Source organism: Amphiura filiformis, chromosome 6 (genome assembly GCF_039555335.1).
Source record: "Amphiura filiformis chromosome 6, Afil_fr2py, whole genome shotgun sequence".
Classification (NCBI taxonomy): domain Eukaryota; kingdom Metazoa; phylum Echinodermata; class Ophiuroidea; order Amphilepidida; family Amphiuridae; genus Amphiura; species Amphiura filiformis.
Window position 1 is genome coordinate 4,798,541 of NC_092633.1, and position 254,050 is coordinate 5,052,590.

At 37.6% G+C, this 254,050-nt stretch overlaps 11 protein-coding genes and 2 long non-coding RNA genes across 14 annotated transcripts in view; 4 read left to right on the forward strand and 9 right to left on the reverse strand.

Moving 5' to 3' along the window:
* LOC140154855 (uncharacterized) overlaps nucleotides 1–6,098 on the reverse strand; it is a 16,845-nt gene extending 10,747 nt beyond the window's left edge. Inside the window, exons 1-4 of the mRNA XM_072177503.1 lie at nucleotides 5,989–6,098; nucleotides 5,199–5,498; nucleotides 1,710–1,951; nucleotides 158–368 (exon numbers count right to left, since the gene is read on the reverse strand). The gene's annotated coding sequence lies outside the window, so the exon portion shown is untranslated. The remainder of the gene's footprint in view (nucleotides 1–157; nucleotides 369–1,709; nucleotides 1,952–5,198; nucleotides 5,499–5,988) is intronic.
* A 3,574-nt stretch (nucleotides 6,099–9,672) lies between these two features.
* On the reverse strand, nucleotides 9,673–25,308 carry LOC140154189 (uncharacterized protein C56G2.4-like). Its single transcript, XM_072176797.1, has 9 exons — nucleotides 24,960–25,308; nucleotides 24,234–24,475; nucleotides 23,298–23,508; nucleotides 22,291–22,395; nucleotides 18,838–18,958; nucleotides 18,041–18,162; nucleotides 16,994–17,258; nucleotides 16,346–16,584; nucleotides 9,673–10,704 (listed from the first exon to the last, which is right to left on the reverse strand). Exons 1-9 carry the CDS (start codon nucleotides 25,162–25,164, stop codon nucleotides 10,631–10,633), a joined length of 1,584 nt encoding a protein of 527 aa, XP_072032898.1. The 5' UTR covers nucleotides 25,165–25,308; the 3' UTR covers nucleotides 9,673–10,630.
* Nucleotides 25,309–37,206: 11,898 nt separating this feature from the next.
* Nucleotides 37,207–50,463, reverse strand: LOC140154856 (uncharacterized). The gene is made up of 4 exons (XM_072177504.1): nucleotides 50,353–50,463; nucleotides 43,731–45,836; nucleotides 42,185–42,261; nucleotides 37,207–39,478 (listed from the first exon to the last, which is right to left on the reverse strand). Exons 2-4 carry the CDS (start codon nucleotides 45,755–45,757, stop codon nucleotides 39,291–39,293), a joined length of 2,292 nt encoding a protein of 763 aa, XP_072033605.1. The 5' UTR covers nucleotides 45,758–45,836; nucleotides 50,353–50,463; the 3' UTR covers nucleotides 37,207–39,290.
* Nucleotides 50,464–50,528: 65 nt separating this feature from the next.
* On the forward strand, nucleotides 50,529–95,052 carry LOC140154857 (kinesin-like protein KIF22-B). The gene is made up of 17 exons (XM_072177505.1): nucleotides 50,529–50,648; nucleotides 60,173–60,479; nucleotides 61,156–61,319; nucleotides 62,445–62,590; nucleotides 63,692–63,755; nucleotides 64,925–65,034; nucleotides 72,559–72,634; nucleotides 73,395–73,439; nucleotides 74,414–74,558; nucleotides 79,319–79,454; nucleotides 86,090–86,202; nucleotides 86,827–87,030; nucleotides 87,206–87,312; nucleotides 87,832–87,907; nucleotides 89,577–89,701; nucleotides 90,981–91,040; nucleotides 92,700–95,052. The coding sequence occupies exons 2-17, from the start codon at nucleotides 60,194–60,196 to the stop codon at nucleotides 92,724–92,726; spliced, it is 1,884 nt and encodes a 627-aa protein (XP_072033606.1). The 5' UTR covers nucleotides 50,529–50,648; nucleotides 60,173–60,193; the 3' UTR covers nucleotides 92,727–95,052.
* Nucleotides 95,053–109,107: 14,055 nt separating this feature from the next.
* Nucleotides 109,108–143,572, reverse strand: LOC140154859 (SCY1-like protein 2). 2 transcript variants are annotated; one of them, XM_072177506.1, is made up of 17 exons: nucleotides 143,527–143,572; nucleotides 136,693–136,885; nucleotides 135,225–135,382; nucleotides 133,187–133,331; nucleotides 132,457–132,606; nucleotides 129,863–130,078; nucleotides 129,186–129,302; nucleotides 127,324–127,449; nucleotides 125,029–125,205; nucleotides 123,917–124,039; nucleotides 122,626–122,739; nucleotides 120,702–120,834; nucleotides 119,568–119,686; nucleotides 118,278–118,378; nucleotides 117,074–117,197; nucleotides 116,599–116,748; nucleotides 109,108–111,075 (listed from the first exon to the last, which is right to left on the reverse strand). In XM_072177506.1, the coding sequence occupies exons 2-17, from the start codon at nucleotides 136,852–136,854 to the stop codon at nucleotides 110,248–110,250; spliced, it is 2,943 nt and encodes a 980-aa protein (XP_072033607.1). In that variant the 5' UTR covers nucleotides 136,855–136,885; nucleotides 143,527–143,572; the 3' UTR covers nucleotides 109,108–110,247. The 2 variants fall into 2 exon arrangements, with proteins under 2 accessions (XP_072033607.1, XP_072033608.1); XM_072177507.1 differs by lacking the exons at nucleotides 135,225–135,382; nucleotides 136,693–136,885; nucleotides 143,527–143,572 and adding an exon at nucleotides 134,808–134,834.
* On the reverse strand, nucleotides 141,614–142,348 carry LOC140154137 (uncharacterized). The gene has a single exon (XM_072176744.1). The coding sequence runs from the start codon at nucleotides 142,346–142,348 to the stop codon at nucleotides 141,614–141,616; it is 735 nt and encodes a 244-aa protein (XP_072032845.1).
* Nucleotides 143,573–144,034: 462 nt separating the features above from the next.
* On the forward strand, nucleotides 144,035–173,598 carry LOC140154138 (probable Bax inhibitor 1). Its single transcript, XM_072176745.1, has 11 exons — nucleotides 144,035–144,116; nucleotides 144,290–144,459; nucleotides 149,819–149,924; nucleotides 153,814–153,932; nucleotides 154,209–154,219; nucleotides 155,235–155,283; nucleotides 155,681–155,778; nucleotides 167,882–167,961; nucleotides 168,938–169,038; nucleotides 169,502–169,574; nucleotides 170,372–173,598. Exons 2-11 carry the CDS (start codon nucleotides 144,398–144,400, stop codon nucleotides 170,387–170,389), a joined length of 717 nt encoding a protein of 238 aa, XP_072032846.1. The 5' UTR covers nucleotides 144,035–144,116; nucleotides 144,290–144,397; the 3' UTR covers nucleotides 170,390–173,598.
* A 2,199-nt stretch (nucleotides 173,599–175,797) lies between these two features.
* On the reverse strand, nucleotides 175,798–180,335 carry LOC140154860 (stabilizer of axonemal microtubules 3-like). The gene is made up of 5 exons (XM_072177508.1): nucleotides 179,992–180,335; nucleotides 179,337–179,519; nucleotides 178,754–178,930; nucleotides 178,127–178,326; nucleotides 175,798–177,579 (listed from the first exon to the last, which is right to left on the reverse strand). Exons 1-5 carry the CDS (start codon nucleotides 180,085–180,087, stop codon nucleotides 177,270–177,272), a joined length of 966 nt encoding a protein of 321 aa, XP_072033609.1. The 5' UTR covers nucleotides 180,088–180,335; the 3' UTR covers nucleotides 175,798–177,269.
* A 6,414-nt stretch (nucleotides 180,336–186,749) lies between these two features.
* On the reverse strand, nucleotides 186,750–200,138 carry LOC140154190 (uncharacterized). Its single transcript, XR_011859258.1, has 3 exons — nucleotides 200,096–200,138; nucleotides 191,720–192,005; nucleotides 186,750–189,135 (listed from the first exon to the last, which is right to left on the reverse strand). It is a non-coding gene; the product is annotated as an uncharacterized lncRNA (long non-coding RNA).
* Nucleotides 200,139–211,965: 11,827 nt separating this feature from the next.
* LOC140154191 (uncharacterized) lies at nucleotides 211,966–216,631 on the reverse strand. Its single transcript, XM_072176798.1, has 8 exons — nucleotides 216,591–216,631; nucleotides 216,074–216,181; nucleotides 215,568–215,603; nucleotides 215,303–215,350; nucleotides 214,981–215,139; nucleotides 214,515–214,550; nucleotides 213,552–213,599; nucleotides 211,966–212,876 (listed from the first exon to the last, which is right to left on the reverse strand). Exons 1-8 carry the CDS (start codon nucleotides 216,597–216,599, stop codon nucleotides 212,748–212,750), a joined length of 573 nt encoding a protein of 190 aa, XP_072032899.1. The 5' UTR covers nucleotides 216,600–216,631; the 3' UTR covers nucleotides 211,966–212,747.
* Nucleotides 216,632–222,002: 5,371 nt separating this feature from the next.
* On the reverse strand, nucleotides 222,003–226,314 carry LOC140154139 (transmembrane protein 145-like). The gene is made up of 9 exons (XM_072176746.1): nucleotides 226,201–226,314; nucleotides 225,212–225,274; nucleotides 224,696–224,827; nucleotides 224,395–224,472; nucleotides 223,790–223,891; nucleotides 223,266–223,440; nucleotides 222,628–222,699; nucleotides 222,347–222,499; nucleotides 222,003–222,136 (listed from the first exon to the last, which is right to left on the reverse strand). The coding sequence occupies exons 1-9, from the start codon at nucleotides 226,312–226,314 to the stop codon at nucleotides 222,003–222,005; spliced, it is 1,023 nt and encodes a 340-aa protein (XP_072032847.1).
* A 2,446-nt stretch (nucleotides 226,315–228,760) lies between these two features.
* LOC140154141 (transmembrane protein 145-like) lies at nucleotides 228,761–236,935 on the forward strand. The gene is made up of 18 exons (XM_072176747.1): nucleotides 228,761–228,874; nucleotides 229,805–229,882; nucleotides 230,253–230,384; nucleotides 230,622–230,699; nucleotides 231,212–231,313; nucleotides 231,663–231,837; nucleotides 232,415–232,486; nucleotides 232,611–232,763; nucleotides 232,967–233,045; nucleotides 233,207–233,376; nucleotides 233,910–234,066; nucleotides 234,380–234,500; nucleotides 234,930–235,052; nucleotides 235,307–235,384; nucleotides 235,793–235,900; nucleotides 236,374–236,409; nucleotides 236,626–236,673; nucleotides 236,837–236,935. The coding sequence occupies exons 1-18, from the start codon at nucleotides 228,761–228,763 to the stop codon at nucleotides 236,933–236,935; spliced, it is 1,923 nt and encodes a 640-aa protein (XP_072032848.1).
* Nucleotides 236,936–237,421: 486 nt separating this feature from the next.
* Nucleotides 237,422–239,381, forward strand: LOC140154192 (uncharacterized). The gene is made up of 3 exons (XR_011859259.1): nucleotides 237,422–237,459; nucleotides 238,379–238,426; nucleotides 239,100–239,381. It is a non-coding gene; the product is annotated as an uncharacterized lncRNA (long non-coding RNA).
* The last annotated feature ends 14,669 nt before the right edge of the window (nucleotides 239,382–254,050 follow it).

Here is a 254,050-nt window from a genome sequence, read left to right on the forward strand (position 1 = left end):
TTTCCAATATTCTATTCATTTGTAACCATTTCTATAACATGCATGCCGAGAGTGATTTTGAGTATAATATGCACATGCGGTGTTACCTTTTGTTTAATTTATTTCATACCAAAATATATAAAAAGTATTTTCTATTCTGGGTTTTCTTTAGACTCACCTACTAACTTGAGATCGTTGGCAAAATCGAGAAGTTTGAAGAGATTTGCGATTTGAGGACCGTATTCCGATTGTTGTTGGAAGAACTGCACCCATATTCCTGGTAATTGGTCAAATTCCTCGAAGAAGGACTCTTGACGAAACAATAGGAACACGTATGGATTTGGAGGGTCCTTTTTGTAATATTTGGGTCCTTCATACTCAGAGATGGGCTGTAAAAGGAAAAATATATTAAGCCACTTTTGTTTAATATCCCCGTGTTCATAAATCATCGTCATTGGTAAATTAGTAAAATTACTCTATCATGACCTGTTATGCAATATTGATTTTAACGCGACAAACATACTTTTAAAGTGAGAAAAATTATCAGGAAGAAAACAACACACACAAATAGCTACAAATTAACCTCATATTTAGCCATTTTCGCCCCCACGTGCCATTTTTTTGCGCTTCGCGCGAATTTATTCCAGTTTAGCTTTATACCAGTTTAGCTTCTATATGGCAAAATTTTTCGCGCGCGATTGTACCGTTAACTTATTGTGGACCAAAAGGTGCTGGATTCATAATACTTCAAAAAAATCCGACTTCATCCCCCCCATTATCAAAAATAAATCACTACAGCTAGTGACAAATCTTCAAAAGTAAAGACTTTGTAGAAGATGAAAACATTTTTATATTTTAAAACATGAAGTTCATTGAAACATGAAATAAATTTGATCTGAGACACTGTAAGTTATTCGGTAGTAGGTCTATAGCTTTCAATACCAAAATTGATTAGCTCTGCACCATGCACACATAGTCCGATGAGTAAGACCTGTTTTTTCTTAGTTAGCAACTATATACTCCAGACTCTGATCGCTCAAGAAATATTAACTGCGAAAGACCACTAACCGCCCACCCGAAAAAAAATGGGCGGCGCGGTACGGTCACTTGACTTTCGCGATTCGTCTTTCTTGCGTCATGTGAGGTAGTGATCATAGTCTGATAACTTAAAGGAAATAGGTCCTACACCAGTGGCGTAGCGACGGCGTAGCGACGGGGAGGCAGAGGAGAACGTGCCATGGGCGCCACACTTGGGCGCGCCGAATTAACCAATTCAGCGTCGATTCTGCGCCCCATCCAGCGATGAAAGTCAAAATTTTCCGCGCGCTTCGCACTAATTTCAGCACAAGATCATTTTAAGTATCAATTTAAGACTGATATCCAACTTCATTATGACCAAAATTAATGCGTGATTGGCCCTATTTGTGCACATTTTAGCGCGCTGCTCGCGCATTTATTTCAAACATTGGGGAGGGGCGCAATTATGTATCCTTAGCCCTGGGCGCCACAACCGCTAGCTACGCCACTGTCCTACACGTCGGACTATGCACACCCTTGGTCAGGGGGGCACCTGATCTACTTTCGCCCCCGGGCACCCGTGGCCCAAAGTTACGCCACTGGTCATTTTCCTTTGTCCCCTCGCACTAAAAGTCTGGCTACGCTACTGGTTACATCTATTAATGTTATACCTCAAATAGACCTAATCCTAAATAGTCCTAATCTGTACATACCTTTCCAAATTTAATATCAAAATTATTTCCAGGAATATCTACATACACTCCGTGCAAAAAAGAAATGTCCAGCGTCTACTATAATTAAGGTGTACAAGGCATTAGGTTCTTCAATTCCCTGCACAGATGCTGTGAAGCCGTGAGATGTTTGCCAAGGTGTCAATGTTTCTGGGTTAATGGGGTCCAAGGTGTGGTCGGCTTCTCCTCCGATGTATAACTGTGACCGCAAGCTGCGTATGAACCTGAGGAAAACCAAAATCAAAATATGACGGTTATCTCTTTAGCCTATCGCTATACATATGCGGGTGTTCTCAACTTTCGAAGTGACGGGCAGTGGCGGCGCTACGGGGGCATTTCCCCTTCCAATTTTTTCTTGCCTGCTCCCTCCACTCATTGAGGCAAAAACCCCAAATTACGTAAATTTCCACTTTTGCGGCAAGTTTGCGTAAAATTGGTCGATTTACCCCCCTGAAATTCACTTTTCCCCTCCCAATGCCCCCCCCAGTGGCGGCACCAGGAGGCATGTACGGACAGGTTTTGGTGAGATATTTGACCCAAAAAAGGGGGTCATTGGGTGAGAATCACCTTGAAATGAAAAATGGGGTACATTGGGTGAAAAATGGGGCCATTTGGTAAGAGGACCCTACAAATGGGGTAATTTACAAAGAATTAATCCTGTGGGTAATTCAGTGAGACCTGGTTATTTTAGACAGAAAAGGGGATCATGAGCGCGTAATATAAAATCCGTTCAGACCTATTTAAATATGGGTTCATTAGGTGGCAGAAACAGGAGCCATTGGATAAATGGGAGTAAAAAAAAAGCACGGGGTTAATGTGGCCCCGCATCTCGTCACCCATTTTCAGTGAGTGCCCCCCTATATGATCATCAGTCTTTTAGATTTTGAATACTGAACTTTTAATGAAGAAAGAAGAATTGAATTAAAACATTTTTTCGAAAGCCAAAGAGCCATAAACACGCAACGTTTGGATACATCCGAGTCCAGAACTCGGACTCGAATCCTTTTGAAGTACTGTTTTGGACTATGTACAGGACCTGGACTCGGACTCGAACAGTTGGGACTTGGGACTCGGCTCCAGGAATCAGACTCGAGTCATCAAGTTCTGCAAATTGTGGCCTTTTTATCCTAATTTATTTGCCTTATTTAGAAATGCATAATTCTTTCTTTTTCTTTCTTTCTTTCTTTCTTTCTTTCTTTCTTTCTTTCTTTCTTTCTTTCTTTCTTTCTTTCTTTCTTTCTTTCTTTCTTTCTTTCTTTCTTTCTTTCTTTCTTTCTTTCTTTCTTTCTTTCTTTCTTTCTTTCTTTCTTTCTTTCTTTCTTTCTTTCTTTCTTTCTTTCTTTCTTTCTTTCTTTCTTTCTTTCTGTTGTTGACTTTGTATTTGTTATTTCTTTCCGTCCTTCCTTTCTTCCTTCTTTTTCTTGCTTTCTTTTCTTCATTTTTCACTGTGTCTTTTTCTTCCTCTGTGTCTAGTTTTTTCTTTCTTTTTTGTTGCTTTCTTTCTTCCTTTCTAGTTTTACTTTATTGTTATCTTTATCTTTCTCTAGTTTTGTTGCTTTCTTTCTTTCTTTTTGTTATTTGTTGCAAAACAGGTCTAAGGTTTCCTTGCGTGCCACCACTGAATTGAAGTCGTCCAGCCTTCAATTTTCATGCATCATTGCGTTTGGTAACTTGACAAGCTTTGACTACTCCATGCTTTGACTAAAGGGACAAACGCTGAAGGTATGCTTCGCCAAAGGGTGACCTGTGGTGACCTCGATCGATGAAACTAAGGAATAGATGGGTATCACTAAAAGCTAAAGTAGACCAGGAAAGTAGACCTATACGTGTGCATTTATAAACTTTTCTATTGATCTATTTTGTTATATAATTTCTATACTCTTGTTATTCGCAAGCTTCGACCTTAGAATTACACATGTTATCTTATCGAATACTGCACCACACTCATTTGTTAAAATGTCATTTTGGCTGGCCCGCAGCCCATCGCTCTATTGCGATTTTGACCATATAGTTTTAAGTAAATAAGCCTGAGACAAAAAAATACCATGGCTTTTTGGTTTAGACGAATAGACATTCCAATATCTGTGACTCCATCCACTTTATGAATAAATCATTACTGTATTTTGCCTTTGATCCCGGGCCTTTGATCCCATTTATGAAGTCTGACAAACTTTTGGTTGAGTAATTAAGTGGAACGTAAATAAAGCGTAGACACACAGTCAAAAATCGTTAGATCACGTGCTTCGCATTTGTTGAAAGTTTTTTTGAATCAATCTTCCTTTATTGTTCGCTTGTCCTTCAATTTGTTCCGTCTTTGTAGAAAACTTACACCAATATTGACTATCGTCACGTGCAAATGATTCAAGCCAACACAAATTGTCACAAGTAAGACTAAGTTTAAAATTCAATATCACAACACAATTTTTTTTTTTCTTACTATACGTATCGTATAATTGATATGTTGCATTTTAAGTGTAATTTTAATTGATCTCGTATGCTGTGATAGGGAAAGAAAATGTATTATGTTTGGAATCTAAATAATTGGATGCATAATACTCTTTCCAAATATGTATTTTGATTTCCCTCTTTGTGAAAGATATGCCGGTTCAAAATGGTATCGACTATCGAGACTTTTGGGATACCCTGTATGAGGTTAATTTGGGAGATACATAATATATACAGGCGTCAACATTGGGGATGCTTATGGACCATTCCCCTTTCCCCACCCCACTCCGGATCTACGCCAATCTATACAGAGGTCAGTAGTTCCCATACTATTTTCCTGATTGATATTTTGTTTTCTTTGTAGAAGCTTTGTAGAAAAATTATTAACCAGTATCGATATCGACACATGCAAATGATTCAAGCCAACACAAGACATTGTACTTGTCTTTATTGTAATTAGTAATTTAAAAACACTTAAGGTGGTACTACACCCCTTGATAAATTTGTGACTATTTTTGCATTTTCTCAAAAACTAATAACACACTGGTTACTTAAGTTATGTATATTATAGGGGCAAGGAATCCAGTTACTACACTGGAATTTCAGTGACTCAAGACAAGCGGTACGTTATTTATGATAAGAAAAGAGGTACCGCTAGAATGTACCTCATTTCTTAACATAGACAATGAACCACTTGTCTTGAATCACTGAAATTTCAGTGAAGTAATTGGATTCATTGTACCTATAACTTTTGTTACCAGTGTGTAGTTAGGGGTACACCTTAAAAGTAGTTTAAAGCTACATGTACATGTATAGCATGAATGATAGGGCAGATGTTGGTGATCTAAAATTGAGTATTATCCGCTTTTGCATCTTTTCAAGTATACAAGCATACAAAGTAAACGATTATGACAGCACCGCATCTCAAAAATATAATATAAACTGCTGATAATAACATAATGATAGGCCAATAATAATAATAAATAATCGTCATCATCGTCATAATAACGATTAAAAAATCCATACCTGGTTTTTCGTGAATGACAACATCAAGATAGCTCGTTATAGTTGTAGCATTGAAACTATCTGCAGGAAACAATCGATCTCCCAAAGAAAGTGACGTTGGGTCCAAATTAACACATTCTATGTTGTACTGAGGGAGTCCGTTTTCGTTTAATGGACATCTGGCGAAGTAACTGTAGCCAAACCAGAAGGCGTTGTTGTCTTCCATGGTAGATCTAATGGCTTCAATGCAACCATCAAATCCTGCCTGAGTTCCGCGGCTTTCTGGGGAGCAGATTCCCGGAATTTGAGCCTCCGTAGCACCTGCAATAGTTCAAACATTTGTAACAAATATTTTTAACTTATACAGGTAAAAGTGAAATAGAAGCTATCCATAGGTATGAGCTATTAGAGCATAGTTCTAAGGTCTATAATCAGAGAGAGAATTAATAATGAAAGGTTTAAAGAGAGACAGGGGCGGAGAGAGGGGGAGAGAGAGTGAGGGGAGAGAGAGAGAGAGAGAGAGTTACATGCAAACTGACAGTCTAAGAGCTCGAGGAGCCAAACACTGAAACTTAAATTTTATTTAACTTCAGTAATTGTAGCTATAGTTGTATAAAGCGACCATAAAAGAACTCTTAATGAAACTTGAACAGCCTTGGCTGCTCGACTGAGCTGAATGGAAGTTGCGCTAATGATGAAAAGTTTGGTCAGTTTACTTTGTTAAATAATTGCTCTAATCACCACAGCTCAAATCTGCTGAAAAAAAAGTTAAAAACTTAATAGTAAGCAAAAAGATGTATTTTGTACTTACCAAGACATGTTAGAAACACGAGCACTAAAATAGCGTGGCGATCCATTTTAAGGGTCATGTGTTTATGAGTTCGAGGTAAATCGAAGAAAGTGTTCGAAATAACACAGTGAACTGTACGGTCATGTGATTCTGATCAATACCAGGACTGCCTCTGTGTATATCCTACGTAAATATCACTTTTCTTTTCATTGCGTAATAACATCTTTAAATAAAGTTGCTCGGCATCTTGGCTGCATTTTAACTCCCTTTCAAACATTATTTTTGTGTGTTTTACTATATACACAAATGAGTCATTTGCATGAAATCATTAAGCTTCATTTTATATGCCAAAACAAAAAATGAACTATTTACACTGTATAACGTGACCACCACTTTTCTAACACATTCTTACCTTCGCTTTGAACAGGTTTATAGTTTTGTGGATAACAACATGATGATTTTTAGTCATGATGTTTAGGAATTTGATACTAAATGTTGCACTTTATAATAATGCGCGATTTCCATAAAGAATAGATTCTTATCTGTTTTCCACAAAATGTTAGCTTTCATTGATCACATTATGTCCCCTTTTAATTTTGAGCCAGCAAATGTGGTAAAACAAAGAGCATTTCATTTGCTCACCAACGAAATACTGTCTACATCTGTGGCGTAGCCAAGGGGAGGTGCCCGCTTATCTTGCCTTCGCTTTTGATATGTTTGAACGGGTTAGTTTTGGGATTACATGATCATTTTTAGCCATGATGTTTAGGAATTTGATACGCAATGTTGCACTTTATAATAATGCGCGATTTTCATAAAGAATAGATTCTTATTTGTTTTCCACAAAATGTTAGCTTTCATTGATCACATTACAATGCATGTCCCTTGAGGTAAAACAAAGAACATTGCTATTTCATTTGCTCACCAATTTATGTTCAAGAGTTTAAAGTTCAAGAAACAAAATAAATGAACAAATCAGATTATACGTAAACACTTTTTTTTTTTTATTCTTGCCTTGGAATTTGATACTAAATGTTGCACTTTATAATAATGCGCGATTTCCATAAGGAATAGATTCTTATTTGTTTTCCACAAAATGTTAGCTTTCATTGACCACAATAAGGCCCCTTTTAAATTTGGGCCAGCAAATGAGGTAAAATAAAGAACTATTTCATTTGCTCACCAATTTTTGTGGAAGAGTCAAAATGCTACAAACGAAATTCAGTCTACATGTCAGTGGCGCAGCCATAAAGAGTCCATAATGAATAGATTCTTATTTGTTTTTCCCCAAAATGTTAGTTTTCACTGATCACGTTATGTCCTTTTTAATTTTGAGCCAGCAAATGAGGTAAAACAAAGAACATTGCTATTTCATTTGGGATCATCCGGTTCAGAGGTCAGAGAAGTTTTAACTCTAGTAGCGTTTTAGATTTGAAATTAAACTCGGTACTTCTGAGGCCTCTGACGTCATGTCTGAGGAAACTTGCAATATGTCCATATATCGAAAAGGGGCCACAATGTTGATGATTTTATTATGAATGAGCTTACTCTGATAATGGACTTATGGTAACAAAGCTTTTGATTATGTGACATCGCTAATGCGCGGCTTTGTTGGATACCCGTTATTGACTACGGAGAAATGAGGTAAAATAAAGAACTATTTCATTTGCTCACCAATTTATGTTCAAGAGTCAAAATGCTAGAAACAAAATTCAGTCTACATGTCAGTGGCGTAGCCAGGAGAGGTGCCCCGCTTATCTCGCCTTCACTTTTGAACAGGTTAGTTTTGGATATAACATGATAATTTTTAGCCATGCATGATGTTTAGGAATTTGATACTAAATGTTGCACTTTATAATAATGCGCGATTTCCATAAAGAATAGATTCGTATTCCACAAAATGTTAGCTTTCATTGATCACATTGTGTCCCCTTTTAATTTTGAGCCAGCAAATGAGGTAAAACAAAGAACATTGCTATTTCATTTGCTCACCAATTTATGCTCAAGAGTCAAAAGTTCAAGAAACAAAATAAATGAACAAATCAGATTATACGTAAACACTTTTTTAAACACATTCTTGCCTTTACTTTTGAACAGGATAGTTTTGTGGCTAACATGATAATTTTTAGTCATGATGTTTAGGAATTTGATACGCAATGTTGCACTTTATAATAATGCGCGATTTTCATAAAGAATAGATTCTTATTTGTTTTCCACAAAATGTTAGCTTTCATTGATCACATTACAATGCATTATGTCCCTTGAGGTCAAACAAAGAACATTGCTATTTCATTTGCTCACCAATTTATGTTCAAGAGTTTAAAGTTCAAGAAACAAAATAAATGAACAAATCAGATTATACGTAAACACTTTTTTAATCACATTCTTGCCTTTACTTTTGAACAGGATAGTTTTGTGGCTAACATGATAATTTTTAGTCATGATGTTTAGGAATTTGATACGCAATGTTGCACTTTATAATAATGCGCGATTTTCTTAAAGAATAGATTCTTATTTGTTTTCCACAAAATGTTAGCTTTCATTGATCACATTACAATGCATTATGTCCCTTGAGGTAAAACAAAGAACATTGCTATTTCATTTGCTCCCGCATTTGCTCACCAATTTATGTTCAAGAGTTTAAAGTTCAAGAAACCAAATAAATGAACAAATCAGATTATACGTAAACACTTTTTTAAACACATTCTTGCCTTTACTTTTGAACAGGATAGTTTTGTGGCTAACATGATAATTTTTATCCATGATGTTTAGGAATTTGATACGTAATGTTGCACTTTATAATAATGCGCGATTTCCATAAAGAATAGATTCGTATTTGTTTTCCACAAAATGTTAGCTTTCATTGATCACATTATGTCCCCTTTTAATTTTGAGCCAGCAAATGAGGTAAAACAAAGAACATTGCTATTTCATTTGCTCACCAATTTATGCTCAAGAGTCAAAAGTTCAAGAAACAAAATAAATGAACAAATCAGATTATACGTAAACACTTTTTTAAACACATTCTTGCCTTTACTTTTGAACAGGATAGTATTGTGGATAACATGATAAGTTTTAGTCATGATGTTTAGGAATTTGATACGTAATGTTGCACTTTATAATAATGCGCGAATTCCATAAAGAATAGATTCTTATTTGTTTTCCACAAAATGTTAGTTTTCACTGTTCACATTATGTCCCCTTTTAATTTTGAGCCAGCAAATGAGGTAAAACAAAAATACCTGGATTGACTACGGGAAATGAACCATTGAAGAGTATCCCGTCCTTCGGATGGTAAGCCGTCGGTCCCATAGAGAGCCATACCTGACCTGTTGCCTACATGTACCTCACAGTAAGTTTCGAATAGAGTATGATGATGTTTGCCACAGTGGCGTAGCATGGGTCATCACATGGGGGGTTGGCACCGGATCTGATTGGCGGGAGGGGGCACAAGCCGTTTTTCGGCAATTTTCCTATGTTTTTTTTTTTACATTTCAGATCAGACCCCCCCCTGTGCCCATATGACGCTACGCCACTGGTTTGCCATGAACTCCGATAGAAATAAGCCACCCTTCAGTTGGAGGCTTTCTTGGGTTTTAAACATCAAGGGTTGTTGTCAAGTAATTCAATTAAAACGGGTAATACAATATTCAGAACATTTGAGCAGCATATTTTATTGTAAGAAGTACAAAATAACACTTGAATTAGCGATATGGTAAACACTTTATTTGCATGAGAAAGGTGTAATTAAATGCAATTCTGTTACAATTTAAAAGTCAATGAACAATGAAATAAAATGAATTATCTTATATTATATTCGCGGTAGAAGTGACGTATAAGGCTACCATAGCAATAGATGAATACAATTTTTGACTATATCATCCTGCACTATACAACGTTCACGTGGTATAGATGATCACTCGCACCTTTAAGATTAGTATCTTTGAAAAGAGCGGTATTGTATTCAGTCGAGTCTATGATTGCAGACATACACCGGTGATGAGTGCAACCTGCAGGGCGATCTATTCAAAATTGTACTCATCTATTACTATGGTAGTTATTCCGATTATTGCGTCACTTCTACAGCAAGTATATAGGCCCTAATATAAGGGGCTCTTATATTTAAGACAAGTATAAATCATGAATAATTTTTATTATAAGATTTTTAATCAATGGAATATTCTAGTTGAAATCCATACATACCCCCTTGTGGAAGACATGGGAATGTGAATTTCAAATGTGGTCACCTGAATGGGTGACTCCATTTGAAATATGGGATGGGAGATTAAGGTCATGACTTCAGCAGGGGGTGTCCAGCAAATACAAAACGTTTTACAGAAAATGTTTCATTTACAGAAAACGTTTCATTGTTACGGTTATAAAACGTTTTAATAACGTTCCAACACATTTTTGAGCTTGAATATGATGCCACATAATGCCAGTGGACCATATGTTGATACCAAGGACGTCCGATTTTGGATCGTGAGCATTGATGGCATTATCAGAATGATTTCGGAAATTTGCGGCTTCTCCAGACTGGTGGGTTTGGGCCTATAGGCCTACGTCTTCCTTTGCTCTCGACTGGTGGGTTAGGGCCTACGTCTTCCTTTGCTCTAGACTGGTGGGTTAGGGCCTACGTCTTCCTTTGCTCTAGACTGGTGGGTTAGGGCCTACGTCTTCCTTTGCCACTACCAGAGGAATGTCCGTCATCGAATTTCCTTGATTTATCACTATCCTCTGAAAAAAAAGAGATCAACAAAATTATTATGGTGATGTGCATGACTCAATTAATGTTATTGTGATTTCACATAATGCCTAAAAAAGATATTTGAATTATCTGTGTAAAGGAGCGGTTCTTTAATTTATTTAATCCTACAAATTACACAACCGGTGTCGGGCCTGGCCCTTCTTCAGGTGAAAAAAGCAATGCATGATTGTAGAGAAAAAATACGAACGAAATGTGATATCTTATCTTACTATAAATAGGGAAATGTTGTATCTATCTATCTATCTATGTATGTATCATGGAAAGGCTCCGTCAGTTTCGATCCAAATGTCGCCAAATTCATACGGGAGATCGATGAATATACGGGAACGTGTTTAAACTTTATTTGGTTGAAAACGGTCAAGAATTGGCCTCAAAATCAGTGAAAATGTGGTACGTTGCTATGCTGGGTAAACAAAAAAGGGAGTCAATTGTCAAGCTAGCCCGTGCGCGTCGTACGGGCGTATCTAATGCCAAGCCGCTCGCGTAGCTGCAGCGATAGCGCGCAGGTAACGCAGCACTACGCCATGTCGCGCGTAAACGACGCAGAGTCGCGCAATGAATGATAATACGGGTGAACGACCGACCGTAGGCGTAATAAATACGGGGAAAAGATGTGTGTTAAAAAGTACAAACAACATGAAGAGGTAGGCCTACTGTAATTAAAAAAAAACAAAATGAAGACAAACAGGTAGGCCTACGAGTATGTGGGTTAGCCTATAGTTAGTCACAGTAAGAAAATGAAAACGGGAATAAAATAGGCTAAAGAAGGAAAGAATAATAAAATCTAATAAAATTAGATGATTTAAATAAAAAAAGCTATTAAACTGAGGACATAACTAAATAAATAACATGAAAACGGGAAATCACAAGCTAAGCAGCAAATAAAAAATGAAGTCAACAGGGAAATGTAAGAAAGGACAGGTTTAGAAAATAATGGGAACGGGATTGAGTAAATAAAAAACATGGTGACGGAAATTTGCAAGCTTAGCAGCAAAATGTTTTTAAAAAATGGAACAAAATTGGCCCATGTAGAAGAAACTAAAAAGAAAGAAGCTAAAATGGAAACTTAGGCTTAACGAGGGTCAGACTCAGATAAATGAAATTTACCTTTTCAATGATTCTACCTGTTCAGTAATTCCTCCCGTTTTAGTGAACGCTCCCAGTGAACACTCACCTAGCGGGGACCCGCGCGTAGCGCGGGTGTCCCGCTAGTCTTACTATAAATAGGGAAATGTTGTATCTATCTATCTATCTATCTATCTATCTATCTATCTATGTATCTATGTATCATGGAAAGGCTCCGTCAGTTTCGATCCAAATGTCGCCAAATTCATACGGGAGATCGATGAATATACGGGAACGTGTTTAAACTTTATTTGGTTGAAAACGGTCAAGAATTGGCCTCAAAATCAGTGAAAATGTGGTACGTTGCTATGCTGGGTAAACAAAAAAGGGAGTCAGTTGTCAAGCTAGCCGGTGCGCGTCGTACGGGCGTATCTAATGCCAAGCCGCTCGCGTAGCACAGCGATAGCGCGCGGTAACGCAGCACTACGCCATGTCGCGCGTAAACGACGCAGAGTCGCGCAATGAATGATAATACGGGTGAACGACCGACCGTAGGCGTAATAAATACGGGGAAAAGATGTGTGTTAAAAGTACAAACAACATGAAGAGGTAGGCCTACTGTAATTAAAAAAGAAAACAAAATGAGGACAAACAGGTAGGCCTACGAGTATGTGGGTTAGCCTATAGTTAGTCACAGTAAGAAAATGAAAACAGGAACAAAATAGACTAAAGAAGGAAAGAATAATAAAATCTAATAAAATTAGATGATTTAAATAAAAAAAAAGCTATTAAACTGAGGACAGAACTAAATAAATAACATGAAAACGGGAAATCACAAGCTAAGCAGCAAATAAAAAATGAAGTCAACAGGGAAATGGACAGATTTAAAAAATAATGGGAACGGGATTGAGTAAATAAAAAACATGGTAACGGAAATTTGCAAGCTTAGCAGCAAAATGTTTTTAAAAATGGAACAAAATTGGCCCATGTAGAAGAAACTAAAAAGAAAGAAAGAAGCTAAAATGGAAACTTAGGCTTAACGAGGGTCAGACTCAGATAAATGAAATTTACCTTCTCAATGATTCTACCTGTTCAGTAATTCCTCCCGTTTTAGTGAACGCTCCCATTTACTCACGAGGGATTGAGTAAATAAAAAACATGGTAACGGAAATTTGCAAGCTTAGCAGCAAAATGTTTTTAAAAAATGGAACAAAATTGGCCCATGTAGAAGAAACTAAAAAGAAAGAAAGAAGCTAAAATGGAAACTTAGGCTTAACGAGGGTCAGACTCAGATAAATGAAATTTACCTTTTCAATGATTCTACCTGTTCAGTAATTCCTCCCGTTTTAGTGAACGCTCCCATTTACTCACCTAGCGGGGACCCGCGCGTAGCGCGGGTGCATCCCGCTAGTACTATTAAAGAGGAACTTGCCGATAATCGATACTTTGAAGAGGAACTGATCGATTCATCGGTATCATCTCGGAGATTATAGATAAATTATAAATTAATAAATAGATAAATAAATAAGTTCTAGCATTTCCAGATGAATGGTAAATGCATAGATAGATAGATAAATTAATAAATACAAATAATTATTTGGATTTATTCGGTAGATCAACCAATGGTGGCCCGCTTATTTACGGTCCGTTGCTGCGTTGCTATACGCGGATTACGCACAGGTCGTGGCAACTTCCCGACGCGCTAATGGTAACAAAACTTCCAGTTTCATCTACGGAAAATATCACATCTCTTAGACGGAACTAACAAATTAATGGCTGAGACAAAGGTGGTTTTAAGTTACGTATTTTGAAAATAAATGGTCCAAGTGATCTAATAATTTTGAAAGTGATATTAGTTTATCCGTTCGTGGTGACTTTCGACGGAGAGTGGGCATTATGCGGCATGGTAACCGCAACGGCTATAATAATAAATCAACTGCATTCGTTTATGCAAATTATGACTTTCGGAAACTTCTTTTGTGATGACTTTCCGAAGATTTTAAATTCAAGGTAGGCCTAGGCATATATACGGTATTGGAAAGTAATTTGAGTTTATTCGTTTGTCATGTTGTGATGAATTTCGATGGGGAGTGTGGGACATCATCCAGATTATAGCATGGTATAAAACCGCAATCGCTAAATATCCGTGGCGTAGATTTCTTTTTGACATTAGGGGAGGGATGAAAACATTTCTTGAAGTAGGCATATTAATAGTGAATCCGGCATCTTTGGGCAACATTAACAATGGCGTGGATTTCTCTTGACATGGCATGGGGGATGGGTCCGTTTAAATCAATTTCTTGCAATAGGCCTACAGTGAAGCCAGCATCTTGGCGACAGAATAATTTATGGCAACCTAATTAGGCCTACTGGTGAATTATATTGTGCAAAAGTGGAACAAATTCGCACGAAGGCCGCAAAATTGGCACTTTTAGTTTGGCCAAAAATGAGGTTAATTTTGTCAGAAACCCACATCTATTATACATGTGTGAACTTGGGGTGATTGTACGGACCATTGACCTTATCAAAACATTGGGGGTTATACCCACCCCAACACCGGAATTTACGCTATGTAACTCAACCTTCTTGAAACCCAATGTTGCTATAGGCCTACTTGATGAAACAGAAACACATATAAAAAAAAAGAACGAACGAAAGAAATAAAGGAACCCACATACATGCGTCAACATGGAGGTGATTCAGTATAGATCATGCCCCTTATCGGAATATAATGGAATTTATTACTCATCCCGGGATTTATGCCTATGTAAAGAAAGAAGAAGGAAGGAAGGAAAAAAGGAAGGAAAGAGGGAAGGAAAGAGGGAAAGAACGAGGGAAAGAACGAAAGAAAGAAAGAAAGAAAGAAAGAAAGAAAGAAAGAAAGAAAGAAAGAAAGAAAGAAAGAAAGAAAGAAAGAAAGAAAGAAAAAAAAAGAAGAAACAACGGGAAAGCAAGAAAGAGAAAGGGAGAGAGAAACGAAAACAAAGAAGAAATAGACAGAAAGAAAGAAAGAAAGAAAGAGAGAGAGAGAGAGAGAGAGAGAGAGAGAGAGAGAGAGAGAGAGAGAGAGAAAGAATGTGAAAAGCAAGAAACAGAAAGAGAAATGGAACGCAGGAAAGAGAGAAACTGAAAGAAAAAAGGGGAAGGAAAGAGGGAAAGAAAGAAAGAAATAAAGAAATAAAGAAAGAAAGAAAGAAAGAAAGAAAGAAAGAAAGAAAGAGGAAAGAAAAGAAAGAAAGAAAGAAAGAAAGAAAGAAAGAAAGGAAGGGAAGGAAGGAAGGAAGAAAGAAAGAAAGAAAGAAAGAAAGAAAGAAAGAAAGAAAGAAAGAAAGAAAGAAAGAAAGAAAGAAAGAAAGAAAGAAAGAAAGAAAGAAAGAAAGAAAGAAAGAAAGAAAGAAAGAAAGAAAGAAAGAAAGAAAGAAAGAAAGAAAGAAAGAAAGAAAGAAAGAAAGAAAGGAAAAAGGAAAGCAAGAAAGAAAGTGAGGGAAAGCAAGAAAGAAAGGGAGGGAAAGCAAGAAAGAAAGAACGGGAAAGCAAGAAAGAAAGAACAAGAAAGAAAGAACAGGAAAGGGAGGAGCAAGAAAGAAAGAACAGGAAAGCAAGAAAGAAAGAACGTCGTTTGCAAAGTAGAGGCAAAAAAAAGGGAGGGAAGCAAGAAAGAAAGAAAGGGAAGCAAGAAAGAAAGAACGGGAAAGCAAGAAAGAAAGAACGGGAAAGCAAGAAAGAAAGAACGGAAAGCAAGAAAGAAAGAACGGGAAAGCAAGAAAGAAAAGAACGGGAAAGTAAGAAAGAAAGAACGTCGTTTGCAAAGTAGAGGCAACAAATGGTAGGCCTACCACATCACTAACCGCGTAATAATTGAGCTGTTAAAAGCGATACCAATTGACATGATTACCATTTCCATCGTTTATACTAACCGATCCCGTTTACTAATCGCTCCCATTTACTCATCTAGCGGGGGCCCGCGCGAAGCGCGGGTACCCGCTAGTACCAACAAAACACGGACGTCTGAGAAATAAGCAACAAATTAAGCAACGGATAGTTGTTGCAAATAAAAAACACCGTACAAAATTCAATTTGGACGTCGGAGAAATTGCTTATATAATAAGTTGGATTTCGGTCTTAAAACGGTCTTTCAAATGACTATTATTATGTTGAAATGCTTGAAGCGTGCGAAAATCCTGACTAAACCGATTGGAGGGGGCGCGGAAATGGTCGATTCGGTGCCTCACTAAATGGCCTATCATTTTCTTCGGAAGGGGGTCCCAAATATACGGGGGGGGGGGGTCATACATTTTTGGAAAGGAAAATAGGGGATCATAAACTTTTTGATGACCAAAATGTAGGGAGTCACAAGATGACCGCAATTTTATTGATGCCGACTTTTTGTAAATTTGAGACCCCCTCCCCTCCTTCCGAAGAAAATGATAGCCCCTAAGACGACACAGGGCATGTGCCCTCCCTTGCCCCTATCTACGCCACTGATGATTGGATATCATTGCCGATCTAGGGATCTCCGGCTCATCACTCTATTAGTTTACATACCATCAACGGCTGCGGGTGTTGGTGCATCCGTTATTGGTGCAACCGTTATTGGTGCATCCGTTGCGCCGCAGGGGCCAGACACACCCACATACGCACAAGCATCTGCTTCAGAGAGCCCCAAAATATCCATCGCAACTAGTGCTATGCTAGCATCACCAGAAGCTGATGATGTAAACCAATTTGCACCTACGAGTTCAAGCTCGTTCTCCTCCACAAATCGGTCCATTTCAAATAAACATCTGTCGATAAAATAGCATAACAAAATTTGTTTTATAAGATTTAACTACATACAGATTTAACTTAGAAATTAAAGTTGTGTGCGGTAGCATACATTAGCCTACATTAGCTTACTTTCTTTCTTTCTTTCTTTCTTTCTTTCTTTCTTTCTTTCTTTCTTTTTCTTTCTTTCTTTCTTTCTTTCTTTCTTTCTTTCTTTCTTTCTTTCTTTCTTTCTTTCTTTCTTTCTTTCTTTCTTTCTTTTCTTTCTTCTTTCTTTCTTTCTTTCTATCTTTCATTCTTTCTTTCTTCCTTCCTTCCTTCCTTCCTTCTATCTTTCTTTCTTTCTTTCTTCCTTTTCTTCCTTTTTTCTGTCTTTCTTTCTTTCTTCCTTCCTTCATTCCTTTCTTCTTTCCTTCTTCTTATCCTCACCTGTCAAGAGCAGCAGCATCCGTACAATCCGGGGTATATTGGAATGGATTAATTCGCACACGCTTTGTTTGTTTGTAGAGCATAGTCTGTGGCCTGACGGTCAACGTTGTTAGTACAGGAGCAAAATACGGAAGAACGGTGTTCCCCATGTCCACTCTACCAAATGGAATATTGGTTACCATCCATTTCATGAATGGTCTCTCTGGTGATGAAATCTCCGCGAAATTGGGTGCCCAGATGAACTGCAATAGTGTGTAATATTCCCCTGAAAATGTGACAATTGACAAGATTGATCAAATCTTCAAATCTTTTGTATGATTTTTACTCTCCTTTGTTATTTAACTAAAATGTTTTATTCCCAGTTGCAGGTAAAAGTACAGTTATTTCCAATTACAAATTCAAAGTGACCTCTGATAAGACAACCGTTACTATTTAAAGGCATACCCTCACTTTATTTAATACGATCATTGGGTATACCGATCATTAGACGGATAATTTGTCATGATTTCAACTTAACAGAAATGTGTATACATGTATACACATTCTGTGGTGTCAAAAACATGACAAACCAAGCCAACCAGCACAGCCTCTGGTAGCTTCTGGTTGAGCACTCTCGACTACTTTTGGAGTTGCTGGTTGGCTTGGTTTGTCATGTTTTGACACCACAGAATACGTTTCTATTAAGTTGAAATCATGACAAATTATCCGTCTGATCGGTATGACCGTAAGTGAGGGTATACCGTGAAACTATTAGTAACGGTTGCCTTACCAGAGGTCTATACTTTGAATTTGTTTCTTAGCTCACCTGTAATGGGTTTGAGCACAATTAATTCAAAAGATAGTCACCTGTAAAGTAAAGTTGTTATTTCCAATTATGTCTTTCACTTTGCAATGGTGTAGACGTTTGTCTTTAAATCACCATGAATGTCCATGATTACTGCTCGGTATAAAAAAATCTCCAATCTAAATGCAAATATTTTGACGAATGTTCAACAGCACTGACCAAAACATTTTTAGAAAAAAAGTAAAAACTATTATGTCACATACCAATAAAATCTGTAGGCAGAGGGACGAGTTTCATCTTGACCAGTTTAATGGCAGGCGGATCTTTGAAGTCAAATGGAGCCAAGAATCCATCACCAATCGGATCAAGATAATAAGTTTGATCCCTAGAAAAGAATTTAAAAAATCGTTGTTTAAATAATAGTTATTCCGATTATAATGCAATATGCCAATATATCGTAAAACCTCGTCTACAAGCATATAGTGTGTTTTTGATGAAAGCTAAATTAAAACGAGACAGCCGTAAATATGCAAATACAATAGATTGGTCCTACAATAGTACTTGTTTGCATATGTTTGTATCGGTAATTAATTTGCTGAAACTCCATAATATTATAATTTTGTCGATGAACGGGGTTTGGATTAATTTAGCTTTCATCAAAAGCACTCTATATGCTTGTAGACGAGGTTTTACGGTACGCGATACATATAGGTGTAAGGTGTTACGTTACGGATTCAAAACAGAAATAGTTTTATAATTTTCAGCGTTATACCGCCCAGTTAGTTGTATGTAGATCTAGTAACAGTTGAGCTTTCTTGAACATTTTTTTGACATGATAGGCTTAAAATTAAATGTTTCTATCAAAATATAATTTTCAATGTTTTTTCACATGATGTTCGTTGTGAAAAATAGAAAAGCGTGACATTAAAATTTCTATAGCTATTGGTTTAAAACTAGCTAAAACTAATCGTCTACAATATGACAAAACATGTTTTTAAACTATCGCCTTGAAGTGAACGTTATCGTGATAATTGAGAGGTAGCACTGTATCATGACTTACTCGTATGCGTAATTATTGCAACAAACAGAGAAATTTCGACCGACAGATTCATGGGCCATGAAAACACTAACACTGAATTTAGCATCGTCAGGAATGCGAGCAAGGCCATACTCACGAGCAGCTGCAATGAAAGAAGAGAAATTATATAATAATTGATTATACATTTACATTATGTTCCATATTGAATTGCATGACAATCGGAACTTCAGACGAAGCAGCAAAAGCATAGCCTACGTAACACCACTTTCTACATAATGGACTTTTCCAGAAAAGTTTTTTGAAAAGTTGATCAAATATATTTTGGTATGTAAAAGGAACCTTTAATCGTTAGCTTTAATAAACAATTATTTCAATCAGCTCACAACTTTTGAAGATATGCCCTTTTAAAGAAATGTACCCGTTTTTCACTCTGTGCATGGGATGGGTCATACTGTGGAGTAGCCTGCAAGATCACCAGACCTCACATTGATTTCTTCCTTTGGGGCAAAATCCAAAGCGACTATGAGCGAGGACCACCAAGATCTTCGCAACCATATTACGCATGCATTCGCAAGTAGGCTCTCCTCTGGCGCAGCTAGGATGGCACGCAACAAAGCTGTGAGCCGATTTTTTTAAAATTATTTATTAAAGCTAACGATTAAAGGTTTCTTTACATACCAAAATACATTTGATAACTTTTCAGAAATAGGAGAAAAATGAGGGTTCTCTTGGGGGGGGCACCCAGTATGATTACACAGGTCTATACGCATGAAACAATTTACAACACATCAACAGTGATAGCAAAGTAGACTTTCCTGTTTATGGATGTCCTTTTAAGGGGGTACTACACCCCTGTGGTAAATTTGTGACTATTTTTGCATTTTTCTCAAAAATAATAACACACTGGTAATAAAGGTTATGTATATTATTGGGGCAAGGAATCCAATTACTACACTGAAATTTCAGTGACTCAAGACAAGCGGTTCAGTATATATGATAGGAAACGAGGTACATCCTAGCGGTACCTTATTTCTTATCATAAATAACAAACCGCTTGTCTTGGGTCACTGAAATTCCAATGTAGTAATTGGATTCCTTGCCCCTATAATAAAGTTTATTGTATTTATACAATAAACAAATTTACCTCCTGTGAAAGAGTCTAACCCTGGTTCATAGCTTGTGCTTGGACAAATCAATATGATTGATTTATTGATTGGTTGCCTAGTATTGGCTTTATATAAGGACCAATGAGGTTTAAGGTCTATTGTTGGAAGTAGCCAATGGGAAGTGGTTAATAACCTTCTGACACTGCCAGTGGTTCAGGGATTAGGCACATTTTATCTGTCATGGAAGGAGAAGGTTGTGTCTCCAATGTGAAGAAAATTTTCCCACCCACCACACCCAAAACTTTGGTCATATCCCAGTATTCAATACCTTTGTGGACAGTCAACAGGGAGCATTCAATTTGGCTGGGAAGGTATCCATATCGTACAGGGTATAGAGGTACATAGACCTAAAGGGTATTGCAGTCTGCGTTTTAATGGTAGCTTCTGGGCATGGGCAAATTACCAGGAAGAGGGCGGTTAAGCTGACCAAGGGAGAGGATTCAATAAGTGCACATTTTAACTTCTCTTGGAGAGGTTAGGCCACATTTGGGTATACAGATCTAGGTGTTCAGGAAATCCCTTTAAAAAGGGTTCTGTAGCTTGCCGGTTAATACATTGCTGTTAACTTCTTTAAAAAGTTGGGCCACACTTGGCGAGTGTGGAAAGGGCTTGAGAATAGCCTGGAGGGCCCCGTATCTTACATGAAATTAATTTGGGTTAACTTCTCTGCAAGAAGAGGAGTTGGGCCACACTTGTGTGTGGGCCAGGGAAATTCCCCGGAGGCCCCGTATCTTATGAGGAATTAATTTGGGTTAACTTATGCAAAAAGAGAAGTTGGGCCACACTTGCATGTGTGTAAAGGGGCTGAGGAAATTCCCTGGAGGGCCCCGTAGCTTACGGGGAATTTGGGTTAACTTCTTTGCGAGACAAGAAGTGGGGCCACACTTGCATGTGTGCAAAAGGGCTTGGGGTAATACCCTGGAGGGTCCCATATTCATTAATTCATTTTCATTCATTCATTTCTTTCATGCATTTAAAATGTATTGTACAAGGAATTAACTTGGGTTAACTTCTCAGACTTATCTCTGAGAAGTTGGCCCCTTATTAAATTCATTCATTTTCATTCATTCATTCATTCTTCATTGCATTTCATTTACAAGGAATTAATTTTGGTTAACCCCTCTATGATAAGATAAGATTGGACCACACTTTGTGTGTGTGCAAAAGGGCCCGGGAAAATTCCCTGGAGGGTCCGTATCTTATACAAGGGATTAAGTTGGGTTAACTTCTCTGTGAGAAGTTGGGCCACACTTTGTTCCGGAGAGGCTCCGTACCTTACGGGTAAGTAGTGTAGGCATGAGCTCGGGAAATTACCGAGAGGGCCCCGTATCTTACGGGCGAGTAATTTAGGAATTGGCTCGGGAAATTCCCGGGAGGGCCCCGTATCTTACGGGTGAGCCAACACTGTGCGTACATGTAGATGGGAGCAGACTCTGTATTTACGGGGAAAGTAAAGACTATCCAGGTCAAAATTGTGGCGGTAAAAAAGGGACAGGGCCACAAATTTAATCTTGAATCCAATTATATGAAAATAATTGGATCACCATAGGTAATTGTATAAGTGTTTACAAATAGTAATAATTCGTAACTAATAAATTTGAGAAATAGTGCATGAGAAGTTGAACGAAATATGTCAAATATCCAGATTACTTTCCTGAATGTTTACGGCTTCGGGAAAGTAGAATTAATGTATATGCACTTTTCTAAGGAATTTATATTAAAGGATTGACTCAATAAATGTATGTAAACTTCTCTGGAGAAATTTTCTCTTGAAAAGTTAAGCCAAGTTTGATGTAATATAACGGTACCCTTTGGGTCCGTATTTCATTGGATAAGCTGAAGTTAAATCCAATTCTGGTTTACAAATAAATGGAGATACTCCTGACAGATATGCCAGCAAAACTTTGAGTAAAATGTGCCTCATTTCATCTGGGGGTAATATACATAACTTTGGTTACCACTGTGTTATTAGTTTTTGAGAAAAATGCAAAAATAGACACAAATTTATCGAGGGGTGTGGTACCCCTTAAGGACAGAAAAACAGTAGCCTGTGCATCACAGGGGCGTATAGCAAGAGCCTTGGGCGCATGGAAAAGGAGTAGTGCAGTGCGGGGCTCTTTTAATATGATCTCCTTTATCAGCCCTTATTTCATTTCCTCTTTTGCTTTTCGCTTTTGCTCGGGGTCCCTGAACCATATGGGCCCCTGGACTTCGTCCACACTGTCCACCCTGAACACGTATGAATCAAATCACTCACTGCACTCAATTTTACCACACGAATACCCGTCAGGTTCATTTATAAGCCTACCCTGTTCGACAAACATAGGACATATGTTTGCAATACGGCTTTCTAAAAGAGACTGAGCTGCATATGGATCGGTACGAGACATCAACCAGTTTACAGCAACTGGACCTGGATTAGAAATTTAAAAAAACAGAGTAGGGTTAAATACGAGAAATCAACCAGTAACTATATACTGCCACATCCAGGTGATGGAGTTTCGCGCTGATACTTGTTTCTGCTATTCGATAATTTAGTTGAAAGACTCCTTAAAATATTTAGATTCTATTAGGCCAAAAAAAAAGGTTCGTCTCAAAGCTTGCGCGCGCGTTTGTAAAATCCCACGATTTGACAAAAAACAAATGCGGAAATTTTTTTTTATTTCAAAAAAATTTTTTTTATAGTTTTTCCAGAAAAAATCGGCGAAAATCAGACTTTTTTCTCAAAATACCATGAAAAAAGTCGGGAATAAAAAAATAAAAAAAAATCGCATTTCGCATTTGTTTTTAAATTTCTCGTGAGCTTTGAGACAGACCTTTTTTTGGCCTTACGTGACCCATCAGTATCGCGTGTCTGCATAACAAATTAAAGTCTCAGCAAGCTAGTGCTTTAGTCGGTTAGTTGAAAATACATCATTGAAATTGGTGACTGATGAGATAATTTCGATGCTGATTATCAGATCTGTTAACCAACAGACATTTCGTGGGTTTTTTTTTCACCTGCTACACTCTAAAAAATATTTTACTCAACACTGAGTAAAAGGTCACAGCTCAACAGTTGAGTAAAAAATTACTCAACATTGAGCTCATTGGGTCATAACTCAACAAATGAGTAAAAATTACTTGATGTTGAGTAATTTTTTACTCATTTGTTGAGTTGTGACCTTTTTACTCAATGTTGAGTTTTTTACTCATTTGTTGAGTTGTGACCTAAATGAGCTCAATGTTGAGTAATTTTTTACTCAACTGTTGAGCTGTGACCTTTTTACTCAGTGTTGAGTAAAATAGATTTTGCAGTGTACACCTAGTACTCACCTACTAACTTGAGATCGTTGGCAAAATCGAGAAGTTTGAAGAGACTTGCGATTTGAGGACCGTATTCTGTTTGTTGTTGGAAGAACCGCACCCATATTCCTGGTAATTGGTCAAATGCCTCGAAGAAGGACTCTTGACGAAACAATAGGAACACGTATGGATTTGGAGGGTCATCTTTGTTATATGAGGGTCCGCCATACTCAGAGATGGGCTGTATCGAGGTAAAAATATATATAAGAACATTATACTTTTAATAAACACAGCCAAATTAAAAAGTCACCATTAGTTCCATCCCCATTTAAAGGGGCATTTCGTGATCCACAGCCTCATCCCCCACTTTTTCCAAAAAAGTTGAGATTTTTATATCACTGGAAACCTCTGGCTACATAATGTTTATGTACCAAATATTTCTTGCAGATTAATTCGTTTAGCAAAAATATCGTTAAATTTGAATTTCGTTCTGGTATACCAGAACGAAATTACAACACATTGTCTATGGAACAGTGTAATACACATAATCATGCATAACTCGCAAACGCAAAATCAGAATCAACTGAAATTTTGGAAATAAGCTTTTTGCGTGGATATCTACTGACAAATGTCATAAAAAGAGGATGCTAGGATCACGAAATACTCCATTAATCAGAGTCTGATGAGTTTATGGCAAAATAATTTATATAATAATTTTCCATACACTTTCTTTCAAAGGTTGATACCAAATTTGATACCAAAAGTTTAATCATCGTGAGCATAGGAACCGTTGTTTGGAAATTCGTGCAATTTTTAAAGAAACTTTTCACTTGTTTTCTGCAGTTTGCACACTCTTCACTTTGCACCCGTGCATGTGGATATGGTTATAATATATGGTAAATTTCAGAACAACGTTAATTCAGACAGACCTCTATTAATATTATGACCCAAATAATCTGTACATACCTTTCCAAATTTAATATCAAAATTATTTCCAGGAATATCTACATACACTCCGTGCAAAAAGAAAAATCCACCGTCTACTATAATTAATGTGTACAAGGCATTAGGTTCTTCAATTCCCTGCACAGATGCTGTGAAGCCGTAAGATGCTTGCCAAGGTGTCAATACTTCTGGGTTAATTGGGTCCAAGGTGTGGTCGGCTTCTCCCTCCGATGTATAACTGTGACCGCAAGCTTCGTATGAACCTGAGGGAAATCAAAATCAAAATATGACGGTTATCTCTTTAGCTAAAATTTTTGTAAAGACCTAAAAATTTTAGGTATTTTTTGGGAACAAATACCGGTAGGCTATAGCTTCAATACGAAATGTCAACATTTTCAAATGAGGATCGACTTTTCCTCCCAGCTACATGCACTTCAAGTACATATCATTAGATTTATAAAGTTTACTTCGAGGACTGTTAAATATCAAAAATAAGAAAATATCAATTTTGAATAATTTGCCATAAAATTTGTATTATATCGCGAATTAAAAACAAAATCCAAATTATTTGATATCAAAAGAACAGTCCTCGTATTCAAAATGCATTTCAATATGTCTGATGTGCTCTCATGTCCCACAAAACATTACTGTGCAAACGTTGCTATCCGTTCCCTCAATAGTCCATTAACAATAATGATAATCACAATATCCTAAAAACAATTATTACTATTATTAAAAAATCTATACCTGGTTTTTCGTGAATGACAACATCAAGATAGCTCGTTATGGTTGTAGCGTTGAAACCACCTGCACGAAACAATCGATCTGCCAAAGAAAATGTGGTTGGGTCAAAATTGCCACATTCTATGTTGTACTGAGGGAGTCCGTATTGGTTTAGGGGACATCTGACGAGATAATTATAGCCAAACCAGAAGGCGTTTTTGTCTTCCATAGTAGATCTAATGGCTTCAATGCAACCATCAAATCCTGCCTGAGTTCCACGGCTTTCTGGGGAGCAGATTCCAGGAGTTTGAGCCTCAATGGCACCTGTAATAAGTCAAACAGAATAATATAATGCAATTTTTAATATGAAAGAGAGAGGGGTGCGTGACAGAGAAAGAAGGAAACTAAGAGCCAAACTGGCACAAAGAACCAGAGAAACAGTGGCGTAGCTAGGATTTTGGAACAGAGGGGGCACAACTTGTAAATGTACCGACAGAAATATTTTTTTACCGACGGAAGTTGTTATTTGTTGACCCAAATTTTTTTTGCATGGTTTGAAAAAGTGAAGAGCAAAAAAAAAAAAAAAAAAAAAAAAGGATAATAGGCACTACTAACATAAAAACACATAATTTTTATGTATAATTCACAATTTTTCATCATTTTTTCTTATTCTACCCTTTTTTCTGTCACCCTGGGTGAAAAATATCCCACTTTTTTTTCAACAACGCCTTCCGTCTACCGACGGCCATGACGAGCGGGGGGGGGGCACCGGCCCCTGCCCACCCCCACCCCCACTGGCTACGCCACTGCAGAGAAACCAAACACTAAAACTTAAAGGCCCATAGTGAGCCCAGCGTATTAAAGTGTAACAAAATTAAAATTGTTTATAAATTCCCTAAAAGTGAAGGATAAGTCATTCAAACTGTCATTAGGTATTTTTGAAACGACAAAATTTGGCAAAAAAAAACCCCAAACAAACGACGAAAACAGCAGTATTGACAAAGTTGAAGCCCCATTCAAATACATGTAGCCAAGTTCTCTACTATAGAGAAATTACAGATTTGTGTCAAATGTCTAGCCCAGGCCCGTAGCCAGGATTTATTTGGGGGTGCTGATTTTGAAAACGGGGACTTTTTTTTTCAAAATTTGGACCTTTTTGCACTAGGGCGGATTTGGACATTTTTGGACCAAAAAGGCATAAAAAACCTCTATTTTTTCGCTCGCTACGCTCGCAGGTGAGACTTTTTGGGTCAAAAGAGGAACCTTTTTGGGCCTTTGGCATTTGGGGTGGGGGCGGGTGCGTCGCACCCCCTGGCTACGGGCCTGGTCTAGGCTATATCTAGGCCTATATGTTATGTTAGCACATCTATGACAGTACCAACGGTGCCAAAACCTGAATTTTGATGATTTTTACGATCCTCCCGATGATCAAATCACTGAATGGGCCTTTAAATGCTCTGTGTCTATCTATAGGCATAGGCTGCAATATAAAAAGCCTATTAAGTTTTGAGGTATTTTCTTAAAATGTCATGAGCTATAACAACTGAACCAATACTAGAATCGTTTGTGCTAATTTTAATGCATTTTTCATGCTGGTTCCAAATGATGATCATGAAAATGAATTTGCACAATTCTGAAATTTTTGAATATTTTAAGAACATGTGAAATTTGTCGTCTGTAGTCGACACCCGCGTTAAAACATCAGCAGTGTTAATAAGAATGATCAGGGGTGATAAGAGAACTCTTACTAACTTCTTACTACATGATCATGATTATGCATAAGGCTACCGAGCCTAATCGCACCGGCTAAAATTTGATGAAGGAAAGTTTTTAAAAAATGTTATAGAGGAAAAAAAAACGCATTTAGTACTTACCAAGACATGTTAGAAACATAAGCACAAAAATAGCGTAGCGATGATCCATTTTGATCGTTATGTAGGGCCTAGACCTACTTGTGACACGCCTTATTATCGAAGAAGCTCGAAGAAAGTGTCCAGATAAATGCAGTGGCTCATATACTACCTGGTCGATACCAAGCACTGCCTATGTGTATCCTGTGCAAACATAACTTTTCTTCTCATTGCGTAACAACATCTTTGGATAAATTTGCTCAGTTTCCGGGCTGTATTCATAGTGTTGCATTTTGACCAAATTTCAATGGTTATTTTGGTGTACTTTCTATCTTGAATGTAATTATTATGCATGTGCATGCATGGTCAATGAAGTTGGGAAGTTTGAATGACCCATGGAATAACAATCCAACATGACTAAGCAAAAGCAATTAAAAGGAATAGGGCGGGCAAATGAAAAATTGTCAAGAGAAATGAAAGAATGAGTTAAGTCTTCACAATTAAAAACAGGGACAATATGACACAACATCGATTTCCAATGGGGGAATAACACAAAACGTGTAAACAAAGTTAAAAGAGTATTTAACTTTATATATATACGTTTATACGTTTGTTATTCCCCCATTGGAGGTTGTGTCATATTTTCCCTGATTTTAATCTTATCTATTGCTTATCCTTTATTCTCTGCTGGTCAGTTGGAACAGATTTTCCCCTGTTGTTTTATATTAACCCTTCACATCATAACAGAAGACGTTTTATGTTAACATTTTATATAAAACATTGTTATAAAACTTTTGTAAATAATTGTTATTTAAAACATTTTCGTAATCATACCTAGAGTTTTTTTTATCATCAGATAGAAAGACTTCTGCTTATCTTCTCTGGTGAGACAACAGGGCTGGGGTATCTTTCCATATCAAAGTTTAAAAATCTGTCATATCAATTTCCTCAATATGTTGTTTTGATACAACTTACGAGGGGAAAACTTTGATTTTACAATATTTCGATATTATTTTTAACTTTGTAACTTTATTATGATTAACATAACTGTATTTCAAAGCGTCAAACTATATCATTATTTTGTCCCAACAAAAATAATCCAGGGAATAAAATATTCATTCACGTGTTTATTTATTTTATTCAACCGGGGCCATTTCTACTGGTGCACATGCATTCTAATAATTTTTCTATAATACCTTATACAAGCATCAAGCACAATTTGTTACAAGATTTGAAAAGTAAATAGCCTATGTACACACTGAGCACAATGTACATACAAGCTGTATTTATTAAGTCCATACAGAAGCTGTCAGTATAAAATGATATATATGACCTTCACGATGCTGTTCATTTAGCCCAAAGATTAGGAAAACTAGCAAAACTGGTGAACTGGTACTGTTCAAATAAAAACATCTGCAAATCTTGCTGCAATTTCCAAATAGTATTTCTATTACTTAAATAATTATTTTTGTTATTTCTCTTAATACAAACACATTACTGCCTATGACGACTTTATCGTATTACTTACATATCAAAAGCAAGTAATAATTACAAAACTTGCCGTAAACTATCACCTCTGTGGGTGTTTGGGATATAACCGGCACGAATATTTTCTCAACACTGCGGCATGTGAAAAAGTAGGTCAATAGCCAGTGAATACAGGGCGGGTGCGGCACGCCGCACCCGCCCAAAAAGAGAGACTATATATAGCGCCAGTCTCAAGACTCCCAGAATGGGTATAGCCTCTTCAAGCTATCTATAGTCTCCAGAGAGGTATCAAATTTTCTGATTCCCTGCATCGGCCCACGTATCTTTTGGAATTTTTGATAAAAAAATAAAACAAAATGTGACTTGGTGACTTTCAAATGTCATTTCTCATAATAATTGTCGTATTATTTGTGCACTTGGTATTCTGGGAGGACTTTCACCGAATCTCCCCGGCGAATCTCCCGGCGAAAATGACTAGTCCGTTAGGGGTGTGTTTTTATAGCAAACAAAAATGTTTTTAAACAAATCTGGTCCCGCCAGGGTAGACCATTATGGCCATATATATCTACTTAAAACTAGTAGCTACTAGTCTCGGTAGGGGTTACCTCCAGGAACCCAGCCCCGCCGGGATCTATAGCATGGGTACCCAGAAGCCCAATACCCCCGGAGTTTTGACTTTTTCCCTTCTTTAAGGGGGTACACCCCTTGATAAATTTGTGTCTATTTTTGCATTTTTCTTAAAAACTAATAACACAGTGGTAACGAAAGTTATGTATATTATACGGGCAAGGAATCCAATTACTACACTGGAATTTCAGTGACCCAAGGCAAGCGGTTTGTTATTTATGATAAGAAATAAGGTACCGCTTATGATGTACCTCGTTTCCTATCATATATACTGAACCGCTTGTCTTGAGTCACTGATATTTCAGTGTAGTAATTGGATTCCTTGCCCCAATAATATACATAACTTTTGTTACCAGTGTGTTATTATTTTTGAGAAAAATGCAAAAATAGTCACAATGTACAACAGGGTGTAGTACCCCTTAAAAGAACATAATTAAATCACGACTGCTTGACATTAGTTTTGGTCTTCAGTATAGCAGTAAGCAGCTGTAAGCCGGGAATAAAACTGACATGTAAGGACGTACCGGGACCACCGAGTCGGGAGGGGGGGGGCAAAATTTCCAAATAACTGTGCCGATTTAACATGGTTAATTGTTGACCACCGGTGTTGACTCCATTTTTGTTCACGCCAGTGAACATTAAAACCATTTGAACCCACATCTCACATGCACAGTTTATCCCTTGCATACCATGTGTCTTGAATAGCTATTGTAATACACCAACCATGTGGTTATGAGTCTAGGAAATAATATCTTATATCTCATACCCTCGTTTGTATGCCTTTATCTAATCCTGCTCCCCATGACAAGGGCAATTTAGCACATTTAATCTTCAGAGAGACTGCTCAGTGTAGGGAATTTTTAGCCTTTTTATTAAACATGTTTGTAATTGGCTTATAGCAATCACATGCTGACAATACATATAACTGATTGGTTAAGCAGGTCACCATGGTCAGTATAATTAGCTATAATTTTATTTATTTAGTGATAAGGCATAGAAACCTATTCAGCCTATTTACTTCAGTATATAACTACAGCGCACAAAATTAAGTCCATTCTCTATAGTTAATTGAACACTGTTAGTTAATTGATTGTTTATTGACTCTTGTAATAACCAAGCAATGTGTGTATAAACATATCCAATGTTATACTTTCTGTTACAAAATAATAATTGGTTTTCATATATTAAGCTGGGATATCCTGACAAAAACTAGCAAGACCATGTAGTGTAATGTGTTTACTTTAGTGATAACTATTCAACAAAATAATTTGAAAGGTTACCAATTAAACATGCAGTGTTAGGCGATTTGCTTCCAAATAAAACTTCTTTTAAAAAGGTATGAGGTGTCGAATGGGAAATAGCATCTGCTGGGCTGATACAGTGGACATTTTGATGTAAGTTTGTTTCCTGTAGGTGGCTTAAAAACCTAATTTATGCAAAATAAGGTTTTTTGACAATTATTTTCCAGAGTCGAAATGCAAGTATCATTTATGCCGCAAATCACTTATTTATCATGTTTATTGTTAAATCAGTGCAGAGCAGGCTAGTATCTGTGGGTTAGTAATAGGCCTAGTATAACGATATTGAAAGTTAGACCAAGTAGAGTACTATACACCTGATCCGTGAACTTTGTCTTTTTAAAGACAAATTCTTGTTTGTTGTTGCAAGAACTGATCTATAAAGCGTGTGTAGGGGTGTGTGGGCGTGTGTGTGTGTGTGGGGGGGGGGGTTAAACATTTGTCTTTTTTTGTGTTATGTAGATATGTAGTGTATTACTTACATCTACAGTAGATATTTGTATTGATGAAGTATATTGCATTGCCCATATTGGGCCTAAAGTACGATATGCTTACATTTGCTGTAGATCTGGGTAGAGTGATGAAGTACCGGATAGCCTGGCCTATATTGCGCACACTTAAAACTAAAGACACTGAAATAAATTATTACAAAATAAACTTATCATATAGTTGGAGAATTTTGTGCTGCGTGCTTTGCTATGGCACGATGCGACTTTACACCCCAAAGTTGAAAACGGTAACAAATTTTGATATTTTCTCCTAGGGGGATAAAGGATTCCCTTTATCCCGTAATTGTTCGTAAAAGAGTGAAAAACTCACTCCCAAAAAGAGTGATTCACTTATAAGACAACTCAAAAAGGATTGAAATGTGTTTTTTAACTTTAGAACCACTCAAAAAAGAGTCAAAACCACTCTTTAAGAGTGAATTTTAACTCTTTCAAGTTAAATGAGTTAAATGAAGGACAACTCTAAAAATGTGTTTTCCTTCATTTAACTCCTTGAACGAGTTGAAATTCACTCATTTAGAGTGGTTTTCACCCTTTTTGTAGTGGTTGTGAAGTTTAAAAAACACATTTCACTCATTTTTGAGTGGTTTTATAAGTGAATCACTCTTTTGGGGAGTGAGTTTTTCACTCTTTTACATTTAGAGAGTATTGTTGTAAGTTGGGGAAATGCAGGCACCGATTGAGGTATCAAAATATACGCAGAACAAAAATTATACGGTATAGACCTACATATATTGCTTGTAGATCTGTGTATTGTTGAATTTGTGCATAACTTGCATAGGGCCTACATTCATTGTGAATTAATTGAAATCTAAACTTTTTAATTAACTATTTACATAAATATAAATAGTCACCTGAACAGCATGACTTTTAAGCTGTCTTTCTGATGATACCTTAACTACACTGTGTTCTGAAGATAGCATTCTGTTTACTGCTCTGAAGACGTTTACTGCTATCTTCTAGTGCTAGCATAACTGTTTACCTCTACCTCCTAAATACAGCATGACTTTTACTGCTATCTTCTTAAGATAGCATGACTTTACCTGCTAATATCGTCTAATGCTATCATAACTGTTTATTGCTATCTTCTGAAGACAGTATGACTCCCGGGGTATGACCTTTACTGCTATTTTTCAGCATGACTTTAACTGCTATCTTCTGAAGAAAACATAACTGTTTACTGCTATCGTCTGAAGACAGCGCGCACTGCTATCTTCTAAATACAGCATAACCTTTACAGCTATCTTCTGAAGATAGCATAACTGTTTATAGCTATCTTCTGAAGATAGATGAACTGTTTACTGATATCTCCTAAAAATAGCAGAACTGTTTACTGCTATCTTCTGAAGACAGTATGACTTTTACTGCTATCTTCTGAAGACAGCATAACTGTTTATTGCTATCTTCTGAAGATACCTTAACTATTTACTGAGAACTCACTTATTTAAGATAAATAACTGTTTATTGCTATCTTCTGAAGACAGCATGGCTTTTACTGCTATCACCTGAAGATAGCATAACGGTTTGCTGCTATCTTCTGAGGACAGCATGACTTTTACTGCTATCTTTCTGATGATAACTTAACTGCACTGTCTTCTGAAGATAGCATAAATGTTTACTGCACTGAAGACAGTATGACGTTTACTGCTATCTTCTAGTGCTAGCATAACTGTTTACCTCTACATTCTAAATACAGCATGACTTATACTGCTAATATCTTCAAATGCTATCATAACTGTTTATTGCTATCTCCTGAAGGCAGTATGACTTTTATTGCTATTTTTCAGCATAACTGTTTATAGCTATCTTCTGAATATAGCTGAACTGTTTACTGCTATCTCCTAAAATAGCATAACTGTTTACTGCTATCTTCTGAAGACAGTATGACTTTTACTGCTATCTTCTGAAGACAGCATAACTGTTTATTGCTATCTTCTGAAGATACCTTAACTATTTACTGAGAACTCACTTATTTAAGATAAATAACTGTTTATTGCTATCTTCTGAAGACAGCATGGCTTTTACTGCTATCACCTGAAGATAGCATAACGATTTGCTGCTATCTTCTGAGGACAGCATGACTTTTACTGCTATCTTTCTGATGATAACTTAACTGCACTGTCTTCTGAAGATAGCATAAATGTTTACTGCACTGAAGACAGTATGACGTTTACTGCTATCTTCTAGTGCTAGCATAACTGTTTACCTCTACCTTCTAAACACAGCATGACTTATACTGCTAATATCTTCAAATGCTATCACAACTGTTTATTGCTATCTCCTGAAGGCAGTATGAATAGTAAAAGTCATGCTGCCTTCAGAAGATAGCAGTAAACGTCATGCTGTCTTCCGAAGATAGCAGGAAACAGTTATGCTATCTTCAGAAGATAGCAGTAAATAGTTATGCTATCTTCAGAAGATAGCTGTAAAAGTCATGCTGTCTTCAGGTGATAGCAGTAAAAGCCATGCTGTCTTCAGAAGATAGCAATAAACAGTTATTTATCTTTCTATCTTCTGAGGACAGCATGACTTTTACTGCTATCTTTCTGATGCTAACTTAACTGCACTGTCTTCTGAAGATAGCATAAATGTTTACTGCACTGAAGACAGCATGACGTTTACTGCTATCTTCTAGTGCTAGCATAACTGTTTACCTCTACCTCCTAAATATAGCATGACTTTTACTGCTATCTTCTAAAGACAGCATGACTTTACCTGCTATCTTCCAATGCTATCGCAACTGTTTACTGGAATCTTCTGAAGACAGCATGACTTTTACTGCTATCTTCCGAAGACAGCATGAAATTTACTGATATCTTCTGTCGATAGCATAACTGTTATCTTCTGAAGATACTGTAACTGTGTACTGAGAACTCCTAAAGATAGTATAACTGCTTACTGCTATCTTCTGAAGATATCTTATGTTTACAGATATCTCCTAAAGGCAGCATGACCTTTACTACTATCTTCTGAAGACAGCATGACTATTTACTGCTATCTTCTGAAGATAGCATAACTGTTTCCTGCTATCTTCTGAAGACAGCATGACGTTTACGGAATTACTGCTATCTTCTGAAGGCAGCATGACTTTTACTACTATCTTCTGAAGACAGCATGACTTTTACTGCTATCTTCTGAAGACAGCATGACTTTTACAGCTATCTTCTGAAGATAGCATAACTATTTACTGCTATCTTCTGAAGATAGCATAACTGTTTCCTGCTATCTTCGGAAGACAGCATGACGTTTACTGCTATCTTCTGAAGGCAGCATGACTTTTACTATCTTCTGAAGGCAGCATGGCTTTTACTGCTATCTTCTGAAGACAGCATGACTTTTACTGTTATCTTCTGAAGATACTGTAACTGTGTACTGAGAACTCCTAAAGATAGTATAACTGCTTACTGCTATCTTCTGAAGATATCTTATGTTTACAGATATCTCCTAAAGGCAGCATGACCTTTACTACTATCTTCTGAAGACAGCATGACTATTTACTGCTATCTTCTGAAGATAGCATAACTGTTTCCTGCTATCTTCTGAAGACAGCATGACGTTTACGGAATTACTGCTATCTTCTGAAGGCAGCATGACTTTTACTACTATCTTCTGAAGACAGCATGACTTTTACTGCTATCTTCTGAAGACAGCATGACTTTTACAGCTATCTTCTGAAGATAGCATAACTATTTACTGCTATCTTCTGAAGATAGCATAACTGTTTCCTGCTATCTTCGGAAGACAGCATGACGTTTACTGCTATCTTCTGAAGGCAGCATGACTTTTACTATCTTCTGAAGGCAGCATGGCTTTTACTGCTATCTTCTGAAGACAGCATGACTTTTACTGTTATCTTCTGAAGATAGCATAACTGTTTACTACTATCTTCTGAAGATAGCTTATATTTACAGCTATCTCCTAAAGCTAGATACACGTTTACTGCTATCTTCTGAAAACAGCATGACTTTTACAGCTATCTTCTATAGATAGCATAACTATTTACTGTCTGCTATCATCTGAAGATAGCTTGTTTGCTGCCATCTTCTAAAGTTAGATAACTGTTTACTGCTATCTTCTGAAGACATCATGACTTTTACAGCTATCTTCTGAAGCTAGATACACGTTTACTGCTATCTTCTGAAAACAGCATGACTTTTACAGCTATCATCTATAGATAGCATAACTATTTACTGTCTGCTATCATCTGAAGATAGCTTGTTTGCTGCTATCTCCTAAAGTTAGATAACTGTTTACTGCTATCTTCTGAAGACATCATGACTTTTACAGCTATCTTCTGAAGATAGCATAGCTAAATGTTTACTGCTATCTTCTGAAGATAGCATGACTGTTACTACTATCTTCTGAAGATATATAACTGTTTACTACTAACTTCTGATGATATCATAACTGTTTAATCCCATCTTCTGAAGACATCATGACTTTACCTGCTTTCTGCTGATGATAGCACAGCTGTTTGCTGCTATCTCCTGAAGACAGCATGAATTTTACTATCTTCTGAAGATAGCATAACTATTTACTGCTCAGTAGACAGCATGAATTTTACTGCTATATTCTGAAGACAGCATAACTGTTTACTGCTATCTACTGATGATAGCATCACATTGCTGATCAGTCACCAAGATGCACGAAAATCCAAATGACTTATATCTATTGACCTCGGATGACCTGGTAGTGTTTAGCTTACATTCTGTTCATTTTGTGAAAATCCAACAATCTTTATTTAATCACAGATGGCCTAGTAGAATGTTGGCTTTTATTGACCATGACCATGTTTGATAAAAATCCAGTTATTTTACCTCAGATGACCTTGAGATGACCTTAAAAGTTTGTAAACTATATCGTCAATTTTACTCTCACCAAATTTCACAATAGGAAGGGGGAGTCAAACTTGTGGGAAAAAATCTTTACTAATTTGACCTCAGATCAACTCTTGAAATGACATTCAAATTGTGTGATATTGAATACACCTTCCACCTAGGTACACTGCAAGTCTACAATAGGATATGGAATATGCGAAAATATATGGAAAATAGAAAAAACCTAACCAAAACGGAACATACAACCACCACAACACAGGGAATACACTTGAATATATTTTAATTCCTTTTGTTGTGAAATTAAATTTTCAATTGACAAGTCGCCTTGTTAACTGGGGATTTGCTTCAAGCTTGGTAGCATTTTTGTGGAGCATAGAATAAGGCAGCTTTATGAGGCGAATACCAGACTTGAACCAAACCAATGTATCATCTTTGTGGACTTTTAATAAAATAATAGTAAAGACAAAAATGATTTGATAACTTAACATCGTTTTATTGAGTCTTTTGGCATCATGAGGGGACCTTTAGTAACGGTACATGAACATATTATTATAACACACTAGTACATGTGAAATGATATATGTTGCAATGGCAATGGTACATGTACAGGTCTTTTAAAATATGATTAAAATGGAGTTGGGCCCTTCTTCCACTCAGGTATTCAATTATAAGGGCACATATCTGTTTTTAAGTTATGTATATTATAGGGGCAAGGAATCCAGTTACTACACTGGAATTTCAGTGATTCAAGACAAGCGGTACGTTATTTATGATCAGAAAAGAGGTGCCGCTAGAATGTACCTCATTTCTTAACATATATAATAAACCACTTGTCTTGAATCACTGAAATTTCAGTGAATTGGATTCGTTGCCCCTATAATATACATAACTTTTGTTACCAGTGTGTTATTATTTTTTGAGAAAAATGCAAAAAATAATAACAAATTTATTTATCAAGAGGTGTAGTACCCCTTAACATGGGTCGATAGTTACGAAATATACATGTTTTGCAAGATCTGGCATGTGCTCTGTTCATGGAGGTACATTTGTCATTATCAACCCATGTTGCAATAGACAGCAAATCATTGAAGAAAATTGAAATGCATTGTGGGAAGTGTAGGATATGTCTTCTCTGTCTGCTCTTTTACCTCTAAAGCATGTGGATATGCAATACATCTAAAAGAGAAAACAATCTGTACCCAGTATGCTTGACGGGTATTATCAATTCTGTGAGAGTTGATAGATAATAGCTCTTTAAAATATATTTTAATGATGAGTGAAAGAGACCCATTGGCAGCATTTTTACCGGGGTACTCAAGTTTGGTTTTGGTAGGGACGTGCATGAGATTTTGGAAGTAGACCCATAAAATACCAATTTTTCAAGAAATTTGGACCCATTGATATACCAAAAGTCAAAATTTTCGGCCGAATTTACCCAAAATTGTCTTAGTTTTTACAAATTTTCCCAAAATTTTGGGAAAATTTTAGCTAGATTAAGGAAAAATTGGGCTGTTTTCCGAAAAAATTGAGAAAATTTTGAAAAAAGGACCCATTCATATACCAAAATAGGCTTTGAAAAAGGGGTCATTGATATACCAGAAGGCTGAAAATGCTACCCATGTTTGCGGCACGTCCCGTATGGTCATTTGTACTGAGTACCCCCCGGCATTTTTAGGAACCCAACTTTGAAAATAAAGTTTGGCCATACAAACCTGGACTGCTAAATGTATTACTCAATCACTAATACTGTATCCATTCTTTATGAACAATTATTTATACTTTATTATTGCATATGACTAATGCACATACATGACATACATAACATCTACCATCAATACAATTCCTCATGAACAAATAGTAACACAACGCCTGCCCTCCAAGTCCATATTCAAAGGTGTAACACTTGATCAGTCTGAAAACTCAAAATGGCCAAATTTCAAGAACATTTTAAGCAATTGTTACCCCTATTTTGCACTAAATCATGTATAATTAATGGAAATTTTGGTTGAAAAACCACCTCTATTTTCACAATTTCGAGAACACTTTTCAAGAAACTAACCATATTTGGGCATATCACGAACATTATTAAAAGATGACATTTTGCCGGCAGTTTAATGAAAACCCTATGAAACAAAACTATCTAAAAAATCCTCGCGGGAAAAAAACAAACCCACAGAAATTGTGAAAAAGGAGCCACGATAGTTACCCAATTTTTTATTTTGAGTATTTTCTTGCTGAAAAATACCTATTTTTATGATTTCACAAACATTAAATGTTCTCGGGTGCGATCTGCTCTAAAAAAATACCCCTTTTTTTCGCGAAATTTAGAACGATCATGCGTACACATGCTCAATGTTGACTTGGAGGACTAGGAACACAACATCCATGTCCATATGTACAAAAGATCATCTAACACATTCTCAACAAAATGTACTGAATGTTATCTCTGCAGCACCACATTGAATCAAAGAAGATTATCACCACAATGCATCATGCTTTTGCAAAAACACCCTAAAACTAGTTCCTGATGCATACAAGTTCCCAATGAACATGTGCATGCAGGAAGACTTTAAAGCACAAGATTTTGGAAACATCTTCCACAGGGGGAGTATGAATTTCAAATGGAACGAACATATTAGCAGCTCCATTTGAAACTCAGGGGAAGATTCAGGTTGAATCTTTAACAGAGGGTGTATGAAATTCAAATGGAGCTGCCTAATGTGCTCATTCCATCTGAAATTCATACTCCCCCTGTGAAAGATATTTCCAAAATCTTCCACAGGGGGAGTGTGGATTATAAATGGAATAGCCCAATATACCATCAACCTGTTAGGGTTTGGATGGTGCTTATGAGTAACTGGAGGATTCATATCGTCGGCAGAGTGCTACACTATCGTAAGTGCAGTAGAATGTAATAGCTGCCTTTTGTTAAGTGTTGATGTTCTGTTTTACTTGCCTGATGGCCACTAAGCTAACCCCAAGATATCACCTTTACATGTAGTTGGGTGTTTTTCTAGGTTATTGGTTAAAAATAAGTACATTTATTGAAATGTTGCAAATGGCAGCTATAACATTCTATTGCACTTTATACGATAGTGTAGGACTCTGCCGACGATATACTTGGTTCAAAAATTAAGAAAGTAAGACAAAATAAGGTTATGACATTTGAAATGAAAATGGGAACCAGCCATTTGTTGCCACTGAGATCAACCTAGCTTCTCTTTTGATGTTCACTGATGTAGACCACGACCGTCAGCACATGCACAAATCCATTTGAGTGTGAAATTGGTTATTTGCTCATAAAAGAAAATTTGAAGATCCTTTCCTGGCACATGTGTGTATAAAAGATATGTGACATGAACAAGGGGAATGAGTCACACTTCGGCAATTTTCCATTAGAAGTTTTTTATTTACACTATTTTCTGGCAGTTTACGAATGCTACCTTTTGATGGAAACCCCATCAAAATCGGACATCTGGTTACAGAGTTGTGAGCAATTTATCAATGGCAGAAAGCAATATAAACCAAAAGAATTTGAACACTGCTTTTCCCAATATCTGAAAAACAATATTAGCAACATCCGACTCATTCCCCTTGATCATGTCACATACCGGGGTCACATATGTCATGGTTTGGTCTGGTTGAAAAAGGTCACCTTTCACAAAAGTGTCATGTACAATGTATGTGTGAATTCTGGGATGCTGTGAGAATCTTCTTTGACTTGAACTTTACAAAGAGTTGCTAATCACTATGCATCCAAGTCTCTCCTGATATGGAATTTATTGAGCTTTCTTTGAGGTGTAGTATCGATTTCATTGTCATCGTCCCCAAATTCAAAGTCGTTGTCATCAATGTTCTTATGTCTAATGATATCATTTAGCACTTTGTCCATTCGTGCTACCCTCTTCTTTCCACTGCCTTGGGCTTTAGCTTTACCTGTAGTGTACAATGTAAACCAAAACAGTGTCAATAATTTGAAGATGGGCAAATCAACATTGGAAAGTGAGACATTTCGTTCACATTATCTATATTTCATGTATGTTGCCTGAAAAAGGCAAGTATCATTTAGGGATTCAATCATGTTTCACCATTGTTCATCACCATTTAACAATGATGCGACTGCATCGTCTGCATGGTTTACTTCACGAGGGCAGCTTAAGTTGCCTGAGAAAACCACATAGACGTGTGGGACATGAATTGTTAAACGGTGATGAGCAACGGTGAAACATGATTGAATCCCTTTCAACAACGAAAACAAGCTAAAGTTCATCAAATTCACATGATTATTTCATGAGGAATGTCAGTTACTCATTGCCACTCAACGTTACAAGATCGGTGATTTCTCTGTTGGTATCAGCAATAAAACTACAGAATAAAACAACAATGTTTAGCCGCTACTGCCAACTGAATTCAACATGTAAATAATACAAGTTCCAGGCATGACAAATTTTACACGCTCACACGTAATGCGTATGCACACTGGATTTTATACTGGAAAAGTGTTGATTCATCACCGATTAACAATGTTTGGTTCCTGTACAAAGGTACATGCATTAAGTTTTGTTAGGGCTCGTATTGAAATACCCTACCATGTTTTCACACAGAAAGAAGGCAGGATTCCCCTCGCTAAGCGCGCGCCTCAGGAAAGCTCGGTCATAAAACGGATGGATTATATGCATCACTGATACACCCTGCCCAGGATTTTAACAAAAGAAGGCTAGCACAGGAAAGCTGCAGGATGGCGCACACCTTCCTGTGTAAGGGAATTTGAATATGAGCCCTTACCTGGAGAGATTTGATCATGTCTCACCTCCTTTTTCAACCAAATCGACGGTAATAACTCTTGTAGTGAGGGATCAACATTTAAGGTGGTTTTAAATGCAAATTAAAGATCTATGGATCGTTTTTATCTTTGGCACAGAAGAAGATAATAATTTTTTAAAAATTTTCGGCAGTGTTTTCAGCACCCTATCTCTTCTGATTATTGCTCTCCAGGGACCGAGAAATTTCAGACCTGGATACTGCCCTCATACGGTTGAAATTGCACATGTCCAAATAAATAAAAAGTGTCAAATCGTTCAAGAACATCACAAATGACCTCTGCTGATTTTCCCGTAAAAAGCTGGTAAGTAATATGGAATCTGTGGCCAAAAAACGGAAAATTTCACTTTGACCCCCCCCCCCACCCCAGGGGGAATTCCACTGGGTTTTTTTTACGGGAAAATCAGTGGAGGTGTGCAGGAACATGACTGAGTATACTTTTACTGGGACAAATGAAGTGATTTGCGAAAAAACAGGAAAAAAACAACTTTCAATGTGATTGGTCAGAAGCCAATAGCGACTGCTTGGTTACCATGGCAACGGTTTTATTACCTTCATAACATGGCCAACATATCCCTACATAAGTACAAACTCACTTGAGATTGTATCATGAAAGGTTTTGGAGATATTTGCCAAAATGTTGGAATTCATGATTTAAACCTTGCCTTTGACACCACCTTAACCACAAGTTGCCTCAGGCAAAACTCACTTCCTGGGAACTAAATACCACACAAGGTCATTTTTATGTAACTCATTGACCCATTTGTGTTATATACTGGCTGTAGCTATTACATCCTTGTGATCTGGTCAACTCATTGATAGATACGAACCTCAGGATGGAATTCAATTTTTGATCAATTCTCTCCAGGCAGTGAAACATAATGTGTATTGGAAGAGTTGTTGAATCATGTTTCAATAACTCTTCCTATACCTTTGTACAGGAGTCAACCGTTGTTAATCTGTGATGAATCCACAGTCCAGTAGTAGATACGCGAACGCAAGGTTTTGAGTACGCATTACGCATGAGCGCGTAAAATTCATCATGCCTGGAACGTATGCGTAAACATGAACTCTCTTATGTTGGCGGTAGTTGCTAAATATTATCGCTTTATTCTTTAGTTTTATTGCCGATATCAACAGAAAATACTGTGATCTTCTTGTAAGGTTGAGAGGCAATGACAAATGGACATTCCGAATGAAATAATCATGTGAATTCGACATCTTTAGCTTGTTTCGTTGTTGAAAGGGATTCAATCATGGTTCACCGTTGTTCATCACCGATTAACAACTCGCGTCCGGCACATCTGCGCGGTTTACTTCCACTCAGCCGTCGCGGACGCATCGTTGTTAATCGGTGATGAACAACGGTGAAACATGATTGAATCCCTAAATGTTCTTCTTGAAATCACATACAAATTGTGTCAAAGTGATATAAAGTGATATGGAAGACAAGTAGAAATACTGAACTTAAAATTGACTTCACCTGCAAAGTACCCCCTTTTGATGTCCTGCATCATGTACATTTGTATGCCTCAAATTATGTATATTTTATTTCCAAATCAATGCAGTGCAGAGTAGGCTAGATATGAAAATTGATAGCTTACAAACATTTATGGACCAATTTTCACAGGATATTAGTGATTTCAAATTGTTTGTAAACAAACTGTATGAGAACAAATCTTATCATCATTTTTTGCTTTGAAATGCAATTTTTCAGGATTTTTCAAACAAATAAATTTAAAAAAAATGTGGTAAAATTGCTCACAAAACGAAATGTGCTCGGCCAACAGGAATAGGAACTTATTATTATTATTAACTTACTAGGAGTCCTTCTTGGAGTAACTTTTGCAACTGGATCTGGAACATCAAAATCAAATGCAGTAGGCTCCTCTTCCTCTCTGAAAATGAACAAAATAATTGAACATTTTAACCAAATGCACCATTTGCATTTATTCTTAATTTTAATTACCGTACTGACGCGAGTATAGTCCCACCTTCGAGTAAAGTCCCACCCCGAAATTAGGAGTGTCCCAGGACCTAGACCTAAATGCTAGGATCATTCATGGTTGACCTAAAAAAAAAAAAAAATGTTCAAATTCAATGCATTTTGAAATTATTTTACATGAATACAAATTATCAATTTTCATATTAAAAATACAAAACATCTTGAATTTTTTTTTAAGGTCAACCATGAATGATCCTAGCATTTAGGTCTAGGTCCAGAGACACTACAAAACCGAAAAAATAAAAATTCGAGTATAGTCCCACCCCCCAATTTTGAAAAATGTTCACCCAAAAACGGGGTGGGACTATACTCGTGTCAGTACGGTACATTATTTTACCAAGTTTAAGCTCAATCGACCAGCAACATGATAGCGATACTGTTTGACCCCACCCCATGTGACCTTTGTCCCCGGATGACATCAGTTTGAATACCTTCGACCTATTTTAGACATGTTCCCCTCATTACTAATTTCAACAAAATGTAGTTTTTATACTCATCCTATATCCCTCTATCTCAGATGTGAAATTTGCAAAATTTGGATCAAAAGTGAACATTTGCTTTGGTATTTATTTAATTCAAATTCATTACCATTATTTTACCAAGTTTAAGTCCATTCAGCCAGCACCACAATAGCGATATTGTTTGACCCTGTTAACCCAATGTGACCTTTGACCTTGATAACTTGACTACAGTCTATACATATCTACCTCCAGTCAGCAGCACTAGCTTTGAAGTTCAGTGTGTGCTGCATTGGCTTAGCATTGTTTCTTGCGTGTACATATGCGCCACTTTGATTGCACATGTATAAGTATGTACACGCACCAAGTAACACTAGGCTAACATAGAACACGCTGAACTTCAAAGCTAGTGCAGCTGACTGGAGGTAGATATTTAGACTATATAGAACCTTTAATTCACCCTGATTTGGCTACTTGCCACATTTGGATGTGCCCTACACCTGTTGACCACACTGGACTAAATATTGTCTCAAATTTAGAGATGTCATGTTCCAGCAATTGATAACAAAAAACTTGCATTTTAATGAAAACGGAAAAAGATTGGCAGATCCCGATCAGGGTTGTCACTCGACTGAATTTAGTGCCGGCTAAATTTTCATGTTATTTCAATTCGTCCAAAATACTCTCAATCTCATGAATTAATTGTCCAGTTATTTTGAAAGGTAAGTCCTCATATTCCCTTGAGTGCCGGTTGGTCAGCCCGAGTGCTGGTTACTACTGACCGGCACAGACCAGTGCAGTGAACAACCCTGATCCCGATGCAACTCAGGCCGGCCCGATTTCTCACTTGCCAATGTGGATCAGCCAACACTATCAAATATTTTCAAAATAATTGAAATCTTACTTTTGTTCTTCTTCCTCTGGTTTCTCCTCTGGTTGTGCCTCAACCTCTGTCTGTGTTTCTTCTTTCTCTACTTCAGGTTCCCTCCTTCCTGGACATTTCCATTCCAGTTCCAATACCCCTTGTTTGTCTAGTTTCTCAAATAGTTCAATAATAATGTTAGCAGGTGGCTCAAACACGCCACTCCTTGTGGAGCTTTCAGTTGTCTTGTTTTCTTCCTCATCACTTGCAAAGATCTCCCAATCATCAGGGTTCTCCTGAGTATGTTCTGAGTTGTTCTTGCATTTGTCCTCTACCATGTCTACAGCTGGCATTTCAATGTCTGTTGTGGGAAGCTTGGTGATGGGAGCTAGAGGGGCAGAAATAGGGCCAGGAGCAGCTGGCATTTCAATGTCTGTTGTGGGAAGCTTGGTGATGGGAGCTAGAGGGGCAGAAATAGGGCCAGGAGAAGAAATAGGGCCAGGAAAAGAAACAGGACCAGGAGCAGAAACAGGACCAGGAGCAGAAACAGGAGTAGGAACAGAAACAGACGTAGGAGCTGAAACAGATGTAAGAGCAGAAACATGTACAGGAGCAGAAACTGGTGTAGGAACAGAAACAGTTGTAGGTGTAGGAGCAGGTGTAGGAGCAGAAACAGGTGTATGTGTAGGAGCAGAAACAGGTGTATGTGTAGGAGCAGAAACAGGTGTATGTGTAGGAGCAGAAACAGGTGTATGTGTAGGAGCAGAAACAGGTGTATGTGTAGGAGCAGAAACAGGGCCAGGAGCAGAAACAGGTGCATGCGCAGAAACCAGTTTAGGGGTAGAAACATGTGGAGCAGAAACAGTGCCAGGAGCAGAAACAGGAGTAGGAGCAGAAACAGGAGTAGGAGCAGAAACTGGAGTAGGAGCAGAAACAGGAGTAGGAGCAGAAATGGGAGTAGGAGCAGAAACAGGAGTAAGAGCAGACAGAGTTACTGGTGGTGTGGGTATAGGTGCAGGTACAGGTGTAGTTACAGATGATGTTGAAGCAACAACCACAGGCGCAGAATCATTTACTTTTGTTTCTTGCACTACAGGAGGTTTGTGTTCATTTGCACCGCTTTCACTCGCTAGTTTACCATAACTCCCTAATGTCAGTTGTGCAGATTGTTCAACTTTATCACTGCTCACCGCCTTTTCTCCTGCCTGAGTTGACATTTCCGGATCATCTTCTGTTACGCCCTCCTTGGTGATAGTCTTTGCATCATCATCATTGTCTGTTGTGTCCATTGGTTCACAAGTTTCCTGAGATGGTTGCGATTCTGGTATGCATTTGATACTATCATCATCAACTTCTGCGTTAGTGTCAACATCCATCAAGGTTTCTTCCACAAACTGTGTGTTGTTGGTATCCATGCTTTCATCCTCTTTAGGAATCTCTTGTCCTTTTCCATCTGTGGTATTACCAACAGACACAGTAGGTCCTGAATCTTTTGCAACCTCTGGAGGTTTTTTTTCTGTGCTAATTACAGCAGCTGTACTTGAACTAACAGCAGTAGCTGTACTTGTGCTGACAAGAGCTGCTGTACTTGTGGTGACAGGAACTGCTGTACTTGTACTGACAGCAACTGCTGTACTTGTACTGACAGCAGCTGCTGTACTTGTACTGACAGCAGCTGCTGTACTTGTACTGACAGCAGCTGCTGTACTTGTACTGACAGCAGCTGCTGTACTTGTACTGACAGCAGCTGCTGTACTTGTACTGACAGCAACCGCTGTACTTGTACTGACAGCAACTGCTGTACTTGTACTGACAGCAGCTGTACTAACAGCAGCAGTTGCTGTACTTGTACTGACAGCAGCTGTTGTACTTGCACTGACAGCAGGAGTACTACACAAACTGACAGCACTGGGAGTCACAGTGACAACACTGTCACTTTCTGTTTTGCTAATCATCTTGTCTTCAGACTGCTTTTCTTCATTTTCTCTGCCAGAAATATCATCTTTTGTGTCCATCTTAGCAGCCTCATCTTGCTTGGCTTCCTCTTTCTTTTCCTCTTGCGCAGACATTGTACTCTTTTAATGATCGAGTGGTTAATCAATTTTACTTCACCAAGACATTTTACTGTTCAATATGATGCATCTGAATCTGAAAGAGAAGAGATAAGAGAGAGAGAGAGAGAGTAACGACTGTAATCAATTACAAAAGTAGTGTAGCCAGCTGGGGGGCAGATGATGTAGCTTTTGAATTTTTATATCGTACATCAAGTGCCTGTGCTACGAGAAAGTTTTGTAGTTTGCGTCACAGATTTTGCATTCAGCTCTTTTACATCAAAAATTGCGATAAAACTGTTCAATTAAATAAAAGTATGTTTCAGACCTGCCAACGTTTGAGATCACAAAACTGTATTCTGAAACCCCAAAAGTCACATTTTCCAAAAATATCAAGCGTTGACAAGCTTACATACAATGTTATACGATCCACTGTACGGATGAGCGATGCTGAAAATACACACTACAAATTGCACATCGTGCATGATTTTCTCCCTTCTGAGACGACTGCAGGGGCAGGGTTCAGTTTTTGCCCGCAAAGTGGCAAAAACTGTTTTTGCTTGGTTTAAGGGGGTACTACACCCCTGGCCAATTTTGTGCCTATTTTGCATTTTTCTCAAAACTTATAGCGCATTGGTGACAGGTAAGATATTATAGGGGCAAGGACTACAACTACACTGTACTGCACTGAAAATTCAGCAACTCAAGGCAAGTAGTTATTGATTTATTGCTCAAATATTGGTTTTCCCTCATTTTTGACTGTAACTCCACAACTGTTGTCTGTGCTGAAATAAAATTTCCAGTGCAGTAGTTGTAGTCCTTGCCCCTATAATATAAATATCTTACTTGTCACCAATGCTTTATAATTTTTGAGAAAAATGCAAAAATATGCACAAAATTAGGCAGGGGTGTAGTACCCCCTTAACCAAGTCATATGCAGTCAGTCAAATATCAAAAAGATACACAGAAAGCTCATAACTAACATACAATTTTTGATAAATCATTCAACATATTTTTTGTCTCGTCAAGTCCTTAAAATGAAAAAGTTTTGGAGTTGATATGCTACATTGCAGTTAAATGCACTAATGATCTGAGCAATGAAAACACATGCCTTTAATTTCTTTATGTTTTACTTAAAATGACAAAATCTGGCCTTGTTACATTTAGGAAATTATTTTTGTAACTTAATAATTTAATAATTAATAGATTTAAAAAAAAGTGAACTATTCATCACTTTTTTAATCAGTAGACCATGATCCAGAAAATACTGTTTCCCAACCAAGCTCCGCTATCATCTTGGTGACGCTTGCTTCCCTCTTGTAGTTCCTCATGCAGAAGCGAGCTGCTTTTCTCTGAACCCCTTCTATTTTCTTGATTTGTCCCGCTTTGTAGGGATCCCATGCACAGCTTGCATATTCAAGTTTGGGTCGAACTAAGGTGATATAAGCAGTTGTCTTTACCTCCTTTGGGCAGAACCACAGATTTCTTCTAATCATGCCCATAGTACGATTTGCCTTTTTCACTGTGTTGTCTACTTGTTCAGCCCAATTTAGCTTGTCATCAAGCTGTACTCCTAAGTATGGATGAGAGTTAGGAACCTGGAGTTTTTGGCCACAGAAGATGTAGTCCCTGTGTGGAGGTTGCTTTTTATGCGATATCTCCATAATGGAACACTTGGTGGGATTGAAACTCATCTTCCATGTTGACTGCCATTTCTCAAGCTGTTTAAGGTCATCTTGCAAGGAATCCATGTCTTCCTCTGAGGAGATATTTGAGTACACCAAACAGTCGTCAGCGAAGAGACGGACATTATTTTGTATATTATCTGGGAGATCATTTATGAACAGAAGAAAGAGCAGCGGGCTCAAAACTTTCCCCTGCGGTACCCCTGACAGGTCTGGTTTCGGAGTTGACAAATTTCCCTCGCATGCTACTCTCTGGGTGCGTGTGGTAAGAAAATTCTTCATCCAGTCCAGCAAATTTCCTCTTATGCCATAATGATTTAGTTTGCCCAGTAGTCGCTCATGCGGCACCTTGTCAAACGCCTTGGAGAAATCTAAGATAGCCATGTGGATAGTCTCACCTTTCTCCAAGGTTCTGGCAATGTCATCCACTGTCAATATCAGCTGAGTTTCAGTAGATCGTTTGCTTCTAAAACCATGTTGTGAATCCACAAGTATGTTGAATTTTTCCAAATGCTTCATAACATGGGAATGGATGATGTGTTCCATTATTTTACAAACAACACTGGTTAGGGAGACAGGACGGTAGTTTTCAGGAGCAGCTTTGTCCCTTTCTTAAATACACCGCAGATATTCGCTTCTCTCCACTGCCTTGGTAATACTCCCTGGTTTACAGAAGTTTGGAATAGGTCTGTGAGAATGGGTGCTAGTTCTGCTGCAAACATCTTAAGAAACCACGGTGGTATTTCATCGGGGCCTGGCGCTTTGTTTGGTAAAAGGTCTTGCAGTTGTTTAAGCACGCCCTTTTCAAAGATGACAAGCTCGGGTACATCGGGGATGTTTTCCCGCTCAGTGTTGGAATATCTGTGTCGTCCTCCGATGTGAACACACTCGAAAATTGGTTGTTTAATGCTTCAGCTTTCCCTCTCCATCGCTGATAATTTTATTATCGACTTTCAGGTCTGAAACACCTGTTTCATTGTTACCAAGTCACTTTAGATATGACCAGAATTGTTTAACATTTTCTTTCATGGCAGTAGTGAGATTGTTTGACACAAACTCCCGTTCGAAACTTCCAGGGCTTTCTTAAGCTCTTTCTGACTTACAACAAACTTGTTCCAGTCCTCTGTCTTCTGGGTCTCTTTAGCTTTATTGAAAGCTCGTTGTTTCTTACGCCGGAGTCTGTGGTGGGTTCTATTGAACCATGGTAAACTATTCTGTTTAGCTGCAGTCTTTTTTCGGGATATGTCTTTCCATAACCACTTTGATCTTGTTTTCCAGTGCATCCCATTTATCTTGCACAGAGGCATTACTTAGGCTGAAGTACTCGTCTTTGAAGGTCAGAAATTCTTTACTGATGGACTATGTGTCAGCTTTACGACGGACATAATATCTGCGCCTGGGTTGTCTTTTCCACTTAGCCCTCAGGTCGAAATGGACGAGAACAATATAGTGGTCGCTAATCCCTGGTACCACAGTAGTCTCCTTTATCAGACTTGCATTGTTTGTAAACACCAGATCCAGAATACTTTTCTTCCTAGTTGGTTCCTTGACATGTTGCTCCAGCCCAAATTCTGTTATGGTCTCTAGCAAAAGTTCAGCTGTTTCTTTGGAAGCAGGATGGTTTTTGATGACAGTACCCTCTTTCCAATCCATGTTTGGCTGATTGAAATCCCCAGTCAAAATTATGTTGTACCCTTTAGCCTTGCTATTTATCTTCCCAAGGGATTCACCTAAGTCAATAACTGTCTCTCTATCGTCGTGTCTTGGTTTGTAACATGTTCCCAGAAGAAGTGAGCGTCGGCCCTGTAGCTCGAGTTGATTCCACATTATTTCACTGTCCACCACGAATTCTGATTTCTGAGTCATGATCAGATCTTTTTTACAGGCAATAAGTATGCCTCCATGACCACGTCCCTTTCTGTCTCTTCTGAAGACATCATAGGAGTCTGGAAATATTTCAGAAGTGTTGATGTCAGCTGTTAGCCATGTTTCCGTACTTTGGATAATGTCAGGGTTATATTGTTCAATAAGGATTTTTGTTTCACAAGTCTTGTTTGTAATACTTTGAAAATTGATTAACATGATGCGCAAAGAGTCTCTGCTGTTTTTCTTCTTCTGCGTTTTGTTTTGTTTTCTGGATCGATCAACGTCCACCGGGTCTTGGGTCTCAAAACCTTGAGTTTCCTCTTCATTTCCATCTTGGTCTTCTAAAACTGAAAATTGGTTACTGGTATTACATCCAGATCCATTGAAGATTGTGTCTGAAAAGTTCATGACGTCACAAATCGGACAAACCCAAAGGCATGAATTGAAGTCAGCACGGTCCACGGAGTCCGTCTTAATAGGCATACTGACTTTGGTGACAAAATGTGATGGGCCCTACATATCGGTGGGCCTACATATCGGCGGGCCCGCCGTAATTTTCACATGCTTTTGGGCAGAGGACCCGCCTTCAAGCAAAATAATCACAGACAGGTAATATATTGACCCCACTGCGATAGGCATGGCCCTACCCCAGGGGCCTAGTACTATACGTGCAATTCAACCTTTTTTTTTCTCCTTTTTCCCTCTTTCTCTTCTCTCCTTTCCTCTTTTTTTTTTTTTTGGAGGAGGGCCGGGGGGGGGGCGGCCCCCTCTGAATCCGCGCCTGCCCTACTACGCATAAAAAATGCTTAAATCCAACACTGGCCATGTTAAACGAGAGGACCAATACCTAGAATTTAATTTGATTTTTATTATAATTTATCGGCATTCCTGATTTATAATGGTGTTTTTCTTTTTCAATGCCATCGGGATGGAAGCTTAAACATGCATGTATGTCGAATTCAACAACCCCACAAAGCAGGCAGATTAGGCAACATATTTATACACTGATAAGCTTATGCAACATGAAATTCCTCTGCACTATAAAAATACGAATATACTTACTATTTTTTATGATGCTTCAGAAGAACACAAACATTCTCTTTTACAGTAAAATGAGAGAAAATCAATGAGCACTAAAAAATTCGTCGGCTTCTCGCTGCCTCATTACTGGAGAATAGATGCAAAACAAACGAGCATGAAAATTGTAAACACGAAATTCTGCCCTCTGATTGGTTGATTACGTTAATGGTACCAAATTCGGAAAGAAAACAGCAAGGGAGATCAAGGGAGGATTTTACATTAATTTATTCTTCATCGTAAGCATTCACGGTTCTGTTACTTCGCAGCTAGATACAGAAGTAAGTGATCTTTCATACTGTACCTGTGACTTTGGCCACGAGTCCCACACATTGAAGATTAGCGCTAGTTAATCTTCATCATGTGTTTCAATTGCAATCAATCAAATGTAATTGTAAGCTTAAAGTTGTTTTCTTTAAACTTCCGTGGTCGTGCCTGTGCGTATCGCGTACACGAGCGTAAACACAAAAGCAATAAACAATCACGCTGATTGGCTGATCAATGCACTTGACAACAAGCCGGCTGACCCATTGGTCTTCGGCGCGGCGCGTAGTAGGCGACCTTGTCACTTCTACGCGATCGCAATTCACCAGCGCATACCCGGACCACGGAAGTTTAAAGAAAACAACTTTACCTGATTCGTTGCTCTTGCTGTTCAGAACACAATCATGTCAGAAATTAATATTTTGTTCTGGGTCTGATTATTCGGTTCACATGTTTCATGAATCATGCACTTATTAATAATCGTTTATTTCAGAAAACCAAGTATTTTACATGGTCAAATGGGATTAAAGGCTAAGCTAAATTTGTAATTTAACTAAGACTAAGTAGGTATGCCCGATGAATTCAAATTTGCCATCAAACTGCATCATTAAATATGTCAAATTAAAGCCAACACTGAAAACCTTTTTGTCATAGCACTTTCTGTAGCAAAGTTACATCTACATAGTCAAAGATTAATGCTGGTTTCATGGCCCTGCCGCTTGCCGCTGAACGGCGTGGCGCACGCATATTGCAGACAAACGGACACAATCAAGGGCCAAGGCTTGTCATTGGTTGAAGCGGCAGGCGGCAGGAAAGTATGCTGGAGGCTTGACTTTCATCAAAAAGATTCAGGTAGCAAAATTCCCAAAAAAAGCACTTCAGGGGTGTTTCTAGATCTTAGTCTCATGACGATAGCAGCTTTTTTTTTAATGGAACTGCTATCAAAATCCTCTGAAATTCCATGTGCGAGTCTCTCATCACCAAAAAAAATCATATATTTGGGTCAAGTGAAGTATAGACAACATGTAGGTTTCCTTGAGCAAGCGGTTCTTTTAAATTTCAATGTAAATTTGTATTGCCGGTTTAGGCCATTTTGGCTGACTAGCAAATGTGTTAACTGACGTTTCTCTCTCATACCTAATTTAAGGAGGCTGTGTACTCTCAGACATGCATGTACATGTAGTAAAAGTGTCATAACTTTGTAATTATTCGCGCAAGACATATAAAAGTAGGCCTACGGTATACATTTTTATAAAGGCAAGACATCAATAAATCTTAATATAAATACAGATTTGGGGTAAAAACAACAATTATGAAGAAAATCACAAAAAGTGAGTTTTAAATAACAATCATGCAGAACATTGAAATAATTATTATTGGCACCAATTTGTTAAAAATAGGTCTTTTATAGTATCTCCTATCTTAAATTATAAACATAAACAATGTCCACATGGCTAGGTTAAGTTCACTTCTACTACTAGTCTACCCTGGTATCCCAAAGGTATAGTTGAAATAATTGGAAAGAGCAAGGGTCAAAAATCTGTATATTTTTAATGCTCAAATATTTAGATGAATTCTTCCACTAGTTGTCAAGGTTTTCTAGATAGTTTTTGAAGGGGTTTAAAAATTTTGCACAACAAATTTTCTTTCTGGTTTAGTACTAGTAATTTGCACAATAATGAATTATTTTCAGATTTCACATCTCAAATGCGGCACAAAATTCATAACGCGGGCGGCGGACGCTAAACTCAGAATCAAGTTTCAAGTGCCTTATCAGCTAAAACGGAGCCATTTGACCACTAGGTTTTTGTGAAATCAGTGCTTCCGTGGTGTTTCCATTAAGGCTGGCATTTTCGGTCGGGTAAACGGGTACCCGCCCAAGATTACATTACCCGGGCAAGGGTAGCGCTAAGTTGCTTTTTGGGGTCCCGGACCCACCAAAATAGAGTTGGGACCCCCTGTTTTTAAATTTTCTGCAAGTTCAGGGGTCCCTACAGACCCCCAGTTTTTCAATCTAGCGCTATTGCAGACATACTATTTATACTGCATTTGTGCAACTGGGACTCCCAAACTCTACTCCGGACCCCCTACTTTTTAATTTTTTGCAAGTTATATAGAAATACCCTCCCCGGGTACCCGAAATTCCAAAAAAAAATTTTTTTAAGTTTTTTATTTTTTCGGTTTTGTAGTGTCCCTGGACCTAGACCTAAATGCTAGGATCATTCATGGTTGACCTAAAAAAAAAAAAAAAAAAAAAAAAAATCAAGATATTTTGTTATTTTTAATATGAAAATTGATAATTTGTATTCATGTCATAGTCTATCCACCAAAAAAACGTTGACAACGTAAAGAAAGTAGCAAGTTTAAAAAGCCCCCACCTCGGCTCACTTTTTGAAACTTGGTCCCATTTGTAAAAGATACTGATTTAATCTTTGTCATAATTATCAACTTAAAACATTTCCAGAAGTGTTATGAATCTTTAATGTGCCGATGCGATATTAAGTTGTTAGCATTCTGGAACGATCAGAAAGGTTATTATGTTGTTCTTGGCCAATATCCTTATGTTTTGTTTTATGATAATTATTAAGTTCATGACCAATGATTGAATTAAACGAATAACAAGTAGGCATGTTAATGACAATGATACTATTGTTTAAACGTTAAAAACACCGATTTGCTGTTGATATTCAAAATGGGACCAAGTTCCAAAAAGTGAGCCGAGGTGGGGGCTTTTTAAACTTGCTGCTTTCTTTACGTTGTCAACGTTTTTTTGGTGGATTTTCTTTCTTTTTATGAATGTAGCCAAGCAGCTCTAAGCTTGGAAAGTCATCAGGCTACGAAGTACTCCATAAAACGAATAAAACGAAAAATAGATGTTTGAAATTATGTTATCCTTGATTTATGACAGTACAAAATTTTATAAAACTTTATCAGCCGTTTATTTTTAAAACTTGCTGGTCACAGCTACCGCGTGACTGTAATGTTAATAGGGATACATACATTTTAATATACTTTAATTATTCAAGGCAACTAAGAAAATGTAAATATGGACAACACATACCCAATGTTGACGATGCCAGCGAGACACAGAGTCCGATTTACTTCAAATTGAAACTATGTAGCAAGGCTTATACTACGGAAGCGTCTAAGTGCCATGACTTAGCAAGATAATTATGTTTTAATGATTGTGGTTTTTGTAGCCCTGCGGGGCAATCTAGTTGGATATCCAAATTTCGTGGTTGATAGTTCTTTGTAGCCCTGCAGGGCAATCTAGTTGGATTTCCCTATTAAGCGGCGGTTGTTGGCGTTTTTTCGCGGTTTGTAGTTTTAATTTCCCTCATTCTTCATGCCCTACCCTCTATCGGGGGTTAATTTTTAGTTTAAGCTCGTCGGATAACTATACTTTTCGGTGTGTGGTTCTTTGTAGCCCTCTTGGCAATCTAGTTGGATATCCAAATTTCATGTTGATAGTTCTTTGTAGCCCTCTGGGCAATCTAGTTAGATTTACCTATTAAGCGGCGGTTGTTGGCGGTCTTTCGCGGTTTGTAGTTTTAATTTCGCTCATTCTTCATGCCCTACACTCTTTCCCTACACGTCTCTCTTCCGCTCTGTATGATAACTATACTTTTCGGTGTGTGGTTCTTTGTAGCCCTGCGGGGCAATCTAGTTGGATATCCAAATTTCGCGGTTGATAGTTCTTTGTAGCCCTGTGGGGCAATCTAGTTGGATTTACCTATTAAGCGGCGGTTGTTGGCGGTCTTTCGCGGTTTGTAGTTTTAATTTCTCTCATTCTTCATGCCCTACCTCAATCGGGGTTAATTTATAGTTTAAACTTGTTGGATAACTATACTTGGCGGTGCGTGGTTTTTGAAGCCCTGCTTGCGGCCAATCTAGCTGGATGTCTCTATTGAGCGGCGGTTGTTGGTTGTCTTTCACAGTTTGTGGTTTTAATTTGTTGGATATCCAAATTTCACAGGTTGTGGTTCTGTGTAGCCCTGTGGGCCAATCTAGTTGGATATCCCTAGTGAGCGGCGGTTTTTGGCGTTCTTTCGCATGGTTTGTGGTTTTAATTTCTCTACTTGTTCAGGCCCTGGACTCTATCGGTGGCTAAATTGTCTTTTAAACTGGTTGGGTATCCATATTTCGCGGTTTGTGGTTCTTTGTAGCCCTGCGGGGTAATCTACTTTGACATCCCTATTGAGCGGCGGTTGTTGGCGGTCTTTCGCGATTTGTGGTTTTTAATTTCCTTCATTCTTCAAGCCCTGTAGTCTCTAGGGGGGGGGGGGATAATTTATAGCTTAAGCTTGTTGGATAACCACACTTCTTTGTAGCATGGTGGGGCAATTTAGGTGGATATCCAAAATTCATGCGGTTTGTGGTTCTTTGTAACCATGTGGGGCAATCTAGTTTGACATCCCTATTGAGCGGCGGTTGTTGGTGATCTTTAGCGGTTTGTGGTTTTAATTTCCCTCATTCTTCAAGCCCTGCTCTCTATCGGGTTTCCGTGTGTATGTGGTCATGGTGGTGGGGACAGTCCCTCCTTGCAATTGGCATTTGGGTATTTTTGCCGCTTTGCTAATTTGTCTTTACGTATGACTTTAATGGCCTTACATATTTGGTTGTCTCTTTTTTGTTTCGTTTTTGTCCCTGTTGGCCTTCCATACTAGTGGAACAATACTTTTTCACACATATATAGACAAATCCAAATACACGCATTCCTACACCTGACTAGCAGCCTTTAGTTGGGTCCCCGTCGGCTACAATGCATCCAAAATGTGAAATGATTCGGAAATATCATGATCGTCAGGCATGGTGAAAGCATCTGCATGGTGAAAGTAGGCCCTAGGCCTAAATGTGAATAAAAAATCAAACATGTTTGTTTGATGAAAAAAATATAATATCACAATAGCAATGGATGTTCGAAATGGTGTTATTCTTGATTTATGACAATAAATTGGTTAATAAAACATTTAAAAAAAAGGTGATGGGAAGTTTCAACTTGAGCAAAACTTCTTAAGTGGATTAGAAGTCCATGTCCTTAACCACTTCGCCACGTGGACGCCTCGATAAAACAACGTGTGAAAGTGGAGTATTTATTAATATGAATGTATGCTGTGGTCCGGAAAGAATAAAAGAATTGTGAAAAACTTGATTTTTTTGGCGAATGGGATCCAGAATTTGTATGTAGGGTATCCAGGAAAATGCTAGGGTATATTTTGAAAGTGAATCTCAAAAAGTAGTGCGACAGTGACAGCCATGTATGGCTGTAGCAGTGACGAAAGATTCTGGATATCAGTATGATTAGCTATGATTTGCCACTAATTTTGGCTATGAAATACCGCGTGAAATAAACAAGAATGTTTGTTTATTATGAAATAATCGGATTGACTGTAAGATTGGTGTAACTTTTTTAATTAATGAGTTATTAAAATATTACACTTTGGACAGTAAATAAGATTTAGCATGGTTTTAGATATATTTTGTACTCAGCGAAAAATATCATAGAACAATAGCGTTTTGTTTCGTGTAAATATAGTCTTGCGGTGCATCTGCTTATTCTTCTTTATCAGTCGTTTTTTTTTAAAACTTGCTGGTCATGCTACCGCATGACTCTAATTAATGATTTCAAAATGCATTCCAATTCAATACATTTTGAAATCATTAATAGACTATGACATGAATACAAATTATCAATTTTCATATAAAAAATAACAAAATATCTTGAAATTTTTTTTTTTTTTTTTTTTTTTTAGGTCAACCATGAATGATCCTGGCATTTAGGTCTAGGTCCAGAGACACTACAAAACCGAAAAAATAAAAAACTTTAAAAAAAAATTAAAATTTTTTTTTTTTTTTTTTTTTTTTGTGCATTTGGTACCGGTTACCGCCCGAAAATTGCGGCGGGTACCCGGTACAAAATTACCCGAAAATGCCAGGCCTAGTTTCCATAAGATGCGCCGCGCATGCAGATAGGCGTCGTGTACATGCGTAGCATATCTGTGCATTAACAAATTGCGCGATATGCAACGCGATGCGTTGTTGCGCGCATGTACCCTGCTGGTACAACAAAGATTTTCTTTCCTTTTAAATTTCAAACACGAGTGGAATTAGTCGGGTATCTACCAGGCTTTAATGTGCATCCCCCCAGGACTCTACCAAACCAACTTTTTTAGCTTCCTTTTATGGTCCTATAACACATTCAAGATGTTAACAAAAAATAGTTCCCGGCACTCCGGCCATATTCAAGGTTATAGGTCAACACAGGGGTCAAATTTCAAAGTTGCTCAAATTTGATTAACAAGCACATCAAATTATTCCTCTCATTGCAAGGATTCAGAAAAAGTATAGTTTGACCTACCTGCGACATACCGTTCTTGAGTTATAAGCAAAAAGGTCAAATTTTGGGCGGTGGTCAGTGTTTTTGGCCACACAGGGGCCAAAAATTAAAAATGCTCCAATTTAAACGAAATTGGTCTCAAATTGCTTGTTATGTAACAATAAGTCAAATAAGGAATAGTTGTAACCATGTAGGATGTTTCGTTTCCTAGGAAACGTCACAACATATATAGGTTGTGGTCAATAGGCTGTAATGGGGGATTGACCTTTATGGCCAATTTTGTCAATAACAAAGCATTTTAGACAGTGCAAACAATTCCTTTTTTGACTTGCTTTTGCATGACGAGCAATATGAGACCATTTGCGTTGAAATCGGAGCATATTTAATTTTTGGCCCCTGTGTGGCCAAAAAAAACTGACCACCGCTCAAAATTTGACCTTTTTGCTTATAACTCAAGAACGGTAAATCGCAGGTAGGTCAAACTATACTTTTTCTGAATCCTTGCAATGAGAGGAATAATTCGGTGTGCTTGTTAACCAGATTTGAGCAACTTTGAAATTTGACCCCTGTGTTGACCTATAAGTATAACCTTGAATATGGCCGGAGTGCCGGGAAATATTTTTTGTTAACATCTTGAATGTGTTATAGGACCATAAAAGGAAGCTAAAAAAGTTGGTTTGGTAGAGTCCTGGGGGGGGGGGGTGCACATTAAAGCCTGGTAGATACCCGACTAAATAGTGAAATAAAATCGGTAAAATATTGCAGTTGGAGTTAACAAATCTGGATTTTCATTCCTTGTATTTACAATGTATAACAAACATAAGAAAGTACAAACATATCAAAAAAACTCAATTTCGCAAAAGAAACAACGTCTAGAGTACACAGCCACGTTAAAAGGGCATTTCGTGATCCACAGCATCATCCCCCCACTTTTCACAAAAAAAAGTTGAGATTTTTATATCACTGGAAACCTCTGGCTACATAATGTTTATATACAAAATATTTGTTGCAGATTAATTCGTTTAGCAAAGATATCGTGAAATTTCGTTCTGGACATACAAAATTACAATACAACACATTGTCTATGGAGCAGTGTAATACACATAATCGTGCATAACTCGTAAACACAAAATCGGAATCAACTGAAATTTTGGGAATAAGCTTTTTTCGTGGATATCTACTGAAAAATGTCATAAAAAGAGGATGCTAGGATCACAAAATACTCCTTTAAATTTAATATTCTTCATAAAAACAGCGAAAATTTTAATGTAAGTTCTTGTTTGTCTGATGATGTGTGGTGCACGTGGTATTGTACTGGTTGGCAGGGATAAAATTATGATCATCAAGATGAAACACTTTTTAACTTTAAGGACACAATTTTCTCAGTTTTCCCAGCCATTTTGTTTGTAAACTCATTGTTATCGATGTGAGTCATGTGACCCAAAGTACCGTAAACACCCGGGTATAAGACCACCTTCGGCTATAAGCCCACCCCCTAAAACTAGTTAAAATATTGTCAAAGTTGATCTTTCTGGTTGGAATTTTCAACATAAATTTGAAACTTATGTTTCAGGAAGGTAGGGATGTTAAAATTAAAGCACTTTCATTTATTATAGAACATCATCAAACTTACGATTTTTTTCCCTAATGGGCCAGAGCCAAAAATGGTCATCACTCAATCTAAAATTTAGAAATTGTCACAGGAGTGAATTTCTTCTCTGGTGTAATAGACTACTAACCAAAGATTATGAATCGGCAAAAAAAAAGTAAAATTTGCCTGTCAATTTCGGACTGCAAGCAGTAAAATAAAATGTACCGCCCTCTTGGTGTGGCGGGACGGAATTACTAAATTTGATGTTACTACATATTTAAAAAAGATAGGATTTTTTTGTTTATGGTATTATAAAGGTCTTCTGTATAGACAATTTCAGCACTCAAAAAAATTCAGTGGACTTCGTAAAAATAAAGAAATAAATTAAAATATGTGTAAAATTCAGTCCCGCCACATTTTGAGGTGATTTTTTTACGTTCCGGAAGGGACGAGAAAAAAATTTTTAGTCAAAACTTTCCAAAATATCAACTATTATGGTAATAAACATTCCTAAGTACACAAAAACTACTTCTTTTTCAGGCCTTTTGTGGTAGGATGCCAGCAATAATGCTATTTTCAGGGTCTGTGGTGTAAAACATGGCCCTGCCACATTTTGAAATGATTTTTGTAAGTTCAGGAAGGGATGAAAATTTTCTTTCTCAGTTAAAATTTTGCTATAATTTTTCATTGGAAGTGAAAGAAAAGACAATTCCGTCCCGCCAAATTGACATGATTTAAAAAAAATAAAATGAGCGTACTATAAAGAGGGGGGTGAATTTTATAATTCCTTCCATAACAAAACAAGGATAGTTGAAGTTAATACCAATGTTAGAAACAAATCTCGCAGGTTTTCTCCGGGATCTCCGGTTTCCTCCTGCTTTCAAAATCGGTGATTAGTTGTTTCGTTATCAAAACTTCCTTCACCCAATGGAATTTGGGGAGCTGCAGAAAATGTGTGGATGTTACAATCTAAGTGCGGATAGGTTTGCGCCAGGTTCGGCTGCAACTAGCCTAGTTGATGCGATCTGATTGTGATGATTCACCACGCAGCGAAATTACAGCACTTTGAATCCTCTGGAAAAAGCGCTATATAGATTCCGAAATTTATTTATTTATTTATTTTATAAAATAAACAGTCACAGAGCTACAATTTAAAAGGTCTATCACAATTCCGTCCCGCCACAAACGGGAATTTTGGCTCTGGCCCTAATGTGAAATCAGGGCTGTCAACTTTTTGGAATTGCTTGGCGTGAGACAGTGGCGAACCGGGATTTGCCGACTACAATGTTCATTTTGACCCATGATTATTTGAGCCGTGGCGCTGAGAATCTGAAAAGTGGGGGGGGTGACGATGCTTGAGATTTTAATCATTTTCCAGCTTTTTGCGTGAGATTTACTACCTAGGCGTGAGATTATACTACATTGGCGTGAGACCGTGAGAAAGTGACCCAATGCGTGAGACTCACGGCCAATGCGTGAGAGTTGACAGCCCTGGTGAAATTGTTGTGTTAATGTTATCAAACAATATAATAAGTCTTTATTTTGTCGCATGTGAACTGAAATTCACTAGTATAACATTTTTCTTTCCCACCCCATCAAATGTCTCAATCCAGCTAATCTAGCTACTGAATTCAATGGCGAATAAACAGAAATCCAGAGTGCAAGTGGGCGTGCGCCTGCGTCCAGCATTACGCCCAGAGGACAGAGACAAGAAGCCATGTGTGAATGGGCTGGGAGCTACATCTTTGGAGATTTGGAACTGGAGGGATAGTCAACAAACCATCAAGTATGATTTTGATGCGTTTTTTGACAAAGAGTCCACACAGAAACAGGTGTATGAAAGCTGTGTTAAGCCACTGCTGCTGCATACATTGAATGGTCAGAATGCTAGTGTGTTTGCTTATGGACCAACAGGGGCAGGTAAGGTTTATGAAAGCTGGATTTTGACCAACTTCACCAAAAAATATTTGAAATTTGGGTGAAAATCAGGCTTTTTATGGGTTTTTTTTTAAAATGAAGCATTTTTTGACCATTTTTGGTACAAATTTCTCAAAGTTGGTCAAAATTCAAAAAAATTAAAAAACGGTTCCTAGATATTTTTTATCTAGCTAGTTTTTAAAAATTAGTCAAGAATTTTTTAGTTACGTTTAACGAAAAAGAATTGGGCCAAAAAATTTTTTCTTGGGGGGGGGTAATTTTGGGCCCAAAATTAGCATTTTGGCCCAGATTTGACCACACAGATGAATTTATCAAGTCTTTACCATTCTAAATATGTATACTTTTATATACTTTAGACCAACAATTTAGCAGTTATGAAGCTCGAAAATTTCCATAATTCCAGGGTTAAGACCAACCTTAAGCCAGTGCTCGCAATTGCAATTACACCATGTCGGTGTCGAATAACATATAACATATTGCAAATACTTCTGGAATTTGCCAAAAAATGACTTACCATCAAAATGTATGTACATGCGGAATCACGTTTTATATTTTGACACATCACAAAATAAAATAACATTTATCCTCCTCTTAACTTTAATTTATCCATACAATTGCATTTCTTATTTTAATGCTCTAACTCACTGTTCTATGACAGGGAAAACTCACACCATGTTGGGAACCGACGTCAACCCTGGTATCATTCCACGCTCTGTAAACGGGATATTTCACTCAATTCGGTCAAATCGATGGAACAAACCAGATGGAAATCAATGGGAATTCAAAATCAGCTTCTCATACATGGAGATTTACCAAGAGAAGGTTTGTTGTACTTAACCCCCTGAACACTACTGTCTTTCTAACAACGACTGTGATTGGTTAATGACAAGAGATATTCAGTTGAATAGCCAATAAGAATACAGTTTTGAAAATATTTCACCCATTCATTTTAAATGATGACATTATTCTTACAAGATCACTGATTGGTTCAATAACTGAAACAACATCCATTCTGACCAATAGGCGCAGTGATGTGCGCAGAATCTTGGTCAAAAATCAAGTTACATCCACACGGAATAAAGCAATTCGTATCGTGGTAACTTGTTCGCTGACCAAGATTCTTCTTTCTGCCCAATCCGCAGGGGTTAATTACATGTAATTGTCAGAGGTTTTGTTGGTCTTCCCATGCAGTTCATTATTATAGCTAGTTCTGAAACTCATCAGGCAATAGTTGTTGTTTTTATTCACTATTAAAATATATTCCTAATAGTAAAATACAGTCCAACCTCTCTTATCCAGCCATGGTGGGACCAAGCATTGGCCAGATAAGTGAAAAATCTGGATGCGTGTCAAATTATGTAATTCTGCATTGAATGTCTGAGGCGAAAGGCTACTTAAAATGGGGGTAATTTAACATTTGGAATATGGTATTTGAGTGCTTTAAGCCACATAGGTATGGGCTTCTAATGCTTCAGTGCATGAAAGTAGGCTCTCAAAGCAAAAACATGTATACTCTGGTTGCTTTATATGAAAAAGGAATTACTATCAAAACCACTAATCTATCCAGTTACCCCCTGCTGATGCCCTATTATAGCGCTATCAACATGGTGTGAAAAGTGTGCCAACAGATTCCATAATACCATTATTACATAACAACTTTCTATCTTTTGGCCTGTCTACTGTGGTTTATCATTGGGGTGGGCTTGTCCAGCTGGGAGTGGATTTGGCCAAAAGGGGTAATTACTAGTAAGTGGTCCTGGATAAACATCCCTTTTTCATCGAGCAAGAGGACTATATATCTATGAAGATCACATGTCCAGATAATAGAGAGATCTGTATAAAAGAGGTCCAGATAAGGGATGTTGGACTGTAGTGATGTTTGTAATGGAAATATTAGCACTCTCAGAATAACATGTTGGTATGTTGTTGTTTTTTACTTGATTCTAGGTTTTTGATTTGTTGGAGCCTAAGCCACATGATCTACCCATAAGACAGGATAGAGACAACAATATATTCATCCCTAATCTGTCTGATAAACAAGTAACATCAGTGAAGGAATTCCAAACATACTTTGTTCCAGCAAGTAAAAACAGGTAGGGCTTGTACACTGCAAAAAATATTTTACTCTTGAAACATGAGTAAAAAGGTCACAACCAACTCAACAGTTGAGTAAAAAATTACTCAACACTGAGCTCATATAGGTCACAACTCAACAAATGAGTACAAATTTACTCAACATGAGCTCAATGTTGAGTAATTTTTACTCATTTGTTGAGTTGTGACCTATATGAGCCCAATGGTGAATTTTTACTCAACTCTTGAGTTGTGACCTTTTTACTCAATGTTGAGTAAAATATTTTTGCAGTGTATTATATTAACATGCGGGTGTCGACTGCAGATGGCAAGTTTTAAAAATAAAAACATTTTATTTTAATTCAAATATTTCAGAATTGTGACCTTCCACCACATAATGAGTGTGAAGTTACAGGTTATTGGTACTTTTGAAACGCTGTGATATTTTGGGGTGAGGAAAATCTGGAGCTAATACTTCAGAAACCTGCGCTAGCTTCTGAACTACTTCGGAAACCTGCGATAGCTTCTGAATTCCCCGTTCTGATTATGTAGATCTCAATCACTGCACCATTGGTTAACTTGGTGCAATGGTTAATGAGAAATATTATAAAAAAACATGCAGACATCAAGGCATACAGGATGGCATACTGCAGTAGCGATCATGTGATGAGAAATTGTGAAGAAATACTGTTGGCAGGAGATCTTGACAATACAAATGACATTGAAATAAGAAGTCAACTCTAATTTATTTAATAATCATGATTTTGGAGGTAAATTGTAGTGGTGGTCCTTCGGGAAAGTACATGACGTATCATGGTTGTCCATCATGAATTTTAGACAAAAGGATTAGTGCATGCTTATTTTGAACACTGCTTGTGTGCTGCGAGTGATTTACACTGATGTCTCTCAGATGCTGCGCTAACTTGTGCCATGGGGTAGCAGGCCCAATTTTTTAGCTTTTGGTGCACAAAATTACCATTTAGAGGTTGCTAAAGGGTCATTTGAACTCTTTATTTTGTTGTTTTGGATACATAGTTTCACAAAATTTCAAATTGTTGACCCCTTGTTTGAAAACCTAGCACTACCCCTGATGTGTCTATAATTATCTTTGCTTTTGTTAGAACCACAGCTGCAACCAAACTGAATAACAGGAGCAGTCGCAGCCATTCCATACTTTTGTTGAAGGTAAATATAAATAATCTTATATGAGAATAATTCAACTGCATACACAAACAAAACTAGATACAGCAACTTTGTGCATTGATGTCTAATTGAAGTGAGTAGTCCCATTTTAACCGTATACTCCAGGTTTTCTCTAAAGGGTAAAGCATTATCTATTTATTTATTTATTTATTTATTTATTTCTTATTTAACCTGGGGTGACCAATCAATGCACTGGCACTGTTCTCCCTTGGTTCCCAGGTGGCACAAGGCCATACATATAATACCAGGGCCTAGATTTCGCTCCTGTTTGCGAGAATCAAAAGCCATCAGAGTCGCTTCACTTACTGCATGATTCAATGAAAGAAATTGATTCTCGCAACAAATGTTAGGAGAATCATTACGAGAATCGATTCGGTGATTCTCGTCGAATCTGAGGCCCTGAATACACAATAAAAACGACATATAAAACATTATATCATACGATTGCACATATTACAACAAATTACATCAAGAGCAATACAATAAAAACATCATTTAAGGCATAGGTCATATGATTGCACATTACATCAAAAGCATCAAGGAAATATATATAACAGTAGAGAAAAAGTTTCTTTTTTTTTATGACAAAACACAATGGATTAAGATCTTTGAAGATGAAGATCTATGAAGATCGTTGTATAGTATGTTGTAACAAGTCAGGTCATTTCATGGGCGAGTCAAGTCATTTCTAGCAATAGCTCGAGTCGAGGCAAATGACTCAAGTCACTGTACAATCTCTATGGGGAAAATGTCAAGATCCGAGTCAAGTCATTCCATTTTTGAAAAGTTGAGTTTCAAGTCATGACTCGTTACAAGTCTGATGTGTATACAACATTGACTAAAACTTGGAGAGTGTGCAAAAAACATCGCAGGTGACCAATGCATAGAGCTTTTTCTTTTTCAGTCAATTATAATCAATCCACCCAAACTAATCCATCCTAGCTGCATAATAGATGGTGGGAAATAAACTAATGACATATTTTGGTAGCTTTTACAACATGATTTTTCCCTGCCAAAGATATTGGAAGCACACAACTATAATTGTGTAAAGTGTATTTTTAATTTCCCACACCATATATTCCCATGCATGATACATGTATCTGTTATTTCTATTCTATGGCATTGCCATGGCTAAATATTTTTTTGTATAGATCCAGAAAACTCAGACACAAGCCCCTTACCGCAAGCAGCTGGGCAAGATGTATCTAATAGACCTGGCTGGAAGTGAGAACAACAAGAGAACTGGTAATCAGGGTATTAGGTAGGTTCATAGATAACAGCAAGAGAACTGGTAACCAGGGTATTAGGTAGGTTCATAGATAACAGCAAGATAACTGGTAACCAGGGTATTAGGTAGGTTCATAGATAACAACAAGAGAACTGGTAACCAGGGTATTAGGTAGGTTCATAGATAACAACAAGAGAACTGGTAACCAGGGTATTAGGTAGGTTCATAGATAACAACAAGAGAACTGGTAACCAGGGTATTAGGTAGGTTCATAGATAACAACAAGAGAACTGGTAACCAGGGTATTAGGTAGGTTCACAGATAATAACAAGAGAACTGGTGATCAGGGTATTAGGTAGGTTCACAGATAACAAGAGAACTGGTAATCAGGGTATTAGGTAGGTACATAGATAATAACAAGAGAACTGGTGATCAGGGTATTAGGTAGGTTCATAGATAATAACAAGAGAACTGGTAATCAGGGTATTAGGTAGGTTCACAGATAATAACAAGAGAACTGGTGATCAGGGTATTAGGTAGGTTCACAGATAACAAGAGAACTGGTAATCAGGGTATTAGGTAGGTACATAGATAATAACAAGATAACTGGTGATCAGGGTATTAGGTAGGTTCATAGATAATAACAAGAGAACTGGTAATCAGGGTATTAGGTAGGTTCATAGATAATAACAAGAGAACTGGTGATCAGGGTATTAGGTAGGTTCACAGATAATAACAAGAGAACTGGTGATCAGGGTATTAGGTAGGTTCACAGATAACAAGAGAACTGGTAATCAGGGTATTAGGTAGGTACATAGATAATAACAAGAGAACTGGTGATCAGGGTATTAGGTAGGTACATAGATAATAACAAGAGAACTGGTAATCAGGGTATTAGGTAGGTACATAGATAATAACAAGAGAACTGGTGATCAGGGTATTAGGTAGGTTCATAGATAATAACAAGAGAACTGGTGATCAGGGTATTAGGTAGGTTCATAGATAATAACAAGAGAACTGGTAACCAGGGTATTAGGTAGGTTCATAGATAACAACAAGAGAACTGGTAACCAGGGTATTAGGTAGGTTCATAGATAATAACAAGAGAACTGGTGATCAGGGTATTAGGTAGGTTCATAGATAATAACAAGAGAACTGGTAATCAGGGTATTAGGTAGGTTCACAGATAATAACAAGAGAACTGGTGATCAGGGTATTAGGTAGGTTCACAGATAACAAGAGAACTGGTAATCAGGGTATTAGGTAGGTACATAGATAATAACAAGAGAACTGGTGATCAGGGTATTAGGTAGGTTCATAGATAATAACAAGAGAACTGGTAATCAGGGTATTAGGTAGGTTCATAGATAATAACAAGAGAACTGGTGATCAGGGTATTAGGTAGGTTCACAGATAATAACAAGAGAACTGGTGATCAGGGTATTAGGTAGGTTCACAGATAACAAGAGAACTGGTAATCAGGGTATTAGGTAGGTACATAGATAATAACAAGAGAACTGGTGATCAGGGTATCAGGTAGGTTCATAGATAACAACAAGAGAACTGGTAACCAGAGTATTAGGTAGGTTCATAGATAATAACAAGAGAACTGGTGATCAGGGTATTAGGTAGGTTCATAGATAACAACAAGAGAACTGGTGATCAGGGTATTAGGTAGGTACATAGATAATAACAAGAGAACTGGTAATCAGGGTATTAGGTAGGTACATAGATAATAACAAGAGAACTGGTGATCAGGGTATTAGGTAGGTTCATAGATAATAACAAGAGAACTGGTGATCAGGGTATTAGGTAGGTTCATAGATAATAACAAGAGAACTGGTAACCAGGGTATTAGGTAGGTTCATAGATAACAACAAGAGAACTGGTAACCAGGGTATTAGGTAGGTTCATAGATAACAACAAGAGAACTGGTAACCAGGGTATTAGGTAGGTTCATAGATAACAACAAGAGAACTGGTGATCAGGGTATTAGGTAGGTTCACAGATAACAAGAGAACTGGTAATCAGGGTATTAGGTAGGTTCATAGATAATAACAAGAGAACTGGTGATCAGGGTATTAGGTAGGTTCACAGATAACAAGAGAACTGGTAATCAGGGTATTAGGTAGGTACATAGATAATAACAAGAGAACTGGTAACCAGTGTATTAGGTAGGTTCATAGATAACAACAAGAGAACTGGTAACCAGGGTATTAGGTAGGTTCATAGATAACAACAAGAGAACTGGTAACCAGGGTATTAGGTAGGTACATAGGTAACATCAAGAGAACTGGCAACCAGGGTATTAGGTAGGTTCATAGATAATAACAAGAGAACTGGTAACCAGGGTATTGGGTAGGTTCATAGATAATAACAAGAGAACTGGTAACCAGGGTATTGGGTAGGTTCATAGATAACAACAAGAGAACTGGTAACCAGGGTATTGGGTAGGTACATAGATAATAACAAGAGAACTGGTAATCAGGGTATTAGGTAGGTTCATAGATAATAACAAGAGAACTGGTGATCAGGGTATTAGGTAGGTTCACAGATAACAAGAGAACTGGTAATCAGGGTATTAGGTAGGTACATAGATAATAACAAGAGAACTGGTGATCAGGGTATTAGGTAGGTTCACAGATAATAACAAGAGAACTGGTGATCAGGGTATTAGGTAGGTTCACAGATAACAAGAGAACTGGTAATCAGGGTATTAGGTAGGTTCATAGATAATAACAAGAGAACTGGTGATCAGGGTATTAGGTAGGTTCATAGATAATAACAAGAGAACTGGTAACCAGGGTATTGGGTAGGTTCATAGATAACAACAAGAGAACTGGTAACCAGGGTATTGGGTAGGTTCATAGATAATAACAAGAGAACTGGTGATCAGGGTATTAGGTAGGTTCACAGATAACAAGAGAACTGGTAATCAGGGTATTAGGTAGGTTCATAGATAATAACAAGAGAACTGGTAACCAGGGTATTAGGTAGGTTCATAGATAACAACAAGAGAACTGGTAACCAGGGTATTGGGTAGGTTCATAGATAATAACAAGAGAACTGGTGATCAGGGTATTAGGTAGGTTCACAGATAACAAGAGAACTGGTAATCAGGGTATTAGGTAGGTTCATAGATAATAACAAGAGAACTGGTAACCAGGGTATTAGGTAGGTTCATAGATAACAACAAGAGAACTGGTAACCAGGGTATTGGGTAGGTTCATAGATAATAACAAGAGAACTGGTGATCAGGGTATTAGGTAGGTTCACAGATAACAAGAGAACTGGTAATCAGGGTATTAGGTAGGTACATAGATAATAACAAGAGAATAGGTGATCAGGGTATTAGGTAGGTTCACAGATAATAACAAGAGAACTGGTAACCAGGGTATTAGGTAGGTTCATAGATAATAACAAGAGAACTGGTGATCAGGGTATTAGGTAGGTTCATAGATAACAACAAGAGAACTGGTAACCAGGGTATTAGGTAGGTTCATAGATAACAAGAGAACTGGTAATCAGGGTATTAGGTAGGTACATAGATAATAACAAGAGAACTGGTGATCAGGGTATTAGGTAGGTTCATAGATAATAACAAGAGAACTGGTAACCAGGGTATTAGGTAGGTTCATAGATAATAACAAGAGAACTGGTGATCAGGGTATTAGGTAGGTTCATAGATAACAACAAGAGAACTGGTAACCAGGGTATTAGGTAGGTTCATAGATAACAAGAGAACTGGTAATCAGGGTATTAGGTAGGTACATAGATAATAACAAGAGAACTGGTGATCAGGGTATTAGGTAGGTTCATAGATAACAACAAGAGAACTGGTAACCAGGGTATTAGGTAGGTTCATAGATAATAACAAGAGAACTGGTAACCAGGGTATTAGGTAGGTTCATAGATAATAACAAGAGAACTGGTGATCAGGGTATCAGGTAGGTTCATAGATAACAACAAGAGAACTGGTAATCAGGGTATTAGGTAGGTTCATCTATACTATTAAAGAGGAACTTGCCGATAATCGATACTTTGAGGAGGAACTGATCGATTCATCGGTATCATGTCAGAGATTATAGATGACAAAAAAATTAATAAATAGATAAATAAATAAGTTCTAGCATTTCCAGATAAATGGTAATTGCGTAGATAAATAGATAAATTAATAAATACAAATAATTATTTGGATTTATTTGGTGGATCAACCAATGGTGGCCCGTCATTTCGTTGCCATGCTATAGGCCTCACGCACATTAATACGCTTTTACGCATAGCAACCCAGCGAAGCGAGCACGCGCCACAACCTCAAGACGCAAAAAATGGCAGAGACGATGCGAAAATTGCGACAGTAAATGCTATTACCGTTAGAAGATTTTAAGCAGTTATGTCATCATATTGAGGGGGGTCATCGACCAGGGGGGGGGGGGCTTGATGGCCGCAGTTTTTCGGCAATTTTCCTGTGGAATTTTCTCAATTTTCAGATCGATCGGAGGCACATGCCTGTCCATATCACGCTACCCGCAACTGTTTTAAAGGTATGTAAATTTGTAATTTGAAAATAAATTTTGAGTTTTGATGCGTTTGACTATAACTTGAGTAGGCCTAGAGAGGAAGAAAGACAGAGTAGGAGAAAGGGAAAGAAAAACCTATCTAACGTAAGAGATAAAGATAGAAGGAAAAAGACACAGAGAGGGAAAATGAGAAAGAAGTAAAGAAATGATGTGAGCAAAAGTAAAGAGAGATAGAAGGACTGAGAACGAAGGAAAATAAAGAAAGAAAGAAATGAAAGGAAAGAAAGGTTCGACCAGGGGGGGGGGCTTGATGGCCGCAGTTTTTCGGCAATTTTCCTGTGGAATTTTCTCAATTTTCAGATCGATCGGAGGCACATGCCTGTCCATATCACGCTACACGCAACTGATTTAAAGGTATGTAAATTTGTAATTTGAAAATAAATTTTGAGTTTTGATGCGTTTGACTATAACTTGAGTAGGCCTAGAGAGGAAGAAAGACAGAGTAGGAGAAAGGGAAAGAAAAACCTATCTAACGTAAGAGATATAGATAGAAGGAAAAAAGACACAGAGAGGAAAATGAGAAAGAAGTAAAGAAATGATGTGAGCAAAAGTAAAGAGAGATAGAAGGACTGAGAACGAAGGAAAATAAAGAAAGAAAGAAATGAAAGGAAAGAAAGGTTTAATGACAAGGAGCCCTGGCGAAAAATAAATAAATAAATGGTGGGAAAGGGTAGGAATGAAAGAAAGTGAGGACGGAAGGATGTGTCGAAAAGAGATCAAAGAAAAAAAAGAACGAGCGAACGAAAGAAAGGAAGGAAGGGAAGTGACAAATGGAAAGAAAAAAGTTTAAAAAAGTATGGCCTACCAAAAATACGCAAAATGGATTTGTGTTTTGGTCAAATTCTAATATGCAAACACGCGTTATTGGGCTGGTAAAAGCGATACCAATTGCCATGATTACCATTTCCCCCACCCCACCACCTGAAGTTACGCCTATGTAACTCAACCTTATTGAAACCCAATGTTGCTATAGTATAGGCCAACTTGATGAAACAGAAACTAATTTAAAAGAAAGAACGAACGAACGAAAGAAAGAAAGAAACGGCCACATACATGCGTGCAAAAGTGGAACAAATTCGCACGAAGACCGCAAAAATGGGCACTTTTTAGTATGGCCAAATATGAGGTTAATCAGAAACCCACATGTACATATGTATACAGGAAAGAAAGAAAGAAAGAAAGACAAAGAAAGAAAGACAGACAGAAAGAAAGAAAGACAACGAAAGAAAGACAGAAAGACAGACAGAAAGAAAGAAAGACAAAGAAAGAAAGAAAGACAGACAGAAAGAAAGAAAGACAAAGAAAGAAAGAAAGACAACGACAGAAAGACAGACAGAAAGAAAGACAGAAAGACAAAGAAAGAAAGACAGACAGACAGAAAGAAAGAAAGAAAGAAAAAAAAAGAAAGTAAGAATGAAAGAAAGAATGAAAGAAAGCAAGAAAGAGAAAGGGTGAGAGAAAAGAAAAAAAAGAATAGGAAAAACAAAAAAAGACAGACAGACAGACAGAAAGAAAGAAAGAAAGAGCTAGAGAGAGAGACAGAGAGAAAGAAAGAAAGGGAACAAGCAAGAAAATAAAAAGGAGAGAAATGGAACGAAATAACGGGAAAGCTGTGGTGTGCGCAAAAAGGGGGGCAGGCGGGCAATTCCCCTCCCCCCCCCCACTTTTGTTGGTCATTCGGGGATTCGCGGGAAAAAAAATTTGCCCCTTCACACTCCTATTAAATCAGACTCCATGCGGGGAACTGAACTACGGGAAAGCAAGAAATGGAAAGAGATAGAGAGAGAAACTGAAAGAAAAAAGGAAAGACAAAGAAAAAATAAGTCAAAAGTGTGTTTGGTACAAAAATTACGCAAAAGATTATGCTAAAGGAAATCGTTTGCAAAATGGAGGCAACAAAAATTGTACCACATCACTGACCGAGTAGGCCCTAATAATTGAGCTGTTAAATCGATACCAATTGTCATGATTACCATTTTCCATCGTTTATGCTAACCGCTCCCGTTTACTAACCGCTCCCGTTTACTCATCTAGCGGGGGCCCGCGCGAAGCGCGGGTACCCGCTAGTAGATAATTACAAGAGAACTGGTAACCAGGGTATTAGGTAGGTTCATAGATAACAAGAGAACTGGTAACCAGAGTATTAGGTAGGTTCATAGATAATAAGTTAGTGTTTATTATCATTTTTTGTTGCTGCACTGGGCTTCCCAATTGTCATCCTCATATGCATGGCTAGTTCAATTTTATTTAAATACATTCAGGTCTTTGGCCCATATTATTACAAAATAGTTTGCATTTTAAGACATCACAAAATACACAAACAACACAAGTTATTTTAAGATATAATAGAAAACAGTCCTTGTAAAGTATTATACCATTAAGTTTCAACCACTCTATTTCATAAAATGAATGCATGAAAAACAAATGCAGCTAAGCCTGACAAAGTGTTTGAGTCGCCCGTATTTATTAAAGAATAAAACTTTTGACGAGTTGGACAAGTTAAAAACCCATACTGGCAGGTATCTTGAACTTAAAGCTGGTGAAATTTTTTTTCAGAAATTGTAAAATTATATTCGTCCTCGATATCCCCTGTTTCACAAAGAACACAAGTGCGACATTCTCTATCAATATTCTGAATTCTACCAGCCTCACTTTGTTTGCGGGGAGGAGATAAGTTTAAGTGACTGCTTATGGGTACGACTTTCCATCAGCCTAATCATGAAGCTCCCATGGCCCAGTGGTTAAGGCACAGGTCTCGTAAACCTGAGGTCCTGGGTTCGATTCCCAGGCAGGATCACTTTTTCTACTTGTCTCCTTTATTATTTGTGACAGCAAACCTGGTGAAAATTATGTTTATATAATTCCCGTTGATCATGCCACTGTTTTTCCATCTACCAGCCTCAATAAATAGTGAGTGACTCAAACAACTCAACCAGTTAAAGGCTTTTCTATATATTATTTTTATGTTTTCAATTAGGTTGAAGGAGAGTGGTGCTATCAACACATCTCTCTTTGTACTGGGGCAAGTAGTAGATGCACTCAACCAAGGATTGGTATGTATTATGTTACATTTCGTCACTTTTTGCCCTTGAACATGGATAAAGCAAACCATTCAATATAAAGTCTGCACCTACAAGGCTTTATCCATTTTCAAGGGCCAAAAGTAAATATGAGGTGTTTCCTGCATGTACTTTTGGCCCTTGAACATGGATGAAGCAACCTCTTCAATATAAAGTCTACAACTACAAGGCTTTATCCATGTTCAAAGGCCAAAAATATATATGAGGTTTTTTCCCGCCCAGTGACTATTTACTCTCGCTGTTCAAAACTTCAAAAGGCAAGTCTGACCTCTTGCTAGTTAAACAGATACAATGTATCAACTTAGCAAGCATTGATAAAAATTCAAACGTATCTACCTCAGTCATGTTTTTAGCTGTCCAGAGTTGGGCTTAGCCTTTGCAGATGATCAGTGCACCTGTTGTTATGTGGCAAATTAAATATGTTTTCACTTCAAGTTTCAAATTTCTATGTATCTAGTTTAATCATAATATGAGCTAATTTTAGGAATCAGATATGTTGGATAAGTTTTAGAAGAGTCAACTAATAGTAAGGATAGTGAGAATGCGCGATGCCCAAAACATTCCAAAATGTATGCTTTTGGGGTATAATCGCACATTATAGGTCCGACCACAAATTTTAAGGTTTTCCCAAAATAACCATTTTTTAAGTACTCATTTCCCAAAAACCTGAAGTCTTGTCCAGTAAACCTTGAATGCATTTCAACCACTAACAGTCGTTATTATATTATTTCAGCCTAGAATACCATACAGAGACAGCAAATTGACAAGATTGCTTCAGGTGAGTGAGTCTATTTAATCTCATTGGTAACATGGGTACACCCCGTCATTCCGAAACCCCGTCAGTCCGAACCACCGCTAGTCTGTATTTTAAGCTTACCGTTAGGTTGTAACCCTAATCCTAAACCTAAACCTAAACATAACCCTAACCCTAATCCTAACCCTAATCCTAAAATTTTGGACTAGCGGTGGTTGGACTGACGGTGATTCGGACTGACGGGGAGATCCCGGTTACATCATTCTGACAAAACAATACAATTATGTGGTGAACATACATACATCATCATTTTATTTACACATATATCTGCTGTCTTATTCTACAGTACATTTTAGTACTGTTTAACATGAACTATGTTGATTTTGAACTTTGTAATCATAGAATGAACTAATGACAGTGAGTAGATTCAGCTCACAGTAATAATAGTTACAGAAATTCACATAGCATGTGCATCACATTCTTGGCCTGTTCTTAACTCACTTTAATGACAACTTGTAAGTTTGCATTAACATCTTACTATAAAGGGGTGGTTACAACACCCTTTGGATTTTCCTGTGGGTGTTAATGCTAAATGAAGTGACTTTAGGCTAAGTGCAGTTAGTTCATACTTAATGGTATTTTCCACAACAGCAACTTCAACAGACATTGCTACTCTACTTAGGGGTAGATTATACTTTTATTATAGTCCAAAGCGTAGGGACAGGCCCGTACGCAGGATTTCATTGGGGGTGCTGATTTTGAAAAGGTGGACTTTTTTCGGTGGGGGGGGGGCGATTTTGTGAAAAGTGGACAAAATTTGGACCTTTTTTGTCCAAAAATGTATTAAAAACCTGGCGTACAGGCCTCGGTAGGGATGAGGTGGTTGCCACTAAAGCAGTCTTCTACTGTAAATTATTGTGATAGTAAGGGTTGAAACTATTCACTATTAATTATAGAAGTTTTAATAAATAATACCTTATTTTCTAATAATACAATAGGATTCTCTTGGTGGCAGCTCACATGCATACATGATTACTAACATTGCCCCTGAAGAAGTCAATTACATGGATACATATACTACACTAAACTTAGCAGCTAAGTCAAGGAAGATAGTCAACAGACCTTTCACAAGAGAAACAATAGGTAAGTAGAAGTCGTTGTTTAAAGCCATATTATAACATTTGCTGAGGAAGACGCCCTCACTGAATTTTTAAAATTCCTTTTTTTACACGATTAAATTGTACTTAAAAACCAATATACCCTGCAAAAATCAAGACTCTAGGTGCTGTAGTTTTGTCAAAATCCGAGATTTTGAATAAAAGCCGAACCGGCGCTTTATTATTACGATGGAATTATTAGTCGAACGCATACGATGTTCATAACACACAGTACGTTACACGGCGTGCGGGACGGTGATATACACAACAAAGGGTCGTACCACAACATGACCGAAGGAGTGGTACGTATTGGCGATATGTGCGCTGGTAGTAAATTCCCATTTTCTTTGCTTTGCCGTAGTTGTTTGGCTCAAAAATAATAGGGGATATATCTGACAGTAAAAGCTAACATTTTATGGCAAAGAAATGCTAATCTATTTTGTTTGAAAATGTTATAATATGGCTTTAAATGCCTTAAGGGTAGACAAGGTACTGTTGGTCGAAGCAGCCAAACAATATCGATTTTCATTATGTAAATCAATGTATTATTGAAAAATAACACTTTGATGTTTTGCAAAAGTTCATTCTACAAACCATATACTTTCAAACCTTGCTTGATTTGCTCCTACAACATAACTCAAGAACCACAGGATCTACAAAAGTTGATATTTGAATTCTTCTACACACTCGCTATGAAATGAGCAATGTGATTTTTGCCAAAGCTGACTACCATTCACAAGATGCTGTGAACTACCAAATCGCAATACTTTAAAATAGTGTCAAACCTTAAAATAGTTATTATAATAAAGTTTTGGAATAAGTAGTACTCTTGGTCTGACACATGATTCCCTGACCCTTGAAACAAGCACATCAAATATCATATATTTGATGTGATCAAGCAAAATGTGTTTTATGTCAGGAATATATTGATTTTGAGATATTCCCCGCAGGACCTTAAAAAAAAAAAATCTCCGCTCTCCCCGTGGTTCATCTGGTAATGGCGGGGCAAATGATCCATGATAAAAGACCTTGTTTACAGGCGGTTCCGATCAGGGTAACGTCCGATTGTCGGCTACACTTGCCTGTCCTGTAAAAATACCCGACCAGCTATCTCACGACGACCCCTTCGTTCACCAGGTCACTTGTATCTGGCAAGTTTCGTCAGCGTTATCTACTAGATTTCAGCTGTTAATGCCTAGATATGCCCGACATAAAAATTTTAAAAAAAGTATTCAACTTCCTTTGTATTTTATAGTTCTGAGCAACACAAAAGTGGCCATGTCTCTGGAACCGACTGTCTAATTATGCTAAAATATAAATTTTATGTCTCAAAGTCCCCGCGCATGTTCGTTTTCTTAGCGTGTCCATTTTAGCGTTTTGGGTTTTTTAAGGGTTTTTTGCTGTAAAATCATGAAACTCTTGAGATATTTTGAAGAACTTGATTTGATTATACATGTAGGTATAAAACAATTGATATTTGTACTTCAGTTGTATAAGCGAACCACAATTTTATGCTGTATACTATTTAACACTCTTAATGACATCTTAATTCAAAATTAAGATTAAAAAATCTTTAAAAAAATTTGACACTGCCATGGGCTTTGAGACATAACATTTATTATTTTTAGCCTGATGATAGGGTTTTAAGCAAAATAAAGTTCTGTGAGTGGCTGTAAAATCATGCAACGCTGAGAAATATTTTGAAGAACTTGATTCGATTATACATGTAGGTATAAAACAATTGATATTTTGTAATTCAATTGTGTAAATGAACCACAATTTTATGCTGGTTACTATTTAGGGACCGTTCATTATTTCCACGGAGGGGGGGGGCCGGAGAATACATGGGGGGTCAGATGGTTTTGTCAGGCAAAAAGGGGGGGTCAGATGTTTTTTTAGTTATTGAAAGGGGGGTCAGATGGTTTTGCATCTCAAAAATCCTGAGCTTCGGGGCTTCGCCCTGGACCCCCATCTGGAACATTGCCCCTGGACCCCTGACCATTAGATTTATTTGCATGTCGGCCGACACTTTGGTCCTAGTCCGGACTTAAGTCGGGCCTCACCTGTTTTTCACCTGCCACGGTGTGAATTGACATAAATTTGCACCAAAAGTAAGTAATTTATTATAACATTTTGAAAAAATGGGTCATTGGGTAAAACATTCCAAAAAATGGAGAAAAATTCTAGATTTTGCTTCTAATTTGCCAAATGTACAATACAAATTTGCTGAAATAAGAGAATTTGGAACCAATTTCATAAATATACATGTACACTGCCATTTTCGTAATAGAGAATTAAGAATAATCAAGCTGCTGCACAGTAATGCTGTGGTCAGACTCTTCTTTCATGTCTTTGTTCTTTTACAATGAAAAAAGATAACTACACCACCCCAAACCGCTCCCCCAATACACATCCACTATCAAACCCCACCCCACACAGGTGTCATTTCCATACCCTAGTTCAACTACAAAGACTCGCCCAAACCACCATGACAGTAAACTTGGGCAATGTATTCAAATACATTATAGAAAAATAACATCATCATCACCATCATCATCATGGCTCGAAAAAGTCATGAAAAAAACATGCTATAAATTGTGGGAAAGTTAGCTTGCTTCCCGGGAAATTAACATTTTTTCGAGCCCTGATCATCATCATCATCATCATCATCATCATCATCATCATCATCATCACTTCTGGGAAGTGACAGATAAATCTAAATAATTTTGTGGATATGTTGGATAAATATGACAACAAATTTTGAATCAAATTTGAGATCTATTTTGACATTTTTAGATAATCATTTCACATTTTACATGGATCTAATTGGACCTTCTGTGTCCAAGTTTGAGCCGAACCGAGTCTGTTTGTGTCCGAGTCCAGCAAAAAGTGAACTTGAGCCCGATCAATACATCACCATAGGAGTAGATCTCTAATATTGATGCTCCATACAATCATCCCCCCAATGTTGACGCCTGAATATAGGTTTCTGAACACATATTTGTCCATTTTGGCCTCATAAGTGCAATTTTCTGCGCGCTTCGTGCACATTTATTCCACTTTTGCACCATATTTCATCAGTTTAGCTTCAAAATATCAAAAAATTTCACGCGCTTGGCGCGCATTTGTAGAATAAACGTATTTTGTTGCCAAAAGGTGCTGGATTCACTATACTTTTTTTCAACCCCATCCCCCCAATGTCAAAAAAGAAATCTACACCACTGTACATCACTGATTTATGGTAAGATGTCGCAAACTACTTTTTATTCCTTTTTTACACTAAAAGGGGCTATGTACTGCACCCAGCATCAACATGTATGAGAAGTTGATGCATACTTACAATTTAAGAGATTGAAAATTAATAAATCAGCTGGATAGTTTATTAAACTCATTTGATTTTTTATATTCTGTATGATTGAATTAAATTACAACTTAAAAAATGAAATAAATTTGTTTTACAGCCATTTTAGCCTAATTACATAAAACTAATGAATTACAATAATTTTGACCCCAAGTTTCCAAACCTGCCACTTGAAAGATTGTTCTTGGTGCAAACAAAGTAGTCATATGGATAATATCACTGTGCGGTTTGTTCAGGGACCTGTGGTATTGAAGTACATGTACATGTACTAGCTGGAGCACAGAGTGGCAGTTTGAACCAAAAACTGTGTACATGCATGTGAAATAAATAATATTTTAGAAAAATAAATAAAACAAGTTAAAATACCCTGTGGGGTTCTACCTAGTTGAAGGTATATGAGGATGTGCCATGATTTTGGAGTCCTTTTCAGCGATTTTGGTATATTGATGGGTGGCTATTCAGTAAAGACCAATATTTGGAGAAAAGTGCCCAATTACTGCAATTATGGTAAATTTAGGTGCTTTTTGTGAAAAATTGGTATACTGATAGCCGGGTGGCAAAAACAGTAAAGGCATAATTTTCCAGCCTGATATGTGGCAGTGATCCATGTGCGCATCTATTGCGCGTCATTGCGAGTGTGCATATGTCAGCGCTTTAAGTGTCCACTAGCTACTTGAAGCTGTGCCTATAAATGAAATGCATACTGACATCACTGCTACATGGTGATGAAAAATGGTACAGATGCGAGAAAGTCAGCATTCAAAGGTCTGTGTGGCACATCCCTGTAACCAAAATTACAAAGACCCCACTCCTCCGCAGCAATACTTTCTATTTTGGTTGGTGGGGGGGGTCATATGATTTTCATGTAGCTCGGAGGGGGGGTCATATGGTTTTTATTATCGGAGAAGGGGGGGTCATATAGTTTTCGGCAGTGATTTTCTGTCTGCTCGGCCCCCCCCTCCGGTAGAAATAATGAACGGTCCCTTAACACTTACAAATGACATCTTAATTCAAACTTAAGGTTAAGAAAAATCTTTTAAAAAACTTGACACTGGCATTTTTGAAAATTGAGTTACTATAATTATTACCTTATACACGCAGTAGCTATCATACTGAAAACGCCAAAAGGTCTAGCATACCTGGTTCTAAAGTTCTGAGGTTTTGCGATGTGTTATTTTCTTATGTATTTACTCCATATTTTTGCCTTTATTTCAATTTCAAATTTGCTGTCGCCTTTAGCCCCCATGGACCAGATTTGTCACATATAGCAAACAAGCATGCACCTCACTATCTGGAGGTGCACTAGTTTACCACTCCACCAGTGAATTGCAAAATATGGCCATGTCTGTTTCTTTAAATAATTTCTTTTCCTTCTTTTTTGTAAGATAATCCCACTAGTGGTCCTTTAAAACGGACATTAAGTGGCAGCTCAATATCAGGAGTTCCAGCAGCCAAGAAAGCAAAGACATCACCAAACAGTCAACCAAGTCAACAGAAACAAACTGTGGCTCCTTTCCTTGGGTAGGTAGTTGCAAGTCTTTTCTTTAAATCTCCACTCGGGTGTCCACTGCAGACGACAAGTTTCAAAATATCTTTTTTTAATCAAAAAATTTCAGAATTTAACATTTTCATGACCATATTTAGAATCAGCATGAAAAACAAGTATTGATTCAGTGGTTCTTGAGATAGCTCTTGATATTTTGAGAAAATATCTCAAAACTTTTTATGTTGAAGCCTATGTGTAGAATGAGTTATGTACGTCATCCACCAGTGGAGCTCCTGCGCCCCTCCGCAGAACTTCCGGTAGTGGATGTTCTGCGCTCGGGCGCAGAACATCCACTATCGGAGTTGATGCGCCCGGGCGCAGTCCCTTATATGTTACGGTGGATCATTGCTGCGCTCGGGCGCAGAGAATCCACTGTCGGAGTTGCTGCTTCCGGAAGCAAAATAATAGATTTTCGTATTATAATAACGGTGGATCATTTCTGCGCTCGGGCGCAGAACATCCACTATCGGAGTTGATGCGCCCGGGCGCAGTCCCTTATATGTAACGGTGGATCATTGCTGCGCTCGGGCGCAGAGAATCCACTGTCGGAGTAGCTGCGCTCGGGAGTAAAATAATAGATTTTCGTATTATAATAACGGTGGATCATTTCTGCGCTCGGGCGCAGAACATCCACTGTGGGAGTTGCTGCGCCCGGGCGCAGTCCCTTATATGTAACGGTGGATCATTGCTGCGCTCGGGCGGAGAACATCCACTATCGGAGTTGATGCGCCCGGGCGCAGTCCCTTATATGTAACGGTGGATCATTGCTGCGCTCGGGCGCAGAACATCCACTGTCGGAGTTGATGCGCCGGAAGCAAAATAATACATTTTCTTATTAGGCCTATATTAATAAATATACATGCGTATAATAACTAGTATTAGGCCTATTATAATAACTATAACTCCAAATTGACAGCAAAATAATGCATTTTCTTATTGAAATTACGGCGGATCATTGCTGCGCTCGGACGCAGAAAATCCACTGTCGGAGCTTTTGCGCTCGGAAGTGAATTATTTTCTTATTTTATTAATAAAATACAATATGCATGCGTATAATAACTAATATTTTCTTATTATATTAATAAAAAATAATATGCATGCGTATAATAACTAAACTCCGAGAAGTTTATTGCTATTAGTATAACCGAATTGACAGCAAATAATATATTTTCTTATTATAATAATGGTGGATCATTTCTAGCTCGGGCGCAGAACATCCACTATCGGAGTTGCTGCGCTCGGGCGCAGTCCCTTATATGTAACGGTGGATCATTTCTCATGCGCTTCATGGCATAGCAGAACATCCACTGTCGGAGTAACTCAAGCGCTCGAAGTAAAATAATAGATTTTCTTATTAGGCCTATATTAATAAATATACATGCGTATAATAACTAGTATTAGGCCTATTATAATAACTATAACTCCAAATTGACAGCAAAATAATGCATTTTCTTATTGAAATTACGGCGGATCATTGCTGCGCTCGGGCGCAGAAAATCCACTGTCGGAGTCAAGTCGGAAGTCAAATAAATTATTTTCTTATTTTATTAATAAAATACAATATGCATGTGTATAATAACTAATATTTTCTTATTATATTAATAAAAAATAATCAAAATAATAGATTTTCTTATTATAATAACGGTGGATCATTGCTGCGCTTGGGCGCAGAACATCCACTATCGGAGTTGATGCGCCCGGGCGCAGTCCCTTATATGTAACGGTGGATCATTGCTGCGCTCGGGCGCAGAACATCCACTGTTGGAGTAACTGCGCTAGGAAAGTAAAAAAAAAAAAGAGTCTAGAGTCTAATATAATATAATATGTTTTTTTTTTCTCATTTTACATTTATTTTCTGTTTTCTTTCATCTTCATTCTTTTTTTCTTTCCCTTTTTTTTCGTTCACGTTTCCTTGTCGGTACTTTTCATGTAACCGCAATTGCTATCTCAGATAATTCCTATTCAAATATAATTCTGATTGACACATGACCACTTGCAATTCGGCCTTTGTTAGCCAACAGATAAGTAGATGTAATCCATTGGATTCCCAAACAAGCGGAGGGGGTCTAAAAATTAGCATAACCGAAGATCAATGTCAAATTTAAATCCAAGGCCTACGATATATACACGAATAAGGAAATCACAAACGCAAACACGGAATCAACTTAAATTTTGGCAATAACCTACTTTCGTGGATATGTATTGAAAATGTTCATAAAAAGAGGATGCTAGGATCACGAAATCCTCCTTTAATTGTTTTTGTGACATAATTGTGCATTCTACATTTAATTGTGTTTTATTCCTTTTTTGTATATAATTATGTATACATGTTGTTGTTTTGAACGCATCGCTCGTTAAATAAATAAATAATAAAATAAATACGAAGTAGATAAGGCTGACTTGCCAGTAATAAAATAAATACATATTTAATTAATTAATTAATATTAATTAAGTAATTAATATTAATTAATTAATTAATTAATTAATTAATTAATTAATTAATTAATTAATTAATTAATTAATGTTTACATGACGTTTGTCCGCTTGTTTCTTTTGCCATTTAGTTTAAATAACATGGATACGGCCAGAATAAGACTTCCGTATTGCAATAAACTTAGAACCTGGCGATATGCAATTCAAACAATTTATCGGCGTTATTAGCGTTTACTAATATATTAATATTTGTTCCTATAAAAATGATACAAATGAAATGTTATACACGGTATCACTATCAAGTTATTTAAAGGAATGTGGCCCGATATATTTGGAAAATGTTTTTGGTGATATATGTGGAAATACATTTTGAACGCATAATTTCAATAAAGAGTAAAATAGGATCTCTCGTTTGATCATGTTGATATCAAAATCTCATCAAGTTTGAGGTGAGTTGGGGGTATGACATATTGATCGGGTTACACACCTTAAACACAAAACAACAATGTCATTTATCATAATAACAATATTAATAAAAATGTATAGGTTACAAAAAAATAAAAAGTAGTATTTTAATATTAAGAAAATAATGATGTTATTTTACTTCCGAGCGCAGATGCTCCAACACTGGATTATCTGCGCTCGAGCGCTGAAATAATCCGCCACTATTTGCCCCAAAATAAATATTTTCTCAATCACACTCTGACAACAAACTTTTTTTTAAAGTGGCCTGGAATGTTCTTGACAATATATTAGGAATAAACATGACAAAAAAACTCGAATACACACCAATATATTTGGAACAAGAAAATCAATATATAATTATTGTAATGATAATGTCAATACATTTGGAGTTATAGTTATTATACGCATGCCTATATGTGACCCGTTACAGCAAAAGGTACCTTAAGTCGGGAGCTACATATGCCTTATTTTGCTAGTAACAAATGCATTCTAAACCAATCATTAATCCTATTGTTGTAGAGGATAATAAGCTTGTACCTGTCTATAGAACTGTTTGTTATACAGCTCTAGTCTTTATTTGATATGGCTAATCCCTGTTCAAGTGGCATGAGTGGTGGGTTACAAAAGCATTGTATTGTATTTGTAAAGGTATGTATTAGCCACCCACTAACAATGAGAGTAAATTCCTGAACCTCGTTGACTTGTAGATGATTTGAAATGACCGCCACTTCAGATTGTCATTATTGTTTGATATTTTCTGCCAACATTGGGGAAAAAGAGACACTTGTAGCAGCCGACATAAGGTACCTTTCGCTGTAACGGGTCACATATATTATTTTGTGTTATTATAATCTGAGCTTCCAAACGCAGCAACTCCGACAGTGGATGTTCTGCGCCCGAGCGCAGCAATGATCCACCGTTCATAAGGGACTGCGCCCAGGCGCAGCAACTCCGGCAGTGGATTCTCTAAAAAAAAAAAAAAAATGATCCACTGATATTATAATATTAAGAAAATATGTAATTTTGTTTCCGAGCGCAGTTATTTTGGTTATTTCCAAAAACAAACAAAAATGGCCGACCCTACTTGAAAGGTCCGTCCGCCAGTAGAACAGGGTTTCTTTTTTTAAATCAGCGGCCTTATCGGTTCCTTTTATCTATAATAACCACAAAATGACACCTACTTATCTGGTGACTAACAAAGGCCGAATTGCAAGTGGTCATGTGTCAATCAGAATTATATTTGAATAGGAATTATTTGCGGTTACATGAGAAGTACCGACAAGGAAACGTGAACGAAAAAAAAAGATGAAGAAAAAGAATGAAGGAGAAAGAAAACAGTAAAGAAATGAAACTTGTAAGACCTATAGACCTAATAGTAATGAAACTTCTCCGTAGCGCTAATATAATAAGTTTTATTATAATCTGAGCTTGCGAGCGCATTATATAGACCTAATAGTAAATATAAACTTCTCGGAGTTATAGTTATTATTATACGCATGCATAGGCCTAATAGTAATAAACTACTCCGTAGAGCTATTACAATAAAAAAATATATTATTAATATAATAAGAAAATAATTTATTTAGCTTCCGAGCGCATCAACTCCGACAGTGGATTCTTTGCGCTCGAACGCAGCAATGATCCACCGTTATTTTAATAAGAAAATCCATTATTTTGCTTCCGGCGCAGACCTAATAGTAAATATCAATAAACTTCTCGGAGTTATAGTTATTATTATACGCATGCATAGGCCTAATAGAAATAAACTTCTCCGTAGAGCTATTACAATAAAAAATATATTATTAATATAATAAGAAAACAATTTATTTTGCTTCCGAGCGCATCAACTCCGACAGTGGATTCTCTGCGCTCGAACGCAGAAATGATCCACCGTTATTTTAATAAGAAAATCCATTATTTTGCTTCCGGCGCAGTTACTCCAACAGTGGATGTTCTGCGCCCGAGCGCAGCAATGATCCACCGTTATTCAATAAGAAAATCTATTATTTTGCTGTCAATTCGGTTATAGGGGGCCTACTAATAGCAATAACCTTCTCGGAGTTTAGTTATTATACGCATGCATATTATTTTTTATTAATATAATAAGAAAATAGGCCTATTAGTTATTATACGCATGCATGTTGTATTTTATTAATGAAATAAGAAAATAATTTATTTGACTTCCGAGCGCATCAACTCCGACAGTGGATGTTCTGCGCCCCCCGAGCCACCAGTATTATAATAAGAAAATGTATTATATTGCTTCCGAGCGCAGTTACTCCAACAGTGGATGTTCTGCGCCCGAGCGCAGAAATGATCCACCGTTATTATAATAAGAAAATCTATTATTTTACTTCCGAGCGCAGTTACTCCAACAGTGGATGTTCTGCGCCCGTTATTATACGCATGTATAGGCCTAATAGTAATAAACTTCTACGTAGAGCTATTACAATGATATTATTAATATAATAAGAAAATGATTTATTTTGCTTCCGAGCGCATGAACTCCGACAGTGGATGTTCTGCGCCCGAGCGCAGAAATGATCCACCGTTAGGCCGTATAAAATTAATGTTTTGGTTCTCGTCCAGAGGATTTTCATGAATTGATGAGGAGGGAGGTTTTTTTTTTTGTTTGTTTTTTTTTTCAATGTAAAATTAGCATTGTCAGTAGTTTTCGGTCTTCTCCAACAGTGCTCGAGGAAGCGATGAGGCCCTTTTTTTTTTTTTTTTTTTCAAATGTGAGATTCTGAGGATAAACCCCTAGAGTACCACAAAAAGACTTGGAAGTGATGCTTGTTCTCTAATAAACTTATTTATATGTATGAAGATTTCATAAATCATTCCAAAGTCTAAAAAATTGAAAAATCTAAAAAAAAAAAAAAAAAATCTGACAAATCCCAGAAATTGAGGAGGGAGGGACGAGAACCAAAATATTAATTTTACACGGCCTTATTATAATAAGAAAATCTATTATTTTACTTCCGAACGCAGTTACTCCAACAGTGGATGTTCTGCGCCCGGCGCAGCAATGATCCACCGTTACATATAAGGGACTGCGCCGGGCGCATCAACTCCGACAGTGGATGTTCTGCGCCCGGCGCAGAAATGATCCACCGTTATTATAATACTAAAAATCTATTATTTTGCTTCCGAAGCGCAGCAACTCCGACAGTGGATGTTCTGCGCCCCCGAGCGCAGAACATCCACTACCGGAAGTTCTGCGGAGGGGCGCAGGAGCTCCACTGGTGGATGACGTACATACATGGTAGAATGCAGGGCATTAAGTAGTTTCAATTCATGAGAAATAAACTAAGTGATTGCAAGAAATAAGCAATTAAAATGCAAATGATGATATGAAAGTTAAAAATATTTCTTTGTTTACACAAATGCTAAGTCACAGGCTTTGATGTAATTAACTATCCTCGAACTATCAAACTTTGACAATGCATACTAAATGTACAAACTCTCAGTGCAAATGCAGTAATTCAGCTGAAATGTTGCATATTATATTGTGTCCAAATTTAAACAAATCAAGCAGAACTTGCGTGCACAATCTTATGCATTGATCTGTTGTTTTCTTATGTACATCCACAAGCATGAGTACTTAACTCTATACTCTTTATATCTCAAACAATTGACTATAAAACACAGTAGATTTCTGTGAATTTTAAATATCTTTCTATTTTGTTTCAACTTTTCAATGCTAAACCAGCCCTCTGTTAAAAAGACAAGCCAACTTTGAAGAAGCCATGAAGCAACGTCTACAGTCCTTAGAAACCGTCCTTACCCAGCTGCAGCCATCAGAATCAACGACAAGCACATCAGGTAGGCATGCTCTCATTGCTTAGTATAGAGGGCCTCCTTCAACTCAAAATTATGACCACAGTAAAATAGCTTAACTTTGTAATCCCCAGGGAAATACACAAACATTTTAAATTTGGACACCAGCTGTGCCAGAAAAAGTGTCAATGGTTTGTCCTTGATACAGAATTTACCATGCAGATAGAGATAGTTAGATTTTATTGAATATAGAGAGCTCCTTCTATTTTGTGTAAAATGGATCGCCATGGTGAATGCATTACTTGCTTTTTTGTGCAGTAAGGTATTGTCAATGATGGCCGCAGACATGGCTTGAAAAAGTGGGGGATTTGGGAAGCTCATTCCCAGGAAATGTTGGTGTTTGGAGGGAAATTCTGGTATTTGGAGGGAAATTGTGTCTTTTTTATGTATAAAAGCATGCTATAGATTGTGGGAAATTTAGCTTGCTTCCCGGGAAATTAACATTTTTTTGAGCCACAGAATTTGTAAAAAACACTTTTCCCCATAAATTCGCTAATCTTTGCCCTACAGACAGGTTCGACCCCTCTTTTTTAAAGTTTAATAGTCACCGTTTTAAACAAAACAATTTCCATGTGAAATATCCTACTTTTCTAATCATTTCCACCTCAGGGAATCCAGCTAAAGACAAACAGCTGCTGCAACAACTCAAACAGAGTCGTAAACATCTGGAAAATCTACAGCAAGAACATCGTGACCTAAAAGAGAACTTTGTTGTGTTCAAGGCCAAGTCTGGGTTCAAAAGTGTCTGTGCGAAGAAGAAAGATAGTGATAAGTCGTTTGTAGTGCCAAGAGCTGTGATTAAGCCAAGGACAGGTTAGTTTTCATTTGTTTGTTTGTTTGTTTGTTTGTTTGGTTTTTGTTTGTTCCTTTAACTCTAGTTTTGTCTAGTCTAGTCTAGTCTAGTCTACGATAACATAATTAAAAAGTTTGTTATTCCTTTATTGCTTTATTGCTTAGACTAATCCATTATTGTTATTTGCATCATCAGTTGAGAACCATTGCATCTCTCCACCAATCATGCCATGTGTAAAGAAATCCACAGCTATTGGAAACACTGATGTGCAGTTTATGAAGATTGTTAAACCTAATGCCAAGGTAGGAAATCTGAATTCTATCATTTGTTATTTCATGAGTGTATCAGCCTGTAGCCTATAATGTGCTATTCCAGTTGAAATCCATACACCCCCTGTGAAAGACATGACCTTAATCTCCCACACAGGGAGTGTAGATTTCAAATGGAGTCACCCACTCAGGTAACCCCATTTGAAATTCATACTCCCTGTGTGGAAGATTAAGGTCATGTCTTCCATAGGGGGTGTATGGATCCTGATGTGCACTGTTGTTATGCATTACCAGATTCTTAATGCTACTACCTCAAGGTACACTGCTGTGCAGCTACTTCATTGGTACTCCCCCGAGAGTACCTATGTGGGTGCTCTTGAGTACCCACACAGTAGAGTAGACAGTAGACACATCAAAATTGCACGTACAGTACACACACTGGTACTGGATTGGTGCTGCTGGGTAGCAGTTTAGGAATTTGGTAGTATTGTAGTGTAAAGCATATTTCATTTTTGGGTTATAATATTGTGTCTAATTTGTGCATCTGAACAGGCCTCCTCATCAGATCCAGACAGCAGTAGTCAAGCATGGTCTATGACACCCAATCCTGAACTACAAGCCAAGCACAGTAAGTGTATCTTTACTTACCACTCAGACTCTGAAGTAGGCCTGGCATTTTCGGGTAATTTTGTACTCGGGTACCCGCCGCAATTTTCGGCGGGTAACCGGCACCAAATTGCAAAAAAAAAAAAAAAAAAAAAAAAATTAATATTTTTTTAAAGTTTTTATTTTTTCGGTTTTAGTAGTTCTCTGGACCTAGACCTAAATGCCAGGATCATTCATGGTTGACCTAAAAAAAATTTAAAAAAAAAAAAAAATTCAAGATATTTTGTTATTTTTATATGAAAATTGATAATTTGTATTCATGTCATAGTCTATTAATGATTTCAAAATGTATTGAATTTGAATGCATTTTGAAATCATTAATAGACTATGACATGAATACAAATTATCAATTTTCATATTAAAATAACAAAATATCTTGAATTTTTTTTTTTTTTTTTTTTTTTTTTTTTTTTAGGTCAACCATGAATGATCCTAGCATTTAGGTCTAGGTCCAGGGACACTACAAAACCGAAAAATAAAAACTTAAAAAAAATTTTTTTTTTTTTTTTTTTGAATTCAGTACCCGGGGGGGTATTTCCTACCGGGTAATGTAATCTCGGCGGGTACCCGTTTACCCGACCGAAAATGCCAGCCTTACTCTGAAGTCATTGTAGTTATGTGAAAAGATATCAACCAAGACTTCAAAAAGTGGATGCCATATTGAGCATCTTTCCAGCTTAATAAAATGAGATAATTATAGCATTACCCTGTATTAAATGTGTGCTCAAGTAAAAATTTTGGGGTCTTTAATTGATTCTGGATAAATTTAGCTTGGGCTCACCTCCTGAAACTTCCGGGCATTCCGGGAAGGGATCAATCAAGGTCACAAGGGGGTCATATTTACAGAATGCTCCAATTATGTCAAGTAATATATCAAAATACTCGTATGGTCATGAGGATTCCAAAAATGTATAGTTTGTTATGCATCAGACCTTTCTAGAGGGTGTTTTGATGAAAAATTTCCAAAGGTGAACAACCTTTTTGAATTCTGACCGTAGTTAACAACATCTGATTTTGGTAATTTTGGTGTCTAATTATATGTTTTCTTGCATATTGGATGTGTACAGCCTTTTTGCCAACTGAAATTGTTGACCAAAACAATTTTTTGCCTGTGCCGAAAATCTGACAAGGGGGTGTTGGATACGTTTAAAATTTCTATGATGCATTGTAATTTTCTTACAAGCACATGAATTTTCTAACGAGAGCTATAATGATAATTACCAACTAAAACCATCAATGGAGTGTCACACCCCTCCCTCGACAGGAGCATGATTGTAGTAACCTATAACTGGAAGATGGCAAATTTGGTGGCAAATTTGAAACTGAGATAAAGGCAAAATTATGGAGTAAAAAACAATAAAATACATAAGAAAATACACATCACAAAACCTTATAACTTTAGAACCAAGTTATAGGTTACTACAATCATGCTCCTGTCGAGGGAGGGGTGTGACACTCCATTGATGGACCTTTGGTGTTTTTAGTATATGATAGCCTAATGTTACCACAAGGTAATAATTATAATAACTCAATTTTTAAAAAATGCCTCCTTTGGCCCCCATGGAGCAGATCATGTCACAATTATGGATTAATAATATACATGTATTTGCATTTGCCTTGGTTTATTTCAGCTGCAGAAATATTGCATGTACTCAACTCAGGAACTGTAAAAGACCTGAAATCATTACAAAGCATAGGAGAGAAGAGAGCCAAACTGATTCATAACTGGAGAGAAATGTGTGGCAAATTTGAAAAGGTAATGAATAGCTGGAAAATGCAATAAATCTGATAAATTCAACTTTCCAACCAGGCTTGCTGTTATTATTCTCTCAACAGATATGGAAATCAAGAAAACATTGGGCTATTCCATTTATTATCACACTCCCCCAGTGGAAGATTTTGGAATTATCTTCTCCGTGGGGAGTATGAATATCAAATGGAATTAACACATTAGGCAGCTCTATTTGAATTTCATACATCCTCTGAAAAAGATTCAACAAGTTTCAAATGAAGTTGCCTAATGTGTTCATTCCATTTGAAATTTATATTCCCTCTGCTGAATAATATTTCCAAAATCTTCCACGGGGGAGTGTGGATTTTAAATGGGAAAGAAAACATTACTTGTAGAAGTGTTAGAGTACTTGCCTTTAGTGCATGAGGTCCCGGGTTCGATTCCCGGCAGTGGCGATTTGCTGGGATATTGACTTGGAAAAAAAAGTCTGAAATTAATTGGCAACATCTGTAGATTAAATTCAGACTTCCACTCTCCCATGGTTCATTTAGAATTGGGTAAATGAATCATGAAAGTACTCCGTCCTTCGGAGGGGACGTTAAGCCGTCGGTCCTGTGTGCAGAGAGTCATACCTGTACATGTATCACGCAGCCAGTTTCAAAAAGAGTAGGGTGTTAACCCCTGACTGTTCCTAAGCCATCCCGGTGTTCAAATGGACCCCAATGGAAATAAGCTTCAATAGAGGCTTTCTTGGGTTATCCAGGGTTGTCAAAACCGAACAAATCAAATCCAAAAAAAAAAAGTGTTCTATATTTTTGATTTGGTGTAATAAGCCCAATCACCTTTGTAACTTCTGGTTTTTGAGAGCAGTTTTGGGACACTTTGACCTCTGACATATCGGGGAAATTGCTGAAATTATTATTAATTTATTTATTATTGTCATAATGTTATCATTAAAAATATTTAAATAATTAATTTATTCAATAACAATGTTTTTTGGGGTTTATTTTCATTCTTGTAAAACATTTTAAGATTATATTTTGTACGCACAAAAACCAATTTGTCTGAATTTTCCCCAATAGGTCAGAGGGCAAAGTGTCCCAAAACTGCAAAAACTGTCCCACAATACATTGCAAACTTCCAATGCTGATTTGGCTTTTTGAATAGTGTAAGAAGATAAAATATTGTAACTTCAGGTAAATCAAAGCATCAATCCTGCAAAGAGGAGTCCTGAAGAGTTAATTGAGCCATTTTCCCCACTGTATATATTATGCTATTATTTCTTGTTCTAATATCCTTACAGATTGAAGACTTATACAAAGTAAATGGTTTGCCAGCAAAGACAATAGATTCAATCATAAGAGTGAGTATAATATTCTTGACCCTTTGAACACACACACGTGCCTACAAGTCCAAATGTGCTCATAATGTTGTAAAATCGAACAAGGGTTAAACCGGTTAACACTGCGAGGATCTTACGTCCGGACGTAAGCTATAAATGGGACGTAGTTGGGTATAAGACCTCATTTTTCGCCGTTTAATTAGGTTGCCGTAGCAAGGTCCTCGTTATGCACAAGGTCCTCACTGTGTTGGTGTGTTATGTTGGAGTCCTCACAAATAATGCAAGGCAAACACACACCCCCACCTATGTGTAATCACCTCCAAACGTGGACGCTGTTTAGGACTATATAAACATGGAACATCGGAAATGTTCGCAAAATAATCACATGGACGCGAGCGTCTTTACAAGCCCGCGTAAATACACATAAACGCTCCTCAACTGCGTGCATTGACGAAACGCACAACTGGCGTAAGTGCGCGCCTAAGAACTGCGTATGATGACCCATTTTTAAAAACTGGGTCATCCCTTCGTAAAAACTTCGATATGAAAAGGTCCATTGGATGCCTTCCTTGCATAAATTGATGGAAACAAATCTGCTCAAGTCGATGTTATACTTGGAAATTTGCTTTTTGTGTATAATTTGCAATACATTACCTATGATGGAGTTGTCCCAGATTTGGAAAAATAATCACTGGCCAAAGTTGGCAAACCTCCCATGGTGTATTATGTAATCAGTTACTAACTTGACCAAGTCATTGTGGCTATAGGGGGAAGGAATTTGTTGTATTACATCATCACCTTGTATAAAGATAGCCATGAATACATTATTTGTATACAAAGTGTTTTGGTTCAAGCACCCCTGTTTACAATCTTCACTCAGTATGACCAATTGGATTTTTGGAAATCAACCAATACTTAAAAAGGACATGATAAATTCTGACAAAACTTCACATTTTAAAGACGTGAAAGCAGAATTTTATGATTTATTTTACTAATTACTATAACTGGACAAGTTTTTAGGTCTTAAAACTGTGTACTTGAACCAAAGAAGGCATGCAGGTTGTATTTAGGGAATTAGGGATTCAATCATGTTTCACCGTTGTTCATCACCGATTAACAACGATGCATCAGCGTCATCTGAGTGTTTTACTTCGCGAGGGTAGCAACAAAACCAAAATTAACAAGCTTAAGATGTCTTGCAGTGAAAACAAGCTAAAGATGTCTAATTCACATGATTCTTTCATACGGGATGTTCATTTGTCATTGCCACTCAAGAAGATTGCAGTGATTTCTCTGTTGATATCAGCAATAAAAGTAAAAAAAACTAAAGAATAAAGATGTAATATTTAGCTGCTACCTCCGACATAAGAGAATTCATGTTTACGCACACATTCCAGACATGACGAATTTTACTCGCTCATGCGTCACACGTATGCGTAACATTGGTTCACGTATACGCTACTGGACTATGGATCCATCACTGATTAACAACGCTTGGCTCCTGTACAAAATAGTACATTTAAATAGGATGACATCAGACAGCGAATAAGAGGGATGTGTATTTCAAAACACGAAAGGATTGTTTTGGGGTGTGTACTATCTTCTTATTGTTAACATCAGTCATGACTGCTACTCTCTATTTATTGATATTTGAGTCATTTTCTTCGTTTGAATCCACAGAATAATCTTCTATGCGGTCCTGCATAAATACTTTCAAGGAAGACAACAGATAGGAATGTACATAAATCAGCCTTAGGGTATCTCAGGTATTAAGGAAGGAATATCTTGCATGAGAAAAATGCATTGAATATATTATCCAAATGTTTGCAGCACTATATGTGACCGTCCACGACAAAACGCTCGTAACGTCGGCCCCTGGTCAATTTCGTTTTCTTCCGTGTTTAGAAAATATATATCATAAGCTTTACAATGGTATATAATTTGACTTCAAACGATATCCAGAAGCAGAGTTATGGTTTGCTAAACTTTGCTCCTTCATGAAAAGGGTACATTGTTTCGGTGCTACATTATTTCTCTTTTTCCACATTCCTGGTATTAAATATCAAATGGTCAAAATTGGCAGTCACTTCAAATCATCCCCAAGTCAACGAGGTTCAGGAATGTCCTCTCATTGTTAATTGTTGGTTAAACCACCACTTGAACAGGATTTAGCCAAAGCAAACAAAGACTAGAGCTATTTACGAACTCTGCAGAAGTATAGAAGCTTATTATCCTCTTCAACAATAGGATTAATGATTGGTTTAAAAAGTGTTTGACACGCACTAGCGAAATGAGAAACATGTAGCAGCAACTTGAGGTACATATGAATACAACCTTTATGCACATTTTCAGAATATAATTTGCAGACTTTACGAGCAGTTTGTGATGGACGGTCACATATTTGGAATATACTTGTGTAGCATTTTTTCCATGTAACTCAAAAGATCTTTAGGTTAAGATGGTGCTTAATTAATTTTTTAATTCACTGCAAGATCAATCTCATGGTCCACACGATAAAGGCAAACAAACTTTTCTTTTTCTCGGTTGAGTCGACAGGGCTTTTATAGTATCACATCAACTTATACTGGAACCTAGGATTGAGTACAGATATCAGAAACTGGGATGGACACCCTTCTCTTTTCGAATAGCTCTGACACTTAAAGTGCACAGGGATGACTCTTGTACTTTGGACCAACGGCTTTATGTGACTTCCTAACCACGAAATGCCGCACACAATAGCTATATAGTCCATCAACTGAGAAGTACAAAGCAAGTCTGTGGCATCGGGGGTCAATGCTTTGTGTCACACGCATTGCATGTTAAAAAATGTGATACATAAAGAGCGTGGTACGTTCAGCAAGTACAAATCAAGCAGTAGTTGGCGTCCTAAAGAAGCATTCACACACGCATTGCACTGAAATAATTATTCTCATACCTCCAGTTTCCAAGGTCTATTTACTTTGTACTTCTGAGTTGACGGACTATTATATGCACATGCTTATGGGGGTGAGAAGAAATTGTACAAATTATGATATCCTGTAAATGAACTGAGCACATTTGCTCAGGATTTCCGATCTTAGGACCATTTTGGGAGAGGAAGAGAATTATCACATAAGGCTAGCTCAAGGCTTATATTCTCGCCGATGGAATTTACCCCGCCGACAGCGGCCATCTCACCCTCATGATATTTTAGAATGAAAACAAAGAATCATCTTCAGCTTGTGTCATTCATTAAAAATAAAAGTTGCAATCAGAACTTTGTCCTCTTGCCACTGATCATTAGGCTATCCCATTTGAAATCCATACTTGGCATTAGGTCACCCAAAAAGGGGGTGTAGATTACAAATGGAGTCACCCATTCAGGTTACCCAATTGAAATTCACACTCCCTGTGTGGGCGATTAAGGTCATGCCTTCCATAGGGGGTGTATGGATTTCAACTTTAAATAGCTCATTGCGACTGCCACGATTAGCAGTGAAATAAGTTTGTTACACATGGGTTTGCTGGCTTGGTCAATAAGTTAATTTGTGATGTGATCAAGCAAAATGAGTCAGATGTCGGAAATACTGATTTTTAAGATATAGCCAATAATAAATAGTATGAAACTTCCTTGGTATTATTTCATTGTTGAGAGCAACACTATAGCCATATATCTGGAACCGTAAGTCTAATTAAAATGGGGTTTTCAGCAAAATAAAGCTCTGAGAATGGCTCATGGAATGAAATTGAAAACTGAATTTTGATTTTTATTGACATCAGATTCATTTAACTTGTTTGCATCACATATGGTGTTTGATTTTATTAGTGTGTCAGGACTCGGGCCATGTATGTATTTGCTCACACGCATTGTAATATAATAATGACAAAGAAATGAGAAGAAAGGTTTTTTTTGTGATCACAACTAAAAGTGTGGTATGGACAATTGCATGAATCATTTTGACTTGAAATGAAAACAATGAAACTGCATTTTAAGGGTTAAGGGATCTAGAATGAGCGTTTATGGCGTTTCGACAGTATTTTTGTGGGACATGAGAGCACCTCGGACGTGTCGAATTGCATTCTGAATACTGAATCATGTCTTTCTGATATCAAATCATTTTCATTTTTTGAAATTCACGATATAATACAAATTTTATGACAAATTATTAAAATTTGATATTTTTCTAATTTTTGATATATAACAGTCCTCGAAATAAATTTTATAAATCTAATGATATATTCTTAAAGTGTATGTAGCTGGGAGGAAAAGCCGATGATCAATTGAAAATTTTGACCTTTTATATTGAAGATATGGATTTTTTTCCCAAAAGACCTATTTTTTTGGTGTTTGGGAAAAAAAATCCATATCTTCAATACGAAAGGTCAAAATTTTCAATTGATCGTCGGCTTGTTTAGTTTCAAAACAACTTGAGCACGGAAAACTTGACCTTATATAAGCGCTCAATTTTGAGACTATCGCGGTAGGACATGAAAGTATGCTTTACACAAATTTGATTTCAGATTCTAACAAATTTACAAGGATATACAGTCAAATAAGTTAAGTTTTGCTTCGCAACATGCAATCCCACCATATGTATGTAAGTCGCCATGTTGAATTTGTCACTTCAGGGTCGCGCAATGCATTACTGGGAAATAATTTCAGTCTCCATATTGAATGCTATACATCGTAGGCACATCTTTGAAAGCGTAAAAAATATTGCATCGCAATTTTGACAATTGTATCCCGATATCATTGTATGGTGCGATATTGCCCATGGCTACGACACACAGGGGATGTGAATTTCAAATTGGATTACCTGAATGGGTGATTCCATATGAAATCTACACCCCCTGTGTGTGAGATTAAGGTCATGTCTTCCATAAGGGGTCTGTGGATTTCAAGTGGAATACCAAAATTTTACAAACTTGATTTGCATAGAGTGGAATAAGTGATGTTGTTGAATTCTAGTGCAGTATGAATGATATGAAATGTTTTAACATTTAAAAAATGCTTTTCCATTTTCAAACTAACATGCCATGTATTATAATATGTATATTTGTATATATATTTACTTCAAAAAATGTAAATAAGCTTCATTTTTTTATGTTTTTACAATGTTCAGTAGACACTAAGACACTAAACACAGGATTAGTACATACTGTACTGTCTGTAATAAAGCCAAGCGTTGTGCAATTTTTCAATTCACTTTCACTCCCAGCAGGAACAATGAATGGCAAATATTCTGAATTAACAATCTGGTATGACCAATTTTCAAAAGATATACTCTTTTCTGTTGGCAGTGGTGGTAAATTGCAGTTTGTCATGTGTAAAATACTAAGACTAACAGTTATATACAAGTAAACACAACACAAAATGAAAGTCCCCACTCCAATAACCCATCATAAATCTGAACCGGCTTATGTAGTGACGATTTGATTGACAGTCGTGTGCAGCGTCAATCAAATCGGGAGGGATGGAGGTGACCTTTTAAGTTTATACCATATTTGCTACCAAAACCGCTATATTGAAAGATTGATAACAGTATATGAAATTTGGTGTAGAGGTGAATTGCAGAGCATGACATAGTGAAGTCTGAAACAACCCCAAGGTCATATTGATCAGCTCATGCCCTAGTATTCATCAGTAAAACATTAATGTAACAATCCATGCGTTTTAAATTAACAATTGAATAAACCAGGTACTTGGGATAGCCAACAGATAAGCGAGCTTGGCCATGCATAGAATTCCAACTGTGTGATCATTTTGATTTGCAACTTTTGAAAATGCACCAAATTTCATATATTGGTATCAAATGTGGTATCAAATAAGCGCACACAACCGTATCAATCAAATTGTTAAAGTCATGATCGGGTTTAGATCTATGGTGGATCATTTGAATGAAGACTTTATTTTAGTGTTGTGTTTAGTTCCATAACTAAAAAAATAATAGTAATGGGTGATTACATTGGAAGATTTTGCTCTCCAAATCCATTCATGCAACTCTGTCATGAGCATTTATATAATGGAAATAAAATCATGACAGCTACACTAATCAATTGTTTTGTGATATTTATGTGTGAACTTGAAGTGTTCAAAGAACTTTAGGATAAAATTGGGAAAACTGAAAGTTTCAAAAGAGAAAGGCTGACAATTTGTATGTAGGAGTGCCATCTATTATGCTCCCCCTCCCCATTTATATACCTGGGTGGAAGGTGGCAAATTATACAGGTGAAGAGCATTGAACCTGTAACCTTTTAATTAGGCTTGAATCCCTGCACCATCCTATCCACTGATTAACAAATGAAGCAAATTGATCTGTATACTTCCTGCCATAAACCAGACACTCTGGTGACTGGAACCTGTATCTAGCGGATCTAGAGGTTGTGTATATGACGTATCATACCGTTAATATGGCGGACTACTCAAATGCATTCAACAAAAGCATGATTGCAATCAAACGTGACAGTTCGTCTCACACACATAACAAATGTACTACGATCAAATAGGTTGATGACAACATTTGATTGAATGGACTGCACTGCACCATGATTACGGTGTTGGACACTGGTTCAAATCCTTTGTTTGGAGCCAATCAATAATTTCATTCACAACTTCTATATACGGTACCCCCTGTCATAAACCAGACACTCTGGTCACTGGAGGTTAGTCAAAATTGTACATATTAATGTAATGGGACCCAATCACAGACCTGAATCTTTTTAGCTGATGTCCTCTTTTTTTTTATTCCTGAAAATATTGACATATTATTTGTTATTTTCAGCCCAATTTGAGCTTTTTAGCATGATTTTGCAGTATTTTTCTCTTTAATCATTTTCCTCTCTTTTTTTCACAAGTGGTCAGTTTCAGGTCTGCAATCATAATGTGACACCAGACAAGTACGTCAGCATTTCTTCAAGCATGAATATGTATAATAAAAGTACCGTAGTGTTCAATATGTTTAATAGGACGCCTATACTAAAAACTATACTGTATAATTTATGGACTTCTTTCTGTTATTTTTAATGTACCGAAATACTGCTTTCTCTGTGGCAAAGCCTAAACCCTTCTCTAACCTCCCATCCAATCCCCTTCCGCAACAATCAACTAGTCATGCATGAGCAGCATTGTAGGATTTAACATTGGTAAGGGGAAAAGCGCTCATTACATTTCCCAGGGATGCCAGTTTTCCGGATATTTCCGAAATCCGGACCGCACGCGTTTAAAAAAAAAAATTCGGTCGGCGGTCGCAAAAAAATCTCCGTTGGAAGGAAAAAATCTGAGGAAATGAACCTTTTAGCTGTATCCTTTGGCTTTGTGTAGTCTGCTGTGAACATGGGGGTGGGGGAGGTTGGGTGGGGTGGTTGAGTGTGTGTAGGACTATGTATTTCCTTTTTAGGCCTACTATTTTAGTCCCAATTTGTAGTGACATCACTCTGTCTCTGTATGTTTAACATACCGAATTGTACAAATTACTCTTATCATACAATGTCCGGGTACAATGTATTCTTCATGCACAATCATAAGTACCCCCCCCCCCCATGTGGGCCCCCTCCCACATACCCGAAGGGGGGTAAAAAATTTGATGAATCATTGTTTTTATATTATGCATTACATATATCAATTTCAATCATGTAGGCCATGTTATTAGGCCAAAAAAACACTTTGAAGAATGTCTCCCATGTACAAAAGTATAGGAAACGGAACATTTAAAACCACTTTTTTAGGATGAAGGAAGCATTTTTTCAAAAAAAGTCTAAAACAGGTTTTTTTAATCAAAAATGGTCTCTTTTGGGGTGCTAAATCTGCTAAAATGTTTGTCGTCCTGAAATTTTAACCAAAAGGTGGGGGTGGGTGGGGTGGGGAGGCAGTAGATGCCAAGCACAAATTGTTAATTATTGTTTTATTTTTCTGCTTCACATATATCAACATCAGCCATATTGGTCATGTAATAAAGCCAAAAAACATTTTTTAAGAGTCTTTGTCTCTTAAGCACTTTTTATTAAAAGTGTAGAACAAGCCAGGAGCTTTGAACTGTTCTTTTTACCCTCTGAAATGGCCTTTCCTGTGGTGCTAAATGTGCAGAAACCATCTGGCTTCGGTTGCCCCTGGACCCCGCCAGGGGCTCTTAAGCGGCCCCTGGACCCCACGCCATGAGGGACGAGAGCTCCGCTCGCTACGCTTCGCATTTAGTATTTTATGAAATATTTTTTTCCTTCTCAACTTCAGGAGGCCACTGGTATCCCTGATTTCCTTATTGAAAGGGTCCCAACACATTTGACAAGCATAATTTATAGGTACTGATATACATTGCAACATTTGACTTCCAACACACCATCTACAGCTCAGGACTCTTCTTTTATCTTTATTGCTCAATAAACTAACAAAAACAAACTGACTACAATTTAATTGATCTTCAGTTGTTTTGTGAACAGAATTTTATTTCAAAAGTAACGTTCAGTACATAGTAGTACCTTCATTGAGTTACAGGTACAAATATACATACATGGCAACATTTAATCTCCAATACACCCTGCCTAAGGCTTATTAAATATTTTCAGTATTATACAATAATATATATACATAGTCTATACATTGTTATACTATTTGTTTGTACATGATCTGTTTAGGGTGTTTCAATTTAACACCATAGTTCTTTATCAATAAATGACTTGTTACTTCGTAGAAATAAGGCAGGCCCACTGGCAAAAGGTCCATGAATAGCAGTGCAGGCCTTATCTGCAGGCACAAAGGCCTTGTGGAATGCTACCAAAGTCATCAAGACGACTCAATTCCAATTTCAATATCAATCTTTTCCTATCTGCAATTTCCAATGGCATTCTTTTTGACATTGGGGGATCCCGGATGGGGTTGAAAAACATTTATAGCAGGGTTGGCGCGATTTAAATCAAATGATTTTTTTTCTTAAATCACTGATTTAGATCAAATTTTTCAGTTTTTACCGTTTTTGATATTAAAATTTAAGTTAATTTCTATCTTGAATTGCCTGTTTTACTTCATTTGTAATGGTTCTCTACACCTTTTGGATACAATTAAATACCTCTATGATGTCATTTTATCTCTTGCTAAAAAATCATTTTCAAGGTGCAGAATTCAACAGGTTTTTTCCCATGATTTTACCAAATTTTTTCTTTGAAATTTTCACATAAACATGTTTTGATTTTTTGTAAATACCTGATAGGATTGTGATTTTTTTTTTTAATAAAAAAAAATCGCCAACCCTGATTTATAGTGAATCCTGCACCTTAATGGTGACAGTTTGTGGTACAAATGCACTTGAAGTGCTCAAAATATTTTGAACTAAAATGGTGAAATATGGTGTAAAAGGGGAACAAATTTGCATGATGAGCGCATTTTAAGGTTACAATGACCAAATATGAGGTTAATTTGGTTAGAAACCCACATTGAGGCATCAACATTGGGGGGGTGATTGTATGGACAACCCCTCCTCCCCTAATATTGGGAGGATTCGTCTCCCTCCCCAGATCTAAAATATTGGGAGGATTCATGTCACCCCCCCCCCCAGATCTACACCTATTGTTGATTTTGGAGTCTTAAGAAATGTCACAAAATCTGGACCAGAGTAACATTACAATCTGTTAAACATGTATTATGGTTAAATTTAGAGAAACATCAAAAATGAGTCCTAATTTTTCAACTGGAGGGGAGAGAGATTTGTTAATTTGCTTAAAATTTGATATCTTGTCATTAAAATGGGATATTACCAATTTCTTATTTTCGGACAGGCTTATGCTGATAAAAAATATTTCAACATTTCCAAAATAAAGCGAGTGGATCAGACCGAGTTACAAATTTCACAAAATAAAATTTTATACATGCTTGTTAAATTGTAACAACATCTTAAAAATTAAGTCATGGTTGTTATGTGTAGCCTGCCATTAATGACTTGGCTTCTGTATGACCGACCGACCGACCATCTGGACAGCTGACCAACCATCTAGACCATAACATTACATTAGCCCTACACAACACCTAATGTCTCTAGATTTTGTATCCACTCTTGTATCTAGGGTCTTTGATATTGATCAATAAGATTGAACGTGTATGGGCCGCAGACCACCATGGACACATATTGCATTTCTTACAGAGTCCTTGAGTGGTTAATAACATCATATAATCATCCAAGTAACTAATCAAAACAGACAAGACCTTTCAGATTTTAAGCATAACTCATAAAATCGTACAAAGCAAAACCACTACGTATGCATGCATCCCAAATGATGCAGTGACCCAATCACCCTAACTCATATTATGTGCATGTTTTTTGGCCGGGCCAGTGATACACCTGTGGCTACCGGTCCCCGATGGAGTCTCATATGGAAACGTAGTCTCTTTTGCTGTCAAGAGTGTTCACTGACTCGTACTACAGGAAAATCCCTATGTCGATATCAGTCGGAAGGCATCCCTTGTCATATTTTGAAATCTTAAAAAAAATCCAAAAAAGATATCAACCCGGGCCGTTCAGCATTCTATATGTTATAGTTTTCCCTAATTTAAGCTGTAAAAGTCATAAATGTAGGTTATTGTCGCACGGCGGACGGAAATTAAAAGCCCACCTTTCTAGTCTCAAAAATGCCTGATTTTCAGCGTCTGTACAGAGATTTCATGTATTTCGCCGGCTGAGTGATATTCCTGAAGGCCGTATTCCTGAACGTATTGGCCGATGATGGCGGGGTTTTCTATATTCACTTCATAATTTATTCCCCAAAAATATTATGTAAAGTTTTTCTGATTGGTTAAAAAATGTCGTCGGACGGTAGGCTCAACGTGAAGCCCCGTCCAATCACGCTAGTCGTGACCTGAGCGTAATATGCAAATTCTAAAGTGGCCGGATGTTGTGTTGCTACGTGTGCTGTGCACTGAGTGATGCATAATGCATTGCCCATGTTTGTTGATCACTGACCTGTGAAGATAACAAGCACACACACAGAGTATGCACAGAGCAAACTGTTCAACATTTAAAGAGACTTTTGGCCCAAAACGTTTCCATATGGGGGTCGAAACCCTGGGGAAAACTCCAACTCCTTTGTTCATCTTCTCTCCTCTTTTGTTCTTTCTTTCCTTTCCGATAGCCTAAAACCACTTTCACCGATTGGCTCAATACATAATATACTAGTAGTCCTTTTTTATTTCCCAATCAAGATAGTTCTTAGAGACTGACAATTCAGCTTATAGTGCCCTCAGGGTAACTTTTTAACCCCATGAGAACTACCTGCCGATTGGCCAAAAAGTTTTCATTATCAATTGGACCAATCAGCAACTTTGTTCGAATAATTTCACCATACAAAAAAATTGGGGTGAATTATTTGCAAAGCTCCATTCTGATTGGTGATTAAAATGAAGATATCATGTAATTTACCAATCAGAGGTAATGTTAGATCGGCAGGTAGTGCTCAGGGAATTAACATAACCAACTCTTTTTAAGGAGTCTCTGACATAGCAATAAAATATAGGAGCAAAATATGTAATTATACTAGTGAAATTTTACACAGCAATACAAATTTGTTTCGTGCAGATGGTTTAACCCATCCACAATCTTCAGATGAGGTGCATGCGAGAGGGAATTTAATATGAATGAGATTTTCTTTATAATTCAACAGTCATGTCTAATAATTCAAAAATATACATAAATATATGAACTTCCTATAAATATGTAAAAGAAACATTGGTTAGCTGGAATAATTATGATAAACAATTATGATTAGTAATAAATATATATGGTACTATTAGATTGCACATATGGTAAATACAAATAGGAATAATGTAACACACACAAACAAAAAATATGTAAACTCAACCTAACCTTTTTTCTCATTGGTCCAAATTATTGTGTAACTTAATTAACATGAACAAATATAAAATGTAAAACAACTGGCAACCTACCCAATACAACAGTCAATTAACAGCATGTATATTTTAAGAAACTGTCTTGTCAACATGTTATGACCTACATAATCCATTGGGCTATTCCATTTGAAATTAACACTACCCCTGTGGAAGATTTTGGAAATGTCTGCCACAGGGGGAGTATGAATTTCAAATGGAATGGGTGCATTAGGCAGCTCCATTTGAATTCCGTACACCCTCTGAGAAAGATACAACCTGAATCTTCTCATGAGGGAGAGTGAGTTTCAAATGGAACTGCTAATGTGTTAATTCCATTTGCAATTCTTACTCCCTTTGTTGAAGATACTGCCAAAATCTTCCACAGGGGTAGTGTGGATTTTAAATGGAATAGCCCATTTGGCTTCCTTGAGACAGTGATGATGGAGAAAGTTAAGTGATTACTCAAAGCATAATTTTGCTCACCTGAGAGCTTTCGTAATGTATCACTTTTCCTTGTTTACTCCGTTGATGGACTGGTGAATGATGCATGTTACTGGTCAGAGACCGCCAGATGTGATGCGTATCACATGTCTGGTGCTGACGCAGTAAGGATTTGTAAGCTGCGGAAAGTTCATGGCAGCCCTGGTTCCTGGTTTAAGTCACTTTTGTTAGTTACATCAGTACTTTGTTGTATTATACGAGCACATGAACAGATGCAACACCTTACATCGCACACCGACACCGCCTGGCTAATAATTATTTGGTGCAGCAGAGACATTAAAATGAATACACGGGATCGATACACATGAATTGCTATGCACGATTTTGATATCAGACGAAAATCTTCGGATACCGGGTTAGAAAATGATGAATATCTCCCGTAAATGAATTTTTCTCAAGAAACCAGATGTGGTCTCATACACTTGAAAATACGTGTTGAACAGATATGATGGTCGCTAGAATGCGCTTTGAAAATTGGCTGTGCGCTTTGAACTCAAAATCGGACCAAAACTCTAATTTTATATTGCGTTGGTCCTGTATGGACTACAACGTGTAGTACAGCTGCACTCACTACTAGGCAGTATAAAAGTCGATGACCATTGACCTCAATGGGGTATACAAGCTTATTCACGCACAACCAAGATCGATTACCCGGCTATTGTGAGTAGCCTAAGTCATGTCCCTCGACTAATTATTCGTCTCAAAGAGCTTCAAAGGTCTGAACCAAATGGCCAATCGTGGCTGTGGATTCAACCTACCATGGCGATTTCTGCCATGAAGATATAGGGTCGATGACACTGTGCATCGTGTGTGTTAACATGCCAGTTCTTTGAGTCAATGCACGTGATATAATACTGCACCCACTGGAGCACACACTGACATCACTGCCACGAGGAAGCCAAATGGACGGTATAGTACCTATATTCATGCAATAGCCTGGATCTACCACATTTAATGTACATTGTACCATATTCAGATTATTGCTACATTCTTTAAACACACAAGTGCATTATCATCACCATTATCATTCCAACTTGTATAGAGGGTTGGGGAAAAAGTTCCAACTAGGGGGTGACATTATGATCGGAAGCATCACATAAATCAATAACCTGTTTGATACACTTTTATATGTCTTTGTGTTATGCTCCACCTTATAAATAGTTCATCATACCTGTTCAGAACATGGTTTTACAAAGCATAATATGAAGAGACTATCTCTATCTCCTTCCACATTGCCCCAGTGATGTTAAGGTGAAGCTTCCAGAATTTACCATGGGATTATAATAAGAAATTTACCAACTTTTTACAAGTTACGGGGTGGGATTTTTATCGGACATGGGACTATAATGGGATGATTACGGTTCTTGACCTGTTTACTTGAGAGAAGTTCAGCTCTTTTATGCTAATGAAGTGCATAATGCAACGTAAACAAGGATGTGGGTCTCTGATCTGATTGAATCATGTCATCAAATCTGCACCATTGCTGAACAAGACGACTCTTATTAGCATCCTGTGACCCTATCATGACCCATTTTGCCTTTAGCCACCTGAGCAATTCCTGCCGATCTAACATTACCACTGATTGGTCAATTACATGATATGATATCTTCACTTTAATCACCAATCAGAATGGAGCTTTGCAAATAATTCACCCCAATTTTTTTGTGCGGTGAAATTATTCTAACAATGTTGCTGATTGGTCCAATTGATAATGAAAACTTCTTTTTGGCCAATCGGCAGGTAGTTCTCACGAGGTTAAACACATTAAACAAGGTGTACACATCAGCAAGTGCTAAACTTCTCCGGCAATCACACACCAATATTACAGCACATGTTCAATTTGAAACAACATAATTTTATGGCTGAAAAAGTATAGTACTAACAAATAATTAGTTACTAAAACAATAGCACTATCTAAATGTAGAAATTATTTCACAAATCAATACCCAGCTAAGACAAAAATGTTTTTAGAGCGTTAAACATGTTTTAGTGTTGGCCCAAATGTTTTAATAACATTTAATTGTTGGGTTATACAAAAGGTCATGAACACGCTTTTTAAAACGCTTTACATTAAAAAAAAACACTACAAAAACATTTTAAAAATATTGTCAAAATGTATAATACATTTCGAAAAAAGTTTTGCAAAATAAGTTGTCAATGCTTGAGACACATTTTGTTAGCAAGTTTTCAAAAATGTTTTTGAATGTTATAAAAACGTTTTATACCATTTCTATACCCTTCAATAACCTGACATTTAAATATTTTCTGTAGAAAGTTTTGTTTGTTGGGTAATCATAAAAAAAAGCATTTAGAAATCTTCTTAGTATACCATAGAATCCCATCTACAAGTATATATGTGACCATCCAGCACAACTGAGCCCTGAAGTCGCCAATCATCATTTTTGAGATATTCAACCAAAATATTCTGCTTGAAATTAGCTTTAAAATGATGTATATCATGTCTATAGTACTTGACATTTAAGTAGTGACAAATCAATAAAACAGTCAATAAATCCTTTATTTCCTATTGTTTATTGTTAAGTTCAATGGAGCATATCTCAATAGTGGCACTGGCGACATCCGGGCTCAGTTATGGGGGATGGTCACATATGTGATGATCAAGCAAAATCAGTCGAACTCAGAAATATTGATTTTGAGATATAGCCAAACGAAGGAAATATTTTCTTTTGTTTCCTGTTGTTTTGAAAACCCCTTAATTGCTCATATCTTTGTAACTGGTTGTTCAATATCAATGTGGTATTCTGCAAAATACAGCTTTGTAAATGTTTTTCACCATCTAATAAGAAAATTTCTGAGTTCCGAATGATTTTGCTTGATCGCATCACATATGCCTCTAAACAAGGGCTTTTGTTTTTTGCTAAAGAGACGATAGGCAAACACTCTGCATCTAACAGTACACATTTGTACAGCCGCCTGTATCAGCATTAAATATAGTTGCTCAAACTCCAAATGTTTTTGTGGAGGGTGCCTGCCTTTTGTCTCTTTCATCAAAAAAAATCATTTAGAGGCATATGCTTGTAGATGGAATTCTATGGTATGGTGTTGTGCAGTTACATTTGAATTAGCATTGTGTCTTGTTACATTAGTGGAACCAATGTTTTTTGGCATCCTATACCTCAAATGATAAAACTATAATTTTAGACCTATTATGACCTTCTACCGCTTGTGGGAAGTATAGGGGGCAAACAGAAAAATGGAACCAATCCTAATTTTATTATTTGAGGTATAAGGATTCTAAAAAACTTTGGTTGCACTAATGTAGCAAAGTAATACCCCAAATACACAGCGCCATGTACTATATCTTACTTTACTGTTTGGTAAAACAAATGGTGATTTAAAATAGAAAAATACTACTGCTGCATGCTGATCATATTATCTGGGATGACCTTTTTTAAGTATATGGCCAAAATAAACACACTTTGGAATGTATAGGCCCTTAGCATGATCATCTCAAAATGAGCATATGACCACAAGCCATTAAATGTATCAACGCTACATGCGATTAACACAAGTTGAACAACATGCTCTGCACGTTAGCCATAGGGTTCAACATAAAAAGTCTTAGTTTTGAGATATTTTCTCAAAATATCAAGAGCAATCTTGAGAACCGCTGAACCAACTCTAGGCTTGTTTGTACTCATTTTAATGCATTTTTCATGCTGATTCCAAACATGGTCATGAAAATTTACAATTCTGACATTTTTGCATTTTTTTAAAATATTGAAACTTGTTGTCTGCAGTCGACACCTGCATGGAGAGAGTTAAAAATGTAACAAGGCTACATGTGATTAACACAAATTAAACAATTTATTAAAGACCCATTCAGTAATTCCAGCACAATTGTACAAAAATTAAGTTGTTTATAAAGTGCTTAAAAATGAAGGATAAGTCACTCAAATTGTCATTTGGTATTTTTGAAATGAAAAATTTGGCAAAGTAACGAAGAAAACATCAGTATTGACGAAGCTGAAGTACCATTCAAATATGTGTAGCCAATTTATATACTGTCAGTATATAAATTACAGATTCATGTAAAATGTCTTATTTTGTCTTAAATACACAGCTTTCGGCTGAACCACTAGCAGGCTATGTTAGCACATCTATGTACCAAACTCTGAATTTTGATGATTTTTACGATCGTCTGGATGAGCAAATCACTGAATGGGCCTTTAAGTATTAAATTTGTGCATTGAAATAATAAACTTTACTGTCTTAGTTCAACATTGACCAGCCTCACAGGCATGAAATTCAGTATGTTTTGGGGGAAATAACAATTGTAATCAACAAATGTCATTTCTAACATACAGTTTTGGAAGACAGCACATTCTATATTACAAATTATTCTAAATAAAATGCTGGCTTTGTGATTAAAGTCAGATGAAGAGATTAGTTTTAAAGATAATTAAACATGTTTCCCCTGCTCTACTGGCCTGACAGACCCAAATTTTCCATTTTGGGATTTTTGCTGCATGTATGTCAAAATTTACAGCTGTTATTTTATGTTTTCTGCCAAAAAAAGGATAAGTTTGATGAAAATTGATGTATGCTTGTAAAATCAGTAATTTTGAGCAAAAGTATATTTATTTTGAGTGAAAAGAAAATGTGAGCAAAGCAAGGGAAAAAACTGCAATAAAAATGCAATTTATATACAGACTTTGGTGATTTTTTAAGTCATTTGCTAAATAAAAATTTTTTTATAAAAACACCAGACTGAACAACCCTACTTGAAAGGTCCAACCAGGGGGTTGTTTTTGTTGCTTTACAATGAAAAATATATCAAAGCTGCATTCAGCAGTTGTTGAGAGATGAACAAAAAATATAGAATGTCATTAAACAGGTTTTGTCTAAAAATAAAAATACAAAATTCAAGTAAATAATTAACTTGCTTCCATTTAACCCCATGAGAACTACCTGCCGATTGGCCAAAAAGAGGTTGTCATTATCAATTGGACCTATCAGCTACATTGTTCGAATAAATTTACCACACAAAAAAATTGGGGTGAATTATTTGCAAAGCTCCATTCTGATTGGTGATTAAAGTGAAGATATCATGTAATTGACCAATCAGTGGCAATGTTATATCGGCAGGTAGTGCTCAGGGGGTTAAAACTACAATGACCCATCAAAACTACAATGACCCATCAAACAAATTTGGTTTTACTATATAGCTGCCACATTCCAGCCAACTACATTGTACATTCTTAGTCAGTGGGAGTGGTCTAGTTCGTAGACACATTTTTGATTGGACAATCGCAAGATTTCGGTGCCGCTTATCAGGCCGTAGACGACCCCACGCCATCATGCGTCTTGATAATGCCTTACACGCTTGTAGAGGTGCGCGTATGTATTGCGCTGTAATGCGTAGACTAGCGCGGACTACACGACGCGCGAGCAGTACGCGCAGCAGAATACATGAAGTTGTAAACAAGTTTCGCTTCATTTTATAATGAGGGGAGTTTTATGACGGTAACTTAGTTTTTGCTTTTAAAATTGTTTACAGTTATTAAAATAATATTTAACTGACTAAGAATGAGAATAACGATAGGACTTTTTATTTTGCCTATCCTCTACCTATGATGGCGATAGGCAGGTCCAATATTTTTATCGTAGTGGATACCGCTGCGCCGCATCCACTACTCAAAATATTGGACCTGCCTGTCGCCTATCACACGGTAGAGGATAGGCAAAATAAAAAGTCATATCATTTATTCTCTAAATGTACACTTTGTGGGTTAGAGCCAGAAGGTTCAACATGCAATAGCTGCCCTATAGATATTTGACAATTTCTGCATTCCATATTGTACGTAATCTTAAAATATGGCACCTGGCAGCTACTGCAGATAGGGCATTCTTTCCTTACACCTTTATCATGTATCTTTAGCATTTTAGCCTCTAGCATAAAATATTATGTCTAGGAGATAAAGAAGACATTAGGGGTTTAGGGCAAGAAAGCCCTATCTGCAATAGCTGCCAGGTGTCATACTTTTAGATGTGTACAGTACAGAATGCAGAAATGACCCAAATGTTTATAGAGCAGCTATTGCTGATAGGGCTTTCTGGTCTTAAACCCTCAACTTGTAACATATGGAAATTACAATTGCACAAATGAATATTAAGTACTATAAATCTGACCACAGTGTGGTCAATACACACCAATTAAATAATATTAAAATACAGAAATACCTATTTCCTTTGTTGGTCAAACTGAACAGTGAGTTGCATTTATAGATCAAGGAGAATTGGGTCTCTGTGCCATCCATATTTTCTCTTTCATTTATTGTCAGAGGGGCACTTTTTTCTTTCATTTTTGTCAGAGGGGCACTCCCCCTACCCCCCCCCCCCATGCAGAAAAATCGCAGGTCTGCGCACATCACTAACAAACACGGTTGTCACTCGACAGAATTTAGAATGGAATTTAGAACTCCATTTAAAGTCGAAACACCCCTGTGTGGGAGATTATGGTCATGTCTTTCACAGGGGGTGTAATGGATTTCAACTGGCACAGCCAAATACACAGGGTGATATAGGCAGTTCTGATTCTCCTTTATCATTTCTATGCTTTTATACCCAATCTCAGAGTAAATATTACTCTTCCAAAAATCCTTTGCAACATGATGCATCACCTCATTACATCAAATGACACTCCTATTACTTTGTACAGATTCCCTTTGTTTTCACGTTGAGAACAGACTAGCTAAACATGGGTCAATAGTCAACAAAAACATCTTTTGCAAGATCTGGATGTGCTCTGTTCATTGTGGTGCTTTTTATCTGTATCTACCCATGTTGCACTAGATAGCAAATCAATACAGTAAACTGAAATGGGAGAAATGCATTATGGGAAGTGTAATATTTTCATACCTAAAAGTCCAGCAGACTGTCAGATTTCACCTGTGGTTTATTTTGTTGTATCGGTGCTAATGGATCAAAATCTCCCGACATCTGGCTGCCACTACCACCGCCACCCCGTCCACCTCCCATTTGACTAACTCCTTGTGTTTGCCAATTACCCACCATACCTTGTGTTCCCATCATACTGCCTGGATTTCCCATCATTCCTCCCATTCCCATGCTGCTTGAATACATTCCCATAGTACTTTGCTGCTGCATTCCCATAGGAGTCTGGTTCATTCCCATAGGAGCCTGATTCATTCCCATCATTCCCTGCTGCATTCCCATCATTCCTGGTTGTCCCATGCTGGATGTTTGCCCCATAGCTGACCTTTGACCTCCTTGTGACATCTGACTCAAAGAAGGCTTTGATTTGGATCCAAATTGAGGCCCCAATAAAGTATCAAAAGCAGAGGTATCAGAGTTTGATTTTGTAGTTGATTGATTTCCAGGTTGGGGTTTACTGGTAGGTCCCCCTACACCATACCCCATAGTACTTCCACCATACATTGCTTGGTTGTTCATTACAGGAGATGGGGCACTGTATGACATCCCTAGTGTGCTACTACTGCTTAAAGCTGATTTAGATGATACACCAGCTGACATGCCACTCAGGTCACTAGGTGGTGTTGAGTTTAGTAGTGTATTTGTCAGATCAGTTGGTTTGGATGAGGCGCCACCAGTGCTGTTTGATTTGGGGTTTGCTTGGCTGGCGTGTATCGGTTGCTGTTTCTTTAACCGCTCTTGGAATTCTTGCTCTTTTTGTAGTTTCTGCTTCTCGGCCAAACTCAGTGAAACCTGTGAGTGTAGATATTATTGGTAAGTATGGTAAATGTAAGAAATAATCTTGAATTTCTCGAAAACAATGTACACACAACAAAATACCAAAGAAACAAATTGAAAGGTGGATTTTCTCCAATCCAGTTTGTACAGCGCAAATAATATTCATGGCTCATGATTAGGATGCTTTGTTTTTCAGTTAACACTAATAAATAAAGAAATATTTTCATCTAAGAATGAGAGAATGTATGTTTTGTGTTTGAGACAAACAGTGGGATCCACTCAGGCCAATGTTGGTAATTTTGAAAATTGAGTTATTACCAGGGACAAATAATCTGTAGGGCAAAGAAAAAATAGCAAATAGCAAAAATAGCAAATGATTGATGACATGACTGTGACGCTTTAAAAGAGGCTGATATTTCAACAAAATGACAGTTTTTGTTTACATTTCATTGAGAATTGCACTCTAATTTCTCGGAGCCATTGATTAATAACACAGATTAAAATATTCCATGCCTGTGCCCTCTAAGTGTAGTTGAATTCAGTACAACGCTCAGACCTGGCGACATTGCTCATCATACGTGTGACGTTTCTTTTGTGTACGCTCACGCTATTTGCTCTATTTTTGAGTTTATCGTTGACCAACATGGTATGCACAAAGCAAATGAAATTGCACAGTGAAAGGAAAATTTGGTGGGCGCTATGAGAAATCAAGCTGCGGAAATCATGGACCCTGGTTATTCCCTTTACTATTATATCGCTCCACAACTGTTTGGAAACCTTTATTTTTGTACAGGTATTATTATCAATTGACATGCTCTCTGAACTCACATTATGCAGTTAGGAGATGTGTACTTCAATTTTATATAGGAAAGCAAAGAAAATTTGGTTGAAGCAAGATTCGAACCGGCGACCTCCGGTTTGCGAGACCAGTGCTCTACCATCATTGCTATCCAGCAGTTTGATGGACAGCGATCTCTATTACCAATATTTTTGCTTGGGCGCTGGTCAGATCCATGAAGCCATGCTGTCATGTAGCCGGTGATCACACCTAGCCTGAGTCCCTGGCCTCTCACTCGCAAAATGGCGGACAAACATGGCGGCGGCTCGCTCGAGGCCTGAGAACGACACGTGCATTTTTCATGGAGGACTTTTTCATGCGCGCCGACGCTTTTTTTGACGGGCGCGATAAATATCCATATATGGACTTATATAGTCCATATATGGAATACATAGTCCATATATGGACTTCTATAGTCTATATATGGAGATCAAACAACGAGCGCCATTTCGCCGAATTTTGAACACCGATGTCGAAATTCAATCACGGCGCCGTGTGGAAGACACATTTTGTACAGGAATTTAACAGGATATACCGATTTGTGGAATAATAAACAAGGTATAATGAACGGCAAGTGTTCAAACATCGCTTGGACCAAACTGGAAGTGAAGAAAGAGTTGAACATAATCCGATTTGGAAGAATTTATGTGGATAGTTACCGGGAGTGCCGCTGTGACAGTCAGTGTGTGCAGTATTATGTCATGTATGTGTACACATGCATGCTATACTTTTACCCCGGACTTTTACATGTCATGATGGTGATGATGGTTGTTTTTTACGTACTGTCTGCATGGTCTGAGCCCAGTTGAGTGACGACATATTTAATCAGCTCTATTCTAGTATAAAACAAGTTCATTCTTACGGCAGTGTGCTTTCTTATGGTCTGTCTGCATCTCAAGTTGCCGTGCAAAAATGGACATCTCCAATTCAATGTATCATGCATGCAAACCGTCATGACCGTGCGTAAATGTAGCCTGTTACTTCTGACTAGCATGCTAGGCCTCAGTGGCATACACGGCATCACATTGATTGTACTTGTAGACAGGCCTAGCATCTGACTTGGCAAGAGAATACTGCTACTTGACAATATCGTCGCACCAACCGACAGTGTCACTGCAATCATGCAATGATCAAAACCCTGAGACTTCCATGCAAGATTCTCCATCATTATGCCATGCATGCATGTCAATGTCATTATGTCATGAATGTTGTACCCTGGATAAATCAGTTGATTTGCTATTTACTGTGCCTGATGTCATGATTATTGCCCAGGATTGTTGCATGCCTACAACTTCCAACATGTCCAGGGTCATGAGGTATACTCATGGACATGGTACTGGCACTGACTGGAGTTTTACGCTGATGTTGACAGTGTTACCATGGCCATGTGATGTCATCATTATTATTGACTGTGTACTGACTGTGACATGGACATGGACATGAGTACTATTTGCCGAGATCTGACTGAACAAACACCAATGCCGCTAATGGCATGTACCGCATGCGATACAATGTGTCATCATGTTAGTAGCTGCAGGCCTCGAAAGAAAAAACGGTAAGCAAAAACATGACAACAATTCAATTGTAGCCTATAGTTGAACATGATGTCCTCTCCTCTCCCGTATGAGGTTTGGACTATAATTAGGCCCTAGCCCCTGTTGGCTTAAAATATACTACTAGCAAGTCATGACTGTAGTATACTAAAAGTCCTAGACCTAGCATATTCACCCCCCCCCCCCCCGAGCGTTAGTATGCTGGCATGAGCTGCATCCATGACATTTTTTCCATTATTTTCATGGAAAGAAAGTCAACTATTTATGGAAATTTAATATCAAAATTTAAATTTAACCTATCAAAATGCCAGACACGCCCTGCTGTTTAGCAGTGATAGCTAAACGTAATAAGGGGATGTCATTTTTCGCAGAGGGGGTCATGAATATGTAAAAATTTTATGACCCCCTATTATGGGCAAATTTTTTTATGACCCCCTAAAAGAATGCATGCGGAGCGCTAACATTTTAGTCACCAACCTTCAATAATTCTATAAAGCCCTATTTTGGGTGTTAACAAATTATAACCCCTATATTTGGTCTAAAATTGTATGACCCCTTCCAGTATATTCATGACCCCCTTAGGGGCTGTCATTTTCACGGAAGGGGGGGTGGGTCATGACTCATGAATTATGTCGGTGACCGGAGTAAATTTTTTCATGACCCCCCTATTGCGGGCTGAATTTTTACAACTCCCTATCTCAGGTCGAAAATATTTATGCCCGCCCCTTCCGCCTACACAGACTGACTACAAATTATTCATCACTGGAACTAAGGGGGCTGTCATTTTCTTCAGAAGGGGGTCATGAATATACTGGGGGGGGGGGGTCATAGAATTTTGAGACCAAAAATTTTTTAACAACCAAAATAGGGGGGTTATAGAATTATTAAGGGCTGGTGACTCAACATTTTTGCTTGGCGCTGCGCCGCAAGCATTCCTTAGCTTCAAAACCAAAATGTGTGCGCAATCTTTTGTTATACAATGCAAGATTTTGCGCTCCGCTGCTCCTTCTTTACACTTACGATCAAAATTTTTTAACGCTGTTTTGACTCCGCTCTAAAATTTGGGTACGCCCGCCTTTACTTCCGCCATGAATAATTTGTCTTCAGTCTGTATAGGCGGAAGGGGGGTCATAAAAAATTTTGACCCGCGATAGGGGTTGTAAAAAATTTAGCTCGCGATAGGGGGGTCGTAAAAAAATTGACTCCGGTCACCGACATATTCATGACCCCACCCCCTGCCGAAGAAAATGACATCCCCCCACAAGGCACAAAGCGCAAAAAACTTAAATGCGAAGAAAGTGTGTGGAGCGTGTTAAAATTTTGACTGTAAGTGTAAAAGGTGCGGGAGCCCAAAATTTTGAATCATATAACTATAGATTGTGCATACATTTTGATCGTAAGTTAAAAAGATTGCTCAGCATAACGCTGCTAAAATTTTGGGTCACCAGCCCTTAATAATTCTATAACCCGATTACCCCCTAATTTTGGTGTAAAAATTATAACCCCCCTATTTTTGGTCAAAATGCTATGACACCCTCCAGTATATTCATGACCCACCCCTTTCAAAGAAAAAATGACAGCCCCTAAATAACCCGAATTACGACCATGTACAAATGATGTAGGCCTACATGTACCTGGGAATACAAATATTTCTTTTCATTTTAATCAAAACAAACTCAAATGATTTTTTTTAAACTCTAAAATCTACTGTTAAAGAAGGCTAAGCATTTTTCTGATTTTGACATGGTCTTGACAGGTACCGGTATTAAATTTGTATGTATGAATGAAATACAATAAAATATTAGATCAAGTAACATCATCACGCAACAAAAATTATGCGACCGGAATTTAAAACATTTCATTTGACTTTCTATTTTACTGTGGGTGCACCGTAAAACTCGGCTGTACATTCTCTACGGCGCGGCATAAGCGTGGACTGTGTTATAAATATTGTTCACTGTAACTGCAAATATAAGAAACAAGCCTACCATCCATTTTGAAGTAATTAAAAAAACAACAAGTTCACAAAACAACAAAAACACAAAAATCAATGGAGCCTTCGGGCGACACACAAGCACTTTATTTGTTTTCATGTTCGACGGCTTCGGCAAGGCTAGTTTGGGCTGTTTATTTAGTATGAAATTTGTTACACACGATGATGAACCACAAAATTGAACGTGGGCCTAAGTTTAAAGAAAACAAAGCAAAAATATGCCCAATTAAAACCGGACCGACATAATGGCCGAGTGAAAATTGAAGAAGTCAGAGTATTAAACAGAATCAGAATGGTGAAAGGAAAATATAACAATAACTGAAGCAATAGGCTTATTTAAAACTAAACAGTATTTATACTATTATATAATACTGATAGGGAATATAAATCGCAGGAAAGAAAGCCATTATCATACAAAAAGAACAAGTTTAAAATTCATTAAAATTCCTTTAAAAACAGTTGTTTTATTCACGGGCGAGTCGGAAGATAATTTACCCGCGGAAATTTCCTTAAATGGCAATGCGCCATGCGACGCGAAGCACGCAAAGCGCACGCGCTTTATTAATGAGCTCAAAAGTCCTCCACGCTCAGAACACGTTTGGTGTTCAGTCCTCGTATACAGCACAGTGTAACGGCCGTGCGTATATTCGAGGCTGGAGGATTTAGTCTAGATCACACCCATGTTACGATACAAGGGAAGCAACAGTAGGGGGTATCAGTGAAGATGCAGCTTTTAAATTCTTATAGTAAACAATACAATATATACAGAGAAACTGCAGGCAATAATATTAACCCTGTGAGAACTACCTGCCTATTGGTCAAAAAGCAGTTTTCATTATCAATTGGACCAATCAGCAACATTGTTAGAATAATATCACCACGCAAAAAATTGAGGTGAATTATTTGCAAAACTCCATTCTAATTGGCGATTAAAATGAAGATATCATGTAACTGACCAATCAGAGGCAATGTTAGATCGTCAGGTAGTGCTCAGGGGGTTATAAAAAAAGGGGAGCAAAGAAAATTTGGCTGACATCTCTCAATTCTATGCATACAGCCACAAAGGCACACAGCATCATACATGAAGTACTTTTGTACATGAACTTGAGACAAAATTATTTTACCCTGAAGTGAAACTTTGCTAAACTTCTTACCTCATTTTGTGCAGGAATTTTTGTAGCTGGATTACTGTTACTGGTAGGCTTCTGTGGGGCTGGGCTGCTGGATTTGTTGATCGCTTCAATTTTTTCTGATCCAGATCCCAGATAGTTGCCCAGTCCAAAGCTTTTAAACATGCTCTCAATCTACATAAAATGAACAACAACATTTATAAGCCGTCAAAGTACTTTCCAAGAGCAACAAAAGAAAATGTCTAAATTTTACTTGAAAGAGAGTTCACCGAAATGGGCTCCACTAACAAAAATGTCCTATTTCATTTGCACAGAAGGCCGATTAACAAGCCTACATGTAGGTAATGAAACTTCTCATAAACATGATATTAGTATATGAAGAAGCAAATACGATCGGGAATATAGCTTTACACTCTGCTTTAAACAAGCTCTTGCTACAGATTGGTAAAGACTTTCCTTATTCGGATTTAGAAAAATGGGGCATTACATGCAAACTTACTGCAGAATCTCCTTGCTTATTACTATTAGCTTTGCTTCCTGTTCCGCTGCCCATCAAAGCAAATGGGTCCTCACTACTTAGCTGACTACCTCCGTTTGCTGTCTGATTGAAATCAACTGCACTCCTATATAATACAGAAAACACAAAATGTTATACACCCACTAGACACATCATATATAAGTCTAAATTTGGACAAGTACTCATATAGCAATATCACCTTTGTGTCAAGAAATTTAACATAAAAGATGGAATTGGATAAAATCCTAAAAATCCTGAGAAATTTACAAGTCCAATTACATGCACATGGCAACAACTCCCAGTTGCCAAACAAATGGTTGAGAGTCTGGAAACACCTTTGATGATATCGAGGTAAAGAAAGTAAGATGGATGAAAGACTTGAAATGAAGCTAGAGGATCTCATGAAATCAGAATATAATTAATGCCTGTGGAAGACATTACCTTATTCTTCCACACAGGGTGTATGAATTTAAAGTGGGGTTTACCTGAATGGGTGACTCCATTTGAAATCTACACTCCATGTGTGGAATATAAATGTTATGTCTTCCATACGGGGTGTACAAATTTCAACTGGAATAGTCCAATGAAGAGGATGCTGCAATAAGATTGCCACAATTATGTACACTGCATGGCAATTGTGGTCTGTTTTAATTGGTGTATTATATTTGGAAGAATGAACAAATGCAACTAAAGAAAATTAAAAAAAGAAAGAAAGCAAGCAAATGAGCATGTAAACTAAGGCGAAAGAGAGAGAATGGGTGAGAGGGATCTATAAGGAGTGTATGTATTTCATTCAATTGGAATAGCCCATTTTTATTGCCACCATCATATCTGGTAAGATTACAGTATTTACTCAAATAAACGCCCCCGGCGTTACATTTTCCAAACTGGGGGTGTTTATTAGAGGTCATTTTTAGAACGATAATTCCCGTTAAAATCATTAGGTAAACTTAAAACTCATGCTGAAACTAGTATAAACTAGAAACACTGACTTCTGTTTCACTTCTGGGTTTGCGAACAGATTTTCGCTGATTTATCAACGCTATTATCGACCATGGGAGCAACTTGGTAAGCTTACTACACAAGATAGCATGGAAATATCGGCATTTTGAAACATCTTGGTTGAAAAAAAGTGATGTGGGCGTTTATTTGAGGGGGCGACTATTCAAGGAAATACGGTATATACCTCTGTTCTTGCTGCATGGATGTTATCTGCTCCAGTTTGCCTCTGTGATCAGTCTCTACCTGCCGAAGCATCTCTTTCACAACAGACATAAAGGCATTGAACTGCAACACAAATGCATGACAATGCGTCAAATTTGCATGGAATATTAGTAGCAGTATTATAATAAAGACAATACAGTGGAGAAAAAAGCAAACATGGCAAATATTAAACCAGTCAGCAAATAAGTTCATCAGGATTGTCAATGAAATATTAAGTTCAGAATTCTTAAAGCAAATCCAATTTTGATGTTACATACCTCGATCAATGACAGTTTTGTGCTAACACTTAGCACTTTCTCAAATTGAATGACCAATCCCTGCACCTCGACGGCTGCTACCTGCTGGAGCTGACGTTGGTGGCGCTGTTGGTTTTAGGACTTGGTCATATATGTGCGGAAGAAAATATATGTCTCTGAGGAAAATCATGTTATTGGATGGGACAAATCAGAAATCAAAGACAGAGAACAGAACAGAAAGAAGAGATTTATCAAAGAAGCCATTTGGATAAGGAAGAGGGGGCCAAAACACTCAACAGAGACGAAGGAACTACTTTCTTCCGCACATATATGACCAAGTCCTAAAACCAACAGCGCCACCAACGCCAGCTCCAGCAGGTAGCAGCCGTCGAGGTGCAGGGATTGGTCATTCAATTTGAGAAAGTGCTTAGTGTTAGCACGAAACTGTCATTGATCGAGGTATGTAACATCAAAATTGGATTTGCTTTAAGAATTCTGAACTTAATATTAAACAAGTCAATTTAAATACAGAAGGGTAAATAATGGCAATTACATTTTATAAAATCTCAATATTGATACATACACAGGCAATGCCAAGATACTGACAACCACCCATTGTGATGTAGTGTCGTATGCAGATTTTCAAAATTTGGGGCCGCAGGTCTTGATAGCTCGCCGTAATTACACCATGTGATGCTAAGAAGTTGTAATTCTTCATTATTAACTACTTTTAACTGTGTTGCTTTTACCAACTGAGCCCCCTCCAGCAATGGCCCTGACCTTGATTGGTAGCCCCATACATTTTCCCCAGACTACGCGCATTCCCCCAGACTATTTGCAGTTCCACTGACTGACTGACAAATGTGAGGCCATGTAAGTTTTCCCCAAATAGGAGCATTGCCCCTGAATGGGTGCACTTTCCCCCAACTGAATGACAAAAGTGGAGGCCATGCCACCCCACCCCCCATTTGCGCATGCTACTGTTGTGATGCTTGTTGTCAACACTAATCACCTACCTGTGGTAAATTCAATCCATTCTCAATGCACAGTGGACACAGATAAGGCAGAAGCTTGGTGGCCATTACATCTTTAGTCAAACCAAGTTTCTTGTGAGTCATTGCAGTTTTAATGATACCTACAGGTCAAAAAACATGAGATACTTCACCCGATCAACCTCTAATATAATTTGTTGGGCAGTAAAAACCTCCTATGTGCTTTTGGCCCCTGAACATGTTTAAAACAAAACTGCCAACACATTTAATAGGTTTTGCTTTAAACATGTTCAGGGGCCAATGACACATACAAAGTTTTTCCTGCCCAACGACGTTATGCTCATGAACAATGATGTCAACATGTATTTTACCTGTGCCAGCAGGCCTCAAAACTCAAAATACCTACTTTTTCTGTGCCTACAGTCATTGTTTGTTCCCCCCTCTGCATACTCTTGTGTGTTTTTACTTGTTTCCACAAAGTTGGTGTACCTTGCTCTCCTTTCAGTTGTACTTAAACACTAAAAGCATTACTCATATATGCGAAAGTTACATGCTACTTCTGGCATAATTAGATTATACCCTACACAGCATACCCTGTGTGTACAATTTATATCTTAATTACAACGAGGCATCATATCCTTATATTTCTCAGTGTGGAGGGTATTCATTAATTGTACCCTACTTCCAATATCAATGGGCTATTCCAGTTGAAATCCATACACCCCATATGGAAGACATAACCTTAATCTTTCACACAGGGGGTGTGAATTTCAAATGAGGTTACCTAAATAAGTGACTCCATTGAAATCTACAGCCACTATGTGGGAGATTAGGGTCATGTCTTCCATAGGGGTGAATGGATTTCAACTGGAATAACACATTTTGGAGCAGACAACACAGAATGGGTGGCACCATTTAAAATTCACACCCCCTGTGTAGAAGATTAATGTCATGTCTTCCATAGGGGGTGTATGGATTTCAACTGGAATACCTCATTGCCCTTATTTCCTGCTTATCATCTCCCATGTGGTTCCAATTTCATTAATGGTAAAGTAATATTTCGGTGGAATATCCAGACCACAATAGTGTAATGTACCTCAAGGATCAATATTGGGACCTTTAATGTAATTATTACAATTTCCCAATTCAATGTCATACCTAGAATTCCCATTAGTACTGCTGGTTCTTTGGAGGGTATATCCATCAGCATTGGTATAACTTCATCAATAATAAACCATTTATCCATGTAGCTCATCATCTTTCCTGTGCACACCAAGCAGCCTACTCTTACCTGTAGACATGGTAAATAAAATCACACAAAAGCTCATCTTTCATTCTCATGTAACCTGTGAATGTATATAGGCCTACATACAAGATCAACATTTGGAAAATGTATGTTTCAATTCTCTTATTGTAGTTGCTTTTTTATTGCTGCTGTTGTTGCTAGTGCTGTACAGTGCAAAAACTGATCGAGGAGCCAATGGCTCCTAACTTTATCAATTTAGGTGGCCAAATGTTGCTCCCAAGTAAAAAAAACCGAGGTGCCAACTCATCGTATTCCAACTGCTTGAAGTCTTTCTGCCACAAGGGTTGAAATCTACGTTCAATTTTGAGTTTTTTAGGCTTGCTTCCATTTCAAGTTCCATGACCTTATATAACTCCACTAGTACTTCTAGCTTCATTATATCAATAGCTGTTGAATTCCCTGATTTTATTGTTTCATCCTCCTTCTCCTTGTTCCCAAAAAGTTCACCAATTCAAAGTTCTTTTCGACTTAGACGCCATAAAAACAATCAAAACTTTTGACCTTAAAAGCTTCAACAGTTGGTCGCCATTGGCGCCAGGGATTGGAGATTTAGTCGCATCAGAAAAAATCTAGTCACCAATGCGACTAAAATGGTCGCACCATACAGTACTGGTCGTTGCCTTCGTTTTATTGCTGCCATCTTCAAGTACCATGTGTGCAAAGGTTTGCCCATTTATATTGTATTACAAAACTTCAAATTAATCAGAGAGCACAGAAATATTATGTAACTTCAGACCCCTGCCATATTCAAGATTTCTGCCCTTTTTTCGCTAGTCTTCTTCCCTCTATTACTTTCACCTAGATCTCTCAACTGACTATAAATGCTGTGGTTATATGCCTATAATACTTGTAGATCAATGTTTTGTCTGGAGTATAAACATTGGGCATGTTGGGTTGGCTCAAGGACTCTGTGTCTGACCCAGGAGACACCTGCTGGCTGCTTACAATATCATGACACACTACATACAAGCAGTGACAAGAGTACTCTCACACTAAAGGCTATTCACATTTCACTTAAAAGCACAAGCTTGTAATTAGATTAAATCTACTCCCTATTGGTCAATGATATATGGACCATCCACCACAAAGCGCTTGTAAAGTCCACACCCTGTAAAATTTGTGTTCTTTCGTGTTTAGAAAAAACATATCATAAGGTTTAAAATGATATATCATTTGACTTCAAACGATATCCAGAAGCGGAGTTATGGTTTTGTTTAACTTTGCATAAAAGGGTACCTTATTTCGGTGAAAACATATGTCTCTTTTTCTACTTTGCTGGTAATAAATATCAAAAGGTCATAATTTGTGGTCACTTCAAATCATCCAAAGTCAACGAGGCTCAGGAATGTCAGCAAATTGCATTCAGAGTTACAGGTCAAAATGTGCATAAATGTTGTATTCATAGGTACCTCAAGTTCATGCTAAAAGTATCTCATTTTGCTAGTGGAAAATCCAATGATTTGTATCCACCACTTGAACAGGATCTAGCCAAAGCAAACAAAGACTAGCCACTAGAAAAATGAGATACTTGTAGCACAAACTTGAGGTACCTATGAATACAACATTTATGCACATTTTGACCTGTAACTGAATACAATTTGCTGACTTTACGACCGGTTTGTGGTAGATGGTCACTTATTTTGGAATTTTCGTCCATATTGGAGAAAGCCAAACAGGAAACATACCAGCAAAAGTTGCCCCCTACCTCCAAACACTTGCACACCTACTTCCCCATTCCTCTTTGCATTACTAACGCACGGCTGTACATGTACTTACTGCTAGTCTGTCCGTCTCTAGACATAACTTCTTGATTCTAGGCACAATGGAATGCTTCATGGCTGCATAATCTATCATACCAGCAAAGGTTGGTAGGATGGTTAGGCACATCTCCTACACGGAGAAAAAATTAAACAGAATTATTTCACACTTGCAAATAGAAAGACTAAAGTTAAAGCCATAATGAATGAGTTAATTTCCGTAATTTTTTAAAAATGTGTTATTCTTTTTCAAAAATGATGAAATAATATTAGTAATAACTGTCAGGGAGGATTTCTGTCCATTTTAAGCCAAAGTAATGAGGTAAAATGAAAGAAACTCACTGTTAATGTGGAACTCTATGGGGGGATTTAATGTGGTAATTACAACATTAATTCAATGTTCTATAGCTATTCATACACCCAAATGAAAGACATGACCTTAATCTTCCACACAGGGAGTGTGAATTTCAAATGGAATTACATGAATGGGTGATTCCATTTGAAATCTACACCCCCTGCGTGGGAGTCTTCCATAAGGAAATGTATTGATTTCAAAAGGAATAGTCCAATTGACCTTTTCGGTAAATCCCATAATCCTTTGCGAGTACACCTGAGATGTTGTCATTTGACGTCACATCGATATGCACCGATGCACACATCATTTATCAAACATTCTTAGTCAGTGGGAGTGGTCTAGTTCGTAGACACATTTTTGATTGGACAATCGCAAGGTTTCGGTGCCGCTTATCAGGCCGTAGACGCGATTCCCACGCCATCATGCGCGCTTGATAATGCCTTACACGCTTGTAGAGGTGCGCGTATGTATTGCGCTGTAATGCGTAGACTAGTGCGGAATACGTGACGCGCTAGCAGTACGCGCAACAGAATACGTGAAGTTGTAAACAAGCTTCGTTCATTTTATAATGCGGGGAGTTTTTATGACGGTAACTTAGTTTTTGCTTTAAAAAAATTGTTTACAGTTATTAAAATAATATTTAACTGATTAAGAATGAGAATAAAGATAGGAATTTTTATTTTGCCTATCCTCTACCTATGATAGGCAGGCAGGTCCAATATTTTTTATCGTAGTGGATACCGGCTGCGCCGGCATCCACTACTCAAAATATTGGACCTGCCTGTCGCTCTATCACACGGTAGAGGATAGGCAAAATAAAAATTCCTATCGCTTATTCTCTAATTACTAACATTGCAAGTCGGTGTGACATCAAATGACAACATCTCAGGTGTACTTGCAAAGGATTATGGGATTTACCAAAAGGTCAATTTCATATGCACTGATTAAAACTTACCTGTATCTGTGGTGAGGGTGCTTCCAAGGCTCTGTATACCATGGGTAATACATGATTCTTGACATCATCCTTAGGTGTCTTGGTTAGTAACAGATCCATCTTCTGCATAAATATCAGCAATATCTGATAATGAAGGAAACAAGAAAAAAATAATTATAATTGTATACATTACAAACCAAAAGCAACACTGAATGGCAAACACTTGTTGGAAGTGCACTTTGGTATCTTTATTATATAACACTGTTATAATGTTGGTCAGGCTACCAGCCAGTCGCCCATATAATTTTGCATTTTTACAACAAAAAACTTACAGGCATTGACTGTTGGGCTGGTGTTTACAGCATTTGAAATAAGCCCTATTACAGTGCAATTATGCACCCCAAAATTTACCTGTTGTGATACAACTTTTAACGTTGTGGTGCAATATTGTGATACACATTTCACTGAATTTATGTGTTTGACCGGCACTTCACACTGCCCAGATTAAAAATATAAAAAATAAACAAGACAGGAGTTGATAATTTGCATATAATCAGGTTGTCGGTTTCAGTTCTTTTTCATTTGATGTGCACACTATAGTTACCCCCTGTTTGTTCACAAAATACGGGAAAATATCTACGGTCTGGTGCCGTACTCCATGAGGCTGAAGGCTGAATGGAAAACGGCACCAGACCATAGATATTTTCCCGTATTTTCTGAAAACAAACACGGGGGTAAAGATTTTATCCTTTAGTGAACATGAATTGTATTATCTTCCGAATTGCTCACAAACTTTGCTGAACAAATTTAGTTTGATAATCTTAATGAAAAGTCGGCCAGTTTCTTTCTTGCTTTTTAACAACACAGCAACAATGCAACGAGTGAAGTATGTGGGCGAGGCTTAGGATATCGCGCGAGTCATGTTACCCAGACTTGCGCGTGTTAGGACTACGCATGTAATACGGAAAATATTACCTGCCTGTAAATTAATGAGTACGCAGGTAATACGGATTTTTATCTAAGTGGTGTTTGACCAATGAGATTACAGAATTCTTATCAACTAAAGGATAAAATCCAGTATCATATGGAGAAGGTTAAACATAAACTTTGCACATAAATCGCAATATTCCTACCTGCACTGGCTCTTGTACTTTGAAGACAGGCTTCAGATCCGGCAGAATAAGGTTGACATACTCCTGCTCTGTACACTCCTCGGCTATCGTTAATATGTTTGGCAGAACAAATGGAATCATATCTGGATTCATGAGTTCCTTGGAGAGAGACGGGAGAACTCGCTGATGAATCACTCTCTGGTATGGAAGAAAATTGTTTTCAAATCAATTATTATTTGGGCGACTACCAAATGTATATAAAAAAACATGTGTTATCCATCATTGGGCCTTAGTGGTGGACAGGGTTACTGGAATTTTAGCATGCAAAGTAGCTCTTTTCTATGGTATAAAATGTGCAAATATTGTGACACAAAATACAGCACCTTAACGCATTTTGCATTATCACCCTATCAGCCATTGTAACTCATTGTGTTTAGTGAATCATTTGTGTTCTGACCCATCCACCCACCCACTGATCAAATTGTTGCAGGTGACAACAGTTTATGGGAATATTAAAGTGCATTCTGAGGCTCCTCTTTCAAACATATCTTTACATTTTTTCCCATGCAGTCTACAAGAAAAAAAACCATTATCGCAACAGGTGATTTTTTACTTTTAACATTGACAATTCTATTCAATTAAACTTTTATTAAAAAATAATAATCCTAAGGCCACAAATCAAAGCAAATAAATCAAATTACAACAAGAATAGAAAAATACTTTTCAATAAAATGAAAAAATATTGCACCAGAATCAACCGCTATAATTGCCACAACAAAACTAACTTATTTAAAATTATTCAAGCCGCAAAAAAAACCCCAAATTAGAAATCCTCACTCGCTTACATAACTCGAGTACTTACTACCTACAGGCAAATAAGCAACATACATAATAATGCTGGCTTCATACTTTCCTGCCGCTTGCCGCTCTGAAGATGATTTTACTTCACTGCGCAGTCGCACCAAAAACGCTAGCGGTGACCAGCGGCAAGCCGATATATCGATCACTCCACCGCTTTGCCGCCGCGGCAGCACCGCTGGAATTTGGATTCAAATCAACTCGAGAGCAGTGCTGCTCTGACATATGAGAACAAAATACGATTTTGGAGCGGTGCTGAGTGGCAAGAGAGGCTTTCCGAGTCATGCCGCTGCCGCTCAGCGGTGTGCTGCTCCGCTTGCAGACAAGTGCAAGCAGCATGATAAAGTGTCACGCCGCTCAGCGGCAAGCGGCAGAAAGTATGAAACCAGCATAACACTCACAATCATACTCAATGCAGAAAGCAGTCACCTTAACAAAAAAAACTCACAGCTAAACTTACTCACAGCTAAACTCACATAAAAACATGCACAGATACATTCCACTCACTTCCCAGCCTCCCTGGTACAAGAATATATATTGCACCTTATAAAAACACATTAAATACAATACAAGCAAATATTTATATCTTGAAAATAAACTTTTAAAAGTAACATTTTATATACAACCAATATTATTACACAAATATTAACGACAAGTTTTGAACCAATGCAGTCTTCCAATCCCTCACCACTTATGTACCCCTACTACCACTACTATTAATGTTGGCTGATCTAGCCCAAGATCAGCACTGCCTATCTCCAATCACAAAATTGACAGATCAACCGATCCCGATTCAGATCTAATGATACATATTGGAAAATAGAGGGTCGGCAATACATTTTAGTAGCATCTCTGTTGCTAGTGGTGGCACTATTTTGCCCATCTCAAAAAAAAGAAGTTACCAATCTATTTTTAGTTACATGGTTATCTGGAAATTCTCGCAAATCGTGATTGACCTTTTCGGTAAATCCCATAATTCTTTGCGGTTATACCGGAGATGTCAATATAATGACATCACGCCGATGTGCACATTGTTTAGCGAACATTGTTACTACACAATTCAAAGTCCTGAAGTGCACAGTAATAAAGTATGCATCACTGTGATGAAATCCCAGGTCTATCCACAAAGAATTATGGGATTTCCCAAAAAAGTCAATTGGTAGAGCTGCTAGTACATACAATTTGATGAAGCTTATGGATGAAGAGTGCTTTTTGCTTATCATATAGATGCAAGTTCTTAACCTAAGCTTTTAACTAAGACAGAATGTATGCATTTCTGAATGTTCTGCTGCATCACGGTTTGCAGGTTTAACTGAGGGTTTCAGAGATCGGTAACTAAATTGGCAGCTGATAAAATATTCCCCCATCCCAATTCAAGGCCGATTCAAATCAGATAGGCCCGATTTCTAACTACAATTCACTACTTCCTACAGACAGCGCAGCAAATTGCACTCCTACCTTTGGCATGGTCTTCAGAGCTTTTGGTAATCCTTTAAAGAATTGTGACTTGTTAATATTGTCTCTTTGGAAGAGAGAATCAAGATACTGTAAAGTCATTGAGCCAACATCATCAAAGAATGGAATCTGAAATTTTCACAATAAAAGATTAAAAAAAGTCATAGAGCCAACATCATTTAGGGGAAATATCTTCCACAAGGGGAGTATGTTTTTCAAATGTAATTGGTCAAGGTTAATCATTTTGAAATCCATACTCCCTCTGTATTATGACTTTAGCTATATCTTACACAACTGGAGTGAGTATTTTAAAAGTTACACAAATGTCTATTCTATTCAAAACTCATACTCCCACTGTGGAATACTTAAGCTAAATCTTCCACAGGGGTAGTATGGATTCTAAATGGAATAGCCTAATGGAATCTGAAATTGTCACAATAAAAGATAGAAGGCATTTAGAATTGTTCTCATCTGTTCATATCATAGATGGTGCCATATATTATACAAATATTGAATGTTCATGAATACAATGATAAGAATATTTTCATACGGCGAAGTATGGACTTTTCCATTTACCGAGGCACTTATTGTTCTCGTGCCAAGAGCCTTGCTTCACAAATTGAAATTAAGTTTATGTGACACATTGAGATTTCATACTATAGTCTAAATTACAATTTCATGATATGATATTGTATTCAATTATCACACTTTATTTTTGATTCTATTACCCCCATGACCCATTATTCAAAATCGCGCACTGTGATTTGTTGAAACGCGTCACGTGACAGACCATTAATTAGCAATAAAGTGTCAAGGGCAACGAACTTTATGTTCTTCTATCATCACAGCGCACAGCAGAGCGCACAGCACACCTGCTTACGTAGGGGAGAATGGAATGTCAGGGGTGTGTTATTGTATGTGCATACCTGCTTATAGGGGAGAATGGAATGTTAGGTTGTGTTATTGGAATGTGCATACGCTTTGGCTACGCGTATGCGCTCTACCTTGAGGTAAACAACTTGAAATATTTGGGCAAAATTTTTTATATTTTCTCTTTAAATCACACTATTTTGTGGTAATACACCTATCCGACTTCGCCATTACTGCGGTGTCCCCGATGTAAAACTGCGGTGTCCCGAGGTCGGGGGTTCCATCCATTATTTATTGTGTGCTATACAGAATTGTACCGGGGAATTGTACACAACAGTGATATTCAATACACAATCATGAGTATTGAATTACTTAATTAAATCTCCGCTCTGGTACATCTGTGTTGCCGTCAATAGAGGGCCAAGTACAGGGAGCGCTTCTCGGATTGGTGTATAGAATAGAAATAAAGGGTGCAGCATTATCCTTTACACGCAAATAATGTGTCCTCGGCAGTAAAAACGTTTAAATAATGGACTGCCTTGGACACATTATTTTCGTGTAAAGGATCATGCATTACCCTTTATTTCTTAACTAATCTGAGGGATCAGAGCCAAAAAGGTCTACCTGCAATAGTTGCCTTATAGACATGCGACAATTTCTGCATTCTATATTGTACACAATCTGGAAATATGACCATAGACTCCTTAATTTGGATAATTGCTCAGCATCTGGTCTAACAGTAGGTGTAGAACTCAATAGCATCTTCACATACCGTAAAAATGCAATAGTTAATGTGCTTACTATCGAATGCTTTTGAAAACATGAAATTGTACCAAAGTCTGGTGCTTTACCAACTGAGCTAATGGGCTTGAGACACACATTTGTAGGTTTACCTGTTCGTATATAACTATGTGTATCGATGATTTGCGTGTTTTAAAAGCGCTTGATAGTAAGCACATATGCTAACTATTGAGTTTTTACGGTAGACTCCTTACCTTGGATAGTTGATCAGCATCTGGCCTAACAGTAGGTGTAGAACTCAACAGCATCTTCACATACTCCTTCATTCCATCTGGAAGACTGTTCAGGATGTTCATGCTTAGACAGCGCAGCTGTAACAATGATTCCGATATAAAAATATAATTACAAAAATTATTTATAATGTTATCAAATTAAAATACCACATGACACAAGACATTTCTGTTCAATTTGTTCATTTTTCACAAAGGTACTTATACACCATTACTATAATTGGCACCTTCATGCCGTTGATGTGGTGACCATCCATATCACATATTAAAGGATAGCAAAACCAAGGTCAAAAAGGTCACTTTTGTTGTTTTATAGTATGTGATATCAATATGAAATTGATTTTCACTACATCAACGGCCACTTATAAGAATGGTCTGTACATGTACTCCTATAAATTTCTAATAATAAGATTCCAAATAAGTTGCTACACATATATGCTCACAGTTTTTCCTGTACGTTCTCAAATTTTGAGATTTATCCTCAAAATATCAAGAGCTACAGCAAGAACCACTGAACCAATACCAGGCTTGTTTGTACTCATTTTAATGCATTTTTCATGTTGATTCCAAATATGGTCATGAAAATTTACAATTCAGATTTTTTTTTTTTTTTTAGATCAAATTGATAACTTGTCACTTACCTGTTCACAATTCTTCTTGTACGTTCTCAAGTTATCATTACACTCATACAAAACTTTGCCCCTATTCATCACTGCATACATCATCATGCCCAAGGAGAACATATCACTAGCTGTATCACAACTCATAGTCAGGATGTACTCTGGTGCCATGTAATCTAGCCTAGGTTGAGCTGCTGGTGGTAATTCTTCATTCCATTCTCTCATTGGGAAGCTTGCCTGAATAATATATAAATAAAAAAGAAGATGTATGTTGCTTCTAACAGGCGGTGTAAGAAATAGGGCATGTGACGTACAAGGATGACGAAACTACAAGGCTAACAGCTCGGTCAAAATAGACAGTTTGCAGTTACAAAATTGAAAAACAACATACTTACAGTGGGGCACTTTGTCATGCCCCAGCGGTTTTAGAATAACATAATTTTGCTCTGACACCACATAATAGTACATTTAGAATTGTTTGTGAAGATTTCATGATTATGTGTTAATCCAATGGCGACGTCAAAAAATGGTGATATCGCATCGGACCCACCTGGCTTATTATGTATGGATGTCATTGTAGCATCCGTAGCTATCAGTACATTTCAGTAACATTTAATTTCTATGTCTATCAAGGCCTGAAGCAATATCTGTTTTACCATCTATGGTAGCCCTAAGAATACACGATTTTGGAAGCCAAAATACACACCTCGATTTTCAAAAAAATGCAGAAATATGTGATTTCCCGTCAAAAACAAAAAAATTTAAAAACTTTTTTTTTCTTTCTTTTGCAATTTTTAATTTCTATTTTGTGGAATGATTGCATCACTTGGATCTAGGTCTAGGTCAAGGGTCTCCAAATCTGTGAAAAAAAAATTGGAAAAAACCCAAAAACAATACAAAAAAAAAAACCCTTTCAATTTTTTTTGGGGGTTGGATATTTTCCCCTTAAATGATATAAAACACATTTTGAGCAAAATATGCATTTTGCGCTGCAAATAATGCAAATTTTGAGTATTTTTAGTAACCTTAACATATGGTCTATGGTGCCCATTTGTGTTTACCGTGTTTGACTATTGCAACTTGTATTGTAATCATACACCATTACCACCTTGGCTTAAAATCGTAGTACATGGAGAAACTTTGTAGTAGCCTGCTTGGCAGCCGAATGAATGAACCATACAAGAAAGAGGCATTAATTGAACCATGATTCATTGCATGATTTTGGCAAGTTGAAAGGCTGGCAAGTAAGTTGTAAAAACAGCAACCAGTCCAATCAATGCTGAAACAGTGGACCAGTTGATAAAAGAGTTCAGCATAATAAGCCCTGCCACAGCATCACACAATCAACCTCTCGTATATACATGTCCCTGTCTGTCATAAAAAAATGTGCTAAATGCCCCTTTAAGAGAACTACTGAGCTATATTTTGTAACACAAACTACGAAGAGGGGGGTTGTTGTGACCCCCCCCCACTTAATTTTTAAATATAAACATCACATACCATTATATTTGGTACTAATGTATAGCTATGGGTCTCTTCTATCCAATGATACCAAAATAAGTACAAACATTCCCCACATAATGTCGCTATGACGTCATAATATGAGGGCGCCCATGCAAATTTGGGAAATTCTGGCTATGTACAAAAGTATAAGCAAAATTGATTTACGGCTAAAAATGTCTTCAAAAATGTGATTTTCACCGAGTTTTCTGCTAAATATAAAAGGAAATGACTATTTTCACCTAACTAACAAGTAAAAAGTCTATAGCTCTTGAAATAATTTCACAAGAGCAAAATGAAAAGCATTGGGGCCTCACCAACCCCCCCCCATGGTCATCTTTGATGGACGGTCCTAGCCCCTGGGTACGGGGGTGAGGTGAAAATGTTACCACCAAAATGAGCACAAAGGATGTTTCTACGATTAGCTAAGGTTGTTTGGGTGTAAACACATGCGTTTTTTTATGACAGATAAAAAATCTTGGGGGGGGGGGTTTCAAACTCCCTTGGGCATTACTAGAAACAATAGAATTTTAACATGTGACGACTACATGTAAGGGCTAAATGGGCTATTCCAGTTCAAATCAATACACCCCCTATGGAAGACATAACCTTAATCTCACACACACGTGGTGTAGATTTCCTATGGAGTCACCCATTCAGGTAACCTCATGGATTTCAACTGAAATAGCCTAATTAATCCTGTTACTATAATGGAAGACAGAGATAAAAAAGACTAGTTTGCGTCTGACGTCATCTATCAATCAAACTCGAGCACGGTTTGTTTACAAGTGTTGTGATGATATGAGTTGCTAAACGCGGTGGTATAACCAGGCACCTTATTGTTAGCTTTGCACCTTCAAACATACAAACCATCTCAAAAGTTAGGTCTTTATAGTAGGAAACTTTGTCAACAATGCCTAGAAAAGTTGCTTTTTGCCTTGTAAAAGTACGTAATCTTAGCCATTTTCTGCTATTCCTTTTCTCCGATCGACACCAGATAAATCGACCTTCCTTTTACACGCTATTAACCAATCAAGGATCATAGGGAATTTGATTGACAGTGACATCAGACGCAAACTAGTCTTTTTATCTCTGTCTTCAATTATAAAACTTACTGGTTGATCAGGAGGAGTACTGGATGCAATACAGAAATCAAATCCTGTTAACTTCCAAGCACCGTTGCTGTTCAATATTATGCTTTCTGGTGAGATGTTTCCATGTATTAAATGCACATCATTGTGTAAAAACTTCAAAGCATCAGTAACCTACAAAAATAAATGCCATTTCATTAAAACAATTTTCATTTCTCCCCCTCCAAAAAATATAATTTAATAAAGTTTAATACCTAAAAACTTTATCTTTCTCTTTGTTTGATTAATAATTCAACTTGGGATCTCAAACTACCTGTTCAAAACTCTTTTGGGCAAGTATGACTGTGTGACACTGGATTGAAGCAAAAAACTATACATTCCTTGCTCTAATGATCGCTGTTTAAATCGAAAGATTTCCACATTAGTGTCACATGCAGACGACAAATTTCAAATTTTTTTAAATTAAAAATGTCATAATTGTACATTGTCATGACCAAATTTGGAATCAGCATGAAAAATGCATTAAAATGAGTACAAACAAGCCTAGTATTGGTTCGGTGGTTCTTGAGATAGCTCATAATATCATGAGTAATATCTCAAAATCTGGACTTTTTATGTTGAAGGTCTTGTCCATGCAATTGACCTAATAAGCTCCCCCCTCCACCCTGTTTTGAAAAATGTAATGCCCCCGGGCATTTAATACAAACAATACTGTATTTTTTTAACAAATTGAAAATATGGAAAAAATAAATACCTGTAATAATCCATACTTAATCTCCACCTCATAGAGTTTATGTTCTCTGATTTCAGCTGGCACTGGAGAGGGCATATTGTCATGGCAACCTAGTACATTGGTTAAACTTGAAAATACTGGCTCTGTAGCAAAGGCTAAACTTTCCCTGGAAAAGAAACAAAATCTTCAAAATCCAGAACTAAGTTTTCATTGTATAATACGGACACTATTTTGGAAATTCCAGAAAAAATATTGGGTTTTTTTTCTTTCATAATTTTGACATCCTGATTTTTTTAATGGTTTTATTCAAACTTAAAAACTGTTGTAAAACAGTGATACAGTAGAGATACATTCCAATTCACATCAGTTTACAAAACACTTTAATACACTAAAGGTCTGTTCATACTACCACCACATTTGCGATGCATTGCTTTGCGATGCCGATATATCAAAAATGTATTTAACTTTATTGCGATATTGCAATGCAGTAGTTTGCAGTACGATGCAGTACGACAACGCACCGCAACGCATCGCAAATGCGGTGGTAGTATGAATGGACCTTATTAGTCTAGATACATATTTTAAATACATCATACATGTATATTCAAGAAATAAATTATGTGCAGAAATCCAACCAACTGACCCTGTTTTCCACAGAAAGGATTGAGACAAACAACAATTGTATTTTTTTACAATGTTTCCATAGCAGATTGTATGACCTCATGATAAACTCGAATTTCGCGGTTCTAGACCTGCACAGTTCTCGACACAAAGCGTCGGCCGCAATGCCTCAACCTTGACACCCATCATTTTAACCGGTGCAATTTCACTTGACCCCAAAATGACCTTAACATTATTTGCCTCACATAGGTGGCCATTCCCACCAAATTTCATGAACCTGCAGCAGTCTATGGCGATTTGGCCCCAGATGACCTTGAATGACCCCAAAATTACCTTGACATTTTTGCCTTGTTTCAGTGGTCATCCCCACAAAATTTCATGATCCTGCGACAATCTATGGCGATTTGACCTCGGATGACCTTGGATGACCCCAAAATGACCTTGACATTTTTTTCTTCCAACAGTAGTCGTTCCCACCAAATTTCATGAACCTGCAACAATATATGGCGATTTGACCCCGGATGAACCCAAATGACCTCACAATGACCTTGTGATTATGCAAATTTTGCGCTGAAAAGCAAATCAGGTCAAGAATCTCTGGCTGTGCTACTATCCGCCAAGTTAACTTGTACAGATATCCAGATAATCTGTGCACAAGGTTATTTTGCTTGATATGCATAAATTATGCAAGTTAGGTACTTAATTACCATATTTTGCGACAAAAACCTGCTAAAATTTGGAGACCACCAATTACCACCCCTCCACCAAATTGCATCACAATACGCCTTACCAGTTCCGAGAAATTGCATTCGCAAGCTCGGACGGCCAGACAGATGGACGGACGGACAACCAGGAAACATAATACCTCCGGTGGAGGCATAAAAAAAATGTAACCCTCATGCAGATTATTCTAGGTGTTGTACAGTGAGCCTCTTACCTAGATTCTTCCAGTGGGTGTTGTACAGCGAGCCACTTACCTAGATTCTTCCAGGCAGGGGGTGTTGTACATTGAGCCTCTTACCTAGATTCTTCCAGGGGGTGTTGTACATTGAGCCTCTTACCTTGATTCTTCCAGGGGGTGTTGTACAGTGAGCCCCTTACCTAGATTCTTTGAGGGGGTGTTGTACAGTGAGCCCCTTACCTAGATTCTTCAAGGGGGTGTTGTACAGTGAGCCTCTTACCTTGATTCTTCCAGGGGTGTTGTACAGTGAGCCCCTTACCTAGATTCTTCAAGGGGGTGTTGTACAGTGAGCCTCTTACCTAGATTCTTCCAGTGGGTGTTGTACAGCGAGCCACTTACCTAGATTCTTCCAGGCAGGGGGTGTTGTACATTGAGCCTCTTACCTAGATTCTTCCAGGGGGTGTTGTACAGTGGGGTGTTGTACAGTGAGCCCCTTACCTAGATTCTTCAAGGGGTGTTGTACAGTGAGCCTCTTACCTAGATTCTTCCAGGGAGTGTTGTACAGTTAGCAGACATGGATGCCTAAGTCTTGTGAGTTGGGTGGGTCCTCTCTTCATTGCTTCCAACACAGCATCACGATCTTTGCGTGGAAATCGATCCAGAAATTTCTTTTCAAACACAAATATTGCTGCTTCCTAAATGGTAAAAAAAAAAGAATTGACATATGACTTCAAAGGGAATCCTTATCACAACATTTTCAAGGTATTCCCTATCAGTGGCGTGCGCAGGTTTTCAAAAGTGGGAAGAACACATATCTGCGGCTGCGGGTCTCGATACCCCAACTGCTAAAAAAAAAAATTCTGACGGAAAAATTTCTTGCCGCCTAAGATTGTGATTGGAGATCAAAATTTGTATCCCACTTTTAACTGAATCATACGAGGGGGTATCCAAAAGTTTTTGACATCACACAGAAGTGAAAGTGCTATACCGATGAAATTTTGTCAGTGTAATCACTGGTCCTTATGTACATTATGGTCCAAAAATGGTCTCATAAGTACGTTTACTTTCTTCACAGGTGTCGCTAGATGGGAAGTAGGCGCGATAAGATCCTCCACTTTCTTGAGTTTTTTCACTGTGGCCGCATCATCCGTAAGTGATGGACGTCCACTTCTTGGCTCATCTGTGAGGGACATGTGGCCAGTTTGGGAATTCCTTTTTCAAAAAGCAATAGTGCCATATGATGGGCAATCATCACCGTAGATTGCTTTAATTTCATCATAGATTTTCTGAGCATCGTAGGCCTAACCCTTCAAATGCAGGAACTTAATCATGATGCGTGCCTCAATTTTCACCATATTGCAGGTTATGCGCCTACTGCCCATCTAGTGCCCCATGTAAAGAAAGTAAACATACTTATGAGACCATTTTTGGACCATAATGTACATAAGGACCAGTGATTACACTGACAAAATTTCATCAATATAGCTCTTTTCCTTCTGGGTGATGTCAAAAACTTTTGGATACCCCATATACCGCAAGGAACATTTGAAGGCCTTCACTATGGTGACTGAGTGATGATCTTCTTAAGGGTGTGAGATCCAGGTGCTTCCATTGAATGGTCTCATTTTTACAGTGAATGCATGTCTTATCACCTTTAGCCAAATATAGATGAGACTTGCGGTGGTTTGTAAGCTCTTGTGTTAAAAATTGAGTTGGCTTGAAATTTCCCTAGACAAGGATCGTACTGCTAATAGTCTCGTTATAATCCGTACATAACTAGAGGAGCTGATCCTGGCTGCGATGGTTAATTGTGGAATGACTAGGGTGTGCGCTTCTTAACCACAAGTCATTGTATTGTTGTTTCATGGATCATGGAATGATATGGGACCAAAGTGGTCAGCGACAATCTGTAAAAGTGTGCTGAGGCTTGCGGATTAATGTTTAGTCGTTGTGGCTGCACAGCACACTATAAATCACTGCGCTTATGTTTTTCTTTTTTACGAACCTGTTTGGTTGTTCTTTTTATTCCATGATATATCTTCCACAGACATGCAGGTCCTCCACTGCCAATATGTTTAGTCACTTCATATTCTCTCATCACTGGGTTGCCCATCACAGCACCTACTGCTGATCCAACAGTGCTCTTCAAACGATTCAGATAATCCATGATTGGTTAACTCTCTCTGCCCGGGTGTCGACTACAGAAGAAAATATTTCAGAATAATGTACATTTTCATGACAATATTTGGAATCAACATGAAAAATGCATTAAAATGAGTACAAACAAGCCTAGTATTATAGTTCAGTGGTTCTTGAGATAGCTCTTGATATTTTGAGAAAATCTCAAAATTTGAGACTTTTCATGTTGGAGGACCTCCACTGCCAATATGTTTAGTCACGTCAAAGGACTTCATATTCCAGGCCTTACCGTCTAGATTTTAAAGGCGAGTGGTCAATCGCTTGCTAGCATGATGCTAGGCGAGTGGTTGAAGCACTCGCTAGTAGTAGAATGTAGTGGTTAAATCACTCTCTAAGTCTGAAAGATTATTCATACCAATATTCTCTCATACATTGAAAGTGCTGAAACTTGAATGTAAATTGGGGATCATGGTGATTCGCAGCAAGCGATATTTAGTGTCTATGGGGAGTGAAAAATCGCTCACTAGAAATTGAGTTTGGACAAGCGGTGGCGAGCGAGAGCGATCGCTCGCCTCAAATGGCAAGGCCTGATATTCTCTCATTGTTGGGTTGCCCATGACAGCACCCATTGCTGATCCAACCGTGCTCTAAAAAACAATTCAGCATATCCATGATCAGGCCCAAAATCCTGCGTACGGGCCTGTCCATGACAGTTCAATGTTATTTCCATTCCAAAAGAGAAATTGATTGCTAAATTTGCTATATTTCCATGTCTAATATAAAACAAGCATGAAGCACTCTATTGAGAACACAGCGCTTTACAATGATAAACATAAACACATCACAAAAAGTAATTAGCCCTTTATTTGGAAGGATAATTCAAAATCTAGGAATCTCACACCCCTCCTCCATAAATGGTACAGTCTGTGCAGTGATAGTGAGTTTTTATTTTAATCTCAGTTTTTAATCCAAGTATTTTACTTTCTACTGTGTTTCCCTTTCATTAAATGCTATAAAAATAGCCATGCAGTATTTTTTTCATCATTTCAGTTTATTCTAAACTTTTTTTTTCAGTTACTGATCAAGTACTGATAAAATTCTTAAATTGCGGACAGGCCTGTACGCAGGATTTTTTTGGGTGCTGATTTTCAGTGTGGACCTATTTTACAAGGGGGCGATTTGTGAAAAGTGGACTTTCTTCCCAATATGTGGACTTTTTTTGACCAAAAAAGCATAAAATGCCTGATTTTGTGATTTTTTGCAATTTTTTTTTTTGGGGGCGGCAGCACCCCTCTCTGCGCGTCTGGGCCTGATTGCAGATGAATACCACAACCAATAAACAGATCAGTTAAGGTTATTAATCATTTTATACTGTTGTGATTTGGTAGTTCACAGCATCTTACTTAATGGTAGTGAGCTTTGGCAAAAACTGCATTGCTCAATTCATAGCGAACGTGTAGAAGAATTAAAATATCACAGATATACTTTTATAGGTGCTGCGGTTCTTGAGTTACGTTGTAAAGAGGGCTGAAACAACAACACTTTTGTAAAACGTATATAACTCATTAACAACAATAAATTAAGCAAGTTTGCAAAGTATACGATTTGTAGAATGAACTTTTGCAAAACATCAAGGTATTAATTTTCAATAATATATTGATCTAGATAATGAAAATCGATTTTTAGGTTGCTTCGACCAACAATACCTCGTCTACCCTTAAGAAAGCCCAAAACTTAAAGATGACAAAAAATTGAAATAGTACCGTAAGTGAGAGGGGGAGAAGAGAAGATGGGAAAGGAACATGAGATTGCAGAGGAGAGTGTGAAAATATTTTCCATGATTTTCAGGGGCACAGCCACTGCCTATGCACCTGATACACTGTGGGCCTGCAACATCATCCATAGCATTACGAGCATGGTGATTTGCAAATCTGCTGTCTTTTTTAAAGTGTCACATTAATATGGACCAGTGTAACATCAAAGTTGAAATTTGAGTTAGGATCTGTTGTAGGCCTATCCTACCTATATAGCATGAGACTATTTTTAATGATTCACCAAAAACATACTGACCAAGACAAGTCAAGTTTTCTTAATAGTCTAGTCTCCACTGCTTTAGCGAATCCGACGAGATGCAATGGTTTCTAGCCTCAAATGTGAAGCTCATCAGTGAGCAAATTTATTTATGGGCTATTTGCAGGGAGGAGATAAGTTTAAAGTGACCGCTTATGGGTTTGAATTTCAACCAGCTTAATCATGAAGTTCCTGTGTCCGAGTGGTTAAAGGAGTATTTCGTGATCCCAGCATCCTCTATTTATGTCATTTTTCATTAGATATCCACGAAAAAAACCTATTCCCAAAATTTCAGTTGCTTCCGATTTTGCGTTCGCGAGTTATGCATGATTATGTGTATTACACTGGTTCATAGACAATGCGTTGTAATTTCGTTCTGGTGCACCAGAACGAAATTCAAATTTCACGATATCTTTGCTAAACGAATTAATCTGCAAGAAATATTTTGTACATTAACATTATGTAGCCAGAGGTTTCCAGTGATATAAAAATCTCAACTTTTTTTGAGAAAAGTGGGGGGATGAGGCTGTGGATCACGAAATGCCCCTTTAAGGCACAGGTCTTGTAAACCTGAGGTCCTGGGTTCGATTCCCAGTCGGGATCACTTTTTCTACTTGTCTCCTTTATTATTTGCGATGGCGAACCTGGTGAAAAATTGTGTTTGCCACTGGTTTTTTTCCGTGTTCATTTATTTATTTATTTATTTATTTCATTCTTATTTAACCTGGGTTAACCTTTCAATGCACTTGTATTGTTCTCCCAAGGTGCCCAGGTGAAATTTGTGGCTAGATTTCTCGAGCAAGTTTTTTATATGTTGTAAGGCGCAGACATGAGGAATCAGATGGTTAAGGTTAATGAACCCCAATGGAAACAAGCTTAAAAAAAACAGAAATATATAGTCATCAAAGAGGCCGACATGGGCTCTGCTGTCGTCATACAAGACAGAGATCAGTAGGCCTACATTGAAGAATGCAATAGACAACTCAACAATGCTACAAACAACTTGAATACGACCCTACTGACTTTGACAAAACCACTTGTAAAGCTCTTGACAAGGCCCAAGACCCTCACTACTAGTACTAGAACTGCAGAACTAAGGACTTCTTGAAGGCCAGGCTATATCCTATTTGTATAGGCGTCATTGACGGACTGACAAGTTAACAGAGTCCTTACTCTACCCAGATATGAAGCTCTGAAGCCAAGAGGTGAGCGCGCTAGTGTATAGACCAAAAGAGGACTTCCCCGACAGGTCTATAACACTAACGCACTTATACCTCCGTGACAATGCTCCCCATCCTCGTAAGGCTCGTCCTCACGCCTTACTTCCTGGACTCGCTGCCAGCCGTTACATGAACGCCTAACCCATTCCGATGGATGGATCCGCCTGGTGTTAAGAAACACTAGGGACCACCGCTGCCACAATTTCTGTCACAAATGCTCACGGAAGTACATGTATCCTGCGCCATCTCGAACCACTTCCGGTCTAGTGCCGTACTATTACGCTGCCTTTCGTATTCGCAGAGGAGGACAATTTCGACCTCCTCGTTTGTTTACAAACAGAGAGGTAGACAAAGGGCCTGTCAAAACTGTTCCGCTTGTCCAAATACTCAAGTATCAAAAGGATGGTCCACAATAGAGTGATTCATGCAACATGAATAGGGGATTAAAAAACTGTGAAGTAGGACCATGTGCTTCTTTTGTCCAATTTGGCATCAAGTCATTCATTCATTCATTCATATTTATTTGGCAAAAAGCGACATAAAATTGTACAATGAAACATACAAAATATAAACACATTGAAAAGCTGCACACCAAAAAGACACCGAATTGCCAGGATGACCCATAAAGTCTAGCTTCCTGTGTAGACTTAATTCCAATGGGGTCCCACAAAAGAACAAAAAAGATGCCTGGGAGCGTCAAGAAACATAAGATAAAACAAAGGCGGGACCTAAAGGAGTAAGCTACACAAATTCAGCAGACTCATGGGTCATAGCAACTCTAGCCAGGTATTTTTTCATAGCATGTTTATAAGTACATTTGTCCAGAATGGATTTGATATGCTAAGGTAGGTTATTCCAATCAAGAGTTGCATGGTAGAAAAAGATTTTTGGTATTTGAACCAACTCTTGGGACATGGAAATTCCAAGAGCTTGACCTAGTGGCATGAGAATGAATATCAGAAATTTTGGTAAAAAACTGGGTAAGATAAGAAGGGCCCTGTGAATGGAAAATATTGTACATGTGGTTGAGTCTCAGCTGCCTAGCCCTGTTTTGGATATCCAGAAGTTTAACTAAGTCAAATTCAACCTGACCAACATGATCTCTGGGAGCTAGGTTCAAAATAAAACGAATCATCTTGTTTTGAATAACAAGATTTCGAATGGAAACAGTTCAGACCCAGAACACGATCATGTCAGAAATTAATATTTTGTTCTGGGTCCGATTATTCGGACTACTTCCGGTCCTGCCTGGACTTGAAGTTTGAACCCCCGACCCTTGGATTAAAAGGTGAGCGCGCTGGTGTATAGACCAAAAGAGGACTTCCTTCAATCTTCAATCTTCAAAGGTGAATCCTTTTGCAGCTTTAAAAGCTATACTAGGATGGTGCAGAAGTGACGTCAACAGGCAAAGTGCAGAAAAGTGTAGGTGAAGAAAAATAACACCATACCAAACGAAAAACTTAGGGTGCGGGATAAAAACATACTTGCTGTGGTGGTTTACAGGAGTCTTGAGCCAACAGGTACCTTCATCCCCCTCACAGCTGGTAGGGCGGCTTCCTTGAAAGTGGCTAAAGATGGTGCTAACACTGTCGCTGATGGTAGTTGGTTCCACAATCTTACGGCTCTAGGATAGTATGCATATTTGTAGCAGTCTATGGTGGCTTCTGGTATGGAATATTTCAATTGATGGTCGTGTCTACCTATGTATGTTGCTGGTAGGATAATGTGCGGCAGTTGTATGTTGACCAGGCCATGTTGGATCTTATAGAACATGGTCAGCTGTGATGCCAGGCGCCTGGTATGAAGTTGGTCCCAGCCCAAGGTGTTGATCAAGCTTGACACAGATGTAGTTCTTCTGAAGTCTCTGAAGACAAACCGTGCTGCAGCTCGCTGAACTTGCTCGATGCGATTAACTACAGTGATGGTATACGGGTTCCAGGCTTCAGCGGCGTAGTCAAGCTGAGGGCGCATAAGCGCCTGGTAGGCTCTGGCTTTGACGCCTTGATTACAGGGAGATAAGGTGCGGCGAGCAAACCCAAGGTGCGACTTCGCTTTCTTGGTGATTTTACTGCAGTGGTCGCTCCATTGGAGATCATGCGAGATGGTAACGCCGAGATACTCGTGCTGGTCTGCTCTCACAAGTGGCTGTCCAAGGATGTTATATTGGAAGTTGCTTGGTTGGCGTTTCTTGGTGATGGAGAGAATGGCACACTTGCTGATGTTAAACTGCATAAGCCAGGTGGACGACCAGTCAGCGAGGACTTGAGATCTCTCTGCAGGATGCGATGGTCTTCTTCGCTCTTAATCTCCCGATACACAATACTGTCATCTGCAAACAGGCGCATACTTGACTGGATCTTCTCTTGGATATCATTAATGTTAGCCAGGCTCACATCACACACTGTAGGTGGCGCTATTCGTCCATAGGGAAGTGGAATGTGCCTGTACTGTCCAAAAATGGCTTTACTGTGGGGCTCAATGGAAAAAATTACTAAAAATTAATTTTGACAACCAAAACCTAAGTGATGTTGACTTATGTTGGTACTAGCATAATAATGGATTCATAAGCTATCACATAGTGTAATCTATGTTCCACCAAGTGGACACTCGTTAAAGCGCAAAAGCAATTTGTGTGTAAATCAAGACCATCCAAAACAGCTCTCTTACAGTAAAGAATAGGAGGTCATCTGGGGTCACATACAGTAGTGTACATTGTACATGTGCCTGCTGTCACAATCTCATACACAAAATTTTGGGCAATTTGGTGACACTATTTTTGTCTGTAACTTCAAAAGTATATGCACTAGAAACATGATTGACCCCTTATTGTTTAGGTAATTTGATTCTCTTTCAAATGAAAGAACTTTCAGCTAAAAATATTGAACTTCAAAATTTTATGAGCATACCTATTAATGTACAACAGGAAGAGGGCTGGTCCAAGTACCGATCCTTGGGGCACACCTGATGTAACATTGCCCCAGCTGGAGTGAGAACCGTTTACTGACACAGCTTGTACTCTGTTGTGCAGAAAGGAGCTGACCCATTCCAAAGTCGGACCTCAGATTCCGTAGAAGTTTAGTCTGGCGTATAAACGAAAATGTGTAACTTTATCAAACGCCTTGCTAAAGTCTAGCAACACTACGCCAGCTTGGCAGCGATTTTGGAGAGTGTAAGACCAGTCATGGCAAGATGTAATTAGTTGTGTTACCGTTAACAGCCTCTCCCTAAACCCGTGTTGAGAGTCAAGCAAGATGTTATTTGCGTTGAGATGCTTGGAAACATGGCTGAGTACAATGTGTTCCATTATCCCCGGCCCCGTCAGGTCTATAACACTAACACGCTTATTATAACCGTAATAGTGTCACAGAGGTATAATAATAATACCTCTGTGACATTATTACGGTCCTTACCGAGTTTGTGACTATGAGAGTATGACTGGCAGTAGTGCACTGTCTAGTCTAGTGCCAGCACTGGTAGTAACTTGAAGCTGAATGAAGTGAAGCAAAAATTACAGATCAATAGGGACCAACACTAAATCGCCTACATGAAATGCATATTTAGAGTACAGAACGTCATATGAGTGTGGGTTAACTCCATTCTTGACATACACATGCAAACGTTGAACAGCTGTATGTAAGCTTACAGAAATTTCAATAAATGACCTGCCCACATCATCCATCCACCTGTTTATTTTGGTGTAGTCTTTTCAAACAGTCGTACAAGAAAATGCAACTATCGAAATTCGCATACCCTTTGAAAATTCAAGTTTATGAAGAAAACGAAGTGGATTCAACATTTCAAATAAATTAAGTTTTTATTTTCCATAAAAAATAAATCAAATTAAAAGAATTATGAACAAATAAAATAAAATAAAATTTAAGCGACTGGTATTTTTAGATTTGATTATATGAGTGCGGTGTAAAACTTGTTTTACACAGCGCACGACAACTCACATTGACGGAATCAGGGAAATTTTTTGGAAGACGAAATAAGGAAACTGGTATGTTTTGAAAAAGTAAACTATGTAAAAATGCTACAGAATTGGCTTTATTGCAGATAAAACATGCATATTTCGCTGGTGGTAAATCTTTAGATATCACTGGCTATTCTGAATGTAAAACAATTCCTATTCAGATTCTGATTAAGCGTCATATTGTGTTTTTGATTTTGCAGAATTTAGACGTCAACGACGACGCCCATTGGCGAAAATTTACATAAGCTTACGTGCCAGTAAGCACACGTTGCATAAAACAAGAAAAGTTTCAAAGACAAGGTTGCATCATGGATTCCATATTTGGAAATCGACCGATCAAATTATCAGCTTTGGGTGATTTTTCACAACTGTAAGTACTTTGTTTTGGCAATCCTGACTTTTCATTGTAGGCTAAATCATTCATGAAATATTTAAATTAATTATCGTCTACGATCATACATCATTTTACTTGTTGGGTATGCACTAATATTTGCGTTGAGCGGACTACGTCAGCGCACACGCTTACAGAGCAAACACATCTTTTGAGAATTGACCAGTTAATCACGGTCTGAGCCTGAGGTCGCACAATCGTGTTATATTCCACGAAAATATTTTTATTGGGATGTTGGCGATCCTGACTTTTAGACCACCCGAGCTATAAGGAACAAATTGCAAATTTATCATATTAAACTTTTGCAACAAGGTTAAACATGTTTTCAACTGTACAAACATACCTTTTATTCCATCGAACAAGCTTTATTTTGTTCCAAAATTCACATTTTTATAGCTATTGTGACGTAAAAGAGCTGGTTAGTAACAAAACCGGTGATGCCAGCTCCGAAGTGAAATCGTGTAGCACAAGCGCTTGATGTACGCTCGTTTTGACGGCAATTTACGCTAGCGTATGATGCATTTTCGAGCGCGTTTGACATCGTTTGACATCTGCATTTATTCAAGATGGCGAATTTCTCGAAAAACGTAATGTATTTTACCCAGTAATTTCCCTCATTACGACAAAACCCTGTCCTCTTTCACAATATTTCAGCTTCTTGGATATCATCGGAAACATAGATTAATAATATTAGGTAGGTCACTGAATTTTTAAAGATTTTTTAGATGCTTTTTACAATCAATGAAAAAATTAATGTTTTAAGTTTCTTTTCAAAAATTGGTTTTAGCTTGTTAAAAAATGGGTAAAAAATAGTTTTTAGCTTGTTGGATATTTTCGCTTAATAGTTTAAAGCTTGACTCCTTAGATGAAACTTTTAGTTTAAGCTTGTTAGCATATTAAACCTTGATGAAATAGTAATATTTGAGCCCTATATAGCACGGGTGGTCTAAAAGTCAGGATCGCCGGGATGTTTAATTTAACTAGTAATAAGCTATCACCACAGAATTAGAGAAGGAGAACCGGAACTCCCTATACCGCCACGTACAATCGCGCCGTCAGCTATGGGGAGAAAATTGGGGTATTCGGTCCTTGCCGACGGTGCGCGGAGACGAACGAAAACAATTCTGCGCCTCATCTGAAGCGTCTTGGTACTCGCGTGCAGGTCGCATCAAGTGCGTCTCTCAAATGCGCCCATCATCCATATCGCGATTGCATGACAACGAATGCCTCGAGCGCATTCCGAGGTAAACCGAATACCCCCAATTTTTGCTCCATGCCTGTATCAAGATGGCGGTCGAGTCCTGGTTCTCTGGTTTTAATTCTGTGGCTATCACACTATTGTGCCAGGTTTGACTCTCTGCAAATAAAAATGTGCGATAAGTTGTTTTCACTACAACCTGACCAACACCACTCCACTGGTTGCCAGAGTCAAGATTCATCAACTCAAATTTCTCGGCCATATACTGCGTCTTGAAGATGGCGAGCCTGTGAAAGAATATGCGCTTTTTGTGATGAAAGATTCTGAAAGAGATCTTCGAGGTCATGGTCTAAGGATTCAAAAACAGCATGCCCGCCTGAACATAAAGAAATACAGCTTCACACACAGAGTGGTGGACCAGTGGAATTCACTTCCTAAGTCAGCTGTAGAGGCACCCTCAGTCAACTGCTTCAAGAATGAAATAGACAAGTTCTTCGAAGCTAAGTACAACAAGTTTGTCTATTGTAAGTGGCTAAATATCCCATGCAGTGGAGTTTGAATGAACTAAGGTGGGCATTATAAGCATTTTGGTTTAATTGAGAGCCCGAGAAGACAGGTGAATACAGGTGAATATTCCACCACATGGGAAGAGGAAACCGGGACAGCCGCGCACACTGTACTTACAGTATGTCCAGCACCTCCTGGGAGATACTGAAGGGATGCTGCAGCCAAACAAAATTGTTTCGCTTGCCCAAGATCGCATTAGTTGGAGAAAGCTTGTAGTCGCCTGCTCCGCAGCCGACTGATGATGATGATGATGATGATGCATGAATGGGTGTGACGTGGCCCCAACCAAGAGAATACTGTTTCAGTTAGCTTTTTGGCAAAATAGTACACTTATTCAAACAGCATCAACTGAAGTGACAATTTTCTAAAGTTTCCAGAATGCTAAAATCTGACAATCTTGTTTTTGACTTGGGTTGGGATAAACCTGTACTTTTGTAAAGCATTTTTGTTAAACATAGTGGAATGGTTTGTTTGTCACCGACCTTGTACCGTACTATTAAAGTTGCTGTTCTACTTAGATTTACATAGTGTTGTTTATTCGAGAACTCCAGCTTCAAATTTGCACACGATAGTTACGCATTCGATGCTAGAGTGCGTTGTTGTTTTTTTGGGGGGGGGGGCGTACAGCGGTGCAATTTTTTGCACCAGAGGTTATTTATTCTGTTAATGTTGAAATTTGGATGAAAGTTATTTTGATGAGTCAACTGTATGATCTTTGGAGCAAGATTAGCCTAATTTGCACAGTCTAAAATTTTGCTGAAGTGTAATTTTAGCAAGATTTTTGATGCGATCGCCTGTTGTGATTGGTTGTGTTTACTTCTGAACTTCCAGTGCTTTACAGGGTGTCATGCTTCAGTGAATCCGACTAGATTTTGAATGCAATGGTCTCTAGCCTAGAAAGAATGTGAAGCTATCGGTGAGCAAATTCTTGGCTAGACTTCTCGAGCAAAGTGTTGTTATTGTGTGCTTTATTTTATTTGTGTCAAAACTTCATAAAATTTTTGAAAACAAAAGCAAGGTATACTTTATGAATGTGTTTTCATGAGATATACTGGGTTAAGGGCGTACTACACCCCTAGCCAATTTTGTGCCAATTTTTGCATTTTTCTCAAAAATTATAGCGCATTGGTGACAAGTAAGATATGTATATGGTCATTTTCACGGTAAAGGGTGTAACTTTAGATTTTTAACATTTTGATCCGTAGTGTTCTAATAAAGCCACAGAATTCCATGATTTTTGGCCACATAAGTCATCTAGTTAGCAGCTACCTTGGGTAGCATAATCATCTTTGGGAGTTACTGCGTTCAGTTTTAGCAGGCTTAAATGTACTTAATATTGCCATTTTGAAAAACTATAAAAAACAGTAACATTTTTGTAAAACCCTGTGTTTTTTTCAGCTAGTTCATGGATAATTATTCTTATCCTGAAAGTATGGACATATTTTCAGTAAACACTGCCACATTAGATTTAATTGTGAACAGCCCTGTATTTTTGAGAACCGGACTTCGATATTTGTCGTTTCGGAGGCTTCATTTTCCGTTAACAATTGTTAACAAACTTTGTGGGTATAGCTTTGGTTCATAATTCTTGGTTATTTCTTCACTTCTACTTGATTCATAACAGTTGATATCTTAACTTGAAATGGGTAACAAAAATTAGTCGATTTGCAAGCTTTTAAAATTTTTATAAAATCTTGACTTCAAAGAGCCGATTTTCCGTTAACTTTTTTGAAGCCTCCGAAACAAACTGTTCAGCAAGCTTGGGCAAATATAAATAAAAGAGCTCATCCAAGCTATTTATCAAAATGTAGCCACGTAGATCCTCAAGTGACTTGTTTTTAAAGCGTGAGATATATATCACCGCTTGAAAATGGGACCCAATACAAACTTTCCGTTAACAATTGAAGCCTCCGAAACAAATGAAGCCTCCGAAACAACAATAAGATTAATTATCATCTATGCATATCTAACTTGGTGTTTCATACTGATATCTGCATTGTAATTGTTACTTGATATGTGCAGAATGCCATAAATTAAAAAAAAATTTGATATTATGGTTAATGTTTGAAAAATATACTGATACCCAAAAGCCTGTTTCGGAGGCTTAACATGAAAACACCATACTAAACAAATGGGTGAAAAGTTAACATGCTATAAATCTACAATATCTGCCGCATAGAATCATTGATTCAATACACACAAGAAAATAACAGCTTAGATGATCCCAACAGTGTTGTTTTCAAAAAAACCACTTCTGCAGTGTTTAGCCATTGTTAACATGAAGCCTCCGAAACAAAAAAAATGACTTGCTGTGATAATTCAATTTTTGTCACAACTGAAATTCAATACTTAGAAGCAAAGCATGAAAATTGGTAATTGCGATATTTTTTACCTATTTTTTCATGTCAACTTGCAGTAGTTAGCCAAATATTTTACTTTTATGATCACCTGTGTTGTTAACTGAAGCCTCCGAAACACAAATCGCTTGAATTGCCAATTCTAAAAAATAACTCCAATTTCTGTGAAACTTGGCTGGGAGGTTCCTTTTATCAAGTAGTATTTGTACATGAAGTTAGACATTCAAATTATTTTAGGAACCCAATTAAAACTTAAAAAATATGTTGAAGGTTGGGAAATTTCCATTGTAAATGACACTTTATGTTAAAAATTTTCAAAACTGCAATTACAAACATAGCAAAACATGGTATAAAATGTAACTTATATCTGTTGACTTACTTTGGAATGGGATTTCACATGTATTCCAGCTTTCATGTCATAATTTTCTCAGCTTATGTAAAAATACATTTTTTCTTAGATTTTAACCAAAATGTAATGGAAATGTCAAATTTTTTATTAGAAATCAAAAGGTTTAAGCCTTGAAACATTATTTTACTGGAATTTAAGTTGCTCCTATGCATGATTTCAGTAAACAGAAACATATTTAAGTGGTTTGAAATTTTGACCCAAAAAAATCAAAAGTTACACCCTTTACTGTGAAAATGACCATATACTATAGGGGCAAAGACTACAACTACTGCACTGAAAATTCAGCAACTCAAGGCTAGTAATTATTGATTTATTGATCAAATATTGATTTTCCCTCATTTTTTGACTGTAACTCCACAACTGTTGTCTGTGTTGAAATACAATTTCAGTGCAGTAGTTGTAGTCCTTGCCCCTATGATATACATATCTTATTTGTTACCAATGTGCTATAATTTTTGAGAAAAATGCAAAAATAGGCAAAAAAATGGGCAGGGGTGTAGTACCCCCTTAATGAACTGGAATTTACACAAATCGATTAAAAAAACCCTGCAATTAGCGTTGGTGAAAAAGCCGAATAATGAAATCTTGAAAATAATGAATAATGAAATAGTTGCCTCATTATGCGTTGGAAAAAAAATGGGATGCTAAACTCAGATTCAAGTTTCAAGGGCCTTAGTTCGCATACGGTACGTACATGGAATCCTACAGGTGAAATGGGTCACTGAGGTTGAGCTTTAAAAAAAGATGTTTGATTGTCTGATATATGTCTCTTTATTCCCGTTACCGGTATCTATCTTTTATTTACAGAAACAAAGGTACACAGCAGCACTTAAAGAATGTCTATAGTTGCCTTGCCATTGCCATGTTTGCCGCAGCTGCTGGAAGCTATGCACATCTCTTCACATTTCTTCAGGTAAGATTGGGCTATTCATTCATTCATTCATTCATGGTTTATTAAAAGACACGGTAGCAGCTAAAAGCTGAATTGCTGTGAAATTTACAATCATTAAAAAACAACAAAAAGCATGACATAGATTTAAATATCAGAAAATATCACTTAGACGGGTACTACACCCCTCGATAAACCTAAGGCCCACTCTCGCATCCCTCCCAAAACCAACAACACAGTGGCAACAAGAGTCATGCACATCACAGGGGCAAGGAATCCAACCACCACACCGGAATCCCAGTGACCCAAGACAAGCGGTCCGTTATTCATGATAAGAAATAAGGTACCGATAGGATGAACCCCGCTTCCCATCATATACACTGAACCGCCCGTCCCGAGCCACCGTAACCCCAGTGCAGCAATTGGACCCCGCCCCAACAACATACACAACCCCGCCACCAGTGTGCTACTACTTTCTGAGACAAATGCAAAAATAGTCACAAATCAACCACAGGGGTGCAGTACCCCCTTAAAGTACACAAAATAAACCAAGGGGCGAAACCTCATCCTGTAACCAGAACCCACAGAAATAGAGGTCCGCAGCTAAAAGTGCGGTCAACTGGACCCGGGAAAATGGTGGAAAGGAGGTGGTTTCACCCCAAGGATAAACTTATTCAAATAGTAATGACCAATAAATATGATATTGCATGTGAAGAAATACATTATTCAAAATAAATAACAGTAAAAAGAAGGAGTCGTGTTGGGGCGAGTCATCATGATCCCAGAGGGGTGAGAGAGAAAGAGATGGAAAAAAGCACCAAACCCCTAATGAGGGCATGACCACTCGCTCCAAAGCAACTACACCAATAAAACATATCAAAGCATACAAGAAGATCAAAAGTTTAAATACTATTGCACGCATGGAATATATATAAAAGATGTAACACAGGCATTGTAAACAAAAGCGACACATGGTTAAATTGTTGAAATGCACATCAGGTATGAAAACATCACTATAAAAAAGGTTGGTACATATTGCAGTTAAGAGTTCAGCAGTCTGGTTAGGTAAGGTATTGCACTATCATAATATTGTTTGGTTTTCCAAGTTTGGGTTGTAAGTTTGTGAGCTCCACGCAAGTTTCTGCCATGGGCAGAACGCCTATCAGTAGGTAACCAGTCACGGAAGGTTGGGTCTTCAAGTAATTTTTGGCAAAGTCAAGACATATTTGATGCCTTCTTGTAGCCATCGAATCTAGGGAGCATACTTGGAGTGCATCATGATAAGATATGTATTGTTGACGCAACATGATTCTCAGTGCCCGCTTCTGGACTCTTTCTAAAGCAGCGGATTGAACATTTGTGAGACAGCTATGCCACACAGGGACCGAGTACTCTAGCAGTGGTCTGATGAAGCCAACGTAAATGGTGATCAGATCTTGCAGGGGCAAGTTAAACCGCTTAAGAGTAGTTAACATGAACAATCTACCTGCAGCACGCTTTATGACACTGTTGATATGAATGTCCCACTTTAAGTCACTGCTGATCTGAACACCCAATACCTTGACAACATCAACCTCTGCTAATTGCTGATTGCATAATAATAGCGGAGAAGGTGTGACTGGTGATTTAGAAAAACCAACCATCATCGACATGCACTTGGTTGCATTGAGTGACATATTATTGCTCTCAGACCATTGGTCAAAGTTATTAAGTTGCTCTTGGAGATGACTTCGCTGGTTCAGCCTACATTTCTCCACTAGTGTGATATCATCTACATATTTCAGTGCAGAAATTTGCTGAACATTGGAGATGGCAGCATCATTGTTTAACACTAAGAATGAACCTGGGCCAACCAAGGTACCTTGTGGAACACCCCCTTTCAGGGTTCTCCAACTAGAAGTGATAGACTGGTAACGCACACACTGAGACCTATTGCTAAGAAAATCGCACAACCATGGAATGATTTCAGGCCTGGTACCCATATCAAGGAGCTTGGGGATGATGATGTTGTGATCAACCCGATCAAATGCTTTACTAAAATCAGTTACCACTACTATTCCATTTAAAATCCACACTACCCCTGTGGAAGATATTGGAAATATCTTCCATAGGGGGAGTATGTTTTTAAATGTAATTGTTCAGGGTTAGTCATTTTGAAAACTATACTCCCTATGTAATATGGTTTTAACTATATCTTCCACAACTGGAGTGAGTATTGCAAATGGAAGCTACCCAATTTTCTATTCTTTTTGAAACTCATACTCCCACTGTGGGAGACTCTAGCTAAATCTTCCACAGGGGTAGTATGGATTTAAAATGGAATAGCCCATTCGGTGATTACCAAAGAGTTTATTGATCAGAGTTGCTTGATTTAAATCACACTAACTGATTTAAATCAACTTTTTCATTTTTTACCATTTTTGATAAATGTAAGTTAATATTTTTCTTAAATTGAATTGACTACTTTACTTCATTCCTAATGGTTATCTACAACTTTTGGATATATTTGAAATACCTTGTACATTTGAAATTTATTGCTAAAAATTCATCTTCAAAGGTGCAGAATTTAACAGGTCTCCCAAAAAAGTTTCAAATGCGAAAATTTCATGTAAAAACATGTTTTGTAAATACCTGATAGGATTGCGCATATTTCTAGCATTCCACTGGTCTCTTTTGAATTTATCATAGAGTATAGCAGTTCTTGGAATTAAAAAAAAATAACAAAAAGTTTGACAATGAATCCGCTTTAAATCAAATTAAACCCAGTAATATTGATTGTTTAATGTATGTGTTGCATCTATTAAAGTTGGGTAACCTGATTGGCAATCTCATCCCCCCACTTTACCTCAGCAAAATGCTGACTTTGGTATCAGATGAAAGCTCATATTTTTCTCATAAACATACTGAAATTTGGCATTCTAAATCGGTATATTTCCGAAGAAATCATCAAAAAACTGTCGAGTTAGTCAGTTTTTTGATGATATCTTCGGAAATACACTTTTGAGTTGGAACTTCTAATTTCAATATGTTTATGAGAAAAATAGGGCCTTTCACTTGAAATCAATATATTACATGATCATGATGATTATCATCAATAAAAACACTGTAAAAAAAAGTAAAGGAGACGATCCTGTATAAACAGTGATTGGAGTGCCCATCTCTCATTCATTGGCGATTGGGCCAGACTCCTCCATGTAATGTTGCTATAGGGGGGTCGCTACACCTCCTCTACCTTCCCAGCATTTAAGAATGCCGGTACCCATTTAAACACCTGGGTGGAGAGGAGTAATCGAGATAAAGTGCCTTACTCAAAGGCACAACACGATGGCGTCGCCGGGGCTCGAACCCGCAACCTTCCGATTATGAGTCAGTGCCCGTTCCGCTAGGCCACCGTGCTCTCGTGCAAAAAACACTGTAGACTACCAATATCACGCTGTATAAATGGTGGTAATTCCATTAGGAATTAGTCACATTTATAAAAAACATTTACATACATGTTCTTTATGCATGAGTGCTTGAAAAGGATGACATTTTATGTTATGCGTACGTTTTAAAGAATTTGATTTTCCAAATATATCAGGTCACCTTCCTTTAAAAGATAATGGTAGCTGTGCATCAGTTTCCTGATTTTTTGATAGTAAAATTTCTTATAACATTTCTTTTAGTTTAATAAATTAATATTGCACTTGCACTTTAAACCTTATAAAAAGTTGTGGGATGTGCAACAAAAATGTATGTTAAGAAAAAGTCTTTCAACTCTGTTCAAACACAACCCGGGAAACACAAGTCTACATGTGATATTTACTGTATTTAATGCACATTGCACCCGTTTATAATCCAACATTGAAGTATGGCTAATTTGAATAACCATGTTTTTCTCCAATCCAATATTTTTGCCTGTTGACTGTGGTAGGCTGGTCTAATGAGTGTGTTTGCCACCTTGGGTCTTCTCATTTGGCTTGGCTTGACACCAAACAATGGACAGAACCAAGGAAAGCGCCTTGGATTACTTACGGATTTGCCTTTTCTCAGGTAAATTATGATAATGTAAGCTCCGGAGGAAAACGTGATCGCGGTATTCATGGCCGCAATTGCGTTTTTAGGTGCAATTACGTTTTCAACAAAAAAAATTTGATAAAAAAAAAATGTTGAGTTTTTCCGGGAAATCATGATTTTTCGCGCTTTTTGGAAAACTGTGGTGCGATTTTTGGCTTCCCAAATTGTGTTTTTCTCCGGTGCTTATGATAATGTTAACTGCAGCACAAAGCAGTATGTGTCTGCCTTGTAATATAATTTTCATCATTGAAGGATACATTGTCGTTCTACTAGGGTACCGGCTACTGCAATAATTAGAATTAGAGACTAACATTTCGTGTTGAGATAATGTGCTTTAGCTAATAGTAGTTTCAAAATGTTAATGTACTGGTACATTATTTTCCATGAATAATCTGGTTATGGATCTTGGTGTCCCCCAGTGTCATCATTTCTAGGCACACACATGCACCTTCCCTGTACATGTAATATTCACTGGCAACCATGGATAGATTTTACACGTTCTACCGAGGACTGACATTTACATTGAAACCTTGAGCTTTTGTGTATAAATCTTGCGTCTGTTTTCATCTGCAACTGTGGACCTTTGTATGAAGTTAAGGTGGTACTACACCCCTTGATAAATTTGTGACTATTTTTGCATTTTTCTCAAAAACTAATAAAACACTGGTAACAAAAGTTATGTATATTATAGGGGCAAGGAATCCAGTTACAACACTGGAATTTCAGTGACTCAAGACAAATATTTACTGATTTATTGATCAAATATTGGTTTTCCCTCATTTTTGACTGTAACTCCACAACTGTTGTCTGTGCTGAAATAAAATTTCCAGTGCAGTAGTTGTAGTCCTTGCCCCTATAATATACATATGAGAAAAATGCAAAAATAGGCACAAAATTGGCCAGGGGTGTAGTATCACCTTAAGCTCAGAAACCGTGGATACACACACACAGTGGATAATCCATAGTTACAAAAGCAATTCCAGAGGGCGCTACTGCTACACCCCTTTTGAAAAGAATATAGCCTTTATTATAAGGACCCCCATTCGAGGTATAATTTCAGGTTCATGGTGTGGCAATTAATTGTAAGATTTATAAGCCTCGCATATACATTGTACACACCCCTCAGTCCCTCACACACACACCCCCACACCACCACCACCCCCCCCCCCACCCCCACACAGGAAATTATGTGAAAAGGTGAAGGTGAAAATCTTTGTATTCAACTAATGTATGCATATATACTATTGTAAATGTTTTTCATTTTATATTTGTTAATAGGAATGAACCTTGGGCCACTGATGATTCAGGTCACCAGAATTGATCCTACGTAAGTGCCGTTTTAAGGGGACCGTGTACTCTCAGAAATGCATTAATTAAAAGTGTCAAATTATTGACTAAAAATGATTGTACTCTAATTACTCTACGAAAAAAGGAATAACTATCAACACCACTAATCCTTCCCATTATCCCATTATATATCGGAAAATATGGCAAAATATGCTTAAAATCCCAGCTTTTAAATATGTTAGCAGGATATTTCTGCGGTTCAGTCTTTACTCTCTGTTGAATTTTGGTGTGCTAAAAGGAATGAAAGGATTTGTATATGATTATGTGTATGTGCGGTATCACCGGTATGTGATATTTTGTTTTTGAACAAACAGTTTAACTCAATCTCAGCCTGGCAATACAAAGAATTGTTGCCTTTCTCTGTCTTTCTATTCTAGCATTGTGCCCACAGCTTTCATGGCAACTACCGTCATCTTTGTTTGCTTTAGTTTGGTTGCATTATACTCACAACGCAGGTCATACCTCTTTCTTCTTGGTAAGTAACAAAAATACACTCCCCCCCCCCCAAAAAAAACACCCGCAAAGTGAAGTATGTCGGCCGCTCATTTTGAATGAGATTTTTGGTAGGAAGTGTGCCAATTTGCCATAATAATATGAGCCTTTGTGGGTAGACCTGTGTTGTCGTCATTTGACGTCACACCAATCGCAGTTTAAAATGTGTACTTAAGGATGTTACCATTCCTAGATTTATATTTGAAAGATAAGTCATAGAAAACATTGATGAAAAAGTACAGTAGTTTGGGACCAAAAACCTGAGACTCAGTACACCGGTCGATCTTACCGTTTCCGATGTTGATTAAGGTTATATGAGATCAAATATTGCTTTCCCTACTGGAAAAATATATTGTGACTTTACACGTAAGAAAACATCTGTACCTATCATGCTGAATAAAGAAATCAAGAAAAAATGTGTGAAAATGTGTTTTTTTGTCTATTTTGTAATGCTGTCAATGACCCGTATGTGACTTTGTTTACTCGTCCTCCACAACAGTCGCTAAGTAAAATTGATTGACAGGCAATTCTGTCACGTGGACAATTATTTCGATTGTCTAAAACACAGACGCTTAAAAGGATCACGATTTTGTTAGCAGTCAAGCCGATTGCAAAATTCTACGCCCGCTGCACTCGCATTTCACAAGCTCTATTTAGGCCACATGCATGACGCATCGGCGTGGCCATGTTGAGCTCGATTCCAATCATGCCAATACTGTCCCAAACCAAACTGGCCCTACCTATACATTCATTTTTATCTTGATTTATTTATTTGCTTATTCGGTTGTTTTTTATTATTATTTATTTATTTATTTATTTATTTATTTATTTATTTATTTATTTATTTATTTATTTATTTATTTATTTTTTTTTTTTATTTGTTTGTTTGTTTGTTTGTTTGTTTGTTTGTTTATTTCTTTGTTTATTTTTTTATTTATTTATTTATTTATTTATTTTTTGGTTATTTTTCTGTACTTACATATCATAATACTTTCCGTGTGTTTTTCTTTTTACTTTTGAATTTTATATTACTTGAGAGAGATGTCTAGTTGTCTATGGTTTAACATGTGTAATATTTATGCCCAAACACTCGCTTTGTACTTTCCCGTAGGTGGCCTGAAAAGCTAAATTTTGATTTTTAATCTTTTATTTTAGTCAGAGTTACATAATGCCCGAAATCAACTAGGCCAATGTGCGAGTGTCAAGCACATTTGCCACAGGGTTTCATTCAAATTCGAGTAACTTCCCATTTTACCCCAGATGACCTTTGAGAGAGGACCTCTGGTTTGCACAATTTCACATTTATTTCCAGGAAGTGTTTGCCCAATCACAGCTATTTTCTTTAATAATTAAAATGTTGCAAATGTTCTGAATCAAGTGACCTTTGAACTTGTTTTCCTTGACACTCTTGACCCTTCAGATAAGAAGTATTTCAACAAACCATAGCAGTAGTTTCAGGGTGACTGAAAATTTGATTATCTCAGTATTATAATAATCTGTCGGGGTGTGTTGCTTGGCGCGCTTAACAGGAAAATTTGCATCTATTGTGTTTACATACTGTTTTCCTAAGCCGCCTTAGAGCGTTTTATTTATGCCAAACATCGCTTTCTCCCCCATCTCGGCTTGCCAAAAATTCCCCCTTTTGGCTCGGCCGAAATTTCTTTCCTCCCCAATTTTACCCTCACCCAGGGCTCATAATTTATATTGCACACCCTGACCATGTTAGGTTTGTGAATTGGGTTACCAAATATTTGTCATGTGCAAAGGGCAGGATTTGTTGGCAAGCGGAGAGGGCGGGGACTGGGGAAAGGATTTTTATGGGCCCGGGTTATGGACATGCCGGGGAAGCAGTATTTTGTCAGGCCATTTTCACTAGGGACCGTTCACAAACACTTGTTAGGGAGCCTGATGCAAAATGGGAGGCCTTAAAAGTTTTGACCCTCGAGGCCCTCCTACTAAGGGGGGCCCTGAAAAAATTGACCACAAATTTTTCCGGGAAAATTGAGTTTATATGCTTTTCTGACGGGTTGACCCATAATTTTCATGTCAAAAAAGAAAAGGGGTGGGCCCTGAAATTTTTGAGACCTGAAAAGGGGGGGGCAAACAATTTTCGTGATAATTTTTTTTTTTGCATCAGGCCCCCACTAACAAGTGTTTGTGAACGGTAGGCCTATTATTTGAGGACTTTTTGTAATTCTATAATTTTCATTTATTCATTTTTATTATTTTGTTTTATTTATTTCATATATCCTAGGCCTAGGGCCTATATTTAGGAGAGAGGGAGAGAGAGAGTGAAAGAGAGAGATGAGAGAGAGAGAGTGGCAGGAGAAAGAAGTGGAGGAAGAAAACGGCACAGAAATTGGACACAGTTGTTTGTCATATAGCAGGGCAAATTGGAATTGGGCGAACTGGTTCTTGGCCATGCGGACATGAGCAGGCGGTGGTGGAAGCGATATCGCAATTTTGACGCGTCCGCCATTGGATTAACACATAATCATGAAATCTTCACAAACAATTCTAAATTTGTTATGTGGTGTCAAAGCAAAATTATCTTACTCTAAAACCGTTGTGGTACGACAATTTACCACACTACACGTATGTTATTTTTTCAATAAATGCTAACCGTGTATTTTGAATGGGGCTGTCAGCCTTGTATTTTCGCCAGCCTCGAACGTCACGTGTCGCGTGACCTATGCCGCCTGATGAGCGCGATACGTCATTGGATGCGAGCTGTCTGTATCATACGATACAACATGTGTGTGGTGTGCTGGCTTGAATTCTCGAGGAAATAATATAAAATGGTCCGTATTTCTACATTTTTGATGAAAAAGTAAGTATTTAATTTTTGATTAGAATGGCACGCTAATCATTAATAACCATGTCAATTGTGCTGTTAACAGATTGAAAGATAAAGCTAAAACAATTCATTTTGTTCATGTGTATTTCTGTCATGGCCCATAACTCGAGATATTGAAATCCGTGAAAATGACAGCATCAATGTGACAAAACGCACAGATATTTCATTTTTGGCGAATCCTAGTAAAATTAGCATACCACGTGTTGTTTAAGAAGGTATCATAGAAATAATGTGGCTGAGAATTCTGGCGATTATATCATACACAAAAACGATATTATTGATGCAAAATGACAATAAAGTGGTACCAGATTTCACTCAAAATTTTGTCAATGCATAAGCTTATAAAATAAAATCCACACAAGCTGTGTTTTCAATTGATAGCAACATTATTATGTTGACCTGTTTGTAGTCTGCAGCCAAATCGAGAGAGAAATCGGGACTTGTATAAATAAATTATGGCCTCTGTCACAAAAATCTTCATGCTCATTATACGTGAACAAAATTGAAACACTTTCAAAGTACATTTGTGCATGAGCTAGATTAATAAATAATAATTAATAATAATGCTTAGAATGTTAGCTTCGAGATGACCTATGATTTTTAGGCCTACGATGTTTACTTTCTGCAAAAAAAAAAATGGTTTAGGTGGCTACGTAACAGCCAATTTGAACCTGGAACCATCCAAATTCAGCGTAACCTTAAGATACTTCTTGCATCGATCCCGAGATGCGGAAAAACCAATAGTCATTTTGTCCCACATAAATGAATAAATAACAAAAAACCCGATCCCCGGTGGACTCACCCAAAAGGTGACGTCACACCATATGATCGTCCCTTATCCTCCTTGGTCTCCGACTGACACAGACGTGCCTATCGATTGTTCATAGCACTGTGTATCAATTTCTCGACCAAAGCGAGATATACGGTTGTAGTTTCACACCTTAGGTAAACCCAAACCGGTATTGTTCGGCTGAGGATAGTTTTGACGGCATTTTCTGGCGAAAAAGTGACAAAAAAGCGATCCAAAACTTAGCTACATATCGTGCCTCCGTTTGTATACGGGACACACGAGCAATTCAAAATGGCCGCGTTGACGCCATTCATTTTGTTTCCCACGTAAAACAACCATTGCAGCCTGTAAGTTACAATAGATGTTTGTACATACACATTGTATTTCATGTACGGTAGGTTATTGTTGCTATGTTAGGGTGATTACTCTATCGTTATGTCTTCATTACCGTCCAATAAAGACGAGTTAATCAGATATTCATACGGTGGGGATTGGTAGGGACCCGTCTGACATTTTAGTAATAAAGTTAGCCAGTCCTTACTTTACCACTAACGTTAGCGACCAGCCTCCGTGCTCAGGTTTGCTTACTGGGCTTGAGTCGCGTGTGGGGGGGGGGTAGTGCCCCCCCTCCCTTTTCTCCTCGCTTCGCCTCGGCCCTGTCGGGCTTGCCCTTCCCTGGTGACGGAGCGGGACCCACACCCGCTCTGTTTCACCCACAGGGAGTGCTCACGATCTTCTAGATGTCTTTCTTTTGCTTAGGACTCTCCGAGTTCCAGCTTGACGATTGGGATAGGCTCCGTCATCGCCATAAGGCGAAGAAGAAATCTACCAAGGGCACTGGTAAGGTCGACACGGTGGATTCTGCTGTGACAGCCCCTATGGGTCATGGCAGGTCTGCTTAAGGGGCTCCGGTCCCCGGACAAGCAGGCGGTTCCTTCGAGGACTGCTAAGCGCGTCCAAAGGCTCAGCAGCCAGCGAAAGCACTGACTATACGTCGGAGCAAAGTAGCAGGCAGCAGAGCGGTAACCACCAGCGAAAACCCTAGCGGGTTTTGCAGCAGGAGGATACCAGTCGATCGGTAGATTCTGCTGTGACAGCCCCTATGGGTCATGGCAGGTCTGCTTAAGGGGCTCCGGTCCCCGGACAAGCAGGCGGTTCCTTCGAGGACTGCTAAGCGCGTCAAAGGCTCAGCAGCCAGCGAAAGCACTGACTATACGTCCGGAGCAAAGTAGCAGGCAGCAGAGCGGTAACCACCAGCGAAAACCCTAGCGGGTTTTGTAGCAGGAGGATACCAGTCCTCTAGCGAAAATCCTCACGGGTTTTTAGCAGGAGGACACCCGTCTGTTGCAGGCATATCTACGGGCTCAAACAGCCACAGTAGTAGCCAGCGACGGGCAGCATGCAAGGGCACCCCGGGCTTGCCTGGGTTGAACCCTAGCATGCATGGGTTCAGCAGAGACGATACCGCGGGTAACGCTGTGGGTGTAGTCTTAGCAGAACCAACTGGGGTTGTCACACGGCAGCGTTCCATGGCGGGACCGCCGAGTGATACCCTGGGCCCTAGAATAGCTGCTGGCTGTCCACAGGGACTGGCTGGCGATTATTCAGGGGTTGGGCTCGCAGTCTCTCACGGGACAGCGACCCAGGTGCATTCGGTGGCAGCTACAAAGACGAGCTACGGCTTGACTTCAGTGGTAGCCGCTATGCACCCGCCCATAGCTGCCGTGAGTGGTCCGCCACACACAGCGACCTTGGGCGAAGCTCTAGAGGGTACAGTAAGTAGCTTGAACAGCCTAGCTGATCAACAACCCACTTATGTCCTCGAGAGCCAGCGGAGCGTGGGTGATCCATTACCGTCAATGGGTCAATTACCCTCTCTTGATCGATCACTGTCAAATCAACAGGGCATAGCTCCATTGATTGGCGCTGCCTATTCAGGTGGCGAGGTGATTGATCGGGGTATGCACGCTCAGCTACCCGTGGTACTAGGCAAGCTCCCTCTAGCCAAGGGACAGCCGGTATAGCGGGTACCCATACACACGGCTTGATCCCCTTGCGGGGAACGCAGTGAGGCATGGGTACAGTGGTACACAGCCGGAGCCCTCACGGGCACCTACGCTGGAACCACGCATACAGCGGTACACAACCGGAACCCTCACGGGTACCCATGCTAGTACCGGCGCCGGTACCACGCCAGCACACAGCTTGATCCCCAAACAGGGAACGCGGTGTGGCGAGGGTACAGCGGTCCACAGTTGGGAACCCTCACGGTACCCACGCTGATACCGCACCGGTACCGCAGCACCGCTTTAGTCGCCACAGTCTCTGTGGCAACAAGGGGGAGGCGGTGCTGGTACTGCAGTACCATGGGGTTACCCTGGTGGCGGATCCTTTCAGGGTCAACTGCCGGCTGGGTATGCCCCGTGGTACCCGCCGCAGGGTGTTTCTTCCACGGCCTAGCACCGTGGCAAGTGTCGCCTAGCGATGGCCACGCAGTACCAACATCAGCTGTTGACCAGGCCAGCCGGCATGGGGCTAACCCAGATCTTGATCAGGGTAGGCCCGTGCTGCTAGCGCTTAGGACGACGGCTGCGAGAGCATGCGGACCCAGTGGTGCCATGGCGGATACCTCAGGGTCTTGCGGAGTACTCCTCTTCTGCTGGCAGGTAGTCGGCGAGCCACACAGTGGTTATGCCTTCTTACCCGCTTTCAGATGCCCGTCCTCAGTTACCGTCATCATCGGAGCATGATACGGATACTGTGGGCGAGGGAAAGGAGTCGGAAGCTGAGTCCGGTAGTGACATCACTACAATCTCCTTCCCCGCTGCCCCGCGAGGGGAGCAACAGCACTGATCTTCCTCCGGACACCCCTAAGGGGGAGTCCATGGAGGAGGACCAGGGATCCTTTCAGTAGGATGCTCAGCTGCTGCTTCCTCACAGGGGACGCCTGCACTCTCATTCCCGGCAAACCTCACGGGTAGATATCGTGGGCTGTCGAGCTCAGTAGAGCTATGGCGCCGCGTGCTTGCACGCCTTCCTCTGCGATGTAACGCAGGGGAGGACCACGGACCTACCTGAGGGGATCCGAGAGGGACCCAGATGTCGTCAAGCGTATCACGCTCAGACAACATCTGAGCTCTTCCGAGAGGTGAGCCTATTAGCGGTGCTAACAGCTAGCCTCAACGAGAGCTCCATGGGCCTAGCCCATAGGGTGTCCACTCAGCGCCGGGGGGGGCCTGCCACTCCAATCGCTCAACGCGATGGAAAGGCAGGGTCCTTTTTCTCTTTGGATGCTTCTGCGCTACGGTGGAGGACCGTGCAAAGAAGCTACCAACGGGAGCACTCTGAAGAGGTCGGAAACTGCCCTTACCATGGGTAGGAGCTCCGACTTCAGCAGGCCGTGCACCACCAACAGTACCCGAGCCCACTACCTCTGCAGCACCCATTTCTGGGAGGCGCAAGGGTAGCACAGGAACAGCTGGCAAGCCCGAAGAAGAGCAAGCGCTCTTCCAAGGGAAGCTAGGCAGAGCATTCCTGGGGGGCTCAGCGGTTTTTCCACAGGGGATCTCCCAGTGGATGACCGCTTATGGCTTTCACCCAGAGGTGGGAAACCATCTCTTTGGCGCCTGGGTATGGTCAGTGGTGAGTGGGGGTTACAGACTGGCAACCCAGTCTCCCCACATTCGCCTGCACATTTCAGAGGTCCACAGTAGTGCCGTCAGACGGCCCCCAGCGTCGGGCACTACTGACAGGGATCACACAGCTTCTCACGAAGCGGGCGATTGTCCCGGTCTACCCCCGTTCTACGGGTGATCTTGGAGCCAAAAGACCGGCGACGGGAGCCCCATCCGGAACCGCAGGCTGTTGAACACGTTCTTCAGGCCCAAGAGGTTCAGAATGGGGACTCTCGCCTCGGTGCTAGCCTGCCCCATCAGGGGCATGGGAACAGCATCGCTAGATCTCTCGGACGCCTATCTGCATATGCCAATCGCCTCTCAAGATCGGAGGCATCTGCGCTTCTAGGTACAGGATCAAAATTACCAGTTTTGATACCGGCCATCCGGCCTGTCCATCTCTCCCAGGGTGTTTAACACTCTTGGGTCGTGTTCTCACTACAGACATGGGGTCTCGTACCTAGGTCCGAGTCCACATACAAGTGGACTCAGTCCACATTGATTTCGCGTTCTCACTAACACCAAAATGCTGATGTAGGATCGACTCCACTTATAATATCAAGCGCTTCAATGCATGACCATGACGTCACAAATTCTGTTCCAATGCATGTTTTGAGCCGAACTCACAGCACAAATCAAACTTTACTATAGACTATCAATTTGGAAAGATCATGTTTTATTTCCAGGCCCTCTGATATATTCCTTCAATCTATGGATATGTTATTTTGTGATATATGCATGTATTTGGAAAGATCTGAAATAAACACATCTAAAAACTGTCATTTTATATAGGCCTACACGTGTAAAATTAGAGAAATACATCGGGTTGTTATTTCTGATTTTGGTCAAGCACACCGATTCACACGCAACACAACCTCTAAATCACCATCAAAAATACTAATTTTGATTGGTAATTTTAACTCAGTCTAGCAAAATGTACACCTCAAAAACGAAAATTACACCTGAATATTCTTTTGTATTATACTGTAAAGCCCAATGTCGTTTTGTTTAATTCTGAAACTGGATAAAATCTGTATCTTGCCGCGATGCCGTTGTTTTCACACTGCACGAGAAGCATGCTGCTCATCAAACTACGGCAAGCATCTCGAACGAACGAACGTCCGTGTATGTCCACTTTCCCCTCGACTTTTTTCCGCATACAAAATAAATATTGTAAATTCATGAAATAAAGCATGCATGTATAAATTTGTTCTATAATACCAGCTACGATTTTTCAAGTTAAAAATGCATGTTTACATTTTATCATGGAAAATTATATAATGTAGACATGCAGGGCATGTATATTGTATAGGCCTAATAGTACAACGACGGCCATCAAGGTTGTGTATACAACATTTCCGGTATAAGTGGATCGAGTCCACTTGTAGACGCGTTCTCACTATGCTGTTTGATACCACGTCCTAGGTGCGAGACTACCTCAATGAGGTGGTCTCGATGCTACATCCTGGATGTAGGATCGAAACCACTTATTTCGCGTTCTCACTATGCTTGGAAGTGGACTCGATGTAGGATCGAGTCCACGTCCTGGTATCAAACAGGCATAGTGAGAACGCGCCCTTGGTCAGAGCGGTGGCAGCGTACCTGAAGCACAGGGGTGTCAACATCAGTTGCTACCTTGACGTTTGGCTCATATACGGACGCACTCCACTGAAGACTACGGGTCTCATGGGGTTGATAGTCCGTAGGGTGCGGGACCCTGGATTTTTTTTTGATTAGCTCAAAAAAGTCCAGCGTGGGCCCGACGCAGACACCACTATTTGTAGGGGCCCAGATCACCCTCACGGAGGGGTTCATGGTGCTCTCACCCGAGCGGGTGACGAACATGGTGCGGTGTGCCTGACTCTTGGCCGAGTCTCGGGCAAAACCCGCTGTGGCATGGATGAAGGTGGTAGGCCTAATGGCCAGTATGGTAGACCTCGTACTGTACTGCCGTTTCTACGTTAGGCTTACCCAACTACACCTTCTAGCCTGCTTGCAGGCCCAGTCGTCACCCAATATCCCTCGCGGTTCCGTTGTCGGAGATCGCGGGAGAGGAACTCTGGTGGTGGACCCATCAGCCCAATTTGACCCAGGGTGTCAGGTTTCCTGCACCCCCGGTATGTCACGTAGTGACGACCATAGCGTCAAAAGCGGGGCTGGGGGTCCACATCCACGGAGACTCCGCCTCGGGCCTATGGGGCCATAGAGACAGAGTTTCACATCAACCTCCTCGCTTACGAGGAGGTGATCGTGGAATCACATACCGTTGTCCTGACGGATAACACAACCGTGGTAGCCTACCCCAACAGACAAGGGGACTCCGGGCCACCACGATTGAGCCTGCATGCACGACACCTGATAGGGTGGTGCAAGTTCAGGCAGATTACGATGAGAGCGATACACATCGCGGGCGTCACCAGCATCCTCGCGCACAATCTGTCACGAGGAAGGGTGTCGGGACCAGCAGAATGGTCCCTTGCTCAGAGTCGCTCAGACGATCTTCAAGGGGATGTACCACCCTCGAAAGATCTGTTCGCATCTCATCGCAATCATCCACTGCCGGTGTACTGCTCAAGGGTCGCGGACCCCAAGCATTCACCGTGGGCGCTCTGTCCATAGACTGGGGAGGGATGACAGCTTATGCAGTCCCTCCGATCTCACTACTCATGAGGGTGGTGGCCAAGATCGGGTGGGAAGACTGCATTGTCATTCTGCTAGCGGCAAGGCCGCTGGCACTCCCAGGTACCAGATCTACTCCGGATGCCCGGAGCGGAGGTACCAGTCTATCACTAGAGCACCTGCAGTTAGCTGCATGGCCCTTACCAGGGAACACGCAGCGGAGGGATACTTTTCATCAGAAGCTGTTTTTCTCATCGCCGGGCTAGGCGGAAGTCTACCCTCCGTGCGTATAGCCAGAGTCTGGCTCCATACTACGCTTGGTGCAATGAGACAAATAGCTCTCCCGCTAGAGCCTCTGTGCTGCTAGTTCCGGAGTTTCTGACAGAAAAGTTCCAAGCAAGACTTCAGTGGGCCACTGGGGCCAGCTATAAGTCAGCTGTCCTCTCCATTCACCGAGGTTTCGAGACGGGTCGACTATCATAGCCGATGGTTACCTTATTAGTCTACGCCTCGACGGTATGTTCAACGAGTGTCTACCAAAAAGGAAAGTGATCCTCCTAAGGGATACCAACACAGTCTTAGATTACTTTAAGGGTCACCCTTTTGACCTTCCGTCCAAAAGCGGCGCTTAAATACGTAACTCTCAAGATGGCTTTCCGGTTTGGCGTTGGCTTCGGACGGCGGTGCTGAGTTGCACACGGTCTCGAGGTTAGCTTCCGTGTTCACAAACACTGGAGCGACACTGTTTCGGCGCTCTGTTCTCGTGACTACTGAACGGGCGCGGTGCATACCGACATTCGTCCCTCTCCAATCCCCAGGGTTGGGCAAGGTTCGGCTGAAGCCAAAGATAGGCTGGGGTGTCCGATAAGGCGCTGCAGCACTATTTCTTCCGAACACAAGCCTTGCGAGGACTCACGACCGCATTCATCACCCTTACAGAGCCTTTCGGTCCAGCCGCTGTCGCAATGGCTGGTCCAGGTGTTGGTGGGGTCCGGGGATCGCGAAGGTTTCGCGTCCCACGACCCACTCGACACGAGCTATCTCATCATCTTGGGTATACCGTTCGGTTGTCCCTTGAGGAGATCTAGCAGGCGATGTCCCGGAAGCCACCTTCGCCCTTCTCTACGATACTTCCGTTTCGTTAGTAATCAGAGACGGGCGGGAGGTTTACCGGGACATTGTTCGGCGATCATAATACGGTGGTGTCTGGGGTACCAGGTTTTCAGACTATACAGAATACTCAGCATGGTAAGAACCAGTGTCGCTATTCTTAACCACCAAACTTATTAAGTAAGGAGGTTTATGTCTGTGATCGCGTGGTCTTTTTTGTTTCCCGACCGTTGGGGAAAATATTTTCTGACCTCGCGAAAACCATCGTTACCGCTCCCGATCCCTGATCAGATGCTGACCAATCTTGTACCTCCATCCGTCGGTTACTTGCTAGATCGATCTTTCAGATGTTGATGCAAGAAGTATCTTAATCAACATCGGAAGCGGTAAGATCGACCGGTGTACTGAGTCTAGTCCCAAACAGAAATGTTTGGTAGACTCATAACCGTCGCGATCTTACCTTTCCGATGTTGATTATCCCGACCCCGCCACCCCCTACAAGTTTGGTCCGGTAGGGGATCCCAAGTCGGATAAGGGATTTATCATATGGTGTGACGTCACCTTTTGGGTGAGTCCACCGGGGATCGGGGTTTTTGTTATTTATTCATTTATGTGGGACAAAATGACTATTGGTTTTTCCGCATCTCGGGATCGATGCAAGAAGTATCTTAATCAACATCGGAAAGGTAAGATCGCACCGGTTATGAGTCTACCAAACATTTCTGTTTGGGACTAATTTTCATGTGTATGTCTTCTCAGAATTGATATATCGACGTCCCAATTTGGAGAATATCAGTGTGAGCAGCCTCGGACTAAGGTCGTGCGACCTACATGATCAAACCTTGACCTTGCCTAACGACGACCGTATTCGAAAACCATGATTGGTCAATTCTCAAAAGCTGTGTTTGCGCTGCAAGTGTGTGGGTGTTCTTTGCATAGTACACTCAACGCAAATCTGCGTACCAAAGTTGGCTCTCATGATCAAGAATTAGATACTTTGCCTATAGTACACATTGTGTTGTTTGTTTGATTACAGGCCCAATATTGTCTGGATTGTCTACCTTGCTGATGCTGTCACTCCTCAACCTTTTCATGAGATCTCAGATGCTTTTCCAGGTACGGTATGCATACAGATTCATCACATCACTGCAGGCTCTCTGGCTCTTTATAGGCAATCAGTCCTGCATTCAAACACATATACACACAGCTCACACATCCAACATGCCCGGGGCGCCAAATTGACCAATTCAGCATCGATTCTGCGCCCCTCCAAGCGATGAAAGTCAAAATTGTTGTGTGCGTATTTCAGCACAAAATCAATTGAAAGAATATTTTAAGACCGATATTCAACTTCTAGTAACAGTTCATTAGTGTAGGGGTGAGTTGACATGTGTTGGGGTGTGTTTACATTTGATACGCCTCTGTTGATCTGAGATCAAAACTGCCAGGCAAACACAATAGTTTACATGGAAGAAATTGATTTTTTTTCATTAACTTTAGTTTCAAAGCAAATACTACTAAAAATGTTATCAAACTTGTTTACAAATGCATCAAGCTATATACATAATATCACACAAAACTTTAAATGTTTTTAAAAGTTGGGTTTTGAAGAGATTTATGTGGTCTGCCATCGACACTCCTGCGTTATTTTGCCTGGCATGAAACAACAGAGGGCGGTCTGAATGTAAACATGTGACATCATAGGTCAACTCATCTATAGGTTTTATTTGTCCAAAATTGTTTCAAGCATTGGGGGGGGGGGGCATTATGTATCCTTAGCCCCTAGCTATGGCACCACCATCGTCTAAGATATTCTCGGGTGGGGGGTAGGGGCGCCAATTTTGTTTCTTGCCCCAGACACTACCAACCCTAGTTATACCACTGTATGCATTACCTTGATCAGGACTGTGTAGTCCTTATCGTTCACAGCACCTGCCCCATGACTCAAATGCAACAATGGAGAGAGCTGCTAATTTTTATTCTTTTTTAAATATATTTGCCTCCACCATGAATTGAACCAGAGTCAGTGACCTTCACCACTGGGCCATGCTGCTCTCACTTTGTAAAATATTGTTTTCTTGTGACTTTGTAGATCGAGTTATATTTGGGACTGTTCATCTTCTGTGGTTTTGTTTTGGTGGATACCCAGTTGATTGTAGAGAAATGCAACAATGGCGATAAGGATTATATTTGGTAAGTTTAGTAGTTGTGTGATTCATATTTTGGTGGGCCATATGTATGCCACTTAGGGCTAAACTTCAGAAATGTAGAAAAGCTGAATTGTTACCTTGATTGCAATATGTAATCTCTAATAAGTAAAGTCTTGCATACTGTGTTCATATCTTAGAAACCCACTGAATCCAGCATGCAAAGTTAAGATTTATAGTGATACATTTCCTTTACATACCAGTTTTCTATTACATGTGATTCAATCAAATGTTCATAACATGCTCAATCTGAGGTTATTGATGGACGTGTTGATACTACGCTTTATTCCGTACAGTACGCATATTGTCATAGAGGGCTGTACCAAAGTAGCCTGGGTTCAGAACAGTAGCCTCAGATCGTGGGCACTGCACTTTTCTGAGCCATGTCATGTTTGAGGTCTTAGTTTCCTTTTCTTGACTTTTTGTTTACCATTATATTTTCAATGCAGGCACTGTGTTGACCTATTCCTGGATTTCATTAACATTTTCCGACGCCTGATGATCATCCTTGGCCAGAAAGAGGTAAGAATAATTAGATTTTACAGAAAAGAAATTTGAGTGTTTTTAGAACTGAATTTTACAATTGTGGTTCAGACTCTGAAGCAAATCTCAATTTGCTTATTGGGGCCTGGAAAGAAAGGACAAACACAGGCATCAAGGCTATCATGGGGTTAAGACTGCTTTGGAAGTAAGAGTTTTGGGGCACCCAGGCCATGAAGGACAAGGGATGGCCTTGTGACTAACTACCATAATTTTAAGGCTGGTGCTTTTGGGAAGCTTAATACACACATGTATTTTAAGGGTACCAAGGCAAGGTAATAACACTTCTAATGGATTATTCCAGTTGAAATATGCACACCCCCTATGGAAGACATGACCTTAAACTCACACACTGGGAGTCTAAATTTCAAATGGGAGTCATCCATTCAGTTAACCCCATTTGAAATACACACTCCCTAGGTGTGAGATTAAGGTATAGGGGGTGTATGGATTACAAATGGAATAGCCTAAAAAATTGTGGACAATAGAGGCCCTGCATGCTTTTATCGATTGGCTCCAAACAAAAGATTTGAACCGGTGTCCTTCAGTGTAATCATGGCGCAGTGCAGTCCATTCAATCAAATGTTGTCATCACTATCGTAGTGCATTTGTTATGTGTTTGAAACGAACTGTCGTAGTAGATTGCAATCATGCTTTTGTTGAATGCATTTGAGAAGTCCGTCATATTTACAGTATGATACGTCATATGCACAACCTGTTGAAGTAAGAAATTTGACATGCAACTCACAAAAACTGTTTTCTCTTGATTCTTTCTGTAGGAGAAACGTCGCAAGTAGATGAAGAACACCTGCAAGACAGGAGTGGCTGTGAAAAGGACTACAAACCATGGTTTAAAACAAACTAAATTAATGTATATTTCATCTAATTCTATTGTTACCCAGGAATTCTTCATGCTACAACTCAATTATTGCAATCTATGCATTCTAGCATGAAGTAAGACCACCTTGGCTTTTTTCCCCTCCTTTTTTTTTAAATTGTAAAGCATTGTTTTACTTAAAATGATGCTGTATAAAATCTATTTTCAAAATCTAGGTGGAGCCACTCCTTTGAAATTTGCTTAAGTCATCAGTGCCACGGTAGAGGCCATGATAAATGTCCTTTCTTTTCTATTTTGTTAAATGTATCCCTAAATTGCCCTTTGTATGCATATTTTTGGAAATTCTAATTAAGTAAAGGACTATCTGTATTAAAGTATTATCTATGTTTAAAGTGAATAAGAAGTATTTGTTGAATTGTCATTTGTCCTAAACAGAAAAAAGTTGTTTTGATGCACTATTGCACTTCCCATATGTTATACATTTACCTGTACAAGAGCTTAACCCCTTGAGCACTACCTGCCGATCTAACATTGCCTCTGATTGGTCAATTACATGATATCTTCACTTTAATCACCAATCAGAATGGAGCTTTGCAAATAATTCACCCCAATTTTTTTGCATGGTGAAATTATTCTAACAATGTTGCTGATTGGGCCAATTGATAATGAAAAATTTTTGGCTAATCGGCAGGTAGTTCTCATGGGGTTAATGCAGTTAGATGCAATGCTCTTGGAGCTTGTTATAAAACAATATTACATGACTTAAATTCACTAAGGGCCCAGCAGTTAGCCCAAAACTCTTGGTCTTCGCTACAATTTCCACTGACATCTCCGAAAACAAAGTCTGAGCCATGAGCACTGAGCAGTAAAAGAAAAATTGCACACACACAAAAAAAATGTTATAAAATTCTCATTTGCTACCTTTCCTCAGGTGATGATAAGACTTAAATAATGTCTGGCACATAGGTGCTAATTTTGAGCACATTTGAAGGTGTAAAATTCTGACTGGAATGATCGCTGTTTAATTTTGTTAATCATTATGATCATGCAATTGTCAAACTGTAGATTCGTTACCAGACTGCATGTGGCTCAATCACGAACATTGAGTATCGGGAACGGGAGACACCTGTGTGGTTTGTAAAAATAATGCGTCAGTGCCCAGTTTTTTCTTATAGTACCCCGTTCATAGTCTTTGTTTGAGGATAGGAAAGAGAAGGCCATGAAATTTGAGGCTAATCTATGTTACACAGAGATTTCAGTATTCTAGGTTGTGGGTTCTGTCAAGGTATTTCTTGGGTTTATGCTCTTAGGTATATTTTGTACTTATTAGGGAAGGGTACTGAAGTTATGCTATACTCAAACCTACAGTTTTATTACTGCTATGTACCCTGTTTAATCAAATGGAGCTACTTGCATATTTACATCAATTGTATCTTTGCTGAAGTGGCAGTGCCACAAGACAAAATAATAACAGTTACCTTTTTGTGCTGCGGTATTATGCAATGCCGTGTTCAAAGTTGCTGGCGAGAACAAAATGGAGAAAATCAAAAACAATAGTTTTTCAGTTCAAAGTTCATTGCATTGTATTATCACTTATTATAAAAACAGTGAAAATGGGCATTTTGCTATGAGCGTAACCCAGTTGTTTATTCTATTTGAAACCCATTCTCCCTCTGTGAAAGACTTTATCTAAATCTCCCACAGAGGGAGTGTGGATTTCAGGACCACTTATTGCATTGTTGCCAGTCTTCAGGAAATTTCCAGATTTCAGGAAATTTTACTCTGATGATCCTGTACAAATGTATAGGCAAAGCACATTTTTCAAGAAATTTTTTGCCAGTTCAGGATTTTTTGACAACACTGACTGGCATATCTCTGTTATTGTTGTCACTGCATGTGTATGTATTGACCAGCTATCACCAGGTCGTTTAAAATCCGAACATTTTTGACTTCAACTGTCTTGTGCTTTTTCATCTTGCCTAGTTTTTAGGGTCTATGTGTATTTATAAAAATGTTTAATCATCCTAATCATAATGTTTATAATCAATAGGTCATTTTTTCTCACTTATTGTTGTAGTGGCATGTTACAAAATTCACATTAACACATAAGAATTGTAAAATATTGAAAGTGATTTAAATGTTAAATATGTTTGAAATGCATAAATTGATTGCGTCAAACTTGTGCAGCTGTCTGTCATTCAGAATTATAAAAGCAAGCTTCTAGACCTATTTAATAGTCAATGTTTCAGAATTACTTTACGATATTTGTTCAAAAAAATTATCCAAGAATAGTAAAAAATTTAAATAATCCATGGTCAAGTCAATTCATGGAAGTTATTATGAATATGAAGTAACAGGAAAATATCAATTTGAGCAGCGATAAAAGCTATGAATTAAATTATTTTGAATGGTATTCACAAGTTGAAGCAATTTGCATCGTTTTTCTTCAATAAATTATTACACAGAAGAAAGAGACATGGGCAAATTATGTAGTAAATAGTAATGAAATTATTTTGCATATTACATTTTTGTGAAATCTTTATTGAAGGTTTAACTGCTTCAGATGCAGCGAGCACTGCTTTCCAAGCAGGCCCTATTTTAGTCATACAATAAAATTTCATTAAAACTATTAAAAATTGGTATGGAGACTGGTTGAGAATCCAAGACAAATGTATTTATTGATAATTTATTTATTTTTTAAATTAACACCAAACCACCAAAACAATACAAATAGAAAGATACCAGTTTTACGCAACAGGGAAGCGATATTAGCAATGGTATATTAATATGTCGGTACTTCCTTGTTTTTTTACTACACTCAGAAGTGAAAGTACCAGTAATACTACACCATAGATGATATTTATTGAATTAATAATGTTTTCAGCTTGGTATACAGGCATATTGAGCTATTCCTGTGTAAACCATACACACCCTATGGAAGACATGAACTTCCATCTTCTATCTGAATCAGTGACTCCATTTGAAATCTACACTCCCTGTGTGGAAGATTAAGAATGTGTCTTCCATAGGAGCTGTATGGATTTCAACTGGAATAGCTTATTGTTATCAGTGGTTTTGTATTGTATTCTCAACTGTGTTGTGGTTGTATTAACATTGAAGGTGCATGATTAATAAATGCAAGAGTTCTGCGCTTTCAAACCAATGAAATTGTACTGTGTATTTCTTGTCAATGGTGTATACTAACCATTCCTTTAACTGGCGCCTTCCTACTATTGATAAGATGAACATGAATATTATAGATTATTATATACCTCATCTAAAGATTCCCGTAATCTGATTGGTTAAAAGCGCGGGCATAGTTTTGACTGTGTCCGCAAAAGTAACTATTGCCCGGGCATAGTTCTGCGTGTGCCTTGTTCCCTGCGTAAAATGATATTACACACACGTTTTAACGTAAACATAATTATAATTAAAATTATTATAAACTAGCGGGAGACCCGCGCTTCGCGCGGGTCCCCGCTAGTTGAGTAAACGGGAGCAGTTAGTACACGGGAGTGGTTAGTAAACATGGTAAACGGTGATGATGATAATCATGGTGTCTTGGTGTAGATTATTCATCCAGTAGGCCTAATAGTAATGACCATGTTAGCTTGATAATCATATGTTAGCTCCTGTCATATTAAAGAAGCTAAATAACTTTAAATGAATATCCAGACCTGTGATAATGTTGTTACTCACTCAATCCCTCAGATTTCTTTTGAAACAGCTCGTGACAAAATGGTTGATTTTAACTTTATCCCAACAAACATATTACATTAATGTTAGAAGAGGTTGCTAGAAAACGTTTCAATTTCGGGTTATAATGGTATAAAACATGTAAGCAACATGTTTAAAAGTGGCAGCAAAACATTTTAAGCGAGCCCGTGTTAATAGCTAGGCCTACATTATAGCCAGGATTTATTTGCGGGTGTCGCAGAATTTCCAAAATGTGGACTTTCAAGTTCCACTAAAGTGGGCTCACCCACCCCCTATCATTTAATCTTTTCGGGCTATACTGAACAGTTGAACGACTCTGTTGGCTATATTTTAACATTCCATCTGAAAAGTGGACTTTTTTTTGCAAATCTGTCACCAAATAACCCCCCCCCCTTTTCATCAGCTTACACCCAATGATCCCCGAAATGTCTTCAAGGCCTTTGCTTTGACCCAGTTTCCAATTCTGAGGGGACACAGCCGGCTGCATGGCGGGCGACACAATGGTGTTTTGTGGCCATTCAAAAAGGTGGCGGCAAAAAACTTCTGAGTGTGCCCCCCCTTCCCAAATCCCTTGATCCGCCACTGTCTCAGAAAAGCAGTCAGTCACGTACACACCCAGACAAACATACGTAGGCCTGCGCGCGGTAAGCCAACATTAAATGCGTCCATACCATGCGCCGCAATGCGCGTGAAACCATAGTGCCGTGTACCCGCAGGTGCGTGACTCGCCACTTACCGCGCGTGTTGGACACTGCTTGTATTTGACACGTTTGCTGTCATGACCTGACCCATAAGGTTATTGACCTCAACGGCCTAGCAACCGAACATTTTTTTTGTTATTTCCATAGTGACTGAATAGTTTTGCAAAAATGAACGTCAGATGGTTTAATGGCAATATGTACCTGATCAATGTACGAATAAATCAGAGCTGAAAGTGAAAGCATCTCGGAGACTGCTTCTGGACAAGATTTAGCGACTTCCTTTTATTTATATAATCCCATCGTTCACCTCTTCCAAGCCCTGTCCTGCTACCATATGAAGGACCCCAAAAATACCCCAAAATTGGTATCTGGATGTAGGCTGTTACTAAAGTAATGAAATGAATCGGGCCTTACCATAACTGGTTATTCTGGAGGACCATACAAATAGTCCTGGACGCTTAATTTCTTTCTGCAACCATAATGGGCTGCAATATATCACTAACCGCATAGTCCGAGGCAAGGTTCATTATTGTCAGGGTTAAGGTCTTAGGGTTAGGGTCTTATGGTTAGGGTTAGGGTTTAGGGTTACGGATTAGGGTTAGGATTATATTCGTATTTATTAGTACTAATATACTAGTAATAGTATATTGTGTGTATGCACTTTATTCCGTAATCAATAAGTATCATAAACAAACACCTTTCTGGCACAACGAATCATAGCACAGTCGTGTAGGCATTAGACTATGGATACATAGATTGTGGGTTCGAACCCCAGGTAAACCGTTGTAGAATTTTAATTCTATCGATTTCTTTTTATTTTATTAAGTAAGAGTAAATAACAATGGTAACAAACTCGTGTTATATCTAGCCTCATAGGCCTATAATTACATGTACAATGTATGTACTATGTGTTATCGCATTACGGCCCATTATGGTTGCAGAAAGAAATTACGCGTCCTGGACTAGGTCTATGCATGTGTTCCGTATTGAAATATGTGTTGAAAATGTGCGACTTAAATGACTGACAATAAACAAATTTAGTTATATAAAAGTGAAAATACATTTCACAACATAATATTTAATTCCATTACAATAAATATCAAAATCAACAATTTTTCTTTGTACAGATCACAAGAGACATTACAAAATGAAGCTTAGTTGTAACCCAAATACAGATAGATCCCCCATTAAAAAAAAAATATTTTATTTTTATTAATTGTTTTTTATAGCCAATCAAAACAACAACCATGATTTTAGGTATCAACCTTGTCAATAACATGCAATTTTCACACACTGATTCTTAATCTGCCTTACATCAAAACTTTTAAAATAACTTGGGTGAAAATTTACCTTAATAATAACTTTGGCTAAAACTTTACTTTAAAACAAATATTCTGATTTTTCTTCTGATAGTTTTTCATAATTGAAATTTTTTACTAGAGATATAAATTTAAATTATTGCACATATTGTTTTCTGTTATCAATTGGGCTATTCCAGTTGAAATCCATGCACCGCTTGGAAGATATGACTTAAATCTTCCACACAGGGAGTGTGAATTTCAAATGTGGTTACCTGAATGGGTGACTCCATTTGAAATCTACACCTGTGTAGGAGATTAAGGTCAGGTCTTCCATATGGGTTGGATTTCAATTGGAATGTCCCATTGTGAGAAAGAAGTAGTGCACAATAACACTGTTTTTCCTTAACTGCTTAAGAATTTCCCATTTTCATTATTTTAATTTACAAAAGATTTCCACAATTTGTTTGTCCTTGGATATTCAGTGATCAATGATGATCAAGATATTGAGGGTTTGGAGCAAGAAAGGTCTATCTGCAATTATGATAGCTGCCCCATTGACATTCTATTAATAGTGTACACGTATATGACAGCTGGCAGCTATTCCAGATAGGCCTTTCTTATGCTACACCCTTGAGTTGTTACAAGCCAGAATACATTTTCAGCCAAATTTACATTTCCACTTACAAGTTGTATCAAAATGATTGGTACCCATTATTTTCCATTAATAGTGGATGAGTCTGCACATAAAAAATTTAACACATGATCCACATAAAATAGATGATTGTGTAACAAGTCATAAACTATATATTCTGGACATTTCAAGAGTATCCAATTTTACATTTGGAAGAAGCAAGCTTTCAATAAACATCAAAATTGATGGGTACCAATCATTTTGATACAGCCTGTACATACATGTGGACCTATAGGCATACTTGCATGCTCTGATGGATCGAAAGCATAACAAAGAAATACAATGCAGCAAGAATTCTTTAATATGTCTTGTGCATGTTTATATCAATATCTAGATATCATGCAGTACCATCTCTCATACATTCATAAAGAATACATAATACGATAAAAGGCAAATAAGTTTGGCAAAACCATTACATCTAAATAGACACTATACTGAAATAGGCTTGCCACTGGCATACGTTTGGTATTCTGTACCATACATTTTTGGTACTGCAAAAGTCTGTTGTGGTCCAGATTTTGGTATTACCCACGGTGTATCAACAGGGCAAGAAAAAAGTTCACGGTTTTTGGGATCTGAAGGCGGGCCGTATGATGTCGACATCGTAGATTTGATTCCCTCGTGAGGGATACGGACAAACCTCTCTGGCCATCTGACTGGTTCTTTGATGGCTGTTTTGAAAACCATTTCATCTTGCATAGGTGGTCTTGGGCGTGGCACAGAATCTTTCGGAAGTGGACTGCAAGTAAAAAGAAAACATGTAACAGTAAGTATATTTATATAAGAAAAATATCATTTTATTCAGAAACATTTATAATTATTTAATCTAAAAAAGTACCAGAATTTGTCAATTGTCAAAAAATATCAAATCTGCTGATCATTCATGATGCCTGAAAGATTTTTAGATCATCATCATGAATGTTGACACCGCACTGAACAATGTACGCATCTCATTTTAAACATTCCACTTCGTACCTCTGGGTACGTAATGTGTATGTACCAAACATTTCTTACAGATTAATTTGTTTAGCAAAAATATCGTCAAATTTAAATTTCGTTCTGGTATACCAGAACCAAATTACAACACTGGCCAATAACTCGCAAACGCAAAATCGGAATCAACTGAAATTTTGGGAATAAGCCTTTTTCGTGGATATCTACTGAAAAATGTCATAAAAAGAGGATGCTAGGATCACAAAATCCTCCTTTAAGTGATTACGAGTTAGAATTGGCATTAGAACTCAATGCAAATCATTATCATCAAAAAGTATATCTTGCATACTTACTTGTGTTTTGTCCCATGTCCCCAAGCTTGAGAATAGTCCTCACATCTCCAATATGTTGCAGCATCTTTCTTTGGGTATCCATCAAGTTCATGTCTACTGAATCTCTTATGAACACGGTGAGATGTCGGTACATAAGGGTCGAGTCGTTGAAGCACGCCATTATCACGAACAAGAGAAGGTTTGTACTTTGGAAGGTTATTCTAGAAAAATGAAAATAAATTGAATAGCTGGTATTAGTGGAAAGATGGTCATCATGAGACATGGAAAGCAAACCAATTTTAAACGAAGTTAATTTGAATTTTCTATCCCATAATTCAGGCCTATAATACATCCATCGTATGTGTGAGTTACAGATTTTGACATCTGGACAAGCCTTATGGTTTATATATCGGCTCCATATATTCGAAATATGAAGGCCTATATTACTGAAGACTTGCATTTTGGGCTTTTCTAAAATACTTATTCCTTCAAACCTATAAATCTGGATAGCCTGTGTTGGTGGTATCTCTCCCAAAACTTTTTAAGATTTGGAAAAAGCTGGAAAGCGTTTACCCTGAGCCGTCAGTCCAATTTCTTTTAAATGTAAATTTCCCCAATGTTTCATTCATATGAAGAAAAGTAACTTACTGCAAGTGGTGAAGGCATGCTGCTATGGTGGTCTTGTAATGAGGTTGACTGTGGGTTAGGATTGAATGTGCTTGGGAAGTCAACACCAGGCTGCATATTAGCACCTTTGTATTGTGCTGCCATTTCACTTTCTTGGTTTTCCATGGTCAGAGGTTTTCTCCATGGCCGACCCTGAAGCTGAAAAAGTAAAATGTAAAGATATTGTTTAAAATGTATTCAATTTCATCAACAATTTAAATTGGAACCAAGTAAACTCCAAAAAATTTGTAAAATTTCAAAAAGGTTGCCAGAAAATGTTTAAATGTCAAATAAAATTAAAGTTACAAAACATTTGATAACAATTTCCTTTTTAAAAGATTCCACAAAACTTTATAACAAAATGTTTTTAATTTGTATAATATTGTTTGGAAAAAATAAGTAGGCCTACGTTACAACATTACATTCTGATAACTCTGATGATAATTATAGATTTGAAAATGTTATCCTAATTTTTAGCTATAATTAAAAGGCCTATATTGTATATTGTATTTCAGAAAAGAAGAAAAAAGTTTTAAAATACCATAAAAAAAATCATCATTCTTACCTTTTCTCTGAGATCTTTATTGTGATGTATTTTCCAATGTCCCGGCGCTTTCTTGTGTTGATCATTAGCCAATATTCCGCCATGGTATTTGTAGTCATGTGTCTGCCCTGTCGTTGTTGTATACGGCTTCATTACCTCATCTTGTTTAGCTAGATGTGGGGGCAGTGGATTGTTAACTGTTGTCTATTAAAGAGAAACAAAAAAAATTTTTAAATGTAAGCTTTACTTTTTGTCCTTCACTCAACAAATTTCATAATATTTGAAGTTTGATATCATCGAGAAATTTACATCTCCAGAAGCATGCATGGTCATGGACTGATAATATTTAGTAGCCCATGGTAAAAATTGTGTGTGCACTGCAACGTGGAAAGTTAATCATGGAGGTATTATTTAATGACATTTTACTGTACAGAAATTATAGTGCAAAATACACAAATCTTTTTAAACTCAAAAATAAATTGTATTGAAAATATAAATTATATTTATAATATAAATTATGTTTTAAACTATAGATCTAGAAAAGGTCTCCTGAGTGACACTCGCGTTTTATCTGCAAAGTCAGCAGTCACAGTGGGCTATCGGCTAAATAAAGGCTATCTAACTAAAAATATCAAACACATGAACAAAGTCTACTTTACTAAGTTTATAAGCTTACCTTGAAATCTGAAGCAGGGAAATAGTGAGGTGGCTTGTAGTCCAATCCTCTCCCTGAGCTGGTTTTGTGTAGATCAAATCGTCTTTCGTTCGCCATTTTTTACTAAAATAATTCCTTAATCTGTCAGCACAAATAAAATGATGTTCACTCTATGAGGTCGTGTTATCGAATCAACGCTATTCACTCGTCGGGCCGACCGGTGTGTTTGCTTTTGTTTATGTTTATGTGGCAGTGGCACCAAGGCGCGGGTGTTTTGGCGTCGTTGTCAAGGCGCCATAGTAACCATGCCTCTGCTACCAACAGCACTAATGAATGAGTCCCGCATGGGAACGACAAATAGCTGCGTTATTGAGTGTGAGGTAAAAGAGACGTATAAACTTTGCTCGGAGCAGGCATAAATAAAAATTCCTTTTAAAATGAATAGGGCGAGCAAATGAGGAACTGTCACGATAAAAAAGCAGTGGCGTAGTTTTTTCTTTTTGTCTTTTTTTTTTTTTTTTTTTTGTTTTTCCATTTTTATTCACCTGTACTTGGGCCTGGTGGAAGGGAAAAAGAACATACAGACATGGTCCACCAGACCCCATCTTAATTACGGTAACCAAGATATGTGCAAAGATACAATCAGATCATGACAATGAGATTTAAATAATACTGCCCCATCATGACAACAGGACCCAACCAATACCTCTGTTAAAAAATAATAAAAAAAGAGCAAATGCTACGCTACCAAGAGTGATGGAAAAGGCAAGCAGAAAAAGAAGTGGTAGCCCAGCAAAAGCATGAAAACACAAAGGCAACTGTTGGGTCCCCCTGCCATGGGTGGGCAGAATCAGCACCATACAACATGCATAATAAGATCAAACAAATGTTGGTTACGAGTGCATTAATAAACTAGACCAGGGATTTTCTAGACAAAAACACAAATCCCACCCAAACACCCCCTCAACAATCAACGCACCCACCCATCCCCCAAACACACAAACATGCAGGACAAATGACAAAACAAAACACTGAAAACTTTCCCATCTCACAGTGCAAATAACATGGTCCACCATGGCAAGAAAAAAAAAAAAAAAAGAAAAAAGGGGTAAAAATATATATAAACACACCACGATAAAAGAAAATTGCATCCCATTAAAAACCAAGATCAAAGGAAAATTTCTTAAAATGGTTACCCAGTTTTCCCTTGCTTTTTTGTCTTTTTTTTGACATTGGAGGGATGGGGTTGGAAAAAAAATCTTGAAGTGTAGTGAATCCAGCACCTTGTGGCGACAAAATAAGTTAATGGTACGCGCGAGAAAATGTGCAGTTTTGGGGCTAAAATGGCCAAATTTGAGGTTAATTTGGTCAGAAACACATATAGGCCTACTGTACAGGTGTCAACATTGGGGGATGATTGTATGGGCCGGACCATCCCCCCCCCCCCCCCGCCGAAAATATGGGGGATTTATTCGCCACAGAGAATTGCTTATGTCCGGTTTTTCTGAGCCTTTTCTGCATGTTATCATTGAAGACACTTGTCGAATCTTAATACTAATTACGGCGTGTCCGTCCGTCCGTCCTCTGTCCGCGCGCTATCGCGTTCGCGTCCCGCGAGTTTCGCGTTCACGCGGTGCACTATCGCGTGCTCGCGCTGCACTATCGCGTGCTCGCGGTGCGCTATCGCGAGGTATCAACGGGAGTGTGCGCGGACTAACAGGTGCATCTCATCGGACCAATAATTATAGGCCTTATTTTCAACACATATTTCAATATTAAGATACCGAACACGTGCACACACCAACGTGTATGGGTCACGAGTTTGGGTAATTAGAAATAGGCCTATCACGAGAAGCGCCCGACCCGAGAACCGCGAAATCTAGTTCATACTGATATTGAGTGACTTAGAGTGAACATGATGTCGGTAGATATGGTCGCTACAATCTCATAGCGACCCTGCTCGCGTGACCCCTTTTTAGGGGCGTCGGGCAGTATATAATCCAGATCCAGATATCATAGCTTATCATCAGATATTCACGCTGGACTATATTAGCCGAATTTCGTTGTTACATAAAAATGGGCGATCTTTTCCTTTAGACCACATATTTATAGGGACTAAATTATTACTTTTGCATCAAGGTTTACTTTTGCATCACAGTTGCCAAACACTTTGCATGTAGTCAAGGTTTGTTTAATGTATTTGGAAGGAGGGGCTTCGATAAATGAGGGAAATTAAAAACAAGGTCGAAACAACTTTTTGAAAACAAGTTAAAACGGCTATTCTGCTAGGAAGTTTTTGTCTCAAAAAACAATTTAAAAATTATCGGAAAATCAAGAAACATACCTTCATAAAAGCAGCATCACTTCCGTCACATAAAAAGATGATTAGATGAAAGTGGCAAAGAAGTTGTGAAATGGGGGGATTTTTTTTAAAAGAAATATAGGCCTACATCGTGTTTGTTGTGAAATTCGCCATCTTGAATAAATGCAGAATTGTGTCAAGCAGTAAAAAAAAACTGTTAAACGCTTTTCAAAATGTTTACGCGAAGATTTCATGTCTCTGCGACATTCCGTTCAAGAGAAATGATGTTTTAAAGTACCGAAACGCGGAAAATCGCTTATTTCACCTTTTCCTCCAGAGTTTGTACCCTATTCCAGAAAAATACAGAACTAATTATTTTGAATTCAAAAAAAATATTTAAAAAAAAATCCTAATCCTTTAGTTAGTCCTATTGAGACTGGTATAATAGCCTCAGGTCCTAACTAGCAATAAAAGTCAAATTTTAATATTCAGCCGATTTTTATAAATAAGGGCCAAAAACATACCGTACATTTTTAGGGTGTTTTTTGTATGCTGTGACAATCAAGCCCAAAGACTTGTACTAAGACTAATTTCAGTTTATGCATTCTAAATTTTTGAAAAGACATGTTTCATTCATAACCAACCATTTAATTAAAAGTAACACAAAAAAGTGTAAATTATAACAAAATTTCAGGATATACTCAAGATTTTGAATGGTTAGACTTGTTCCAAGTCTGTGATTTTTGTGCTATGATTGTCAGAAAACATGCCGAAATTGCATGTTTTTGGCTCTTTTTCAAGAAATTAATAAAATAGTGAACTTTTTCTTTTATCTCCAGTTAGGACTAAATGAATGATTAGGATTGAGCTATGTTTCATTTGGCAGAACTTGATATTTTTTTAATCCCCAAAAATTGGTGCTGTATTTTTTCTGGATTATCAGTGTTGCCATTTTGTTTTGGAAAGCATTTTATTGTTACTGAGTCTGAAGTACCCCCCTGCCCCTGTTTCATTGGTAACAATTATGATCTTTTTGCATAGGCCTGCTGAATATTCAGCACTCGGCTTCATGCAGATTAACAATGTCTATTAACCTTAAAACCCATTTTTGAGCTTTTTTGAGGATTTTGGACGCATTTCTAGACTTTGCAGGCGCATAGTGTCGACATAGCCTAAGTAAATATTTTTCCCTGCAATGAATCACGTCCTAAAAGTACTCCGCCGAGCGACGAGCGATTGGTATTTCACCAATAAGATACCTCGCCTTTCCGAACGCAAGAAAATGAGTCCTATCTGATAGAAGCCGATCGCTAGATCGCTCAGTGATATAGTACAAACTCAGATGTAGAGATATCCCCGCCAAGGCCACATCATTTCACATTTTAGGTGAGATAGGCCTAAGGGGGGGGGGGCAGCTATGGCTGGCATTGAGGCTGCAGTATTGAAATATGCGTGAAATTGGATTCGTCTAAAGACTTGTGATTTAATAGAGCCAGTGCTGACAGCAGCGTGGTCTGAGCTGAATGGGCTATCCTGTTTTTTACATAATGATAATATTCTCAAACAGTTGAATATATCACATTATAAACATTATTAATGTACGATTTAAAAACGTTACGGTGAAAATGCAGTTAAATAACCTATATGTGTTTAAAGAAAACAGCAATCGCAGCTGAGTTGAGTATTGAATTTCCAGTTAGTGTATTGAAAACAAAACCTGCGTTTTAAGCTGTTTTATCTGACAACAAAACGTATTTTCTTGTAATGGCAACGCCATATGGGGTACGGAGCATGCGCAGATCGTATCAATGTGTATTAATGGAAACGGTATCTCTCAATGTCAGAGCGGTATCTCATATCGTGTAAGTGATATGCTTAGCCTGAGTCGCTCGACCTATCGAACAAAATGGCCATGCATAGCTTTTGAAGAACGAGTAGATTCGCCATACTAACACGGTAATTTTTGACACGAAGATATAGGGATGAAGACGCTGTGAGGCACCTGCTCGGCCAATAAAGTGTTTTCCCAAAAATAATTCATCATGATATTTTATGATACGCATTTCTCATTTTGCGCTAAGAATATAAATAGAACGTGTTCATAACAACGGCCCTTACTGACGTCATTTCATAAATATTCAAATTACTGACATCATCTCATGAATGTTCAAATTAATGACGTCGTTTCATAAATATTCAAATTCGTCCTCTTATGAATATGCAAATTACTGACGTCATCCCATGAATATTCAAATTAATGACATCATCTCATGAATATCAGACGTCGTACGTCTCATGAATATACAAATTACTGACGTCATCTCATGAATATTCAAACTATCTTATGAATATGCAAATTACTGACGTCATCTCATGAATATGCAAATATCATGACGTCATCTCATGAATATGCAAATTGCTGATGTCATCTCATGAACATGTATTTACTGACGTCATCTCATGAATATTCAAATTAATGACGTCATCTCATGAACATGCAAATTACTGACCTCCTCTCATGAATATTCACATTAATGACGTCATCTCATGAATATGCAAATTATTGACATCATCTCATGAATATGCAAATCACTGACGTCATCTTATGAATTAATGACATCATGTCATGAATATGCATTACTGACGTCCTCTTATGAATATGCGAATTACTGACGTCATCTCATGAATATCCAAATTAATATCTCATGAATATTCGAAATATCGACGTAATCTCATGAATATGCAAATTAACAACGTCATTTCATGAATATGTAAATGAATGACGTCATCTCATGAATATGCAAATTACTGACGTCATCTCATGAATATTCAAATTAATGACGTCATCTCATGAATATTCAAATTAACGACGTCATCTCATGAATATGCAAATTAACGACGTCATCTCATGAATATGCGAATTAACGACGTCATCTCATGAATATGCCAATTAACGACAACATCTCATGAATATGCAAATTAACGTCAACTCATGAATATGCAAATTAATGACGTCATCTCATGAATATTCAAATTAACGACGTCATCTCATGAATATTCAAATTAACGACGTCATCTCATGAATATGCAAATTAACGACGTCATCTCATGAATATGCAAATTAACGACGTCATCTCATGAATATGCAAATTAATGACGTCATCTCATGAATATTCAAATTAATGATGTCATCTCATGAATATTCAAATTAATGACACCGTCTCATGAATATGCAAATTAACGCCGTCATCTCATGAATATGCAAATTAATGTCATCTCATGAATATTCAAATTAACGACGCCGTCTCATGAATATGCAAATTAATGACGTCAACTCATGAATATGCAAATGACGTCATCTCATGAATATTCAAATTAATGACGTCATCTCATGAATATGCAAATTAATGACACCGTCTCATGAATATGCAAATTAACGACGTCATCTCATGAATATGCAAATTAACGACGTCATCTCATGAATATTCAAATTAACAACGTCATCTCATGAATATTCAAATTAACAACGTCATCTCATGAATATTCAAATTAATGACACGTCTCATGAATATTCAAATTAACGACGTGTCTCATGAATATGCAAATTAACGACGTCATCTCATGAATATGCAAATTAACGACGTCATCTGATGAATATGCAAATTAATGACGTCATCTCATGAATATGCTAATTAATAACGTCATCACATGAATATGCATATTTTATTTCCGACGTCCCATGAAATAACGTTATTAATATTCAAATTGCTTACGTCATTTCATAAATATTCAAATTATATGAAAATTTAAATTATGTTAGCCCATAAATTTTTTTATGAAAATTATATTTTCATGATATGACATAATATTTTTGAAACATGAATATTTTTAATGTGCGAGAAACATTCATAAAACTTGAATATTCTAATTAGTTATCTTATATTTTCATACAATCTTTGAATATTCATCACGATGACATAAGCATTCCCATGACCTCACAAATTTGGACACAATAACCGATTCACTCGAGTCACTTTCAACCACGCAACCTCCATAAATATCTCTTCCTAGCTAGTTTTACATCATATCTTTTAATTGAATCTTTAGTTGCGTGGTTTAATGTATTTTTAATATTTTTAATAATAAAAGATTTCAAAACACAAACCTTAATCAAAACAAAATGCATATGATCTTATACTAGAATTCATTGACCTCATTAATCTAAATCAATGTATGAATATGCAGGACCTGATTTAATTTAATTTCTTGGGTCTTGGGCGGGGCCTTAGCCGTGAGAAGAAGCGCGTAGGAATGGGAGCCCTGGTGGGGTCCAGGGTGCGAAGCCCCCGAAAGCTGGTTACAGAAGCTGGGATGCAGAAATGGTGCCAAAATGGCGGGCCCATATTGTGATACGAATCAGTTAGCTACAAAATATTTTTGGAAAATATGATTTGTTTATATATAGGGCCTATAGTTCAATATTAACAATGAAAAAGAGAATATCTACATTTTAGGGGCCCAAACAATTTGGCGGTCATGGGTTCGGGCCCATCTGATCCAATGGTAAATCCGGCCCTGGATATTTCATGAATAAATTCACGTAACGCGCAAATCGCAGCAGAAAAAGCCCGTTTTTACGTCACTGCCCTTTAAACTTACGAACCACAATGCGCGATACGAGTAGCCAGCTAGCCTTTGTTGATTCAGAGAAAACATGCATTCAAAAGTTGTTCAACATTTCTGACTTGGAAGTTGCCCAAAAATACAACACGTGATAACTGCAAAACGTTCATGAACCCTTGGATAACGTGATCGTTCCGTGGTGTTACGTTATTTGGAAAAAGGTCCTAGTAGTTGATAATTATGCCCTTTAACCGTGCAAATTGTTTGTTACACAATAAATTTAAGATAAATCCCTAAAGGATTAGGGGCCAATCAAGTATTAGATTTAAAATTAAATCTTTAAAATTTAAAATTCAAATCTATGAGATTAAAATTGATTGGTCCCTAATTACAATCCTTACGGGTTTATTTTTAAATCCTTGAAATTTAGAGTGACGTTTTAAGGTTATAGGTTAGGGCAGAGAAGATTCTCATCTTCTCTGGTTAGGGTTATTAATAGTGTTAATGGTGGTTAGAGTTAATGGTTAGAGTTAATGGTTGGTTAGAGTTAATCTTGGTTAAGATTAAGGTTATAGTGTTAACTAGCCGGCTTTGCCAAAACAATACATGTTGCAGGTTAGTCCCGTGACCCCTGAGTTAGTGTTACTCCGCAAACACCAAACGTTTTATACAGAAAAAAAGTTTTTTATTGTCGGGTTGTATAAAGGGTATAAAACGTTTTAATAAAGATTCACAAATATTTTTGGAGACAACATGCTAAACATTAAAACAATGTTATAAAGGAGCTGACAAAATATTTTGCAAAAAATGTTTGCCTAAAAATATTTTACATTAATATTTTGACTTAACAACATTCTTGTATCCCTGTAAGATACATTTTAATAAACGTTTTCATATGACCGTGTATATAACCCGACATTTAAATGTTATTAATACGGTTTGAATAAAACCAAAACATTTATCAGTTTTAAGACTTTCGTGTGTGCGAAGAACAAATGAGATCCCAGAAAGGTTACCACAAAACGACCACGAAATCCGTTTTTCATAATTTTTTATAAAAACGCAAGTAGTAAATACACGCTTCTGTTTAAAAAAAAACCCAATCAATTGCGCTCTTCAAGCAAACACGTTTTTGTTGTATGAGCCCAAGGCTGTTCATATATTGGCATTGCCTCAGCAACAGGTCTGTTCGCAAGTTGTAGCTTTTATTTGGTAATTTTATATTCTACAATTTTGTTCATTTAATTATTGACAGAATATCATACACTTCAAAAATAATTGCTGCGTTGTCCACATCTAAATTGGGCGTTGAAATAATTCGCTGTCGTAGTGCACGTTAGAATATGACCGTTGCCAGGTCAACTGGATCACGCTTTCCTTGTTACGAACCACTGATCGAAATGATCACAACACAAAGCCTATGGCATATCAAAATTCGGAACAGGTGCTTGAGCCCAGGCTTGGAGCAGTAACCAATGGTTACTAACGTGCACTACGGCAGCGAATAATTCTCAAGGTGAGCTGAGATAGACATCTTTCTCCATAGAACATTTTACAAGCTACGTATATAAAAATGACTCATGTTGTAAACACAATTTTGACCATTTGTTGTTGTTTTTTTGTTGTTTTTTTTTGGTTTTTTGGGTGCCAAAATTAGAGTTTACAAGTTGTTGATCAGGATATTTATCAATTTAATTATTTTTTCTACATCCTGAAAAAAGATGCGTGAATGGTAACTAGGCATATTGCTGATCTTATTTGAAACAAAAACAGAAACGGATCCTAAAGAAATTGCTCACAAACGTTCACCAAAAATTGTACTATCCCCTGTAGGTGTCATTTGACGCAAGTTTTAAGTGAAATACAGATACCGTAAAACCCCGTCTACAAGCATATAGAGTGCTTCTGGTGAAAGCTACATTAATCCAGGCGACATTATGGAGTTTGAGCAAATAAATTACGAATACAAACAAGTATTATTTTAAGTACAATCTTATGGTATTGGCATATTTACGCTTGTTTCGAATTAAATTAGCTTTCATAAAAAACACTATTATATGCTTGTAGACGAGGTTTTATGGTATCAAATAGTTATTAGAAAAGTCTCAATATTCATATCTGGGCCCACAAGATGTATAGCAGTCGATCTAATCACAGATATATGGCCTTTGCAGGGGTGCATCGAGCCGTTGTATAGCCCCGGACCGTGGTCAGCAGTAAACTCGTTGGTATACCAGTTCCTTAAAACAGATAACACAAAGAACTAGAGTCAAGATTCATGTATCTAACTATACTAAGTAACAAAGTTTATTTGAATTAGGAAAGAAAACTATTTCCATATCCCCGAAACTTTTACGGGTTAGCCAGGGCCGGATTTACCTTTTTGGGACGCTGCCCCACCCCCATCTCACCGTTGGAGGAAGCGCATGTTTACTCAACTGGCCAAAAGAGTGAGAACAATAATGTTGTATCGATGACACCCCCCCAACCACCAGCACCCCACCCCCACGTGAAGCATAATGATAGATCGATCAATTGAAGGTTTACCAAGAGCATTCCTATCCAATGTGACATTAAATGTTGTTATTTCAGAACAACGTTAGAAATTGGAACTTATATAGGGCATAATATTTTTTTCGAAAAAGAGACGGGAATAAACAGATCCTGACTTTTCCTTGTTTGTCACTTTTACCAAAAAATCCAAAATCTGAAACTGAAATAAAACTTTTCCTGGTCACGCACCCACATGCACCACCCACACATTTCCCCCACACCATAAGACCATTATATCGTTATAATTCAATAAATTGGAGGAAACCGATTAATACCAATTGTTCTACTATATATATATATCTTCTGTATAGGTTTTTTTTCCAAGAGGTTGTATAAAAGGTATGAAAATACCAAAATAAACTTTCTCGATCACCCCTCCATTGGAGAAATAGACAGTTTTTTGATGTTTTTTTTCCAATTTTCAATGAGTAGATAGCAATTAGCTTCTTAAAATAGAACACCCCTTTGGGTTTTTCTTTTAACTTTTTTTTTTTTTTTATTCCTATATATATATATAAAAGTTTAATAAAAGGTATAAACACCAAAAATTTCCATTTCCCCTCACACCAAAAGACTATTAATTTTTACCGGTTCTAATTAATGCAAATTTTCACTCGACAGCATGCAGTTTTTGTTTGTTTGGTGTTTTTTTAAGTATCAGAATGCTAAAATAAACTTTCTTGAACATCCCCCATTTGAGAAATTGAAAAGGGTATGTAATGCCTTTTCAATTTTAATTTTTGCTATCTAAGATATGAAAGCCCTGAGATGTTTCCAAAAAGGTGGGATACAAGGTATGAAAACACTAAAATAAACTTTCTTTGGTCACACACCCACACACCGAAAGACAATTTTAACAGGTTTTCAAGAAATTGTTTATAATTTTGTATGCATGCTATCTTCAGTAGACAGCAAGGGGCTTTCGAAATGTTTGCCAAAAGATATGGAATTACCAAAATAAACCCTCCTTGTTTACCTATGCGAAATTAAAAAGACATCAGTGCCTGTGTCAGTGTCTTGTCCAAATTCGAGAAATCGAGAATGGACATTTCCCTTTTATAGGACTAACCTAGCAAACACACAACGTTTAGATGTCGGGTTTTATAAAGGGCATAAAAACGTTTTAATAATAATAACATTCAGAAAACATTTGTGAAAACGTGATGCAAAACAAAAATGTTATTTAACTATTGACAAAATATTTTGCAAAAATGATTGCCCAAAATATTTTACAAGCTTTGCAAAATCTTCCCCGTCGTTTGTCACGTGACCAATCAGATGCCTGATGAAGTTCGGAGTTACCGGACGCAACTGTCACATGTAAGTTGCAAATTTCATTTCCAGAATTCGATTTAACTTTACCTTATATTTTACAATAACGTTTTAAAAACGTATTCATGACCTTTATATAACCCGACATCGAAATGTTATTAAAACGTTGGAATAAACGTTTTAAACGTTTTAAGAACATTTGTGTGTTTGCTGGGGATTCATTTTAGAAATAGAAAATAAACCTTTTCCTTTTATTATAAGGGAACTCTATTCATTTCAGAACGGAACAAAGTTAAAAATATTTTATTCCATGGCGGATTAAAGTTAATTTCCGCAAAGGAATAAAGACAGTGTACCCATTTATTTTCCTACACCGTACCAGAATATAATTATTTCAACATGGAAGAAATGCAATTTTTGTATAAAAACAGCCTATGTCTGTACCTTTTATCCCACTCCCCAACAAGGACTATTCCCATATCCAAAAAGACTATTCCCTGATCTTTTAGCAGGTTCTGTTCATTCCCATCTCTTTTTCAACAACAACAAAAAATCGTCTAATTTTTGGGGCTCTGGGCCCGGTCCCATCTGGCCCAATGGTATATCCAGCCCTGTTCCTAGCATACTAATTCTTAATATGAATTCTATGGATACTAACATCTACACAATTTGGTCATTTTTCAGTCACCAGGTTTAAAATATGAAAAAATGAGAAGTCATGTTAGGACCAAAGATATAAAAAGTTTCTTTTGAGATATTTTAAGAGCAATACATTTTCCAACAAATGCAAATAAAAACTTGAATATGAACATGTTGAAGAAATACATATAGCCAATATGCTGTTTTGTATCAAATTGGATCGACCCGATTTAGTTGGTCACCGGTTGGTAATGTGACTATAATCTTGGTCAAACTTCAGCAAACCTAAAAAACATCAATATGCCAAATAAGTTACATTTAACTATACGCGCTGACACATGTTTTTTGCACAGAACTTACCTCAAATAAATGCAACATTCATTTGGCGCAGCTCGTCTAAGCATGCACGTTTCATCTGAGGTGCGAATCCTTCTTCAGTAATTCATCCATTCTTGCCTGTATTGTCCATCCCTTGTATGATTCTTGTCATCATTATTTGCTTCCTTTTCTCCGGTTTCCAGTTCTTGAAAGTTGATTGCCATTCAGTGATTTTATACCATTTCTTGTCACGTCCGTGGTCTTCGCAACTTAACTCCAGTTTACTTCGCGAAATGCCGTGCCTTTGATTTAGTCTCCTCACAGCAAACTTCGTCACCGGTAAATGTAATATAAAAAGATTTATTTTCATTGGTTAGTCAACTTCATTCATTAATGGAAAGTAGCAATTGGTGAGTCAGTAATACTAGTCCGTCTAGAAGGACTATGGTCCGTATGCACAAAAGAGTTAGACCAGGTCTAAAGTTAGACCTGGTCTAAGTGAAATTTTATCCCAGAGAAAGGACATTTTCCTTTACATTTGCTTCAGTTATTTTGTATTATTTTTGACCTTTGCATTTAAATCTTTAGATTTTGCTAGCTACTCTAGGAAGGAAATAAGAGTAAAGGATCATTCCTGATGGAAATAAATTCCACTTAGACCAGGTCTAACTTTAGACCCGGTCTAACTTTTTTGTGCATACGGACCTATGACAATAGGCCTACTCGCCTGGCGGCGAGGAGTCCCGGGGACTAAGTGGCACGCAAAAAGGTGAGTCAAAAATTTTGAACGGGCAAGCCTATAATATTGTGCCTGTTGAATTTCGAATTTTCCTGGTCTCGAGAGACCATTTTAGCTATTCCAAAATGGCTATAAAATATACAAAATGTACTCCAAAAAAGGCAATTACTCACTCCTGCACTCATTGGGGACACCCCTGGGAGGGAGGGGGCATAATGATCCCCCGGAATTTTGAGGTGGTGGACTGGTGGTCTTTGAGAGCTTGAAAAGAGCTTTTTTCTTTCTTTTTTTTTTTTAAAAGGGGGTCTCGGATTTGAGAAAGGTCAAAATCCTGGGTAATCCCTTCGCTTTTTGAGCCGAAATAATAAGCCCAATCGGCATTGGAAGTTTGCAATGCATTGTGGGACAGTTTTTGCAGTTTTAGGACACTTTGTCCTTTGACCTATCGGGAAAATTGCTGTAATTATTAATAATTTATTTATTATTGTCATAATGTTATCATTAAAAATATTTAAATAATTAATTCATTTAATAATAATGTTTTTTAAGTTTGTTTTATTCTAGTAACAAGTTTTAAATTATATTTTGTACGCACAAAACCCGAATTTTCCAGATAGGTCAAAGGGCAAAGTGTCCTAAAAAAACCGGAAGTTACAATAGCGATTTGGCTTATTATCTGTAAATGCCTGATTCGGCGTTAGAAATTGGCTGTTTTTACCCCGAAGTCCCATTATTGTTTTATTGGATTGTTTTATTGGATTCTGTCACCTTTTATACCTTTCACATGATGACATTTCATTTAGTATGTAAATGTACATTTATCGTGTGAAAATTAGAAAAGCTTGAAGAAAAAATGAGCCATCTTATTTTTATAGAACTGAGCTCTCATCTCATTACGTAGAAGACCAAGTGGATTTCGAACTCAAGTGGATTTCGAACTTAACGTTCATCACATTTAAGGCCCATTCGGTGATGTGGCTCATCCGGGTCGTAAAAATCATCAAAATGCAGATTTTGGTACATTTGTCATTGTCATACATGTGCAAACATAGCCTGCTAGTGGTTCAGCCGAAAGCCGTGTATGAAAGACAAAAGACATATACATGAATCTGTAATTTATATACTGACAATATCAATTATCTATACAATTGGGTTTCAACTTGATCAATAATACCGTTTCCTTGTTGTTTTTTACACACATTTTTCATTATACCTAATGACAATGTTCCTTCACTTTTAGGTGATTTATACACAATTTAATCTATTGAGAAATAAGTAGATTGAATGTCATTTCATGAGACTGAAGTTCTTTGTCGATTTGAAATATGTATCATGCAATTAACATCGAAAAGTTAGTTTGCCAATTGGCGCGGCTAATATTATATTGGTCTTCAGTCAAAAACATTTCTGGTACTGGGTTATGAAATCGACATACATAAAAATAGATTATAATTTAACCGAATTTTAGACAGCTAGCCTGTCTGTCCTTGTATCGCTGCCATTATTAATTCCCCCACACAAAAATGCAAGACAAAAAGCCTAAACCGATCCGAGGTGGAAACCCGGTATTCATTTGTTGAGTCGTTCGTGTACTCGATTACACGGGAGAAAGCATGACTAGACGAGAACGACAAGAGCATTACAATAACGCATGATTGTGGTTTTAGTTATATGTTTGGGTTTTTCATGTTTATCTTTTTACAATCGACGGTTTCCGGACGCTTAATTTTTTTCTGCAACCATAACGTGACGCAAAAATGTTATAACCCATAGGAACACATAGGAATGGGTTATAGGGTTAGGGTTATGGTAAGTGCAGTGTTAGGGTAAGGGTAAGTGTTAGAGTTAGGGTTAGAATAAAATTTTTGAGTCCCGTTATGGTTGCAGAAAAAATTACGCTTGCCGGACCTGTTGTGCAAAACGGGGTATACCGTATTTAGGCTATCCGCGCGGTGCTGGGTTATAGATTCAGGTGAGATTAGGCTAGCTTGTGTTATAACGGATAAGAATGTGTTGGTGAGATTAGGCTAGGTTGGATTAGGTTAGGCTAGCTTGTGTTATAATGGATAAGATTATGTTAGGTTGGATTAGGTTAGGTAAGGTTGCGTTATAACGGATAAGATTATGTTAGGTTTGTCATGTTAGATATAGGGTTATGTTAATAAGATTATAATGTTAGGTTAATGAAAGGTTGGGTTATAGGCAAGATCAGGTTATATTGAGTTAAATTGTGTCTTAGATGCCAAAAAAAGGTATGTCTCAAACCACAATGCTGCCCGCACTCATGCTTTAAATATCTCTGTAGAAATAAGTATTTGATGGAAGAACTGTGTAATCAACAGTTTAAGTTACTGACAAATTTTCTTAAGTGTATAAGATAAGTTTTTGACCTAGTTTGAGTGGGAAAAAACACATTGGATTATAAAGAATATCGCAAGCCGAGACCAGATACATACTTTTTTGACCTAAGGGACCGTTCACAAACACTTGTTAGGGGGGTTGATGCAAAAAAGGGGGGCCTTAAAATCCTTTACCCTCCTAAGGGGGGCGGGCTGAAAAATTGAGCACAAATTGAGAATTATGTTTTTTCTTATTTTTAAAAGGAGGGGAGGGGCCTGAAGATCTGAAACGGGGGGGGCGAAAAATTTCAGCGATGAAATTTGTTTGCATCATGCCCCCCCCCTAACAAGTGTTTATGAACGGTCCCTAATATTGGGTTAGTTACGGTTAGGATAACAATCATGCAGTACCTTGGAAGGTGCCTCTAATATCAAAGTTAATATTTGATGCTAAAATTATGGGCGATGAAGCATGTTTTTTGTTTTAAAATAAAACGGGTATACATTAAAATGAGTGCAAGACCAGGATAGGTCTCATTTTAGGCCTTAAGGGATCACACAATCAACCTCACAATTGACAACGAGACTCCCTTCCAAAGAAAATGGCAGTTCCCTTTGGTTAACTTTTTTAAATACAAAACGTGCTAAGTATTGGGTTTTTTTTTTTTGTTAAGTTCCCTGCTCTCTAAAAGTAAAGGAGTGTGAAATTAGTGAAAGAGTTTAAGGGGGTACTACACCCCTGTGGTAATGTTGTGACTATTTTTGCATTTTTCTCAAAAAATAATAACACACTGGTAACAAAATTTATGTATATTATTGGGGCAAGGAATCCAATTACTATACTGAAATTTCAGTGACTCAAGACAAGCGGTTCAGTATATATGATTGGAAATGAGGTACATCCTAGCGGTACCTTATTTCTTATCATAAATAACGAACCGCTGGTCGTGGGTCACTGAAATTCCAGTGTAGTAATTGAATTCCTTGCCCCTACACTCTTAGAAAAAAAGGTTCCAGAGGGGGTTCTTGAAATGACAAATGGTTCTTGTTGGAACATCACATCTCCAAAGAACCTTTTAAGGTTCTTTATGTTCTTGAAAAGGGTTCTAAATAGCAAAATGTGGGTTCTATATGGCTATAGGGTTCTTCCAAGAACCATAATTTTAAGGACAATGGGTTCCAGACTGTCAACAAACACCTATGTTGCAATAATATACCTACACATGATAAATGAGTTTTAAATTAAATGTTTTTGTACTTTATCCTTTTGAACAATACTGTCTATAAAAAGTGAGCTTACTAGTTAATTTATTTGATATACCTCTTTCAATGATACACTGGTGAGAATTTCAATTAATTATTCCTGCTGCGTAACGATATGTAGTGTGCAGTAAAGCGGCCATCTAGCAAGTTCACATGTTGACACCATAGAATATATATTCTGCTTTTTAAACTTTTACCCCATAATTTCCCCCATTCTTCAAGCCATGCCTTTATCGGATATCCAATAAATGTACCCAAGATTGCCATCAAAATTACACAATCACAAAGAACACAATCTCATCGTTACTCTTCCCCCAGAAGAAAATCCATAAGTTAACTTGGAATTCTCCCAATGGAAGGACAGTCAACCAAATTGACCTTAAGGTTCTTTCTAGAACCCATTAAAAAGGTTCCATCAAGAACCTGTAGGGTGCTCCCAGTGGGACAAACTGCAAGAACCATTAATGGTTCTTGAAAGAACCATTAAGGTGCTTAATAGAACCTGAATGGGTTCTAGATAGAACCCTGTTTCATGGTTCTTTATAGAACCTCCACAAAAGGGTTCTTAAGTAGAACCTTACATGGTGCTCCCCACGGGACAAGCTTTAGCACCTTTTATGGTTCTAAATGGAACCTTTTTTTCTAAGAGTGTATAGGCCTAATATAAGTAACTTTTGCTACCACTGTGTTATTAGTTTTTGAGAAAAATGCAAAAATAGACACAAAAATCATTATTGTTACCAATGAGGCCGCTGGCTATTGGACCCGAGCAAATTATGTAGGCCTACACCAAGTTCGGTTGACAATACAGATCCTAAACTGTTCGTAACATTTTAATGTTTCAAATTCAGTATTAAGACAACTAAACTTTTATGCGCTATCAATCCTTCATTTCATTTTACTCGTGTAACCGAGAACACGATAGAGCGAGTACGTAGACCCCTATGTCGGGTTTCCACCTCGGATCGAGGTAGGTGTTACGGTATGTCTTGTATGTTATGCGAGGTTAAATTTGATTTCAGCTCTCTATTATTCGGTATAATGATAATCTAACTATTAAAAAAAAGCGCGTTTTATGTCAATTCCATCATCCCGTACCAGAAATGTTACTTTTATAGGCCAAGACACGTACGGCATCTCAAGGATGTCTCCTAGATATACCGTAACATTTAGTTTCTATCGGCTACAACTTCGTAAACCATAATGTTAATGTTCAAAACCACTAAGACTAGAAGGCCTAAGGGGCTGTGCAATAATTATGAGCACTGGTGGAGGGTAAAATGGGGGGGGGGGTGGCGAGCCGAAAGGGGGGAAAGCGATTTTTGGCAAGCCGGGGGGGGCAAGTGATTTTGGCACACATTCATGGGCACCTTTTAAATAAAACGCTCTAAAAAGGCTTAGGAAAACAGTACACAAACGCTTAAATATGCAAATTTTCCTGCTCGCAACACGTATCTAGGCCATTTAAAGACCCATTCAGTGATCCCAAGTGTAAAAAAAATAAAATTGTTTATAAATTGCTTAAAAATGAAGGATAAGTTTGGTATTTTTGAAATGACAAATTTGGCAACAACAAAAAAAAGGAAAACAGTACTGACGAAGATGAAGCCCATATTCAAATACATGTAGCTAATTTAGATACTGTCGGTATCTAAATTACAGATTCGTGTAAAATGTCTTATTTTGTCTTTAATACACGGCTTTCGGCTGAACCACTCGTAGGCTATGTTAGCACATCTATGACAATGACAAAGGTGATGATATTCTAATCAAATAAAAGTGAACAATCTTGCACGATCTGGATCCAGTTTGAACTTTATCTATGGCGTTGTCTTTTTTAAAGACATTTCTTGTTTACGCTTTGCATAGGCTCAAAAAGCAAAGAAAATCTTTCAATTAACACGGTAAGATTTACAATTGTCAGTGTTCAAAATCAGCTTGTAGAACATTCATATTATATTGGTAATATCCAAAAGTTTGATTTCACCTTATATTAAACATCTTGGAATTGGATCAACGGTTGCACGGTAGGCCTATTTTTTGTGGGACATGAGAGCGCATCAGACCATGGAGGTATATCGAATTGCATTCTGAATACGAGGAATCACAGATTCCAAATATCTGGAGGACTAATATCAAAGCTTATCAAATAATTTGTTGAATTCACGTTTCAATACAAATTTGATGGCAAATTATTAAAAAATGATATTTTTGATATTTCTAAAATTTTAAGATCTTTTTTACATAATTATGATACATATCATTAGATTTATAAAGTTTACTTTGAGTACTGTTTTATATCAAAAATATAAATTTTTAATAACGTGCCATCAAATTATTCGATATCAGAAGGATATTCCACGTATTCAGAATGCAAAGTGTCTGATGTGTTCTCATGTCCCACAAAGTACTGAACAAACGTTGTTATCCGCTCCTTTAAACATTAAATCTGAACATTTAGACATAATGACTTCCATAGTTGGTTGAACTTGGTCAGCTTTAACATGATAACAAATTGAGACATTTGCTTTTGAAGATTATGTTATGCATTAATTCTCATCAACACAATAATACCAAAAATCCAATATCAATTTTTATGGTTAATATCTTTTCAGCTCTTTTCAGAGTTTACGCCGTGTCAATGATTGTTGCGCGCGGGTTTGGGCCCGGTTTGGGGAGACTGGCTACAAATAGCAAAAATATACCGTAAAACTTCGTCTACAAGCATATAGGCCTACAGTGCTTTTTATGAAAGCTAAATTAATCCAGTCGCCATCCATCGACAGAAGTATAACATTTTGGAGTTCGAGCAAATAAATAACCGATACAAGTTCATAGAAACAAGTATTATTGTAAGACCAATCTATTGTTTTGGCATATTTTCGGCTGCATGTGTCGTATTAATTTAATTTTTTTTTTTGCAAAACGCTCTATATGCTTGTAGACGAAATTTTACTGGGATGGCGGGCACTCAACTTGCATTTAGTAAGGGTGTGCGGCGGGCCATCAAATTTTGTGAACTGATTTTCACTTTCAGAAACTAACATTTCTGGATTAATTGATCCGGGAGAAATTCTAGCTAAAGAGCTATTTAGCCCGAGTTTTCCTGAACAACTGGAGCATGATCCTGAAAATTATGAGACCCTTGGCCGCCGCACATGATACCTGTGTATGCATGTCATGTCAGTCCCCTTTCTCATCTTCTCTAGTTCTACTTAACTTTGATCAGCATGATGGTGTAAAGTGCAGGCTGTAGCATGTGTACAGAAAGAGTTCAGTCTTCCGTTTCGTGAGTGTCTTCAATATAAAGCAGTTCCAAGGTTTGGTACAACACAAATGATGTTCTTTCTGGAACATAAAACAAAAGGCAACTTCATAATGGTCAAATAGTTCGTGGCAAATAGACCATGAACGTCACAATTTTTCACTTTGTCATGATGATGATGATAAAATGATGATGAAGATGATGGTGGTTGTGGTGATGATGATTTATGTTCATTTAACTATACATGTAAATACTTTTTCTTCTACTATCCTCTTTTCATGTCATTTATTTCGTGACCGATTTCCTAAGAGCAGGCCTGCAGCCAGGGGGATGCCAAAAATGCCAAATGCCCAAAAAGTCACTTTTTTGACCCAAAAAGTCCCATTTGCGAGCGTGGCGAGCGAAAAAAATTGAGGTTTTTTATTTATGCCTTTTTTGGTCCAAAAATGTCCAAATACGCCCCCAGTCCAAAAAGGTCCAAATTTTGAAGAAAAAAGGTCCACTTTTTCAAAATCAGCACCAGCCCCAAAAAATTAATCCTGGCTACGGGCCTGCCAAAGAGTTTATGATGATGAATGAAGATAATGATGGTGTTAAAAGGATAGAATAATCTCAGAAATGATAATCTTCACAATCGTATACTCTGAAACAACTATTAAGATATTCTATCACCCGAATTATCTACAACGATGAAGAAGAAGAAGATGATGATGACGATGATGATAAATGTGATGTTGGTAATGACGATGGTGATGATGAATGTGAATAAAATTGAAAGCAAATGGTGATAAATAAACCTGATCATTACTTACCAATCTGATACTGGAATTTCCGAATGAATCGAACGGAGCGACGACGCGACGGTACCCCAGCTTGATTTCTTTGTTAATGAATTTTCCCGCCAGTTGGCCTTAAGTGGGTGCTACCACATCACCCATAATACATTTCGAGTAATCTGTATTTTTGTACAGGTGATTATCAGTTGATGCGGAGGGGCTCATTAACTCATTACTATTGCACATATGAATAGACCAATATACTTGTTCCCTATATTTCGGACAATGTTCGAGTCCACTTCTCTTTTAAAAGCTTCAAGCTCCATCATAGCTCTCGGCAAGAATTGTGCCCTGCACTTGATTAATTACATTGGTTGACCAAAAGGAAAAAAATATATAGAAAAAAAAAGAAACAAACAGAAATAAAAATAGAAAAATTAAAAATTAAAAAAACTATAAATGAAAATGTAAATAAAATAAAACAATTAAATAAAGTCAGATGAAATCAAGTTAGAGTAGAATGTGTAGAAAGTAAAGTCAAATAAAATTACGTAAAAGTAAAAAAAGTAAAGTAAAATTAAGTACAAGTAAGAGATTTGTTGACATAAGGGCATTAATTAAATAGTTATACTACTGTCAGAGAACATGCTACTACTAGTAATAATAAGGGTATTGACGAGCTGTTCCACACCGTGCTGATTGGTGAAGTAGCTATTTAGGCCTACTGCTGATATTTATTTTTGAATAAAGTAGCTACTCCTGATTAATGTAGTTATCTACTGCTGATAAGGGCATCGATTAAGTAGCTATCTGATCCTGATAAGGATATTGAAAACTTTCCTACCTGTACTGCTGATATCAAAACTGATTAAGTAGTTCTTATCTACTGCTGTATTGATTAATCTACTGGTGATATCAGTACATGATGAAGTACTTATCTCACTCACTCACTCACTCACTCACTCACTCACTCACTCACTCACTCACTCACTCACTCAATCAATCAATCAATCAATCAATCAATCAATCAATCAATCAATCACTCACTCACCAGGCTGTGTTCGACCATTGTTGGACGTAGCCCTCTTCTTGATTCGTCCACTGTTCTCTGTCTCTTGCATTTCATGTCCAAGTAGGTCCCATGTAGGCAGTAATGTTATCACGCCACCTCCTCTTCTGTCTTCCTCTTGATCTTTTCCCTGTTCTTGGTTGCCATTCTGTAAGTCGTTAGTAGTTATCTACTGCTCATAAATGTATTAATAAAGATGTTACCTATACTGCGGATATTGGTAGGCCTATTGATGAAGTAGCTATCTACTGCTGATATTGATGAAGTAGCTATTTACTGCTGATATTGTATTTATGAAGTACTTATCTACCGCTGATATTGGTATTGATGAAGTAGCTATCCACTACTGATATTGTATTGATGAAGTAGCTATACCTAAGGGTATTGAAGAAGTACGTATCTACTGCTGATATTGGTATTGATGAAGTAGCTATCTACTGTTGATATTGGTATTGATGAAGTACTCATCAACCGCTGATATTGGTATTGATGAAGTAACTACCTACTGCTGATAAGGGCATTGATGAAGTACCTATCTACTGCTGATATTGGTATTGATGAAGTAGCTATCCACTACTGATATTGGATTGATGAATTAGCTATCTACTGCTAATAAGGGTATTGTAGAAGTACGTATCTACTGCTGATATTGGTATTGATGAAGTAGATATCTACTGCTGATATTGGTATTGATGAAGTAGCTATTGGAGTATCTACTGCTGATAAGGGCATTGATGAAGTACCTATCTACTGCTGATATTGGTATTGATGAAGTAATCCTCAACCGCTGATATTAGTATTGATGAAGTAACTACCTACTGCTGATAAGGGCATTGATGAAGTACCTATCTACTGCTGATATTGGTATTGATGAAGTAGCTATCCACTTCTGATATTGTATTGATGAATTAGCTATCTACTGGTAATAAGGGTATTGAAGAAGTACGTATCTACTGCTGATATTGGTATTGATGAAATACCTATCTACTGCTGATATTGGTATTGATGAAGTACTCATCAACCGCTGATATTGGTATTGATGAAGTAGCTATCCAATACTGATATTGTATTGATGAATTAGCTATCTACTGCTAATAAGGGTATTGAAGAAGTACGTATCTGGTATTGGTATTGATGAAGTAGCTATCTACTGCTGATATTGGTATTGATAAAGTAGCTACCTACTGCTGATAAGGGCATTGATGAAGTATCTATCTACTGCTGATATTGGTATTGATGAAGTACTCATCAACCGCTAATATTGGCATTGATGAAGTAACTACCTACTGCTGATAAGGGCATTGATGAAGTACCTATCTACTGCTGATATTGGTATTGATGACGTAGCTATCCACTACTGATATTGTATTGATGAATTAGCTATCTACTGCTAATAAGGGTATTGAAGAAGTACGTATCTACTGCTGATATTGGTATTGATGAAGTAGCTATCTACTGCTGATATTGGTATTGATGAAGTAGCTATCTACTGCTGATAAGGGCATTGATGAAGTACCTATCTACTGCTGATATTGGTATTGACGAAGTACTCATCAACCGCTAATAATAATATTGATGAAGTAGCTGTCCACTACTGATATTGTATTGATGAATTAGCTATCTACTGCTAATAAGGGTATTGAAGAAGTACGTATCTACTGCTGATATTGGTATTGATGAAGTAGCTATCTTCTGTTGATATTGGTATTGATGAAGTAGATATCTACTGCTGAAATTGGTATTGATGAAGTAGCTATCTACTGCTGATATTGGTATTGATGAAGTAGCTATCTACTGCTGATATTGGTATTGATGAAGTAGCTATCTACTGCTGATATTGGTATTGATGAAGTAGATATCTACTGCTGATATTGGTATTGATGAAGTAGATATCTACTGCTGATAAAGTGCAATTGATAATGTAGCTATCTACTGCTGATACGGGTATTGATGACGTAGCTATCTGATCCTGACAAGGAAGTTGAAAACTTATCTACATAATACTGCTGATATCAAAATCTTATCTACAGCTGTATTGATTAAGTAACTATTTACTGCTGATATCAGTACACGATGAAGTAGTTATCTACTGCTGATAAGTGTATTAACATGATTAATAAAGATGTTATATACTGCGGATATTGGTATTGATGAAGTACGGTAGCTATCTACTGCTGATATTGATGAGGTATAGCTATCTACTGCTGATAATGAATTAATGAAGTACTTATCTACTGCTGATGGTATTGATGAAGTAGATATCTAGGCCTACTGCTGATAAGGCTAGGGCATTGCTGAAGTACCTATCTACTGCTGATATTGGTATTGATTAAGTAACTATCTACTACTGATATTGTATTGATGAAGTAGCTATCTACTGCTGATAAGGGCATTGATGAAGTAGCTATCTACTGCTGATATTGGTATTGATGAAGTACTCATCAACCGCTGATATTGGTATTGATGAAGTAGCTATCCACTACTGATATTGTATTGATGAATTAGCTATCTACTGCTAATAAGGGTATTGAAGAAGTACGTATCTACTGCTGATATTGGTATTGATGAAGTAGCTATCTACTGCTCATATTGGTATTGATGACTGCTGATATCACTATTGATGAATTAATTTAGTAAAACCAACGTTAAATTACACATGGTTGGTCATTCAAGTTTAGTAAACACAACTTTAATAATAATAATAATAATGCCTTGTCCTTGTATAACATCAGTATCTTACAAATAGCGGGCCAAATACTAGACTTCTCCGTAGTCCACTTGCCAATTGTGCATACTCTGAGCTACTCTGGCTATTACATTTAAGCTTAAAACGCTGATTTAATTAATGTGTGCACAATTGATAGATTTTCACAACTGATCTTTTCAGTCACCGTACGCCCTCTGTTTGTTAGCTTCCCAAGTGGACTACTGACTTTGGATTACAGTTAACATTTTTAACACGGGACTCTATGGAGAGTTAGGCCAATTTCTGGCCTAACTAAAATTGGTCATGATGTAATGCATCTTTAAATGAATCTGGCTTGTGATTGGTCGCCCAGATCTCGTTATTGTTTAAATCCTCCCGACACGTACTGGTAACATTAACTATAGGCCTACATGGTACACAACTATCTAGGGAATGTGGCGCTTTTGTGCTGGCGGATGAACGTACGCATCTAGCGCGTATTGTATCACCATGCTTAGTCTTGTGGTTAGAATTTATTGATAAACAAGTATGATTGACAGTGTGTTTTAGAGAACGAAGTCCCGGGGTACACAGGGGGTAAAGTTCTGCTTAAAAGTGAAAGTCCATAGTCGGTTTTTCGGATAATAAACTGGCAGATTTTAAAATTAGAATTGTTCAGTATTGAAGTGTCATTATAATTATGCCATTATGATATGTTGCATTCAATAATATAAGCCTACGTAGGTACCTATACTTTATTTTTACTGTCACAAATATAATTATATAAACTTTTTCATAACCATTTTATACTAGTATTTTGATGTAATAAATATCAGTATAATTTCGAGTTCAACTGAATGCGTTCATCATGATTAATAACATTTTATTTATCAAAAATCGACTATGGCATAGTCTAGCCAAATACAAGATACAAAAATATTCAGTAAAAAGCACTAAACAAGAACGTTTAACATTTAGACCATGAAGATCATCTTAATTCTCTTCACGCGGGTGTCGACTGCAGACGACATGTTTCAAAAAAAATTTAAAAATTCAAAAATTTCAGAAATGTAAATTTTTATGACCATATTTGGAATCAGCATGAAAAATGCATTAAAATGAGTACAAACAAGCCTAGTATTGGTTCAGTAGTTCTTAAGATAGCTCTTGATATTTTGAGAAAATATTTCAAAACTTGAACTTTTTCCATTGAAGCGCATGGCTAGCACGCAGAGCATTAAGCATTGGCGGGACCCCATTTTTCCTTCATCTTATTCCTTTTATAATAATGTGAATTTCAACTCATTCGACCTATACAATTACATCATGAATTATCATTTTGCTCTACAGATTTCGATCATCATGATCATTGCCGGCCACCTATCCACGCATTTCTTCTTAGGTTATTCTTTTCCCTTAAAAAAAACTTCCGCTGTGCCGATTTTTATGAAATTCCAAGATGGAAACTTCCTAACCAGACTTGTTTGATGATGACATTCTTCTAGAAGACAAAGGTGATCTTAAAAGCGGTCAATCTTCTTCTCGTTTTCCTCGTTTTCAGCTCAACCGGTGTAATGCTTGACACGTGAAAACTTCCGTCTGATGCGATACCAATCTGATCGCGTCTGCCAAATTATGATCAACCGGGACAAGACAAAATCTTTTCTATTAGATTAAAAAATGGTAATCTAATTAAGATTAGATCAATTTTAATCTATTTAGATAAAGAAGTTTTAATCTAAGCTTGGATTTGTCCCTCATCGCAATCAAATATATTAGCCTAACTTTTTAACATGATCTGAGGAATTCGGAGAGTAGCCCCGGGCCTATCATTTTCGGAAGGGGAGGGGGAGGGACTGGGGTTCCAAATTTACAAAAAGTCTGCGTCAATAAAATTGCGACCCCCCCATTTCGGCAACAACATTTTATGACCCCCCCCCCCCCACCATCACCACCGATAGGCCTATTGTAACACCTTACCCCCCGGCTAAAATTATAAAATAAACACACTAGGCCTATCTGTAGTCATCTTTCAACTCCCTACATTTTGGTCATCAACAATTTTATGACCCCCCTATTTTTCTTTCCATAACATTATGACCACCACCTTAACTTTGGTCAGTGGAGCGAGTCTGGGGATTTCAAGTGGGTCATTATTGCAAGTGCAATTATTTGGGCATAAGAGCAGTCCACCATTCAATGTGGAGGATAGACTTTATCGATTGATTTTGCTGTAGGCCCTGTATAATAATTTCCTGTTAAGCGCGCTTCAGACTCCGTATTGTACGTACAATATTTTATGTACAATACTTTTCGTGACGTCAAAAAGTATTACACGTGCAATAAATAGTATGTACCGGGAAAATATATATTTTGCTACAATAATTGGTTGCTTAATTGATACGGAGTTGCCAAATTTCTAAGAGTTGTAAATATAGTGAGTGTTCGTGCACGGAATGATGAACATCTTTTAATGTCTTCTTGTATTCAGCTGTACTTGAATTATTATATAATCAATGGGCACCTTTTTAAAGTTAATAATATTAATACTAATATTAATAATATTAAAATTGTAATAATAATATAAATGGCACATTCAGTTCTTATTTGTTTATTTATAGAGTATCTATTTAGGCCTATTTATTTATTTATTTATTTATTTATTTATTTATTTATTTATTAATTGATCAATTGATTAATTGATTGATTGATTGATTACTGATTGATTATTTGATTTAGAGATTCAATTATACTGATATTTAGTCATATATTGATTTAGTCAGTTTAAAAGTATTATTTGTAGGCCTATGTATTTATTCTGGTTTTGATTTTATTGATACTGATATTTTTGTTATTTTTTAAAGTTTTGGCATAGCATTCGTTACATTATAACACGCTGTGTTATGAATTTGCAACACCTTTTCGCCAGCCCATTCGGGGCTGGTACCTGTTTCAGGTTTGGGGTCAGTTTACTCAAGAGATTATATTTTAGTGGTATTGGAATGATTTTTTTTTTTTACTTTTTGTGGTTAAATTTTTTTAAAAATATTTTAATTCGATTTGTTAGGAAAAGTAAGTATGTTTTGCCGTTTCAACGAACGAAAACGAGTGAGTATTACCAAAGTTATGTTTGAACTAATTAATTATGACTTTAAAAGTTTAAAGGCCTAAATGTAACAATAATAGTTAATATATATAGCATCATATGGTCAGCAGAAGAAAATCTGACATCACCTATGATGTCATATCAGTGTCCTTGACCGGGGGTCCTTACTCCTTGACCACTGAACAGCGTGATATCATGTTGATAACAGATCTATAGAATCAAAATCTTCATCATATCCCGGATCATATCACAGATTCTCAACAATCTGTGATCATATGGACCATATTGATGTGAAAGTAGTTATGTATCAGATCCTGTGTCGTTTTATCGATACAAATGACTCAAAATGTTATTGATGAAATGGTTGCTATCATAAACATCAGTTTTGTCTTTTCAACGGGAAAAATCCGATGCAAAATAAAGTTTTTAGGGCCTAGCTATAATATGGGCATAATTTATGCATATAGTATTGAACAATGTACCCCATTTGACATGCACTTATAGATAAATAAATTGTCTTACTTTATTAATTTAATAACTTCTTTATTATAAATAAAATGACACATAACTATTTGATTCATAAAATTACATTCAACAAAATGATTGAAGAGAAAACACACAAGGCACTAGGCAGACTGTTATAGAATGGAGTATGTAAGATGCCATGTCCATAGCTTCGCAGGAGTTTCCGACTAGCAATCAACATGATCAGCACATTCAGAAAAACACAGTTTAAGAGTGAAGATTGTAGTGAGTAACCAGTCCTTTATAAATGTGCTGGCCACTATCTATTATAATATAGTAGGCTTAAACTATACATTGCGAATTAATTAAGTTATTTTAAAATAAAATGTACATGTAAGTTAACTCAAACCGGCAGTGTATATATCGAAAGCAGTGAAATCGGACAAGCGAAGATATTGAGTTCGTAAGTTCTGGTATTACAAAATTGGAAATTGAGATATCGTGGGTAAAAAGCTGAAAAGACAAAAAAAACCAACGACAACAACAACAACAACAAAACAAACAAAACAAACAGACCAGAACAATTTGGAGTACATGTAATGAATTAAAAGAGTTGACATCAGCGCTCGAAATAAGGCGCGTCCTTGCGTCAAATACCCGTGAAAGTAGGTACGGACCCGCAAATTTCCGACGGTACGGGTCCGCGTGACCCGTAAAAATTGAACCAAGCAAAGAGCAAAAAATCCTAGTTTTGTTGTTCCACTGAAAAATCCGATTCACATAATACGTACAGCTCCCTGAGTATACTTTCATTTTAGTTTCCCATCAAGTTTTCAACCCGGATCGCCGTAGCTAATTCTCATTCTTGAAATTTCAAAGGCAAGGGTTCGGGGTCGGACCCTTGAAAATTTGTGAGGACCCTTCAAATTTCAAAGACAAGGGTCCGGAGGACCCTTGGATGTTTGTTCTTATTTCGAGGCCTGGTTGACATGAGATTAGGAATTAATGTTTTCTGCTGTTTCAGTGTGCATGTTCTCATCGTTGATGGTTTGGTGGACTGCCATGTAGATGTAAGCGTGATCCTAAAAATGCCTTTCACATTGACCAAAACTAATTACAAGACCTCTTCTACATTGAGGCTGGCTTTCCCTTTTAAAGGGGATTTTTATTACATATTGATATCGTTGAGGCATGTTATGATGGTGTATGTTATAGACCTACTTATGATCATCACAATACATCATAAACGTTTTAATACAGTAACTTATACCTAATATGAATCGAGCCATTTAACATGTGCTTGTAGGACAACGATTTTGAATTAAACATTGATGATTTATTGTGATTTGTGATATTTTAATTTCGCTAGAACACCACAGTTAAGCGTCCAAAATTGTAAGTGGGTTTTCTTTTATGTTACCTCATTATTTCGCTAAATTACTCGAAAACCCTCCTAAGAGTTGTTGTTACTAACAAACATTTCATAATCATGATTTCGGGCAAAGAATAGCCAAATAGTTGACCGAAATCGTATATTTGCACCAGTGAATATTTGACTGAAATCGTATATTAGCATTACCGCCCCTTCGTGGCTTTATTGCAAGCCAAAGTGCTGCTAAATGTGAAACGAGATTACTTGAAATATATATTTCAGAGTTGAAAGAGTTTCAACTATACGAATATATTTCTGAAATATGTCTCTCTGATTGGTTGATTGTCAAGAGGATTACGGCATCCTCAAAGCCTCTTGCTGTAATTCTCTAATCGATATTGAAATCCATACAACCGTGTCAAATGAAATAGTCTCGAATCACAATTTGTGCACGATACAACGTTGATACGTCAGATTTCGGAATTGTATTAAAAATAGGCATAAATCACATTGAACAGGTTGAATGCTGGCAAAAGTAGATGAAATAACTATGGGTCGAATTTACATTAATCAGTGTCCTGGGCCAGGATAACATCATAGGACTCCTTCGAATTCTAAAACAATACTTCACCAAATGTCCTTGCTTTCATTTTCTCATTTAATTTGTTTTAATTTTAATTAATTTTAATATCCACTGGCTCGGTGGTAAATCCTGTATTGTTATGCCAAATATTTCTCGTCCATTACCCGTGTTAATCTATTTATTTACTAAAATGCACCATCTATTAAATTCCTGTAATACAACATGTACAATGTATAGGCCTAGTGTATTTGATAACAAATTTGTTTTTATTTTTGATTGGAATTTTGGTTCCATTACACGATTTCATATATATAAAATATGTTTGGGCATGGCGGGATTAGTATATGATTAAAAATAGACATACTCTTAGGCCCCCTTTTTTTTAATGTTTGTACATTATTAATATTAATATCTATGTACAAAATGCAAACGAATGTATAAATATTTGATTGTTTTGTAAACATTAAATTTGATGTTTACTCATAATTATGTCTGGAAAGTCATGGAAAAACTACTAAGGAGTATCGGTATTTAGTTTCCTGGGAAAGTGGATCAGATGGGCAGTGGTGAGTAAAAACATTCGCCCCAAATCTTTATTTGATTTTTATTTTTTTATGAATTTATTAGGTCTACTGGTAAAGTGCAGAAAAAAACCTTCAAACGCACTCTATAGGAGTTTTCATCAGCAGCAGTAGAAATTTCTCTTGCATAGATTTTCTGGTGACCTCGCTTGGATTTAGCAAACAATGAACCGTCAGGATTATAGCGCGTTATTTAATCTGATTCAACTCGTCGTGGCACGTGTATTTATTGCACGTGTAATACTTTTTGACGTCACGAAAAGTATTGTACATACAATATTGTACGTACAATACGGAGTCTGAAGCCCGCTTTAACCAGGTTTAAGTATTGCAAAGGTCGAATCATGTTTGTTGTGCAGCATAACTGCACTACCGCACAGCAGTCGACAGTATACAAATACAACATGTTTTGAGGGGAAGTAGTCAAAACTACTGGTCCCGAGGTGTTGGATGATTTGACTACTTCCCGACGCGTCAGCGGAGGGAAGTAGTCAAATCATCCAACACCGAGGGACCAGTAGTTTTGACTACTTTCCCGAAATAAAACATGTTGTATTTGTTTTACTATACCTCATAAATATTTTCACTATCACGGTAAAATCGTAAACAAACGTCAACATACACCAGTCAACGTGCCGGCCAGCATGGTAAATAAGCTTAATATTTAGCTTACCTGATTTTATTGGAGGATTTCTGTTCAATCAATTTACATTTTGACTTAAATTATTCTAATTTTCTTTTTAACATTCCATAAAATAGCATTTTGTTTCATAAAATGTCAAATTCGCGTGTAATTATCCATCGGTAATCTCAGCAAAATAACTGCAGCAGACGCCATTTTCACGATAAACACGTAAGCAGAATTACCGTTGTGCAGCATAATGCTACGTCTGAAGGAACGGCGACGCGCGGGGTCGAGACACCGTGTGGTAGTAGGGTGCGGAAGTTTTTATTATATCCCTCATTAATAGGCCTATATTCTCGTTCATTAATTGGTTAAACGAGTGTATGTCATCAACACCCTCATCAGCAGTAAATAGCATTACCAAGTATGTCATCCACACCCTCATCAGCATTAGATAGCATTACCAAGTAGGCCTATGTCATCTACACCCTCATCAGCAGTAGATAGCATACCAAGTATGTCATCTACACCCTCATCAGCAGTAGATAGTATACCATGTGTGTAGTTATTTATACCTTCATCAGTAGATAACATACCAAGTATTTCATCTACACTCTCATCAGCAGTAGATAGCATACCAAGTATGTCATCTATACCCTCATCATCAGTAGATGGCATGATATACCAGGTATGTCATCTACACCATCGTCAGCAATAGCTTGCATTACAAGTAGGCTTATGCCATTCAAATCATCAGTAGATAGCATACCAAGTATGTTATTTACACCCTCATCAGCAGGTAGATACCAAGTATGTCTCCTACCCCCTTATCAGTAGTTGCTGGCAGGTATCTCATCAGTAGTAGATAGCATACCAAGGACGATGCTCATAACCCATTATTTACATTAGCCACACCCTAAGCAACAGTAAATGCTAATACAAATGAGCTAAATACGACCACAGCAAATAAATATTCAACAAAATCAACATCTTATGGAATTGTAATGTTTAGATATGATGAATATCCTTTTTAATCGACATGTAAATAATTATATGTATCATTCAGGGGGCACAACACTAAATCAATGCGCCATTTGTGTAAACCTAATGAGTTCAGGTAAAATACAGAAACTTTTAGAGGTCTTTAGACTTATTAATCAGAAAGAGTGGCGAATTATAGCTTAAATGAAAGTGTAAAGCTTATACATATTATTTGAGTCGCCTAAAGTCGCTTTTTTATAATTATTGAAAAAACAGGTCCGCGAATTAAAAATGGCAGAATCGGGTTTGCAGTCTTGAGAGCATGTCAAAAACAGTGAGGGCGCTGTTCTCAGCCTCGTAGCGGGAAAACGAGGTGGAAGGACCCCCATACATTGAAACATATGTTAAACTTGTATCGATTTGCAATCGACTGGTCATCATAAAATATTTTAAAAGTAGCCCAAAAGGTCTCAAAATGAGGTGTTTTTACACGTGTTTCAATGGGAAGATTATTTAGTGGTGTGCGCCCTTCACTATCTCCCCTCTCTGGAAGGGGCCTGGTATAATGATATATCTTCCAACCTTTGTATACTAAATTATCACGTAATATCTCCTTTTAAATTACCAAAGTATGAAAAGGTTTATCAATTATTGAAATTGTGAATTAAATGCTATATTTAAAAATGTAAAATCTAAATGCATGTTTTAAAATTACCAAACTATGATTTTTTATACTGGGAAAGCAGAAATTTAAAAAAATGGAAGTTTGCATCCGATATCCTCGTCAAATCAAACTCCCTGTGGCCAATGATTAGTCAGCAATGCATAAATAGGGTGACGCCTTCTTTAATTATGCTATGCTTAACCAATCACAGGCAGTGAGAGTTTGATTGACAGGGACATAAGATGCAAACTGGTTTTTTTAAATACTGTATTTGATTTGAGTATAATTTGAAATTTTTTTTCAGATTAATGAGAACCAAAATAAAAACGAAGTAGGTTTAAAAAATTATCCTGAAATCCTGGAAAAAACTTAAATATCTGAATTTGTTTTGTACTGGTGGGGAAGATAGAAAAAATCTTGAATTATATACCCTGAAAACTTATATTCTGGGAAATGATTAAGAAATAAAATAAAAGTATAAACTAATGACAAGGTTGGTACAAACATCATTATACCAGGCCCCGATCCCATTTTCCCACTTAAGATAAAAACAAAATTATTCAATTGTAATAGTAGTGAATGATGATGATTCTGAAGCTGGTTCATGAGACTGTTGAAGTCCCTGGGTTTTAGCATTGTCTTCTTTTGAATCTTGTCCTGAGTTGCTCTGTGCCTGAATGGATGCCTGTAAGGTGGGAAATCAATCAATATTGCGAAAATGTTTTTAAGTTATATGCTAATTTGCCATAAATCCAGTCTGTTCATCATTAATTTCTGAATCAAATTCTTGCATTTTCCGTCGGTGAAAAAACCCTCCATATGAGAACTTTAATTTCACCTATAACTGATTTCTTTTGCTCTTCTCTAGAAATATCACCTGATAATTATATAACTATTAACCTGCTATATCATGCACATTCGAATGTTTGTGCTCAACAACTGAATTCAAGAAATTAAAGGAGGATTTCATGATCCTAGCAACCTCTTTTTATGACATTTTTCAGTAGATATCCATGAAATAAGCGTATTCCCAAAATTCCAGTTGATTCTGATTTTGCGTTTGCGAGTTATGCATGATTATGTGCATTACACTGCTCCATAGGCCACTATTGTAATTTTGTTCTGGTATACCAGAACGAAATTCAAATTTGGCGATATTTTTGCTAAACGAATTAATTTGCAAAAAATATTTGGTACATAAACATTATGTAGCCAGAGGTTTCCAGTGGTATAAAAATCTCAACTTTTTTTTGAGAAAAGTGGGGGGATGAGGCTGTGGATCACGAAATGCCCTTTTAAGAGTATCTTTACTTTTAAGTAATATTGACAATTAAAATTGTTAAGATTATTAGTCTCTTACCATAATAGAAGATGCAACAAAAATGGAGAAATCCTTGCAAGCAGCAGGCTGGAAAGAACATAATAATGATGAAGATTATTGTGGGGGAACTGATGATGATGAATACGAGGATGATGATTCTGATGACGATGATAATAATACTGGTGATAATTGTGATTTATAAATAATAATCCTAGATCGCATATATCTACACATCACTGTTTATGTATGTACACTAAGCCAAAAAAAGAAACTTGTAATTTTTCACAGGTCATATCTTAAAATCTTGTCCATCAAAATTAACCAAAATTACATACAGGATTACTTCAATACTCTACTCTAAAAACATGTCAGTAACCAAGTAGTTGTCCACCTGACACAACAGCAAAAAGTTAAAAACATTAAACAGAGTCAAAACAAACTTACCAACATCATCATGTCACATTTCAGTGCACATTTCTCTTGTGTCATTGAAACAAACATCTGTTTAACGATTCTCACAGATATCTTTTGCTGGGTGCCAATTATTGGGCTGTGAATGTGGTCCAGCATGCGTGCAAGTGCATGGTGGACATAACCGTAACTAAAGGACTTCATTATTTGTTTGGACATGTGACATGATGATCCTGGTAAGTTTGTTTTTGACTCTCCTTAATGTTTTTAACTTAATGTTGTTAGAATTGTTTGCTGTGACCTGTGATTCAAGATGCTGTTCTCACAGATCTGTTTTTTGCTGGGTGCCAATTGGGCTGTGAATGTGGTCCAGGAAGCTGTACCATATCAGTGCATTTTGCTGTTGTGTCAGTTGGATAACTGCTTGGTTATTGACATGTGTTTAGAGTAGAGTATTGAGATTTAATGTATTTACATGATAGTTGCGGGTGTCTTGGCTATCACTCACAATCAAACAAAATGCATCCAAAATTGAACACAGACAATGTGCTAAATGGCATGGTAGCAACGAAATGTTTTGTTATGCATTACCTGTGTAATTTCTGCGGATGGTGCAACTGCTGCATTCTAAGATAAGAAAGAATATAAAGTGAATTTTACATCATTAATATTATTTTGCAGTCATGTCATCAGAAGGGTTAAACTAGAGAGTCAAGACCCCAAATAGCTGGTTAGGGAAATCCGTAAATGATGGGCGCAGTATCAAAATAATGTGTCCCAATTTAAAAAAAAAATGCAGCAATAATAATTTAATAATGCACTCTCGGGGTAAGCGTATGTTGATGAGCACCTCTGTAACAAGCATCCATAAATTTGCAATTTCCCTGTAAATTTCAACATTCTTAAGTTTTACTAATTATAGTAAACAAAAAGAAATATTTCCATTCTTATACATAGGTCTGTATTTATATCCGAAGAAATTGCCATCTCAAATGATAACCAAAAATAAAGATATCTCATTTATTTACAGGCCCTAGTATGTATTTTTCATTATTACCTGCACCAGTTGTGATTCATGTGCTATCCGTGCTTTTTTGATTATCTGTGGTTTTTTGGCTATCTCAGGTTTTTTGACTAGCTGTTGTTCATGGACCAGTTGCTGTGGTATAGGACCAGATGCCAGAACGATGTTTGAGTCAGTCCTTGGTACAGGGAGCTGTAGCAAGACAAATTCAATAGACAACATGATAACTGTTGAAATGTCACATGATAAACTGATAACCTGTTATAATTATGCATATTCTTACAATGTCAAGTTACCGGAATTGATTAAACTAAGATTTGTCCTTTCTTTGTTGATAATATTATTAGCCCCTTACCATAATAGATGAAGCCAGGAAAATGGAGAAATCCTTGCAAGCAGCAGGCTGGAATGAAGATAACAATTTGATGATGATTTTAATAATGATGAAGATGATTATAATGATACTAATGGTAAGGAGAGTGGTGATGATGACGATGATGATGAAAATAATATTTCTGATAAATTAAGATTTTTTAATAATTTTGATACCAATGATTTATTAATAATCTATAGAACGGTGAATTCAAAGTTATCTATGATAAATTAGGGAACTGCATTACCTGTGTAATTTTTGTTGACGGCGCAACTGGTGCATACTAAGATAAGGAAGAACAAAGTGAGTATTTCACATCATTAATTAAGCAGTCATAACATTAGAGAGATAAAACTTTCATTCACAGCCATTAAGAAAAGAAATTATTGAAAAAGCCTGAAATTGAACAATAACTGGTGTCTTTATGCTGAATATTGAGCAAGAATTGCACACTCAGCCCATAGGTGTTGTTATTGAACAATGCAAATAGCCTTCTGGAGATATATGACAGACACAAATAAGTATGGGGGAGCTGCATTAAGTGAGTATATAGTCGTCAATTTCCGCATTGTACACACTTTAAATACTCCTTTTGTGTGCACATAATTATTATTGAAAAGACTTAAGTATGCACTTGGAATTGAAGGATGGAATACGTGGATAGAAGAACCACTTTTTACAGGCATCGCCTAATGTCCAACAGTATTACATGTAATACTGTTAGAATTAAAATGTATTTATTATGATTGTTACCTGGACATTCTGTATTTTCTTGGCCACCTGGGCTGTCTGTTGTTCAGGGGCTGCCTGCTGTGGCTGTGGTACAGGGCCAGTTGCATAGAAGATCTTTGATACAGGGAGCTGTAGCAAGTCAACATTAGACAACTTGATAAATAAAATAGCCAAACAGTGTAATCTAACTTTTTTCCATACAATACCAGTGATTCTAAATTTAATATTGCTAAACAGCACATAAATCTTACATTTGTTTTCATAATAATATGGTACGCATTTTATCATGTTTATTCTCTGATATATAGAACAGGGATCAGCCGCCATCACACTGCTAACTAACCCTGTATGCAGGTATTTTCAGCTTACTTATGCCGAATCACCAGAATTCATGAGTAACTTGAATTTAACAAACGGACGAATCGGTATTCAGCGTTCTGCCAAGCTCATAACAGTATAAACATATCACCTGTGATTGTAAGTTTAATATTACAAGAATTATTCATGGAAGCATACATAAATAGAGCAAATAACTTACATCACACATGGGAACAGGTTTGCCAGGCTGGACTTTCTTGGTATCTGTGAAGAAATTGTTATATTTTGGACGAACAGGCTGTAATGATAAAAATGACACACAATATTATAGAAATTAAAAAACAAAATGTAGCTCATGCATTAAATGTGAAAAGAAGGAAGCAAAGCAAAACAAAGCAAAAAGAAGCAAATAGTATGTATTGATTTATATACATATACTGTTGCAACATGAAAACACATAAGATTGAAAATATTTTGTCCTGGGTTTCATACGTGTCTGTTCAAACTTTGTCAGAAAAAATGGGAAGGATTGTTTTAAAATGTCAGCTTACCTTTGCTGTAGCAGCTGTCTCACATTCATGAACGACTTTGTTCTCCACTTTTCCATCAACAATGACACTGTCGAAGTATTTGTCAGGCGTGTCCTCTACGTCACTTATCTGTAGGATGCCAACCTGTTATGGTACACACAAAAAACAGCAGATTCTAGTCAATCAAACCAAGTCTTTCACAATCTCTGTATAGTCCACATTTGGGGCTGTTTCATCATGCATTGCAAAATATTATCATCCAACAGTCCAATGAGAATGTTTAATGCAGCGTGTATACCATTTCAAAACTTTTTGGAAGAATTAAGTGGTATCATTACACTTTGAAGTCTAATGTCTAGTCTGTGACATATTGTTTTTAATCAAGTTAAGCAAACTTGTTGTGAGCATTCCAAGAATTTAATAAATAAAAGGCATGTTCTCGAAGACTACAATTTTCTTTTTACATGTTACCAAAGGATCTCTCTCCATGATCATAACATGCTGGGATAGCATGGCAGTATTGTAGAAAGTTTTGTTTTCAAAGAGAACTGCATGAAATCCTCAAACTCACCTGGTTGGCTTTCATGTGATAGGGGAACAGGGTGTTGTAGCTTTGAGGAAAGAACAAAACCAGCCAGAATACATGTCCAGAGAGAATCACGGTCAGGTGTGCACAGTGCACTATTTGGGCCCTGAAAACCAAATCAAAGACACACTGATATTCTGATGCTGAGAATGAAATGATCTGGCAAAACATTACAAGAGCTACATGTCACTTACATTATCATTGTTTATTGTATTTCTTAAATTTGCAATGGTTATTCCTAAACAACACCAAAAATTTTGCCGAGCACTTTTTCTCCCTTAGAGTTGGTCCACATGTAAGCAATAGTGTTGCCTTTGTGGTTTGGTAATATCAATTAAAACCATTTTTAAATGCGATAAGCTACTTTTTTTGCCGAATAGTAATTCAAATTATACCCGATAATGACTCACCTTGAATATGATGATACAGCGCTGTTGGTAATCCAAATCATTAATGGTTCGCTCAAAAACCAAACCAAAAAGAATAGGCCAAAGTAGCAGTAAAAGCGCCCTTTACCCGGGTAATGTTTTACAGAGATGGTGGAAGCGTAAAGCACCCAAGCAAGACCTGTAATCATGGAAATTGTGACAAGTTGTTTTACATCATGTTTTCAAAAATGTTCTCTGAATGTTATAAAAACGTTTTTATGCCCTTTATATAAGCTGACATTTAAACCTTTTTTTGTTTTGTAAAACGTTATGTGTTTGCTGTGTTGGTTTGTACATAACTTACAAATGTGTACCAAAAATACAAAATTTGTACATCCGTACACACTGAAAACACATACAATTGAATGGCAGAGCAACTTGATCAGATTTTCTAAATTTACAATCTCACTTGTTTCCTTACCAAAGATATTTGTTTTACGTCATGTTTTCACAATGTTATTAAAACGTTTTTACGCCCTTTATATAACCTGACATTTGAACCTTTTTTTTTTTTTTTTGCAAAACGTTGTGTGTATGCTGGGTTGGTTTGTACATAACTTACAAATGGGTCCCAAAAATACAAAATTGTACATACACACTGAAAACACATAAAAATGAATGGAAGAGCAACTTGATCAGATTTTCTAGATTTACAATGTCACTTGTTTCCTCACCAAAGATATTCAGTCCAATTCCAGCATATGCTGCAGGAGTCTGGTTCACATTGAAGTAGTCCCTGTCATCAGCTAATGCATGTTGGTAGAGGTATTGGACTGCAGAGGCGATGGTGAGCAACACCATGACAATGGTGATCTTGATGCATCCAGAGGTAGAGATCTTGCCCTACAGTGCCAAACAGATATAAATTATCTTTAAAAAATAAGTTTTCAAAGAATCATTTATTTCAACATGTAAAAGTTGCAAAGTGTCAGGATTGCATAACAAGTCACCAAGAAATTAAGGTCAAGTTAAAATTATTTAATTCCATTTGAATTTGGATTTGGAGGATACCTTCTCTTAAATAACAGTATTGCGAACCACCAGCATACATAACTCGATGTAGAGAGTCTTTCCTATTCAGAGGAAATATTGCAATTACACACCTTATTGCCTTTTAACAATAACCATTGACACTAGCACATATCAGAGAAGATGTAAGAAAAGGATGGAGAACAGAATTATATCCTTGAGATAATCCCGTAGGTAATCCTGTTGCACCTATCATAGTCCTTTATTCTCAAGTGGTGGGTTAACCAACAGTTAACAATGAGAGGAAATTCCTGAACCTAGTTCAGTTGGGGATGATTTGAAGTGACCGCCAATTATGACCATTTGATATTTAATACCAGCAATGTGAAAAAAAAAAAAGAAATAATGTAGTGCCAAAATAATGTACCCTTTTACGGAAGGAGCAAAGTTTAACAAGTTATAACTCCGCTTCTGAAGTACGAATGTCAGCGGCGAATGTCAGGTTATTATTTCCCAGTCTTTAAAAAAAATTGCAGGCAGAGGTGGGAATCGATCTCGGTACCTCCCGGTTAAACAGCACTGTACAAGACCACTAGACCAACTAAATATCTGTTGTGAGATGTGTGACATTAATCTTTGATATTGCTTAATGGAACAAATCGCGGAATTAAATCAGTAATAAAAGAAATAGATTCTTATATAGCGGTCAAATTAGATAAAAGGGGAAATATTTGTCCCTGCTCAAAAGAAAATATAGGTTAGAAAATTATCAAATAAATTTAAATTACAAATTGAGATTTTATATTTCTTTCTTTCACGAAGCGACATTATCACAGACAAACACTGTATAAGCTAAAAACTCGACTCTCATCACTAGATGCTGTCATTTAGCTCAATGGTAGAGCATCAGATTGCTGATATCAATATCGTTGGTTCGAGTCCTCCTGCCAGCAATGGTTATATTTATGATTTTAATGCTACGCTAAAATTTGTTCAATTTTTTCGTTTATTTATTTATTTATTTATTTATTTATTTATTTATTTATTTATTTATTTGTTTTTGTTTATTTATGTAAATAATTTGATATATTTGAAAGAGGTATTTGAGCAATTTTATAATATTATGGGGTCATTTTTAACCCCCACCCCTCCCAACTTGCCAAACGCACAACACCTATGAGTTTGCATCATACATGTCATCATTAGTCACGATTATGCACTTTCAGTTTCCCGCGCGTTTGAACGGGAATTGGATTGCGTACTTTTTCGATGTCTAGTGAGCAAATTTTTTCATTATTTTGAGAAAATGATGTCAAATTTTCTATTCTATATTGTTTGGTAATAATGTCTTTTGCCAATAGTATGTTTAAAGTTGTAATTTTGTGTTTTTGATCGCAAAGATCGGATATTTTCGTTCCCGATTCGAATTCTGAACCCTTCGCAAGGGTGCCGATTTCGGCAGAACTTTGACGATAATTTTGCCTTTTTAGCCATATTATAACATTTGCTGAGGAAGACGCCCTCACTGAATTTTTAAAATTCCTTTTTTACACGATTAAATTGTACTTTATTAAACCAATATACCCTGCAAAAATCAAGACTCTAAGTGCTGTAGTTTTGTCAAAATCCGTGATTTTGAATTAAAGGCTGATTCAGCGCTTTATTATTACGATGGAATTATTAGTCGAACGCATACACGATGTTCATAACACACAGTACGTCACGGCGTACGGGACGGTGATATACACAACAAAGGGTCGTACCACAACATGACCGAAGGAGTGGTACGTATTGGCGACATGTGCGCTGGTAGTAAATTCCAATTTTCTTTGCTTTGCCGTATTTGTTCGGCTCAAAAATAAAAGGGATATATATCTGAAAGCTAACATTTTATGGCAAGGAAATGCTAATCTATTTTGTTTGAAAATGTTATAATATTGCTTTAATTTTGTTTCAACCGAGTCTTAAATTATCAAGCACAATACAGTTGGTACCACATTTATATTGATGAAATTTTAAAGATTTTTTTTCAAGTTTCTAACCGGCGCAAATCGTTAAGTGTGTATTTCCCATTGACATCCAAAATGGCGTAAGCCAGTCCTCAATATACATAGGTACGGCGTATATAGGAGTGGCAAGCGAGTCTATGTCATCATCATAAAAAATTAAAATTCAGGTCCCACAAAAATACAGTAATTGTGCAAAAGAGGACATAAATAATTTCTTTCTGCAACCATAATGGGCCGCAATATATCACTAACCGCATAGTCCGAGGCAAGGTTCATTATTGTCAGGGTTAGGGTCTTAGGGTTAGGGTCTTATGGTTAGGGTTAGGGGTTAGGGGTTAGGGTTAGGGGTTAGGGTTAGGGTTAGGGTTAGGGTTAGGGTTAGGGTTAGGGGGGTTAGGGGTTAGGGTAAGGGTTAGGGTTAGGGATTAGGGTTAGGGTTAGGATTATATTCGTATTTATTATACTAGTAATAGTATATTGTGTGTATGCAGTTTATTCCGTAATCAATAAGTATCATAAACAAACACCTTTCTGGCACAACGAATCATAGCACAGTCGTGTAGGCATTAGACTATGGATACAAAGGTTGTGGGTTCGAACCCCAGGTAAACCGTTATAGAATTTTAATTCTATCGATTTCTTTTTATTTGATTAAGTAAGAGGAAATAATAATGGTAATAAACTCGTGTTATATCTAGCCTCATAGGCCTATTAATTACATGTATGTACTATGTGTTATCGCATTGTGGCCCATTATGGTTGCAGAAAGAAATAACGCACGCCGGCAACTAGACTAGCCTACTATACAAAAAAATAGTATCAAATCTTTCCTGCTCAATCAATATAATACTTGCAAATAGATCATAGTTTACTAATCTAATCCTGTAATATAGACCTGTTATATCACCTGTATTTGCATGTAGAGTCTATACATGGTTTGTTATGGTAGGGATTAGTGTCCGATCTCTGTAATGTAATGTAAATGAAGCATATTGATATGCAGGAAGAATCGATCAGGGCGCTATCTATTAGGGAAAGATAAACACTATTCAAAATATCAATAGACAAGAAGAAAGGGATGTAGAGATTTGTAATTGAGTCATGCATGATTTAACAGAAGGTTCTTTCCAATTCCCAAACGTAATGCATTTGGCCTAATTTGTACCTTGTCAATGTGAATCCTTTGGCGATAAGGATCGAATCCAGGATGAATGTCAGCTTGGAAATCGTAGACAAAACATGGCCTGTGGATGAAGAAAATATAGAAAGGCATTCTATAGGCATTGAATAGAAATACAAAATAATAATGCAAGGAACAAAATAAAAAAGTAATAGAATAAAAAATAAAGGGAAGGTACACGAATGATAAGCTATCAGCAAATGCTGGCGTACCGTATAACCTTTATTACAGTCAGTCTGCAACAACAAAGAAACTGAAGTCTCAATATTCTCACCAGTAGTTTCAAGCCACTCCAGTGACATGTATCCAGTCCTCGCAAAATTCATCTGTGATACCACCAAGCATACCATACCAATGAACTGCGCAACTACACTCCAGAAAAATAGCTGAAAAGTTGAATGCAGCATTCGGCGGCTCTTCAATGTGGCTATTAAAATATGAAGAGACAGAAATTATAGTTAATACTCCCATCCTTAGATGTGTGGGATAGTTGTAAATTGATGAAAGTTCACTATGCTTCATAAAGCATTGTGTTTTAGGTTTAAAGGTACTTACATCGGCAGATGAACAACACGATAATCACTCCGACGTAGAGGCTCAGATAGGCAATGTTAGTCTGCAATATGACTGATGAAAACAAACAAAACAATTAAAAAAAGAAAACAAAGATTTTTCATAATATTAATTAATTTATAATAGTATGCACTTGAGGTAGAGTGTGAGTTAATGTGCAATCTTCTTTCATTGACTGTCTCTCTTACGCCCTTCCCTCCACCTCTCTAATGAATTTGGTACAACTTTGCAATTAGTAAATATGCTGGGGAAGTTGTAGAGGCCCATGTGTCTAATTGTAAATTCACACATAAAGCAGTACACATGAACACTGTTGACTTGTTGTCACCGTTAACTGTTAACACTGCTAGCTGTTAACACTATTAACTGTTAACTAACTGTTAACACTGTTAACTGTTATTAACACTGTTAACTGTTAACACTGTTAACTGTTCTTAACACTGTTAACTGTTAACACTATCTATTAACTGTTAACACGGTTAACTGTTTACACGGTTAACTTTTAGCACTCTTAACACTGTTAACTGTTAATAGTGTAACACTGTTACTGTTAACTTTTAATGTGTGCAATGACATTTATCATTCAATTTTTAATCAAATATTTTTTTAACAAGACTTACTCTTCTCATCTGCCGAGAAATGTCTTGTCAAGAACGCATCCCCATTGGTCATATTAAACTGGTAGGAAAGTTCTATTCCTGGTTTGCTGTAACTGCCACAATTCTGGATGGTGATATACCACCATCTTGGCCATTCGTAGTCCTTCCAAGTTCGGTATCCTTTGCAGCTGATATACTGATATGAACATGAATATCAAGTGGTTAGACAAAATTGTTTTGCTAAATTATGTCCTTAATAATATGTGAGCCTGAGATTTTAGCCTGTTAATAATACATCTATACTTTATTCCTTCCACTGTATAAGAATCTACAGTAATTATACGGTACCCTGCCTAATGTTATTCTGTAAAACAATGATAAAGCCTTTTGCTGTGGCTTCTGAACTTCACTGTTTTCTCATCTGTTTCCTTTTGTTCAAAACCTTCAGTTCTAATCCTATTTAGGCCTACCTTTAATATCGATTGCCATTTTAATACATTAAATCAACTTACTTAAAAGTGAGCATAAAAGTTATTTCTACTTACCGGGATGCCATTTTCGATGGTTTCTGTACACCCGTTATCCGTTGACAGTGGAATCATGACCATGCCACCATCACTTGCAATTTGCTGTTTTTCAGCGCACGTCTAAATTGAAATAATTATGATAAAATTAATAGATTTATTCTTCTGATTAGTATAATTTCATTAGGGTCCTTTTTCAGCCAAATCCTTAGACGTTTAGGGTTAGTAATATTATTGTTTGAGTGAGTTTGCACTAATTTGATAACAATCACCACTATTTAATTGATTCTTGTTACTTTTGTGCATGTTTTCTTCAGTAGGCCTATCTATATGTCTGCAACATCAAAAAGACACCTTGGGTATCAAATTAGCTCATTTCCCTGTTTACGCCACTTAGGGTATCAATATAGATATTTCAAAGTTGACGCCATTTAGGGTATGGTTTTTGCATGTGCTACGCCATTTAGGGTAGGATTTTGCACGTGTTTCGCCATTAAGAGGGTGCAATTTGGTTATGTGAAAATTCGCCATTAAGGGTGCATTTCAGAGGTGTTCAGACGCGGGTGGGAGGCACCTTTATGTGAGAGTGACCCCCGGAATAATATGTAGGCATAAAGATAACTTACCAACTTGTCCTCGTTTTTCCGGATATATGGCCATTGGTCTGGGTTAGCGTTATAGATTACTATGCGATAGTAATCATTCTACAGATAAATAAACAAAAATGACTGTTCGCATTAAGGGCTCGGATAGCGACGTTTTCACGTATTTCTTGTGGAACCTGAGAGCACATCAGACATATCAAAATGCATATTGAAAACAAGGAATGTCCTTCTGATATCATTTATTTTTACTATTTATTTATTTTCTAATTAAATAACATTCAACATACAAACTGTTTAATAAACAGCTTAATTATAGGCCTACCTTATGAGATACGGTTTTATCACTTTCACCGGCATGCTGGCGATGGTCATTGACATCGATCATGGCATCACCCTGGTCTACAGATACGGTACTATGAGATGTAGCCGTTGGCTCACTGTTGTCATCTATGAACTGTGAAGTAGAGAGATAATGATAGTGGTGATGACGATGATGAAATGGAAGTCAATGTAATCATGACGGAATCAACGATAAAGAGCCGGTCAACTTCCCACACTCTGTTCAAAATGCCAGGACAAATATTGACCAAATAGGCCTAATCTACTTTTATTTTTTATTTTTTGGATGTATCTAGAAAGGATACAATTCAACATGAGAAATAATAGGCATGTCTTGTTCTACTACTAATAAAATACTAATAAACTGCATTCGCATCTGAAACAACTGCAAATAAAGTCTGTTAGAAAGAAGTGCCGCCATACACGATGGATCAGTCTTACAAGTGGATTGGTTTTCTCAAGTGAAAACAAAAAATATTACTTACTTTTTTTTTTTTACCTCGTAGGTGAATCTCGCTTCGAGGCTAGGTTCGAAGACGAAACGTGACACGAAAAAGGTGTCCTGTAAAAAGACAAAGGAAACATAAAAAAGTTTCAGGGGGTAGCACTCATAAATACGTAGGCCTATCCCCAAGGTAGGGGTACCATTGGGGTTATAGGTAAAGTGTTTGGATAGTTGAAAATAAAGGAGGGGAAGCATTTATAGACGATTAGGGCACACAATCCTATTAGGCATATTTGAAATATAATCATTATGCAATCAAATGGCTTAGAAAAATAAAGTCACAACAGATAATCTAGAGTTTGGGGAAGGGGATAACAATTTCGGGGCAAAGGCGAACAATATATTTCGGTTGTATCATTTTGTTAGAAACTGTGTTTAAAGTCGACGAGCTTAATAACAATGTGTACGTGTATACATGTAAAGGCCAAAAATCTGATGTTTTCCACAATTTTGGCCACATGACCGAGGTGAATTTGGTCAAAAACGGACACCGGGGGGGACTTTTGATGTGTCAGCGCAGCGGGCACTCCCCACCCCTCCACCACCACCACCGCTTGCTCATGTGCTACGCTACTGGGACCGAACAATCCTTGGACACCTCCGAATTGATGCAGATGTATCAGGATTTAGGCCGACTCGTGAAGATAGGATTGCCGGGAATTATTGTATTACTATAGGCTAAAAAAAACCCTTTTATTTTCTCAAATCTATTTTGTTTATTTGTTTGTAGGCCTATGTCTGTTTGTTTGTTTAAACAGTTGCCTCGTGCATGAATATATTGTTTTGGGTATGATTTAGGCATATGCCGATGCAATGAGGAATAAAAGTTGGTTAGGCCTATTCACATGTGCTGCCGTGCCCTCGCCAAAAATGCGAAAGTTTATCAAATAGGCCTAATTAACCGAATGATCAACATGATGACACCTTCCTAACTATATGACATCAACAAAAGTGGTTATTTAAGAAGTTACAGATTTACTCACCAACTTCGTGCCGATCTCACCGGTAACTGTGCGGGCTTCTACTCGCACAACTGCTGCACTCAGCAGGAAAACTGCTGGAGCAAATATCATCATCAAAAGTCGAAGATGGACCATTTTGTTGATCCAACTCTGCTCAAAGGCTCGATGTTGTAAGCCTACTATTCTTATTATAAAACGTTAAACGCAAATCGGTTAAAATCTGTCAAACAGAATCAAGAAAACTGATCCTTCGCAACAGATCAAAACTATCGCAACTCACTTCAACTCCTCCTCTACAACAAACAAACCGCACAAATCGTCGCCATGGACGTTGGCAAGACGCGTTACTGTAGCAGCGCGTATTATGATCGCGCCATCGCGCGCAAATAATGATCTCCAAGGAAAGTACGCCGTTTTTGACGCGAATTTTGACGCCCAAATTCCTGGACGCTTCTGTGCTGGCATTGAATGGCTGCAAGATGTTATAAATAGGCATACATGATAGGCGTACGTCTGCAAAATTATTGACTACTTATCGCTTCGTTTTCTTAGCAAATTTTATAGATCTGTAGTTCGACCAAGGCAGTATAGCGGAATGAACATTATTGTCAAAATGAACCACTTTTTGTGACATATTGGGATACACTGAATGGTTGACCTGATTGACAGCCGCACACCCTCCACTTTACCCCATCAAAATGCACATTTTAGCATCAGGTAAACGCTTGTGTTTTTTTCATTAAGATAGGCCTATTGAAATTAGGCATTCTAAATCGACATAGGCCTATTTGCGAAGAAATCATCAAAAATATGTTGAATTAGTCTCGAATGTGGAACAGGCCTTACGTTTGAGACGAATTCGACAGCTTGTTGATCGTATCTTCGGAAATGTACCGATTTGGAACTCCTAATATCATTCGATATCGAAATTTTACGTGACTATGGATTTAAAAATCTGTATATATAGGCTATACCAGTAACCCGCTGTATAAAATGTTAATAGTTCCATAAGGAATTAGTCACGTTTACAAGAAACAATGTGTTCTTTTTGCATGAATGCTTGAAAGGGACGACATAAAATATTAAGATGTACCGAACAAATATTGCTAAAAACTCACGTTTTTGGGATTTTCTTCATAACTGTTGTTTTTACACCAAATCTATATTTATATTAAGATTCATTGATGTCTTGCCTTTATAAAAATGTATACTTTTATATGTCTTGCGCGAATAATTACAAAGTTATTGTACTTTTACTACATGCATGTCTGAGAGTACACAGCTACCTTAATGAAGATAACATTCAGTGATAGAGGTGGTGTTATCTACTGAAGATAGCATTCAGTGATAGAGTCCGTGCTATCTACTGAAGATAGCATCCAGTGATAGAGTCTATGCTATCTACTGAAGATAGTAGGCCTATCCAGTGATAGAGTCCATGCTATCTACTGAAGATAGCATTCAGCGATAGCATCAAGTGATATAGTCCGAGCTATACTGAAGATAGCACCTTATCCCCGGACCTTATCATAATCTGCTGGGGCTGGTACCAGTTATTCTAAAAAATTAAAAGCAGGTGAGCCGATATTTGGAAAATAGAATTCTTTAAAATCTACGTGTAACGCAAAATGTCGTCCCTTTCAAGCATTCATGCAAAAAGAACACATTGTTTCTTGTAAACGTGACTAATTCCTTATGGAACTATTAACATTTTATACAGCGGGTTACTGGTATAGTCTATATAATACAGATTTTTTAAATCCATAGTCACGTAAAATTTCGATATCGAATGATATTAGGAGTTCCAAATCGGTACATTTCCGAAGATACGATCAACAAGCTGTCAAATTCGTCTCAAACGTAAGGCCTGTTCCACATTCGAGACTAATTCAACATATTTTTGATGATTTCTTCGCAAATAGGCCTATGTCGATTTAGAATGCCTAATTTCAATAGGCCTATCTTAATGAAAAAAACATGAGCGTTTACCTGATGCTAAAATGTGCATTTTGATGGGGTAAAGTGGAGGGTGTGCGGCTGTCAATCAGGTCAACCATTCAGTGTATCCCAATATGTCACAAAAAGTGGTTCATTTTGACAATAATGTTCATTCCGCTATACTGCCTTGGTCGAACTACAGATCTATAAAATTTGCTAAGAAAACGAAGCGATAAGTAGTCAATAATTTTGCAGACGTACGCCTATCATGTATGCCTATTTATAACTTCTTGCAGCCATTCAATGCCAGCACAGAAGCGTCCGATTTTGAACGGGAATTTGGGCGTCAAAATTCGCGTCAAAAACGGCGTACTTTCCTTGGAGATCATTATTTGCGCGCGATGGCGCGATCATAATACGCGCTGCTACAGTAACGCGTCTTGCCAACGTCCATGGCGACAATTTGTGCGGTTTGTTTGTTGTAGAGGAGGAGTTGAAGTGAGTTGCGATAGTTTTGATCTGTTGCGAAGGATCAGTTTTCTTGATTCTGTTTGACAGATTTTAACCGATTTGCGTTTAACGTTTTATACTAAGTATAGTAGGCTTACAACATCGAGCCTTTGAGCAGAGTTGGATCAACAAAATGGTCCATCTTCGACTTTTGATGATGATATTTGCTCCAGCAGTTTTCCTGCTGAGTGCAGCAGTTGTGCGAGTAGAAGCCCGCACAGTTACCGGTGAGATCGGCACGAAGTTGGTGAGTAAATCTGTAACTTCTTAAATAACCACTTTTGTTGATGTCATAGGCCTATAGTTAGGAAGGTGTCATCATGTTGATCATTCGGTTATTTGATAAACTTTCGCATTTTTGGCGAGGGCACGGCAGCACATGTGAATAGGCCTAACCAACTTTTATTCCTCATTGCATCGGCATATCCCTAAATCATACCCAAAACAATATATTCATGCACGGGGCAACTGTAACAGACATAGGCCTACAAACAAATAAACAAAATAGATTTGAGAAAATAAAAGGGTTTTTTTTAGCCTATAGTAATACAATAATTCCCGGCAATCCTATCTTCACGAGTCGGCCTAAATCCTGATACATCTGCATCAATTCGTAGGTGTCCAAGGATTGTTCGGTCCCAGTAGCGTAGCACATGAGCAAGCGGTGGTGGTGGTGGAGGGGGTGGGGAGTGCCCGCTGCGCTGACACATCAAAAGTTCCCCCCCCCCCCCCCCCCCAGGTGTCCGTTTTTTGACCAAATTCACCTCGGTCATGTGGCCAAAATTGTGGAAAACATCAGATTTTTGGCCTTTACATGTATACACGTACACATTGTTATTAAGCTCGTCGACTTTAAACACAGTTTCTAACAAAATGATACAACCGAAATATATTGTTCGCCTTTGCCCCCGAAATTGTTATCCCCCTTCCCCCAAACTCTAGATTATCTGTTGTGACTTTATTTTTCTAAGCCATTTGATTGCATAATGATTATATTTCAAATATGCCTAATAGGATTGTGCGCCCTAATCGTCTATAAATGCTTCCCCTCCTTTATTTTCAACTATCCAAACACTTTACCTATAACCCCAATGGTACCCCTACCTTGGGGATAGGCCTACGTATTTATGAGTGCTACCCCCTGAAACTTTTTTATGTTTCCTTTGTCTTTTTACAGGACACCTTTTTCGTGTCACGTTTCGTCTTCGAACCTAGCCTCGAAGCGAGATTCACCTACGAGGTAAAATTAAAAAAAGTAAGTAATATTTTTTGTTTTCACTTGAGAAAACCAATCCACTTGTAAGACTGCTCCATCGTGTATGGCGGCACTTCTTTCTAACAGACTTTATTTGCAGTTGTTTCAGATGCGAATGCAGTTTATTAGTATTTTATTAGTAGTAGAACAAGACATGCCTATTATTTCTCATGTTGAATTTTATCCTTTCTAGATACATCCAAAAAATAAAAAATAAAAGTAGATTAGGCCTATTTGGTCAATATTTGTCCCGGCATTTTGAACAGAGTGTGGGAAGTTGACCGGCTCTTTATCGTTGATTCCGTCATGATTACATTGACTTCCATTTCATCATCGTCATCACCACTATCATTATCTCTCTACTTCACAGTTCATAGATGACAACAGTGAGCCAACGGCTACATCTCATAGTACCGTATCTGTAGACCAGGGTGATGCCATGATCGATGTCAATGACCATCGCCAGCATGCCGGTGAAAGTGATAAAACCGTCTCTCGTAAGGTAGGCCTATAATTAAGCTGTTTATTAAACAGTTTGTATGTTGAATGTTATTTAATTAGAAAATAAATAGGCCCCTAAATAGTACAAATAAATGATATCAGAAGGACATTCCTTGTTTTCAATATGCATTTTGATATGTCTGATGTGCTCTCAGGTTCCACAAGAAATAGGCCTACGTGAAAACGTCGCTATCCGAGCCCTTAATGCGAACAGTCATTTTTGTTTATTTATCTGTAGAATGATTACTATCGCATAGTAATCTATAACGATAACCCAGACCAATGGCCATATATCCGGAAAAACGAGGACAAGTTGGTAAGTTATCTTTATGCCTACATATTATTCCGGGGGGGGGGGGGTCACTCTCACATAAAGGTGCCTCCCACCCGCGTCTCAACACCTCTGAAATGCACCCTTAATGGCGAATTTTCACATAACCAAATTGCACCCTCTTAATGGCGAAACACGTGCAAAATCCTACCCTAAATGGCGTAGCACATGTAAAAACCATACCCTAAATGGCGTCAACTTTGAAATATCTATATTGATACCCTAAGTGGCGTAAACAGGGAAATGAGCTAATTTGATACCCAAGGTGTCTTTTTGATGTTGCAGACATATAGATAGGCCTACTGAAGAAAACATGCACAAAAGTAACAAGAATCAATTAAATAGTGGTGATTGTTATCAAATTAGTGCAAACTCACTCAAACAATAATATTACTAACCCTAAACGTCTAAGGATTTGGCTGAAAAAGGACCCCTAATGAAATTATACTAATCAGAAGAATAAATCTATTAATTTTATCATAATTATTTCAATTTAGACGTGCGCTGAAAAACAGCAAATTGCAAGTGATGGTGGCATGGTCATGATTCCACTGTCAACGGATAACGGGTGTACAGAAACCATCGAAAATGGCATCCCGGTAAGTAAAAATAACTTTTATGCTCACTTTTAAGTAAGTTGATTTAATGTATTAAAATGGCAATCGATATTAAAGGTAGGCCTAAATAGGATTAGAACTGAAGGTTTTGAACAAAAGGAAACAGATGAGAAAACAGTGAAGTTCAGAAGCCACAGCAAAAGGCTTTATCATTGTTTTACAGAATAACATTAGGCAGGGTACCGTATAATTACTGTAGATTCTTATACAGTGGAAGGAATAAAGTATAGATGTATTATTAACAGGCTAAAATCTCAGGCTCACATATTATTAAGGACATAATTTAGCAAAACAATTTTGTCTAACCACTTGATATTCATGTTCATATCAGTATATCAGCTGCAAAGGATACCGAACTTGGAAGGACTACGAATGGCCAAGATGGTGGTATATCACCATCCAGAATTGTGGCAGTTACAGCAAACCAGGAATAGAACTTTCCTACCAGTTTAATATGACCAATGGGGATGCGTTCTTGACAAGACATTTCTCGGCAGATGAGAAGAGTAAGTCTTGTTGAAAAATATTTGATTAAAAATTGAATGAGAAATGTCATTGCACACATTAAAAGTTAACAGTAACAGTGTTACACTATTAACAGTTAACAGTGTTAAGAGTGCTAAAAGTTAACCGTGTAAACAGTTAACCGTGTTAACAGTTAATAGTGTTAACAGTTAACAGTGTTAAGAACAGTTAACAGTGTTAACAGTTAAACAGTGTTAATAACAGTTAACAGTGTTAACAGTTAGTTAACAGTTAATAGTGTTAACAGCTAGCAGTGTTAACAGTTAATATTGTTAACGAGTCAACAGTGTTCATGTGTACTGCTTTATGTGTGAATTTACAATTAGACACATGGGCCTCTACAACTTCCCCAGCATATTTACTAATCTCTATTGCAAAGTTGTACCAAATTCATTAGAGAGGTGGAGGGAAGGGCGTAAGAGAGACAGTCAATGAAAGAAGGTTGCACATTAACTCACACTCTACATCAAGTGCATACTACTATAAATTAATTAATATTATGAAAAATCTTTGTTTCTTTTTTAATTGTTTTGTGATTGTTTTGTTTGTTTTCATCAGTCATATTGCAGACTAACATTGCCTATCTGAGCCTCTACGTCGGAGTGATTATCGTGTTGTTCATCTGCCGATGTAAGTACCTTTAAACCTAAAACACAATGCTGAAGCATAGTGAACTTTCATCAATTTACAACTATCCCACACATCTAAGGATGGGAGTATTAACTATAATGTCTGTCTCTTCATATTTTAATAGCCACATTGAAGAGCCGCCGAATGCTGCATTCAACTTTTCAGCTATTTTTCTGGAGTGTAGTTGCGCAGTTCATTGGTATGGTATGCTTGGTGGTATCACAGATGAATTTTGCGAGGACTGGATACATGTCACTGGAGTGGCTTGAAACTACTGGTGAGAATATTGAGACTTCAGTTTCTTTGTTGTTGCAGACTGACTGTAATAAAGGTTATACGGTACGCCAGCATTTGCTGATAGCTTATCATTCGTGTACCTTCCCTTTATTCTATTACTTTTTTATTTTGTTCCTTGCATTATTATTTTGTATTTCTATTTAATGCCTATAGAATGCATTTCTATATTTTCTTCATCCACAGGCCATGTTTTGTCTACGATTTCCAAGCTGACATTCATCCTGGATTCGATCCTTATCGCCAAAGGATTCACATTGACAAGGTACAAATTAGGCCAAATGAATTAAATAATTTTAACTTGACCTTAATATCTTGGTGACTTGTTATGCAATCCTGACACTTTACAACTTTTACATGTTGAAATAAATGATTCTTTGAAAACTTATTTTTTTAAAGATAATTTATATCTGTTTGGCACTGTAGGGGCAAGATCTCTACCTCTGGATGCATCAAGATCACCATTGTCATGGTGTTACTCACCATCGCCTCTGCAGTCCAATACCTCTACCAACATGCATTAGCTGATGACAGGGACTACTTCAATGTGAACCAGACTCCTGCAGCATATGCTGGAATTGGACTGAATATCTTTGGTGAGGAAACAAGTGACATTGTAAATCTAGAAAATCTGATCAAGTTGCTCTTCCATTCATTTTTATGTGTTTTCAGTGTGTATATGTACAATTTTGTATTTTTGGGACCCATTTGTAAGTTATGTACAAACCAACCCAGCATACACACAACGTTTTGCAAAAAAAAAAAAGGTCAAATGTCAGGTTATATAAAGGGCGTAAAAACGTTTTAATAACATTGTGAAAACATGACGTAAAACAAATATCTTTGGTAAGGAAACAAGTGAGATTGTAAATTTAGAAAATCTGATCAAGTTGCTCTGCCATTCAATTGTATGTGTTTTCAGTGTGTACGGATGTACAAATTTTGTATTTTTGGTACACATTTGTAAGTTATGTACAAACCAACACAGCAAACACATAACGTTTTACAAAACAAAAAAAAGGTTTAAATGTCAGCTTATATAAAGTGCATAAAAACGTTTTAATAACATTCAGAGAACATTTTTGAAAACATGATGTAAAACAACTTGTCACAATTTCCATGATTACAGGTCTTGCTTGGGTGCTTTACGCTTCCACCATCTCTGTAAAACATTACCCGGGTAAAGGGCGCTTTTACTGCTACTTTGGCCTATTCTTTTTGGTTTGGTTTTTGAGCGAACCATTAATGATTTGGATTACCAACAGCGCTGTATCATCACATTCAAGGTGAGTCATTATCGGGTATAATTTGAATTACTATTCGGCAAAAAAAGTAGCTTATCGCATTTAAAAATGGTTTTAATTGATATTACCAAACCACAAAGGCAACACTATTGCTTACATGTGGACCAACTCTATAAGGGAGAAAAAGTGCTCGGCACAATTTTTGATGTTGTTTAGGAATAACCATTGCAAATTTAAGAAATACAATAAACATTAAACAATGATAATGTAAGTGACATGTAGCTCTTGTAATGTTTTGCCAGATCATTTCATTCTCAGCATCAGAATATCAGTGTGTCTTTGATTTGGTTTTCAGGGCCCAAATAGTGCACTGTGCACACCTGACCGTGATTCTCTCTGGACATGTATTCTGGCTGGTTTTGTTCTTTCCTCAAAGCTACAACACCCTGTTCCCCTATCACATGAAAGCCAACCAGGTGAGTTTGAGGATTTCATGCAGTTCTCTTTTGAAAACAAAACTTTCTACAATACTGCCATGCTATCCCAGCATGTTATGATCATGGGAGAGAGATCCTTTGGTAACATGTAAAAAGAAAATTGTAGTCTTCGAGAACATGCCTTTTATTTATTAAATTCTTGGAATGCTCACAACAAGTTTGCTTAACTTGATTAAAAACAATATGTCACAGACTAGACATTAGACTTCAAAGTGTAATGATACCACTTAATTCTTCCATAAAGTCATGAAATGGTATACACGCTGCATTAAACATTCTCATTGGACTGTTGGATGATAATATTTTGCAATGCATGATGAAACAGCCCCAAATGTGGACTATACAGAGATTGTGAAAGACTTGGTTTGATTGACTAGAATCTGCTGTTTTTTGTGTGTACCATAACAGGTTGGCATCCTACAGATAAGTGACGTAGAGGACACGCCTGACAAATACTTCGACAGTGTCATTGTTGATGGAAAAGTGGAGAACAAAGTCGTTCATGAATGTGAGACAGCTGCTACAGCAAAGGTAAGCTGACATTTTAAAACAATCCTTCCCATTTTTTCTGACAAAGTTTGAACAGACACGTATGAAACCCAGGACAAAATATTTTCAATCTTATGTGTTTTCATGTTGCAACAGTATAAGTATATAAATCAATACATACTATTTGCTTCTTTTTGCTTTGCTTTGGTTTGCTTCCTTCTTTTCACATTTACTGCATGAGCTACATTTTGTTTTTAATTTCTATAATATTGTGTGTCATTTTTTTATCATTACAGCCTGTTCGTCCAAAATATAACAACTTCTTCACAGATACCAAGAAAGTCCAGCCTGGCAAACCTGTTCCCATGTGTGATGTAAGTTATTTGCTCTATTTATGTATGCTTCCATGAATAATTCTTGTAATATTAAACTTACAATCACAGGTGATATGTTTATACTGTTATGAGCTTGGCAGAACGCTGAATACCGATTCGTCCGTTTGTTAAATTCAAGTTACTCATGAATTCTGGTGATTCAGCATAAGTAAGCTGAAAATACCTGCATACAGGGTTAGTTAGCAGTGTGATGGCGGCTGATCCCTGTTCTATATATCAGAGAATAAACATGATAAAATGCGTACCATATTATTATGAAAACAAATGTAAGATTTATGTGCTGTTTAGCAATATTAAATTTAGAATCACTGGTATTGTATGGAAAAAGTTAGATTACACTGTTTGGCTATTTTATTTATCAAGTTGTCTAATGTTGACTTGCTACAGCTCCCTGTATCAAAGATCTTCTATGCAACTGGCCCTGTACCACAGCCACAGCAGGCAGCCCCTGAACAACAGACAGCCCAGGTGGCCAAGAAAATACAGAATGTCCAGGTAACAATCATAATAAATACATTTTAATTCTAACAGTATTAATACTGTTGGACATTAGGCGATGCCTGTAAAAAGTGGTTCTTCTATCCACGTATTCCATCCTTCAATTCCAAGTGCATACTTAAGTCTTTTCAATAATAATTATGATACCAGTGTGCACACAAAAGGAGTATTTAAAGTGTGTAAAATGCGGATATTGACGACTATATACTCACTTAATGCAGCTCCCCCATACTTATTTGTGTCTGTCATATATCTCCAGAAGGCTATTTGCATTGTTCAATAACAACACCTATGGGCTGAGTGTGCAATTCTTGCTCAATATTCAGCATAAAGACACCAGTTATTGTTCAATTTCAGGCTTTTTCAATAATTTCTTTTCTTAATGGCTGTAAATGAAAGTTTTATCTCTCTAATGTTATGACTGCCTAATTAATGATGTGAAATACTCACTTTGTTCTTCCTTATCTTAGTATGCACCAGTTGCGCCGTCAACAAAAATTACACAGGTAATGCAGTTCCCTAATTTATCATAGATAACTTTGAATTCACCGTTCTATAGATTATTAATAAATCATTGGTATCAAAATTATTAAAAATCTTAATTTATCAGAAATATTATTTTCATCATCATCGTCATCATCACCACTCTCCTTACCATTAGTATCATTATAATCATCTTCATCATTATTATAATCATCATCAAATTGTTATCTTCATTCCAGCCTGCTGCTTGCAAGGATTTCTCCATTTTCCTGGCTTCATCTATTATGGTAAGGGGCTAATAATATTATCAACAAAGAAAGGACAAATCTTAGTTTAATCAATTCCGGTAACTTGACATTGTAAGAATATGCATAATTATAACAGGTTATCAGTTTATCATGTGACATTTCAACAGTTATCATGTTGTCTATTGAATTTGTCTTGCTACAGCTCCCTGTACCAAGGACTGACTCAAACATCGTCCTGGCATCTGGTCCTATACCACAGCAACTGGTCCATGAACAACAGCTAGTCAAAAACCTGAGATAGCCAAAAACCACAGATAATCAAAAAGCACGGATAGCACATGAATCACAACTGGTGCAGGTAATAATGAAAAATACATACTAGGGCCTGTAAATAAATGAGATATCTTTATTTTTGGTTATCATTTGAGATGGCAATTTCTTTTCTGTTTTTTCGGATATAAATACAGACCTATGGAAATATTTCTTTTTGTTTACTATAATTAGTAAAACTTAAGAATGTTGAAATTTACAGGGAAATTGCAAATTTATGGATGCTTGTTACAGAGGTGCTCATCAACATACGCTTACCCCGAGAGTGCATTATTAAATTATTATTGCTGCATTTTTTTTTTAATTGGGACACATTATTTTTGATACTGCGCCCATCATTTACGGATTTCCCTAACCAGCTATTTGGGGTCTTGACTCTCTAGTTTAACCCTTCTGATGACATGACTGCAAAATAATATTAATGATGTAAAATTCACTTTATATTCTTTCTTATCATAGAATGCAGCAGTTGCACCATCCGCAGAAATTACACAGGTAATGCATAACAAAACATTTCGTTGCTACCATGCCATTTAGCACATTGTCTGTGTTCAATTTTGGATGCATTTTGTTTGATTGTGAGTGATAGCCAAGACACCCGCAACTATCATGTAAATACATTAAATCTCAATACTCTACTCTAAACACATGTCAATAACCAAGGAGTTATCCAACTGACACAACAGCAAAATGCACTGATATGGTACAGCTTCCTGGATCACATTCACAGCCCAATTGACACCCAGCAAAAAACAGATCTGTGAGAACAGCTAGCATCTTGAATCACAGGTCACAGCAAACAATTCTAACAACATTAAGTTAAAAACATTAAGGAGAGTCAAAAACAAATTTACCAGGATCATCATGTCACATGTCCAAACAAATAATGAAGTCCTTTAGTTACGGTTATGTCCACCATGCACTTGCACGCATGCTGGACCACATTCACAGCCCAATAATTGGCACCCAGCAAAAGATATCTGTGAGAATCGTTAAACAGATGTTTGTTTCAATGACACAAGAGAAATGTGCACTGAAATGTGACATGATGATGTTGGTAAGTTTGTTTTGACTCTGTTTAATGTTTTAAACTTTTTGCTGTTGTGTCAGGTGGACAACTACTTGGTTACTGACATGTTTTTAGAGTAGAGTATTGAAGTAATCCTGTATGCAATTTTGGTTAATTTTGATGGACAAGATTTTAAGATATGACCTTGTGAAAAATTACAAGTTTCTTTTTTGGCTTAGTGTACATACATAAACAGTGATGTGTAGATATATGCGATCTAGGATTATTATTTATAAATCACAATTATCACCAGTATTATTATCATCGTCATCAGAATCATCATCCTCGTATTCATCATCATCAGTTCCCCCGCAATAATCTTCATCATTATTATGTTCTTTCCAGCCTGCTGCTTGCAAGGATTTCTCCATTTTTGTTGCATCTTCTATTATGGTAAGAGACTAATAATCTTAACAATTTTAATTGTCAATATTACTTAAATGTAAAGATACTCTTAAAAGGGCATTTCGTGATCCACAGCCTCATCCCCCACTTTTCTCAAAAAAAGTTGAGATTTTTATACCACTGGAAACCTCTGGCTACATAATGTTTATGTACCAAATATTTCTTGCAAATTAATTCGTTTAGCAAAAATATCGTCAAATTTGAATTTCGTTCTGGTATACCAGAACAAAATTACAATAGTGGCCTATGGAGCAGTGTAATACACATAATCATGCATAACTCGCAAACGCAAAATCAGAATCAACTGGAATTTTGGGAATAAGCTTATTTCATGGATATCTACTGAAAAATGTCATAAAAAGAGGTTGCTAGGATCATGAAATCCTCCTTTAATTTCTTGAATTCAGTTGTTGAGCACAAACATTCGAATGTGCATGATATAGCAGGTTAATAGTTATATAATTATCAGGTGATATTTCTAGAGAAGAGCAAAAGAAATCAGTTATAGGTGAAATTAAAGTTCTCATATGGAGGGTTTTTTCACCGACGGAAAATGCAAGAATTTGATTCAGAAATTAATGATGAACAGACTGGATTTATGGCAAATTAGCATATAACTTAAAAACATTTTCGCAATATTGATTGATTTCCCACCTTACAGGCATCCATTCAGGCACAGAGCAACTCAGGACAAGATTCAAAAGAAGACAATGCTAAAACCCAGGGACTTCAACAGTCTCATGAACCAGCTTCAGAATCATCATCATTCACTACTATTACAATTGAATAATTTTGTTTTTATCTTAAGTGGGAAAATGGGATCGGGGCCTGGTATAATGATGTTTGTACCAACCTTGTCATTAGTTTATACTTTTATTTTATTTCTTAATCATTTCCCAGAATATAAGTTTTCAGGGTATATAATTCAAGATTTTTTCTATCTTCCCCACCAGTACAAAACATATTCAGATATTTAAGTTTTTCCAGGATTTCAGGATAATTTTTAAACCTACTTCGTTTTTATTTTGGTTCTCATTAATCTGAAAAAAATTTCAAATTATACTCAAATCAAATACAGTATTTAAAAAAACCAGTTTGCATCTTATGTCCCTGTCAATCAAACTCTCACTGCCTGTGATTGGTTAAGCATAGCATAATTAAAGAAGGTGTCACCCTATTTATGCATTGCTGACTAATCATTGGCCACAGGGAGTTTGATTTGACGAGGATATCGGATGCAAACTTCCATTTTTTAAAATTTCTGCTTTCCCAGTATAAAAAATCATAGTTTGGTAATTTTAAAACATGCATTTAGATTTTACATTTTTAAATATAGCATTTAATTCACAATTTCAATAATTGATAAACCTTTTCATACTTTGGTAATTTAAAAGGAGATATTACGTGATAATTTAGTATACAAAGGTTGGAAGATATATCATTATACCAGGCCCCTTCCAGGAGGGGAGATAGTGAAGGGCGCACACCACTAAATAATCTTCCCATTGAAACACGTGTAAAAACACCTCATTTTGAGACCTTTTGGGCTACTTTTAAAATATTTTATGATGACCAGTCGATTGCAAATCGATGCAAGTTTAACATATGTTTCAATGTATGGGGGTCCTTCCACCTCGTTTTCCCGCTACGAGGCTGAGAACAGCGCCCTCACTGTTTTTGACATGCTCTCAAGACTGCAAACCCGATTCTGCCATTTTCTAATTCGCGGACCTGTTTTTTCAATAATTATAAAAAAGCGACTTTTTAGGCGACTCAAATGATATGTATAAGCTTTACACTTTCATTTAAGCTATAATTCGCCACTCTTTCTGATTAATAAGTCTAAAGACCAGCCCAATATACCTCTAAAAGTTTCTGTATTTTACCTGAACTCATTAGGTTTACACAAATGGCGCATTGATTTAGTGGTGTGCCCCTGAATGATACATATAATTATTTACATGTCGATTAAAAAGGATATTCATCATATCTAAACATTACAATTCCATAAGATGTTGATTTTGTTGAATATTTATTTGCTGTGGTCGTATTTAGCTCATTTGTATTAGCATTTACTGTTGCTTAGGGTGTGGGTAATGTAAATAGTGGGTTATGAGCATCGTCCTTGGTATTCTATCTACTACTGATGAGATACCTGCCAGCAACTACTGATAAGGGGGTAGGAGACATACTTGGTATCTACCTGCTGATGAGGGTGTAAATAACATACTTGGTATGCTATCTACTGATGATTTGAATGGCATAAGCCTACTTGTAATGCAAGCTATTGCTGACGATGGTGTAGATGACATACCTGGTATATCATGCCATCTACTGATGATGAGGGTATAGATGACATACTTGGTATGCTATCTACTGCTGATGAGAGTGTAGATGAAATACTTGGTATGTTATCTACTGATGAAGGTATAAATAACTACACACATGGTATACTATCTACTGCTGATGAGGGTGTAGATGACATAGGCTACTTGGTATGCTATCTACTGCTGATGAGGGTGTAGATGACATACTTGGTAATGCTATCTAATGCTGATGAGGGTGTGGATGACATACTTGGTAATGCTATTTACTGCTGATGAGGGTGTTGATGACATACACTCGTTTAACCAATTAATGAACGAGAATATATTAATGAGGGATATAATAAAAACTTCCGCACCCTACTCCGGGACCCTACTACCACACGGTGTCTCGACCCCGCGCGTCGCCGTTCCTTCAGACGTAGCATTATGCTGCACAACGGCAATTCTGCTTACGCGTTTATCGTGAAAATGGCGTCTGCTGCAGTTATTTTGCTGAGATTACCGATGGATAATTACACGCGAATTTGACATTTTATGAAACAAAATGCTATTTTATGGAATGTTAAAAAGAAAATTAGAATAATTTAAGTCAAAATGTAAATTGATTGAACAGAAATCCTCCAATAAAATCAGGTAAGCTAAATATTAAGCTTATTTACCATGCTGGCGGGCACGTTGACTGGTGTGTGTTGACGTTTGTTTACGATTTTACCGTGATAGTGAAAATATTTATGAGGTATAGTAAAACAAATACAACATGTTTTATTTCGGGAAAGTAGTCAAAACTACTGGTCCCCGGTGGTGGATGATTTGACTACTTCCCTCCGCTGACGCGTCGGGAAGTAGTCAAATCATCCAACACCTCGGGACCAGTAGTTTTGACTACTTCCCCTCAAAACATGTTGTATTTGTATAGGCCTACTACTTCCCCGCGTGCGCGTAATTGCACAGGCGCGGGGAGTAAATTGTTTCGATATATTTTGCAAATCCTTTTTAAAACGTGCGTGGACATATAGATCATCGATTATTAAGGAAATATAAAATTAACTGATAAAGTGATGCTAGTGAAATTTGTTTAAATGTTCTTTATAATTAATTTGTTTAATTGTAAACCTATGTAGGCCTATATAGGACTCTCTTGTACATATATAATATGATTGTAAATATAGTTTAAAATTCAAAATAATTCCAAATCTGTTTCACTATAGGCCTAATACAAATAATGATGCTGGTAAAATCTGTAGGCCTATCAAATGTACTTTGTAACTTGATTTGATTTGATTTAATTCACCTATGTAGGCCTACATATAATTGTAAATAGTTATGATTGTAATTATTGTAATATAGGCCTACATAAGTTTGATTTCGTGTGCATGTGTGTGACGTGAGGGTATGTATGTGTGATATGGGTGTGGGAGAGTAAAGGTGAGAGGGTAGCTTTGCTCCAAAGCCAACCTATTTTCCATCCAATTGAAAGAAAAAATGAAAAAACCATGCCATATGCCCTCTTACACTATAGTAAAGACCCTCCGCTGGCGCGTCGGTCACTGGACTTTCGCGGTTGGTGTGTGGGGTAGACCAATATCTCAGGTAGACAGTGATCTATAAGTGGTCCTACTTTACTTGTTGGTGACTTGCCTATAGTGAAGCTTGCCTTCGGCAAGCTCTGTACAAATACATGTACTGCTGGGTGATGCATGGGAGTGGTATTAATTTTTACAGAATGGATTGGCCTATATACATTTTCTTTACTAATACTAGTCACTTGCTTGGGTTTATTTTACTTGGGGATCTCTGGATCTTCTAAGGTACTGCGAGGGCTCTGATCAAGAGCTACGGTGAGAGGGATGAGAGCGTGGGGGTCCAGGTGGGGGTGTGCGTGATTTGATTTGATTTGATTTACCTTTGTACATATGATTGTAAATAACTTTGATTGTAATTATTGTAATATAGACCTATATACATAAGTTTGATCTTGTGTACATGTGTGTGAGGGTATATTATGTGTGATATGTATGGGGGTGAGTAAGGGTGAGAGGGATGAGAGCGTGGGGGTGTGCGTGAGTGGGTTGTGTATCTTTTATACATTGTACATTATTTAATATTTATATTGATTAGCCTACTATGAGTTATTGTTGTTGTTGTTTGAAATGTATTTTTTGTCTTTTATATGAACGCACCGCCAATTTAGGCGTGTGCCGCTGATTCAAAAGCGTCTGTTCAAATAAATATATAAAATAAATAAGTCAAAATACCGTACTCGGACGCTGGCGTTATTAATAAGATGTCTGGATTACCTAATAAATATTTATGAGGTAAAGTAATCCCTCATATACGTGTAGCCCTTTTCTATTCACAGATTATCCATTGTATTTCTTTTGTTTAAGGTTCGCTGCCCACACCATTACCTAGAGTAATGGAGGTGGCTAGCTGCCCAGAGACCATTATCAACACAATAGCTCAAGATAACGGCAGAGAGTAGTTATTCTTGAGAGGGCACTCACCTCATTTGCATGGCAAAATTACCCGTCTCCTCTGCAGCCAATTTGGTTTCGCTCCATCGAAATCAAGCTGGTCACGGAGGAGACTACTTTCCTTTGTGTTTGTTCATTTGTGTATGGAGAGCCCTTCTTGGAGTCCGTTTGGACTCAGGCTACGCTCTCAGCTAGAGTCCGACGCTGCATTGTACTAGAAACACCTTCTCTGTGAACTCGCTAGAGCAAGGAAAATAAAAACTGGTTTCATTACTATCTGTTTTTGAGCTTTTTGCAGGTCTGCGACCATGGTGTTACCACAACTGTCTTTGCGTCATTAACATGTGCTGGAGTCTAGCACAGGTCAACCAAAGTCCCGGATTTTAATAAGACAATAATGATTGACACACACACCAGGAAGTTTCTCATCCAAAAGAATGAGAAAATTTAAATTCTCACCATTTTGGCCGTTTCTCATCAAAATGTCCGTTTTCTCATCCAAAACTTCCTTTAGTGTATTAAGTTAGCTTAGGCCTATTGATCCTAAATTTGCTGGTAGGGTAAAACTCGTTTTAGGGGGTGTTTAAAAAGTTGGCCACACATGCGTATAGGCCTACATTATCATACTTGAGTGCCCCTCCCGGTGAAATTTGAGACTCATTTGGTCACCGTCCTAAGCGTCCTTGCCCACACGAGTCGCCCAGGAGTAGGCCCTACCCGGCATTATTAATTGTTAGTGGTTAGCCTCCCTAACTTCAGTCGCGTATCGTGTTGTCAATTATCGTTACTTGTGTCCATGGATATGACCCCATGTATAAGTAGGCCCCTAGTCTTCATAGAATTCACACAGTCTATGCCATGTCATTTACGGATACAAAGAGGATAATAATGTTGAGGGCGCCCACAAAATCTTACACCGTCTTACACAATGTTCCAAGGCAAAGTTCAGTTTAATATTTACTCATCGTAAAAATACAGACGTTTTATTATGTGATGATGTTGTCTGGATGGGTGGACAGTTGTCACACTGTGGAAAAACAACAACCGGGAATCCGCATTCATTTACAAATAGCATTAAATTAGTATCACATAGTGGCATCCGTGCAGTGGAAAACCTTAATTCTTTCATCAAAAAGAAATGAAAATGACAAAAAAAACCGGATCCACCTGTACGCCTATAAAATGAGCACAGAAATTTGTCTCAAATATGAATGAATTTTAAGAAACATACGGGATATGATGAACCAATGACCTGACGCCATGATAGTAGGATCTATTAGTCGTTTTATATACAATGTATATACCGTGTTGTCATAATACCAATATTTGACATAATATATAACGAGTAATATTTAGTATTGTAAATATGCAGTTCATATGCACAAACGAACACTGATCTTTATGATATTCAGGTTGTTGTACATCTCATATAACATGTCATATAGGAGGTCATATGTGTTGACCTTCTCCTATTGTATTTGTTCATCTGTGTATGGAGAGGATTAGCGCCATTAAAACTCCATCAGTATTTGGGCGTAGTTCAGTGAACTCACCAGATTGCTATTCCAAGTACTTTGATATTAACAGATAATATGTATTAATGGGTCGAGGCGATTGCATTGAAAAACTAATAAATTATTCATAACAGTTACGTAATCAATCGATAGTGCGGACACTTTTCATTTACAAACCACCAAAATTCGTAATCTTTTAGCGTTGGAAAAGAAACCACGTGAATAGAGTGTCATCCCCCTGATAACGGTCTCGGGCTGCGAGCTGAACAAAAGGAATACCATGGAGATTCTAGAAACACTATGGAAAGGATCACAACATACATGTAGAATCTGAGTTCGTTACTAGTCTCAGGTAGACTTAGAAAACAAATGCATTTACAGCTCAATTTAAATGCAAATGTTACATGGCAAGAGAAAATTATAGAGGGCTACTGCAGTCCGTATAATTGGTGCTCAATTAATAAAGATAGTTAAATTGATGCAAATTAAAATTTAATTAGCATAACGAGGTAATACTCATAAATGAAAAGTAACTGTTTCGTTGAATGTATACTCAGTACATGTATATAAACTTGCCATTAGTTTCTAGAAGGGAATCTGTCTTTATCCTTGCCCAACCCAAAAACGCTCAACGGTCCATGCTAATTAGCTACTAGGCAAGAACCCCGGGATACTACCCGACCAGGGGAGCTTCGCGAGTAACCTGCGGTACTCATTACAAGTCAAGAGGCTGGGAGTGCAAAGCCTTACCAAGGATTATTAAATCAGGATGTGACACTTCGTAATTTGCATGTGTCCAATTCATATGTTAATAGCATATTGTTATTAAAATGATGGTCTGACCTGGCCAGAGGGCGTTAATATAATAGACGTTTGATCAAGGGACAGAGTAGTTTCCGTTTGTATCGGCTACCGAACGAAACATAATTATTATGCACATTCCGACCAGACTAGCTTTGTCAGGCAGAGTAGGCCATGACGCGTGCCGAACGTACATTTTAACAAAAACAATATTATTTGAAGTTTTAATTTTAAAAAAACTTACCCTATTTTACTAAATTACCATGTAAATTAACCGGTAATTTACCGACTCACAACACTGACATGAATACAAGTTTTAGTATTATTTAATAATATTATTTCCTCTATCGGTTGATGCACAATGGTACATGTTGGGGGGGCAAAATAGTTTTGTACTTTAAAATATTAAAATATGAGGGTGGGGGTCATAACAGTTTTAGGTTCATTAACTTGTGAGACAGGGGGTCAACAAAGTTTTTGGTTCACGAAGAGGGGATGGGGGGGGGGGTTAAAAATTTGTAACACGAAAAAATATATTGTCATCCCACCAAAGTATTTCTGAACACTCCCTAAACTTAGTTGATTTTCTGCAAATGTTATTTTTCAGTGAGTTTTGCTTTTATTCTGTGTTAAATTATGGCAAACGGAAACAATCAAAATATGATGTAGCTAGGAAACAAATACTACTAGAGGCAAATGATGGTCATAGACCACAAACCTAGCTGGGGCATGTTTGTGTTGTGGAGGTATCCGACCTGGTCATGAGGTTTGTTGTCACCGAGTTTTGAGTCCTGTACCGTCCTTTTCCAGAAAATGCAATTCTAAGATTTGACCCCAGATGACCTTTGACCTGACCCCTGCAAGATGTTCCCCTGGTTGTGAGGTTGGTTGTCACTGATTTTGATCTTTGACCTGACCCCTGCAAATTGTTCCCCTGGTTGTGAGGTAGGTTGTCACTGAGTTTGAGCCCCATATACCCCTTACTGGGCTATCATTTTCTTCGGAAGGGGGGTCCCAAATATACAGGGGGGTCATAAATTTTCGGAAAGAAAAATACGGGGGGGTATAATACTTTTGATGACCAAAATGTAGGGAGTCACAAGATGACCACAGATAGTGTGTTTATCTTATTCAAAACTAGCAGGAGCTAGTACTAGAGTTAACAGGAGCAGTTTAGTAAACGGGCAGTGGTTAATAAAGATGGTGAACGGTGATGATAAACATGGTGTCTTCGACTAAAACATGAATAAGAATTATTATTACCCAGGTATAATTCTGGCTTACCCTGTCCACCCTGTGTTTTGCAGGTTAGGGTTTGGGGATGTCATTTTTCTTCGGCGGGGGGTCATGAATATGTCGGTGACCGCAGTAAAAATAATTTATGACCCCTATCGCGGGCAAATTTTTTACGACCCCCCCCCCCCTATATTGGGTCGAAAATTTTTTATGACCCTCCCCCCTTCCACCTACAAAGACTCAAGACAAACTATTCATTGCCGGAACAAAGGCGAGGAGCGCACCAAAAGTGCATTAAAAGTACAGGTCTACTAAATGAAGCCTATTATTAACATGATTAAGCATTTTCCAAAGTGAGGGTAAAACACATCTTGTATAATAAGTACAACTTGTCAACTTAACGAACAATTTAACTGCCCGTTTTGATCTTGCCTTGCTTTTCACAGATTGCATTGTAAATTTATGTTTAAGGGCTCGAATAGCGACGTTTTCACATATTTTTTGTGGGACATGAGAGCACATCAGACATATCGAATTGCATTTTGAATACGAGGAATATCCTTCTGCTATCAAATAATTTTGATTTTTTTTTTTGATACACACTTTATGGCAAACTATTAAAAAGTGATTTTTTGAAATTTAACAGTCCTCAAAATAAATTGTATAAACTATAAATCTAACGATATGCACTATGAAGTTGGGATGAACAGCCGTTCATTATATGAAAATTTTGACCTTTCGTATTGAAGATATAGATTTCGACCTCAAAACACTAAAAAGATGTATATAGATCTTTTTGAAAAAAAAATGTTTATGTTTAATATATGAAATGTCAAAATTTTCAATTGATCATGTTGATGGTCGGCTTTTTTTATCCCAGCTACATAGAGTGCAGACAATAATCTAGAAAGTGTGGGTGTGTGTGGGGGGGGGGTGGTGGGGGTGTTGGAGAGGGTTTACCAATTTTGTTTAAATGATTAGGGGCTGTGCAATAATTATGAGCCCTGGGGAAGCAATTTTCGGTAAGCCAAGGGGGGGGGGCAAGCGATTTTTTTGCACACACATTCATGGGGCGTCTTTTTAATTAAACGTTCCAAAAAGGCTTTGGAAAACAGTACGGAAATGCTTTAATATGCAAATTTTCTTGCCGCTCGCACCATATATCAAGAGTTTGCAAATTGGGATCCAAAAAATTGGCAATATGTTCAAAGAGGGGGGGCAAAGATTTTTTGGCAGGCCGGGGGGGGGGCAAGTGATTTTTGGCAGGCCGAGAGGGGGGTGGGGTAAGCAATTTTTGGTGGGCCGTTCAGAAAGTTTACCCCGGGGGGTCATAATTATTGCACAGCCCCTTAAATGTATAAAGCAACTTATGTAGCATTAATGTAAACAAGCAGATTTATAGTTGGGCCAACATAATTATAGTTTGTTTCTTCACACACCAAGTTCTCAAGATGTACCCATGACCTAAGTACCACCATGATGAGCCCCAGGGGGGCCACTCACACACATGGTCTGTACGCATGCGTGTCCAAAAAAGCAAGTAAAAAGGGGTGTTTTTTTCCGGCAAGGTGCGTTACACATTTATTAGGGTCTAAAAAACACTGATTTTCAAGAATAAGGGTAGTTTTCTGAATCTGAACAACTTGTTAAATAGGGTACCTTTTCAAATTGTTGTTAAATTACGAGTCCAAAAGGGTACGGTACATTTGTTGCATTTTCACTAGCCAAAAAAGCTCAAAAACTTGTCAGGGGTAAATTCTATATTAAATAACCTTATTAAGGGGCTAAATTTGCTGGTAGGGTAAAACTCGTTTAGGGGGTGTTTGAAAAAAAAAAATTGGTCACGCATGCGTACACTGTCATATTTGAGTGCCCCTCGGGTGACGAGCTTTACCCCCCCACTGGCTACGCCACTGGTGAACACCCCTACAGACATATGCACCTTGGAATTCATGAATTGTCGAGGTATACTACATACCTGTACCTAGTTCCTCTAGCTTTCAAAATCATCACAGGAAAATTCCAGTATTGAGCATATTTCTTCAGAGTCATCCCTCATATCAGACGATTTAGAGCAAAATTATAAAAGTACAGCTTTCATCAGCAGTGATACCAAGATATAATTCCAGTTCAATGAATTGGTGGTCTGATACATTAGGCCAAATTCATATCAGCAGTCAGCACCCAAATTAGATTTCATTAAATTAACTTTTAAACTTTCCAAACTATGCCACAGTATACTCCAATACTTATACTAAAGTACAGCTGAGTCCCACAACAGGGCTCACAACCAACAAACATGTTATTTATATAGCCAAGGTCAATTATTTGTAACCCTTTTCCCTAAAATTCAGCATTGCTTTCATTCTCCTGCCACAGTTTCAGGACATATTATTCATACCCTGTAAACACCACTATAAATCATGGAAATTCTCTTATTCCCATGCTATAATTGAAACTCCACTACATTGACATTTAACCTTGAATGCCATTATTTTAACTAGTGCTTACTACACTCTAAATTACAGGGATTTGAATTCAAATCCAAAAAACTTACTTTCAAAACTTAGTTAGGGACCAATCAATATAGGATTAAAATAAGTCTTTACAAAGTTTTATAAATTTCAGTCCCACAAGGACTTCAAAGATTTATTTTCAAGTTTAAAAGATTTAATTTTTAAATCCGATGCGGACTGTAATCAGTGACAAAACCTTTGGATTAAAAAATAAGACTATCCTTAGACTTAAAATGTCAAATCCTTGAAAGATTAAAAATGCAAGTGACAGCAAGTCCATTGGATTTAATATTCAAGTCCTTTAAGATTTACTTTTAAGCATATCTGGGATTTATTTCAAAATAATATAAATTTTTATGGGGATTTAAATATCGATATTAAAATACAAGTCTGTGTGACTTCTTATCAAGTAATACGTCTACTCACGGCAGTAATACCAAGTCAGGACTCCCGGGGGATCACTCAAATAAATGGTCTGTACGCATGCGTGACCAAAAAACAAGTAAAAGGGGGTGTTTTTTTTAGGCAAGGCAAGTTGCGCGCGTGACGCGTTTAGGGTCTAAAAAACAGTGATTTTCAAGAATAAGGGTAGTTTTCTGAAACTGGACAACTTGTTTAGGGTACCTTTTCAAATTTTTGGTAAATTATGAGTCCAAAAGGGGTACATTTGTTGCATTTTCACCAGCCAAAAACTCAATAGGGGGTAAATTCTACACTAAATTACTTTATCAAAGGGCTAAATTTGCTGGTAGGGTAAAACTCGTTTAGGGGGTGTTTGAAAAAAATTTGGTCACGCATGCGTACACTGTCATATTTGAGTGTCCCCCCGGGTCAGGACTACTTCTTTCATAAAGTTCAAGCAATCACCAATTATCACCAGGCATCACCAACCATCACCAGCTATCACTAGCCATCACCAACCGTCACCAGCTATCACCAGCCATCACCAGCCATCACCAGCTATCACTAGCCATCACCAACCGTCACCACCTTTCAATTCCCTCTGAGCCCTTCCAAAATCATATTAGCCATCAATCCTCTCATACACACATTCCCTGGGCTTGGATGACGAACAGATGATAGGCCTAATTGCATTTTGAGAACAGGGTATGAGTTTAGTTTTTTGTACCCATTATTGTCAAAGGTTATTCAATGAATATACAAATATATTGGGGTTCAAGAACTGTGCCCTGATAGATGAGCAAAAGAACATGTGCAATTTCACTTTGTTGTAGTTCGCAACACAAACTTAAACTAGTCAAATAATTCTTACATAGCATCAAGTCAGGGTTTCATACTCAAAGGGTAACAAAAAAAAACATGTGCAATTTCACTTAGTTGCCAGCGGAAGAAAACGGGAAGATTACAGTGGTTTGTTGCCAGCGGAAGAACCCGAACGATTACAATACCTAGCTGGGGGGTGTAAACCCCCCAGCTAGGTAATAATCGCTCCTGGGTGTCACCCATGCATACTTTTTTAATGTAGGCCAACCGGTAGGGGCATATTATTGCCAATCACAAAGTTTGAAATTGTAATTGTTTAATGTATGCTACTCCCTAACAGAATATGTTTATAGGCACGCTGGGTAAGTGACGTACTTAAATCGGATTAACTACCATAACAATAGATGAATACAATTTTGACTATAGGCTATCGCCCGCACTCACGTTCATGCAGTAGGACAAGAAGAGTAGGACCTACCGATGCATTGAACCATAGATGTCAAAGAGATGCTAATCACTTGCACCTGTAAGATTAGTCTCTTTGCAAAGAACGGTATTGTATTCAATCTATTATAGACTTATTATATGATTGAAGACAGGTGTACAGACGGCTTGACGTGATCGCGTGAGCCTATGATTTTTTTTTTCTGGGGTCTTGTGGTCTACGCTGGTTATCATCGATGTTGAAGTGCCTATAATAGTTCAATGTAAGAAAATGAGCCAATAGACGTGATGAATAAAGATCGGATTTTTGGATTATTAGTGGCGGTATACAATTAAATGTCAAAATTACGGAGCTATTCTACTTTTCAACAATAATTCATACTGGCAGGCTACACCAAGAAGTGTTAGTGCAGATTGATATTTTTCGGGATACTTTTCCACAGGGAGGAAGCACATGGCAAAAACTATTGCCGCAGGTGCCATTTTGGAAGGTCACGTGAAGTGTCAAATGATTTTTTGACTTCAAATACTCACTGTATTTCATATCTTATGCTTGTCGTATATTTCCTTTCTATTATCGATAGTTAGTTTCAATTTCGACATTACTATATCAACAAGACATTCCCTTATCAAATTAAAAGACTTTCTTGCAGAAACAAATCACTGTGGCCTGATGGGATCATAGTAGTTGACCCACTTCCGCCCGGTCTAACCTTGCTTGGGGGCGCTTTTTACTATCTTCAACAGGTTTGATTCGCTAAACTTACGACACCTTTATGTGGTGACCTCAATCACATGGGCTGAGTAAGAGTTGATGTGAATTATTCATAACCGATCGATACCTTGCCTCACTTTGTTGAGAGCAAGCCAACAAAATTTGCAATAGGTTTGCGTGGCTAAACAAAAGCCGTGAATTTAGTGTCACCCCCCTGGCCTTACTGTGACCTACCCATAATGGGGAGCACCATTGGACACACGTTACTAGGTGTTTCAAATATCTGGTTACTCACATTTTTCTAAAATATAAATTTCATGGTGTTGAAACCCTAGAACAAACGTTGACAACTCTTTGCATTATTCACTAATCATTTGAATAACAACGGTCACAGGGTGAATACACTCCAGCGGATTAATAACCTACCAAACCACTTCAAATACAAATGTAAATTGAGATCAATAACTATTATTGATTTGATAATGCTGGCGTCTGAGGTGTTAGTGTTTTTAATTCAAGAAAGTACAGTTTGGCATTAAACTTATTTTAAACAATTATATATACATATTTTGATGCAAACAATTTAATTTTGCTCGCCGTATATGTAAGATAAACGGTTCAAAACAGACCATTACCAGAAATAATGGGTGTGTTGTTCATGACTGGCTCAATGTTAGTTGGTTTGAGGTTTCGACCCTATCGGGGTCTCAACCCCGGGGGGCACTCAACACAAATGACCATACGGGTATGCTCCCCGGAAAGACCCCCTTTTGGGTTTCGCAGCTCCGAAAGACCCCTATATTTGACCAAAATAAAGCTCCGAAAGACCCTTGATTTTGATAATTTCAGCTCTAAAAGACCCAAAAATTGCTCATTCCTCATATTTCTTGTTTTTCAGGCAATTTTCAACCAGAAAGACCCTGATTTTGACTTTTCGCAGCTCCAAAAGACCCCATTTTACTTGTTCAAAGCCCGGTTCGCAGCTCCGAAAGACCCCCTTTTACCGGTACGCCGTCAGCTCCCAAAGACCCACCAGCTCAAAATTCCGGGGGAGCATACCCACCAAAAATTTTTGATGTGCCCCCCCCCGGGGTCTCAACCTCAAACCAACTAACATCTCACCAGTCATGAACAACACGCCCATTATTTCTGATAAGGGAACGTTCATAAATACTTTGGTAGGGGGGGCTGGAAAATTTTGATTTCGGTATGTCAAAACTTTTTTGACCCCCCTCTGTCTGTATGTTAAACTTTTAGATCCCCCCCCCCTCTTTATGGACTGAAAACTTTTTGACCCCCCTTTGTAAACACCCAAACTTTTTACCCCCCCACACACACATAATGAAGGTATACTAGTACTTAAAATACTCCACTCTTGTTTCCACTATAGGTAATGCTTTATTTTACTAGTACAGTGGATTAAACTTATACAGTTTCAACCTTGTTACAAATTCAAGCAAACAGATCCGCAATAAATTATTCATTTATCAGTGTCACTCTTACAGGCCTTATTAGGCCTAAATTGTCAGGACATCATAAAATATAAATAAATTGCTTTCAAATAAGGTCTCAAAAGTTATTGCATGGATGTATCAGGGGTGTATCCAGCTTTCTTGGTGTGGGGGATGACATTTTGCGGCACAGACGAAAAACAATTGCAGTTGCTTTACATACATATATACCGGAGCTTTAAAAAATGCTTTACTCCACGCCAGTAACGCAGCAAAAATTTTGTATTTTACTCTATTTACGCCTATGATCGGGATGAAAAGAGCTTTATTGTGACAATGTAAAGGCGTAAGCCTTTTAAATTTGTATTTAACTTTTGGACCCCCCTTTATGGGTGTCAAAACTTTCTTGACGCCCCCTTTTGCCATGTCAAAAACTTTTTGACCCCCCCTTTTGGAAGGTCAAAACTTTTTGACCCCCCCTAAATTTTCCAGCCCCCCCCACCAAGGTATTTATGAACGTTCCCTAATGGTCTGTGTCTCACCCTTTATCTACTACATCCAGTTGCTGAAAAGGCTTTTAAAACTAGTGCATAGAAGTAAGCTGAAGTAGAAGTGGAAGTATGTAGGCCTATTATTAGTCTTGTATTGTAGGCCCCGGGTTGTAGGCCTCATGATATCGCGGAATTGTAATATAAACGTTCCAAAAACATGAAAACTTGATGTAAACATTTTAATATAATGTGACATAAGTATTTTGCAAAAATGAATGCCAAAAATATTTTACAATGATATTTGTTCAATTTTTTGTTGTTGTAGTGCCAAAAATAAAACAAAACTTCCACGAACTTACTCCATGGAGGTGCTCCTACATAAGAGGAATACTTATCGCCATTGCAAACAAACAAGAACA

What these genes read in the sequence shown, in the direction of transcription:
- LOC140154191 (XM_072176798.1), bottom strand. An exon ending in ATGAATCACAACTGGTGCAG is followed by an intron (nt 214,551 to 214,980) that starts GTAATAATGAAA and finishes TTCTTATCTTAG; the next exon opens with AATGCAGCAGTTGCACCATC. An exon ending in CATCCGCAGAAATTACACAG is followed by an intron (nt 213,600 to 214,514) that starts GTAATGCATAAC and finishes TGTTCTTTCCAG; the next exon opens with CCTGCTGCTTGCAAGGATTT.
- LOC140154189 (XM_072176797.1), bottom strand. Translation starts at nt 25,164, where the DNA reads ATGGAAGACAAAAACGCCTTCTGGTTTGGCTATAATTATCTCGTCAGA. An exon ending in TCCTATGTTTGTCGAACAGG is followed by an intron (nt 18,959 to 22,290) that starts GTAGGCTTATAA and finishes CTTTCATTGCAG; the next exon opens with CTGCTCGTGAGTATGGCCTT. An exon ending in GATGCTGCTGCTCTTGACAG is followed by an intron (nt 16,585 to 16,993) that starts GTGAGGATAAGA and finishes TTTTATCGACAG; the next exon opens with ATGTTTATTTGAAATGGACC.
- LOC140154139 (XM_072176746.1), bottom strand. Translation starts at nt 226,314, where the DNA reads ATGGTCCATCTTCGACTTTTGATGATGATATTTGCTCCAGCAGTTTTC. An exon ending in GTGAGATCGGCACGAAGTTG is followed by an intron (nt 225,275 to 226,200) that starts GTGAGTAAATCT and finishes GTCTTTTTACAG; the next exon opens with GACACCTTTTTCGTGTCACG. An exon ending in GGAGTGGCTTGAAACTACTG is followed by an intron (nt 222,137 to 222,346) that starts GTGAGAATATTG and finishes CTTCATCCACAG; the next exon opens with GCCATGTTTTGTCTACGATT.
- LOC140154137 (XM_072176744.1), bottom strand. Translation starts at nt 142,348, where the DNA reads ATGCAGTTTAACATCAGCAAGTGTGCCATTCTCTCCATCACCAAGAAA.
- LOC140154856 (XM_072177504.1), bottom strand. Translation starts at nt 45,757, where the DNA reads ATGTCTGCGCAAGAGGAAAAGAAAGAGGAAGCCAAGCAAGATGAGGCT. An exon ending in CCAGAGGAAGAAGAACAAAA is followed by an intron (nt 42,262 to 43,730) that starts GTAAGATTTCAA and finishes GTTCATTTTCAG; the next exon opens with AGAGGAAGAGGAGCCTACTG. An exon ending in TACTCCAAGAAGGACTCCTA is followed by an intron (nt 39,479 to 42,184) that starts GTAAGTTAATAA and finishes TGTACACTACAG; the next exon opens with GTAAAGCTAAAGCCCAAGGC.
- LOC140154857 (XM_072177505.1), top strand. Translation starts at nt 60,194, where the DNA reads ATGGCGAATAAACAGAAATCCAGAGTGCAAGTGGGCGTGCGCCTGCGT. An exon ending in ACTGGTAATCAGGGTATTAG is followed by an intron (nt 65,035 to 72,558) that starts GTAGGTTCATAG and finishes GTTTTCAATTAG; the next exon opens with GTTGAAGGAGAGTGGTGCTA. An exon ending in TGTGTGGCAAATTTGAAAAG is followed by an intron (nt 89,702 to 90,980) that starts GTAATGAATAGC and finishes ATATCCTTACAG; the next exon opens with ATTGAAGACTTATACAAAGT.
- LOC140154859 (XM_072177506.1), bottom strand. Translation starts at nt 136,854, where the DNA reads ATGGATTATCTGAATCGTTTGAAGAGCACTGTTGGATCAGCAGTAGGT. An exon ending in CACTCCCTGGAAGAATCTAG is followed by an intron (nt 133,332 to 135,224) that starts GTAAGAGGCTCA and finishes TTTCTTTTCCAG; the next exon opens with GGAAAGTTTAGCCTTTGCTA. An exon ending in CACCCTCACCACAGATACAG is followed by an intron (nt 122,740 to 123,916) that starts GTAAGTTTTAAT and finishes TTCTCCGTGTAG; the next exon opens with GAGATGTGCCTAACCATCCT.
- LOC140154141 (XM_072176747.1), top strand. Translation starts at nt 228,761, where the DNA reads ATGGTCCATCTTCGACTTTTGATGATGATATTTGCTCCAGCAGTTTTC. An exon ending in GGAAAAACGAGGACAAGTTG is followed by an intron (nt 230,700 to 231,211) that starts GTAAGTTATCTT and finishes ATTTCAATTTAG; the next exon opens with ACGTGCGCTGAAAAACAGCA. An exon ending in ATCACATGAAAGCCAACCAG is followed by an intron (nt 234,501 to 234,929) that starts GTGAGTTTGAGG and finishes GTACCATAACAG; the next exon opens with GTTGGCATCCTACAGATAAG.
- LOC140154138 (XM_072176745.1), top strand. Translation starts at nt 144,398, where the DNA reads ATGGATTCCATATTTGGAAATCGACCGATCAAATTATCAGCTTTGGGT. An exon ending in ATCTCTTCACATTTCTTCAG is followed by an intron (nt 149,925 to 153,813) that starts GTAAGATTGGGC and finishes TGACTGTGGTAG; the next exon opens with GCTGGTCTAATGAGTGTGTT. An exon ending in GTCATACCTCTTTCTTCTTG is followed by an intron (nt 155,779 to 167,881) that starts GTAAGTAACAAA and finishes GTTTGATTACAG; the next exon opens with GCCCAATATTGTCTGGATTG.
- LOC140154860 (XM_072177508.1), bottom strand. Translation starts at nt 180,087, where the DNA reads ATGGCGAACGAAAGACGATTTGATCTACACAAAACCAGCTCAGGGAGA. An exon ending in TCCCTGCTTCAGATTTCAAG is followed by an intron (nt 179,520 to 179,991) that starts GTAAGCTTATAA and finishes TCTCTTTAATAG; the next exon opens with ACAACAGTTAACAATCCACT. An exon ending in GGACATGGGACAAAACACAA is followed by an intron (nt 177,580 to 178,126) that starts GTAAGTATGCAA and finishes TTTTACTTGCAG; the next exon opens with TCCACTTCCGAAAGATTCTG.